This window comes from Rissa tridactyla, chromosome 2 (genome assembly GCF_028500815.1).
Source record: "Rissa tridactyla isolate bRisTri1 chromosome 2, bRisTri1.patW.cur.20221130, whole genome shotgun sequence".
NCBI lineage: Eukaryota > Metazoa > Chordata > Aves > Charadriiformes > Laridae > Rissa > Rissa tridactyla.
The window spans coordinates 120,958,640-121,178,080 of record NC_071467.1 but is presented as its reverse complement, the minus strand read 5'-3'; the positions used below and the strand labels follow the sequence as shown (position 1 = coordinate 121,178,080).

At 38.9% G+C, this 219,441-nt stretch overlaps 3 protein-coding genes across 5 annotated transcripts; 2 read left to right on the top strand and 1 right to left on the bottom strand.

Annotated features, from left to right (window-relative positions):
- Positions 1 to 52,275: 52,275 nt before the first annotated feature.
- On the top strand, positions 52,276 to 104,188 carry ATP2C1 (ATPase secretory pathway Ca2+ transporting 1). 3 transcript variants are annotated; one of them, XM_054189607.1, is made up of 28 exons: positions 52,276 to 52,484; positions 53,014 to 53,169; positions 68,539 to 68,649; positions 69,579 to 69,695; positions 71,328 to 71,417; positions 74,188 to 74,223; positions 75,168 to 75,229; positions 75,570 to 75,678; positions 79,608 to 79,763; positions 80,398 to 80,466; positions 82,279 to 82,354; positions 82,876 to 82,942; positions 84,112 to 84,236; positions 85,514 to 85,611; positions 87,019 to 87,114; positions 87,222 to 87,311; positions 88,738 to 88,842; positions 90,538 to 90,694; positions 92,126 to 92,296; positions 93,297 to 93,394; positions 95,030 to 95,080; positions 95,920 to 96,086; positions 97,879 to 97,947; positions 99,641 to 99,757; positions 100,686 to 100,833; positions 101,454 to 101,549; positions 102,398 to 102,539; positions 103,360 to 104,188. In XM_054189607.1, the coding sequence occupies exons 2-28, from the start codon at positions 53,164 to 53,166 to the stop codon at positions 103,494 to 103,496; spliced, it is 2,766 nt and encodes a 921-aa protein (XP_054045582.1). In that variant the 5' UTR covers positions 52,276 to 52,484; positions 53,014 to 53,163; the 3' UTR covers positions 103,497 to 104,188. The 3 variants fall into 3 exon arrangements, with proteins under 3 accessions (XP_054045582.1, XP_054045584.1, XP_054045583.1); XM_054189609.1 differs by having other exon boundaries at positions 53,014 to 53,247; XM_054189608.1 differs by having other exon boundaries at positions 52,996 to 53,169.
- A 2,983-nt stretch (positions 104,189 to 107,171) lies between these two features.
- Positions 107,172 to 112,635, bottom strand: ASTE1 (asteroid homolog 1). The gene is made up of 4 exons (XM_054189616.1): positions 111,212 to 112,635; positions 109,046 to 109,256; positions 107,950 to 108,145; positions 107,172 to 107,631 (listed from the first exon to the last, which is right to left on the bottom strand). The coding sequence occupies exons 1-4, from the start codon at positions 112,523 to 112,525 to the stop codon at positions 107,352 to 107,354; spliced, it is 2,001 nt and encodes a 666-aa protein (XP_054045591.1). The 5' UTR covers positions 112,526 to 112,635; the 3' UTR covers positions 107,172 to 107,351.
- Positions 112,636 to 112,742: 107 nt separating this feature from the next.
- NEK11 (NIMA related kinase 11) lies at positions 112,743 to 211,618 on the top strand. Its single transcript, XM_054189618.1, has 16 exons — positions 112,743 to 114,180; positions 116,360 to 116,615; positions 135,254 to 135,419; positions 140,288 to 140,406; positions 146,450 to 146,514; positions 147,032 to 147,158; positions 155,042 to 155,191; positions 155,277 to 155,355; positions 155,870 to 155,955; positions 159,915 to 160,034; positions 162,096 to 162,189; positions 163,054 to 163,192; positions 181,162 to 181,289; positions 186,505 to 186,565; positions 192,563 to 192,659; positions 211,414 to 211,618. The coding sequence occupies exons 2-16, from the start codon at positions 116,446 to 116,448 to the stop codon at positions 211,616 to 211,618; spliced, it is 1,806 nt and encodes a 601-aa protein (XP_054045593.1). The 5' UTR covers positions 112,743 to 114,180; positions 116,360 to 116,445.
- Positions 211,619 to 219,441: the final 7,823 nt, after the last annotated feature.

Sequence of the window (219,441 nt, the reverse complement as noted above, 5' to 3'; positions counted from 1 at the left end):
GCAGGCCCCCTTCAGGTACTGGAAGGCTGCTCTAAGGTCTCCCTGGAGCCTTCCCCAGGCTGAACACCCACAACTCAGCCTGTCTTCGTAGGAGACGTGCTCCATCCCTTTGATCATCCTTGTGGCCCTCCTCTGGACCCACTCCAACAGGTCCATGTCCTTCTTCTGCTGAGGACTCCAGAGCTGGACGCAGTACTCCAGGTGGGGTCTCATGAGAGCAGAGTAGAGGGGGAGAATCACCTCCCTTGACATGCTGGCCACACATCTTTTGATTCAGCCCGGGATGCAGTTGGCTTTCTGGGCTGCAAGTGCATATTGCTGGCTCATGTTGAGCTTTTCATCCACCAACACCCCCAAGTCCTTCTCCTCAGGGCTGCTCTCAATCCATTCTCCGCCCAGCCTGTATCTGTGCTGTTCTTGTTTTGTGCTTTGTAATGGGGAGAGGATATGATCGTAGCAGTAACAGTGATGTGTTTTAGTTATTTTTGCCTATTTGTTTAGCAATGTGAAGGAAGAGCTGAGGGGGATACAGCATATCTACTTCTGTACGCCTGGTACTGACGCAACACAAGCTGTGTGGATCAGATGGTGCGGGGAGGAGATGGGATATGTTGGTAGAAGGGGCCTCAGATGCATCAGGCAGAACCTTCTCTCAGCTGAGTAAACAGGGGAATAGCTGCCATGGTTCCTTCTCCTGATGCTTGGCATTAGACGCCTGTGGGGAGAAGGGTTTTTTTAGATGACTTCACAACTAGGTCTGTCCTGGCAGGGTTTCATGTATCTTAAATATGAGAAAAAGGCTTTTCATAGCAAACTCAGTGAAACAAAAAGGGGGCCTTTATTATTGTTTGATCTGAAAGTGCTTGAAGAGCAAGGAGAAGCCCAGGACAGAGTTTGCTCACTCTTCCCTTTGCTTTTTGCCTTTGCCATGTTGTTTCTTTGCTACCTGTAAGACATTACTAAAGAAGTGATGTTTGGGTCCCCTACACCACTGCCTGTATGACCAAAACTTACCCAAATAAATGATTTACCCCAGCCATCCATGAGGTTACTTAATCATGTTGTCTCCAAAGTGGTTTGGGTTGTGCCAGCGAGGGCTTGCTGCCCGCAGGACTCTCCCACCAGCAATCAACACCCGGAGGTTCAGCGTGTCCCAGGGAAGAAGTCTTAACCCAGGCCTAGGGTTATGGTTAGGACGAGGACTAGGGTGAGGAGAGTGAGAAGTAGGAAACCGATAGGCATTAGATCGGTGCCTTGGCACGGTTCCTTCTAGAGTTGTAGCTTGCTGTTGTGCCCTTTCTTTCCCCCTTGGGATGCCATGATCTGGACATAACTGTTCGACTCACAAGACTTTAGCTGGATGGCAGGCAGGGTATGCATCGAGTGCTGCCAAAGGGGATCTGGAAGAGAAGGAAAATGAGACAATTTTCTGCTCTGCTTGTGACTTGGGAGGCTGGCTTCATGCTGTAACACTGATGCTCTTGGCCCACACCATTTAGCTCCTGTCATAGCAGCTAGAAAAGAGAATGTGGAGTCGTGACTCCTGCACTGCCTTTTTGAGTTTGAAACAGACAGTAAGCTAATGTCACCTTGTTCTAATCACTCCTAATCCCCTAAAACTCCATCCCCTCCTTTTAGGGTGTGGAGAGAGCTGTGTGGGGAGAAAACTGAGTGTCTGCTGAAAATCTATGGCTAAGTTGGCCATCGATTGTCTTGTCAGTAAGCGGGTAATCAGAAAATCTCCATTGACTTGTCTGCAAAACAATTGTATAGGGGTTGCTCTCTCTAATAGAAAAAGTTAAAGGATTTAAAGCAGAAATATTTTCTCAGTTGAATCAGATGGAGTGCAAGTTCAGAAGAAAGTATCTGAGACTGTTTAATAAGCATAAATCCCATGAAAGCTACTTTAATTATTGAACTAAATAATGATTAAATAACACACAGCTCTGTCTGTGTGTTCAGTGAGGAACAGAACCTGCAACTTAATTCCTGATCAAATTATTGAACTATGACTGCAGCCACAGCAGCCCCTAGTTAAGGTTTCAAAACTGTCAGGGTTTGGTCAGAAGAAGGCCAGCCCACCCTGGTGACGTGCTTCTCATGCCGTGAACAGGAAACATTGCTGCTAACAATGTAAGAGCCTACAACAACCCCCAAAACAGAGTGTGAGTTCTTATGTTTCCTCCATGACTGAGCACCCATCTCAGTTGTGAAGGGATGCCAGAGACGGTGTGGTCGGGCTTCAGGTTTGGATGGAGAGGAACATCTGTCAGCCCCCGCTGCTTAGCTGTGCTCTCCTCCCTTTGCTCATAGGAGGTAATATTCAGTTTTCAATAGAGGGTTGTCTTGGTTTGACCAACACAGGACTAATTTCTCTTCTAATATTTGTGAATACTGCACTTTTAGAAGACTCTAGTGTCTGAATTAATGAAAATATTTACTTTATAGCCAGCTAGGCTATCTGGGATTCAAGGTCTCAGTGTTTTTGAGCCTTGCCAGGTGCAGGGATGCAGAGAAGAAAGACCTGGGCACTTGACCCAAGCTGGCCAACAGGATTATTTCATACCATGAACGTCACATTCAATATAAAGTAGAAAGTTTGCTGCGTAGTCGCTCTCTCTCCCTTGGTGGTGGTAGTCCGGAGAACTCCTTGCCCCGGTGCCAGACCCCTGAGCCCTTCCCTTCCTCCCGTAGCCATAGCGCTCGCAGGGTCCGGCATTTGCTGTCCACTGCTGGGAGTGCACAGCTTTCTGCTGATAGAATGGGCTAAGTATAATCCTTGTATATTTTATATTGGTATCAGGATCAATACTGGTTCTTTAGTATTATTGTTAATTATTTAGTCTTATCCTATTAATTCTATTTATATTTCAACCTTTGTGTTCCCTTGTTTTCCTGATTCCCCTTACCAGGTGGGGAGGGGTCATCAGGCGATAAAATAATTGTCTAAACAACAGTATATTGTTACGGGTTTCTCAAACAATAACAAGGGTAGGGCTTTTTAATACTGAGGGCTTTTTGTAACTCCTGTAGGCAGACTTTGCTGCCAGCTAAGCTGTTCGTTACTGTCTCCTACCTGAGACCTATTGTCTGTGCACGAGGTTGCGCTGGGCTACAGTCACAGTTCAAGCCAGTTTTCAATCACTTGTCTTATGGTGAGAGCCCTCTGCAGTACTGCCAGGCACACAGCATGAGTGGGCAGAGGTGCTGAGGTAAAGAACGGTGGCATATTTTCAAGCACTGTAACTGGAGTTAATTCTAGTTATGCTAAACTGGCCACAACAAACGAAGAGGATGCATTTGGGGCTTGTGTGTATGCTCTTCTCCTATCATTCCTACCATTCCTAAATTATACACTATTTGGCTGCTCCTCCAAATCGAAAACTAATAGAAAGGAAAAACCTGTAATTTCATTGTTGCATCTTTGGTACACATTTATTCAGATGTATGCATAAGGTAAAAAGAGGGACTTAGCGGTGGCTGTTGACCATGTTGAAGTTAATGGAAACGAAATAAGCTGCCAAATACATTGCCATCGTTTTTCCCTCTTGCCCAAATCTGACTTCCTTCTAAAGCAAACATCCATGGGTACCTATGCAAACTGTTTTGCCTTTCATCATGTCTTGAAAATGACAGTACTCTGCTGCTTCTACAGAGCGGAGCTTAGGTACAGAAAAGCAAAATCATTATGTTACCAGTAATCTCATCTAAATCATGGATGAGGATTGGAAATATCCTAGAAACTCATTGTGCTCAGTGCTGTCTCCTATGGACCTCCTGCCCCAGCACCAAGAGTTTACCCCACATGTAGAAATGAGTGGGAAGAGGTCAACATGCACACTCTTTAAAAATAGCAGGTTGTCTGTAACAGTGGGAAGAATTATGTCTGTGAACCACAAAAAGTGCTAGTGCAAGATCAGGCAATGAAGGAAAAGATACTGAAAACAGTGGGGCTCTTTCTTGGCAAGCTTACCATCTTCATTGTAGTGGAGCATAGAACTGACCAAGAATGCCTAATGCAATGCCTGTTAGCCTACTCTCCTATAAATAAAAGGCTCAAATTAATGACACTCAGCTAGATTGTTTGTGTTTTGGGGTGATTGCGTATGTGTCCCTTCCAATTCTTTAACCTAGTAGCTGATTTCTGCCAAAGCTGAGAGAGATGCAGTTTCTAAAAATCAAATTTCTTAAAATGGGGGAGGAAGACAAAAAAACCCTCTGTAGGTGTCCTGGCTGGGCACCTGCACGGACTTCTCAGGTTTTTGCTGACAGAGAATCCCCAGGGCAGACGGATCTTTTCCATGTCTGAGCTGTGGGAAGAACTTCAAGGAAGCATGAGCTCTTGTTGGACACCAGAGTTGATCGACCAGGAGAGACAACTCTGTAGGAAACCCCATTTCACTAATTCTAGGGCTTATGGAGGTATTCATGTTGTCTGAAACCAAAACTGCTTTGAAAGAAAAAAATAAATCTAACAAATCTCCACTCTAAAGCGTCTTCGAATGCTTCAAAGCTTTTGAAACTCAAATCCGTATGCTTTACTGAAAAAGGCTTGGGAGGTTTACATTCAAATGATTCCTTATGTACAGTGTTTTGGATAATTTTTTGCTTTAAAAAAGTTCATTAATATATCAGTTGACTTTATCTGAATAGCGCTTTTTTCATTACTAATTTGTAAAGGGATTCAAGATCTGTGCATCTCACCCTGGATTAGTATGTGTAAACATTTTAAAACCTTCTGCAGCACCATTCAGCTCTATTAAAGCTTCGGACCGTCTATCCTGCTGATTTAGCATGGCTTCACTGCATGCGATATGGCAGTGATCCCAGGGACCTAAACGGGTGAGAGAAATGGTTTATAGAATACTTTCTTTAAAAGAACCTAAACTAGGAGAACTGCCTGAAGTTTAGTCTCCGGACTGACATACTGACAGATTTGTTCCTTAGTCGTGTGCTAATTATTTTGGAATGAGAATCACTTGTTCCTGGATGCTTCTAGCAAAGCAGCGTGTACAAAATTAATTTCACAAAACTCAGCAAGAAACTATATGGAAGAGGAAAGTGATTTTTTTTTTTAAACAAAGTTGATTTCAGTCACTAACACGTTGTGTTACAGATGCCTCTCCCACACCTTTGGGTTTGCACTCCTACACCACGTACTCGGAAGCATCAAGATGTGTGTGATACTTTCATACGCACTTTTCTGTTAATGTTTCATTCAGGCCAAGTTTAGTATTTCTGATATAAAACTCTACAAGCCACATAATAAGTTAAATTGTACTAGCATACATTTCCACTGTTAGGTTGTACTACTGCAATTTTCTTCTGCATCTGCAGCTACTTTTAACTTTAGGGATTAAAAAAAGAAAGCAGGAAATTGTAAAACCAAGCTTTATTATACTCTAAACATACTTGTAAGCTGTTGATAGTGCTTACCAACCACCTCCTTGCAGCAAGAGTAGAGCAGGAAGAATGTTTTGCTTTTTGTTTTACAGAAATACGGAAATTCACAGGGAGAAATTTCAGCCGGTTTTGAACTTCAAGTGAAAGTTTGGTAACTCTTTAACCTCAAGGACTAACCTATGTAATTTTCCCCCCTTCCTACATTTAATTCCTCTGCATGAGAATGAGAAATGCCTCTTCTATAGTAGCCACAAGTCAGGTAATGGCCATTTTTTCGTGGCCTGTCAGCTCCAACACCAGCCAAACACCACATACTCTTTATTTTACTTTATTTTATTTTAAAGACTATGACTATTTAGTTTTCCTTAGAATTCCTGGGTACAAAACCAAACCGGTGCTCTCAGGCAACGCCTCTCTGAAGACGTATTTAGTGTGTCCTTCGATAAAAACCCCAGCCCCCTGCTAAATGAGCTGATCTTAGTAAGATGTGATGCAGGTTCAGCCACCGCGGGGTGGCAGCACTCCCATTATGTTGTAAAACGCATGTGCTTAACAAACTATCCTTTGGTGGCATCTTCAAGGCGAAAGACAGCGCCGAACTGGGGTTGGACATAAAATTTCCAAGCAAAGAACAGCAAGCAGGTCCTGGTTGCTGTGAAATCTGGATCAAATTAAAAGTGGTTCTTCCCTTGCAGGGGAGATGATGATAAGGGCGTGAGCTCTTTGAGAAGAGGTGCAGTTCGGAGAAAGCCTACCAAGTTGACTCGGTTGTTAAGCAGAGTCAGCTTGCCTGGTGCATGGCTGGCAGAAGAATTGGAATGGCAACATCTGGGGAGGTGATGCAGGGCAGGGAACATCTGGTTGGCCAGCGGTGTTAGTTATGGGAATGTTAGGGAAGAGGGCAGAGAAATAGTTAACGGCCAGTCCCATAAGTGAATATGACAGTTGCCCTGAAGACCCATGTGTGAGAGCAACCACTTTGACACAGGGTTTGTCCACATGAAAAAAGAGCGAGAACAGTATTGCTGCTCTTCATGATCTCCTCACGTGGACATACAGTATGAAAACTGGTTGCATCTTGTTCTCTCAATAACAGCTTCCTGGCAGAGTCAGCAGCAGTAATGTTTGTACTGTGCTATCACACAGTGTCCTTTCTCCTCCACTCTTACCCTTCCTCACCCAAACACTAAATATCAGGGAAATCCACTCCTAGAGTCTTCTGTCTCACTGGAGCCAGTGATTATGTTTAGCCCTAAATTCCAGTCTGAATACAACATCTAGTATTGTCCAAGATTTTGGCCATTCAAATTTGAGAGGAAAACGGTTGATTCAGGCCCATCTTTAGTGAATGATGTATTATCTGATGCCTGGGATAGTTAGACATGTCAGATACATAATTACATACATCAGTGCAATATTAGGTTGTTAGTCATTCTTGCTTTATGGCAAAATACAAGGCAATTTCTGGTTTTGATTAGCATCTCCATTACCTGCTCTCAGTAAACACATTGTTGGCTTTTTTTTTTTAAATAGAAATGTGCACGCATCTTCACCTTCCACACAGTCTAGTTACCCAGCCTGCTTTAATGTGTGCTGCAACTAATAAATGAGCAGCTGCCATGGCTACTGTAGCCATACAAATACAAAGAAAAGCTCTTCAGCTTTTAAGGAGTGGCTGGAGGCAGGTAATTAACCACGGTTTCACTCCTTACACACAAAGCCCGTGGAAAGAAATGCACGGGGCTTCCCTGTGGGTTTTTGCTTTTATGAGCACGTACTTCAAGGATTGCAACATCGCTGCCATTTCTGGGTACAGCAAGAGAGTAAGAAAGAGCGAGGCCGAGTGCTACAATGCTCGACAGAATCCTCTCTAGCAAATCCAGTTATAATTAAGCTGGCGATAATAAAAGGGTCTTAAAAATAATAGCAGATTCATCTCTGGAGAACTTCTTTCTCGTGCTTTCCTTCCCCCATTTTCAGGCTTCTCTCCTTTGCTCTGTTCTCTCTGTTGCTTCAAGAAAAGCATCTCTAATGCATCCAGGAGTGGGAGGGTGTTCGCCAAAAGATTTTGCAACATTTCTGAGCTCTTGGCTTTTTTCATATTGATGCATTGTCATTTATGCACCTTAATATGCCAGTCCTATATTTTTAAAGAATGCCTGATATTATGGAGCTATTAAAAAAATCACTTATTTAACATGCAGGGTAAATGACAGTCTCCTATGTAGCAGATTATTATTTGTCTGTCAGCTCACAGTAAGAGGTCTGATTTCTGCCCACCGATTTCACTGGGAAGTCCTCAGTTGCCTATAATGAGAGTAAAATTGGGTTCAAGAGTGTTAAATTATATCTTCTCCAGCATAGAAGAGCATACCCAGCCTTTCAGCCGTATCACTCTATTTGCAAACACCAGTGAAATTCTTTTCTGGTCTCACTGAGCCATGAAAACATGATAGTCTCTTAGAGCTATAGATTGGATTTCAGGACAGAAATTGCTGCCACCAGCTAGTTTGAATTCTTGTTGAGAGAGGCAAAAAATCAGCCAGGAACTAGCTGCACGTCCTGGTTGAGTTGTAGGACAAGAATTGCAGCCTCTTCGTCTCAATAACAAAAAAAAAAATAAATTACCAGGAAAGCCGCTGGTATTGGTTTGCTGGAGGATATTTTCTCTCTATCTCTCTCTCATGTCCCATTCAGAGCTTACTGTTCCTTACTTCACTTGTCTATGAAATTCAAACCATTAGTGGTTGCTCTGTGAAGGACAACAATAATTTTAAGTTGCTATAAAATTAATCTGAAGCTGAAGTTGCATTTTCATTCATACTTTTGCTGTTCGTCTAGTATATTTTAACGTGTTTGGGGCTTTGGGCCAAGCATTGGTATAAATCAGAATAAATACTTGGCTGGCTTACTTGGGTGTCTTCCTTCAGCAATCTGTTTCTAGCTGATGGTTTGGCCTTCTTTGCAGCTGGGATACCTGTTCCTTTTCCTGCCAGATTTTTTTTTTTGTTGTCTTTTTTTGGTGTTTTCTTTTACATCTTCTGTCTAAAGCAAAAAAAAGTATCTTGGTTCAGCAGTCTAACATCTTCGCGATTCCTCAACACTCTTTCCAGTGAGGAGTTTTCGAGCTTCTTTGACTTCTGCTCCCACAATCCACCTGTTTAAAAAAAAAAACAAACCTGCTTATTACCAACCATATGTAGTTCTCTATAATTTATTTTCTGAGACAACAAATAAGAGTGTGGGGATAACTGCTGGCATTGACTCCCATTGCTGTTTGTGCCCAGCCTGCCTACCTGTTGACACCAGTAAGGCTGCTAATGTAAGGTTTGCAAGCCTCCACAAGGAAGTACCCACAGCTCCTTCTCATAGAGGCCTTTCTTTTAAAAATCCCAGTGGGTTACAGTTCATCTCTGTTCTCTCCCCACACCCCTCCTGATTCCCCAGCTGTGTTTTCTGTGGCCTCACTCCTAAGGCATATTTGAGCCTTGCATAATGCCTAATTGGAGAGGAGGGAAATAGCGATGACAACCAGCTCCCTCAGCCGGCTGGGGAACTGAGTGCTCAACTTAAGAGAGGGAATCAGCTTTTGTCCTTAGTCTCCACCAGCCCCTTCTACACCAGCATTGACTGGTCTCCATCAGCCCCTTCTACACCAGCATCGACTGCAGGAGACAGCTCAGTAACTGGTGAGAAACGGCAGCTGACTTGGAGTGATGGGATGCCTCCAGAGAGGTTCAATTCTAGATGTCCTCTGGGCTTCTACAGTCTTAAAAAGGCCAAGTGGGATGTTTTGTTGTCCTTCTATTGCTTTTAACTGATTTACATCTCTTTTAAACTTGGAGACAGCATTCAGGTAGGAAGTATAGTGAAATAGTCCTCAGCATCTTTGAAAAATAATACTTTGAAGAGCAGCAGACAGCAACCTAGAGAGAAGATATTTCCCATGGGACTTGCATATTTTGGGGTGATTGTTTTTGCAGCCCTGGATCATTTAGCACACTGCAGACCACCAGAAAAAAAATGCAAAATGAGAAAGTAAACAACTGCATTTTCTACTGTAGTAGCACCCACTGGCTGACCAATACAGACACTTTGAAAAACAGCGCATCGCGACTCATCCTGGTCAAAATCTGAGTAGTGAAAGAATAGTGAGAGTGAGCTGGGGGGCAGGCATCGCATCTGCATGGCTCAGTGCTGGAAAACTCGCTCCAGCTACGACACTAGAAAGAGACTTCGAGCTCCTTTTGGGCCATACTTTTGCTGTGAAGCCACTTGATGGCAAAAATACAGTATGGGGGACCACTTGGGGTGGGATGGCAGATAATTAAGAAACGTGCCTTTGTAAGGAAATACCTCTTTGCACCATGGAGGCAGACACAATCCTTGTCCTTGCACTCTTTGGATACAAGGACAGCTTCTGCCTCGTCCAAGAGCAGGGTTGATCATCTCAGAACGTTTGCAGAGGAGCAAAGCACAGGCAGGGCCCACACTCCCCCACGTGCTGCAGCTCAGCTGGCACAGCAGCATTGTGCAAGGAAAACATATTTTCCTCCTTCAGGAAAAAAAACCCCATTGCATTAGAAGCAGCAGGATGAATTCTGCTGTGCTGCCATTTTAAACTAATTGTGTATTGGGGTATACACAAGATAATTTTAAGGCAAGATTTTTCATTCCCAGCTCGCAAAAGATTCCATTTTCCAGCTGCTGGGAAACATCATGAGCTGATCCCGTAATGAACTCTCTCATGTAAGAATTGCCTCATTACCATTAAATGTTGCCAGCTCTTAGATTTGTGTTCTGCTTCATAAATTCCGAAAAGCAGCTCAATGTATTTAGGAGCTATTTCCCTGTTTTAAAAGGAACCAGAGTCTGTTCCAGGACCCAAGCCAGATCCCTTACAGTTTTAATGAAGACAGATTGCCATGAGCTTATTTCAAAAGATGAAGAAAAAGTTTTTGCAGAGCAATTTATTTTTTTTCTTTCTTTTTTCTTTTTTTTCCTTCCTTTTTTTTCTTTTTTTTTCTTTCTTTTTTCCTTTTCTTTTTTTTTCAGGAACAAGAATTGTGCTTTTTGTGTTTTTGAAGAACCATGAATAAGCCCAGCAAAATTACACTATTGTATGTGCCCACTAGTCAAGTATTAACATTATGATCAATTTTTTCCCTTGGCAGAAGGCAATAAAGGGCCAGAATCCATTCTCCCTGATTCCATGTACCAACTCCATAGGGTTCAACTCGCTCCAAACCAAGGTGGAGCTGCTTTGGATGGACTAACGATGAAGTCTGGAGGATTTCTCCCTTCAGTTGTTAATTTGAATATAATCCCGGTCACTGCTGACCACTTTAGGTCAGCTCTGTTTTGCCTGACTTCTGTAAAATGATGAAAATCTCTTCTAAATCGCGATGGGTGGTTACTACAACTTTTCCCTTTTATTGGCAGCCTGAAGTACTGAATAGGAAAAAGAGGCAATTTTCTTTTATTACCTAGGAAGGTATAGGCAGAGCAGCACAACAAATTTGTACTGTTATTCATGTTGCATATGCCCACAAGAAATAGAATGGAATTTGCTATGAGCTGCAAAAGTACTTCACAAAAATAAATTTGCCACGGAGAACATCAGTTCTGAACTGTATACCTTCCAAATACCGGGAAATCTGCCTGGGCAACACAGTATGTTGTATCTTAGCAGACAGTGTTACATGCAAGTTGGATTTAACTTAGAAATCTTTCCCAAAGGAACTGGAGAATGGAAAAAAAGTAAAATGCAGTTGGGCATTTGTCATTTTCCGTTAAAAACTGGCTGATTCCAGCATGTCCAGGCAGATTTAAACAGATGAAAGGGTCAACTAAACAATGATTGGATATGTACATAAATTAAGACATGAGAGCTTCCAGTAATTTATTTTATCTATTAAAATGCTGCTGTGATTTTGACTTTGAGAAAGGAAGTGCCTTAGAAGGATCAGAAGACAGTGTCCCATGACAAACAACCAAAATTGGATGAGTTCAAAGATGCAAGAGGATATGTAGTCAGTCTGTTTAAGGGGGAGCATGCAGCTGTGTCCTAATAAAAAGAAATAATTGAATTTATTTGATCTCCTAGGATTGTTTGCCTCATAATCTATGCAAGAGAACATTTTTTACTGCTGTGACTTCTTTTTTTTTTCATAATGCGTTTCAAAACAAAGCTCAGTGTCAAGAACCCCTTCTTTTCCAGTGTTAGCCCTGACATTTGGGTATTAGTGTGTTCATTATGCAGGATCCTTCCAGATCACTCCCAGAGAACTGCAAGGCAGTCGGAACAGCAGACCAGCCTGGAAGGCCATGGCTGGACCTGGACTACGGGTTTCCCACGTGTATTGGGCAGAGGTGTATAGGGAGGGAAAGCACCAGGTCTGACATGACAGCGCTGGGAGAAGCTTCTAGTCTAGTTATCGCTTGAACCAGCAAACCACCGGACCCTCTACAAGGACTTCTTTTATTATCCGAACCCCAAATGCTATTTTACTGGTCATGTCCTGCCTAGAAGTAGTGTACGTACAGCACGCTGAAATTCCAGCTGTGGGTGTATCAAAAATTTAACCTCTGTACCCTATTCAGCCATCTCTTGGTGTTCCTCTCAGTTGTAAAAAAGTGGGGTTTCTTCCACTTTTTCCTTAGAAAATCTGTTAGCAATTATAATTTCTTATTGCAAGAAGGGCTCAAAAATTTGGCATCTGAACATCATCACCTTATGGCATGAGCACCTGAGCAACAACTTTCCCACACACTTCAGAGCAAAAAGCAGAGTCCATGGAAGGAACAGTTGTAGCGCTTTGAAGTGCTATTTATGCTGTCAATTCTCTCCCTCTAAATGTTTTTAAATCAGGGATTTAAATTAAGCACTCACATGAATCACTCTCAAACTAATCAGTGAATCAATTCCATATCTGGCAGCCAGTCAGTGTTGATACAAGATTTACTGCACGTATACTCCCAAATTTTGTTTTCACAGTATTTTATTGCAAATATGGAAAGGCAAATGCAACTGTCAGTTATGAATGAAATCAAAAAAGGATAAACTGCAGAACAAAACCAGTGTATATACCCTCATCAACCTGCCAGTATGGACAAAACTACCCATGAGTGGACATCTAGTACTTATTTGCTAGATCTTGTAAATAATAAATCACTTCTTTCTGCAGACAACATGAACTGTGTTCATTGTTTGAGATTCTTTACATGATTAACAGCTTGGCAGGGAGTTCAGAAACTCAGCTGAAGAAAATATTCAGGAGATCCTGTATAGATTCCATGCTGATCTTTTGTACATATGCCTTCGTATTTTACTATGAAGTTTCCATAATTTTGCATTAGTCGGGAAAGTCATGTTTTTCTACTTCTTTGGGGCATTTCCATACTGTAAGTATTCTGAAATATGATTTGAGTAACAAGAATAATAGAATCATAGAATGGTTTAAGGTTGGAAGGGACCTTAAAGATCATCTAGTTCCAACACCCCTGCCCTGGGCAGGGACACCTCCCACTAGACCAGGCTGCTCAAAGCCCCATCCAGCCTGGCCTTGAACACCTCCAGGGATGGAGCAGCCACAGCTTCTCTGGGCAACTTTTTCCAGTGTCTCACCACCCTCATCATAAAAAACGGCTTCCTTATATCCAATCTAAATCTTCCCTCTTTCAGTTTAAAACCATTGGCCCTTGTCCTATCACTACAGGAAGGCTGGAATCTTTTTTATTCCAGTAATGCATACAGTTTGCTGTGTACTTTAGAAAGTAAGACATTTCCATCAGTGCTGTTACACTTTTACAGCTTCCAGAGCTGATGTGCCAAGGTGTAAATTCCTTCTCAGGAGCAGTCTGTCTCAACATGGGTCCTAAAAAGCCATGGCAAAACAAGAGAAGAAAGACGAAAGGCAAAATGCAAAGAGCATACAGCCAACTCCTAAGTGACTGGAGAGCTTGAGTACAAAATAATCCTATTCCTTATCTGAAGACAGTAACACACAGAAATCTGTCTTTGTAGTTAAAGCTGGTTACCTTCTAGCCTCAACATGCTTCAAAAAATTATTTGTCTGGTGTAGCCAACAATATCAGGCTATTATCTGATGAAGGCAGTGGTACCTTAAGAGCCTCACTGACTGATGCAGAGCTGGGCTTGCATGTTTACTCCGTGAAATGCCAAAAGACAGGATGACCCTGAATAGGAAGGAAATTCCATATTCTCATTGGAGGAGTTCAGTGGCCAAATAGAGGAAAACAAAAAATCTACTGTGAAAGAAGAAAAGAACTCTGTGGTTTGAGAAGCACAAAATGAAGTCTTGACAATGTACCCCTTTCTCCCAGTCCTTTTCATTATCTGAAATACACCTTCACAAATTAGAGAATGAATTTTTTTCTGCATAAAAAACCTACTAATGGGTTCTATTTTGTTATTTGTTGTCCTAGGCTGACCAAGAGTATGCAAGGCGGAGTGTGCAGCACAGCCCTCTGCTTTCAGAAGTGGGGAATACAGAGGGTTGCTGGGGCAGGGAGAAAACTCATCAGGAAAGGGTTTGTGTTCAGGGCACAGACCTCATGCCTTTTTCTTGGAGCTGTAGTGAGCATGGAGAGGGTGGGCACAATGACACAGGCAGGGGTTTATTGCACTACGTCCTCTTCACCTTTGGCCATAGCAGTAGAAACCCTCTCGCCTCACACTTTCAGTACAAGACCCAGGGTGCTGAGGGCCCTGGGGCAGGCATAGATGTTTCAGCAAAGATGAGGACCATCCTGTTCTTGCACACCCTGAAAATCTTCACAGGAACAGCCTGGTTTGGCTTTAGGTCTTGAAATTACATGTGGGCTGCTGAAAGTAAAGCTACTCATTAACTGTTCATTAATTCCTTTCTTGAAGTAATTTCTTCTTCTTTTTTTTTTTTTTTTTGTTGTGGCATGAAGATAACCTGCAGGGATAAATGGAAATTGAGTTTTTGCCCTGCTCTCTAGAGTGATTTGGATTGGTGCTCTGTCACAGGAAAAACAGCCATCCTACCTGCTAGGCAATTTAATAAGGATTTAGACACTTTTCCCGTATTTATTGTGGACTTCTTTCTTAGTTTCTCATTTTCTTTTTCTTAACATAAATATCCAGTTTATAAATATATAATCATTTAATGTAAACAGAACAGATTTCTTCCAATAGCGATTTGTAATGGTGATCTAAAATTTAAAGGAAGAAAAGCAGTCTGGTACACTAAGGAACATATAATAGCTGCAACATATCTTCATTGCTTTAAACTATACTCTTCAACATATAAGCTTTGTTTTTCCAACTGAAAGACCTGCAGGAACACCACACCTGCACATCTGATTAGCTAAAGCTAAGCAAATCTGGATGTTAATTCAGTAGGATCCCCTGAGCTGGTAGACAGCCAACTTAATTAAACAGCTATCCTGATAAGGAGAGACAAAAATGCTTCTGAAAAAATTTGCCATGCCCTAAAGTACCCACCAAAGTAAAAATACAGCAGTAAGGAGGTTATTCACAGCATTTCGTTTTTCTTTGGCATTTATTTCCTTATTACTACAGGAATCTCTGTGATGGAAGTGAAGTTTGGCATTTCACGCTGATTTAAGAGCTTGCTAATACTTAACTCCCTGTGTCACTGAATGACTATATCCCTGTTAAGCAGTTTCACTGTCATTAAGTGTAATTGTGCTAAATTAGCAACCATGGAGATGTCCTGGTTAAGACTATCCTGGTTAAAAGGTTTGTACTATATCAGTGATTATATACAAATAACATAATTCTGACAGAAAAAAACACTGAGCAACAGCCATGAGAAGGAATTTGTAGTTGCTCTTTAGAGCACCCGGCAGGGAAGTGTCTTCACACCAGCATCTCCTGGGGCAGGGACGACTGCTTTTCTCAGCTAACTCAGCAAAATGGTCATGGTCCCTAGGCATTGCTGTTTGATACAGGTGTTTCTCTGAGAGAGATGCGTGACCGTTGCAGACTGAGGTTTGGCAGAATCCTGATTTTCAGCATGCTGGGCTCTCTTCCTGGCTGGAAATTACCTGCAACGTTGGTGTTTCTCTGGCTTCCTCTGAGCACTGTGCACAAGAACAGTTTGCCGTACAAATTCTTCAAACGATCCTCTCATGAATTATGCTGAAGACGGCTTTTTCCTTTTTGAGCTGTTATGCTTAACATCTAATTAGCCCACAGCGTCAAGGCTAACGTGATAATTCTGTAGGCCAGACATTTCTCATGAGGAGTAAGGAATAATTTAAAATGGTCATTAGGAGCTGCATGGTCTGGAAAATAGAAATTCTTTTCACTTTATCTATAACTTTAGATAATCTCGCTACAGTATTCCTTCCAATTTAGTGCTCATGTCTGGAGTTAGTAGGTAAAATAATAAGCTGACATCTGTACTGTATGATATGCTTGATTACCTGTATGCAGAAAGTGGCCAAAGAACAATTTCAGATAAACAAGTGATTTGATGCTCGAGGGAAATTTCAATATAATTAATCAGCATCTGGGGACATCAACCCGTTTGCTTAAGAAAGCTTTTTTGTTAAATGAGGTTCACAAACTAAGGTTACACAGAATGCAGAGCAACATTTAATTCAGTCTTGAAGCCTTGCACTGAAGGGTGTTTCAGAGGATTATTTGAAAAAATGTTTTTCATATCTAATAATTTTCCTCTTAACCATCCTTAATTACTAGCAATTTGATTATCTTCCATCTCACGTCCAGTAAGCTAGACAGACAGAAAATTATCTCCCTTTTTTATATAAAAGGAAGAGTAAGAGTTGGTCCTTACCTACATACAGAGAATCTTTGAGTAACAAATCTTTGCTTCCACTAGTGCTGAAGCATGTTAAAGTATTATTAATTCGTATTCATGTGCACACAACAAACATATATTTTGAACCTATACTGATATAATCTATCTTCCACAGCCTGCTTCAGTCAAAGCACCAGGACTGTGTTAGACAGAAGGAAGAATCAATTCCAGAAGGAGGAATCTCCACTGATCGTGCCCCTTCACAGCCTCTAGACATTCAAACCCAGACACCTGCAACCAAGAACTTCACAGCTGATTTTTGACAATTAAGCAAAAAGAGTGATGGACTTTCTCAGGTAACCAGGCAAGATGAGCTGTATTCTCTGGAGAGTAAGGGATTTGTTTTTATAGCACAATATTGCCTCCCAGAGATGACCATTTTGCTACTTTTACTGGACTGTTCCAGGGATAATATTACCATATAGCAAATTGCTTTTTCACCAGCAGCACCTACCTCCCACGTACCACACCTTCATTTGTACTTCTTGGCAACTCCTGCGCAGCAGCACGCAGATCCCCGCGTTGGCCTGGCATGCCAGATGGGATGCCTTGGCTTGTGCTTAAGACTAGAAGGCAGGTTTTGTAACATTTCGCTGCACGTTTTCACGTGCTAGTAACAGGAACACGTGATTCCTAATTCCTGAGGTACAGCATCGCTCCTACTCCCATGCCAACCCTTTTCTGAACAGGCTTGGCCAGCTTTGCAACTGCAACAGTGATTTCACTCTGATACCTACAGATAGGGACTAGAATGATACTGTCAAACCGCCTTTCAGATCTTGTGAGGAAAGAAGGATCTGCAAATGTGAAAGGCTAGTATCATAATGTCTTCTAACGCCATAGTATCATATAATGCTAGTTCCTGGGTATTTGATTTAATATCCTAGTACCACAAGATTGCTTTCAGGGCATGACTTTCAGGGCAGTTTTGATTAAGGTCATTAAAATTGTCTCAGGAGCTAATGACTTTCAATATTTCATTCTTTTATGTTCAGGTTTTAATTATCCCTTGTTTAATTCTCTCTGAAAATTAGTGGTTTTTTCCAGCAAAGAATGAAAGAACATGGGTTATACATGGGGTTTATATCCTTATTTTCATTTTCTTAAGAAATTGCTCAATGAAGGGATCACAGGGGCCTTGTTTTGACCAACAGATTACTCAGTCAGCTCAACCGACCACTAGATTGGTCCATGTGTTCCTCATGGAAGTTGTTTAATTTCCATCCCTGAAAGTCTTTGGTTACAGAGCAAACAAATGCTGTGAGGAATAACATATACAAAAGTTCGGACAGGGCAATAGTCAGTGTCAATGTTTCTCAGCCTTTTTTAGTTGAAGTGCAAGCCAAACTTTAAGCAAAGAAAGATATATCTTACTCTGTTTTGTCATAATTGTTTTCTCTTATAACTAAACAACACATGGGCTGAAATGGCTTTAGGTTTTTTGCCGTCATATTCATTTGTTCGCTTATATTTGGCTGTATATTTCCGTAACATTATGGGGTTTAAAATCAATTGGTAAATGCGCCATCTAAGATCTGATGAGCCAGTGATGAAAAAATGTTGAGAAGCATTCAACTAGGTAACTTCTACAGGTCCTTTCTATCCATTTTCTTTACAACTCTTTGATACGTAAGCATTTGCAAGTAGGTGTTCCCTGGCACCCAGCTTGCACCCTTCACTCCGGAACAGTAAAACTGAGGATGCGAGATCTTCCCCTCCATTCCTCTGGTCCTGTTACACACACTGTTGAGCTACCAGGGGCGAAGAGAAATGTTTACTGCTGCTGTCTGCAGCCCATTCATCCAAATTTCATTCTACCCATGACCTTTCTTGTAGTAGCTGTGTGTAATGTTTGTAAATGCAGCAAATTTTGAGGCAAGGGATTTGTCTATAAATTCTCATTTACTTCTGCCTGTTTTATTTCTGATGAAAGGTCCTGATTGACAAAACGAGGTGTAATCTCTTTGAAGACCAGCCTAAATAGATACTGCTTTACAGCTAATATTTCATGAGGCTTTTGTGAACTCCGAGTCAGTATGAATGTCAGCATGGGAAATACATTTAATCTTTCTGCACAGCTGTTTTTATCAACCTTCTCCTCAACCATTAATAAACAGCTGATAAAGCTCTCAGGGGAACTTGCCATGATGCATACTAAAATTGGCTTGTCCAACCTGTCCCTTCTGTTGCCTAGTGGAAGGTTAATGCTTTAAATTGGTCAGAGGGTTTGAGAAGACTTGGAAAAATTCAGGAGTGGTTACACAGGTGCCAAGAGGTCTGACCTTAGCCCACCATCTCATGCGAAATGAGAAGTCAACTCATTTCACTGGAAGCGAGACCACTTTTTTTAATGCTGGTCTGAATTTTGTCATTTGTTAATTTATATCAGTCGCTTAACTTCTCCAGGTGGAAACTCCAACTCACAACCTGGGGGGCTGCAGATGAAGTGAGGGCAAAGCACTTCCCACCCGGCTGCAAGCTCCGAAGGGAGGCTGTAAACAGAGTTACTTGGTAAATGCTATTCTGGAGTAATGCTTTAAAAAGACTGGGCTGAAAAGCTTCTCGCAGTAAAACTGATACAGGCATTTCCATTATTTTCAGTACAAGCAGAATTTCATGCTGAAGAGGGAGGAATGTAATTTCAGAGTGACTTCCCTGACAGTAAAGACCATATGCCCATGACTTACGTAGAAAGTTATTTTTCTAGTGCTTGGGAATTTCTGTTTTTCGTTTCTGTCAAAATTGCTCTTGACAATATTTAGTCATGACACAGTGCTCTATCTATAGGACAGTCTTTGTTTGCTGTGTTTACCTGACAGAAGTAACTCAGTGGGACAATTGTGCCATTGGGTAAATGATATTTAGGGTAAAATGGTTGAATTGTCCTTTGGCTGGAAATGCACGTGAGTGTTGCTGATTGTTGTTCATTGTGGCTATTTTGGAACTCAAAAGGTACTGAGGGAGTGCTTGAGTTCTGAAAATGCATATGCTTTTGAGTGAAAAAAGGATAGTATTATAAGTGAACTTTTGTATCGGTGTTTTGTGACCTTGAAAGTGGTATCACAAGTGACAAGTGTTTTCCTGTGAGTTTATGGCCATGTTCATAAATGGCATCTTATAGTGTCCCAGTGTAAACCCTTAGAAGCTTGACATTACTTTATTGGAGGTACTGTGGATTTACATCAGAGCGAATTCACTGGAAAGTGCCCTCTGATACGTCCAGTCTGAACTTTCATGTTATTTTATAATTCAATATGGTGGTTATACCAAGGAGCTGTAACACCAGCTGCGGACATTAAAGCCTTTCATCTGCGGCCAAGGTGTAACATGTGCAGTGCTCTTATAAAATGCCTGTTTTGCCTTCTAGTGCCCCTTCAGCTTTTGGTAGAGGATCACAGCTGAATCTAGGAATGGAGGTAATGCTTGGTTTTCATACTTTTTGTGGAAAATATGTGCAGTAAACACTCCTCTTAAAGTGTGCTTCATCTGTGCTGCCTGTATCTACATGCTCATCTCTGGACAAAATACATGAGGTAATTTTGCAGTGGATAGCAAGTGGCTGAAAGATGGAAGCAAGCACATCCTGTACTTTAATACTACACTTTTGTAATGATTTGTTTTAAATGTTTAATAACAGAGGCAACTTGCACCTACTTATTAGATCCTTAGAGCACTGCAGGTTTGTTTAATATCCCAGCTAGTCAGTGTAACCATTTTGTGGTTTCCGAGTGGTTATTCACCAGGAAGATGGGGAGGCAACCAGAGGAGTGAGAGTCCAGGTGGTATGTCTGGGAGGCAAACATGTCTGTTCTGTCTGTGTCCTACACCATATGTATGAAATGCTCAAACAGATCAGTTACCAAACCTTTAATAGTTAAAAGTTAGAATCTAGGCCAGTGGGCAGAAAAGGTTTTTGTATATGGCTATTCTATCATGAATATGCAATGAATCAGTGGTGGTAAGATCCATTTTATAGAATACTAATGTTCACTTCATCATGACGAGACTGACTAGGTAATGCGACTTAAAGTACCTCTTACCCTTGGGTGAGATTTGGCCTGTATTTCCAGCTGCCTGAGCTTCATGTCTTGTGAGAAGAGAACTCCTTGCAAATGTGTTGGGTAAATTATGCACAAATACTCTAACCAAGACATGAAAATGGATACAAAGACTGCTTTCCTTTTCACCAAAAGCATTTGGTTTTATCCCCACAACCTTCTTCTATCTCACACAGTACGTTTATTTTGTTTCCATTAACAGGCACTCTGTGCACCCATTTAATCAATGACATAACCCAGTACTGTTGAATCAAATTCTGATATAGTAAAAATAAATGCAGATGTTTCCTATATGCAGGCTTCCCAGGTGGTTAATGGACAGTTTAGGCAAATGTTCTTTTCTTGCATTATTAGTAATTTTTTGTTAAGTGTGTCATAATTCATTTATTTACAAAATATAACATATTGACAGCAGGGAGTGCGCTTTTTCTAAAGTCAGTCTGAAGATTGTTACTTAAAGCAGAATCAAAGACTTACGAAGAAGTTAGGGAGTTAACTCCCATGAGGCGATAAGGGAAATTGCATTGCGACAACAGAGCAGGAGGTTAGCTTCCTGTGCTCTGGAATGGAGAGATACGAGAAGAAAAAGGGAACAGCAGTAAATCACGAGGTAATGGCATCACGTTATTTCATGAGATGCTGTGGAAAAAACAAATGGACGGAATATTATGTCTTATGCATGCACTATAAGCATCTATACAGTGATTGAATGACCCGTGTGCCGATGATGGGCTTTAAATAGAAAAATGGGGGGAAGAGAGAGGTGAGATGCTCAAGTAGTGGCACCACTAACTCCACTAGAAACCCTATCTTGAAATGATCTCCTGAGACCATGAAACATAACTTTTTATTCTCCCATCCAAAAATCATAGCAGCTCAAAAGCATTCAGTAAGTTGATTGTTCTGTGTAGAGGAAGCCCTTGAGGTAACTCTTGCAAAGAAAACCCTGAAATGGAGGCTTCCTTTTTCATCACTGTTTTAAAGCCAGCACAGCACCACTGGCATCAGCTTTCTGCATCACACGGGGAGGTGGGTATCTTCTTTTCCGAGTTGCTGTTGGAGAGCAGCAACACCCTGAAGTTGCTTGGAGCAACTCAAGATAGGCTGGAAGTGCACTGTATGTGACACCTTAAACTGAGCCCTACAGCATATATGCCCAGCTAGCTTTGGCAACAAGCTCTCAAGAGCAGTGTTTGAAAATCATTCCTTCAATTGAATGCATGTAATGCCAAGAAAAAATATTCAGCAAGTTTTCCTACACTTCAAAAGGCAATGTGACAAAGGTATAACAGCACAGTATCCTAAGCCCCAGCACACATGTTCCAATTGCAGAGACATGGGAAAAGTCCCTGCATTTGATACCAGCAGTAGATTATATCATTCTCCTGATGGCCTGATCTGTCCCAGTTCTGCAACGTTACTTGTCAAATTTTCTCCATAATCCATAGTGAGCACTGGGCTGCATCAAAAGAAGCATGGCCAGCAGGTGAGGGAGGTAATTCTGCCCCTCTACTATGCTCTCGTGAGACCCCTCCTGGAGTACTGTGTCCAGCTGTGGCATCCTCAGCACAGGAAGGACATGGACCTGTTGGAGCAAGGCCAGAGGAGGGCCACCAAGATGATGAGAGGGCTGGAGCACCTCTCCTATGAAGACAGGCTGAGAGAGCAGGGGTTGTTCAGCCTGGAGAAGACTCCTGGGAGACCTTATAGCGGCCTTCCAGAAGGGGGCCTACAAGAAAGCTGGAGAGGGACGTTTTGCAAGGGCATGTAGTGATAGGATGAGGGGTAATGGCTTCAAACTGGAAGAGGGTAGATTTAGATTAGATATTAGGAAGAAATTTTTTACTATGAGGGTGGTGAAGCACTGGAACAGGTTGCCCAGAGAAGCTGTGGCTGCCCCATCCCTGGAGGTGTTCAAGGCCAGGCTGGATGGGGCTTTGAGCAGCCTGGTCTAGTGGGAGGTGTCCCTGCCCATGGCAGGGGGCTTGGAACTAGATGATCTTTAAGGTCGCTTCCAGCCTTAAACCATTCGGTGATTCCATGATTTCCCAGTTATATACTGCAGTGAATAACCCAAACATAGTTTTTGTACAGTAATTTTCTTTTTTGACTGTCAGATTGTGTACTGTTTCTCTATCATGAAAACTCAATTGAGTATGGAAACCGCATTTGTGCATATTCGGTGTATCATACTGATCATAACAAGGAGAAAGCCAAGAGAAGGCCTTCTGCATAGAAACACAAGGTTACAGTGGGAACGCTGAGTCTTCTCTCGGTGATAAATGGCACTGACACTGTGATTGCTCTGCTCGTTTAGTCTCTGGAGGTATCTCTGTGCAATAAAATTTTACTAACAAGCCCTTTACTTTCCTTTTTAATCTGCTTTTTTAATCTGACAAAACATTTTGGCTGCCAGGTTTTACAAAAACCAAACACATTGTATCATTTCTTTCCAAGAGTCCCTTTGCTAGTATGTCTAAGCCTGAAATTTTGTATTTGCATGTGACACGGTAGTATCAAATCATTCAAAGCAACTGATACTTCTATAGCTATACCAGATCAAGGTCTGTTCTCAGTTACCCCCAAGAATTCAGCAGCAATTCAGCTACATATATATATATATAGTTATTTGCTTTTTAGAGTGATTCATAAAGGAATTCAACAGACGGAAGAAAGCTAAGACGGGGAGCTCACTGCTATAGGATGCTTTGTGTGCCAGCAGTTTATATGGGCTCTTAGAGGAATTAGACAAATTCATGCACGAAAAATTCATCTGGGCTGTTACACCTAAAGACACTGCTTCGGGTGCAGGAAATCCTTGACCTGCAGATTGCTGGAAGCTGATGAAAGTACCTCAAGGAAGCGATGCTATGTACCTGCTCCGCTCTTAGTTGGTTCTTTGTGTGTCTGCGACAAGCCACTGCAGGCAGCAGCTCTCAATGGACACGTACCTGCTTCATCACCCATGGGCTTGCCTGATGACCTGGGCTCCAGGCTGTGCCTGGCTGCCCCTTTCCAACCTGCCCTGCTTCCTCCATGACAGCAGTGGGATGAGCACCGACTGGTGAGGCTATGCCTTCCCGACCCGCAGATCACCCATGGCTCACACCTACCTGCCTCTTAGCTTTATGTCTCACTCTGCTGTGCCACACCAATGCCTGTAGCCTACTCTGAGGTCTGACATGCAATGACCAGGTCATTGACCCAGTCTGTGATCAATTAACCATTGAGCAGGGAGTAGGTGATGAAAGGTTGGTGTTTTGTGCATCTATGTGCACAACTTTTTAGCAGGGCCTCTTGCAATAGGACAAGGGGTAATGGCTTTAAACTAAAAGAGGGAAGATTTAGACTAGATACAAGGAGGAAATGTTTTACAATAAGGGTGGTGAAATACTGGCAAAGGTTGCCCAGAGAGGTGGTAGGTGCCCCATCCATGGAAACATTCATGGTCAGGTTGGATGGGGCTCTGAGCAACCTGATCTAGTTTAAGATGTCTCTGCTTATTGCAGGGGAGGTTGGACTAGATGACTTTGCAGGTCCCTTTCAACCCAAACTATTCTATGATTCTATGTCTTTTGTGCACCTTTAGCTGTGGGGCACAGGCACACACCCCAGCTGTCACCTCCCTATCACATTGCCTGCTTGCCTCTTTGACATGTGAATGTAGCACATATGGTCCCACACACTGGTAGAAAAAGTGATAGGTCTGATAGTGATACCATGCTTGATCACACAGCACCATGGATCTTATAATTCAGTTATATCTTCACAGAGATTCTCTTACAAGAATTTATAAGGTTGAAGGTTACCATGCCAAATACAAATGTTAGGGGTATGTATGGACAGGGCTGCTCAATGAACTCCAGCAACGATGGTAAAGTGACTAAGACATCTTGCCCAGGGTGTGTAAGAAGTTTGCTAGGGGGTTCTTTTGACTTCAAGCAGGAGAAGATATAAAATATCCTGGGCTGAAACATAGCTTATGGCACACTTGTGGCCATAAGCTAGGATAATGAAGAAGATCACTCCAGCTACCAACAGATTGTCTATCAACATATGCAGTGTTCAGAGTTGAGAGAATTTAATAACACATCATACTCTGCAATTGGAATCTGTTCATCCAATTTACCTCATGAGACAGAAAATCGGTGGCAGGTTTTCTCTTCCTGCCTGCCTTCCTTGAGAATTCACTGTCAAAGGAAGCTAGTGTCAAACAGCCCTGATGAATGATCATTTCTGTGCACAAAACACATAACTGAAGTTTCATCACCCTTTCCTGTCAACAAGTTTCAGTGCTATTGAGGAAGGATCATTTCTATGTTACCTTCTGCTTCTGCTAGGATTGAAGCATGTCCAGGCTCAGGATGAGAAAGTACATTTAGCAAATAATTTAGACAAATTGCTTCCCTGAGTACAGCATTAACTTATATTAACAAAACTTTCAGATGTTTAATATTGCATCTGCTCTGTAATTTGGTTCACTGTAATTTTTGTTTTAATATAAAAATCCATTTATTCATCTCTTCAATATGCCGCAGTCCTGTTTCACCCTCCGTATAACTGTGATGCATTTTTCTCTTCCGCTTAAAAATTTGGAGCTCTTTTTCTGTTTGCTCATATTTCCACCTTACTGGGTCTAACCTTAGAACCTCGCTCTGTTTCTCTTTGGTGGATTAATTGATGTTTCATCCCTTTCCTTTTCCTAAAGAGTAAGTTGTGTTTTTTCTCATAAGTCATCACGTGTTGATTCATTTGTATTTTTGCCAATTCTTTTTGTATTTCCTTTTGTGACTATATCCTCCCCTTGTGTTTTGGGTCAAAAGCATTATAAAGAAATTAACAACTCTTTCCCTGTCTGCCAGGATAACTGCTTATAAAAGTCTGGTTTCTAATTCCTTAGAGTTGATGAGGGATTTATGCCCTGAAGCATACAGTTTGATATCCCAGCCTGTACCCTTTCTAATGAATGTTCCCATTATATGCTTACTTGTACAATCTTCTTCTGAATGACTAACATTTGACCTCTGAGATGACCTGCAGCAAAAAAAATCCACATTTTAATCACTTCCTATTTTATTCAAAAGAAAATCTAAAAAAGAAAAAAAAGACTTTTTTCCTGCATTTCAAATGTGCTGTGGCTTGGTTCTTCCCCTGTGTAGGGTAAAAGCAAATAAGAGCTCAGCCCTTCTTTGCTGTACCTTGTTCTTCTGTGCAGTCTTTTATTTCCCTTTGTGTCTGTCTCCTGCCTGCTCTAAACAGTTTGCATCGTTTCAATCCTTCTTCATAGGAAAGCTTTTGTATGACTATTCATGACCGTCGTCTGCCTTTGCATTTCTGCAGCTGTTTTTTGTGAGACGATGACACATCTGGCTATGGGTGCTCCCAGTCAGACACATCCTTAGTTTCTAGAATAGAAAATAATCCTGCCTCATCTCATTCTCTAGGCATACTTTTTTGATCATCCGTTCATAATGTGAGCAATACCTTCTGCTTGATGTCTTTAAAGTGGCTGTATATCCTCTGCACTAGAGATCCAGGCTATCCAAAACTGACAGCTAATTCAATCCTGAAATAATTTTTAGAGTGTGTACAAAGCAGAAAGAACAGATTGGCATGCAGCTACTAGGAAAAGCGCCCTTTGATATATAAACAGATAAAGTCTAAACCAGACATACTTTCACAGAATCCGTTTTCTGAGTGTCTTTTTACTTTCAAACACCGTTCTTAAGTCAGGCATTTGCCAATTTACTACATGAAACTCAGTTCCTGTTGGCTAAGCTTTTATTCTAAACTATCATGCTGATTCTTCCTTTTAATTGTATGTAGATTTCCAACCATTCTTCTTTTTATCTGATCAATAGAGAAACGGAGTGGCCTGGGAGGAAGACCTTTGAAAAACAGAGTCTCTTATGAAGTAGGGTATGTTTTTTTCAGTAGATGCTAAGCAGCTGAACTATTAATTGCACCTGGGGTTTCAGGTGCTCAGCACTTGATCCTTACTCTCCACCAGCTTTCAAATTATATATATGCTTTCAATTAGATCCTTTATACCCTGTCATTGGCAGGATTCACATTCTCCACTCTAGGATAAGTCATATTTCATGGGCTCACAATATCTCCCCTCCTTGCTTGCTTACTTCACCAGCCTCAAATTTGAGATCTTCACAAAGACAAGCGGAAAAAATCTAGAATTACTTAGCAGTACTCCTTAAACCATAGGCTGGGCTAGGTCTCTTTAAGTGAGAGGAAGGGACCCCAAGATGAGCTCTTATAAAGCCAGTATTGTAATTCCCTTCCTTTCTTCTGTGGTGTGTATCAGTCTTATCAAGGGACATGTTGCTAGGGGAACATTTGGAAGGGCTTCGGAAAAGAAGAATTACAGACCATGCGAAGATGGGGAAAAAGGTTAGTTAGTTTTGGTTCTCAGCTCTTTAATTATCTTGAGAATGGTAGCTACGTTTAGAAAGAAAAAAGTTTTACATAGGTATAAAGCCATAAGGAAATATAGCAGAGTATATTGTGCAACAAGTTTGAGGAGCAAAGTTGAGTTGCTAGAAGGTGCTACTTCCACTTTAGAGAAGCGTCTCCTTAATTTCAAGGACAATGTTGTATGTTGAACCTGGCGGAATGTAGATTGAATTTTCCTGTTATCTTTCCCTAATCTTATGTGAGAAATATCTTGAAAGGCTAGTGCTAAGTGTTTAAGGGTGAATTGCTGGATTCGGACTCAGTTTGAGAAAGACCTTCTTCTTGTTTAGGTGTGAAGAAGAAGCTATCTCAAAAGCAAGCAGTGGTCTAACTCTTACTATAACTCTTCTGATAAGATTTAAAAAAAAAATAATTCTAAAGCCTGTTTTGGGGCTCCTGGCAAGAATGAGTCTCTTATCCCCAAGTACATCTGCAAATCTAGTACTTGCTGTCCGTTATGTAATTTCTGTAAAGCCTGTACTTAAATGAGAGGGTATTCTTGATAATCTGATCTCGTATGTCTTAAATAAGTGGGCCCATTACTGTAAGTATTCTCTTCCTGAGGCAAACCTCCTGTGAAAGTACCTTTGCGTAGGACTCTTCTGAGTAAGAGAGGGAAAACACTCAGATTAGTCCTCTTCAGAGCTGGAAGATTTGTGTGTCTGAGAAAAGGAAGGCTAATGAGAAAAGGCCCCCTTCATTGCAATAACCCTCCCCCCAAAACATTTTTGTGGGTTTTTGGATAGGCTACCTGATTTCCTGTGTTTGAAAGCCAATCTGTGGATAGTTACCATGCAACAACTCTATAGGAAGATTGTGTTAGGCAGACAAGACTGCGGGGATCTAACGTGTTCAATCTTGGGTGAGAGAGAGTTAGAGGTGAGAAGAAGCTCAGCTGGCTGCCGGGTTCACGAGCAGCAGACTTCAGCCTGGCCTCTCTAATCCTACTGCTCCGTCAAGCACCCTAAAACTAACCCACCGTCAATCAGTGCAGTGAGGGAGAGGTTTTCATTCTCCTTTGAGCCATATGTGAATAATTAGTTGATCTTTTCTATTCAGCCAAAGTTAATAGTCTGCAGTATATTAGGTGTTTAGCAGACAAATAAAACGTGGTGGGTTTCTGTTATCTGACTCTACCACGGCTTCTTGTTGCTATGTGTGGGAAGCTCCTTCAGGAAGAATTTGGTAGGAAAAAAAGGCTTTCTCTGCTTCATAATCCTGTAGTATGAATACAGAATTGCCTGGGCTACAATGTAAGAATAATAAACAATGGAACACCAGTGGCGAGGGAGATATCAAATAGGATATCTCTGGATCAGTATTGGGTTTGGTATTAATTAATGAAAGCACTAATTAAGGTTTCTATTAAACAATCTGGAAGATAAAATGAAGCACACATTGATCAAATTTGTAGAGGCCAGGCTGTAGCTACAGAATGATTGATCAAGAGATTTTAGAGTAAAAGGCACATTTTAAATAGGGTGAGATTTTAATTTAGATAAATGTTAAACAATGCACTGGAGGGTGACACTTTATAAAATGGAAAGCTGCTGATGAGAGATTGGTAAAGCAGAGAAGAATTTAGGAGAGCAGGTAACAAATGGGGCACAAATCCCAATACCATGGAGTTTTAAAAAGACAAATAGCTTTCCTGGCTGTAGAGAGACTAAAAGAGAGGTCATTTGTAGGACAGAGGCCATAAGGATATCTATTCTGTGTTTCTAGTGCGGCAATGCAAGTGCTTCAACCTGTTATCCATATGAAATAAGCTCTTTAATTGCGTCCTCAGGGTTGGATGGTAAAGGAATAAAGTTTCTGAAAGCGCTACAGAGCTGATTGGTATGTGTACGCAGCCTCTGAGAGGCACGTGAGCACAGTGTGCTCCGCTGACAGCCCACCTCTCAGCCGTGTGGCACCTCATCAGGCACCCTGCATGCGATTGATTGATGCTAACTTCTGATGCATTCTTGTACTTGGCAGAAAGCAATGGGAGGGAGCTGCTTTCGCCATGAAAAACGTAGCAGGCGGTAAGGGTAGAAGTCTCTGCCTCTGTCTACCATCTTATCAACCTGTTCCTACCAGGTACAAAACTGAATTAACAGTATCTTCTGATTGGCGGAGAATGACGGTGAACATGAATAACATAACCAAGGAAAGAAGTTTTGAGAAATGCGTGCTGCTTTTGCACTTTTCTTTTTTTTTTTTTTTTTTTTTAAGAGCTGTGGTCTTTCGTTTCTAAGAGTGACTTCATCTCGACTGAGGCCCTGGCAAAGCAAAGGTATCATTGCAGGCAGTTGCTTCTGATGACTTGGTGTTCTTGGGAAATTAGATGTCTCTAGGAAGAAAAGGGGGAATCAAACTGTTTCATGCATGTGTGGGAGAGGTAGGAAAATAATCTCAAAATCCTATGGTGTCTAGGAGGAGTTATAGACCAGTTATCTGGTCAAACAGTTCTAAGTAAGCTATTTGCAACAAAACTTGTAGTATATATAGTTATTTGTGTGTCTGTGTGAATGCTTCTACACAAAAGTACTGTCTTATGTTTGAGAAGCATTATGAAAACTCAGGTAAATACTTTCTTGAAGTAAAATTAAATACTATATCCTGACACTGCACCAACAATGGATCTATGCATTTGGGAATCGGTTTACCAGTGACATTTGTTAGCTATTTCTTCTTTCTTTAAGAAGCACTTATTTTTATGCAGAATCAATGATACCATTTGCATATGCTTAGGAATTCTTTTTATAGTAATAGCTTGTAATTTCACAGAATTGTAGAACAGCTGAGGTTGGGAGGGACTCCTGGAAATCATCTAGTACAATACCCTTGCTCAAAGCACAGTCACAAAGAGCAGGCTGCTCAGGACTGATGTATGGTTTTGAAGATCTCCAAGGTTGAAGGCTCCACAACCTTTCTGAGCAGCAGGTTCCAGTGCTTCATCGCTATTACGGTGGTTGAATAAATAAATAATTATGTTTAGACGGAACCTTCTGTATTTCCATTTGTGCCCATCGCCTACTGTCCTTTCACAGGGCTCTGCTGAGAAGTCTGGCTCCTTCTTCATTTTCCCCCCCTCAGGTATTTATGCACATTAAGAAGATCCCCCTGAGCCGCCGTTTCTTCAGGCTGAACAGTCCCAGCTCTCTCAGTCTCTCCTCCCATGATAGATGCTCCGGTCCCTTAATCATCTTTGTGGCTCTTTGCTGGACTTGCTCCAGTATACCCATGTCTGTCTTGTACTGGGGAGCCCATAACTGGACATGGAACTAAAAATCTACTGTTTCATTAAAATCATAGAAAATCTAAATCAGTGATGCATATTGAAGATAGTTTGCATCACTGAAAATAAAAAAGAAACCAGATCAGGTTTTAACTAGAATTGAACTAATATATGCTGCTCACAAGAACAGGAAATTAAGTAAGTTGAAAATCCTATACTAACAGCTATGCTGGAATTACCGTTATTTATCAAGGCAATAAGGTGGGGGGAGACAGGGGAAGAAGCAAATTCTTCCAAAGAAGAACCGAACCACAATACAACACATGCATACAGGATATGCTTAAAGGATGCAAAAGCTGTGGCTTCATTGTGATAGAGAAGTCTTTGCCCAAAGAACTTTGAAATGAAAGGTTTTGGAAGATGAAGGTCTCTGGCTGAGATACCAGGATGATAGGAGAAGATGACAAAACAGCTCACGATGAGCAAGAGTTACACCTTGCTACCTGTCCAGCTACTAGCAGCTTACAGGGACTAGTAGGACGAGGTCTGTATTTGTTGATCAGCTCCTTATAGGTGTTTTCAGGGTGGGCGTGTTACGTATATACATGTGTATGCATCTATATAGCTATACACATATACCTATATAGATGCATGTATCTCTCTCTATTTTGTTCACTCAATGGAAATGAAATTATTTACCTCTTTTACAACAGGATCTTGACACTGTTTTGTGGATTTTGGCTGCTAGTGATATTTTATTATTGTCATTAAAGCTGCTGCTAAATTCACCTTGACTGATACCACATGTGTTAGCTGAACAAATAGGTTAATGCTATTCTTGTTGATACCGGATAGTTGCCATGCCAGAGCTGAGGGCTTTAGTCTCTGTTGCTTGCTGTTTTGTGAACACATGATGGATCATTATTTTAGTATAAATTGGGTTCATTCCTAGGTAAAGCTGAAGTGTTTAAATTTCTCTCTTTTCCTTTTAAATATATCGTGGCATAAGAAGCCAGGGGATTTCTTTAATAAAAGCACAGGGCACAACAAGAAGAAACTGTTCTTTCAGGTGTCAGAATGCCTGTTTGGAAATTTTTGTCACATTGCTTTAAACCAGTGAAAAGATAATTTTTCACTAAAACTCTTAAACAAAAACATTCTGACAGCTGATATGGTATGTTGAAAGCTTGTCTTTGCTTTCCTTGGCTTGTTACTGCCTTCCTTAAAGTGGGGTGGGGGAGAAAATTGGTGATATGTACCACTGACTTACTCTTGTTAGTGCAAGTTTTTCAAGTTAAGAAAGCCAGTTTAATACTTCAGTATTTCGTCTCTGTTTCAATAGGGAATTTAAGGGGCTATTAAAGAAAATGTAGAATCCTGATATTGGCCAAGGCCAAGTTATGTATCAACCAGATGATGTCCTCCTACACTTTGGAGGCTCCAGCCATCTGGATTACTGCAGATATCTCCCTCTGTGCTCAGTAAGGACCCATCTGCACCACACATGTGGCTGCTGAAGCACTGATGTTAGGCCAGCCTGAAACAAGCCCACCGACAAGTGGTCCATTCCTCTGGAAGAGCTTGGCCAGGACTTCAGAACTTTGCAAAGAAGCATCTTCAGCCCAGTATGATTTTTCAGTGAACGGCATAAACCATAACGCTGTGATCTTAGATAAAAGTTAGAGTATAGACAAACCAAGTATGTCCTAGTGTTTGTCCATTTTAAAGGAACCATTAGGGCAAAGTAGAGCTCAATGCTTTCACCTGCTTGAATCTTCTACATCTGTGGCTTGTGTTTTCCATTTTACTATCCTTGTCCTTCTGCTTATGATTGATCCTGGCTTTGTAGAGCATTTGCAATTAAAATTCTCGTGCTATGATGCATCACTGATCTTCATAACATTCCCCTGGCTTCTCAGCAACAAGTGTACTTGGCAATTTCCAGTGCTGACAACTCCAGTTTTCTTCCTCTGCTGCTCAGGTGGTCAGAGCCCCACAAGTGCCAACAAATTCGATAAAGCACAGAAGCAGTGTTTCTGACTCAGCAGGGCTTTGTACTAACGTGAGGGCAGGAGAAGGTATTGTGCCAAGTGCCCAAAATTGGCTGGCATCCCTGGATGGGAAGTGAAGTGAAAGTGGAAGATCACCTTGTAAGCAGGCCTGGTGCCATCCAAACAGATGGGCTGAAGCATAAGCAGCCAAACAGGCATTTAGGAACCCAAAATGGATTTGTTGAAGGCAGGTTTCCAAGCATGAAATGTCAGAATGGTTGCCTGTGTCAAGCCTCCAAACCTGGAGGGAAGGATTTGTGCGAGTAGTGTGGGATGAGCTAACGCTGAAAACAAACATGAAAATCTGTCTTGGATCCTTTCCTGGATCCATTGAAAGATTTTTTTCATAGCTGTGAGACCTAGAAGGGATGAGTGGGAGAAGAGTCCTGCAAAGCAGTAATATTTCGCTACCACATGGATCATTTTCCACAAACTGTGCTGACAAGGTAAAGAAATTATTTCTTTTGCCTCCCACAGATGTTGATGTGCAGGAGGCCCGTAACATTGCTTTGGCTGGTTAGTCTTTGGCAGCTGTATTTAATAGCTTCAGGACAAATTCTGTAGTATTAGCCAAGCTCTAAATAATTTATTATAGACAGAAGTATACATTAATAAAGACTTAAAAGATTTTAAGTTAATCTCCAATGGCTGTGGAGTGGTAGTGAGGACTAATTGCCTTGCTGTAATAAGAACTCAGCTCCTCTCTCGGACTTTTCTGCTTAAAAGATAAACAACAACAAAGGCAGGGAAAAAAAACAACCCAAACTTCCATAACTCAGGAATTTAGGATGATAATTGATGGAAATGGGCTTTGCTGGTTTTTCCATCCACTACAAAAGCCAGGCAAACACTTATTGCTTGTCTGCTGATCAAAGGTGCAAAGTAGAGACAGGCTCATGGAAAGAGAAATGTAATGACTTGAAAGGAAATGAGTTTGCAGGTAAGAGTCAAGGCAAAGGCTCCAGTTGCAAGCTAAGCTTTATCTGAGCTTACATTGTTATGCCCTGTAACTGGTGCCTTGCAGTTCCAGTTTTAGAAAGTGGAGAATGAAAGAAAGCATTAATCTGGCTGAAACCCACAGAACAGGATTGTGTGCGAAACAAAAGTGAAATCGGAGAGTGCAGTCGGTGAAATACAGCTTGAGGAGGAGGGGGGAATATGCTAGAAACAGCAGTTTTCTAACCTCTTTACTGCAGCTGAACAAGCTTTAAGAGGTATTAGGATTTATTCTTTGTAGCGAGAGGGGTAGGAAAAAATCAGGACCTAGCTACTGTTGTTTGATTTTTTTTTATTTTTTTTTTTTTTGCAGCAGCAGAATATTCTTAGCATAAGTAGGGCTGTCAGAACGTGCTGTCAGGGAAATGATTTACATTTGGTAGAACTGCCCCTCGGTTCTTCCAGCTCACACTGCCCTTGTGGCACTTTAACACTGGTCATTTGTTGCAGGCTCTGCATTTGATGTTTTGATTTTCACCAGTTGCTCTGCAGAAAAGGATTGCGCAACAGTCGAGGACTATGGGTCTTTGGGAAGAGGCAGAAAACATGCATTCAGATCTCAAACTCCAGACGGAGAAGCCTCTTTAATTGTGCAGTAACAGAAATTGCTTAAATTATGGATAATCTGCTCCATAAGCCTGTCTTCTCCCATTTCATAAAGCTTCCTATCCGTGCAATTTGGAGACTTGTACCGACAGTGAAAGACAAGAGGATTCAAGAGAAGGTAAAAAACAAATAAAAAGAAAAAAAAACGCTCCTTCAACTGTAACCCCATGGGTGACCTAGCTATATCTTAAAGGAAGAGGATCTGAAGTTTAGCTGCATGGTTTTCTGAATGCCAGTATTTGGGAGTAATGGCTATGTTTAAGTTTTTATAAGAGCTTTGTGACTTTGACAAAATTGGCCCTGAGAACAAATAATTTTTGACTCTGAGGAAATTACTGGACACTTAAAGCAATTGGGGTCCGAGACCATGAAGCTTTAAGTAGTCATTACCTGTCTGTTGAGGATCACAAAAATCCATATTTCACTGCTGTCAGGAGACGTTTTCAGTGCAATTCCAGTTCATCTTGAATCATTCATCTCCATCCTAGCTGGCTGAAGAAATTGTTAATCTTCCTTTTACTTTTGATAGTCTTGAATCCTCTTCCTACACTAAGGGGGGTATATTTGAAGAAATTAATTGCTAAATATGTATATAAAATAAACCAGGCTTCTGCTCTCTTAACTCTTCTGTTAGCCATAAACATTAGGCTCTGCTGTTCTCTGTGCTGTAAGGGCTTTGTCTCTACTGAGAGATGTTAATTAGTCTGAGATCAGGTGTAAGGACTGGTGGGTATTTGAGCTCTTTGTCACGTAAACCTGTGTTAAATGAAAGGTTGGATTCTTGGCAGTAGGGCTTGTAACTTAGTTTCTTAAACGTTTTGGTAGATGATGATTTCTTGACTTAAATGCAATACGAATATCCCTAGGAGAACTGACTTATCTGAAGTTGTTGCTGTTTCACAAGGAAGCAGAAATTATTTAGCTGGGAGGCGGGGGGGGAGGAGAGGAGTGAGTCTGGAACGGGGCCATCTCTGATGAGTTCCTGTTCTTTTTCATCCAATATGTGCTCAATATTAAGCTATAGGGTGAGCATTCAGAAGCAGCCTGTAACAAGAGCTGGAATTCTGCATTCCTTTGAAACAGTTAAACTTCTTTGCTCTTTGTGCACTAAATGCTGTTGAATAGCATACTTCTCTAAATGAGCGGTCAGCAGGCAAAGAAAGGCACATTCCTTTGACATGATATATTTTGGAAAAAAAGTACCAGGGCTATAACTGGTGGGGGGTGGGGCGGGAATCTGCTTTTCTTGTTTCGGTACAGTAAGGTTCATTATTTTCTTTCTTACTGCTAATTTTTTTACAATGGCTAACAGCTCAAGCGCTACATGCTTAAAGAAACATCGTATTCGTTCTCCTTGGGTTTGTCCAATGTTGGCAGGGCTGATACTCGCCAAATACTCACCTTTGCTTCTTTGACTCTACAAACACTTACGGGGTGGGAAGTGCAGTTGAGCTCAGCAGGTTGCCCTGCATGGCGTTGAGAATAAGCTTTTTATTTCTGAGGATCACATTCTTTTATCTGGCAGGGTGAGTCCTCAGGATTGTTTGCTTAATACTGGCTCAATGCCCTTTAATAAATACTATCAGTAGATGACTAACTGTTTTTTCTTTGAGTTTTTTTTTTTTTGCCATTTTTCTCTATATTCACCCATTACTGATCTGGACAGGTAATTAATTAAAACTGAGGAGGGCTGACGGATCCATGCTAACAGTGCTATTCTCATGTTCTGTTCAGACAGTTTTTGTCTGATGCACATGGTGCTGCTCGTACAGTTATGGAGGCAAAAATCACAAGCAGAGAGGGTATGTAGGGCTAGTTGGCTAATAACGTTGAGTTGGTCAAGGCTTGCCCTGACAGCTGAACTTCAGAGGATGTATGGATCAGTTATAACTTGAACATTAATTGGTGAGACTGAATGGTTTAGAGAGCAACCAGTAACTTGATGCCAAATCACATCATTCCGTGTGTGTAAGGATGTGAGTACCTTCAGTGCAACTTACTTCTGGCACTGCTGTTCCAAGCTGCTGGAAGAAATCCATTTAATCAAAACAAGCATTCACATGGTTATTAGCATGTTAGTCCCAAGACACAAAGCTTTATCAATATAAAATGAACTGAATGTGATGCTATTATTCATTCTCTTTACATTGCCTGATATTATGCAGTGAATGTAATGAGGCTTGTTGAAGAACTGCTGTTCACTGTGATGTTCCAGAAAAGATACACATCCTATGAGACTTGTTCCCTGATCCAACATTTTAAATGAAATACGACATTAAAATAAGTCTAATAGTTTCAATCTGACCTCAGCTTTGCATGCTCACTTTAATGAGTTGCATTTTACTCTGGAAACTAGACAACTAAAAATCCTGTTTACTGGTTGCTTAGAAACTTTACAGAAACTGATCATGAGTAAGAGCATTAGATATCAAATATTTCAGTAAAAATTAAAGCTGTGAAATAAATGCCTGTTGTTCAGAAACGATAGATTCTGGAAATCACACCAGAATCTTACGAAGTCCAAGAGATAAACAGATTATAAGAAGGACGTGTACAGATAAGAACATCCAGACTTATACTAAGAAGGATAAACTTGCTTCAGGTATACAGTATGGTTTAGGAAGACTGTTTCCATACTGGCAGTGTATTAAATGTTTCCTCTCTTGGATCACCTTCTGGAATCATTCCTTGCTGAACAAACCAGGCCCAGGAGCATGGACTTCATGGAGTATCGGTATGATTCAATAATGGAATTGTTTATGATCGTTATATAGGAGATTTTCTCTCCCATTTTTAGCTCAATCTTGAATGTTTTAAAGCACAAAAATATGAAAGCTTCTATCTTTACAGAAATGTTATGAAAATGTGTTTTATGGCTATATGGCAGAGTTTCTTTGAGAGTAAGTGGCGTTTTAACAGCATAGTTGAGTTTAGGAGGTAATTCTTGTTAAATGACTCTTTTATCTAGATCTGTATAGTTATTTATTATGGAAATATGTATTTTTTAAGAGGAAATCTTATCTAATTCTATACTTTGATTTTTTCCATAAAAATTATTATGCTTGAGTTCTTAGAAGGTATGAGGTATTTAATACTAATTCAGCCTGAGTAAGGAAATGAATGAAACAATGTCCTAGCATGTGGAACTGCCATTGACAAATGAAGTAAACTTTTTTTTTCTTAAAAAATAAGCTCCAAATAAAAATTATAATGAAGGAACTTAGAAGATATAGAGAGGAAGACACCAGAGAGAAGGTGAAAATACAATGCATGTTTTGATATGATTACTGCTTCTTTTGGGGAACTTGAAGATCCAAAGCCCTGTGAATTTTAGCCTTGTAAGTGACTGTAAGTGATCCTGAAACAGCAGCTTAGTAGCCCTGGAAATGAGTTTTCCTCAGGGACTATGCAATGGGTTTGTGGTTTTAATGCCATGGCTGACTAATCCCAGTCAACCCCATTTCTGAGTATATACATTAGAAAACTTTGTTTGTTCCTGCTGATAAGGCTGTAGTATAGCTATAAACATGCCAGTTATTTTCTTGTCAAACATAAATGACCTATTATCTCAAGGTGTTTGAGGCCTCTCTGCTTAGATAAAATACATAGAAAGCATATATGTAGCTTGTTTAATGGTGTATATGCTGGGAGCATTTTCTCCTTTCCTTGAAATAATTTTTCAATTCATTTGGCAAAGCAAGAAATAAATTTTGCCTTTATTGTTAGTTTGAGTGTACCCGAATTAGTATTTGAGGAAATGACTTTTCAAGAGCATTGTAAGGTTTCCTCTTTTCAAAACATGGCCATAAAACTTGGAATTCCTGTTGAAAATGCCAGTTGGACCCAGATAAAACTTTTCCCTGAAAGAAACCACAGGATGCTTTTTTCATTTACAATCAGCTTCCAAAGGACATAGACTCACAGAATGGTTTGGGTTGGAAGGGACCTTAAAGATCATCTAGTTCCACCCCCCTGCCATGGGCAGGGACACCTCCCACTAGACCAGGCTGCCCAAAGCCCCATCCAGCCTGGCCTTGAACACCTCCAGGGATGGGGCATCCACAGCTTCTCTGGGCAAAAGAATTTCCTCCTAACATCCAATCTCTATCTCCCCTCTTTCAGTGTAAAACTGTTACCCCTCATCCTATCGCTACACTCCCTGATAAAGAGTCCCTCCTCACCTCCCCTCTAGGCCCCCTTCAGGTACTGGAAGGCCGCTATAAGGTCTCTCTGGAGCCTTCTCTTCTCCAGGCTGAACAACCCCAACTCTCTCAGTCTGTCTTCATAGGAGAGGTGCTCCAGCCTTCTGATCATCTTCATGGCCCTCCTCTGGACCAAAGACCAAACATCTGACTAATGTTAAAGAAAATGGAGGAAGCATTGTTTTGTGCTGAGAAACTACCAGCTTTCCTTTTGAATCTTAGCAGTAAATAGACGTTTCTTACAGCTTCTCCAGCCAGTACTTCTTTAGAATTATTTTTTGAGCTACACACCAGCCCCAAGATGAATGCTAAAATAATTTCTCTAGCCAACAGTTCACGCATAAGAGTGATACCATCAATGAGCTTCTATACATGAGCATTAACAGATGGGGTTTGGTCCCTTAGGGAAACCACCAAATGAGCTCTGGGAGTCCAGAACTGAGGCAGCACAGAATGACTTGTATGTTGCATTGAGAGTATGTATGTCTTTAGCAATTAACACAGCTGCTTTGGCAGAACCCTTTTTAGCCTCTTTTCTGAAGGAAGCGAGCTGTGTCTGGCCTTCTCCCCCTGTAACTGCGGAACTCATGGATAGAAGAGCCTCAAAGACGTGAAACACCCACACACTTAATGAAAATAAGACTCATAAGAGGGGAGGTGTACTATTAAAACTGCCTTTAAAAGCAACATTTCATCAAAGAGATCATGCAGGGGAGGATAATAATGAGTACTTCATACACTGGAAAACCTCCAGTCAGTCTTGTTACCTTTCAGGTAAAAAAAAAAAAAAAAAAAAAACCAAAAAAACCAACCAAACAAACAAAAAAACCCCCAAAACCACAAACAACCAACAACAAGCCCTACCCTAGAGAACATATCTGAGAAAATCCTTGACTCACATACCTGGCAGTGGTTGATTCCTTGCTGCATGCTTAGCTGGCCAACAAGTCAATCAACCAGACTGCTGGAGACCAGGCAAGATATTCCACTAACTGTCACGGAAGAGCTATTCCCTGCCATGAAAACATGTTTGTCTTTCTCGAGTTCATAGTTCAATAACTGCTGTCTAAATTAATTTGATTAGACTTGGATAATAGCACCTATGCTGAGTTGCATCAAGCTGTCTTTCCTTCAAGACACTGTCTTGAGTGTGACTGGGCAGGATTTGTAAGTCACTTTAAGGTCTGAGTAGGAAGAGAGCACAGTTCGTCTTGTGAAGATGTTCTCACAACAGATCTTATCAGATGCTTGCTTGTGTAGTGCATTGTTCTTTTGCGTTACCTTTTGTTTTCCTCAAAAATGGCAACTCTGCCCAGCTTAACAGTCAAAGTCTTATCTCAAAGTAGCTGTTTGAGGAAGACTGCTCGCAAACAATGGGTCTTTAATCAAGGAGAAAAAAGCTTGCAGGCTGCATGCAAATAGGAAATAAGGTACACCCTTCAATCAGTATTTAACCTTTGGAATAATTTATCTGTTGTCAGCTCATACTCTGAAATTTTGGTTAGAGGGGCTTATAAAAGATTTTATATAGATGAAATAGAGGTTATAGTCTGCGCACAGTTTACAGACAGAAGTTCTCTGTTACACATACAGTCAGCCTGGATTACAGAAATAATTCCTCACAGCTTTAAAATCTACATTCATTGAATCCAAATGGCACTGTTAAACTTTGTAAATGTAATCGTTATATGCCAGGCGATATTAGTATGACTGAATCTGACATATGTTTGACACGCAGTTCCTGAAGTTATAGGACTACAGGCATTTTAAGGGATGCATTTCATGTCCTCAAGTGACAATCTAAGACTTTTGCAAGAATCAACTCTTCAAAGTAGGAAAGTTTTCAGACATCTAGTCAGCCTGGAGATGAGATAATGAGGATGCAGCTCAAGCGCCTGAATGAGACACGTTACCCAGAAAAAGATCTAGAAGCTTTTGCTGAAATAGTTGGTACTTGATCTCTGCTCTGAGATAAACAGTATGTCCCATCACACACAAGTTAACATCTAGCTGGAAGTGATGCTGTCTCTTAGTGTGTATAGGAAAAATGAGATCCATTATTGCCAATATTTTAACAGTCATGATGCTTGTATTACAGCTGGGGTAGTCCAAGTGCTACTATTGGGTTAAAAAAAGAGGGGTGTCACCAGTAGTCTGGCTTTGTTTTGCTTTTCTAAAGATTTCTGTATCAAAAGATGCATTTGGCGTAGCTACCACAAGTTTCCAGTATAAGCGTTCTATGAAATACGCGAGTATCACAAGTCACATAGTACTTCTCTACTAGGACATCTAAGAAATCTATATAGTTACTAATGAAAATTTCATTATAATGGCTTTAGACATGTCAAGTTAAATTTGTTTAATAATAGTGGTATACTTTTTGGTATGTAAAAACTATGCATATGTTAAATTTGAGACAATACGTTAAAAGTGCTGCTTGCTTTGAATGACTAAGATGCTATGAATTTTGTGGTTAAACAGAGGATTGACTCATTCCTTTAATGAAGCATTTTCCTTAATTTCTGTTCTTTGTTGTTCTGAAGCATAAAAAGCGCTAACTGATTGCTGTGTATTCCTGGGGTGGTACGTCCAGAATCTGAAATACTTTGTGATTCTCTGGGGCTGATGGGTATTATGTTGTTTAATATTTTATGCTTAACACCATCATTTCAAAATGATTCTTGTGTCCTAACAGTTCCTTGCAGTCCACAGACTCATTTGGAAAACTATCTTCTAATAGAGACGGGTAGCTCAGATATCCTCTTTGTCACACTAGCTTCTTCTAAGCTCATTTGGATCAGTATTTGAGAGGCTGCGTCAGAAGTAGTCCACATTTGCTCTGGTTTGGCTTTATGCTAGACTTTCTACTATAGTCGCACAGCAATTCCTGTCAGGATTGTATGATGTTTTCCAGGGATGTGCAGATTTTTTTTTCCCCCCTAAGCAGATTTTCTTCTTGAATTATGATCATCGTTATTGAAGCTTGGATGTTTTGCCCCTTCAGATAAACATCTTTGTTGAACTACCATCTTCTGGCTGAAATGTGAGCTGGGTCTCCACTGCTTTGTCAGACATGACTAGTCAATTTTTCAAGCATAAGCTATGTCTGTCTGTATACACACATTCTGAGATGAGCAGGTTTTGGTATTGTCATAAGAAAACAGCAACTAATAATCACTCGAAGGAAGCACTGAGCTAAACAAGGATCCTAATCTTAAAATGTTGAGCTCCTGCCTTTTTGACAAAAGAGGCTTGTGGTCCCTTAGCATCTTGAAGAACTTATCTAGCCACTTATGGACTATGGCAGCTCTTGCCTAATGGTTTATACTATAAAAATTCTTATTTTAAGAAGTTGAAAACTTACTAATCTAAATGGTCAATGCTCATTTATTTTTGGACTCTAAGTTTATGGGATGGTCTGCTGAAGAAGTCTTAACATCATTGACACTTAAAACAGGATCATATTACATTTCCCGAAATACCATTTTTCATTTAGGCACTTCTGGTGGCAGTGATATAATCTCAGTCACATATGGTCAGGTTCTTCACTTAAGCCAGTATCATGACCGAATGGCTGCTGCTGACAGCTAGTGCTTGGGGAGGGGGGAGAGTGGAGTGGGCTGGCTGCCACTTCTGAAATTTAGTAAAATGAAAAACCTTAACAGAACATGCAGTGCAGCAGAAAGCTTAAAGATTAGAGGGAGACTAAGCTGGAATTTTACAGCATTAGTTGAATAACGGGTAGAGCAATGTATGTAAACGTAAGTATGACAAGGACTGAAGGCCAAGAGAAAAGATTTCAAAACTAAGATATATTCCATTACTGTAGCTTTATTTGTGTACAAATGAACACATTATTTTTAATTAAAAAAAAAATCTCTCTATCCCATCCCACTGTTGCCTCCCTTTTAAAATTGTGAATAAATCTGTCAGATACAAATGGATTAGGTTTAATTTAGAGGACTTTCATGTTAGCTTTTCTAATGCCACAGAAAGACAAGAACCCCCCCCAAATTTACGTAGCATTTAAAGTTCTGAGATAGTCAAACAAAACAGATGCTTGCGGCTCCTGTTTTCTTAATTTAATTTCTTCAGCTGTGCCCTGTCGAACTAGCTTATCACACCATCAGATGTACTGAACATGTGTTACAATGAAGAGGTACTGGGCTCACATGCACTCAGTAACACATGTATATATTCACGTTTCTCCCCAGGAAATTAGACAGAGATATAGCAGCTCTACTTTTTACCATATTTTAAAATGAATTAGAGCAGAAAATGCTCAAGAGGCATTAAAAAAGCCTAGTTGAAAAAGCTTTTGAATGCTAGAAATTTCAGGACTCTCAATCCCAACAATTACAAAAATGACTTAGCCTTTCAAATTCTGATTTCTTTTCAGGGAAATTTCATTTGGCCTTTCTATTCAAGTTTTGAGGTTCGTGGTTTCAAGCTTTTCTATGCAACTAAAAGGATTAGAAACTTTTTTCAGCATAGGCAAACATCTTTGATCTAATTGCACAGTTCCAGGAACCAGCCTGTAATATCAAAGAATATGTTATTAAAGCCCAGGAACTGCAAATGCTATTAACACAGCAGTATTATAGGAATTGAGCGTTTGGTTGCAGCCCTCCTCTGGTGTTTGTGCCACGCCACGCTTATGTCTTTATGGTGTTTGCTTTGCATTCACAGGCAGTTTGTTATAGGCTACTACTGCCTGAACTCGGCCCTTAGGAAAATGGGAGGAACCCAAATCAGTGACAGCAATCTTAATAGAGGCTGCCTTTCATAGTAACGTGTGGTATTTTTGATGAGGGCTAACATAAAAAAATACATATTTGTAACCATCCTATATATCGGACTCAGAAGTGTTGGCATTGCTGTTAGAAACTTTTAAACCTGAACAAATTTCATGTAGTTGCTCCTTCAGTTACAGTGCTCCAAGAGGCCCTGTGTTTGAGCAGGGCTAATTTTACACAGAAGGACAGGATGTCATGCCACAGCTGTTTTAAAAGGTTGAATGGAATTATTGTCCATGACTAGGGTGGTTCAAAATCATGTAAATGTAACAAAAAAAAAGACAGTACTGCTTAAAGACAAGTGCTTGTGAAGTTTGTATACCTGTTGTAAACCTGGAACTCATTAGAAAATATTTGCTAAAAGTTCCTGTTAGGATCAGAAGCCATTGTGAGGGGTTCTGGGTTGCAGAAGGGCTGCAGAAATGTATGAAGTCACTTGTTCTTTTATTCAAACTGGATGTACTACTTTAAGAGGCCTAGGACTTGGGGGGGAAAATGGTTGTTTTCCTTTTGTCACAAACTGCACAAGAAAATGCGATTTTTAAGGGTTTTGGCAAATCTAAAAATGGACCTTATTTTTTTCTCACAGATTTTTTCAGTTTTTCTGTTACAGTTCTGCATTCTTTACACTTTGACCCTAGAAGTAGGATCTTGATTAGACTCTGTAGGATGTAATAGCTTAATTCCTGCAAAGCTTAATTTCTTCAAACCTAGCACTCTCTTCAGATATTCCAGTGAGACTATGGCTTAGGATATAACACTTTATCAACAGGAAGAACTGAAACACTAAGGTTAGCTTATTTTAAATCCTTTGTAATCTGTCCCAGGAAGTGAAAAACAGCATGAGACTCTGCACGTGTTGAAGATGTGAGGCTGTAAACAACCAAAGATCAACTTTTCTGAAACAGAAAACAATTTAGAGTGAAAATTATGGGAAATATAAAAGACAAATTATTAAAAGCACCAGGTTTACTGAAATCTAGGTCTACTGAAGAAAATTCTCTAGGAGTCCTGCTCTGCAACTTCAAGAGTAGCAAAATCAAGGTTTTGGTTCACACTGCATACACATGTAAGTAACTTCTAATTAATCCATGTTGCTCCTATAGCGTCAGAGGCTTCCAATGATAGTTTTATTTTTTTCCCCTGGATGGAAGATTTTCGACAGGTCAATGAGTGATGTATCAGAAATGTTTACAGCTTGATATCTTTTTAGTTCAGCATATTAAATAAGCCATAGCTATATGGCTGGATAGATATATGGTTAGATATAACCTAATGATAGATAAACTAATGCTTGATATAAACATAGACATATGATTAAGTAAATCATGATAGGAATCATAGAAATATACAGTGTAAGACATACTTGATGTGATATGATAAATATGATCTCATAACATTATCTTAAAACATCTTATAATATGGTAATATTATAATCTTCTGACCTTAAATATATGAAATATGTAAGATATATGATAGAAATCGTCTCTGATTAGATATAAACAGATTCCGTGCAGTTTTCAAATACTATACAGAATCTTTAAGGTTATAATTTACCTTAAGATGAACTTCAAATAGGAAACAAGATTTTCACTGATCTATCACTGCCAGTTTCTGTAGTCTGTAAATAGGGTTGTATCCTCAGATCTCCTCAATGGATCTGGATTACGTTGGAGGCCCTTAAAGATGGAATGGGAACTGCCTAATATTTTTACTGAAAGAGGAACTTCTTTTTTTCCTTCTGAATAGGCAGTTGGCATGCTGAATTCATGCAGAATGTCCCCACTAACCAGATGGTGGGGAGGAGGGCATACGGTACAAGTTTCAAGTCTTTTTAAATTAAATCCCCCTCTGGTGCTTCTTGGCTTGTTGCAGGTGCACAGAATGAAGCTGACGTTAGTCACTGATTTATTGGAAGGGAGAGAGAGGGGCACCTCAGGGCCCTTTTAACACTCCCATTGCGACAGGCTGGTGGAATATACCCTCCCGGTTCATATGACATAGCTGTGGGGTTTGTGCCTCCCATATCCACTCCTGCCAATTTCAGTTGGAGGCTGAATCCAGCCCTTGGTGATGTATGGACTTGAGTATGTGATCTATTATTTAATGCAGACTTGAGTATGTGATCTACTATTTAATGCAAGAGTTGGGCTAAAGATGGTGATGTTGCTGGGAATATTCTAGCACCTATTCTTCAAGGCAGACAGGAGTCTTTTTGTGCTGCCCTGGAATGGATGTTTGCTATTTAATTCGCTTGTGCTGCAGTTTGATATTCATCAGCAGTGGTATGGGAACACTTCTGAGCACTTGCTCCCACCGCCTGTTTGTCCCAGCACAAGCTTTTGTAGCTGGGTAGGGAACCAGGTCAGAACAACCTTGTTAAATTTGGGTAATTTTACTAAGTGTACTTCACTAAGTTTCTACGTGTTACATACCTGTAAGTAGAGGTTTTACTTCTCCCCTTGCAGCCTTATTGTTGGGGTTGATTAAGAATGCATTGGAATACAGATTTAACCTTTCAATTCACCACTTGGAGTTACCTTTAGGTTAGGGGTCTTTTAAGCTAGAGCATGTAGTTGCAATAGAAGGATGCCACATTAATTGCTTTTATCAATAACCTCTACCAGTTTGAAAATGTGACCTCAGGCCACTTTTACTAAGACATAAGGGAGGAAAAAATCCTATGAATAGTTGACTTCCATTTACATACACATAGTAGCAGTTATGAAAATAGAAAGGAAAGTGGAATGTGAGCTCTCCTGTAAAACAAAAGTTTATAATGAATTTCTCCCAACCTGAAAAGCTACCACATGCTTTCACTTGATAAAATTTTTGGCTCTGAGTCTGAATAAAATTACACAGTCCAACACATTATGCTTAAATGTTTTATCAAACAAACTATCTTATTCTTGCCAGGAGCTGAAATCTTACAGCTACGTAAACATCTGTTTACTAACTGCCAGCTCCTTAATGAGTATTACCTTCACCCAATTTTACCCCCCCTCAAATAGTCTTGAAAAAGAACTTCCAAGTGGCGAGAGACTTGGCAAGATTACTTCTCTGTAATATATGCAGCATTCCTGAAATTCTTGGCACATTAGCCTTGAATCAATTCAAACTGAAGTACTTCACTACTTCTGGAGTTGTTTTTTTTTAAACTGTTTACAGTTTCATTGTTGAAAGGTCTTTATTCTCCACCACAGACATCTTACTATAATGTAACTGAAATATTTTAAAAGTAAATGGGGTGCTCTTCTTTCCCACTTAACGAATTGCAGCAATCCTTTGGCAAGACATAAACCTTTACTAGGGAGCAGTTTTCCACCATGGCCTGGTACTCAGGCCATGACATGACTGTAGCTGCAGCTGATGGTGCAGAGCAGTGGTGCCTTTGTCTGGTAGAAGACATCCTAACAAGGCATGTTGCCTGCCTCAGCTAAGGCTTCCAACAGTAACTTCACAGCACATTCCAATTATAGAGCACAATCTCGTTGTATGTGTCTCTTGGCTGTCTGTTAGAGGCAACAGGAAACTAGCTCCTTACCTCACAAAATGAGTAGAATTGTCTCTGGAACTGTGAAACCTCACAACATAGGATAGGGGCATTTCTGAGAGCTTCCACTTTAGTAGTAAAGCTTGTACCAGAGTAGTCAACTTTGAAAACAATCACTGAGGATAAACCAGAAACAGCTGAAGACCTCTGTATGCCCTAAATGAAGGGAGGAGAAACCTCTATGGAAAACATGCAATTAATAATTTTAACTATTTCAAAATCATGCAGCTGAAGGAAGAGAATGGCAGGAGAGTATGGAATATGCGGGAGAGATGGAAGGTATCCAGAAGAAAAGTATGGAAGATGAAATACAGGTTTGAGACAACAGTTGAGTGCTATGGTCAGAAAATGAATTCATCTAGTCTGTCCCTGAAGGATAGATTAAACCAGATTTTCTTGAACCCTTTGAGAGTGTATGTTCACAAGAGTTCAAGCTGATTTTAGGTTGGAGCTCCCATACTCATGCCGCTGCCCCACACTGCCTTCCTGTACCAGTTCTGGGAGTTCAGCAGTAATGCCTTTTTGGAGGTAGGCTTTCCTTTTGGCTGGATCGGTCCCCCTGAGTGGACAGTGATGACAGTGCCAGGAAGCGTAGAACTGAGCATCAGCAAAAGGAGAATCACAAAAGCCTGATTTTTATGTCAACTTAAACTGCTGTGATGCTGCACCCCTCCTCTGAATGCAGAATGTTAGTACGGATTCTATTTAGGGATGTGATGGAAGGGTTAAATTTAATGGTGTTTTAAAAAATCAGTGAAAGCTAATTTAAGACTGCCATAAACCAAAGTTCCTTAATTAGCATAATTGCACAGTGTCAAGACAGGGCTGAGCTAAGGTAATTTGAAAATGTAGCTACGTTTCTTACATCTTAACATGCTCAGATTTAGAAAATGAAATGAGTACGTGTTTTGTCTGGGAAAACTGTATCCTTTATCTTCTTTTAAACTTAGTGAACTGATTTTATTTATATATATATATACACACACGTGTGTGTGTGTGTATACACACACATATCTAAAAACATTTAAACTTTATGTAGAATTATAACGGATTTTCCTCTGGAGAATTCTATTCAGAGATGAGGTGATTGCTTCTATCAGCTATCAGTTGAACAACATGAATGGAAAGGATGTTAGGAGGAAATATGCAATACAGGCTTTATGAATGGTACATGCCACTTAAAGTGTGTAAATGAGAAGCTCCAGTATCATCCCTGCCCTGTCTTGACTCCAGTCATACAAGTACTCTATAGAGAACTGTAAAAGCACTGGTGAGTTTTTAACATCAAGATGAAAGACAAAAAACAATGAGATTAGATCAAATGAAAGCCCGTCTTAACAGAAAGTGATATTTTTTTTTTCTTCCCGAAAAGCTAATTTGTGCTTAGTCTATTGAGGATGGTTTGAATTATACCTTAAGCAAATAGTTGAGAAGCCTGCTGTGACAGAAGGATCACGTTAGCCTTTTCTGCCCCGAACTAAAGTGCTGTAGAAAGCTATGTCCATATTAAAATACTACTGATGTTATGATTCAGAAAAATGTTTCTCTTGCTATAGTGCATAAATAAAGTTCTCATGAAATTAACAAAATTTGTAGTAGATTTCATTAGCATTACTCAACACTGACAGAATTTAAACAAATGCATCTTTAACAGGATCCTTTAAGAGGATATGGAAGCTCACTTCAGAGCAACAAGTATTTCAAGTGCTGTTATGGTCTGAAAAGTGATTTCAACAGAATTCTGTATAATAGATCTCCAATCTGTGAACTTTGCAGTTATAGGTATCTTTATTATTTTGATTTTTTGATTTTTTTTTTTTTACTAGTTCTGGTAGTGCTGTAGCACAAGGGAGTAGTTGAGGTGAAGTTGAATTAATTGTAATCCTGAAGACTAAATCAAACTTGAAGTTAAGCTTGCACATAAACTTGCTGCAGGTTAAGGCCTATCTGTTTAATGCCATTAGACTGAATTCTCCTCTCTTTCCAACTGATTGATGGCACTATCTGGAATGTCACATTTATTACCTTTTAATATGGTAGGCTTTTTTTTTCCCTATGTTAAAAGGCTTTACCTTTTAATATGGAAGGCTTTTTCCAAGCCTTCCAGAGGCTCTTAATTCTTCTGAAGATGTAGAAAGGCAATTAAAAGCAATCTTTGGTTGGAGGCTTAGTATGCTGTTTTACAGCTGACTATCACAAAAACCAACCAACCAAAACCCAAACAACCAAATCATTTTATGAAATTGCTATTTTTCAGTCCTGAAGATCTAAGGGAGTGCAGAAAGTACTGAAAGCTGCAGTACCTATTTATGCTCCCCATACCTATTCTACCCTCTTGGCTGTGCCAGAATAACCACTTGTGATTCAGTTTGAGAAGTCTATATTTACTGATCTGCTGGGTTATCCTGGACGTGAATCAGTTCCCACATAACCTTAGGTCTTGGTCAGTTTGAGGTTGTGGTTCTGAGACAATCTAGTGGCTGCCTGCTGCTGAAGGACACTTGCAGGAGGAAAGGTCTGGCTTGGGCATTGACAGGAGGTAAATCAGGAGACATCTGTGGGGAAAAGGATGGGTAGGGAACGGGGTGGGGAGTGGGGTGTGGTGACAGGATGACTGGAACTTTTTTTTTTTTTTCCTTTGGTGATGCAGAACACTTAAGTGGTGTGCTGTGGCACCATAAACCTGACAACATACCAAGGGAAGGATAACGCTTGGGGCTGGGGGCTGCTTCAGTTGGCATTGAATGCTCATGGAACTCTGCTCTCATAAAAGCAAACCCATTATCAGTAGGTTTGCTTGCTTTTAAGAAGTATTTTCAGGTCTGCGAACTAGAAAAATAGTGAACTAACAACCACTAGGATGTTTAGTCTTTTCCCCCTCAACCCCTACCGGTAGTGCATACCCTTTCAAGTACTATTTTTTGAAAAAGGATTCTAACTGTGAAGTTTAGAGATTTCTTTTTTTCTGGCCTTTCATATTTGAATTTGTAATTGTTCTTCCAATTTGTGAGTGTATTTTCAATGGAATTACTCAGTTGTGGCTAGACATGTTTGCTCATTGGATATTCAGATGAGCACTGTATTGCAAGATTTTTTTTTTACAAGATTAAAAAATGTAAAACAAATATTATAGTAATTTGTGAGTATGACTGGCGACAACTGGTTACTGCAAGCGAAGCCTTTTTTAATTTCGGACTATCTCCACAATCATATTCTAATAACGTTGCTTTGGTTTGCCAAATAATGCCTTTGCCACACGCTGTTATGAGGCTTCCTTGAAGATATTAGGGCAGTCCTGACACTCTTCTGTATCAAGCTCACATTAAGGTCAGGATTTTTAAAGAAACAATATTCAGCAGCAGAAGGAGATAAAACACTTTGAGCATTGTTTATTAAACAGCTGCTGTTTGTAGGTGTGGAGTAGGGCAGAAACAGTAATAAACCAATCAAGGATGGATATGGCGGTGTTATAATGCAGAAGAGGCGCTTCCCAGCTGCCTGGCAGCATCACAGACATGTATGATTGGCAGACGTATGCTAATGAGAAAGAGATTAAGCCCCAGAGATGCAGCTTTTTTAGTTCTCGCTCTATAGTAGGGCTTGCTTTTGACTTTCTTCTCCTGTTTTGAGACACAGGAACAAAGAATGTTTCTTAGTAGGCAGGCTTTGCCACTGATATCTAGATCTCCATAGCTCCAATTGCGAACAAGCTCGGTAATGTTCAAGAATTCCTTTCCAATCTTCTCCCCAAAACTTCTCATAGCATAAAGAGAACATAGCATAGTGTAAAGAAGTCCAAATATGCTCTGGATGTAGACAGTATTAGGACCTACAGGCTTTGGCTTTTTTCCTTCATGAACGTATTTGCATAAGTTTTTTGTATTTAAGGGAAACATCTGATATTGAAAGCAAGAGCTACCCGTTTTAACAAAGCAACTGAATGTCTTTCCTAACGAGTTATGGTGCATCAGTTTTGTGTTGCAATTAAGGCACCATAACTAGCATCACAGGCAGCTCAACACGATTCTTTGCTTGCCTTACAAACAAGTTAACAGCAGCAGCATCTTTGAGAGGAGTCATTGCCACAATGACAGTGCTACCTACTTGCAATGGGATACTTCATGGAGTAACCATGGAAATATTCAAGTAACATGGCAACTATACGGGACAGGACTGAAATTATGCATTAGGTATTCTCAAACAAGTAACCTGCTTCTTGTCATCTTATTTTCCTGAATGCAAATATCCAGGGCCTGTACTTTAAATCAGCACTTGACTGATGTCTTTACCTCTCACAATATAGCGACAAATTTATATTATTTTAGCACTCAAACAAATTTATCTTCAAGCAGCTCAAAAGAGGAAGGTATACTCTTTAACTTCACCTTGTTTAGCTGAGGAATTCAAGAGGCATGCTATTATGGGTTGGGAGATTTAATTAAAATGTTTAAAACTTAGTTCTGTTAAATACTACTTATGAACTGACAAAGACTGATTTTGGTTTCTTCTGCTGCTTAAGAAAAACAAAGCCAAGGTGACAGGTTGTTAATCACGCGATGTCAATGCAATTGTGTTTCTCAGACCATGTTGTCATGCACCTTTAGAAACGGGGTGTAAAGCCCACAATTAGCATGTCTCCATTAGATTTTTGACCTTGAAAGTCAAGAGGCGTTTTGTTCTTGCTAGCGCTGTGCATCGTACCTTAAACATGAAATTTATTATCTCAGTGGAAATTATTTTGAAACTTCCCCAGCCTTGGAGCTCAGCATTGGAAATGTAGTTTCAGATAATATTCCTTTGGCATCTAGGTAACCATAATTGAATTGGTAAAGCATATTTTTTTTTCCCCACAGTACTTAACTAGTGGTAAGTTGGTTAAGTAGGAAGGTTAAAGGTTGGTGGTTACATGATTTTAAAGGTAGTCACTTGATGTGTTTAAGATTTTTGTATTGAGACTTCTTTTTTTCCTAGCATTTGAAAGAGTAACTTGGTGATTCCAAACTACTTAGACCACAAGTCCAGTCTGGGTGTACTGTAACCCTAAAACCAGCAGCTACTCCATGTGTGTGACATTCTTCACAGAATGGTAGGGGTTGGAAGGGACTTCTGGAGATCATCTAGTCCAACCCCCTGCCACAGCAGGGTCACCTAGAGCAGGTTGCACAGGAACGCGTCCAGGTGGGTTTTGACTGTCTCCAGAGACAGAGACTCCACCACCTCTCTGGGCAGCCTGTGCCAGGGCTCTGCCACCCTCAGGGTAAAGAAGTTCCTCCTCATGTTTAGATGGAACTTTCTATGCTCAAGTTTGTGCCTGTTACCTCTTGTCCTGTCACTGGGCACCACTGAGAAGAGCCTGTCCCCATCCTCCTGACACCCACCCTTTAAGTATTTGTAAGTGTTGATAAGGTCCCCCCTCAGTCATCTTTTTTCCAGACTGAAGAGACTCAAATCCCTCAGCCTTTCTTCACAAGAGAGGTTTTCCAATCCCCTAATCATCTTTTTCATCCAAGAACCGCTTCGGAGCACCACAGGGCAGAGGGGAACCCTGCAGCCAGCCAGTGTTCCTGGCTTGTTTTCCTACCACCAGCCCGGGGCCCGGAGGGCTGGGTTTGGCTCCCAGTCCTGGCACTGGGACCGGCGGCGCCGAGGCAGCAGGCCCTCAGGCCGAGCGCGGGCAGGTGAGCCGCGGAGGGCTGCGGTGCTCCCCGGGCCGTTCACGGCTCCATCTTCCTCGTGGTAACGTGCTTTATTCCTCCCTGCCCGGGCAGGGAGGTGAGGAGACAGCGATGCGGAGGCGGGCAGCGGGGAAAGAGGCCTCCGCGCCGGGGGCGCCTCCGGAGCTCCCAGCCGCGGCTGAGGAGCGTTTTAAACGCGTTTCTTTTCGCGTCTCCCTGCGCTATGGCGAGGCCCCCCCAAGGCTGTGGCTGACCGCCGGCCAACGGGCGGACTTAACTACCGCCCCCCGAGGGCCGCCCGGTCTCAGAGGGGAGCGGGCACCCCCCTCTTGGGGAGGGGGAGGTGGGGGGGAATCCGCCCGCCCTTTCCGCTGCCGCGCCCCGCCCCGTCCGCTGCCTCCCTGCCGCCCGCGGAAGTGAGCGGAGCGGAGCGGGGATGCGGCCGCGCCGCTGTTGCTGCCGCCCCGAGCCCGGGAGCTGAGAGGCGAGGCGAGGCGGCAGGGACGCAGCCGGCGGTTGAGGGAGCTACCGCTTGCCCCTCTCTTCACCCCCAACCCCCCGCCGTCTCCACGCCGCCCCCCTCACCCTGCCTCCCGCGGCGGCCTGCGCCACAGGGTGAGCGGGCGGGGCCGGGGCGGCTGAGAGGAGCCGCGGGGCGGGGGGTCGCCCAGCTTCGTGGAGCCGCCGCTTTCCTCCTTCTCCCCTTCCGCCTGGCGCGGAGGAGACGGGGTGCGGGCAAGGCGGTGGTGGCGGCGGGGGGTGGGGGAACGGGTTATTTGGGGTGAAGGTTTATTTTTAGGTGCGGGGCGTTCGTTCCGTGCGGAGCCCCTCCCCGGGTGGGACGAGGCCGCTGGTGGCGCTTGTGGCGAGGGCGGCGGGGGCGGGGGGGAAGCGGTGGCGCCGCCGCTGCTCGGGGTTGCCGGAGCTGCTGGGCGACTAATCCTAATCCTTGGTGGCCCCTGACAGCTCTGCGGGCTCCCTGCATGCGTGTGCCTGCCCCGCCTGGCGTGAATGGAAAGGCGGTGGAGACCTATAGGGTTCGGCTGTTGTTTTTGTTGTTGTTGTTTTTTTTATTTTGTTTTATTTTTCTTATTTTATTATTATTATTGTTTTCCCCCTCTTTTAGCGCTGGTTTCTCTTGCAGATGTTGCTCCAGGTGGGGGCAGAGGGAGCAGTGTGATTGCCTGGGATCTTGGGGCATCTCTCTCTTCACCTTTTCAGCTCCGGTGCTGCTGCTGCTAAAGACTTTTTTTTTTTTTGTAACTATCGACTCAAGTACGATTTCGATGGAAAAATGAAGGTAAAGGTCTCATCAGAGTCACTGACTTCATTGGAGCTAAGAGGATTTTTGCATGCAATTTGGTGACAACTCCTACTGGTGCGTGTGTATGTTTTACCGTTCCAGGGGTTCGCAGGGTTGCTGTTGTGTGTTAATCTCGTGGTAGGAATTTTGATCTGCATTTTGTAGTTTAAGAACTGTAGGGCGATCGTTTTCCTTTATTGGTACTGCTGCTTGTTGAACTAATCAGGCAGATTTTATTCTCTCAAAACGTCTATTGAGTGATTTAGTGCTCTCTATGTTTGGAGTAGAAGTTTCTTGTTTTATTTAGGTAGGGGCTTCTGAGCATTAGCTGATTGGTATTTGCTTAGATTACAAGACTTTGTTAAATTTTATCTTTCAGGGTGAAATTGAGAAGCATCAGTTGCGCTTTGTGTTGAAATGTTTTTGTGCGCGTTCTACGTTCTTAAAAATGACTTAGTTTTGCTGGCTTGGACAGTATTTAATTAAAAAGTGGCACTGAAGTTTTGAATTCTACCACTTGAAAGATTTGGTATAAAGTTGTAAACTCTATGTACTGAAAGACGTGGCTCTATTATGCTTTCTCCTTCTTGTCTAGTTTGGAAATTACTTCATCCAGGGACTTAATTCAGTTTTTCCATGTTGGGCTTCAGTTTATGCTCTGGGAACCTTGAAAGCCCCTTTGCATTGGTGATAGTGACTGTGAGCTTCCTTTCTATTTGACTCTGGGTATTGAAAAATCTCTGAAATGTATTATTTTTATTATTCTCTATATATACATGATAAGAACTGTTGTTTCCCTCACCCTCTTGTGTCATCAGTATTCTTTGAAGATGTTAGATGGATTTTTTTAGGTGGCTATCAAATTTGCTATAGGTTGTTATGTGAGATATATGAGTTCCTTTTATTCCCACCCCATTTTGAAAAGAGAGGTGCTTTTTTAATAGTTTTACTTGAATGAAAAATTGGATTGAATTTGGGGTGTAGACCAACTAAATTATTTTCTACAGTTGAATATTGTACTGTTTTGAAATACCGTTTTCTTCCATGACTGGAAAGTTGTAATTGTGAAGTCTAGCTTATGTTGAAAACTATGTAGGTTGTTATAATCTCGCATCTCAGAACTCTTTTTTAACTTTAAAATAATCTTAGAATTTTCTTAATTCTCTTGATCATGTCTTCCAACTGTATATTTGTAATAAAGAGCATGGAACTTGTCAGGTAGTATGAATTTTGGAGTGTGGGAGAGTATCTCTAGAAGATTGATCTTTGTTTTGGGAGGCTAGACAGCTGATAGAAGTAGTGTTGGTGCCTCTGCATTTCAGTCACTGCATTGCAAATAAAAGATTTTTGAATGGGCAGCACTGGGGGCAGGGGAAGCAGAGCCGATATAATGCCATTGAGGAGAAATACGCTTATGGGGGGAAAAAAAGTAGCTGTCTTACATTTTGTGTACCAAAACAAAAATTGCAGGAAGACTTTTAATGACTTCTGCTTCTATGACCAATAGAATACCAATATCATAAATAGTGTATGATAGATGTAGTTTATAACCAAGTTGCATGTGATAGTATGGCCCCTTCTAAGTTTTCTGAATGCGGGTAGCACAAAGATAGCATTTCTTAAGTTTCTTATGAAATAAATGATGTTTAAAAATCAGTAATATTTGTATGACAGATGTAATTTATATAAAAAAAAGCTTTATCTAGGGGAAAAATAAAAAATGATCAGATATGTATGTCAAAGGCAGAAATAAATTCTATGGTTTGTTGAGGGCTTTCAAAATGGAGTGGGCTTCTGGGAGTAGGAGAAAAGCTTAACTTCAGTATGAATAAAAAGACTGAGTTTATTCCCATAACACTTAAGTTACTTCTCTACTCATTCCACTCCCCTCCGCCCCAATCTCATAATTGAGGCTCCAGACAGGCATGTATATTTACAGCTGTCTATTTTAGTGTTCTTGGTATTTCTGAGCTGTTTTTCTATCCATTTGACATTTTGAGACAGTTAGACATTAGCAGCTTTCGTATTGGAACTTTTCAGCTCTCTTGAGAGGATCCTTAATGTATTTTCTCCAGGAGACAGTTGAAGAATCTTTGTAATCTTGTAGAACAAAGATTACAGTTAGAATATCTTTAAGCTCTTTTTTTTTGTTGTTGTTTTGCAAGTTGGTCTTTGAAAGGTCTCTTCAGTTTGAACCTTGAATGGTGGCGGATTTTTTCCCCCCTGCATTTGGATGAATATTCAAGATTGGGAAGTGGTAAGATGGTTTGGAAAACTGATGTTTTCCTGTGTTAATTCAGTTTTCATAAGCAGTATTGTATGTTTACTCTAAGCTAGTTAATGTTTTGTCCCAAGACTTCATGGTTCCTGTCTCTTGTGTTGGGATGATTAAGCTTCCGCAAAAATTCATGTGTCTCATGGTAACGGGGAAGAAAGAATTTCCCATCATAGGAAAACTTCTGCTTAGCTCAATAAAACTATGACTTAGAGGAATTATGTTTGTATTTCTGTTTGGAAAGATACAATTTTGTGACTTCTTTCCATAAGCGGAGTTTTCTTAAACTGTAGGCAGTCAAGAGAACTTGCAGCTGTTTAGACAAAACATAACTCTGAGTGCAAACTAGGCTTTGTAACTTTTGGATCTCTCCACTGGTACCTTTGGGATGTTTTAAGTAATTTTCTGTAACTGTAGTCTGATATTTTTTTCTTTCTTTCTTTTATCACCATCTTTTAGATTGATTGTCAGGTTCTTTGTTCTACTGAAGATTGTCTTGTAGAAGACTGCCTTTTAGTAGAAAAATAAAGAATGCGGTTTAGGTCACATCAACTTTGGGTTTCTCTGCTCTAAAGATTATGAATACAAATTGTTAAATAGGAGTGCTGTTTTGTTATCAAGGCCTTCTGTAGTGTTTTTTTCAGATCATTAAGTGGCTAACAGAAGAGGTCAGAGTAACATTTTTTCCCACATGTAAACTGAAAAGGCGTTCCCAAAATCATGTAGAAGGTTGGTACCAAAACTCAGACCAGACTTACTGTAATTAATAGGAACATCATGTGGTGATTCTGAAATCCTTAATCGTCATTGTTTTGAATCCTGGTTAATTGCAGCTGATCTTCAGAGACGACTGTTAATTTCAGCCTGTAGTCTTTCAGTAGTAACTTCAGGATAATTCTTATGATTGGATGAATAGTGAGATGTAAGTCAAGATTTTTTTTTTTCCTTGAAAAAGGTGTTTTATTTCCTCACATAATCCTGAGGTGATAAATGAATTGGTTTTATTTGTTGTGTGCTTGAAGTGCAGTTGAATTTCCTGATGAGTTTCATGGGTGTTTTTCTTAAATAGTGGAAATGGGCTTAGTTGCTAAAGTAACAGATTGAAGATCAGTGAATAGATTTTGGTTTTTGAGGGCAGTGAATTAGCACCCTGGACTAGCTCGTCATGGATTTGGCAGCTCTAAGTACTGATGAACGGGTGGAGCGTGTGTACATGCAACCGAAAACAGAGGGGGAAGGGATGCCTGCGGCAGCAGTGACTTGAAAACGATTTAAAATGTTCCAGAGTGGCATCATCAGTTGTTTCATGAAAGTAATCTCCAAAATAATCAGAATGAAATTTGCGATAGAAAATGTTAGAAATTCTGAAATGGCCTTGATGTTGTCACAGCAGTTTGCGTTCCTTTTGACATGTAGATGATTTCTTAAACTAGTAGGTGAAACAAGAATTTTAATATTCATTGATTACCATTTCTTACCATCTGCAGCTTGCAGAAAATTAGAACCCAGTACTTCACACTTACGTTGGCAAAAAAGTCACATCTCTTCTGTTTAACTTGGAGGATAAGTTGAGAGAAGAGATTATTTTTTTTTTTCTTTTTTAAAAAAATTGAGTCTTCACTAAAGACCAGTTCTAGTAGATACCTTCCTAGCTTTTAACAGTGCTTTGGTAACTTAACTGCTAAGTTAACACAGCATGTGTCTTGTATTAGAAACATAGATATTCTTTTTAATTCAACAGTCATTGTCCTCTTTTAATCTGTTGTTTGACTGGTTGATGGAGCATTAGATAGTTTTAGTCTTTCCCCTTTTTTTCACATGCAGATAAATCAGAAGTGTTAATCTGTAATAATCTAGAGGTGGTTTAATATGGAATCGGTTTGAGTTCATGTATCACAGAATGTAAGTTCATTATTTTGCAAGCTTTGTAACTCCTTTATGTGGGGAATATATGGCATAATCTCTTAGTGAGTCAGGAAAAGCAGCGGTGTAAGGAAAATGCAGACAATTCTCAGGGTAGCTAATTTAACAAAATAGAAACAAACATTTTCGCGTGCTTTTTTGGTGAAGAGTTTGACAGGTGTGTGGTGGTCTTGGCATGCTCTTCCATAGGACTGTATGAAGCGGTCTCATTACTGCTGAAAGAAGATCCTATTCTCAGCTGTGTTCCTGCCATTTGTGTTGCATTGGCTGTGGTGGTTGTTGAGTTTGTCTGGCTTGCTAGCCTGGCAGAAGGTTAGCCCAGCCCTTCTTTCCCCTTGCCCCGAGTTGGACAGCTTTCTGTTGAATTAGTAACTTGAATGGGCTCATGAAGTGTCCAGTTAATGTCAAAAGCAGTGAGGGACAAAGCAGTGAGACCTCCTCCTTTTAGCATAAGCAGACCATTAGCTTGACTCACTTCTGTGTGTAGTCTTAGCTTCAGTTCAATATAAATTCACCCATAGATCATTGTGGAATTTTGCAAGAGTGGAATAACTTAATAAATAGATTTTAGTTGAGACCTGCTTTTGAATTGGTGAAAGAGTTCAGGTGATACCTAATTGACACTGAGTGATAAAAGTGTCATTTACAGTGTGGCTGGTAGAAGCTAGAAGGAATGGTAAAGTTACAATGCAGAAAAAGAAAATAAAATACTATAATCAAGGTATAAATTTGGGACAAGCATCTGTTTCTAGTTATTTATTTTATAAACAATCTACTCTAAACTTCTACTCTACTCCATGATTCCATAAAGACTTCGAAGGGATGAAATGGCTAATGGATTAGAAGATGCAGCCTACAGAATCTTTTACAAAGGCTTTTAAAATATTTTTAAGTCATAAATTTTCTGCAAGACTTTTTCTGCATACATAATTCACAAAAAAAAGTTTAGTGAGTACAATGTTGCTGATTTCTTGATACTAATAAGAAAACTTATTACCATAAGTAGAGTAATTATGCAGTGAGTTATGTTTGCATTTAAATCAGCACTGATACTAACTTGGTCCTGAGAACTGTTGTAAATGGTAAGTTCAGGATCTTAATTAGAATTTCATTTTGTCACATTGTGAAGTAACTGTATAGCTGTCAAGGATATAATCAACGGTTGAGTCTTGGAGCTTCGTTTGTTATTTTGTACAAATAAGTACTGAGCAAATATTTCTATTGGTGTTTTTGCTTAATACAATTATATGGCAACTAAAGTCTGCACCTCATGGATACATTAGTAGTATATCACAGGGTGTTAAAATTCTTTATTAGCATTTGCTGTTCAAGTGCCGTCCATCATTTTGAGAAGCTCAGCACTTCCAAATGTTATGAGATAGCAGCATACTATTGGAGAGGAGCCATGTGATCTTATTTCTAAGCCTAAATGTTCTCCTAGAATGGCAGCAACTCTCTGGCAAGATAAATGACTGATATTTAGACCCAAAGTCTTTTCGCCTTCAGCTTCTAAAAGGCTTCACGTGAATCAGGATTTAAGCAGAGGTGTATGCTATTTGGAGTCAAGTGAGATAGAGCCATTGGTGCTCTATTCCGATGTTTCTGAGCTGACCCGGTACTATTATGTGTAAACTTTCTTTCACTAAGGCATTAGCATTGATTTGACCATTTTAGTGCCTGCTTAGGATTCTGTATCTTTTTTGTTCTTCTGATTAATAAGTAATGACAAATGTATGAAATCTTCAAGCAGACTTTTCCAGTGTTCAAAGAGTTTTTTTGAACAGGAGGAATCAAAGCTGAATATTTTGGCCAATTGAATACAGATTCGTCTGGCATGTTTGTCAGTGCATTCTTGGTAACTGATGCCACCTCAAGGCTTTCAGGCTTTAAATTCATCATAGTGCATGCTCGAGAGTATACAGAAATGCTCTAAATAGTACATCTTCTGTAGCAATTGAATACAAGTGATTGAATACAAAGTTTGACTGGCATTCTTAAGTTTCAACTGTATACTATATAAGTGGGCTAAAGGAAGATACGGTGGTTTGGACAGACATGGTGTTGGGGTTTTAGGCTGAATTTTTGTTGCTGTTACTCCTACAATCAACAGCACTGCAGTCAGGTTAAGGTATCATTATTTTTGTGAAATGTTTTCTCTGGCTAGAGAGCAGGCAGTTGTCATTCACAAGGCTTGCAAGGTAACCACATGGAATATACTACAATGATAGAAAATTGCTCAGCTTTACTGTTGTGCTGGTAGTCTCAGTTGAACTAGGTGTCCTACTTTCCTTTCTATTTTTTTAAATTAAAGAAGACAGGGTGAAACATCTTGAAAGAGTAAGATGTTTTTCAGGTTGTGGAGACGTGTTTCTCAGAGAAGTTTTTTTTTTTTTTAGAAGATATTTTTATTACTTAAGTATTTTTAGTACTTGAAAACAGTTCTTGAGCTTTATAGGCTACTGTAGAGTCAGTAAGCTAGATGTTAAATGGAGCATCGTAGTCTTTATTACATTGCCTGAAGTTGATGGGATTGGGGATACATGTGTCTCTTAACTATTTTACAACTTTTAAGATTGGGCAAACCTTGAGATTCAAGATAGTTGGTGCCAATATTCAGATTTCTGTTTCTTAGTTGGTCAGAAGTGCAGAAGTGTTGTGTACCAAGGAGTATAGGTCTGCGTTATGGCTGGTGGTTGGCCATAGTGAAAGTGCTAAGCACTACTGAAATAGTACTAAAATACAAGGCAGGTTTTTTTCACGCTCATGGGGCAGCTTAGCAGGTTGTTCTCATAATTTAGGTATTTATATTTCTTTGGTTAATGGGTAGTGTCTGTGCCAGGTTGAATAGTGCCCTTTTTTTGTAAAGTCTTATGAAGTAACACACAATAGCAAGGGGCTGAAGCTATGTGACCTCCAAGGATAGAAATTAACTCTGCAAGGAGAACTCATTAATGCAAATTAGTGTTTCGCTTTCCTTCTGGCTTTTTTAGAGACAGAACTTTTCCGTGTGCACTTCCTTTGATGTGGGGTCTCCTGGTAAAATGTTTAAACTAAAATTCTGTTGAATAGGAACAAATTTCTTTGAATATTAGAATACAGAGCTGCTGCAGCTGTTCCCTCAGAAGTGAAAAGTCATCACACTTTTCCAAAGGAGTCCATTTAAATGAAGACAGTAGACAGTAACTTCAAAGCTTTCAAAAAGTATTTCTTCTCCTGAGCAAACAGTGCCTGGTAGAAAACAAGTGGCTCATTAGTCTCCAGGCTTCAACCTTTTGGGGGTGGTAAGGGACAGCTCTTTGCAGTGGCAGGTGAAATACTCTTTTTGCAAATTGGTCACGGATGTTTGTGTTGAATGAGCGTTGGCACTTTACTTGTTGCTGTAAGAAGTTACCATTATTTCCCATAAAGGTATTTGTCAGAGTGTAATACTCTGACCAGGTTCTTTTAGATAATCCATGTATAGAGAGTGTAATGTTTAATATCAAATGTGTGTATTTAGAGATATTTGATGTTATGTGGGATTTCTGATTTAGCAGAATGATACGTTTGTACTATGTGTTAAGTATATTTTGTAAGTTACACTTAGCAAAATATAGAAATTGCAATACAAAGTTCAATCACAATACCCATGTGATTCCCATTACCAGTCTCTGTAATATGCTCACGATCACAGCGCTCGGCATCTCCAGTCGTCAGAAAGGAATCTTTGGGTTGAAACCAGCTCAAGCCTGTTGCCCTCCTTTGAAATATTGTTGGTTGTTCAGTGCATATGTTGATATATATGGGCTGAACCACATATACATCCCCCCCTGCTGGTCTAACTCAGACGTTCACATTCTTTTGATGAAATTGGGGAGAAACATTTACACTACCAGTTGATGCACTCAATTTGGATAATTGTTTAGCCAAAGCAAAGGCCACCCTCCAGTCCCCATTGCGTTGAGGTGAAGTTAGACTCTTTGCAATAGCTGTGGTTAGTCACGCCCAGCACTGTTTCCTGAGCTTCAAGGGCACATTGCCTTTGCCCATCTCCTCTGAGCCTTCTGTTTTAGAGGTTTACTGGTCAGTCACAGTATTTGAGTATTTTTCATATCTAAATTTACAGGGTTTTGCGACTCATTAGAGAAATTGCAAGTTGAGAATACAGGAAATAATTGGTCTTTGCGATTTAATCACATATGAGGTACAAACAACTATATCAGTGCAGTGTGTATAAATGAAGCCTTCCTGAATATAACTTCCAATTTTCTGCACATCATTAAAAAATTAGTTCAAAAGACAAGAATAAGACATTAAATAATGGAATTTACTTAATTAAGGGAAGTTTGTAGCTTGTCTGCATTGTGAACTTGGCTGCGCTGATTTTTATTTACTTTATTAAATCTGTATCCACCACACTTAGGCACTTCCACCTGCTTCTTTTGTCAATATAACTGGTGAATTTATCTGGAGATATATTCCTGTTAAGATCTGTCAGAATTTCATGGAGGAAGCTGTATCATAGTCACAACCATGTTGGGTATTGCTTGTTCCAGAATGGCTTGAGGGCTCTTTGGGTGCTCTTCTCCACCCTGCCTTCACTTCTGGAATCCTGCTGTGCATCCAGGGTTTGTTTCTGGGTGTGCAGTTGGTCTAGGACTTAACTGTAACTATTGAACATGCCTAATGCTTTTTTTTGTGTTTGGATTTTTACTGTGTCTTATCATCACATGGTTGTTGTTCTGTGGCTGGGACCTGTATTGAGATTCTAGGAGCACCTTGCTTTCTAGACAAATGGTGGAGTCAAAGATGGCAGAAATCTAGTGAAATACATATTTTTTTTTTTAAGGTCATTGCTAGAAAGTGACTCTATGGAATCACAGTTGTGATGCTGACCTATTTAAATGGAGAGTTTGAAGATGGACAATAAGATGATTAAAGATCTGTATCTCTAAAACTTCTAGCCACCATGTCCTAACAAGTAGGAGAAGACTTTGCACTGATCCTTCATATCTAATGGAACTGAGAGAAAAGAGCATTACTTCCATTCTGGGTAGAGTCCTTTCCTTAAAGATACCTTTCACAGCCAAGAGTCTTTGCCTAGCGGGAGCTGTTTCCAAAGTCCATGTGCACACACACGGAGACTCAGGCCTCTGTGCCCATTGACGTCTAGTTGATCTCTAGCCCTGTGTACTTTCAGGGTGCCAGATGGTGCAGCAGAGGTAAGCACTTGGTGTTTTATTATGTTACCCTGTGAACTGATGGCTACAGTAGTTGCTCTGTCTGCTGTTACCCCTCCGCACCTGCCATCCTGGCTTTGAATTGTACAGAACTGGAGAAGAACATACTTACTAGGATCTGAGTTTTCTAAACCTTTTAGTATACATCATGTATAGTTTAATCATACAGAAAGTTCAGGAAATGAGGAGCTTGTAAGTTTCAATCTGTTTTGTATGCAGTGAAACACCTTTATTATGTTGTTGAACACTTATTTTTTTTCAGTGCGAGGAAGGTAGATTAAAAAATGAAACATAATTCTTATGGTGGGTGAGAAAGTACTGAGTTTTTCAGGATCCCAATAAGAAAGGCACAAACACTTGCAAGGCAGATCACTGTTAATCACTCAGAAAAGGTGATAGCAAGGCATAAAATTGTATGTCCTTTCTGATGCTGGGAACCCTGACATGATAGGGCTGTGGATGGATCTTTGGTCAGGGCATGGCACACTAAATCTCATGTTCTTTGAGTTCACTAGTACTCTTACGGGGTTTTGCTCACAGTTCGGGTTCATCAATCACTCGCTGATAGCGGTCAGGTCTGATATGTGGGCTTTGAAGTTGTCCCTTGGACAACACACTCTAATATCCTTATCTCATTAATAAAGCTGCAGTTCTGAGCAGGTGCATGGAATACTTCACGTGGAAAAGACAACATACTGTACATACACTTAAGATTAAATGCACATTGATTAATTGCACATTGATTAGGTGTACATTCATTAATTTTACTATTGATTAGACACAGCATGATTCAGTACCAGTCGTGTGGTATCTGTGGTAGGGGCGTATACCTGGATGTGGATCACTAACTACTCGTACAGTAATAGTCTTACAGGTTGATCACTGCAAACAAGGCAAAAGGTCTTTGTACTACTTGGATTGGCTTGAAAGGGGTTCAGTTTTAGAGGGACTGATGGGGTAGATTCAAACTGACCAAATCATCTGTTCAAATGGACAGGAAGATTCAGAAGAAAGTGATAGGTATGGTTAAGAAGCACCTATTGGAAAACACGCGGAATCAATGCTTCCAGTCATCTTTTTACATTTCCACTTGTGCCACAATGGTTCCCAAGAACTGTCTCTACTAACCTGCTGTTTGCCAGTGAGACTTCTTGTGTGGTAGGGCAAACAGTTCTTTCTGAGAGTAGAGTGCCCAAACCCAGATGCCTTCTTGTCTCTTGGGTTTCTGAAGGAACTTCTCAAAGAAAGAATCAGTATTTCTCTTTAATTACCTCAACTTCAATGTCATTGGTTTTAAAATTTCACACACACCCCCGCCCAAGCCCCAGTTTTACTGTCCTCAGTAGTTTTGTTTTTACACCAGCTTTGTATTTTGCACTTGTAGGTCGGTTGAGTAACTCCATGTAACATTTACAGGACTTTATATTAGCTAATTAGCTAAAATTTTTTGGTCATAAGTTTTTCTAAAAATAGATTTTGTTATGAGAATGTTCTAAATTTTTAGACGGCTCTCAGTGAATGTAGGTCCTGCCGTTTGCATTTTCAGAGGAAGTAGAGCTAAAATTTCCCCTCAGAAAATTATTGTAAAAGTATCTCGATGTCAATGAGCCCTGCTGGTTGAGAATGGACGGTTCCTGCCAAACTGAGAAACAGCATGGTAGAAGTAGGTTGTTGGTACATGGTATCAGTCATGGTAGAAAGAGGGTAGACAGAATTTTGTAGTATATGAGGAAGAAGAAACAGTAACACATTACTGTTAACTGTTTAAATAGATTTTTCTTCAGAGGAAACAGAAGGGAACTCTGAATTTCTGGTAGTGTAAGCTTTCCAGGCTAATTTGTATTAATTTTGATAAACATGCTTTGTTCACATTTCCATGGTCATGTGATTGATGCCTGTTTCTTGGTCTAGAAATGGTGGTGTGTGCGTTGGAAGTGGTCCAAGAAAAGTCCTTCCTGAGGCAGCTATTTATTTTTGTTAGTTAGTTAGTATCCTGCTGCTTTGTTCCTTGGTAGCGTTAGCTGCAAGCGGGCAATGGGAAGCTGTAGTCACAACTCCAAAAGCTTCAGCGGTCATGTACGTGCTGCCCCTCTGATACAGCAGCATAGGCCAGTATAATTTCTTAGCCCAATTATCCATACAAAAACTTGGCCTTCAACGAATTACTGAAGTGTTTTAAGGTATCAGCTGATAGATGCTTGAAAATTAATTGCAGCGTAGAATGGGAAGACATCTTACTATATGTGGGTTGACTCCTTTAATATAGAACACTGGTTTTGGGGATAGCTTCTGTTGTGGAAGTAATACATCGTAAAAGCAAAATTATTTGTTTCAGTATAGTTACTGTGTTCCAGCAGATAGCAAGCATTTTTTCCAACTATTTTTTTGGACCTAAATCTGTTGTGTAACCCGCTTTATATTTTAGAAGGTAGTGATGAAGGTGACAGTGATCAGTTTCTCATCAGTTAAACAATTGAATTTAATTGGTGGCAGAGTCAGATGTTCGAAACTGTTCTTTTCTGAACTACAAGTGTAGTTTAATCTACACAGATTGTAGAGGTCTTTGAGAAATTAGATGGGGATCCTCCAGAATTGTCTTGTGATATGTAATTTTGCTCTAGAGAAAGGAGCTGGCTATAAAAAGCCCTTCTGAACCTTTTTTTTTTTAATCCTATACCAGATTTTCTCAGTAGATATTTTCGCTGTGTACAGTGCAATATTGTTCGTAAAAGTGGATGATAGTATGAATGAAATACGCATTGAAAATAAATGCCTTTTTGAGTCTGTCATGAAAAGGTTGTCAAAATAGGCTTTGCTGTAGTACAGTTCTGTGCTAATGAAGATTTATTTGGAAAAGCCTGAACTCTGAGACTACTTTAACATTTTTGTTTAACTTCCTCAGATGTCCTCAAAATCTTGTTACTAGACTTTCTGAAGTTGTAATTGATAATATTACGGAAATGATCAGTTATGTATCCTTTTTTGGAATCGTTATTTGTGTTTAGCAGCCATGTCAGTTGGTATCAGGAAAAAGACTTTTCTCAGCACTAAAATTTGTAAATGTGCTCGATTCATTTCTGCCTGCTCTTATTGCAGAAGTGTGGTTGCTCAGCATTTTTGTTGAGAATGTGGAGTCATGTTGGTCAAACTCACATGTTTGTGGGTTTGTTTTGAAACAGCACTTAGGCTTAATGGTTTTTCAGACCTGAGCTGGTGTTCGGTAGCTAATACCATGAATATGGTATCTGTTTTCAATAAAAATCAAAACCTAGTACTTAGGATCAGAAACTTGAAAGAAAAGAACATGAGCTAGTAATTCCGTAGGGTGTTTTATCAAAGAGGGAAGATTGTGGGAAAATTCTGGGTGAATGTTTGATTTAGAAAAGTGTGTGGTCCAAGAAAACTGAAACAGAAGTAAGGTTAAAATCCAAAAAAATTAAGTATAATCATTTAATGTTTGCAAAGTCATAATCTTCAGCAGCAATTTTCTGAGAATTGAAGTAATTTAGCTTAATACTGGTTTATGCGTAGGCTTGACAACCGCTGTAACTGTGTGTGTTCTTAATTGCAGAATAGGTGAGTTTGAATGAAACTCTTTCTTCCTAGGGACTGAACCCTGTGAGCATCAAGTGCTTCATGGATGCGCGTAAAAGTGGTGGTACACTTCACCAAAGGCTGACTGTCTGCTTGGAAGACTGAGTGGTCGCGATGATGCATCGCTTGCCGTGATGAAGTTTTAGCAAAATGAATTTGTATATACCAAAGAGTATTTTATAAGGCTTAGGGTCACAATGTCTGTATTCTTCCTAACTGAAACCCCCTCCATTCTGCTGCTATTGTGGTCGGCTTAAGTTGCTTTAATAATAGTTCTGTTCTGTAGAAGGGCGTCTTGTGATGCTGTGTTCTGTGACAAGCCTTCAACTGTGGAGCACATTTGTCCCTCTGATCCAGAATAGTGTAACGTTGTTGGTGTAAGGGCTTGTTAGCATTGGGTTTTGTCAAAAGGCCCCTTGTTAGGAGCAGAATTATATTCATGATTTTGTTTTCCTTCTGGTGTTGGAAGTTCTTTTAAAATACTTTAAATATACATCTGTTGAGACAGAAAAATCTGTTACTGTTTTGAACCATGGCTGAAATATTTTTTGTCTCAATTTCTTGTCTGATTTGAAATGTGTAAAGGTATTTGGAAATGGTAACTTGCTAGATAATTTTTGTAAATGTATATATTCATAGTATGTAATAGTGTGTATTCGCCATCGTTTTTAAAGTTGACTTGCATCACTGTATATACCTAAGGTTTCAATAAGTACCTAACCAATGCTAAAGCATATTTAAGTCACATATTTTGTAATGCTCTAAAAATTTCACCACAGACTGACTTTCCAGTTCTAGTCTTTGCATTAATGCATCATTAAAAGGCCAGTAAAGGACCAAAGAAAGCTCTTTCAGTGGAATGAAATACGGGGACTGGAATGGAGGTGTGGCAGAGCGTAGCTGAGCTTCGATTCTTGGCCCTTGCTGAGCTGCGCTCCAGCAGCCCGGCTACTCAGTCCCGCGGGCTTCAGCTACAGAGACCTGAGTGGGGTCCAAGGGATTCCCCCTCTTTGGAGGCCAGTAAACACATTGTTAAGGTGCAGTTCTTTCATCTGCCATTCCGCCTGCCCAAGAGCTCAAACGCACACCCCATTTCACCCTCTTTCTCATCTTAGTCTCTAGACCTGCTTTCTTGTATTTACAGTGAAGGAGCAAGTCTTGTTGGTTTACTGTTTTGCTGGTGACTACATGACAAGTGTAGGGTTTCCAAGGGTTTCTCTTGAAAGTGAAAGCATGTGAGTTCCAACTGTAGCACTTTCACCTTTGTTCATTGTTCCCTTGGGCCTCTGGGATAATGCATTTGTGGAATCTATTTAAGTAAGCAACTACAAGAACAAATACTGAGTTGAATGTATCTCAGCTGGGATATTTGAGTACATGGCAAGCAGCATGTGCTATAGAAAATGAAGATTGTCATACCTTTTTTAGGGCATCAAAATGTTGGAATCTTTTAGTGTATTGTCATCTTGAAGTACTTTATCTTATAAGTCTTAGCATCCGTAGAGGAGATTAATACAGACAATAATTATATTTAAAGCATAAAACCACCTATTCAAATTCCGTGCAAGTATAATGGGAAAACCGTTCTTGTGGTGTGCATGTTTGCATGCAGTTAATGGAGGGGGGAAGCGTGTGTGGCACAATGGACAAGATATTAATTATGGGTGCAGTAGGGTAGTGAAGGGTAAGAAAGAGTATCACTCCAGCTTCTCATTTAATAAGCAAGAATTTGGTAACTCTGAAGCTTCATTAAATATCAAAGCAGTGCTGAGCTGTGCGATCAATGTTCTTATTGCTCTGTTCTGCAGTTCACAAAATTTTAACTTGCATTACAGGAAAACATTACCTTTTATAGCATTGACTTGAAACTTTTGAACTGTAGTCAAGTTTTATGACTTTTCTTGCATCTGTGCTCTTGTTTGAGGTTTTCTTAATGTTGTTTCTCCTTTCTTTGTGTACAAGAAAATGTAAATAGGCCTCCTTAGACCACCTTCATTAATGAGTAGAAAGTAGGGGCAGGGAGTGAAATTTATTTGGAGTGATTACTTTCTGACCAGGCATTGATGATAATGAGCTAACAGATTATTAATATATTTAACTGTTAGGATCTTTGTCATCACTGAACACATTGTTGTAGAAATTAGTCTTCTCAGTTGCATGTCCCATGATTTCTTTTATTATTGCAGGTGGTACTGCATGAAAATAAGCTGAATTGTAGATTTATTTTTTTTTAAAGTGCAGTTGTTACCAAAACCTACTTTTTAATAGTATTAATACTGTATTGCTCTGGTATATGTTGTTTGAAATTAAATGTTAGTGTTCTCCTTCCCTTCAGACTTTGGTTTTGTTTCTTAGGTTGCACGTCTTCAAAAAATCCCTGATGGTGACAATGAGACAATGATTCCTGTACTGTCTTCAAAAAAAGCAAGTGAATTGCCAGTTGATGAAGTAGCAAGCATTCTCCAAGTAAGTGGTTTTGCATCTCTTAAGAATGCACAGATGTTACCAAACAATAAGTTTGATATTTCTTAAGGACAGATCTTGTCATTGAAAGTCTATGCATTATCACGCAGTTTGGTATTAGCTATTGTCTATTTCTGAAAGCATGCTGATTTTTTTAAATTGTTACTTGAAATGCTCTGATCTTTCATATTTTCAAAAATTGGAGTATTTGGAGGAGTCATGAGATTCAACTTGAAAATGTCTGTATTTTGGTATGCTTTGAAGGTTGCTTTTTGTTAATAAAAATTCTAGAGTCAACCTTCCTGTAAAATTCTGTCCTGTTTTTCATGGCTATTGCTTCCATTTCTCTAAGGAATCCTTAATGTCCTTAATTTATTTTGGCAGTCTCCATTTTAAGTGGAGGAACAGGATAGAGAAAGCTACCCATTGACAGATATATGAACCATTGAATCTGGGTTACTTTTCATGATAGATGGTCTTTTTTCATTTTCTGTATGCTTGACTGCTTGAAGAAAACACCATGATAAATGTTGGTCACCGCCAACTCAAGACTTTGAAGCTATTGCTGTCATTTGGCTGAGGAGCTGAGCTCCTGACTTAATCTTCAAGAGTCTGAACTATGCCTACAGTTTGGCTTGTTAAAGAGTTTTCTGCAGGGAAGATCAGCAATTGTTTAGGCATGTGAAACAGCATCTGCCTCTGTAGTAGCTCTGTGAATTTTTTGTTGAATCTCTTAAGTACTGCCAAATTGAGTTTTAAAATAGTAGTTAGTCAGCTTTTATTGTCATACAAAGATTGGTATCAAGCTTGTCTTTCTGATGTTGGCCAAATTTGTATAATCTAAGGCTATATGTTTTGGTGTTGGCATTTATTTTGAAGTCTAGCTTATCAGTATAATTGCTGACTGTGTTATTCTTTGCATATGTTAATAGGCTAATCTTCAGAATGGCTTAAAAAACTGTGAAGTTTGTCATAGACGGGCATTCCATGGATGGAATGAATTTGATATTAGTGAAGATGAACCACTGTGGAAAAAATATATTTCCCAGGTTAAGATTTTTGTCCTTTCTGCTTCTTGATTTTAATACTTTTCAGCAGTTTTGCTCTGTATTGTTTAGCTTTTGTGTGCATGAACATACTCTGATAAAAGTGGGGAAACTCTAGTAGAATTGGAAATTGCAACTTCTATAATTTATATCTAATTTACATATTGAAAAAGCTTTTATTTAGGTACATGCCAGTATTTTAACTACATGATTTGGTCTTGCCAAAGGGTACCACTCATAACTAGCCTGAGGGCTGGAGAGGCACAATAAAGTTCCTTGTAGGCAAAGACTTGAGCATGAATTGCACTAAGGTCAGACACAAATGCATACGACTGTCGGTAAATGTTTAAATGGAACATGAACTATGAGTAACTTGATAGACAAAGGAAATTCTAAAAAGCAAAACCACTGCCTTTGAACTGAAGTGGAGGTAGGGCCAGCCTTGATTCTGGTGTTAAGCAGAACTGGCAAAAGTCAAGTGGGTTTTTTTTGGTGGTGTGTTTTTGTTTCCCCCCCCCCATCAGTGTGATTTATCATATATATCTATCTATATATCTGTAGAAGTGCATGCAGCTTCTCAAAAGAGTGAGAAAGTTTCACTACTTCCTTCTGACTACCCCTCCCATCCCCCAGCTACACAAGATATTTACAGTAAATTTTCACACAGAAGATTTTTCTAATTAATTTCTAATGTTAAACATTTTGGCCAATGTTTCCTGTACCTTGTCTGAGCAGCAGTGCAGTTAAGTTCTAGAGTAAACCCTGAAGTAATAGATGGTTGATTCTAGAGAAACTGGTTTACTTGGGAGTGACTAAAAAGTTATTCAGTGCTCTGCTGATGATAGCAGTGGGAACATCATCACATACTAGCTGTCCTCTGGCGTTATGCTTTATTTTCCCATGTGTAGTGTCAAATTAGTCAGATGCATCAGAACATTTCTAAAGCATGTAATCCAAGTCTATTTTAGGTAGGATTTATTAAGATACATACTTGCTTTGAATGTGCTTATTGTGAGCTTTTAGAATGTTCTTCACTTTAATTGGAGGAATGTTCTTTTTTGTAACATTTTTCAAAAAAACAACCATGTTAGCAACCAGCTGACATGTAGAAGCAAGATCCGTTATTGCTTTAGCTTTAGAAATCTGAAGAAAGCGTATGATCTAAAAAGAAAACTTGTATTTTGAAACAAGGAATCATGAATTGAAATTTATGAAACACATTGCTGCCTTGATAGTGATCAGTTGCTGGGGACAGTTTAAGTCTGTTACCTCAAAGACGTTTTGAATATATTTCAGGCTCCTATTTGTGTGCTTAAATTATGTTCAAATACAGTATTAAAAAACCATAGATTATTCTTTTTGTCTTAAAAATGTGAATCAAGAAATGTAAGGAACACTTTTTTCCTGTTATTTATTGAATACGGTCTATTCAAGGTCTTTGATATTTAAAAAAATAAAAGGCTCAAGTAAATGCCCAAACTGTACAGAGTCAGATTTTCTTTGCACTGGTAGGTTAGAAATATTTTAATTGTAGAATAATATGTTTCAATAACAGATCAGGTGTGCTTTGAGGGGTAGATAAAATGGTCTTTCTCTTAAGAATATTGCTGAATTACTGTTCTGTTTCCATTTCAGTTTAAAAATCCCCTTATTATGCTTCTCCTGGCATCTGCAGTCATCAGTGTTCTAATGCATCAGTTTGATGATGCTGTCAGTATCACTGTGGTAAGGAACTAATATTTTATCTTCATTGGGAGTGCTTCAGAATGTGCAACCACGTGCACTTTCAACATCACATGAATGCCAATGTGGGATGGGATCACTTGATTCTAATTAATGAATTTGATTTGTGTGTTGTCATTAAATCTGTTTAGTTTGTGACTGGATTTTTTTTTCTTGACTGATAGCAGTAATACGTATCAAAATACATCAACGAATAATTTTCTGGCTGCATCTTGCATCTTTACGCTTTCATTGCTTGAAATGCCTGTCTTTAGGCATTTGTTGAGAGGAACAATTTTTGGTGTCTTTTCTGTAATTTTTATCTTAAATTATGCTTTAATTTCAAATGGAAATTCAAATAAGCCTTCTGTGAATTTACTTGAAAGAATTAATCCTTTAAAACATGAAAAAGAAATGTAACCTGAACTGTCTAGAAACAGCAGATGGAAGGTAGAAGCTGAAATAATTATTTTTTTTTTTTTGTAGAAGTTTGCAGTTAAATAGGGTGCTAAATTAGTGAGCCACATACCGTACTGCTAAATGTTTGTCATTGCAAATGACACAAAAGAAAATTATAATACCTTTGACCATTTCAGGGTGATGGGTGATAGGTGATAACTGAAAATCAGGATTTCTGTATGATCAGAGAAAAGTTCTAGCTGTTTGATGTCTTGGCTGCTCTCTGCACTCTCTATGTTGAGTTTTACTTTTGTAATTAACTCAAGGTAACTGGAGGCTTGCTCCTAAGCCCTCTAAATTCTTTCAAAAGAGTAGTTTTCTTTGGAAGATAAACTATGTGGCTTCTTTAAGAAAAACCATGCATTTGAGTATATTGTTACTTTGGAATGTTCTGTTGTGTTCCTAAGTTGGATTTAGGCAAATTATTGTACTATGAAATATATTTAATTATTGTGGCTGAAAGTTTAATTATTTCATGTTTTGTTTTGTTTTGTTTTGTTTTCCTTGGTTAGTGCCCTTAAGTCTGTTACCTAACCTTTTGAGCAAGGCAATGAGAAAAGAACAGGGCGGTTAGTGTAAGGTAGCAGTAATTTCTGTGTTCTGTGCTACAACCTGAGACGGAATCTGTAACAGCCTCGTGAACATTGGTAGAGGTGTCTTAAAATATGGAGAAAAAGTGTGGTTGAGTTACAGTTCATACATTGTATTTTTTGTATAACTTTCGACTAACCTGCTGTTTAGCCTTTCTTATTATTAATGCCCACTTTTTCACGTAGTGAATGTTTGTTTTGCCTCATTTTCAGGTGACAGTGCAATTTTTCTGTGACTATATATTTGTGTTTAGAGCTTTAGCAACAACTAATTTGCTGCTGTTTCTTTTGGTGGCAATACTGGCTTGAGCAGCTTTTGCTATCTTTTTAGCTCTGCTGATACAAATACATTGTAAAGCTTTTTGATCTGGACTGGGAACTGATGAAGATTTTTTTTTTTTTTTTTTTTAAATAATTACATCCATTTTCCATATGCAGACACAAGCTGAGAGACTGACGTGAGGCTAGAAGTGCAAAGCTGTGTCAGGTAGCATGAACTGTAGAAAGATAATATTGCCTCCAAAAGAAACATGTGTAGCTGTGGTGGAAATACTCCATGGAAAGATGGAATATATATATATAGTTATTTACTGTAATATTCAGTTGGTGAGACTAATGTTAGTATAAAAAATATGGCAGATTTATGGTATTTGTTCTTGATTTAGTTAAGAGTTCTTCAAGGGAGATTTTCTCTTGCAAAATGGTAATACCTTTGTTATTTTTAGTAGGTTCTGCGTGTACTTTAAAGGCTTAATGAATGGATTTTTTGTTATGTTTCTGTAACAAAGCAGTGTAACAACTCAATTTGAGTAACAAATTCAGTTAATGTAACAAAACTCAATTTGAGAGTGTATTGAAGGGGAAGACGATGCTTACTTTACACAAAATTGATGGTTGTTACTTCCTGTAATAGATTTCATCATTCACTCACTTTCACATCACATGCTTACAAGCCCCATGATGTTTACGTTGAAGTGGTGTGACCAGAATTGTGTGTGATGTGGGGGACTTTGAGGACTTAGTACTTATCTTGGATTATTTCTAGTGAGCAAATTCTTTTAGCTTTTTGTGTTTGGGATCTTTGGCATCTTGGGTGTTTGGGGCATACTCAGCGTCTTGTCTCCCTCCTTGGGAGTCCTGGGCAGCATTCCTGAGTCTTATCCTCCTCTTGTTCTTGCTGGGATATTTTCTGGCTCCAGACCTGTTCTTCAGCGTGCTGCCTTATCTCTGGTCTTCAGTTTATTCTTAGTCATTCTGTTATCTGGTGATTTGAATGAAAACACATCTGTGATGCTCTGTAGCAGTTAACACGTCATGCCTAACCTTTGTTCTGTTCACAGAGAACAACATTCACATTTAATTCAGATGATTTTTCTATTTGTGTTATGGATCTCTCTCCACTGCTGTCTCTTGGTCACTGTTTAGAAACACGGAGCAGAGGGAGTTTTTCTTCAAAGTCACTATCTAGTCATTAATCTCATTTTTAGTAAAATCAGGTTATGGAGTTCTTGGACATCACTAGAGCAGATGTAAATAGATAATAGCATCACTTTTATAACAGACCCAAGGGATACCGAGGGATTTTGAGCACGAGAAAGTTTGTTTCCAGATCATATTGTTGTTAATACGTAGTAACAACTATGGCTGAGCAAAACCAAATATGATCAGTTACTTTCATGGCCATTTGGAATTCTTTTATCTCACCTGCTTTTGTTTTCTTGCAGGCAATACTCATTGTTGTTACAGTTGCCTTTGTTCAGGTAAGACAGCTGTTGTCCAAATAAGATTATTGCTTTTATGTAAACTCTTCTATTTACAAGACTGGAGTAGTTGTCTTAATGCATTGTGCTGTGAGTGGTTGAGTAAAGAGCTCTGTGCTTTCATCCAAGTCTTTTGCCTTTTCCAAAGTGCATGATTTGACCTGCTTTAACTACATTGACATTTATGCATCTTTATCAGTTTTATACTCAGCCATAAAAGAGTACTTGTAAAGAAGCACTTAGAATAAACAGTGTAGAAGTACTTAAATACTTAACTTCGTATATTTATTTAAATATAAAATATTTATATTTAATATTTATTTAATATTTAAATATAAAACAGATTTTGAAAATGTAACTCTGGCTTCAATTTTGTACAGAAATTAAAATCAAATTAAATTGTCTTCAGGTAATTTTCTGAGTCATAAAAAAGTTGTTTTCATTCTGTAAATACACAGCTTTACTCAGTGTGTGCCTAAACCAAAATTGCTTTGTTTTGTGTTTTATATATTGAGCTAGAGATGAGTTGTGTTACCCTAGTTCTCCAGTGGCTAAGAGCATAAATGCAGTACTTTTGGTACTAACTTTTTAAACTATAGAACTTAATCAAGTGTCTGATCCCTGAGTTTAGAAGCATTACTGCAAGGATTACAAAGACCTGAAGATATTGAAGGAAAATACAAAGGGACCTCTGCTATTCTTTCAGAAGAAATGCCTGTAGGCACATCTGTAAATTTTTCAGTGTTTGGACCATACTTGCTTTTGAAAGTATCTAATAGAGAACTGTTGAAGGTCATTTCTTATCTTATTGTTTGGAATATTACTTTAATACAACTTTACTAATAAGACAAATTTCAGTAGATATGGACGTATCTTCTTGTTGTTTAATTTTTGCCTGTTATAAAAATGTTACCTGTTTTACTTTTTTTTAAATCTCTCTGCAGGAGTACAGATCAGAAAAATCTCTTGAAGAGCTTAGTAAGCTTGTGCCTCCAGAATGCCATTGGTATGTAATTGTCTGTCCTTTCAGTCCTAAATTAAGTCATAATAACTTTAACCTGAAATGAGCAAATGAAAAAGATTTTACTGAACTTACTGCCTTTGTATCAAACTCTTATGCTGACATAGAACTAGCTTTGCTTTTGCTCATTTTAAAGATTGTTTTATGAGCCTAAAAAACCCTTCAAATGATGTTACTGATGTCTTCTAAGAAACAAGCAGCAAATAAGAAATCGTATTTTGCTGAAACCAGTAACATCGCAGTGCGTAGTCAACAGTGTGAATGTTTTTCTCGGGCAAAATGTCAGAGAAGAGATTCTTAGTGCTCTTCATGTTTTTACCTACAGTGTACGAGAAGGTCGGGTGGAACATACACTTGCAAGAGATTTAGTCCCAGGTGATACTGTCTGCCTGTCAGTTGGAGACAGAGTCCCGGCTGATCTACGACTATTTGAGGTATATACCTAATATTGCTTTAATATTTAATAACTTTTATTTTGTGGGACAGAGGGGAAGAGAAAATAGCCACTGAATACTGAACTACAATAATTGTTATTGTTTGGAATTCACAGCTATTTTGACATAACTGCTTTGACATATGTTGAAATAACTGCTTTCCAAATGTAATTGTGGATTTTGTAGGACATAGGAAAGAATTTTCCAGTTTTATGGAGTAATGCATTCTTGAAAATTTTAGTTGAGTACTTTTTCCTCAATGTTAAACGTGTTGTAAAATGATTGTTTTCAGTCTGAATGATAAGGTATTTTGGCAGCTGGTTGCAGATGTTTTTGAGTCTTTATTTGCATTAATCTTTAGGGTATAGTTTCGGTGTTCTCTGATAATGGAACGTTAAAAAAAATATTGTGAAATTGTGCCACTGTAATCTTTTCTCTGACACTTTTTCATCAGTGTGTTGTTATATTTTCTAGTTTACCAAGTATTTAATTTGTAACATTAGCACCCTCGGCAAGTTTGCCGATGACACCAAGCTGAGTGGTGTGGTTGGCAGGCCAGAGGGATGGGATGTCTTCCAGAGGGACCTGCATGAGCTAGAGGGGTGGACCCGAGCAAACCTTATGAAGTTCAACAAGGCCAAGTGCAAGGTCCTACACTTGGGTTGGGACAATCCTCGTTATCAATACAGGCTGGGAGATGATGTGATAGAGAGCAGCCCTGCGGAAAAGGACTTGGGGGTACTGGTGGATGAAAAGCTGGACATGAGCCAACAATGTGCACTTGCAGCCCAGAAGGGCAATTGCATACTGGGCTGCGTCGAAAGAACTGTGGCCAGCAGATCCAGAGAGGTGATTCTGCCCCTCTGCTCTTGTGAGACCCCACCTGGAGTACTGCATCCAGCTTTGGAGTCCTCAGCACAGGAAGGACATGCACCTGTTGAAGCAAGGCCAGAGGAGGGCCACCAAGATGATGAGAGGGCTGGATCACCTCTCCTACGAAGGCAGGCTGAGAGAGTAGGGGTTGTTCAGCCTAGAGAAGAGAAGGCTCTGTGGAGACCTTAGAGCAGCCTTCCAGTACCTGAAGGGGGCCTACAAGAAAGCTGGGGAGGGGCTGTTTGCAAGGGCATGTAGCGATAGGACGAGGGGCAATGGTTTTAAACTAGAGCAGGGTAAGGTTAGATTAGACATTAGGAAGAAGTTCTTTACAATGAGGGTGGTGAGACACTGGAACAGGTTGTCCAGAAAGTGGTGGAGGCCCCATCCCTGGAGACATTCAAGGCCAGGCTTGATGAGGCTCTGAGCAACCTGATCTAGTTAAAGGTGTCCCTGCTTACTGCAGGGGGGTTGGACTAGATGACCTTTAAAGGTCCCTTCCAACCCAACATGTTCTATGATGAAGTGCTTGAGTTGAAGGAGTAGCATTATAATAGTACTTGCAGATTCTCTAAAAATTAAGTGGAATGCATATGTTATTCATCTTATTTTGATGGCTTTCATTGAGTAATGTCATGTTACTTTTCTGTCAGATTGGGCATCCTCAGGTTTCCCATTACGTGGGCTATCTATCATCTTAAAGTAATTTCTGGATATGATGAGCTGTAGATCCACAATTGATACTGGATTAATCAGTGTTCATTTTATAGACAAAGCCTGAACAAGCTAGTTTCTGAGATAAATCTGTTGCTCTTGAGAAATTTGTCTGGCTCATCTGTTGTTAGCCCCTGTAGTGTAGTTAGTACTCTAGTGGGTTTGTTTTTGCGATTGCAAACACTTTCTTCTTCCCTCAGCAATTGTGTAGTCTCTGCAGTGATAGGAAACTGCTATTGCAGCAGCATCTTCTTTCTTGCTCATAAGGTTATAACATGCTATGACAGTAACGTGCTTGGACCTCTTACAAAGGAAAGCAGAAACAGAATTAGAGTTTCTCAGTTGTCTGTAGCCCTACACCAGCTAAAAATTTCTGCCATCATTATCTCAACTACTCTTGCAGATCATGTGAAAATAAGAGCATGTCATCTTATTTTCATCTTGTCTGTACTGGGCATTGTTATGGGGTGGTGAGTTTTAAAAATAATTAAAAGGAGATCATCTTTTCATATAAAGAGCTAGATCTCTTCGGCGTATTCTGATTGATGCTGTCCTAGAAAATTGTAGAAATGAAAGTAGGCACTGTTTACTTTCTACAGCCTTTCATATATGTGGGAAGTTTCTTTACTGGTCTAATCTTGCAGGGGCAATCTTGTTTTCCAAAAGACCTTTTCTGGCCTAAGTTTTCTGTATGTTAATGAGTGGTCCATCAAGTTTTATGGTACTCTAAAGCCAGAATATTACATCAAGAACTAACATACCCGTAACAGTATAGTCTTTGGAGACAATTCCTTTTGGTAGTGATGATACATATTTCAGAGGTTGTGGCTAAATCTGAATAGTAGCAAAGCAGCATCTTCATACTGTTTCAGCTTGGTGTCTGAGGAATACATAACAAATACAAAATTACTATGGAACTTTCTGGAGTTAATCATTCTTTATGGCTTTGATTGAAATATTCATTGCAATTTTTGACAAGTGTCCCTTTTCCTTTATTGATACAGCATCCATCTTTTAAAAATGGGTACTACACTGGTAACTATGTGAGAGAATAGCAGGAATTAGAGGGATTTGCCCAATCAGAAAGCACTTTAGTAAAGGTCCTATCCTTTTTTAACATTGACCAAAGAATTTTTGATCTAGCCACCTGTGTTCATTTTGTTATTCAGCTAGAACTGGAGTGCATCGGAGTTATCATGCCATTTCAAAAAAAACACCAAAAAAGCAACCACCCCTCCTCAAAAACAAAACAAAACCAACCAACCAACCAAAAACCCAGAAAAAAAACCCCAAAAAACCTGAACAAAAAGCACCCAAAACAAAACACCAAAAAACCTCGAACTCAAATCTTTGAATGATCTGCTATAGTGTAGTGGTACCGAGTGCAATGTAACTGATTCTTACTTACTCTTTGTAAGTGATATCCTTTGAAAGAGTTTTGGCAGTTGAGTTTTATTGTGCGTCCTTTAACACTGTTTTTCTTGAGAAGGTTATCTTGAAATTTAGTGGTATAGTCACCAATAGCGGCTTTATACTTTTTAATAGTACAGAATTATTTTACTTAAATTTTGTGAACAGGATTTTATGATTCAGGCTTTGGGTCTGTTCAAGAGTCATTAAAGTCAGTAGGTTAATACGTAAGGATGTCAGTTGAGGGAAGACGTTTTTCTTCAATTTATATTTTGGTAAGTTATTTTTTGTTTTGGGTTATATTTATAGAGCACAAGCTTTATTTTCTTCATCTGTCAGCTGATTAATACAGAGTAACTAATTTTTAACTTTTCCTTCTCTAACTGCCTCCACATGCTACCACAAAACCTACAAAAGTAAAACCTAAAACAAAAAAAGGCAACTTCTCTTCCTTTGGTCCACTTGAATATTTTCCCTGTAGAGACTTTGTGAATGAAAACCACTGTGTGAAATATGATTTTTGTTACCGAGTTCTTAACGGATCATGATAGGAGGAAGTGAATGGGGGAAGAATTGAGAGGTTAATATATATATGTGCACTTGCCTTTGCAGTTAATTAACTTTGTTTGGCGACAGAATGCAACACAGTTGCAACCTCTTGAATGTTTTATGGAAAACCAATCATGAACACAAAATTGAGTAAACTTAGACTCTTCAAAATGAGAGCTTGTTGCATTGCTGCAGTATTTTGTAGGAGTGCTTGTTGCTTTGTTGATCCTTAAAATATGGTTGATACTGACATGGCTCCTTACCATATTAATAAATTGGATGTATTTTTAATGGTCAAAATTGGGTAACTTCTATTAACACTTCCAATGACTTAAAAAAGATTGTCATGCTTTTTACCTAGTCTGTGTATTTTGTTTTCAAAGGCTGTGGACCTTTCTATTGATGAATCCAGTCTCACGGGTGAGACAGCTCCTTGCTCTAAATCTACAGCTCCTCAGCCAGCAGCAACCAATGGAGACCTTACTTCTAGGAGCAATATTGCTTTCATGGGAACGTTGGTCAGATGTGGAAAAGCAAAGGTAAAATCATTACTAATAGAGAAGAATATATTCAATTTTTCAACTATTTGAAGACAGTTCTGATTTTTAAAGTTCACATGTCAGTTGAGAAATGTAATTTAATAACTACATATATGTTGAGATTTCTGAAAGAATAGAAATGGGATAGAAATAAAAATTTTGACTGGAAATATGGAAGACTACTGTGATACACTGCAGATCTTTTCTTACTGGTGCTTTTTCAGACACTGGTTTAAAAAGAAAACTAATCTAGCGCCAGGAGAGCTCAAATTTATAGGGATCAGATGATGGGAAACCCTTCTGCCTAGGATGTAGCATTTTGCTTCTAGAACTACATTCATGTGTTTGAAAATCTGTAACTGAAAATACAGTTTTGGCTAACCATATTTGAGTTTTGTTACTGGTAGTTACCAAATACTTCAGCAGTGCACGGAATAGCAGTTTGTTTCACAGAGCCAAAATGTTTTTTAGCAAAAATATATTCTATTTGTGCCAAGAATTAATTCTATAAACAAAGCTAATGGCAAGCTAAATGGCATTTGCCCGCTATTTGAGTCAAAGCTGTCAAGAGCAACCACTAACATTAAAATTAAGCTTAAGATTTGAATTGGCTTTCTGTTTGCCTTTTTTTTAGGGGATAGTTATTGGAACAGGAGAAAACTCCGAATTTGGGGAAGTTTTCAAAATGATGCAAGCAGAAGAGGTAAGAGTGAATATTTAGAAGCAAAGCTATATATTTTGTAAGTGTGTATTTCATCCATTAAAACTTTGAATTTATACCTTAGGAACTTAGTTAAACTTAATTATGTTGCTTTTAATATTTGTCTTTTCTCTAGTGAAATGAATCTTAGCTCATGGAGATGAAAGTAGTTCAATGCAACGGAATAGCCATAGCTGACCTAAAAATATTAACCATGAAAATAATATTCTGAACCTGTTCCGTGGAACAAATCTTATTGTAATTTGTTTGTGCAATTTCTGGAAGTGTATTTTTTTCAAGTGGAACTACATTTGTGCAAAAGGGATTTGTATGACAGATTTGTGGGCTGCATGCACAGGGCTGTTTTCCCTTGATTAGCAGTGTACTCTTCGGGGTTATGCATGTGTCTGCTGCTGCTCCATGGTGTCCCTTATCCTTTTATAAGCTGCCTTTGACTCTTGTATATCAAACTCCCACAGTGATTTTTCCTTATTGCAGTACACTTATCCACATGGGAATTCAGACTCCGGAGTGCTTTGTGTATCTAGGGCCTTCTAGCTTCTGTGGCTGCGTGAGCAATGTAGGATCATAAGGAGGCAGTCTGTCTCCAGCTGTCAGGACATGATCAGGCATAGTATCGGCAGCACTTTTTTTTCCAGGTATTTACATTTCTGAAATCTGCCCAAACAGAGCAATTAAAGGCATTACATGCATCAGCCAGGAGTGCATCTCTGACCTTGTATTTTTAGCTGTAGTGCATTACCATACCTTTCAAGGGAGTACTGCTGTCCAGCCACCGAAGTGGAATCCACTTTAATATACATGTGAGGAAAATACAATCATCTGTTCAATAGTATTTAGTTTGTATTGTAACAAGTGTAATTATTAGTGGAAAAAAAAAAACCCAAACAACAATAAGAAAGAGCCCTTTGTGAGCATTCTACACCAACAACATTCTGGAATATCAGAGTATTGTAGGGTTATTTTTGATGTTTATATTACAGTAAACTAATTTTAAAAGTAAATTTTGAAGGTAAGAGTGAATCAAACTTGACACCAGCTTTCTTAGATAGTGTACATGCACTTTTTTCATTACTTGTTGAACAAACATGATTTTACAATAACCCTATCTTTTTTTTGCCATGCTTTCTATACTGTAGTCCACCATATATTACTATTAAAAAAACCAAACTCACTGGCATACAATGTAAAAATCCACTTACCTGTTTTGGGCTTTTTTAATTAAAATTTTTGCTTTGTGTCCTCTCCTCCTTTCTACGCCCCCTTTTTTTTTTTTTGACACTAGATTATCTAAGTATTTCCACAGTTTTCTATTTGCTTAAATTGAATTTTCTGCAGATGATCAACAAATTCCTTTTGAGATATAACTGGCCTTCCAGGGCTCTAATGCCTTTGTCTTGAAAAGACAGTTTTATTATTGTTATCAAGAACTTTTTGTTCTTGGAAGAAGTGCAGTGGCTTTTAGTCAGCATGATTTTTTTTTTTTAATAAAATCTTTGATAATAAAATCTTTTTTTATTAAAATATTTTGTATTAGATTATTTGCTGTAGACATCACAGAGCTCCAAAAGAATATTTCTAATAATTTTTTTCATTTCATTGAAGTGTTCTTGAGTCTTGAAATCTACAGAAGAATGGAACAGAGCAGTCTGTTTTCACAAAGTAAGCATAGGGTATAACTGTATCTTACTCACTGACGGTGTCTTGAAATTTGCACATCCGAAGTAATATGTCATACAGTTCATGCTTTTTCACCCGTGCTTGTTAACTACTGCATGTTTACCATTTGTCAAGGCTCCAAAGACACCTCTGCAGAAGAGCATGGATCTCTTGGGAAAACAGCTTTCCTTGTATTCCTTTGGTATAATAGGTAAGAGAATTTATGTAAAAGAATTACAAATTATTATGTAACTGAAACTGATGTGTAGGCTTGGGAAAACGGAAGGCTTTATCTCTTTAAAATATTTTGGCTCCTCATTTTATTGGTCACTTTGAGTTCATGCCACTAACCATCTGAAGATTACTGCTGTGACATAACTTTCATCGTAAAAGGGTGTTTTCTTGCTTCTTCCTGCAAACATACTTTTCTGACTTACTTTTTGGCTTCTAAATGCTTCATTTTAAATTGCAGTGTGCCTTGTATTCTGATTCAGGGTGTCCATAAAAGAGTACCTTACTGTCGGTATGACTGGGCAACTTGACTGGCAGAAGCTTTCTTCACTTCTGCCATACTAATGGAATCATGCTTTGATAGCGCAAGAATTAATATGTTTTTATAGGTAGCACAATGATAAGCATGATTTTGGCTATTCGAGTCCTTTTTCTTGTCCTCATGAGGCTACACAGTACATGTTGGTTTTATATTTATCCTGACGGCTGTTTTCTTTATAGGAGTTATTATGCTGGTTGGGTGGTTGCAAGGAAAGCATATCCTTGATATGTTCACAATTGGTGTGAGGTAAGATTTTTGTTTTTAAATAGTGTAGATCATGCATTGCAGCACATGTCTGAAAGCTAGTGACGTATATTATAATATGCTTGCACACTGACTCTGCTTTTAAGTTCGCATAAATTATTCAAAATGAAGATAGACTTTGTGCTGTAAAAAAAGCAAATTCATAGTCATTTTTAATGATACAGTGTTCTTGTCAGTCTCTTAAACCGTGCATTCATGTGGTGATTTCTGAGCATGGACTGTGGATTTATTGTGGATCATCTGCAAGCAGACGATAGAGTGGTACAGTTTGAATTTCCATCACTGAGTAAATAAAGTAAATGTAATTTTATAAGTGGCATCAGACAAAACCAAGTTACCACAAGCCTTCTGTCATGTAGTCCATTAGCTCATTTTCTAGCATATTCTGGAAACTTAATCCCAGGGTGCTGTCTGCTGAGAATAACACTGAATTTAGATGATCTAACTCTGTACTCTTAAAAAAGTTGCTAAGTTGCTAATTGCGTGGACAGTGCATAAGGCAGAAGCATGTCTTTAAATGACAGGATCAGACTCTGGAGACTTACCATTTCGGAGGGGAGGGAGGGAGGAAGAAGGGAAAGTACCAGGACCAGCATCTTTGAGCATCATCTAATGAGTTATTGTGATCTTGTTTACACCATTATCAGGTTTTTTATTTGTTGTTTTGATTTTTTTTTTTTAAATGACCTGTTATGCCTCATTCTTGCACTTATCTTGCTGTCACATCATAATCTGCAAGTGACAACTGTGGATCAGTGGTCACCTAAATGGTGACATTTCCCAGTTCTGTTTAATGCTGACTACACTTATTCTTCACAATCTGGGCTGCTTTGCACAGTACTAATTAGTGTTTTGTGTAGGCAAAGCAGATGTACAATTGATTTCTCTCTCCCTCCCCGCAACTTTTCTTCATGCTTCTGCATAAGTAATGAGTAGAAATGTCTAAGTTATTGCATTTTGTTACTGTCTTCAGTGTGTGAATTATAATAAATGGTATACAACTAGAGTCAAATGGCAGCTGCTTCCTTTTAATTTTAACCACAGTGAACAAGACAGCTACAGAAACAATGTTTTGAAGCTTAAATTCATCATTACCATGTATTCATGCATGACATTCTAAGACAAGATTTGTATATTTACTTTCATTACAGTTTGGCTGTAGCTGCAATCCCTGAAGGACTCCCAATTGTAGTAACAGTGACGCTGGCCCTTGGTGTGATGAGAATGGTGAAGAAACGGGCTATTGTAAAAAAACTGCCTATTGTTGAAACTTTAGGTATGACGAGACTAATGTAGAGGTAGTATTTTGATATGAATGTTAGGAAATCAACACAAATATTGATAATTAATGATTAAAATAAAGCAGGTATTCTTACTTTGCTAGCAATGTGGTGGTATCTCTAAAACACTTCTAAATTGAATGCATTACACAGGTAGAATTCAGATACATGTTTTTGCGGGCCCTCCACGTTTGTTGGTTTTGTTTTTTTTCTGGCTGATATAAACGGTCTGTCAGCATATTACACTAGCAATACTCTAAACTGTATGTGCGATTGGATGTATGGAGTACCCTTTATACTTGTTTGCTGTAAGGTGTTCTTGTTAAATAAGACTTGTAAAATATTTTTTAAAGTAAATTTTTAGTGTAAATTTAGGACTGATATTGGCAGTTGGAAACAAATCCAAGTTTGAATATTAGAAAAAGCTTTGTAATCATAATTATTACTAAGCATAATGTAATCCCCTTCGGGATGTGATGCTGCTCATATTAAAACTTAAAATCATTTAAAACCATTAAAGCTGAAAAATGTTCTGGCTGCAGTTCCAGTCATGAAACATGGGAAGCACAGGACATGGAAAAGAAATAGCAATACTAAGTTAAATAATTGTGCTGCATTTGGATTTCTTTTTGCATTTGAATACTGGAAATATTTTTCTAATGCCTGTAGCAGAGTTTCATTAGTTTTGCAAGGATTTTTGTTGCTTTTGCAATTCCTGCTATCGTGTCCAAAAATGTCAAGATACTGCAACACTCTTTCAAAATACTCCTTCCCTGAGTTAAAAAGGTGTATATAAATTTCACATTTCTGTAATCTTTTCAATCTTATTAAAATTTGCTGGTTTATTAGTAAGTCATACTTTTGTGTGCTACTGTTGGATGCTGTACTTTTTGATAAAGAAGATTGACTGCTGTAAAGCAGGCTTTTAGCTTTCCTTCTAACCAGGAGTTGTAATTGCAATTTCACTAATGTAGTTCAAGATACAGCAGAATAAAATGAAGGAGAGGTAGTGAATGGAAGCATTTCAGATAAGTTGTGAATTTGGGATTTTAATTAGTTTTTTTTATTTATTGGACAAACCTGCAAAGAACCTTGTACAGCTATTCATTAATAGTTGAAAATCGGCTGTCTCTGTTAAATCCCATTTTGTTTTTTCACAAAGACAGCTGCAGTATTTCTCAAAATTTGTTTGCCTTGAATACTTCTGTTCTCGTTAGTTACTTGCGTCGTTTTAAACAAACATTGTCTTATAGATGTTAATTGGTTATTTCAGGTTGTTGCAATGTAATTTGTTCAGATAAAACTGGAACTCTGACAAAGAATGAAATGACCGTTACTCATATTTTTACTTCAGATGGGCAGCATGCTGAGGTATGTAGTGAGACTGTTAGACTTTAATTTTCCTTTATCAGCTGATACACACAATGAAGTAAACACACTTGAGTATACTGCAGGTAAAGTATCAGTTGGGAAAGCATACATTTGTTGCACCAATTCCTGTTCATCAACTTCCAGCTAATTCTGTTCTTCAGTTCATTTAGTATTGCAGCCTTTGAGCTGTGCTATCCAAGACTTCTCTGGTTAAAGAAGAATTTTTTTGTATAATATGTTAGGTTCTTAATCTCTTGATGGCTTTAGGTCACAATGTAAGACAGATGCCAAGATACAGTACAAAGACAAGTTGAGAGCTTGTCTTTTTTCTTTTTTTCTTCAGTAAAGAAAGTTTAGGTTATTTTGCTGTTGCAGGTGCATAAAAATAAAATTTGCATGTTGCAAACATTTAAAATAGGGATATTCAGCTTTTGGCTGAAAGACTGTGTAAACGCACATAAAAGAAGCAAAAGCAGCAGGAGTGGAAAAGCAGCAAGGTGTGGAACTAGATGTGGTTTCATGGGAGTGTTTTAAACAAGTTATTAAATTCTCAAGCTCTTCTTGATCAGGGTTTTTTTCACATTACAGTTAACAGAGCGTCTTGTCACTGATTTCTGTAAGCATAAGTACTGGTATTTTTTTCTTATTCTTTCCTGATAATTACCTGTGTTTGCTTATATATCCTGGTATTTATTTTTCTATTTTTAGAATTCTGTAGGAATACTGTAATTGCTTTTTCTTTACTACTAGCACAATTTGTTTACATCTGGGTCAAGTCAGCTCCTTTTTCCCAATTCAAAGAGAACTTGAAATGGCTGTAAAATATATTAGCTGTTAATGCCGTAGACTTTTTTAGGATCCTAGTGGGATGCCTGGTTTTTATGCACTAAAAATACAATTTTAGTGTTTTTTAACACCTCTCTGAGGTCCCAGCTGAGAGACTGTTCAAGTATGATTTTCCGCCCCCCCCCTCCCGTCTTACTGGATGGAAGTAGGACTCTGCTCTGTACTTCCATTCCCCTGCAAGGGGTATGCATTATTAACCAGGATAAAGACAAATAGGAGGAAAAAATTAGAAAGCAAAAGAAAGCATGCCTAATACTGTAATGGAACAACATACATTGCATTTATTTATGCTAAGGAATAAAATTGCTACTTTAAAAAAATGTAAATTAGTCTCTAATGTATTTCATTGAACTCCCTTGCCCTCAGTTTTTTATTCCTTAATCTAGTAACTTCTACATTAGAAGCTGCGTAGGACAATCCATTCACACCGGGTAAAATCAGTCATTATGAATGGCCTTTTTAAAATTTTGTGTAGTTTATAGTAAAAAAGATGAGATTAAAACAGTTTATGAACCTGGTGAACATTACATTGCATTCCGCCTTTGGCTGTTTGTCTTGCAGGTTACTGGAGTAGGTTATAACAGGTTTGGAGAGGTGATGCTCGACGGTGAAGTTATTCATGGTTACAATAACCCATCCATTAGCAAAATTGTTGAGGTAAGACTTGGCACAAAGTGAGTTTTAATTTTATGATGTAGCACAAGAGCTTTGTATGGAATTTACTTTGTGTTCTGTTTTCTTCCCTTTTCTTCGTCCTCTTACAGGCCGGTTGTGTGTGCAATGATGCTTTGATTAGAAACAACACGTTAATGGGGAAGCCAACAGAAGGGGCTTTAATTGCGCTTGCTATGAAGGTGTGTACTTGGTGGTGCTTTTTGGATTCGTGACAGGTGGGAAGTATGTAGAAATAAGTTTTGGAGTTTTTTTTCCCATTTTCTTCTCCTTTGGGGTCCCTAGATTTTTATGGCAACTGCTTATGTCCTGTGTTTCTTACTTGTTGGAAATGGTTGGACATTCTGAAATATGAGAGAAAATTATGTATAACTGAAGTAAAATCTTTATTTTCATATTTTTGTACTTAATACTGTCATTTTACCTGCCACAAACTAATTTGCCTGTTGAATGTTGATTGAGCTGTCTCTTTCACAGTTCTCATCAGAAGCGGTAAGAAGTTGATAACTGGTGTATTGGTGACTGCAACACTTACAGTGCCCTATAAGTGTGGGGCATGGGTAGTTCGAATTGTGGATGCTGTAGTTAAATGTTTTGGGTTTTTTTCTATAAAGCTGTGACACACCTGTTACAGCTACTGAGAAATGTAGCAAGGCCTCTTAGCATTTGATAGTTTTCTGTGTTGGTGAATAAACTGAAAAACATTGGAAGATGAATGCATTACAGTCTCTCCCTGTGTAACTGAAGCCCAAGGTAGATATATCTTCTTGCTGAGACTCATTCCAAGTCCCCAGTCTTTGACTGGGAAGGACCAGAGTGATGTTATTTTGGCATGAGCCCATAGAAGCTGAGAAGGAGTGTTTCACATCTGTTGCTGGAAAAGGAGATAGTGAAGGAGTTGTGAAGCTCTCTAAGTACTGAGAATGGCTTATGGCAGGCTGCTGCTTCCGCACCTTCTTTAATTGTCACTTTCTCTTGGACTTTAAGGGTAGAGAATGGAATGCTGTGAGGTGCATCAGAGGCGGGGAGAGAACAGCATTCAGAATTAAATGCATTTTGTCTGGAGTCTTCATGGTTAACTCCAGATTAAATGTTTTGGTGATTCTGTTCACTTAAAAAAAAAAAAAAGTCACTTCAGGTTGGATCATTCAGACTTAAAGTGCCTTCTTCAGACTTTGCCACAGCCTTGTGTTACAATTTTCTAGGCCATCCTAGCAGAGGAATTACATAGATGTAAGGAGGGCGCGGCAGGGGGGGAAGGCTTTGGGGCTTTAGACATCTATTTTTGTTTTAGCTACGTTGCTAGCCGTTGCAAGACTTGTGTTTGTGGATGGTCATAATCCACGAAGTATTTCAAGATCTGTGGATCAAAGATAGTATAGTGTTCAATGGTCTGACTGATGCTGAAGCCTGAAAGAAGCTTCTAAGGGGTTTCGGTGCTAGTTTTTCAGAAGTTTGTCTAAACTGGAATGGTGCTCAAAAGCAACTTTGGGGATGAAACATGAAAGTAATGATTGTTAACTAAGATGTCTCAACAAGTCAACAAATTGTATAGCTGTTTGGAAAGAAGAGGTCCTGATATTGTGGTGGTACTTCTGTTTTATGCAGATGGGTTTAGATGGACTCCAGGAAGACTACATAAGGAAGGCTGAATATCCCTTCAGCTCAGAACAAAAATGGATGGCTGTTAAATGTGTTCACAGAACACAGCAGGTAAGCTTCAATCACTGTTTCCTTGTGCACTGGCTCTGTAGAACGGTTATCTACCTTGTTTAATATCCTCATTTTTCACTTCAGAAGTTACGGCAGGCTGGTAGTAGTGCACAATCCTGGGAATATGGTTTGATAATAGATACAGTTTTAGTTTCAAACTCTGAAGTGGAGATTAAGAATCACAAGAAATTATTTCCATAAAAGGCATACTGGGAAATTATTTTAGGTATTTTGATATCTGAGACTTTGAATGTATACCTGGATGGGTTTTTTTCTTCCTTCTCCTCCCTCCTCAAACATGTAAAGCAATTTTGACAAACTTCTGCTGTTCCAGTGCTACACAGTTATGTAATGAACTAAGAGCAAGAAGATGTACTGATGTTTGATAGTAAAATTTGTGTTAGGCTAAAATGCAGGTTTTCTAGTTCCGATGCAGACAGCACATTCCCCCATGTTGACAGATTTTTACTCATGTCAACAGTGTCCTGGATTATCAATACAAACCAGTCTTTAACCTATTTTTCCATCTTCTGATGCTTTCACATATGTATTTGCATTCATATTTCATTTAGACTAGTCTGAATGTTTTTGTTACAAATATTGACATAGTCACTGCCAGTCTGGTAACTGGATCCTTCTAGACAATATGTGCACGGACAGACCTTACCTTGGATTTATGGAAAATTTCCTAGTACTTCTAGCCAAAAAAAGGCTTATTGACAGCGTTCGAGTATCACAGTAAAATTTTTGCTTTGGAAACAAAGCATTTTACTCCTTTTATCTATATTGTTAATATTGTTGTATAATTCTTGTCTGTATAAAGAGTAGTGAGCAGGAATTGCTATACAGCTTTCATTCATGTAAGGATTTATTGTGTCTGTGTTGTGGTATCAGCACTTTTAAGACTGTTGAAAAAATGGTAGCAGTTTTAAAGGGAGCATAAATTCTTTGAAGGCTAAGAAAATGCAGTGGGATTAGAAATTTAGAGCTCTATCACTTGAGCTTATCAGAAAGAATGAGGTAACTTGACTACTGTGCATAAATACCTTCACAGGGAGAAAATAGATGTATTAAAAAAGAGCTTTTTAGTTCAGCAGGGAAGAGAAGATGAGAATCAGTGATTGGAAATTGAGCTGAGGCAGCAATTCTTAATGGAAAAGGCAGGAAGGGAAAGGATGAGTTGATTTTAGCATTGGAGTTAAGTGTTCAAGGTAGGTGGTGTGTTCTTGATCCTTTGATATCATCAAGCCTAGATGGTTATCTGGAAAATAGTAGAGTAGTTAGGCATGGTACAAGAATGCAGGTAGTATTTAATGACCTGTGCAGCTGGTCAAATGATGAGCTAAAGGTCTTTTCAGTCTGTTGTTCTGTGTAGGCTTTTCTGTCCTCTGTATGGCCTCTTCAGTGTATAAACTGTGACCCACGGTGTCTGATGTGTGTGGTGTCTACTGTTTACTGAGATGAGATACTGATAGCTTGGCTCTTTTGACATTACCACTCTTGAACATACACTGTATAGAGATAGTCAAAAGAACAGATTTTTAGGTTTAGAAGTCTAATTTTGATTTGCATTACGTTCTGAAGACTCTTTAGAAAAGTACAGCTTTGCCATTCTTATGTGTGTATGTACTTGTGTGTGTATATATTGATATATACATACAGATATGTGCACACAACAATTCTTTTTCCTTTTAGGACAAACCTGAAGTTTGCTTTATGAAAGGTGCTTATGAACAAGTCATTAGGTACTGTACATCATATAACTGTAAGGGGCAGACCCTACCTCTTGTTCAGCAACAGAGAGAGCAATACCAGCAAGAGAAGACATCTATGGGCTCTGCAGGACTTAGGGGTAAGGCTGTTTCAGTGTCCCAAAATAATATATATTTTTTTAAATGGCACTGCTTCTTGTTTAAACAAACAAAAAACCACCCCAAAATCACTAGGAATTTTTTTTTTGTTCAGTAAGTGCCACTGGGTTTAGTTTTTCTTTAAAATGGGGGAGTGGAAAAGAGGTGCTGTTCCCCAAGACCTCTATAATAACATGATTAAATTGCAAATGGTGAGAAAAGGCACTGCTGATTCATGTCATCTCTTGCCATTCTCTGTAATCTCTTGACCATAACTGAATAGTATGTTGCTACCTGGTAGCTCCCATATCTCACTGTAGGTGTTTTGTGCATTTTTATATAAAATGTGAATGTGTTTATTTTTCTATTACTTTGGCTGCTGGCACCTTGAAGTGGGGCTAGCCCATCTGATAGCAGGTCAGACAACGCCATTAGAATTACATTTTATGTTAACAGGCTGTGTAGATTTTTAAGTATAACTGAAAGTATTTCTCACAAGATGATTAATAGGAGGTGATTGTGGGCAAGCCTTATAGATGGCTGACTTACTTTCGCCTCTGTAAAGAGACCTCTAGGCTGTTAAGCGCATCCACAGCTTTTTAATGTGAAGGTATGGGGACTGTATGGCTCAGGAAATTCCTGGGATGCAAATTATTAGAAACTGAGAGGATATGCTAGGAGTGGTATCTTTGTGCTGTTTTGTTCGGACAGTCATTCTTTGTGTCTGCTTCAGACCACCACCAAACAAAAAACTAAGGTAACGTTTTGAAAAAAGTTAATTTGCTTTTCTCTTACAACTCTAACATAATTTAAATGTATTTGAATTAAGATTCTTACTGTAAAAGACAGTCTAGAAAATATTCAGCATGTACTCAATGAAGTCTGCTTCTCGAAATAAGTTAGTAATCTTCCCTTTCATCCTCTTGCATCAAAGACCATGCATGTACAGAGAAACCACAAAGCTAGATGCTGTTCTCTTTCCACACGCTGAAACTATAAACACTTTCATCTGAGAACAAATAAGAAAGTTATCTTTTAAACCTGGAATACGTATGTTTGGTAAAAAGACTACTCTTTAGAAGAAAGGAATATACATAAGTAGGCTATTCTGAATACTCAAGATAACAGGCATTGCTACCAAGGTTTAAAAAAAGAAAATTGCAATTTCCGCGCTTTCCTTTATGCTGGCCTAGTAGTTCAGTTAGGTCTCATTTGCAAACATCTTCTTGCAATAAGTTAATTTCAAGTGGAATACTCAGATGAATGAAGTTACTCAAAAAGTTTTCAGCAATGAGGCCTTTGGTCAATATGCAGATGTATAGTTGTATGCCACTAGTTTTCATTTTTGAAAACAGATACTAGAAGTTGATTTAAATGCTGATGTAAATGTTAATTGCAAATCTTAACTTTTTTTTTTCTTTGTCTCCTAAAAGTTCTAGCCTTAGCTTCTGGTCCTGAGTTAGGACAACTGACTTTTTTGGGGCTTGTGGGAATAATTGATCCTCCACGGACTGGCGTAAAAGAAGCTGTTACTACACTTATCACATCAGGAGTTGCAATAAAAATGATTACTGGAGATTCACAGGAGACTGCAGTGGCCATTGGTATGAATAGTCCACTTCCTTTCTTTTTTCACTTTTTTTTTTTTTTTTTTTTTTGTTTCGGCAATGCCTAGCTAATTGTTATGAAGTATGGGTATTAAGTCTTTAACATTTGTGAGTTCTGTATGTTGGACATGGCACAGTGGAATTAGGAAAAAAAACAACAAGCCTAGCCTGAAGTGATACTTTGGTTTCAGCTTAAACTGTAGTTTTTTCAGTTGCTTAATGTATGAGTTTTGCTGGTTTAGACTATGTTTAGACTGTGTTTTGTTGTAACATATGCTTGATTTCTAATTCTTATTCCTACACTCCCAGCCCCACCCTTCCTCAGCTTTGGATGCCTGTTTTATGGCAAGTTTAGAGAGAAACTAAAATAGCCAGTGACAATTAGTATTTAGGATGGATATGGCACTTCAGTACTATCCAATACAGTTTTGTCCATATAACTAAGTTTGAAGTTTAAGTACTATTAATTAATATTTAAACAAATTACTTAACTTTTTACAATATAATACAGTAATGTACAAGTACTTTAGCCAGAATATGAATTCTTTACATATGGAATGATGAACAAAAAATTGAGTGTGCACATACAAAGTACACGCCCAAACTAGCAGTACCTTCTCAGAAGCTTTTTTACTTTGTCTCTCTCATGTCATTTTTCATTTTCTATCTTGCTATTTTTGAACTTTGAATTCTTTAGAAAGGACTGAGCTCTTGAGTTTGTATGACACCTGACATAATGAATTACAGACCTTTAGACCTAAAAAGTCTGAGGAAATAAATATCTGATTAGAATAGACTTTGTAGCGTGTGTTTGTTACTCAGGAGTTCAGATAATTTACTCCAGTATACTGAATCAATAAGGTGTTAAGATGTTCTGCTCTAGGCGTTTCAAATCCGCAATGCTGCAGAAAATAGTAGGTTTAAAAAAAAATAATTAGGTACTTACCGTTTTAAGAGGGTAAATTATTATAATACCTTTTTTATTATTTATTTCCAGCTAGTCGACTAGGATTGTATTCAAAAAATTCACAATCAATTTCTGGAGAAGAAATAGATGATTTGGATATTCAGCAACTTTCTCAGATAACACCAAAGGTTTGTTTTGATATACTACTTAATGAAATGCAGTACAGGATATATTTTATATTGAGAAATGCTTTTATCTGTGGAAAGCTAAAATGTAACTTCTGAGATACAAGTAACATGGTTCTAATAGAAGTAGGTGATACAGTAAATTACCAGAGGCTTTTAGTACAGAAACACGGAGGCTGTCCCGGATCAAACAAGTATCTTTTGGTTTGACATATGAAAATTTTTCTTTCAACTCATGCAGTTATCTTTTTAGGGAGTTTATTACTTTTGTCTCTTTTAATGATCCAATTTATTTTTTTACCTTTCAATGCCTGTATGTTGGAACTTCATTTTGCCACCTCTCGCTTTTAGTGAGCATCATCACCTTTTTCTGTTGCTAGACCATTTTATTTCTTTGAGTAGCTCAGCTCATATGTATAACCTTACAGTTTGCATGTTCAGACAGTCTATCCTTTTGTAAGAGGAGCTATCTGTATCTTTAATTAGATTTTTTAATCGATCTGAGATCACGGGCTGAGAATTTTGAAAGGGTTTATTTATTAAATTACTGCTTAATACTTTTTAGTTATTAAATAACTAAATGTATTAGCCAGTGTCAAAGTTGTAAATGTAAAGGCATAATCAAATGCAATTGAGGTTCAGGCTTGGCTATGTTGCAAAACTGATGCATCAAAATGCTGGTCTGTTTGCAGAAGACTGCAAAATTAGACTGCAGCGTGCTTGAGTCTGATGTAAGCAAGCCAAAAGCCAGTATTTACAATCAAGAAATGTGCACGTCAGCTGTGTGTCTTTCCTTGCTGACTCACAAAATCAACTTTAGAAAAAAAGAATTGTGTAGCAAATAGTAATTTTTGGTTTATTTGGTAATACTTATTCTTAAGGGTTGTCCTCTTTAAATAACTGAAACAGCTGCAAATTTACTTTTTGCATGTTTGACCTGAGACCCAATTAGTTTTCTAGGTGTTTATCTAAAATCTTATCAGGAATAAATTAAAATCATCCAATAGGATTGATATTGGTGTACAGTCTAAATTGTCTGTTGAGAAATCTAACTTCTTATCCAGCCTTTTAAAAAGGAAAAATAGATGTGAAAGCTGAAAGTATGGAGCTTATTGAAAATTAAATTCTACGTGCTCAAATTTCAATGTACAGAGAAGACCAGAGACAAAAAAATGCTGAAAAATAGTTCCTTCTAAGCTGGAATCTTTATTTGTTAGCTTTAAAACTTCAATTTGTTACTAATACGCTACACACACCAGTAAAATTGATATGTCCCGAGTAGCTTGCCACTAGTGCTGACAAGGGAAAAGGACATTATTTATAGAGTCAGTGTGGCAATCGCCTGCATGAGTTTAGTCAGGAAGGCCAGCAGCAAGCCATTATAACTCAGTTGATCACAGTTTCAGAGGGTTTTTAAATTACCTATTCTATCTTGAAATAAGTAGCACCAACTTTGTTTACCAGAACACACTTTGAGTATTCTCTGGAATTAATGATTTCACTATTAAAAACACAGTTCAGCTGGCAAGAGTACAGTTGACCTTTGATAATATTTTTTTATTTTCTAGTTGTATAGAATCCAGTGCAATTCTTTACATTTCTCAACTTTTCACTACTTCTTTATTGTGCTTTTAACAGGTTGCAGTGTTCTACAGAGCCAGTCCCCGACATAAATTGAAAATTATAAAGGTACGTCTTACTAGAGGCTCAAATGCTGGACTGTTGCTATGGGTACCATTTGTGGTGTCTTTACTTAAATTATAACATGCTACAGTGTGTAGTGATGAAACCAGAAATGCATTTGGTTTGAAAGTGAAGTGTATTTGAAAATATTATCTAGAAATATGTTTAGTGCCCACAAGTGATAGGCAGCTGCCGGTAGGCAACATTATGCTTTCTTCTATGCAGGGAGCTGGGGGTTGATTGAGGTTTTGTGTCACATTGCGGTGCAATTGTCTAGGAGCTTGAAAGAACCATCGTTCTGATACTTCTCAGAACAGGATGAAAAGCCATGAATTTCAAGCTATGTCTGAAGTGATGCTTCCATTCAGAAGCTAACAAAAGAAGGTCGCAAAGAGGGATGTACTCAGTGTAACAATTGGAACAATCAGAAAAGCAACAATAAGACTAAAGAAGTAAAACATTGAGACAGTTGGAATACATTGAGGTTTATAAGAGGGTGATAAAAGTTAAAATGAAAAGTTGGTAGCTTTTGATAAATGTTAAAATGAAAAGTTTCTTCTTTCTTTGTCTAGAGTTTTTTACTTTCTCTTAAAGGTACATTTTATATACCCTAGCTTTAAAATTTAGGCTGGCTGACTATACGAACTGAAGTGTAACCTAAAATCTTGTGTAAAAATGCATTACAATACAACCTGCTGCTTTTTTTTTTTTTTTTTTTAGGATTTTACAGTGCAATGAGAAGAAATTGGGGGGCTAGGGGGTGACAACACCAACCTTGTGTCTAGAATAATTTTACAGGATTGGTTATATCAATCCCTGATTTAAGCTCTTTTCCCTTTCTTTAGTCCCTGCAAAATAATGGTGCAGTAGTAGCTATGACAGGAGATGGAGTGAATGATGCTGTTGCTCTGAAGGCTGCAGATATTGGTGTAGCAATGGGACAAACTGGAACAGATGTTTGTAAAGAGGCAGCAGATATGATCCTCGTGGATGATGATTTTCAGACAATAATGTAGGTGGCATTTACGTACATACCTTGTGCTGTATAGTTTTAATGAAATGTTGCCTGGGTTAAAAGCAAAAGAAGTTCCCTGAATTTGTAAGTGTAGCAGCTGTTAATGAGTTCTCTGCTAAGTGAGGAGAATTATCTTTAGTGTAGTTATCTGTATTATATTCTTAAAAGAAGAGCTAGGAAGATAATAGTACGAGGGACAATTAAGCATTTCTGTCTTTTTATATATGTGAATAATAATATAAGAATGTATTTACATATTTAGACCTTTGCTACTCTGGTCTTGTACATAGATCAAATGTAAGTAACAAAGGAGGTTGTGCATGTATGTGATATAGAAACTAACCTGTATTTCTGCTTTTCCAAGTAGAATTATGGTAGTAGTGTATTAGGAAACACAACTGGTGCAGAATTGTGAGTCTGTTAGCTGTCAGTAGGACTCATCTTCATTTAATTTCTTACTTAAGAAGCATAAATCTTGTGTAAAAATGAGAGAGAGAGCATTCCTCTCAAGATTTAAATTTTTTACACAGTTCTGTGTTTGTTTTCAACTCTTTAAATGTGGTGCTGTTTCAGAAAAGGAAAGGAATATAAGCTATTTAAATGTCACAGGTGAAAACAAGTTACCAGCTTCTAGTAACCAGCTATTTGTTACTTGTTTTGGTTTTTTTTTTTTTGTTCAGTGTACTTCAAAGAGAGTATAGCTAAACTTATATTATTCTGAATTTAATCCATCTGACTTTTGAAGGTAGTGGTTGTTGGCCAAAGCAAGACTGCTGTCTAGTGAGGTAGCCTTCATTTCAAAATTATGAATTAATCTTGGAACACTTCAGTTTGTCTCAAAGTATGACGCTTAACCGTTGGGAAGAAGTGAAATGTAGTACCTATGTAGTAGACTGTCAGAGGATGATCTCAGAGTTAAAAGGTTTCCGTACTAATTCAGCCAACAGCAATGTGCTGTTGTGCAAAAAACAAAAGGGAGAAGGGAATAATTTTAAGATATTTTCAGAAGAGTACATGGGAAGGACATCTGTGGTAAGTACTTAGGCTTGATGAGGCTTTTGCTGGAATGCCTTATCCCGTTTTGCGCACTTCATCAGGGAAGTTCTCAATAGAGAGTGAAAAAAGTCAACAATAAGGGGGGAAAAAAAAAAAGGAAGAATGTGCTCCCATAATTTTACATCCTGCCCCCGACCCCTTCAATCTTTTTGTCTTCAAAGTTACAAAAGGAATGCTGATTAACTGTTATTCCTGACGGTGGAGGAATGGAAGAGAGAAATCAGTCTTATTTGCACCAGAGTAGACTTGATATAGGTATTAGAAAACACTTTGCACTGCTATAATTGCGATAATATGATAGGCAAGTTCTGACACATGCTAGAGGTTGAAAAGATAGTCTATACATATTTATTTATGGTGCTGTAAGAACACGTGGTCTTCTAAAGTCATGCTACATTTCTATGATTTTGTAAAAGTGGATTGTTTTTTATTTTGATTATCTAACTTGAATCAGAAGGTCTCATCAGGGATAATGGTAAATCTTAAAGCACAAGGAGGAGATTTTACCATTGACATTTGATTTTGAAAGTTAAGTAGCTGGAAAAATAACTATTTTGATTAATCTCATAGGCAAGATGAAAAACAATGACTGGCAAAGTTGTAAGAACCTCAGCTCCATTTGTTTATTGACATTTGTATTGCTACTTAAAATAATAGCTTTTTTGGTTTGTTTTAAGCTTTTTTGGCAGTAGTCTCATTTGTCTAGTGATGTAATCTTTGTTTTTAATTGCAGGTCTGCAATTGAAGAGGGTAAAGGAATTTATAATAACATAAAAAATTTTGTTAGATTTCAACTGAGCACGTAAGTTTCAAAAGTTGACAATATCAAAGGTTCTTACTATATTGGGAATGAATCAAAGCATCATGAATCAGATGCTGCATAAATTAATGTGAAAATTGCAAATTTAATGTTGGAAGCTGATACACCATGCCATTTTGTACTTGGTGGTTTGTTTCATTTTTAAAGAACCAGAAAATAGTGCAATAAACAGACATCTAACTTTGTCACAGTTCTTGCTGTGAAGATGTAGAAAAAATAGTCAACAACTGAGAGGATGGAGAAAAACAGGATAGCTACCTTTTGGGTCCTTGTTTAAAGGAGAAGTTAGTAGTTGTTCCCTCCTTAACCAGAACACGTATATCAAATGGAGCAAACCAGGGAAAACGGGAGGTTAGTTTCTCTGTAATCCCTATGCTGGTTTGTGGAATGAGTTTGCTCTAAGAAGCTAACTTCCTTTTCTTACATGTAAGTATCCCTTACATGTTTGTGGTGCTAACTATATTGCGTGTACGTAAGACAAGAAGACAAGAATTCATTAAGCCTTAGTTTCAAAATGTTGTGAGTTTATCTTATTGAATCTGGATTCAGGAGCATGGTTTTCTTCTTTGTCGCATTGTTCATGTACTTTTTTGAAGCTTTCATGGCATTTCAGAGGGGTTGAATAAAGTTGCAGAAATTAAAAAAAAAAAAAAACAAAAAACAAAAAACAAAAAAACCACCCCAACCCAACCAACCACAAATACCTCCCACAAAACACCAAAATCAAAAAAAATCCCCACCAAAACCCAGAAAATGCCAGCCTCTTAAAACTTGCATAAAAATTCTAAGAAGTGTCATATACTTTCAGTCTTGACTAGAAAGGTAGAAGGGAGAAGGCTAGAAATCTGCTTCTGAAAAATGGCAAATCGTAGATATTCTAGGAAAGCGTGCTTGCCTGTTAGCCATGGCAATGGTAGCCTCAGATTTTTGATGAATGAGTTATACTTTTTTTTTTTTTGGTCCCTTTTTGCAGGGAGAGCATAATAGGGTTCAGTAGAGCGCTAAATTCAGAAATATTATAAGCCTTGCTCTCTTCTTGTCGGTTATGAAACCACTTAATCTTTCACTGCAAGCAATTAGTGCATACTTGTTTAGAGAGGTTTCTAATACCAAGCTTGCAACCAGCTAATCTATTTTCAGTCATTTGCCTAGCCTTCTCATCTTGCTAATAATGAGGAGCGGTGTAGTATTTTTAGGAAGCTTGGGTGGCGCTTTGCCTTGACTGATTAGTCAACCTAGTGCCAGGTGCACAGAGTGGTTGTGTTTTGTTTACATCAAAAGCGTAAAAGCAGTTCGTTTTTCAAAACCATGTTTAAAAGTTCCACTTCTGACACAGTAGAGGTATAGGACCTTGTTCTCCAGTAAACAAATCAATTAGGTTGAAGGTGAGTGATAACTCTGAAATGTTATCTTAAAGTTTGGGGGGTTTTTAAGATGCAAATTTGCTGTCTTTTAACTGACAAAACAGTGCTATTTTAAATATGGACCGTGTCAAGATGAATATTCTAAATGAATTCATGGTCTGCCTTTAAAGTTAGGCTTACATCAGTCATAATTCACACTGTCAAAATCTGTATCTACTCTTAAACAGTTAAGTGTTGATTACAAAGCAGTTATCAGTGGATCTTCAGATCTGTTCTGTGCTGACAGTTATAAAACTGGATTCTTTCAACAGGAGTATAGCAGCACTGACTTTAATCTCACTGGCTACATTAATGAACTTTCCTAATCCTCTCAATGCCATGCAGATCTTATGGATCAATATTATTATGGATGGACCTCCAGCTCAGAGGTAAGTAATTACTTTAAATTTCATTAGAGGTCTGTAGTTCTTCTATTTCAGCAAGGAAAATGGTTACTCGTAAAGAAAACTGTGAAGTGTTAAACTTCAGTGGAATGTTTCTGAAACAGCAGACTTTTGCTTTGAATTACAATGTTTGCAGTATAGTTCTATGTTTGTTCCTTTTGGTTTGCTTTAGTATCATATCTATCAATAATTATGGGGATAGCATGGATACCTAAAGATCCATGGTTATGCCTGTGAGACTTGGATGCAGGATTCTAGCTTCCCTCTGGCTTCTTCCTCTGACCCTCTTCACTGCAGATAGATGGTAGAAGCAGAGGTGGAAAGGAACTAGTAGTAAATTTCTTAGCTAGATTGATCACAGTAACAGAAGTACTGAAAGAGGGTAGGTTTAGGTTAGATATTAGGAAAAAATTCTTTACTGTGGGGGTGGTGAGACACTGGAACAGGCTGCCCAGGGAAGTTGTGGGTGCCCCATCCCTGGAGGTGTTCAAGGCCAGGCTGGATGGGGCTTTGAGCAGCATGGTCTAGCGGGAGGTGTCCCTGCCTGTGGCAGGGGGGTTGGAACTGGATGATCTTTAGGCTCCCTTCCAACTCTGTCCATTCCATGATTCTATGAAAAGGGGAACATAACTAATATTGCAGCTTCCTTTACAATTAACATCTGGTAATTTAAATGTTGTCTGATACCGGTATTTATTGACTCTTAAGCTGCAGTGTTAGAATATTGCCTGTTATTAATACATATAACTCAGTTTTCTGAAAGTGAAAATATCATGTGCTTATTTGAATGATTCTTAGGCTGTAGAGAGAAGATTAAAATCTTTCTTTCAACTCGGAAAATCTAGTTCTTAAGTTCGAAGCAGTGAATTATTTTTATGATGATAAACATCTAAGATGTTCTTTTAATTATAAGCCTTGGGGTGGAGCCTGTGGATAAAGATGTTATTCGGAAGCCTCCAAGAAATTTGAAGGACAGCATTCTGACCAAAAACCTGATTGTTAAAATACTGGTTTCGTCAATAATTATCGTGTGTGGAACACTGTTTGTCTTCTGGAGAGAGGTATGACAAAAATCACAAAACTTAAAGCAGTGACAAACTAATTTAAAAGAAATCCTGATTATAACAGCAGTTGGAATTCAGAATTTGCATGAATTTAGTTGCAAGTTTTGTCCATGCTTACTTAATATTCTATTCAGCTAGCAGATTAGAGAGGAAGACTTTTGAAGTAGTTGTTGAAATGAGGAATACAGTTTTATTCCCTAGTCTCTATTTGAACACAGACTTTTCCAGGTCCCAAATCTACTTGGGAAACTTTGGCCTGTAGAAAGTAATTGTACAAATCTTCTAGCCAGACTGTTATGAAACAGACATTTCACTTTCTTTTCCCAGTAGAGAAAAATGTTTGAACTTCTGGTAGTGCATCATAAAATTCTTGGTATTCCATGTGCTTGCATGGATGTTTGTCAAGAGGCTTCATTTAATCACAACTTGGAATTACAAATTGTTATAAGTTACAGATGCATAACTTTTGCTGTATGATTTATTAAATTAGCTTAGGGCAAACAATTTGCTTTTGCTTTCATTTACTAGCTAGTATAACTTAAAATATTACAATAACTTTGTTTAGTTGTGGAGGGCTTAAAGCATGCTAAAGCCATTTTATTTTCTTTTTTTGGCAGTTAAGAGACAATGTAATAACGCCTCGAGATACAACCATGACATTCACCTGTTTTGTATTTTTTGATATGTTCAATGCTTTGAGTTCTAGATCTCAGGTAAGTGATTCGTATTGTCCATTTACACAATAAGCAGAAATTTCTTGGAGGGAAGATCTTGCTGTATCTGTTTCAAATGTTTTCCTGAAGATCTACTTCACATTTGCTATTAAGCTTCAGAGTTTCACGTATTTACTAGGTAGGACTTCTTAAATTACGCATAAGTAGTAGTTTCCTTAATTTGTTTAAGTGATGCAGAGCTGCTAGTAACGCTTCTGTCCTGGCAGAAGCAAGACAACTTTTAATAAAAACTTGAAATGTGACATCGTCCTTTGTATTGCTGTGTACACTTGGTTGGGATTTTTTCCTGAAAATCCTGTCAGTTCAGCATCCTTGCTAGAACCTGAAATTTCTTGAAGGTCTTAACCTTTTTTATTTTGTAACCCTAAACCCATAATCCAAAGAAAATTCCTTCAACTGTTCTTTCTGTCTGTATTTCTGTTTCAATGAAACAAGTCTGAAATTTTGTGCTAGTTGGAGAAAAGTACATTGCTAGTATACATTACTATATTTACTCTAATTTCCAGTCTATTTTCTGATGTGAATTGTCAGGGTCAACAAAAACACTTCCATCTAGTGTAGAGGCCACCTTCTAATGCACTGTACTTGCAGAAAAGTGAGCTCAATATACAAGTCGTTAACTATGAAGACAAGATTTGTGCTCTGTTTACCAGAGAGAAAATGCAATTAGCCTGTTCAAGAACTTGTTCTGGATTATCTAAAAGGTCAACAACAATTTTTTACATTTTTCTAAAAGTCTGGATGAAAAGAATCTGTAGTTAAGAATTATTTTCTTGTCTAGATAATTAAGATCACATGTACAGTGTAATACGTTGTTTATTTAACAGGCAAAATCTGTGTTTGAGATTGGACTTTGCAGTAACAAAATGTTCTGCTATGCCGTCCTTGGATCTATAATGGGGCAGTTGTTGGTCATTTACTTTCCTCCACTTCAGAAGGTTTTCCAAACAGAGAGCCTGAGTATCTTGGGTAAGAACAGTTCCCTTTCCAAAATTGTACATTACGGATTAATTTGTAAATGCATTAGCTGATGGTTCTATAAGAGCTCTATAAGAGCACTTCTGGCTGCTTGCGTTCAACAGGAATGCAAAGCTTGCTAACCTTTTTTTAACATCCTTTTAGATGTTTTCTTTGGGAACCGTGATTGAAACGCATATGGTACACAACTGATGAGTGCATTCTTAAGTTTCTTAGGTGCTAATGAATATAAATTTTGATGCAGGCAAAAATGAAGTGTAGAGTTTACTGAATTTTTTTAAGCACTGATAATCTTGCTATTTAGCCATTTTTTTCCTCTAAATATAAACACCTTGCTTAGAAGTCTTGATCCTTTATTAAATAAAAACCAGCCGCATTGTCATAGGATAAATAGACGTGAGGATTTTAAGAAGCTATAGATACCTAATGCTGTTCACCTCATTAATTATGTTTATTACTTCTGCAGTTAAATGTAATTAAATACATGTTTTTACATAATTCTGATTATATTAATATTTTTTCAGTATGAAGTTAATTTTATATTGCTTAGTGTTCTTTGTTTTCATGGGTGTTAGTAAAAATAGGGTTCTGAAATACTCCAGCAGTTTGAAATATCATGCCTGTACGTATGGTTTGTGCAGAATCTATGTGTGATAATCTTCTGGTCCAGCAAAAATTGGTTTTTGCTTAATTTCTCCTGAACTTAACCAATGATTGGGAGACAATTTGAAAGTTTTTAAGTCTGTTCTTTCACAAGTCTGCCCTTAGCCTTAACTAGCAAATTTTAAAAAGACTAATTATCTCTTTCCAGATTTACTGTTTCTTCTGGGACTCACTTCCTCTGTGTGCATAGTGACTGAGATCATAAAGAAGTTTGAAAGAAGCAAGGAAAAGATTCAGAAACGTGGAAGTTCTTCTTCGTCAACTTCGTCTTTTCTTGATGTATGATGCATATTGCATTCTTTTGTTTGCAAACTTTAGGGATTGCTGTCTAAAGATGTACGAGGAAGAAAAACAATATTGGGAGGAAAAAGAAATCCTGAGGGCTTTTGACAAGTCCTTTGTTTCACTGGCTAAGGATGAACGTTCATGTTTCAAGACTGTTTAGAATTTAACTTCCAGCTGTGGGAGTAACAAATGAAATTATGCAACTTTGGTAACATTTTTCCTCAAACATAAATTTACTTTTGAGATTGAACGGGATTTTGTGTGTGTGGGGTTTAATTTAAAGAAAGATCGAAGCCCAGGTCCCATTTTCTGCACTTAAAAGATATAACTGTGTAAAATCCTTCTCTTAGATATAAATATTTTAGTTTGTTTTTATTTAAAACATTGTACTATTTTAGTTTTATGGTGGTGGGACTTTGCTACTAATAAAAGGATAAAAAAAAGTATTTCAGAGGCATTCCACTGGGTTTAGAGTCTGTCACAAGAGTGCCATATTCTAGCTACTGTATTTATTTACTTTATCCTGCAATGTGTAAGCGGCTCAAGTACCTTGTGCTACAGTTTTTTTGTATCCTGAGGTTTTTTTTTTTGCACAGGATGTGACCGCTGTCGGATCACTGTTTTTCTTTTTCTTTTTCTGTGATTGAAAAGCCTATACTGCAATTTGAAGTAAATGTTTGCTTTTCTTAAAAGTGTGTTGTCTTTTTGTTTTAAAAGAACCTGGCATTTACACAGATTAGCATGCTTGTTTGGATATAATTTTATAGACGAGCTTTGCTTCGTGTTTTGTTCCCTATTTACTTTAGCTTATGACCGTTAGATCACTTGAGTGATCATAAACAGTACTGTAACTGAAATGATTTGTAGTGTATTGAATTAGGAAATGAATGCACGAATCCGCACTCTAATGGCAAAAACCCCACCCTTCTTTGAAGAAGCTTGAGCTTCCTTCCTCTTCCTTCGTCCACTCTGATCATAAAGATAAACTTTTTACTGGTAGTGTTACTTGAAATTTTAACCTACAGAATGACTTTTTGTGGCTAGAAAAGCAGCATGATAGACTCCTGTCTTGATCTGTTAAAAGTATTTTTAATATATGATAATGTCTGAATAATATTCAGTAATTGGAAACGGTGTTCATCCTCAAAATAGACTTGCAGCTGTTGTCATCAGTGTCTTCTCATCAGAGTAGGACTCATCATCCCTTGAGGAAACGCAAGGAACAATCACCTAGGGAATCTTGAAACGAGGATGTCTAAGATCTCTAAGAGGAGTTGGAGACGTAATGGTATCTCTTTTGCTCAAAAGCCTGTTGGATACACATCTTTTCACAGTGTAGCCGGAAAGTGCAGCAGTGGTATTGGCTCTGGGCCCTGCTGTCATGAAGGTCATCCTGTCGGTTAATGAGGAATTGTCATTAACAGTCACTGCGATATTTTGCACTTACCGTGCCATGCTCAAAATCTGGGGAGTTCATGGAAAACGAGGCAGTTTGGAAAGTGCTATACGAGTTTCTCTGCTAAGAGGTTATTTTAATTGTTCTCATTATTCATGAAAAATGCGTGGACTGAATTCCATTGCCACTTTTTGGCTGCGCTCTTGATCGTTACCATCTAACAGCAAGTCTGAGAGATTTTTCTCCAAAACAATTGAATCAATAGTGGGATTTTTCCACAAAAGAGGAGGCATTTAATGTGGGGTGAAAATAGCAACCAAGGAATTTAGTTGCTCATACTAAAGCATGGTATAGAGAACTCTTCTGTTTTAATAATGGTCCTTTATTTTTTTTATTTTTCCCCCGAGGAAGACTGAAAACCTATAAGGACTCAAAAAGGAAAATTGGAACATTTGATTTAAATTCTGAATAGTAACCCTAGATTTGGTAATCATTTTCTTCTGCATACAGGGCTGGTGTTTGCAATGACGTGTATTTCATCTTACCAGCAACAAAGAACGGATGAATTCTGCATTGAGAACACATTTCCAGTAGAGTAATTCTTAATCATCTCAAAATGCCATGTGATCATAGCAGCCTTTTTATCCGAAAGTGGAATACTTGAGTTTATCCTAGTCTGCTGAACTATCTAATTGAAGATACAGCTTCTTGGCAAGTCTCAAGAATTTATGTTCTCCAGCACTTTTCCAATGGGGGATTCAGTGTAAATATCTCTCTTCTCACAGCACTAACAAAATGGAATCAAAGATGTCTGTACTTTTATATTTAAGACTTATTTTAAATGTGACTTTCTAATGATTAAAAACTATGAGGAACGACAAGTTTGATAAAGTGAAACACGTGAGATCATAATGAATCAGAGGATGATTTGAATGATTAAGGATTTAACTTTTAGTTACTAAAATAAAGAACTTTAAATTTAACCCCTTTCAACTTTAAATAAAGTCACCTGTTGGAAATGTGACTTTGCAGACTGCTGCAAATTGAAGCCCATTTAGAAATGGGTTGCACAGTTCTAGTAATTTGCTGTATGGTTGAGCGTAGGTGCCATCTGCTGGTAGTTTAATAGGTAGCAGTTTTGTACTGAAGACATGTTAAATATTACCATCTCAGACTGTACCTCAAAGATAATCTCATTAATTTAATAGATGTTATACATCTTTTCTCATTGAGTATATTATAGCAGTATCAAGACTCAGCTGTATGATATCAGAGACCCTTTCTGTAAGTCACAAGATCTAGTGAGTTACTTCTTCCATGTGGACGGCTGTCAGATAGGGGACATAACCAGGACTGAAAACTGAGGACAAGATGATGCAGGAATCAAGCTTGAATTCTGGTAAGTAATGGGCAAAACCTTAATGATTAGAGCTGGAAATGATGATTTTCCTGAATGCAAGAAAAGGTAGATGGATTCTGGAGAAAAAAACCCAAATGTAGTAACTATATTTCATATGGGGAAGACACTGGGAAAGAGTTTTATATGAAAAGCATTTATGTAAATTGACTAATTTTACCGGAAAGTTAGCTAATACAAAGCACTGAGAAATACTGATGATGTAGGATTTTTTTTTTTTAAATATAAATTGTTATTTGGTATTACCGTGTTGATAGTGAAGGTTTGTCAAGTAATTTAGCGTACATTGGGGCAAGTTAAATGCGTCTGTAATTCTAGTGTAGCCTTTAGACAAAGGAGGCTAACTCGAATAACAATGGTTTGCTGATGGCAGAAGAGAGTATAAAATTACTCTGAATTAGCAAACCTGCTGAAACATGCTACCATGTGATAGCTTTGTGGATGCATGTAAGCATTTAACTCTTACATACCAAAGTGGAGGAGAATAGAAGCTGAAGTTCCTCCCTGAGCATAGTTCAGTGCCTACAATACTGCAAGCACAACAACTTCCTCAGTTGTCAACGAGTAAAGCTAGCTGTCCCCAAAAGTACAAATAGTCTACTGGTAAAGACTGATTCTACAATATTTTTAAACTTGACAATTTCCATTTTAATCTGATCCGTAATCACTGTGTTTCTCAAACACAAAAATCAGATTCTTTTGTAAGTTAGAAGTGTTCAGGGAAACGGAGGGATAGCCAGCTATAAATGTTCAGGAAAATAATTCCTCTGAAATAGCCCAGCTCTGAAATGCTGACCAGCTTTGCTCTCATTTTCAATTAGACTGATACCTTTAAAGAAAAACAAAACAAACCACCACAATATTTATACAGCACCTCTTTTATTTACAAAAGTTTTAGTTACAAAAAAGTAAGTTAAAAAATACCCTGAAGCAAGTGTTAGGAACTTTTGTGAAAACAGCTGAGCAAATTCCAGTAGTTGTGTATTTTAATATAATTTCTTTCATCTGCGTGGCATTAAAAGTTAGTTCAGGAATGACGTTTTCAGTCCTCCACTCCAAGTGATGCAAACCTATTAACATTGCCTAAACGCTGAATTTCTGGTATAGCACACCTCATGGTCTTTTTTTTCTTATTAGATGCTTTCTTCTTTTTACAGGACTCGGATTTCTGAAAGAAGTCTGGAGATACAGTTGATGCCACTGTATTTAACAAAACCTGATATACCCGAGTCATTTTTGGAGATGAACTAAACAGATTTTCCACTGAAGGTGTTGATTTAAGCTCTTGATACAGTCTGTGCACAAGGGTCCCACTGTAAAGCCTGCTCAAAGGAAGGAGAGAATCACACCTCAGCAGGACACGTACAAAAACATGCTGCTTAGTGGGAAAAAAATGGTCTTAACTGATATGGTTAAACTGATATGGAAAAAAACATGGCCTTAACTACATACAGGATCCAACCATGAGCTCCTAAGGGATACTTATTCTACTCAGTATTTTTCTCGATATTAGTATCTTTAAAGAAGGGAGTTCAAATGTAGTAAAACTGGCCAAAGGAGTTCAACAGAGAAAATAAAACAACATGTGAATGCATTTCATCAGGGACTTGTGTGGAAAGCAGGTCTCTGAACATCCTTACCTGGTTAGGTCTGGCTCAGAGAGAGGAGTGAAGAGTAGCTGGTTGAGATACAATCCCATCTGAAGACAGCACTGCCACTGGCAAAAACTGTGCGCAGCATCTAAATCAAAGTCTTTAATTTGCAATTTCTTTTCCTTCCATTTTAGAAATTCGTTATATGCAATAGTGTCATCTTCAGCATGTACAACTGTGGGATCTGGGTTATAAATAAAAAACAACATGCAAATAAAAGTTCTGCTGTGAAAATTACAAAAGTTATCTGCAATGTATAGGGTCTTCAAACCTCCAGTTCTGTTTCATGTCTTCAAATGTCTCAAACTGAACTTTAAGACATAAAATTGCATAAAAATTCAAGTATGAATATCCATGAGAATCTGAAATTGTGAAATAAGGAATTCTATTTGTTAAGTAATTTGTGACACTGTTCTGTGAGGGGCTCAATTCCAAACAAGATTTCCATCTCACACCCACCCACTTGGGAAGCAGGTGGCAACCACGTCAAGTCCAGTTTCTATAAACTAGAGCCTAAAGAAACTGTATAACCCTGGCATGCGTAATCTTTGCCATCAAATGAAGAACTCCTAGAGGAAATGCCACCATAACTCTAATAATATAAACATCACTGAAACACTTTCTCTGATAACTTAGTACTTTCAACTTGCAATGCATAGGCAGATAAAGAGTGCCTGTGCAATTCAGCATTTTTAAGTACAGAAGATTTTAGAAAAACTCATGAGAAAAAAAAGTATCTATCAGAATGTATCAATAGTTGTTCTCATTTCTTTTGATGCACAAACACGTTAAGCTTTTTTTTTTTTTTGGAAGTTTTAGATCTAAGTTAATCTTTTAGTCCTGAAGAAAGCATTTATAAATGCAAATTAACATTTTACAAGACGGCAAAGTACTGTTTTACCTTTACAAAAGCCTAGCACTGCTTCTCCGCTCTCTATCAATGCAAAGAATGTGACACCTCTGGATATAGTGTAAATCAATGCTAATTCATCTGAATTTGGACAACTCACCATAAATGAGGAAAAATGAATTATGGTATAGATTTTCATAGCAGCTCAATACCTCGTCATCTTTGGAGACATACCTGGATCATCTGTTATCCTGTGAAGTTCTCCCGATACCATCGTTAGAAGTAAAGCCTTTAATTGATGCGAGTTAACTTTTGGTTCTGAACAACATATCCAGTAACACGTTACAGCAACAGGGAGTTGTAAGTGACTGGGGATAGATTCTAGGATACTCGGTTTCACTCCTAGAGTCTCCAGCAATAGCATCCGACGGCATGACGTGGGCACCTGAAAACAAATTAAAAAATTGAAGTGGAAAAATAAAGGTAAGAAACTTTATTTGCTGTGAGCAATTTCCAAAAGGCAAATAAGTTTGTGCATAAACTAGCTAGAACTTGATGGTTTTTTAAGTTTCATAGCTGTTCTAAACAGGAAATATTTTTAAATACTACTTAAGCTTTAAAAACTACACAGTTAAATGTTAGGTAGAAGAAAAGTCATTTTTTACAACTGCCTGAAGTTAGATTTTAAGAGGTTTCAGAGTCTTCAAATCAGGTGACTCTACATAACAAGAACAGACATCACCATTACATCTCACAAAGCAAGGGTAACTTAAGAGGCTCCTACATAAAAGTTGACTTGGTTGGAAAATCCTGTAACCATAATGCATTAAAATCATTTTGGTATGGCAAATATATATATACACACACATACATATATACACACTTAATTTTGTGCCTCTTAAGTTATCCTTGCTTTGTGAGAGGTAATGGTGATGTCTGTTCTTGTTATGTTGAAAACACACTTACCTGTAATCACAACAAAATATTATGTGTGAATTTTGCATTTTTCACTTGCAATGTATTAATTCCTAGCGTATGTTCCCTCTTTGTTTATTTAACTTCTAAAAAGTGGTGTTATGAATTTATCCATAACTTCATGCATGCAGCAGAATCACAGCAGGCTGTTCAATGGCAAGTAGAGTGCTTTGTGAACCTTGGTTAGGATGGTTTTGCCCATTCTTAGGCAGACATCCCCACAGGTGAAGATAAACTGAAATCAGTTTTGCCTATAGCACTTTAAATGTAGAATGACCTTTCTTCTTCTAACCTTATGTTGATTGATAATTCCCATATATTTAGTAAGAAGATTTGTTATAATAGTGGTGTCAATTATGTCTCTTAAAATCCCAAAACATGATTTTTCAAACTCTTAAGTATTTGCATATCCCTCATTTAAAAGGCCTGTAACAATAATCTGTATCTAGGCCTTTGGATCCATAGCTACCGTAGCATTTAATGGTCATAGCAGTGATTAGACTTGGTTCTTACACGAAATAGCCACCAGCAAGTGATAAAAACATACAGCACGCACACAGAGATGTGTTAACAGTTGACCTGAATGTCAGAATTGGTAAGAGTATGTGGCTTAAATATGCAGTATTAAAAGACCAGACTGTATTTCCAGATGTTTCAGAAATTACTGCATACAAAACTTCAGTTTTGCAGCTTTGGGAATGGGAGATTACTTTCCATTCACTCCAAGAGTTACAGTCTTAAACATTAGAATTTAAATATACAGAATTGCTAATACTGACTGGAACTAACCTAGTACAACTTTCCTTTCATTACAAGCTGTTTTTCAGGTGCTGTTCTGTCTGGCAAGCAGCAGGGGTCCACGTTAGCAGAACGCATACTTGTGGCAGGTAAAATTGCTGGGCAGCTGCAAGATTCGTACACAAAGTAATAGCGATTTTTAGTAAAAAAAGCATGGGTCAGATTTTGTTCCAGAACATTGCTCTGAATCATCCATAGCTTGATCAAGTATATAGTTTTGTAGCGTTAAATTGCACTTTTCTAAATTTCATTATACTGAGTTACCTTCCTATAATTATAAAAGTATTAGGGTAACAGAATACACAGGACTAAAGGCCTTAGAATAGAAAATGCAGGCAATACTACATACACACACAACCAACTTTTCATATAATTTGTCTTGGTACACTTCGGGGGGGTGGGGGGGGGCAGGAAGGGAAGAAGATAAAGGCAATCTGTGTATAGCTTCTGAAATATCATAGGCCGAGTTCAGAGGTACCTGTAGGTACCTCTGTATTACAAAGTGACTTACTGAGGTGGCTTACTTCAGGCATCGCATTTAGCGACCAGATGGCAAACGTGAGTCCCAAATATCTTTTGTCACTCGTCAAACACTGTTAACTGCGATCTGTTGTGACAACCATTTACCTCAATTAACTTGTCCAAAGTAAAATGATCATCACAAAAATCTGTGGGTAGGCTTGCTGCTTGAACAAATGTTTTTTTAAGTGTCTTTTGGAGTCTGTCAAATTCACATACAACTGGCAGCTCGTTGCTCTGCTTACTTGGAGAAGCAGCTTCAGTATTTTGAGATACTTTGAGAAGTAGTCCATAGATAACTTGTCGAATGGGCAAAGCTGTGCTGTGTGCGCTAGGTCTCTGCATGTTCTCCACCTGAACGTGGAGGAAGGTACTTCTTAGTATCAGGGCATCGCTGATGAATGGGGCCAGCTTACCTTTTGCCAAAGCATCGAGCACCCACCAGGGTAAGTCTGCTTTCCTGGCAGCCTCACATTCATACTTCCCATTCTGAAAAAAGTCCTCAAGATTCACGTCAGACGGAGTATAATCCTCCATTGAAGTGCACAGAAGCTCCCTTATCTCTTCTCTCTGGTGTTTCTTCAGGTACTTAAGCAGGCTGTCGACAGCCTCGGTGGGCTCAGCAAACTGCGACAGCCAGCGCAAAAGCCCCTGAAGGCGGGCGTGCTTGCCCCCCTTCCCCACCGCGCAGCCCCCGGCCAGGCGCACCTTGCTGAAAAACACCTCGAGGGCTGCCAGGTCGATGTAGTCGTTCCCGTTCATGACGGCGAAGAGAGGGAGCAGGCTTTTGTTCAGGTGGCTGAAGTGCCTGCAGAACTTCTCCACGGAGAAGCAGCGGGCGGGAACGTAGGAGCCCTCCTCCCCTTCTCCCGGGCAGACGCTTCGCCACTGGAAGTGGCTGAGGGGGCAGTAACCGGCCGCCAGGTCGAAGACGCAGAAGTCGCTGTCGAGGGAGAGGACGGGGCAGCCCCAGCGGTTGGCCAGGCCGGCGATCTCCCGGTCGGCCTCGGCGAAGCACTGCACGAAGGGGACGCCCAGCCGGCCCAGCGCCTGCACGAAGGCCTCGCGGGTCAGCAGCGGCACCAGGCAGCCGCCCTCCCCGCGGGAGAGGCCGTGGGCCGCCCGCAGCCGCTCGGCGGCTCGTCCCTTCAGCGTGGGCAGCTTCCTGTCGTCGGCGTCGCGCCCGCCGTCCAGCACCACGAAGGGGGCGACGCGGCAGGCCCGCAGGCTGCCGAAAAACTCGCCCACCGCCGCCGCGAAGGGCCCGTAGTCGCCGCCGCGGCGGAAGTCGTCGGTGGAGGCGAAGTACAGCCGGTGGTAGAGGCTGCTCCCGTCGATGACCAGCTTGGTGTTCCTCACCCGCAGCTCGGTGAAGAACGACCCGCGCTCCTCCACGAAGCCCGTCAGACCCTGGATGCCCATGGCGGTGGCCACCCCCCTTCCTCCTCGTCCTCCTTCGGGCGGAAGCAGCGCTAGGAGTGACAGGCAGAGTCCTCCAATCAGAGCTCTTCCTCTTCCCGCCCACTGGCCCTCAGTGCGCGCGCGCGGCCTGTCTCCTAGCGACGGGGGCGCAAACAGGGGCCCGGCGGAGCGGTTCGGCGCGGTTCGGCCCCACAGGCCGGGCGAGGTAGGAGGCTGTGGCCGCTTCCGCTTTCGCCCTGCCTCAGGCCGTCCCGAGGGGAGCCGGGGGATCCTGAGGAATCGCAGCTCTCGCCGTCAGGCGGCCCTCGGCGGCCGTACGGGCGGGTGGCTGGGCGGGCGCTGAAGGGGCAGTAACTGGTGAGGAGGTCGCGTACCTGCCGGCAGGGCCAGAGGGGTCCCGGGGAGCACCGCCTTCCCCGCAGGGGTGAGGAAGGGGGACCGGACGGAGGCATGCCGCCTCTGTGTGAGGGTAGCTGGGAGGCGAAGCGGGAACACTTCATACCTGTGTGTGCGTCCCCGGGCCCCAGCTGCATTTTGAGTGATGCACGATGTATTAGAAAGACGTAACATCTCTGATATTATCCTAGGGGATCTCGGCTTCCTGAATGTGTGTGAGGGAGATATAAATGAGCCTCTTTGATGGTCGAATGCATTTGACCTTGTTTTACCACCACCTGTAAGCTTTGCTACTGACGCTACTAATAACATCTTTCTTAGTTAGCGTTTCTCTGGGAGCAGTAAAAAACTGAGCCAACTGAGATAATGTTACTTTAGGCTTGGCTAGGTTTATAAGGATGTTGCAGAAAATAACAATGGGGCCAGTGGTCAGGAGTTCATTTTTTCTAAATGAAGGAAAAAACCAGGAATACCTCACTTCCCTATTTTCCAAAAGTTTAAAGGAGCAGGCCAGTGAAGTCACTGGGAGGAAAAAAATCAAGGTAGTAACTACTGAGGATATCTGGTGTTTAAATATAAAAATTCTGGAATTTGTACTTCAAGGGGTGGGGTGTAGGTGGAAAATGTTGATGTAGAACAGGGGTTCTTAAGGAATAAAACCAAAACCTGATAGAATTGGAAAATGGCCTTGATTTGCAAAGAAAGGTTTGTCTTGGAGGCAGAAAGTATCAGAGTATGTTAGCCATTGCTAAAGAAATCTGAAGGTTACGTGAAGGAAATTAAAAACAGTATCTTTCTTATATAAGCAAAAGAAGGTCAGGGGAAGTGGAGGTGCTGTGCACTTAGCATGTGTAGGTGAAACTGTGAAACCCTAAACAACTTTGCTTTAGCCTACAACAATAAAGAGTAAGGAGATTTAACTCTAGCCAAGGAAGATGTAAAAATAAAAAAGGTGATCCAGACAGTGTAATTGCATTAATTTGGCATCAGCAGTCTGCCAGGCTCTGGAATGGGGCTTGGGGGAGGGCGGAGGAAGAAAATTAAGAACACAAACTGTTTACCAGAGTGTTACTGGATAGGGTGTACTGGGATTTTTGAGAAAAAGGGAGCTGGAGAGCTGATTTCTTTGAGTTATGTCTAGTTGTTCTGAACTTCAATGAAGCAATTGATGTACTGCTGCTTGGGAAATACCTGCTCAGTGGAAGAAGGTGGACACTGGTCAAAAGTTGAAGAAAGACTGGGCTAAAGGTCTGAGTGAGGTAGGAGAGGCTGCCAGTTATATACTTCTTAAAGAATCAGTGAATCTCATGGTTGAGTCTGTTGACTCTCACAGGGTGTTTCTTTCAAAATGAATTTGCTCAGCAGTTCATCTGTTCTGTGTCATTAAAATGTGCCTGTGACAGCACAACTGTGGTCACTGGTCCCTGCTTTATAACACTATTCAGCAGTAGATATCAAAGCATTTAATATACGATAGTTATTACTATAATTATCTATAGGGGGAAATAGAAGCATAGAGAGCAGCAGTGAGAGGGAGGGTTGGAAGTAAAGCACAAAAATTAGACTCAATGGGCTACTTCATCTCAAGTGTGATATTGTGGTGTAAAGGATTGTGATACTTCCTAGGGCTCAGGTAAGTATCAAAATACGAAGGTGAGCAGTGCTAAGTGACTCTTGACCAGAAAAAAGGAGTAGATAGCTCAGCAGTTTTTCTAAGTTTAGTTATTTCTAAAGGGTATGTATTTCAAAACTATTCTTTTGGGGATTTATGAAGGCATCCATAAAACAGTATCTTCCTAGGAGAATTGTAAATGAAAAATATGATGACTTGCCAGAACTGGCAATGTAATATTTTATGGAGTTCATCTTCCTGCCCTCTTCCCCACCCTCCACCTCAATGTGGTCCATTTATCTTCAGACAGATGTGGAGTTACGGGAGAAGTAATTTTCTAGCTGACATTCTTTGCTTAACATTTGCATTTCAACATTTTTGTCACTGTTGTTATCTGAAGGAGAATACAGAAACAATCTCAGGAGTGCTTTTGTTTGAAACAAATACGTGATGTGTATCATTGTTAACATCACTTGTAGTGATTAAAATTTGGCTGTGTTTCATAATATAATGACGCTGCAGTGTCAGGCTCTTTGGTACAGTGTGACAGCAGCTCAGTAGCTGGGTATTAAAATAGGTTCTTACACACACACACAGAGTAGTTGTAAGATACAAATTTATAATCTTCATTTAGGTTCTGCAAAGACAGTGACTTGGAACCAGCAGTTATACACCTTTTAAAATTAATCAATTTGTCTTTTCTCTTCCAAAACAACAACAGAAAAAGCATTTTGATGTGCTTGCACTGATGTTAAAATGCTGTGGTGAGCAAACCCAGTGTGGGCACAGTGCACTGCAGCAGGCAGTGCTGATAGATAGTGTTAGTTGCACTGATTGTAGGATCTTGCAATGTCTTTATTTTCTCCAAAGGATCTTCAAGCACAAATGATGCATCTAGCATTATATAAAGGCAAGGTAACAAAAGCAATATTTTTTTATTATGTGCAGTGAAACACCTACCCTTTATCATTTGGAATGAGAAAGGTAGAGGAGACAAAGTTATTCTAAATTCATGTTTAGTTATTGAAAACCATAGAAAGACTAGAGGTTTGCCTTTGCGGTCCCTATGTTTGCAGAATTAGGACCTCAATTAGACAAGAATTCCGAAGCAAAGCTAAATTATTAGAAAGGTGGGTCAAGAAAGAATTATTACAGCACAGGAGAAATGAGGAACTTTTGGAAGGAGTGTTTTTTATTGAATGTCTTGTAGGCTTGTGGGTAGCCAGGAAGCTCTAATTTGCAGAAGATATTATTAGTAGTGAATTAGTAGTGAATAACATAGAAGCTGTGAGGTCAGCACTGAACCAGATGGTGAAATGTGAGGGGCAAATGAAAGAGCAGAGAAAACAGCTTTGTAGTTATTGATGGGAGTGAACTCAAACTATGGGTGGAGATTATGCTTGAGTATATACAAAAATAATGAAACTTGTATCCTGAAACACAGACATTTTTGGTGTTAGGTACCATGCTGGGATAAAGACACTTGCTGAAGAAGAGTGCCATATCAGGTAAAACACAGGTGTAGTTGTCCTTGCAAAAACCACTTGAAATTTTAAATAAATTAATGTATAAGCACCTGCATTTCTTTTTCCTTGGGTTCTCAATCTACTGAATTAATTTAAGATTGATTTAGAGGAAGGTTGACTATGTCACATCTACATTGTCTGGAGCTTCTTTATTGAGTTTGCTACCCACATCTTAGTAACTAATGCTTCCATTTAATTTGTGTTTTGCTGCAAGCTGAGCACAATAAGCACTGTGATAGTATTAAATGAAGATTTTAATAAGAATAATGCATTGACAAATCAATTTTTTTCTGTTTCAAGTGTTTCCTGTGAACATCCATGGAAGATTAAAAGGATTTGAAAGCTAAATTCTAGAGAAATTTGTGTAGTTTCTGTTACACAGAGCAATGCTGAAATTTCAAGAAATTGCTAAGCATGTCAGTGTTGCCAGATTTAATTCTGCTTGCTCAGATGCTATGATTGCAAGAAGATACACTATTCAGAGGAAACTTGGCAATGGAAGCTTCGGAAGTGTGTATCTGGTTTCTGACAGAAAAGCAAAACAAGGAGAAGAATTGTAAGTAAACCTTTGGCATACTTTAAATAAAAAATATTGTAACATGTTTCTTGCATTGTAGATGTTTTCTTTGTATTTGTGTCTCATCTTTCAGTTTGGTGTTACGTTGCAGCCTTAACTGTTTAACTTATTGAGGACATAAGATAGGAGCAGAGTTTATGCTGCCTCAGCATTCCAACTGAATCTGTTTTTGTTTAAAATAGTTTATCAGCTATATCCCTCTCATTGTGATTTTATCCTTTTTTATCCTTTTTAATTACTTGTGCAAGACAGAATGGAGGTAGATAGAAAATCTCAGACCCTCATGTCCATAGTGATGTACACTTCTGGAGCTTCGTAATAAATAATAAGAACAGTAAAAATATATGTAACTTACCTATTGCCCAGTGTCATACCTTGGACAAGTTGCTAATGTAAGATATATGCTGTGGAAAAGGCCCTTGTATTTACTCAGAACTGGGGTAAATTTTATCATTGTCCTGACAAGAAGCAGGGCAAAGGTATATGCCAGGTTTCACAAATTTGCTCTTCTTTTAACAAAATTGTTTGTTAAAGGCTTAAAGCTTTATAATTTATAAGCTATCATTTCATAATTATGTCAATATATAATATATGTGTGTATAGTATAACTGTATAGTTTATTTTTGATGTATTTGTATTTTATAAATAAACTTGGTTCTTGAAGTTCTTTCTTCAGAACACTTGGTAAAGTGCTGGGCCTTCCATTCCATGCTTATCGATTTTCATGAATGTGACATTTTTGTTTTAAAAAACATGGAAGAAGAGATTCCTTAGTCTAATCAGGTCCCACTACTGCAATATCTAGCTCTGTAATGCGTCATTCAGTTATATATGCCCATTAAAGCATGGAACCTTTAAAGGGAACATGAAAATGTTAGAATTTCTGAGTGTATTTTAATGGTCTTTCCTGTTCATTTCTGATGATTTCTTATTTCATTACTGTTAGTAAAGTTTTTTTGATAACACTTAATCAGATGCTTTCAGGAATCAATCTGTGTCATTGTAAAGACTCAGATGTTGGAGGGGTCTCAAAAGAAACTGTGCTATATTGATGTCCTATCTTTTTATAATTGAGTTGTCTAAATGAGACCGGAGAAGGAATAGTTATAGAAATTCCAGTAAACACGTTTCCATTTGCTGTATACCTAACTGATAGCACTTTTTTTTTTTTTTAATTGCCAGGAAACCTTGATCTTATTTTTTTTTTTACCTGCCTGAATTTGGACAGGTCTCGTCAGTTTGGTTGATAAACCCTTTAGGATTCTGAAGCCACACAGACAAAAGAACATTTTCAAAGTGTTGACATTTCTGTGTCTGAGTTTAAAGTTGGGTGCCTGGGTAATGCATTACTGGCTGGACTTCCTGTTGTGTAGAACTGTGCTTGTCTATTGGTTTGATACTTACACCAAGTGAAATGTAAATGTGAATATTTTTGGTTTTATCTAATAAAATTTGTGAGTCTTTTTATTTAAAATCTGGAACATCTCATCAATGTGCTTTTCAGCCAGAAATACATTATACCTTTAAATATGGGGGTCTATCGGTCCTTATTGATGAACACATTAATGAGCAATTATGTGATCAAAGAGCTTTTTCTGATTCATTTGTGCCACACTTTTGCTATTTGTGATGTTGCATTCTTGGCGATATTGCTTTAATAAATGTGCAGCCATGACAGAACTCTTTCACTTGTTTTCCTTCTACATCAATTTACAGCTTCTCAGCTCCTTGGATTAGGTTTAGAGGCCACTAAGGTGTTAGCATTTTCCAGCTGCTTTATAAAACTTTTGGATCTCTCTTAGTCTTAGATATGGTTTGCTACGAAAATGTTTTTTAATGAAAACTTTCATTAAAAACAATAGAAAATATTTTTCATTTTCTTTTTCTGTTAAAATAATTTATCACGCAAAGAGGGTGACAGGAACTGAGTTTATAAAACCCTTCAGAATTCAGCTCTCACTTAATTCACTCTTAGAATATTAACAGCATAGGGAAATGTGTGTCTGCACACATTTGCTGCTATAGCACAAGCTGCCAAACCTCAAAAATAAGGAATGTATGCTTTGGTTTTAAGTAGTTATTATCTCTATTTTTTCTTTAGAATTTTTCTTGGAGAACTTTAATTCTGAGTGACTGTGTTTTGAACAAACATTCAGTGCCTGCAGCATCTCATGCCTGTGGTTTGTTAAGGGTGAGGCTGATTGTGTCCTCTGCCATCCTCAGGACAGAGCCTGAGTATGAAATAACATATTTTTGTTTGTTCTATCAGTCTCTTTTTGTGACTAAAACGGTATTTAACAAGCCTCAGTGCTAGTGTAATGCTGTAGTTCATCCTTTCATCGCTAGGGGGTACCTGTGTATCACAGTTAATTCCTTCCGAGGCACAAACGTGGATTGAAGAGCAGATTCCCCCAACTTTCTATCTCTTATTTGCTAATAGATGACAAAAATACTGGACCAGATGAACATGAAAGCTCAAGTACCATAAAGAGACAGAGTGTAGACACTTTCTTCTATTTAAAAAATACTGGTTTCTTAAGGTGGTAAAATATACTAGAAGTCACGTTCTCAACACTACTTTCAAATCAGAAAATATTCTCTTATGGAACTGTACTGGTTACTAATTCTGTTATATTTTCTATTGGGAGGTATATATATATACTTTCAAGTGAAAAATTAGGTGGTTATGTTTCTTACTCCTTAAAAAAAAAAATACAGCTCTGAAAGCACTTTGGCAGAAAAATAAGGAATTGAGATATTTAGGTCCCAAATGATCTCACCAGAATTAGAAATCTATTTTTATTGTTTCAGAGGTGATATAGAACACCCTTAGGCAAATGTTATATATAGTGTCAACTCAGCCACAGATAGTTTCCTGAAAATTGCTACAGTCTAAAGCACTGTGAAAGACCATAGGAATAAATCATAAGAATACAAATTCCCAAGAATAATGACAGCTTGGATATTGGTACAGAAGCTGTTCAGGGATATCTTTTTCAATTTTCCATTAGTGCAATGTCTACGGAATGAGTTAGTGCAGAGACTAACAATGGTTATAATGTAATTTCATGTATGCTCAGCAAAGCTTTTGCATGATTTTAGAAATAGGTTTTGGGTATGTCTTGTACTTTGTTACACCTAAAGGATCATAGCTGTGGTGACTGAAGTGCTATGCACGCAATTGCTTCAGCTGGGAAGGAGAGAGGGTTGATTATTTGGGGCATGCCTCAAGTTAACAGACTCATTTCACATAAAACTCTCCACATAGAGCTGCTTAGGTCAGCAATACCTGCCTCTTGTAGAAGTGCATGCCAGCTTCATGCTGATCTCCAGTTCTGTGTATGGATGGGATCAGGATTACTGACCTTCTGAGCACGTGCTAGATCAGAGACATCCAGTGTGACATAGATGAGTTGTGTACTATAAAATAATAAGGTTATGACATCCTACCAGTATAGTAGGACATGTAGGTCTCTTACTATAAGTGCCTCTCAAATGTTGCATTGTATGACATATTCCTTGCCTGTTGCTTTCACTTTCTAAATTGTATTTTTTGCAAATTATATTTTCTGGTAACTTTTTATGTTCGTAGTCCTGTGGGATATCTATAATTTTGCCGCCGTTTTTTATTAGGCGAGTCTGAAAACCTTTTTCATTTTAATTTTACCTTCCATCCTGTCTCAAGTAGAAAATGATATGTAGCTGGTAAACAGCTGCCAGCTACAGACATAGCTAAACAGCTGAATGTCTAGGCCAGAAAAATCCCTATTCATACCATACATCTTCTGGTGTCTATGAACTCCATTTTCCTTTAGAAAATAATAGTTGCAAGTTGTCCTGTATTCTTATATATACTTTCATAGGTTCTGTTGACATTTAAGTTTGCTGAACAATAGCTTCTCTGCTTGTATTGCTTGTGTTTTATGTTGTTCCAAGGAATATTACCCACAATGGAGAGGGAGAAAACCAAACCGGTGATTAGTGTTCTGGAGTGAGATGGTGCCACTATGGGGTTGTTTCAGACTGGCTGTTAGAGTTCAGGATCACACTTACCTCATTCTGAGATATCTGCTTTCTGCAGACATGTGATGAATAACTTTTTCATATTTTGTAATAATTTCCTAAAAAGAAAAATGCAAGTTCTTGATTTTAGATTTATGGCTAGGGAAGGTGACTTTTTTTCTTCCATGTTTGTGAAGAAATTTGTGCCATCTGCTGTACATCTTCTACAAGAGCTTTTGATCCTGTTGGATGATTGTCACCAAGTATGACAGGATTAAACATCAAAGATAGAAGTTCCTGCAACTTATGTGAAAACAGACAGCGGAGTAGAGAACAAAATGAATGCCTTCATAAAGAGAAGGGCCAGAACCTAGGAGACCCTTCATTACGAAATAAATTTCTTACGTACTAGACAATCCACACAGGAGAGAGCTCATCAATTTCCCCCAGTTTTGGAAGAAACTGTGATCAAAATTTATATCATCTTAGACCCTAAAATCAGTTAAACGCAAGAGGTATGTTTGTACGAAAGCAAGCTGCTTAGTCCCAGATTACACAGAACGGCTTTGTTTGTGTATTATTTGATATTTTCCCTGTTAAATATTTGCAAATCTTCTGGTTTTGAGCCAAATACTGTACATTCACTAGAATTGAGTTTGAATTGCTTAATGTTGACACTGCCTTTCCATTCTAGTGGTCTCTAAAATGAGTTTTGGCAAATCTTCATTTCAAATTACAAACTGATTTAGCTAATAGGTAACTAGAATCCAAATAAGGACTGGATGCTCCTGCAAGTATTTGCTGTATTTGATCATTTTTTCCAGGATTTTAACTGAATTTAGGGATGCTAGATGGGGATGCACAGCAGTAGTGGCCCATTAGTGGAGTGTCACAAATTTTTAGAGGGTTAGGCTCTTTTAAGAAGAAAAAACGGTAGCTTTAATATGGGTAAAAATGACTTGTTAGGTATTTTTGTTCACTTTCTTCTCTTTCTTTTGTATAAGTTGCACCAGTAGTGAAGCTGGAGTTTTTCTTTACAATTTGTATAATTTAGTGTTCCTAGCAAGGAAAAAACAGCACTAGTTAGTCACTCTTCTAGACCCATATATGCCCACTATGGAATACTGTTTATTTAGAATGACTCTTTACACGCATTTACCACTTTTTCCATTCTGGGACCTGACAACGCTTTTCAGAGGTGTAAAGCATTTTTATCCAGTTTGCAAAGGCAATAAACAGGGAGGTTAAACAGTTTGCCTGTGTCCATGTAGTGAGGCTGTGGTGTGCCTGGAAAATAACTGGGCCCCTACTTGAGAATCATTCCTTGATATCTTAATCTTGCTGAATATTAGCAGAACATTTAGTTACACTGTAGGTGCTTGATCCTCACGTAGAGCCTAATATGGTGGTCAGTTCTATAGTTTGAAAAGAAGCTGTTCTGTGCGTGGTGGGAAGGAAACGTAGCTTTTCCTGTAGACTTGCATCCTCTGTCCCTTTATCCTACCACAGGAAGCCCTACTTTTTCACCACACGTGTTATGAGTACATTCCTTTTTCTGGAATGTGTGCCGTTTTCTTTTACTTCCTCTAATCATAGCTCCAGCTTCTCCCTTCCCTCTCTTATCCCTCCAATATTTGTATTTTCCTCCTGTATTCCCTAATTAGTGGCTTGAAAAGAGACAGGTCAACCTGTGGTGGTCACTGAGCACAGGTGAGATGATTGGTATATGTGCACTGGCCATTTGCAACTCAAACAATGTATAACTTTTGAGATCCAGCGGTCACTAATTTAAGGCTCTTACACTTCCTACTTAGATCACTAAATAAGGTCATCTTAAGATCTGTGAAATTGCTGTCCTTCCGACAAATTTGGTTGAAACTTGATGGTAACTCCCTAAGTTGAGTAGTGATTGCTAGAGACAATTTTTCCTTGGTAGACAAGGCTGCTAATCTTAAGACAACTGGAAAAATTTGGAAATGCTGGTGGGACAATTAAACTAGGAATTCTGCAACTCTCCGGTGTACTTGACCTTTAATATCTACCGTCAGTTCTTTGTTAACATATAATATGTAAATGCTTTGAAGCTTATTAGATCTTATTTGATAGGAAATTCAAGTCACACCTATGTGTGAATACAATGCCAATTTCATTGGCAAAGTTACAAGTGAAACTTTTATTTAGCAGCTCAGTCTTATAAAACTACCGTCTCAATTATCTGTTCAAATGCAATTTCTAATGATGAAGAGAAGAAAGGCATTTCAATATTGTGTCCAGAAAACAGTTTATATGAATTTTAGTAAGTGAATTTACTGGTATATTCAGAGAAAATTTACTTAAATTTACAAATCACCTTCAAAATGCAGGACACCTGCAGGTGTTTGGGTTTGTTTGGTTTGGTTTTTTTATGTTTTATTTTTTTCTCCAGATTCTTGGCTGCGTATGATTTTGCAAAAGTCTATCTCAATTTTTGAGGAGTTGGCTTTTGTTTCTGGACATCATGGACCTAGACCTAGCCGAAATAATTAGATAACTTGGTTTGTATAAAAAAAGTAGCAGGACTGTACCAGCGTTTTTACAGCAAACAGTAATACCCCTGCAGTCACTTCTATCCCAGTCCCTGATGAGTAGTTTATCTGTTAATTATAACAGGTAATTATGGTTAAAGACAAAATCTTTTAAAGTAGAGATTTACTTTCAGCAGTCGTCTTGAAGGACAGCGCTATCACTTATAGATAATGAATGTCCTAATCAATTGTGCCAAGTGAAGCTCTGGGTTAAGTTTCACTAATTCATAACCATGCATAGGCAAGCAGCTGCAGTACACAGTAGGCAATAGGGACTTCTAGTTCATAAATATTCACAAGGTACTTATACGTCCCTGTGGTGGAAAGCACACGCTGAGAAGCGCCAGACTCCCTGGACTGTTCCTGTGTGTGGTAATTGTGGGGTGTCAGCTCAGCTTCTGCGACTGACTTGCATTATACCATTAATCCAGACTCATGCTATGATTCCTTGGAAACTGTGCGCTTAGCTGAATAATTTATCACATGACTTTCAATTATTTATGACTTCTTATAACAAATGAAATAAAATCTAAAGGTGGAAGAGTTTTGTAACTTACAAATATCCAAGTGACAATCAACAGCTTGCTGTGTCGTCAAATCCCTGTGTTTGCTGCCTGTTTGCTTCTCTGAAGGTACTCCAAGGGAATGGTCATTTGATACTGAATTGATTAAAACAGTAACAAATGACTCCTTGCCAGTTGTCATGTGTATGTTCATCTAATTATGCCGCTTTCCTTTTTTCGTCTTCCTCTTTTAATAATAAAAACTAGAAATTAGAACTATAATCCATCAGGTCATTTTAGATATGTGAACAGATATTCATGGTCTCCTTGGAAACTGAACTAAGGCACATTTCCTATAGGGCCTTCCTGATTGCTGCCTATTTTTAAATAAGCTTTTCTTAGTGAACCATCTTTTGCTTGGTTCAGTCAAGTGTGCCTCTGCTTCTTCATGTAAGGCTCTGGCTACCGGGTATCAGCTGAGTTGCTTTCGCCACTAAGGCGTACAGTCGATCTTGGCCCCAGGTAAGAGATAATAAGAACATTGACAGAGAGGTCTTGCTGGTTTAGCTAGAGCAGTTTAAGAAGTTATTCTTCACAAGCTTTCCACTTGAGTGGCTGAGCATGACTTTCATATTCTGTGAACAATGCCGTGGGAGTCAGGACCTAGCTAAGCACTGAAGTCCTTGCTGAAACCTCTGTAGCAGTAGATGATGCTCTTGTGCCTTAGTTTAGGAGTGCACCTGCAAATGGAGGTTGACAGAGAGTGATCTGTAAACATATTTCAGTTTTGGTAGGCAGTTGCAGCTCTGTCCACAGTTGTTTTAGAGCATTTCTAGTGTAGGCCAATACCGGTTCAGAGACGAGTTTGATAACACCAGAGCCATTTAAGGCAGTTCTCGTTGGAGACTATGTGGGAGGATGCTTTAGTCCCCACCTCCTGCAGCCCAGCATGGCATTGTAGGGCTTCTCAGCAACCTTTGGCATATGGAGGTAAGGAGCTGCAGACCTACCTTGCAGTGAGAATGTGACAGTGCCAAAGTACAATACGGGTACAGAAGACAGACACTACCGTTGGAGCCTACTACAGCTCTGTGTTCCTCTCTCCAGTAAACCTACCCTTATATGCAGCTACCACAAAGCTATGGAAAAAAACACACCTGCATCTTCGCAGAGGGACGCTCTGCTGAAATTGGTTGAACAACAGAACTGATGGTTTTGTCACACACGAATCCAAGAAATAGACCGTCTCGCACTATTTAGAGCTCAGTGTAGGAAAGTTTGGAAAGTCCCTGGACTGGATAATTCTCTAATGGGGGCTGCAGGGTAGCTTGGCATTGGAGCACGGATGTGAGATTTGTACTGCCCATGCTGGTGATGGATTTGGCAATTTAAAGCTACAGCCTTGCTGCAGGTGTAAGCAGTTCCTTTGTTAAAATTTCTAGTTCCCTCATTTTCAAAAAAATGTAAAACCTGATATTCTGTGTGTTCTTTGAAATCAAAGGGCAAATATTCAGAACATCTCAGGACCTTTCATTCATCTGGTGTAACATAGGTGCCTGTGAAAATCCTCTGCAGCCACGTCTGATACAACTTTTACATCTGCTCAGTCATCTTTTTGAGCTTTGGTGGAATTGGTATTGATTTTTCTTTTTTTTTCTTCTGTTTTCCTTTTCCTTTTTCCTTTTTTCTCCCCCACCCCCCTCTGCTTTTAGTATATCTTTCTTTGACTAAGTAGCCTACTTTTTTATTTTCAGTGGGACTTGTCCATTTGACTGGAGTGTATTCCAACTAGGTCTTTAATTTATGGGAGCGGTAGGCAGAGTTCCTTAAAGAAAATATTACTTGGGTTTACTCTAAATCTCATCTCCATCAGAGCTGAGCTCCGTGCTGCAGCACCCACCACGTTGTGATCTTGTGTACAGGCAGTGAGTGGTGCTGATGGTTAAGTTCATCGTTTTTCAAAGTTTTCAACGTTGAGCAGAGAATTGTGCTTAAGGCATTGGTGGTAAATTACTGGTTCTTTGAGGTGCACAGCAGAAACAGAACTTAGTGATTTTGTAATTAAGCGAGTGCCTTGAGATCACTTCTGTCTCATTCATTTTGTTAAAACTGATGTTCGGTTTTTATGCATTTGTAAGCTAGCTTTCGTAAGAAAATGGAGAGGTACTGCCTTATTACCTGAGGTCAAAATGTGACCACTTTTACCTCAAAGATACAGTTTGGTTTTGCAATATTCGAATATGCCTAACTATGTATCTTGTGGCAGTTTACCCTTGTTGGCAAGGTGTTTTCTCTTAAGTCTGCATCAAAGATGTTGTCGTTTCTTCTATGCAGAATGAGCCTTATGGCTCTTTGTTGCATTCAGTACATTGTAATGAGAAAACTGCTGCAGTGAGTGGAATAAATTCTGGATTTGCTGGACAGTCAGTGTATTTTTCCTTCTTTTTTCCTTTTTTTTTGTGCTTATGTGACACATTACTAAATGTAATTTCGAGTTCGCTGTTACTCTTACATGCATGGTGTGCCCTTCATATGTTCTAAAAGAACTTTTCGATATGGCTGGGTAGTTGCTTCATTTTTGAATTCCTCATGTTTCACTGATTTCTAAGACCACAGTATCATACTCAGGAGAGCTAGAAAGTATTAAAAGATTTTTATCTAACAATAGATGGTACACACAATTAATTTCCTCAGCGTTGCTTGATTCCCTTTGCCTTTGATTGTAGACTATTTAGTAACATGCTTTTGTAAAGCTATAAACTGTCCTTTTATCTCTATCTCCCCTCCCCCGCTTTTTGTACCATAGATAATTCAATGCGTATCAGAAATAAATATTGAAGGAGATGCCTGCTGGAAAGAGACATGTAGGAAGAGTGAGTTTTCTCATTAAAGTTGCAGCAATTAGTATTTAAATTACTTATGGGAATTAGTTCCACTGAAGGGACAATACTATTGACGTAAATATCCTTGCAACATTGAAAGAAACATAATTCTGCTTACAAATATACTTACATTCAGGAAAGAACCAATTAAATTTTACATGAGGAAATGTTTTAGTTGAATTTCTATGGAATGCATTCTTATAGTGATTATTAGTGTGTTTGGTTTCCCTTCACATCTTCCTGTTGTTCAAAATTCTCTGTTTTCTGTAAACTGATTCATATGGATCAGGTGTTAGGAGGGTCTTTCTTCAAAATTTCTAATTGAAACTAACTCAAAATTTAACTCCTATGCAAGGAAAATTCTTTTTGGCAGCTGCTGTAGCCCAAGTTTGCAAGTTGAAGAAGTGTAACGTGGCAATTGTGAGATGTTTAATTCTTCACAGAAAGAGTGGTCAGACACTGGAATAGGCTGCCCAGGGAGGTGGTGGAGTCACCATCTCTGAATGTGTTTAAGAGTCGTTTGGATGTGGTGTTAGGGGATATGGTGAGGGGAGAACTTTGTAGAGTGGGGTTGGTGGTTGGACTCGATGATCCCATGGGTCTTTTCCAACATAAATGATTCTATGATTCTATAATACTTGAAAACAAAACGCTGCATCCGAGTTTTAGTTCTGTAACACTATCTCCTTTTTCTGAAAGTGAACGTTAATTAGCAGAGAAAAGTTAATAGTGAAATGTACCAGGTATGTGTAATGAGATCACAATGGAGAAATGCCTGGTTTAGATGATTTGATGTTTGATAGAATTAAGTCTTCAAAGATACAGAGGATAAACAAATTATTTAGTCCTTGTCACATTTCCTTCTCAAATTCCATTTAGGTTAGTGGCAGCATGACATTTAATTACATTCTTAAACAAGACTAGGATGTAGAAAAGAGGATGAATGAACAGTAGATGGTGATAATGCAACATGTAGAGATAAAGTATTGCTAAAAAAAGTACATTCACAGGTATTTAGGCTGTACCCCATAATAATTTTTAATAATATTCCTGAGCAGACACAAATTTCTTCAGTTCAATCAGAATCTATTAGTATTTGATTTAGAGCTGAAATGTATGAATAGACTATAAATGTAATTACATTTTATTTTTTCATTTCTGTCAAGGAAAAAAATTCTAGGTTTCAAAAACATGGTTTTAGAGGAAAATTCTTCCTTTATTAATCAATGTCCACTACTATTTTGTAATTTTAAATCAATGTAGGTGGCAACCCAAAATGCCCTGAAGAATTATTCAAAATAAAGACAATTGAATATCTAGATAAATAATGTTAATGGATGCTTTTGTGCAGTAGTAATATGGCTTGTTCAGTTCTGTGGAGGATAACACAAGTACTCTGCTTTGCTTTATAATTATGGATTTTTCCAACATTGACACATATGGTTGACCAAAAATAATTTGAAGTGTGCCCCTTTGTATATATGAGATTTTAGTGCAGAAGAAAACGATACAAGCTGTATTACTTGAAGCTAATTTATTTCAACAGTCTTCTTCTCTTTCATGATCTTGTCCCAGAAAATATACTCTCATTTCTTTGGGATACTAATTAGAAACTGTTAATTTTCAAATAACCATAAACTGTTTACATTATAAGCTGAACTGTTCAGTGTTAGTGCATATGTTAGAGCATTTGAAAATTAGGCAGCTCAAAAAATGTTTGTAGGTGTTATAATTGTGACTTGCTGATGGAAATGGAAAATGAATCATCCATTTCACTGGTAAATTTATGAAATCTCATCGCCATTCAAAGATTAAGCACTGTTAAATTCTTTAAAGTGCTTATTTAGAAAATGAAATTATATTTTATCCATCTACGGATATTATAGTGCTCGGATAGCAATTGAATTCTTAGTGGTTAACTCAGGGAATATCATAGAATCATTTAGGTTGGAAAAGACCTTTAAGATCATCGAATCCAACCATTAACCAAACACTGCCAAGTCCACCACTAAACCATGTCCCTCAGCACCACATCTACAGGTCTTGGAAATACCTCCAGGGATGATGACTCAATCACTTCCCTGGGCAACCTGTTCCAATGCTTGACAACTCTTTCGGTGAAGAAATTTTTCCTTCAATAGCCATCCTAAACCCCCCCTGGTGCAACTTGAGGCCATTTCCTCTTTTCCTATTGCTTGTTATTTGGGAGAAGAGACTGACCCCCACCTCCCTACAACCTCCTCTCAGGTAGTTGTAGAGAGTGGTAAGGTCTCCCCTCAGCCTCCTTTTCTCCAGGCTAAACCACCCCAGCTCCCTCAGCCGCTCCTCATAAGCCCTGTTCTCCAGACCCCTCACCAGCTTCACTGCCCTTCTCTGGACACGCTCCAGCACCTCAATATCTTTCTTGTAGTGAGTACTCGAGGTGCAGCCTCACCAGTGCTGAGTACAGAGGAACAGTCACTTCTCTAGTCCTGCTGGCTACACTATTATTGAAACAGGCCAGGATGCTGTTGGCCTTCTTGGCCACCTGGGCACACTGCTGGCTCATATTCAGCCAGCTGTTGACCAACATCCCCAGGTCTTTTTCCACCAGGCAGCTTTCCAGACACTCTTTGCTAACCCTGTAACGTAGCATGGGGCTGTTGTGACCCAAGTGCAGGACCTGGCACTTGGCCTTGTTGAACCTTAAACCACTGGCCTCAACCCATCAATCCAGCTCATCCAGATCCCTCTGTAGAGGGATCTTCCTACTCTCAAGCAGATCAACACTTCCGCGCAATTTGGTGCTGTCTGCAAAAATTAGTTCTTGATGTTTATGAATGTTCGTGAACAGCATGAATAGGCTATTTTAGAGGAGAGTAAAAAACAATAATTGACAATTGTTATGGCTTTACTAATAAATCAATAGTGTTCATGGGAATGACAAAGACAAAAGAAGCCCAGCATTTGAGTTAAGGAATTGTGGGACAATTGAAATTGGTTTATGGCTCAAGTAATAAATTAGTAACAGCCATGGGAATGATAAAAGGAGCCCAACATTTGATTTAAGAAGTTGTGTAGTAATACTCTAGGTTTGAAATGTTTTGGCTAATAGGTAAACATATATATGTAAGTAGGAACAGCAAACCACACTTATCATTTGTTTTTCATTGGAAGCATGGTAATCTTCCTGATTCCCCCCCAGAAATCAAGTGCTCTTAATTTACTGTGAGTGTTTCTTTCTTTAACTAAAACCAAATATTCATTCTTGGTAGGACTGATTTGTGTATGCTGACTTTGCATTTCATGCTCTCACCAGCTCCTTCTTTCCCCATTAGATGAATGAATGTCTTTAAATTGTCAGACCAGGCAGATACTGGAGCTCCAAAAATAATGCATAAAATGTAAAGAATGATTATTTTAATTTTTGATACTAAGCTGTAAACTGCAGGAAAGCCAGTCACTGACACCAGATGGAGAAATCTGGTAAGATTATTAGTAACAGGATAGCTGTATGTATCATGGGTAAGGATTAGATGAAAATTACAATGCAACTAGGAGACCAGCCTAAGTGAGACAAATAGATTCTAAGCAGTAGGGTGCCATATAAAATCAGTAAAGTATCTTAATTTCAAATAAAAACTGTATGTGCAAAAGTGCAAACATGAGAGATCTGAAAGGAAAAGTAAGGAAACTGTAACGCCTGACAGAGGGCAAGCAACTTTACATGAGGAGTACCTCATGTGCACAGCGGAATGTCAAATCAAAGGGAATCTGTAATATCTGGATGTAAACTCTACAGAAAGAACAATTAAAGTTTGGGACAGGCAGGACTATATATCAAAAATTAAATTTCAGAATATATTTTCAGTGTGGCAGCTATCAACAGAAATCTATAATTAGGATTTTAGAACGACGCTGTTGGCTGTAATGTGCAAATCTCATCAACTGTGTGACATTCTAGAAAGCAACTGACTGTGAGAAGCAGTAGTGACGGGTGGCTTCATCTTGTCTGTATGCAGATGGTGTCCTTGTTATTGAATTTCCCAGAGTTTTAATATGGTGGAAGCTGTTGTGCTGACAGGACTTCTGCATGAGGGTTGTCGCCTGTTCATCATTTTGGTCCCCATTTGTGTTATCATACTTCTCTGTTTGCCGTTTGCTAAACAGAATTTAAGGGATCATTAATTAGAGAGGCACTCCTTTTATTTTATTGTTTATGACCAATTTCAGATCCAGTTGCAGGCGAGGTGATACTTTTTTACAGAGTTGCAGGCCATCCTTGTCCAGAGGAGTTACCGGGGTGAAGAGGTAGTCCTACAAAGTTCAGAGTGGATAGAAATACAATACACAGTTATGGGTTATGCCACAACTCTCCGTATGGAATTCAGGATGACTTGGAAATATAATCTTGGGAATGATAAATTCCCAGCTTTGCACACTGATTACCTGCTAGCAGGTCTTGCTAATGTCAGGCTGCAATTAACTGAATGACTGCCTGTGTGAAATGAAGTTTAATGAAAACCTTCAAATTTTGATCATGTATTCCCAGAGGACACCCTCTCTGTGGTAGTTTTACCTATTTATTCTTGAGATTAAAAGAGTTGTATTTCTTTTACTTCATTGTCAGCAAGCAAATACACCTAGTCAATAATTCATGTGGCAGTTTACTCAATAAACGCAGTGCATTTTGAGAAAGATTGTCTTCTTTTAAGAATTGCTTCTGATCCAATAAACCAAATTATATAATAATAAAGTATGTCATCAATGTAAACACATACCAGATGGGTTGTAAAACATTTAATTTTAGATCAGTGCAAATAGACTGAGATAAACACTGCTGTGGCATATTGTCAGTCACTAGTAAAGCTCAAAAAGGATTCCCACTGGGTGTCCGTATCCTGGAGGATTCCACCTTCGTGCTTGTTTTTCGCTTGTTTTAAGTCTTGCTCTATTTATCCCTATTTGCTCCACATTATTGTGCTTTCAGACATGGTGTGCTGGCCTGGCTGCATTTCAAAGCGTGACAATGCGAGCCAGCAAGGTTTTGCTGATGAAAACCAGAAGGTGTTCCCGGGGAAGGTCTCCCGAGGCGCGGGCACGGCGGAGGCAGGGCAGCTGCTTTCTGTATGGTGGGGAGTGGGCTTCCCGCTCATGTTGTTTTCCCACCCTGGGGGGGATGGATGCTGTTACACGTAGCAGACCCAGCTTCCTCCAGGATGGATGTAAACAGTGATAGTTGGCGCTTATTATTTTAAAATGTGATTGCATTCACTACAAGACTCTTTCAGTTGTGGTCTGTTCAAGATTAAGTTCAAAGTTTCTTTGCACCATTAAATTGCAAGGCTAGGGTTTTTTTTTCCACACAGTTAAAATCCTTTGCTCTGTATTTAAGTTTAGGATATCTTCTAGCACTTCTATAACAAAGTTTTCTAGTTGTGTGTTCAGACATTTTATTTTTTCTTTAGGGATGTGGCTTAGTGGTGGGCTTAGCAGTGTAAGGTTTGTGATTGCACTTGTTGTTAAAGGTCTTTTCCAACCTAAATGATTGTATGATTCTATGATTTGCTTATGTGTCTGGGTATATAATTTAAATTATGTAATCATAGAATGGTTAGAGTTGGAAGGGACCATAAAGATCATCTAGTTCCACCCCCCTGCCATGGGCAGGGACACCTCCCACTAGACCAGGCTGCTCAAAGCCCCATCCAGCCTGGCCTTGAACACTTCCAGGGATGGGGCATCCACAGCTTCCCTGGGCAACCTGTTCCAGTGCCTCACCACCCTCACAGTAAAGAATCAGTACATCTCCTTTAGCATTACATCAAAAGGGGTGGTTTTAAGTATTGTATCTGGAAAGCATCCACATTTTAGTGTTTTTACCTGTTTTTTTGTACGTGCCTCCTAAATCTATGTTTTCTGAGTTCGTGCAAATAGCTTTGGACCTTTTAAATCCTACTTGACACTTGAGCCTAAGTGGCAGAAAATATAGGGGCAGGTTTTATGAAAAAACTTGACTTTCAGATGGACATCTCTACTCCAGATGGAGTCTTGACAAAATCTTAACAGGGGTCTATTATTCCCAACATCCATAATAAATGTTCATGTCACATGCTTCAAAAGGTTTGTTTAAAATACTTTATGTTACCTAACTTTATGTTTCTAAGCTGTTGGATCCATGCAGATTTTCATCAGATGATACGCAAGTAAAATGAGTGAAATATGAGCAAAGATAACTTTTTATTATAAGCCAACCTTAAAATGCAGGTTGTATCGTATAAACAGAAACACTTTGTCTCATTCAAAGTGTAGAGCTGGATTCTCTTCGTAGAGGGGAAACACAGCCAGGATTGTTTAGCTAAGAAAAGTTTGTTGTTTTCTTATGATTACTAATGTGGTTTTTTTTGGGTAGGCAGAAACACTATCAGCTTATGGATCTATCAGCCTATTTGACATCAACAGGGATGCCGAATTTGTGTTATCTTTGGAGTCCTGTAAATCACAGAAAATGCCCATTTTTGCCGCCTGTTAGGGCAGAAGTTACTTGTTTAAGTACTGAAATGGGGTAGAGTAAATTTAAGCATTCTTTAGGTGCTTTATATATTGAAAAGTATAGTTAATTTACATAGAAGAAATTCTGATTGGAGACTTTTAGCTTCATTATTTTTCTTCTAAAGTTGTCAGAAAAGAGCCACTTTAGATCTGGAGACTATTCTTCATTTTCTCTGTGAGACTTCTGGGACCCTGACATAACTTCTTTGTCAATACTTAATCAATGTAGAGTTTTTTGAATTTTTATTTATAATTTTTAAGCCCATTTACTTAAGTAGGTATCAAAAGCATGGCAGAAAGTAAAAAGTCTGATTGTCGTCTTAAACTCTAATTAAAATCAAACCTTATCTACATACAGAAACAGTACACACATATACCAGTGGCATGCAGATATGCTTAGTCTCGATTGCATCGCAAAAGTTTTCTTTCTAGATGCAAGTGACTTCCAGTCCTGGGCATGAATTAGCATTGTGTTGCAGAAAACCAACACCTTATTTACAAAAGTACATTTTCCCGATTTGTTCTCCTGGGAATGAACTTTAATAAGAAAAACACTTGTCTTGTCTGACAGCTGATGACAACGTCGAAATCACTGAGTGACTAAGATGACAAGCTATCCCTACACATCAACGCATCAGGCTTTTATTGCTGTCTCGGGTATACAAGAAACTTGTGTTAAGCGGGGTTTAATAAGGACCCATTCTGTTTGTCAGTTCTGTGACTTGATCTATATGAAGGAAGGAATAATGTCCCCGTGTCAATTGAAGATTAGAAGATTGCAGTAGGTATTACCTGTCTTCATAGTATGAAGCATGTCTGTAGAGATGCAGACAAATCAAACGGCATGTTTTTTTCGTCACACTGCCAGATGGGGATTAGATAAGTTTACGTAAAAAGTCATGCATCGTTAGTCAGAAACTGATGGTTGAGATTTAGGAAGAAATTTTCCTCTGAAGAAATACAGCTTTTTTTCCCCTTAGATCAAGTGAATTACTGTGGTTTTATTGCTGTCATCTTTAACTACTAGGACTTTACAACCACGTCGTATTGAATGGGAAATTACTAAAAGCACTGTGAAGATATCCCTTTGGTGTGGAACTTACCTTCCGTGTATTCAAAAGTTATTGGAAATTCATCACTTTGTTGCAGTAAAATACCATGATATTCTCTAATAGTCTCAAATGGCTACTTCAGGCGTAGACCAATGATCCATTCTTCAGCGTCTGGTAAAGTAGATGGAAATGGCATGCTTTTGTGTGATGTATGCCTTTTTTAAACATTTCATTAGGAAGATCCCAGCAAAATATGCTTCCTCACAATGCCCTGCACTGAGGGCTTTTTATTCCAGCACAAGTTAACAGTAAACTCCCCAACTCCAGGTACCGTATAGAGCTGTCTGAACCACGGTTTCTCCTACAGCACATTCGCGTGTTGGAATTGAAGAATATGAAAAATCCCTTTAATTTTTTCAGCTTTAGGGGTTTAGTGCCTCCCAAAACAAACATTAAACTCTGAAATTTATAGTTATTTGAAACAGCAGAATTAGGTTTCAGCCACAAATCCAGATTTGCACCTTCCACTTAGGTGTTCGGGTGTAGGGCAGGCTGATCTTTAGAAAAAAAATAGGCGTCCTGATTTTATCACCAGAAGAAGAGTCACAGAAATACAGCCCTCTGTGTGATTTTTCTGACGCTTCCATGGAGAGACTTCGTCAGAAGCAGCAAAACCAAAGAGTTTCTTGCTACTGCATATTTCATGTATGAATCTTGAGCATATGCTCTGAGTGGGTTTGAAATCACTTAGATTTGATTTTTTATTTATGTTTATTATTATGCATTAATCCATAGCACTGAAAATATGTCTTGAAGAAAACAGTGCAGTAGGGAGTGCAGTAGGGGAAAAATACTTCAAAATAATATTTTTAAAATGTTGCTTAATTGCTATGATGACTAGCATTTTTATTTGCATTTTAATGCATTCTATTCGTTTACCCATATTTGCCTCATTATTTCATGTTGCCAAATACTTGGTTAATGTTATTATTTTGCATTTAAAGAAATCATGATGGGGTTTTGAGCATTATGTGTTTTTCCGTTTTTCTATTTTTAATACAAATATTTCTTGTTTTCCTCCAGAAAGGTTCTAAAGGAAATCTCTGTTGGAGACCTAAAGCCTAATGAAACAGTTGAAGCAAATCTGGAAGCACAACTACTCTCCAAATTAGACCATCCAGCCATTGTCAAATTTTATGCAAGCTTTGTGGAGCGAGATAGTTTCTGCATTATCACTGAATACTGCGAGGTGAGACTTGTAGATTGCTTTGAAGAAACTTGAAAGAATGTGTGTGTTAAGATAAGGTCTTAAAGGAAACATAGCCCAGTTTTCTTTAATGTTTTCATTTGAATTTTACTCTCATTTCTCACTTGTGGTATCACCTGCTACTCATTAGGCATATTTCAAATACGAGATGTTACCTGCTCACCTGAGACGCGTAGCTCAGACAAACCAGAGAAGCTCAAGCCTGATCACATGGATGATGAGTTTGGTAGCAGCATTGACTTTATGAACTGGAGAATAGTGTGAGTCAAAGACCACCAAAGTTCAGAGGATACAAAAAACATTAAAGCAGGATATATTACAATATAGCTACCAGTTTCTTTCACTCTAGCATTTGGTTTAAAAACATATTGATGCAATCTGTTTTAAGGCTTTAAAATAAGAACTTATACATATTTAAGACAGATTTTTAAGAGTTTATATAAAACAAGTGCCTACTTTGTATTAAATATAGATGTGCTGTTTTTAAAAAAATACAATCTGTTATACATACAGTGATCTTTTCATGAAACTGTGAAGCAGACTATTCAGTTGTGCTCTGCTAGACATTTGAAATGCTTTGGAAGCTAATGACCCTGGACTACTGGGTTACATGCCCACCAATCAGACTTGTATTAGCTAATCACATTTCTTCAAGATTTCGGCTTTGGTGGGAGTAATTAAAGAAGTACTATTCCTGCCAGTCGTTTCTTCCTTAGAAGGTTTCTTTGATGACAGTTAAATGCCTATTTACTGCTGGGATTTTTAAAAATTAAATACGAAATGTTCAATTCTGTTATGCAATCTGAATATTTGTTTTAACACCCATGCAGAAGCTCTTTGCGTCATTTCCCTGAATGTCTGACAACTGACGCTTGATAGAAATTTGGTACTGCCAAGTCTCTGTGGAAATCCAGAGCTCAGAATTGAAGGATTATTCTTACTGCCCAGATATTGCTGTGCACTGATTCGTTTTCTCTCTAGCAGTGGTAGAAAGTGGCCCAACACCAGATCAGTTAAGCCTATAGGAATAAAGGAGCCTCTTCCAGCAGCATTACAGAGCTGGACTGGTGGCTTTGGTGCACAGTTTTCTATCTTTTTTTTTTTTTTTTTTTCCTCGTCTGGAATAAAGTTATAGGAGAATAAAAAAGAGCATGATCGCAATCCCCATAGTAATCACAAGCTGCTGCAGCTTGGGATTTTTTTTATTTAGGCAATGTAAACTACCCTGTGTGAAAATGTTTCGGTGTGGAGTTACCCTAGGATCTGGGAGTCATGTACTCAAACACATGAGAACGTATTAGAGCAAGGCAAATGACAGAGGAGGAAATGGATGCGTTGGCTGTGCAGCTGAATCATTTCAGTTTTGTCTGCTAGGTCAGGCCAGAATGACAGTGGGTCCACTAGGATGTGCTTCTGACATTTTCCAGAAGGACACGCTATTTAGTATCACTGCATTTTAGCAATTACGATGTATTTAATTGAATGTTCAGACAAGGAAAGTGTAAAGCAAGGGTTCGCATAGTGCTGTAAAGTTTCTTTTCTATTTTAGTGGGAGTATTTCCAGAAGGTATACTTTTGTATGTACTTATCTATAACCTGCCTTTGTATGTAGTGGGATTTGAATCTTTTGAGCTAAAAAAATGCCTGTATAAATTGCGTATAAATTGCATATAAATTGAGAATGAGAAAAATGTATTGCTACTTCGTCCTTGTTCGGAAGTCTGATACATTCAGTTTCTCACGCATAGAATAATTACCAGATTGGCAGTAATCGGTACTCTTGGGCAGACTCAAAATAAAGAATAAACATTAAGTTGGCATGGAAACAGAACTACTTTCTGAGCCTTATTCTGTTTTCTCCGAAGTACTGTGGCTTATTCATTAGCCGTAGTATTTTGCTTATTCTTGATGGCATAGCATGGAGTGAGCCTCCAATGCAGCTATACCGTGCTATACCAAGAGAACATTGGTCTGCATTGCTCAGCTCGACGTCTTTTAGTATAACTGAATTCACTCAAAATTATAGAAAAGAAGTATATGTTTTCTGTTTCGATCTTGTTGAGCCTCTTTGGCAGTTATCCTGGATCAAAATCTTACAGGCAATATAAATATTGTCAGAGAAGTCAGATTTCAAGCAAAAATTCCTTCACGAACCTTGGATTTAATATTGTAGCATAAATTGGACTTCAATAAAATACCGTTTTTACAAAATAACTACCTTAATAGTTGCATAATTTTAATACATCATAAACCAGAACTAGTTGTATTTTCCCCCAAGCAATTATTTCTGTCTCTTCACTGTGGTCTCAGCTGTGAAGTGAGTACACATATGCTAAGGAAATCTGAGCAAAAGGAATAACTAAAGCAATCAGTGCCTGTTCACATTATCAGCTCTAGATGCTAAGCTGTTCTAAATAAGTTACTGATGTATTTGATACTCTTGACATTTAAATCAAAAATGCATCTTGGAAATTCCCTATATACTTTATTTGTTAAATTCCTTATAAACTTCATTATACTGACCTTCCAAAATGCAAAATTGGGTTAACAAACTTCTTCAGAATTTCATGGCATCAGTATTTCAGCAAATCTTTTATGATGTATTTTTGTTTTCCTTTTTTAGATGCAAAATCAAGGTTAAATTAATTTTAAGACATTGAGACCAGTCTTCTCTGCTTGATACAGTTACTTGAGGGCACACGTAGTACTTTATCTGACAGCTTTTGTCCTCCTTAGATATTTTGACAGTAATGTCCCCCAAATTAAGAGGATATTCACTAGCCTAACTCTGTAGGTCCAACAATTCTTTTCCTTGCATTTTTCATGGCAATGTGTTATTGTGAGAGGGGACATATTGGGACAGGGACAAACGGCGATTGGACCGTGCTGTACTTCATCTACCCTCACCTGGATAGTACATAGTCCCTTGCGGCCAGTAGCCAGCTGACACATGTTTGAGCACCCCCTGAGTCTTGGGCTATCGCTACAGTTGGCTCCGGATGGTCTGGGGCAACCGTCTGGAATAGGTGAATCATTATTTTTGGGGTGCATGAGTAGGCTCAGACACAGCCCATCTGGTTGCCATGCAGCAGGGTACCCAGCAACACTTTTTCTTTCCTTCCTCTGCTCTGCTGCAAGCAACTGGGGGGAAGCAGTCGAACATTTGGAGTTGCAAAGGGGAAGCAGCTGCTGAGAGCTCCAAGTTCCCAGAAGAGCTTCTCTCTGGGCTGCGGCAGGGAGGCAGATGGAGAGCTGATGGAGAGCATATTCGCTTCCCTAGTGGATGAGATGATTCAGACATTTCAATTAATAAATGGCAGGACATTGTCAGGGAACACATTTTTGATACATGACCAAACATATTTTCTTTTTTTTAAACATATTCACTCTTGAATATTGTAACTTAGAACCTCAGAGACCACAGTAATTACTGTAAATCCATGTCAAAGACAGAAATGTATGGACAGGACAGAACCTGCTTATTTTGTAGTGGCAGTATGAATGCTGGAGTGTTGGGAACAGAAAAACAAGAAAGGCTGAAGAGATCATAAAACATTGAGAGTCAATGGTACAGAGAAGGAAGGGTTGATGATGGGAAATGGTAGTACAGGTACGGTTGTACAGGTTAAATTATTTTCTTGTATATGGCACATAAAACTTCTTATTTTATGCAGAATGTATAATGTAAAAGTAATGACTTATGGAGAATAAGCTGTCCTGATGTAAGGTAATTAGTCACTAGAGTACAATGAGACTCACAGTCCCTTTGCTCTGGGATTAGTTACCTCAGCACAGTGCTTGCCACTAACGTGCGTTCTTGTACACAAAATGCATTTATTTTATAAACTGCATAAACAACTGTCTGACAACCGTCTGTATATTTTTTAGCAAAATGAACAGTTTTCATATAAGTCTTCTCAAAAACCTCTTTCATCATACCGTTGTTCAACCAATTTTTCCAAATGTCTGGCTTACCAGTTTTCAAGTCGTCTTTTTCTGTATATATTTTCTGGTTTATTTTCATGGCCTAATGTAGGTCCTATTGCTCCATTTCTAGTGTTACTTCAAGACCGATTGTAGTTTTAATGAAGTATTTACAATAACACATGCTATAGATTCTTGAAGCTTTAATTCTGCTTTGGCAAAAATGAGTTTTGAAGAGGGACAAAGCATCATAATTAAAGAGACTGTATTTTAATTCTTCAGAGAACAGCATTGTTTCTTTGATGCTGATGTGGTTATTTCAGCAGAATAAATGAGAGCGTCTCTTGACTGTGCAATGTTTCACTTAAGTGGAAATGCAATTCTCAAATTTATAAACTTATTTGGACTGATTGGGGCAGATTCATTTTACTTGATTTAGGTGTCTACATATTAGCCTGTTGATGTAGGCCCTCATCATAAACTTTTGCAGAGAAACAGCGTTTCTACAACATGATCCATCCATTCCTAAGGTAGACAGCTAGATGGCAGAGACAATTGCGCTATATACTTTTGCCTGTTCCTTTGTGTTAACTGTAAAGGGAGTTTGAGGTCACCAGCTCAGGCGCACGTCTAAAGCCGGGGGACATGAAATGAGAACAGTTGAAAACTTTGATGATATCGTGTAACACCAGGAGAAAACTGACCCACTTTCCCTACGCCGCCAGACTGCTTGATCTCATTTTGATCCTCAGTTGTGGATGCTTTTGGTGCTGGGAGAGTTCAGAATTCATGTGCAAGCATTAATTTTACAGACTGTGCGGTAGGGAGCCTGAAGGTCTAAGAAAGCAGAGCCCTGCACTTTGGTAAAGGAGAAGACATTTTAAAAACTTACTTTAAATGCACAAATATGTTGTGATGTTTTTCAGGGTGGAGATCTGGACTTTAAAATTCAAGAGTACAAAGAATCTGGGAAGATATTCACTCAAAGACAAATAATAGACTGGTTTATACAGTTGTTACTCGGAGTCAACTATATGCATGAAAGGTACAGTCATTTAACACGCGCGCATTTATCTTGGGAGGGGAGGGGGCAGACTTACTGGCTAGTTGCAGGTGTTCAAACAGAAACGAAACTGTATGGATCGTCGTGTATAGGTATAAAGTCCGATTCACCAAACTGCTGTGGTATAAGTCATATACCTAAAGTGTAATTAATTATCTATTCTGCAAGAGCATTGTGTATTATATCTTTTAGCAGCACAGTGGTAGATGTCTTTAAGCATTAGACACACTTTTTCCAAGAGCCTTCAACAGAAACAGTTCAATATTGTTAGAAGAAAATGGATTAAAAGGTTAAAACCAAGTCAGCTTTTTTAAGGGGAGTCAACAAGGATCTCTTGTAGGTATTTAATGTGAAGAATGCAATATGTATGCTTGATGTACTCCCACTATAATCAGTGAAGTTACATACATACCTTCTTTGAAAAGAGACACTACTTTTAACAGCACATCGAAGAATAACCTAAAAAATTACTGCAGGTCATCCAGTCAGTGATGCGTGGAGATCACGCGTGGTTTGAGCAGGGGTAGATGCTGGTGAATACCCATCTGGTCATCTCCATGGGTGTAGTTCTTGCCTGCAATGTGATTTAGGCAGGCTGATTTGGGCGATTTAAGCAGTTCCCTTGTTGCCAGTGTACTGCACATGTGTGTGAGCCCTGTCTGGTCCCCTTCCCGCGTCACCCAGTGCGGTTCCCTTTGAGGTAGGTGGGACTATTTAGCATGGTACGAGGGAGATCGAGTGCTGTGCTGAGCCAGGAGCAGAAGGCCCAGCATGCTGCCACCTGCATTGAGAGCTGGAGGAACAGCCGAGCAAACGGGAATACCAGGCTCCTTTCCTAGCAGCTTTTCGGAAACACTGAGCCAGCTGAAGTTAACCCAGCTTCCCATCTTCTCTTTTCCTCCCTTTCCTCCCTGTTGCTTCTGCCTGCTGGCAGCTCTGAAATGTCACGTTAATGAACAAGACAGAGAATCCTTTAAAGAACGTTGTAGCCCAAAAGTCCAAGATTTTTCGTCCTGCCAAGCTAAACTATTTGGACTATTATTCTTATTGAACTTTTACAAATAAGAATGTCATTGCTGCAAGGACTGTCTTAGCAGAGGCTAAGGATGTTTGTCTTTAGTTGCCTGCATGTTTTGGGGAGATGAGCTAATACGCCTAAAATACTGGCCTAAATTATTAATACAGCTAGGGGGTGAAAAGATGTTTATGTTTGAAGAGTAGGTTACACCCAGAATCTGGAGAAGAGAATTCAGTTTTTTTCAATATGAAAGTAAACTAGAATCCATAGTCTTCCATCCTGCATGAATACTCAGAAAACAAGATTATTATGCACTGGGTTGAAGGTGCAAACACCAAATTGATGTAGCTGTTTCAAATAATATCTTTCACAGCAGGGCTTGGGCCAAATTTGGTTGCCTGAACTTGAGTCTCAACAGAGCGGTAGCTAGGTATAGTCACCTGTCACCGAGAACAACCATTTCTCAGTTGAGCTGAAGTAAAGTATGTGGGGCACGTTGGACGTAAACTGCATGATGCCTAATGAGTTTTTGCACCTACGGTGTCAGACTCTGGAGGCAAAAGGGCAGAGTGAATTGCTGTCCAGGATGCAAGAACATTTTGGTACCTAAATGCCAATTTATCTGGGGCTTGTACGTGAAGTGCCGCCCCCACAGACTGCGGTAATGGGAGCACAGCAGAGAGAGCTCTCTTGGGATGCTCTGTTCATCTTGGGATGCGTTCACCTCAGGTGGAAAGGACAGATGGAAATGGAAATAAAAATCCTGACTGTTTAAGTAAATTAGCAGCATGGGTTGGGGTGTTTTGTTTTTTTTTTTTTTCTTCTCAAACTCCAATTCAACAACTGATCATTAAAAGTTTTGGTAATCTGGAAAGTCCGCTTTTGGTGAAATCCTTTCTTTAGTATACGTGTTTAGAGGATGCATTGTGCAGACTAAGGCAGAATAACAGTAACATTGCAGTTGGACTAGATGATCACTGTAGAACTATTCTATTCTATTGTATGTTACTCTTTTTATCTTTCATTTTCTGTATTTCCTTATTCCTCTTTTATCTCCTCTTTTCCTCCATGTCCCTTTTGTCTATTCTTCTTTTCTTTCTATTTTTCTCATCTTCTACTTGTTCTCAAATAAATCTTTTAAAAAAAATCCTATAAATAAACGCCCTTTGGTAAATATGTATATTAAATTACTGGTTTTCCTGAAAAGTACAGTTTAATTCTTCAGTGAAAGCAGCAATTTGATTTTGCAAACAGCATTTCATTTTCTGTCTTTGAATCATAGCTATTTAATAGCACCTCTCCAGACACATACAAATGACCTGACAGTTTTATTTTTGTTTGCATTTCCTGTATTGTATGTTATTTGACTGTATGCACATTAGAAAATTTAATATTTATCTTATTAGTTTAGAGCCAAACAATAGCTTAAATGGAAAAGGTTAGGCTTAAAAGAACGGAAAACTACTTACAAAAATTAATTTGAATTACTGAAACATAATAACAGCCCTCAGTTTAGGTATGGAGGAGTCATACATTATTTTTCACTACTGATACGGAAAAAAGCTGTAATATATGTTTGAACTATGTTCTAATGCAAAGAAAACTTTGCCCTAGAATTAGAAGCTTGAGTTTTGTTACCTGTGGGTTGGACTTCCTCATGCCATTCCTTAGAAAATCCAGCTGCAGTGGATGAGAGTTTTTATTCCAGAGCAGCAAAAATTACTATTTCTGGTTTTAGATATAGACTATTCACATGGTTGTCCTTGCACAGCTTTTGTTGAACTTCTGCACTTTTTGAAAACTCTTATGCTGGAAACTTTTTTTAAAACAGGACTTCTTCACTGCCTTAGATTGTATTTCTTTTCCTGTAATAATAAAGATTATACAGATTAGAGATCCCTGTGTTTTACTTATGCTTCGTAAACCCCAAGGAGGGCATGAATAGTTTGTGGTCATTATGCTACCTACTGGCTATTTTGCATAATTGAAAGGATTTTTTAATTTTAAACTTGAAAGCTAAATTGTCTAGAATTAAATAGATTCAATCCTCATCTGTCATTGATATAACCAGAGAGAGAAGTAAAGGAGAGACAACATAGTTCAGTGGTCTTATCTAGGCGGAGAACGTTAGCATGGAACCATCATCTGGTCTCTCTGGCATACTTGTAGCCCATTGCACGTCATCCCACAGCAATCAGGGAATGAGGCTTTTCATTCATTTAACCTCAATTTGAATAAACTGACCATTATGTTATCCATCACTTTGCCAATCTTTATGAATAACGTGCCAACACAGAGATTTTTATCAGGTTACCGTTTATGCAAGCAAATCTGCCGCTTTCAGTCTACAGGATGGCAGGCTTTGCCCAAGTACTTTGTCTGGATTTCACGTTGTCTTCCCTAGTACAGGATTCAGACTTACTCAGAACCTCTTACTTCTCTAAATAATTCTTCAGCTAGAGAAAAGAGAAATTAATTGCTGAATATTTCACAGCAGTAAACTACTTCCACTTTGATCAGCTTCCCTTGCTGGTATGTTGCAGAGGAAGCTTTATTCAAGGAGCCTGCCCCTACTCACTGCTTCGCGCTGTTTTTTTATGACTATGAAACAACAGGCAGGTAATCTATAGAACGTAGATATGGGTGTATTTATTGGCCAAATTTGAAACTGTCCTTATGTGTTAATTTCTACCCAAAATATCAATAACCACTTTGCTGACTGTCAAGTTAGATTAAGTTTTTCTGGAGTCCAGTTAATTCATGTTACTTTTATAGGTCTGTCTCTCGGTCCAGCAAAGTGTCACACTCTTCCTTAAACTAGATTTACAGTGCAGGCTCAGTACTTATTTCTTACTAGAATTAAACCAGTTGCTTCAGTTAAGGTTTCATCTTGTAACTAATCTTCTGACATATCCTGGCAGAATAAGGTGGCTTGCATTGAGAGACATCATCATGGGAATTTCCAAACAATGACCCGAAGTATTTCTTAGTCATATTAATAAAAAATAGCATTTTATAATTCTTGGTAATGCAAATAATTTGCATAACATTTTCATCAATATGTTACAAATTTATATTAGCATTACATTCTAATTCAAACTAATGGGACCCAAACATCTTCTGTTTATCACCTTTTCAAATAATATGCTACTGAAAGCTTTCTGGATAGTTTTTATACATCAAGATAGCTGCTACTCGAATCACAGATATCCAGGAAACTTTCAGGTTCACAGAGTCTGTAGTTGTATTTCTACAAAGTAATAATAATTAAAAAGGGTTAAAACCCACCAACACTCAACAACAATATGCAAGAAAAATCTAACTCGTCAAGTTCTTGCAAAGACTCTGTGTGATGAATGGTAAGGGAAGACTATGAATCTAAATTAACAGAGCAAGATTTATATAAAACTACATGTAAATATAGGCTTATGAAATAATAATGAGTATCACCTTAGCTTAATTTCCTTACTGACGTAATGTATGATGAGTGTGCATGTATTGCTCAAGAAAGTTGCCAAATAGAGAACAAATTATTTATAAACATCAATGGAGGCATACTGAATAAAACTTGCATTTTTCCAATGTGCAGACCTTTCTCTACAAGCATTACTTACGGGAGAAAAACTCAAAAGATTGCCATAAGAAGCTTAAAGAACTCTTTTCTTTATGTCCTATAAAAATAGAAATGTTTCCTTTTCATGCTCAGTCTATGTGCATATTAAAACATCTTCTGGTAGTTATTATTCATATTTTTTCCCATTTGTGAACAGAGTGTATTGAGTTTAATAATTTTTTTCTCTTCTTGCAAAAAAGATTTTCAAATGAGCTGTGGACTGAATTGCTTATTTAAATTGTGCTGTAGAATATGTATTTTCTAGTCTTAATATGGAAACTATTTTGGAAATAATTTCAGTATCTCAATGCATAAGACTGTAATAATTAAGTAAAATTTGAGATAATACTTGAGGATTGCTCAAGAACAATTAGAATCTATTACTATATTTGTTTTTCCTGCCCACATCTCAAGAATCTTATAACATCTGTTCCTTTCTTTATCTGTTCGAAATGGCTGAACAACTGCTGTATTTGTATTAGCAAATGCAGTTTCTGTAGCTAGCATGTACCAAATGCTGTTCTAAACTCCCCCTGAGCTCCTGAGCAGAGCTGATAACTAATACTGTGTGTTATCAAGCTATAAGGAATTTAAAAGTGGATGAGCTTTAGTTTAGTTGAGGTTGTAGGGAACCCTCTTGGAAGAGTTATTAACAAGAATTAATTGAGAACACGTTTTGTATACTGTAGAGATAGTTTCTTTTCCTAAGGAGATGGAGAATTACTGCTACGCATTAAGATTTCAAGAAATTGAGAAGATGCTTTTTGTCCCCACATGGCGTGTAGCTTATGATGATGCTTCAGTCTTTAATAGAAGAATTAGTCTTTAAAAGCTACTTGTTCTTTTCTTTTCCTTTTGATCTCTCTCTTTGTAAAGTTCTTTTATTTCCACACCATTACTGCAAAAATTTGAACTACTAGCCTAGTCTATATACAAATATGTATATTTTCTCTGAAGGAGAGTTCCCTGAGCTTTGAGAATCTCTTATTGCTGTTTTTCTCATCCCTTAATCTATTGTGAGACATCTCATTTTCTGGCAGAAAATAAGACGTAATGCTTTTAAGAAGCGCCAGATAGGAAGACTTGCCTTTCTCCCTTCCTCTGCAGCTCATGTTAAGCCCGTATCTGTATTCTCAAGCTGGGATCCCTAGGTGCATTTTTGTTATCCTGGCTGCTTAAGCTCTCATCCTGCGTGTGGGCATCTGCGAATGCACCTCTGTGTTTATATGAAGTTCCTTAATACCATCGCCTGTGCGTTGTCACTTACAGGGTTAGACTGTAGCAGTGGTGGGCTGGCCTTCCTAACAAGGAATGAAGATAAATACTTGGGATACTCGATACATGACTGTCAATGCTTCAAGTTGGATGAGGTTGAATTTCCTTTTATATTCCAGGCGAATACTTCACAGAGATTTGAAAGCCAAGAATATATTTGTGAAAAGTAATCTTCTTAAAATTGGTGAGATTTCCATACTTTTAAAAGATGTGTTTTAGTATGATAGAACAGTCCAGCAGACATTTTGTCAATAAGGAGATTTAGATCAAGCCATGTCTGATGGAGCATTTTGATTTGTGGTTAAACAAATCAAACTGTATTTGACAGTCAGACACATGAATGGGGGCCCAGAGCAGCAATAAAATCTCCAGCCTTGAGGGTGCTCCAAGCCTGGCTGGAGCTGGACTTGAGCAGCCTCATGTAACTTTGAAGCTGGCCTTGCTTTCAGCCAGGGGTTTGAATTGGGTGACCTTGTGAGGCCTCTTCAAACCTACATCATTCTCTACTGTTATGATTTTCTGGTGTTTTTATTTTGAAGAATTACAGAAAATTGGTTTTTCCATATTTTAAAATTCTGGAAGTTTTTCTGGATGTACAGTCATTGTATCATGTCTAACAATAAACCCAAAGAGTTTGTATGAACAGATACAGATTTATGGGATGTATATGACTAGATTATTGTTTCTGCTGTTACTTTTAGGGGACTTTGGAGTTTCTCGTCTTTTGATGGGTTCATGTGATCTGGCAACTACATTTACTGGGACACCATATTACATGAGTCCAGAAGCACTGAAGCACCAGGGATATAACACAAAATCTGACATTTGGTGAGTAGTCAGCATGCTATTTCAGTTGGACCAGGCATTTATTTTCTAGATCTGGCTCCTTCAGTAGGGTGCTCACACTTCTCCACTAAAATTATTCCAGGGCATTTGTGTCATATTTTGCAATTGGAATGCTTGCTTTATGTGTTAAGAAACATGTAGTTTAGTCTTATTCTGGGTTACCTGGGACTTCAAAGTACAGTAAGATTCAGGTCCGGTCTCTGCCATGACACAGGATGGCTGTAGACAAAGTTCAAGTTTCGCTAGGGAGGGGGAAATCTTTTTCTTTCTCATATTGAGAAAGATGAAGGGAAAGACGCAACTTTCTGTTAAACTTCCAAGTGGATGAGGAAAGAGTGATTCCTGGCTGAGAGGAAAGCAGAAGGACCTTCTTAGGAACTAAACTGAAAAACATTGGCAAACGCAAAAAGAAAGAAGGTACTTGGAAGGGGAGCTAAAAATTAGAATAACTGGAGTGTTAGGACAGAAGCAAAAAGTCATTCTATCTTATGAAAGGCTCAAAGGTAGACAGTAAAGAGTGAGTTCTACACTTGGCACAAATTCTTGAGATCAAGACTTCTGAGGTGATGATTAAAGAATCAAGTTGAGAACCTGAGATCTGTTGAAAGACTTTAGGAGAGCTTTAGATGTGCTTTTAGCTTTGCATTCCTGCAAGCTAAGATGAAGAATGATTTTTGGAATGGGGAAAATATCTGCCTCGTTTATCTTCGTATCCTAAAGCATCTTGTTCAGTTTTAAGATGATAGTTAAAACTATTGTGTTTTTAAAATTCTGTCGTAGTATTTTTTATATAAAATGTACTTTTTTTCTTCTGTTAAGATGTGTTTGTTTCTGTAAGTATGCTAATCTGAAGGTTCCTTTTTTATGAATATTTCAAATCAGGAAATTTCCTTCGTAAAACATTTGATGACTGGAATGTAGGTTGTTTGCTTGGTAATTTATGCTAGCTTCTGCTCAGTTCTGCCTTTTCAAAATATATTTGTGACTGCAAGATATAATTCTAAAAGTTGAAAACAGTCATCTGTACTTTCAACTGGTAGCAAACATTTTTCACAGTTAGCGTGTTTAATCCAGTCAACGGATGTGTCAGGAATCTCATCTCATGGTCTGTATACCTAAACTGAGATGGATTTGATGTCAGATTCTCTCTTGTTCATCTGTGTCAAAACAAATATCAGTTAATACATGTAGTCAATAAAAATATATTGAGAGATTTCAAAAGATGTCAAAACAAGTAAACAGACAAGAAAACCTGCCTTTTGTGCTCTATTACTGTAAAGAATAATTTATTGTATTGCAGTTGAAATGGAATGTAAAATATATGTTTAAGTTCTATTTGTTGCTACAAGTGTCAATCCATATGTCATTGAAGTTGTACAGAGCAAATGAAAGCAGAAATTTGTCTAGTGTATTTATAGATGATGTGTTGATCACCCTTTCAAAATTTAAAAAATAGCAGAAATGTCCCTGCACCCCAACCCGCCCCTACAAGTCGCTAGCCAGAGCTTTCTGATATACCTTATGCATTTTGTAATCTTTCCAAAGCAGCACCCAGAGCACTCATCAGGGGGTGGAACTGCCTTCAGTAGGAGCTTCTTGGCCCCCACTGTTGAGGCACTGAGGAGGGGGTGTGCCCTGACTCACTAGACCCCCAGCCCCCAAAGAACTTCTGAGCCAAGAAACTCTCCTTTGATCAGGACTCATCAACTACCATGACTCCCACATTTGATTGATACATTGGTCACTTCATCTCTTTGTTTAATATTTTAATAATGATTCTGTTTGATTTTTGCTTTACATTTGCCCCATTTAATGGGGGCTGAAACACAAGAGGTCCCTGAGCACCTAGGGGAACCCACTCTGGAGGCTCCAGGTGAGGTGAAATCCTTCTGCTGCTTTGCAGGAAGTTCAGTTGCTCATCAAGAAGTTGCCCAAGTCTTTTATGAGTACCTGAAGTGACATTCTCTCTTCAGACTCATCCTTCTGATCTCTAGCAGGACTCAAAATATTACACACAAAAATTCAGAAGGTGTTCCCATATTAAATTTAAGAAAATGTAAAATATCTTCTACAAAAGGCAGTTATTGCTATCTCACTAAGTTATCGTGGTCCTCTCAGTGTTCAGTCCACTTAATCACTGTTCATTGGAAAGACCTTCATTTACGCTGCATTAATGATGTGCTCTAAAGAGAAATTGTGCTTTTCAGGCTCACTGAAATGTTTTGCAACTGGCTCTTCAAAACTGGCTTGAATATTCACAGTACAGCGGCTGGTGCAAGAAGTATTGTCCTTTGTAACCCAAGGTCGATAGATGTAAAAAGCTTCATGTTTTAAAGTTTTTATGTACAGAAGTTCTGCAATTAGGCTCAGAGAAGCTGCAGCGTTTATGCTTGTCCTCAGTTAAAATTTCAGGGCTGGAGTTCTTTGCTGTTCCATGCTTTATGCCAAATCTTAAATCACCAGAGGCAAATTAAAATTGCCATCCGTGTTTCGCTTACCATCCCTGAGCCTGGACTGGCCAGGCAGTAAGTGAAAGCCTTTGCAGATGACACAGTCTGGGGTTTCCTCCTTTCCGGGCGAGGAGCTTCCTCGGGGAGCTGGTCTCAGTCCAGGAGTTCACCAGCCCCCCTGCCCGTGGGTGCTTCCCCCTAAGGAGCCGTCAGACGGAGAAGGGTCAGTGCAGCGCCGGCAGCCGAGCAGAGACAGCGACTAGTTCAAGAGGCCAGGGCAGGTGGAGGATTGGCAAGTGATGTGTGTGCGCACGTTTGGCAGTTGGGACTCGCTTTTTTCACATGAGCCCAGCGTGACCCAGAGGCACTGCTGTGCCGGGGTCCTGGTGACCCTTCCTGGCCTCAGGCACCACGTGGTGGGACTGGTGCTGGGGATTGGCCAGCGTTCCCCCACCACCGGTGCTATGGCTCTGCATTCATGTGTCAAGCAAACTGAAGACTGTATGTGTCATTTTAAGGCATCTCTTATGGTCAGGAAAGGTGAAGTCATGTGGTGGGACATGGGACATGCAGTCTGCTTCTCTGGGACAGTGAGTATTTTATAATTTGTGGAAAACAGAACACAGGGAGAGCCATGTGAAATAGCCAGTAGCCTGGTGGCTAAGATGGTCCCTGGTGGTGCGAGGGACCAAAGTTAGTGTTTCTGGTCTGAATCAGGCAGAGCAGAGACCTTGGTGTGAACCCCTGATGTCCAGGAGGTGCATCTGGGTTATTTTCAGACCCTTCCAGGCAAAAGTTTCATCAAACCTCTGTGGCTGACAAAGCCACCAGACTTCTTGTTTAACCTAAGTTCATGTTCCAGTGACACACTTTTCCCCTGGAAAATGCCTGACCCTCTCTGTACTTATAGGGGCACAACAAGCAGGACTCATCCCCTGTGTTAAACCACGTGTTAGCTGTATATATTAGATCCTTTGGCCTTAGGCTGATTTAGTTTATTAATTCTTTTGTTTTACAAGGCATGTGTCGTTTTTATTTTGTTATTTGGGAGGTATTTTTTTTTAAATATTGTTTGTAGGAAATAGCGGGTCAGAATCTACCCAGATTACGTCAATGTCATCCCACTAAGACTTGAAGAATCACGGCAGAACAGGTCTCCCAGCACCAGCTGATGCAGAGGGAGGCCTATCAGCAATATTATTAAGAAAGCAATCACAGATCCAGGGGATTACATGAAAGTCTACCAACAAAGTAAAAATTTTAATCAGCTTTTATTTCAGTCCATACAGTGACTACAAACCATTACTCTAGCCCAAACAGACTTGGACTTCCTGATATTAGGCTGAGAAGAACCGGCATCCCCTAACTCCCAGAGCTATTCAAACAAAATGAAAACATTTCTTTCCAGGGAAAAGTAGACTCACAACAGCAGGTACTTAGTTTATTCAGGGCAGTTGTGACTACTCGTTAATGCATTAGGGGAGCACTAACTTTTTATCTGAGGTTTTCTAAACAGCAGGGATACCTTTGTACTTTGCATAATCTTCATGGAACCCAGAAAGCCCAGACTTACAAAATGGGTCAATGATAACTATTGCAAATGGTCCTAAAACTAAAGGGTCCTGTTGTAGCTTTCCTGGAGATCTCTTTTGTTTCAGAAAACCAGGGATTCCCTTGGCACAAGGGTTCCCAACCAGTTTAGGTCCTGCTTTTCTCATGCTGTGGATTGGGCAGCACTCTTTCCCATTCCAGCTGAAGTGATCTGCCTGTTCTGCTCCTGAATAACGTTACCAAGATTTGCCTGCCACTAGCAGTCAGCCTGTATTCCACCTGCAGGTTTTTGCAGGTTTTCTAAATGTGAGAGCTTGGGGTTTCTCAGATGAGCCTCTGAAATCTGTACTGGCTGGGAGTCTGCCAGGGACCAGTGTAGGTCCTTGAGCGTAAATACTGAGTGCCTGTCCATGCAGTGGCTATTGTAACTATATAGTATTTTGTTTCTGAGTGGATGAGATAAAGTGTTTGAAAATAGTTGTCAACAATCATATTTCTCTCTTCTTCTAAAAGCTATAAGCATACAAGGCAAATGCCATCCAGGAACTTTTGAAAGGATTTGTGCATATTATACGTTATAAATAATCGCAGAGGCAGAAATGACAACAGGAATAATTTAGTTGAAAAACAAATGCTTTTTTTTCACTTACAGACTTAGCAAATTCTTTACAAGAGAGGTATTAATAACTTCCTTTTTGTCTTCCAGAGACAAAGCAATGTTACAGTCGCATATAAATCCATTGTAGCCTATGTCTTCCACCAAGTGCTGTCAGATTTTGACAGATGGTTTGTCTGTAGGGCTTGGGTAAATTGGGCTCCCTATACCACGGATCCTGGGACTTTCATTTTGATTGTGCTTGCTTGTCTGTGCTTTTCCCCCAATTTGCCTTTTCCTTTAATCTTAGCAATCCAAAAATGGATTTTTTTTAATTTTTTTTTTTTTTTACTGATGAATTTTATGTAGAATAGTTACCAAAAATAGCAGTGAAAGCAGTGAAGACCTGCAAAGCAGTGGCTGAGAGAGTTACGATGGTACATGTGTGCATGTACGTACTCCTCATAGACTCTGAAGTCGGCAAATTCTTAAGACCTTCTGGTACGATTAGACTGAGAGATAAAAGCCACAAAAGCATACGCATTTAGATTTTTCTGGCTTTTGGAGTTTAATTTAAAAGCTAACTTGGATCTTATAGCCTTTGAAGGATTATAACGTCCAAAAGATCAGAAGATGTTAAAAGGACAGCAATGCTTATGTAAACAAGTAGCACCAAAAACCTTCTCAGGTGGTTTCTCCTGAGAAGGAGAAGTTACGGGTCTGTCAGTCGATATCACAGAGAATACACTGAAGCCTGTCCAGAGGCTCCGTTTTATGATGCAATTGAGCGTAAGTGACTTCAATATAGAATGGTCATACATCGGTTTTGCCGAAATTAAGTGCTGTTTGGGACCTTTATCAAACCTATTGATGAACAGAGGGAGCCATCAAACCAAATGCTCTGGCTGTATGGATTCGTGACCATTTTAGAATTTTATAACACTGGCAGTTATACAAGCTACGATTGTAGAAGTAATTAAATTATATGTTTGGGTCATGTGCAGATTGCTTATGGGAATCAGGAAGCAATTTTCTCTTGCTGAATATGCTCCTTACAAGATGCTTAGGCCAGGACTGTAGAAACACAACTGAGAAATGCAGTTTTGAGGCAAAAGCTTGGTACTAACTCCCTCGCAAGATCGCAGCTCGGCGGCTGTCCTGGGAAGAAATGGCCTTGCTCTGGGACCTAGGGCAGCATTTCTCAGCTTAGGATGTATTTATTTCATATCAAAGAAATGTACCCTGCAGTAAAAACTTTATTCTTTTTCCCTCATTTTTCTTTTCTTTTTCTCCTTTATTTTTCTTTCATGGGACAGATGGGGTTTTCCCTGGGTAGCCTGTTTGCAGCCCCGGCTGCAGTAGAATGCCCTGGGTGTTCTTTTCATCTTCCTCCAAAGCCTCAGGTGTAGTCAGAGTACTAAACTAGATGAAAAAATGGGCTTCCCTGATGTGGCAAATCCTGTGCTCCTAATGGCTCATTAAGCAATTTCTAGCTGCCAGAATCAAGCAGCCTCCAAAATAGATTGATTTTGCAAAAAGCAGTTATAGTACAGTCTGTCAGGTTGGGATTTTCCTTCCTTTTTTCTTCTCTCTGGCTGGTTTCCATTTTTGTTTGATGCTTTCAGATGCCATGTGTGCAGGGTTTTTTAGTTGTTTTTAAGTATTTTCTCATGTAGTAATTATCTTGTTTCAGAGTTTGAACATACATCATAAATACAGATCATAATCAGTACGCTACTGTTTACTGATTTTGGAAGTTTGAAAACTAGTTGACAGTTAAATCTTAAAAAAAGATTAGGCAATTATTTTTGTACCTCAGTAGTTGGTCTTTATGCAGTTGTTAGCAAAAATGTTCTGCTCATTGTTTTCACGTACTGCTCGAAAAGTACCAGTGAGCGAGCCCCCCTATTCTCTCTCCTCTTCCTTATTTGCATTGTATATTTACATTGTATGGCTTTCAGCTTTAAAATTACGTACTCTTGTTCTTTTATTGCCAGACAGACTGAATCAATTTGTCTTCTTTAACCAAAATGAATAATTGAAACTTTGATTCATGATTTACTTTCAAAGATAACGTTTATACATTTTTCATCAAAGCCATTCACCTCTACGTACTTCTACTCATTACCACTATGCTTTATTTTCATACTGCTTCTGTAAATTATAAATACCACAATCAAATACTACGTTCCAAGTAAAGTTGCACTGATATTTAAGCTGGTTGCTTAGGTGGGTCTGGTCCCGCAGCTGGCTCTCACCAGTATTTTCTATGACCTTGATCAAGTCGCACATCAGTGCCTCAGTTCTCCTGACTGCAAACTGGACATAACACCGAGCATCCTTCAAAGCCTGGAAAGCTCCGCTCCCCTATATTTAAAAAAACATTTGTCAGATGGAACCCAGTTAAGTGCAAACTGCTATGAATAGTCATTTTATAGATTATTATGAGAGTGTTTATGTTAAAATGTTCAACTTCGTGATCTTTTATGGTCTCTGTAAGGACTGGTAAATAAGGTAATGGTAAGCCAGAGGCCCTTTTAAAATTTGTTTGTAATCGTTCCTCCCAGTTTTTAATGATTTAAAACTGACACTGATTCTCAGCTAAGTCTCCAAACCTGCACGTTCAGTTTCCTTCTCTTCTTCTCCAAATAAAATTTTGAGGAAATTTAGTTTTAGATGTTGCAAAATGATGTGGTCATCTCAAATTTGATAATTCTTTGAGTCCAAATCAATTTCGGACTCTATTTGGAATATGTGACCAAATGAGTGAAATCACACCAGAGACACTTCTATTATTTGAAACTGGCATTATTTAATTTGAACTTGAATTTTAGCCTCAGTTTGTTGTCAGAAATTAGTTTGCAAAACCAGTTTACACAAACCTATGTCCAAACGCTACTAAACTGCTTTGTCAGTCAGTCCCTAATTAAAGTACTTCATTCCTAACTTAATGAGTAACTCCTTAAAAGCTAGTTCATACAATAGGGTTTTACTTTATTCATATATATATATATATATGTATATAATTTAAGTTTGTGCCTGCACTTATGGAAATAGAATAATGATTTCCCCTGTTTATAAAGTTACTAATTTGTGATTTGAAAAAATGTATTTCAGATTAAAAGGATAGCATGATAATGAAATACCCTGTTCCCAGGAGAAAAAGGCATACAACTGTAATTTTATGTACCTTAATGTCACTACTACTATGAAAGCATGCTACTTTCAAAAATATTGTTTATACTATTCCTGTTATTTTATTCTTCAAGGTCTCTGGGATGCATTTTGTATGAGATGTGCTGTATGAACCATGCATTTAGTGGACACAATTTTTTGTCTGTTGTGTTAAAAATTGTAGAAGGTGAAACACCTGCCCTTCCTGATAGATATCCAAGCCAACTGAACGCTGTGATGTGCAGGTATGTTATTTTCATGTTTAGCAGGTTTTTAAGTTAATTTGGAAAATTGCTTAATTATTACTTTTGGTTTTTTTTAATGTTTCAGCATGTTAAATAAGAATCCTTCATTGAGGCCACCAGCAGCAGAGATTCTAAAAATCCCTTATATTAATGAACAACTAAAGGTATATGAGAAAAAGTGATGGCTGTGCACTTGCTGTTTGAGTATGTATTTTGCAAAAGCAGAGTGGAGGCAGAGAAAGCGTGTTGAGAAAAAATAGACAGCAGTTCATAGGAACTTTAATCCTGGGGACTTTCAGAGCTAATTTACAAATATGACCGAGGTAGCGAGGCAGTGAGAAATGAAGCCCTTGTCACTTAACAGGCTGAATGTATCCCCTTTAAAATGTTATGAGCAATAAGGAGAATGGGCATTTTACATGTACCAAGTGCAGATCATTTGGGTCTGGGTACATATAATCTCTAAACTCTTCTGGTTAGTCATAGTTTTGATGAAAACCAGTGCATCTTGCTCTTTTGGTCCCTGCTTCAGTGTATATATTATTTGGCTTTCTAAGAAGGTGGGGAAGGAAACTGCTCAGTCAGTTTTTACATTAGGACTGTAGTGGGTCATAGCTGAAGAGTCTGGATCACTCCAGCCTCAAGTGTTGATAACACTCCTATTTTATTTCCTTGCAGAATATACAGTACAAGGTCACAAACATGACCGTAAAAGACAAGGCGCTTGACTGGCAGAAAAACACAGCTCCCCTTTTTGACGCTGTGTAAGTATTTTTAAGCGTTTTATGGGCAGCAGTATATGAAATTACAGTTTTGCCAAATAATATCATGTTGTAAACGTTTGTGTTAATCTCATGGTGCTTTATATTTAGAGGGACCCATTCCCCTTCCCCAGAAATACAGAAGAGCAACCACATTAGTGAGATGCATAATTAAACTGGGGGGGGAAGGACTTACCAAATATTTTTATTATATAACTGTGAAAATTGTGCATGCATGTGTAGAATATGCATATGTTAATTTATTACCAATTAGTATGTAAATTATGACCTTTGTCTTTACATTTTGAAGGTTTAGATCATCATTTTAATTATGTCATGGTCACTTATGGTGCTGTTTTTTGTACTTACTAATTATTGAATGTGAAAGCTATGTTTCCTAAATGACGCCAAACTAAAAGCGCATACACTTAAATTAATATTCAGCTAATACGTCTGTAGGATACTATTATATCTGTCTTGTAACTATAGTGAGAAATTAAGGCTAGCAATGTTTCTTGGCTCTTACATCAGTAGTACCTTCACACATGATGTCTCATTTAGGCACTGAATGTATATTAAATTAATTAGACGCATTAAATTACAGTGCTGCAATGATTAAAGCAAATGTCAACATACACAATTTCATTTTGCCTTTGTAAATTAGCTCCGTGGTTTCGATGGCAGCTGGCCCTCCCCTTTGCTTCCTGTCCCAGAGTTTGCTGTACGTGGTTTTCCTCTGTCAGGAGCTGGCGCACTCAAAAGCAGGAGTTTGTGGTCCTCTGTGGACACAGTGGACACCCCTGCTTCGTGTTTCCTTTAAGTAACTGCCAAGACTTTAACAGCTATCCGAAATTTCATTCGAATGATTAGGTAACAGCAATAAAGAAGCCCATGCTCCAGTCCAGAAGTAGCAATGCGTTTGGGACAATAGGCCTTTCCCCTTCATTCTTTGTCACCTCTGCTCTCGGAGAGGACCGGCAGTTTTGCAGCTGTGGGCACTTTGCAGATGCTGCCAATTCTGGTGCTTGCAAGCATCCCTTCAGGAGAGGTGACCAGCTTCAGCTTTTCTAAAGAAAGACTGATTTAGTGTTGGCGGTAGGGTGAAAGGGGAGCAAAGACAGTGGAGTTCTACAGAGCACAAACTTCTGTACATCTTTTTTACCCAGTTTAACTACTGGGTGTGTACACTGGAAGTGTATCTGTAAAGGTCTCCTCTCTAGAGATTGTGGTTTGGGTTTCCACCCTGTCATTTCTATTCTGTTGCTGTCTCTTGGTGACAGATGAGTCTTTATCTTTTTATCAGACCCAAGTTCTCGGTTTTGGTGTAAATAGGTGCCTTTAGTATAAATAGGTTGTTAGGCTTTGCAAGCATAGATGTAGAATGCAACAATGAACAATACCTGTATTGGCTAGTAACAGCTATCTAATAAATAACAGCAAATGGAGCTGGCTGAGACTGCTGTCAAGTTTTTGGCCTTACTATTCTACGTGATGACTTCTGCTAGAAATAATGCTTTGCTAGTATACTGGCAATAGAAGAGTCAGACAGGTAGATATGCAATAGCTGGGAAATATTAGATGTATCTTTTGTCTGTGGCTGCTGTATTTGAGTTGATTCAGTTAACTCTGAGTGGATTCCTGCCTCTTCAAATGAAATGTAGTTACCTGCAGAGATGTTCCTCAGCGATGGACCTTAAATAGTTTTGGGGCACTGAAATCTTGCCCAAATATTATGCCAACTCTATCTGAATTACATTGAGAGCTTAATGCTCATTAAAACATAAAGTATGGGAATCTTCCAGAAACTTTTAATCCATGCCTTTAATTTGTGGGTACAGGGTTTCAAATTATCTATATGCACCAAAAGATGGTGGATTCTTTGAGGAAGTGGTTTTACCTGCAAAATATATACCTAGACTTCAAATATCCCCATGCTTCTCGAACAGACTGATAAACCCATTTTCTATTCTTTGTAACATATACTATGTTCCATCCCTGATCCATTGTCATTAGTTTGAATGTATAGAGTCGTATCACCTTCCAAATGGACATCATATATATTGACAGAGCTAGCACATGGGGAGGAAATTCATGTGTATCCCAGAATCTGTAACAATTCTTGCTCAAAAGCAAGTCTGCAGTCTCTAAGATGAAGAGCAAGTTCTAACTACTAACATGTTCTTACACTTCTGTTAAAAGGAAATAGAAAGTCAGCTGTTTCTGTGCAAAGGTCCTAAAAATTGTGGAGCAATGCATGGCAGCTGTTTTCGTTTGAGCATGGAAATTTACTTTGAGGATTTCAAATTCAGGGCATCAATTTGAGAAAAAAATCCTAGGAGAAGCTTCACTGTAAATTATCTTCAAATGTGCTGCAGTCTGATTCTTTTTGTCTAAATGTTTGGAATATGCAGAAAGTCATAATCTTATTATGACTTTCCCTGTAGTTATGAGAATATTAGCTGTCTGTATTGCTTCCGGTAAGCAAAATGCCAAATAATTTCTGCAATCCTGGATCTAAAGAGGTAGGTAAAATACCTGAAAAAATGGCAGAGAGCAGAAAAGTGGAGGAGAAATAATTTAAACATAGTAAATTTACCACATCTGCTGTAATGAAGCAATACTCTAGCCTGAGTGAGTGTACAAGGAGCTGCTTGTTATGGTGTCCTCCCCAATCATTGCTACTTTATATTTATGATTTTATTATTCTCACCAGGAATTTTTTTTTTCCATGTATAGTTGAGTCTAGTTTCTTCTAGTAAAGGCCTCAAATGGCTTACTTTATTCCAGTCCCATGCAAGTCATAAATTTTAAATATTTAAGTAAGCATAAAGCTGTACAAGTTCAGTTTTGACTTGAATGAAAAATGGCTTTTTTTTCCCCTGGAGGTTCTTTTAATTTAAATTACAGTTTTTTTACAGGGGACAAGAAATATGCCTACATTATTCATACTTGAAGAGTTAGTTCCATTCTTATGAATAATTGAGCTCCTCTTGTCTTTGTCCTTAGTCCTTTATATTTCACACTAATATTCATATCTTTACACTATTTCCCTCTATAGTCAACATTTGAAAAGCATAATGAAAACTTCTCTTCTCATTTATTAAAATCCTGATTTCAAAATGATAGTCCAGAAGGAGTGTTGCAATTAATATGGTTACAAAAGTGGGCTCTTAGATGATCAGAGGTGAATTTATCTCAGAAGAGCAAAAGTAGTGATTTGAAATGAATACTTGGTATCATAAATATAAACAATTGAAAACGTGATGTAAGTATGAAATGTGGCTGCCAAGGCATTGCAAGCTATGGTTTAATTTTTGTAACTACTGTAGGATGTGAGATGAAAATCTCAGATTAATATCCTCTTTCTGATATAGGACCAATATTGCTCTCCTGCATTGATAAATACAGCTGAGATACATATGTCAATAATTCATGCTCAGCTTTCAGAGATGGTGTGTGGAGACCATTTGACCGGTGAACTGTTATTATTGATTAGGACTAGAAATTCAAGAGGACAACATGATAATTATGGCTGTCATTAAAGACACATTAATATTCTCTTTTATTCTAGACAGCTTGTAACAATCAATGTAAAATGTATGGGTGATACCGCTTTTTTCTGTAGTTCTCATTTAAAGACTGCCTTTGTACTTGGAATATGCTCAAAAATGAAGCCTGACAGGGTAAATATTTCACTATTCTTCAACATTTATTCTTTTAAGGAGCTGAGTTTACCTTTTTCAATTCTCACCTGAAATGATTCACGTTCCTCATGAATCTAAGTTTAAATATTTCAATTTAAAAGAGGCATTTGCTTTCCAAACTAAGGTCTATTTAGTCTGTTATAGTACCTATGACTTTCTAATTATTCCATTTGAAATGTCACTACGTTTCAATATCAAATCAAAATACTGATATTTACATTTTTATATGACGATGGGTTTGCATGCATTCAATTTCAGGCAGAGGAAAGTTCATTTGCAAACTCTGCAGGAACTCTCTGAAGTACAGAAAATGACACCACGGGAACGAATGAGGCTGAGGAAGTTAAATGCTGCAGATGAGAAAGCAAACAAGTTGAAGTAAGTTGAGCATAACATTAGCATCGGTCCCTAACAATGCAGTTTTCCCCATCCAACAGTCTAACGAGACAGAACTGCCAAGGTAAAAATAAAAATAGAAAGGGTCTTCAGCTACTCAAAGTCAATGGGGATTTTGGATGAGTTAAATCACAGTAATTATTTATGTAGAAAAAAACGTCAGAACGTTAGCCCAAAACTGTGTTTGTGGTTAAATACGAGAGGTTTTCAGATGTGTTACAATAGGAGTTTTTTTTTTAATGACTTGTCATTTTAAAGATTGCGCAGTCTGAGGAGTTGGACATTTAGTTACAATCCAGCTTCTGTCAATTGTTTTGGCCTAGCAGATTTTCCAACAGAAATTAATAGCTCAGAGGATGGTCTTACCAAATGATCAAACGGGGGTAGTGGACATGTTATAAGGGCTTTATGATTTGTATTTTTTTTATTAAGTGAGTGAGACATAATAAAAGGGGGGATTTGAAGGAGAATAAGTACCATTTCTGAGTGGAATATGGGAAACAGCTGGAGGGCTATGTGTCTATGCATGGGTTCTTTTTTTAAATAAAAAGAAGAATATATTGTTTTGATCACACACTTGAGTTTTTCCCACCTAAAAATAGTCAGCGTTTTATTTGGTATGAATGAAGATCAAAAAAGCACCATGTTCATTTTTGATTCATTTTTAATGTTTTCTTCAAAAGCATTTTGCAAAGTGCAAAGTAAATTAACAAATGTTTACTCAGTTACTTATAGAGGGTAATAGAGGAAATAATTATTTTTGAACATAAGAATCGGCATTTTAACCCTGTCGTGTCAAAGCAAGTTAGCAATTCAGTAAGGCAGTGATGTCCTAGTACAGAAAAATATTGCGAGGTGACATGAAGTCTGAATTTATGGCCTCAGCCATTCTGCAGCTACATATACGTGCAAATCAACAGTAATTGCATTTGAGTGAAAATGCTTAGTAAAATCACATCCTGGCATTACTTGTGCCAACTTGTGATGCCCGTAATCAAAGGCTACAAACAAAAAAACCTAAAGGCCTTCATCTCTTTTTGGAAAATATATCTGATCAGCATGTATGTCTGTCTGATGCTTACCATTGCATTTGATACTGGAGATGGTATCTAAATTTATTCTCATTTAAAAAAAAATTCCTTGAATTGAAACCACTGTATAAATTTAACACCTCTTCTGGCTGGTCTTTTCAATAAAATTTTTGTACTTACAGTAAATTTATAAATAGGAAGTCTGTCTCTCTCACTGCTTAAAATGGATGGAGATTAGGAAATAATACACATTGCAGGATAGTTCTAGTTTGCTTTTAATTTTCTTTACTTTCTTGTACTTTAGTGTTTTCTATTTAAATTTCTAGGCTTTTTCCCCAGCAACAAAATTAAATATATTTATTTTGTAATATAAAAGCAACATATTCATCTTCAAATCTTGTTCTCAGTCACGAATCTTTAAAATGGATCTACATTCAGCTCTGGGTTATTGCCAGCTCACTCTTGTTGAAAGTACTAGAAACCAGTGCAAAACCAGTACCTTCTCAAACTGGAGATCTGCTTTTAGCAGTGCAAATCTAGAGGTGGACAGGAAGGGAATGTAGTAATGGAGACTATAAGAGCTGCTTAACGTAGCAACTGGCTTAAGTAGTCTCGTACAGAAAAACAGAGTTTCCAACTCTCCCCCAGGTGAAATGTTCATAGTGCGCAAGTGTCGCGTGCCTATCTTCAGCTGGAAGGTCCCTGGTCCACCTGGTGGAATGAAGTCCAAAGTATTTAAGATCTTTGGAAGAAACAAAAAAGACCGGGACTAATAATTTACTGTTTCTCAATTATGTTATGCAAGTTGTGAAAGAAAAAAATATAATAGTGTTTGTAAATAAGGCCTGAAATCAGTTTGTGAGTTCACTAAAACTAACCCCACTTAATGCCATGAACATTTGGCATCGTGGGAGCCTGATTATGGAATTTGCTTTTCCACGTCTATTTCTAGAAGAGCCCTTTGTGCAATCCCTCATATTGCATCCTAAATACAAGTATTCTGTATTTACAGACAGCTGGCAGAAGAAAAATACCAAGAAAATATCAAACGAATGCAAGAATTCAGGTCCCGTAATTTTCAGCAGCTGAATGTCAATGTCCTACATGTATGTATGGGCTGTTGTGTCAGAGGCCTCATTTTTGCGCATTCAACATACAGCACTTTTCTGTTTCTACGTGCTTTCATTAGCATTAGAGGCATAGTCCTGTTCTAAGATTGATAATTTGGAAGTGCACCAAAGTCTAGACTCTTAGCTGAACCTGTGGATCTGTGATGAGAGAAAGCGCATGCAGTTATACAGATACGGTTTGACAAACTCTCTATTCATTGCACAATTTTCTTTTATTAAGTCACCCTTAAATCTAAATCTGCTCTCTGAAATATACTTGCTGACAGTCTGCATGACATCAGAGTTCAAAATGCATTCATTTTTAAATGAGTTTAGAATTGTAATCCTTTAAACACTCTAATTTGGCATGGCTGTGGGTTCTTTTCATTTGATTAGTTAAGAATATTAGCATTTCAACTGGCTTTTTAGTAAGAATGATGTCTTGGAATGACTCCCAGTGTAAGCTGTCCTTTTCTTTTAAGTTATCTGCAGCAGAAGGTAGGCCTGGTCAATTCTAGCACTACATGTCATCATAGAGAGAACAATGTCAGTTTGGAAATAGTCAGTGAAAACATCACAGAAATAACGAGCTTTTGGTTAGTGCTTTGTCTTCTACCTTTTCTTTCACATGCAGTCTACTTTCTATTTCCCATTGTGTCTGGATAAAAATACGTTAAATCTGTCTCTGCTTATGGCTGAGTCACTACTGATCATTTACAAAAAAGTTAGGATTTTTTTTTTTTTAGTGTTTGCCTAATACAAATCCCAGCAGTTGCGTAGATCAGGGCAACCGTTGTATTGTGATCCTGCTGAAAGCTCTAACTGTACTTGTTTCTCTTCATGCTGCTTTGTTCGACTAAGGAATCTGACGAGCAGGCTTCAAAACCTCTAATTCATTCTCAGCCAGTCATTACATGCGCCTATGTGTCCATAGGACATGACGAACCAAGTGGAAATGAGGCGTCAAGTCAGCTCTGCACGTCTGAACTTACAGACCATGGTAAGAATTCAAAATTTGGTGTTGAAGTGTAACTTTGTAGAAACAAAGCAAGGTTTGATTTTGTCCCTTGCAGTTAATTTGTGGTGGGGAAACTGCGGTATAAAAAGCAGTCAAACTTGTAAAGCAGTCAAAAAATTTACAAAGAGAGAGGGAAGATAATCTACGTGGGTGTATGTACAGCAGACGTACAGCAAGGTTACATGGCAGGAGGTCTGTGTTCCCAGAGTCCAAGTGACCCGTGAGCAGTGACAGAGGTGAACGCGCTTTCTCCAAATGAGGTGCTTAGTTAGAAGGAAATAGATTTAACTTTACACGTACGAAATCTTTGGTACAGTTTGATGCATTTTTCTTTATCTATAACAATGAGAGAAGCAGATGGAAAGTCTTTAAACTGTGCTTATTTATACAGTCTTCAAATACTTAGCTACTATATAGTACTATAGTACTTTAGTACTATATAACGTGTACTTTCTGTAGATAGATGAAAAGGGTCAGACTGTGGAAATGTGCTTAATGAGAAAAATATTTCTAAGAGCACATTTATATGTTTTGTTTCTACAGTGTTCTGGCCTAGTGTCATACTCGTATTTAAGAATCATTGTGTAAGCACTATTATGGTGGAAGATTTTTAATCAGAATCTTGCAAGTGTGCATTAATGTACTTTTACTTATGAAAGCTACTTCTCTCTAATAGCTCTGCCTTTTGGTGTTGGTTTATGTGTATCTGTGAAGGTATACGCCATTAAAAGGAAGGCATCAAAATCAGTGGGTTTGTGGTGGAGGTGGGGTTTTTTAATAGCAAATGGCTTTTTTTCTTTCAATGTAGCCTCATTTACGTCTACGTGGTTGGCTTGCAATTTCACAGTATAAGGAGGGATGATCTGTGTAGGAGAGAACCCAGCTGCTAGAAATACATCCTGGGGGGAGGGGGGAGAATCTTGCAAACAGAGGACCGAGAGAAAGCAGTCAATGTGCGTGGGAGATGTACTGGGGGAAGCATACAAAGATACCTAAATAGAAACAGAACAACATGCATGAAAGGAAAGAAACTGATGTTTCTGCCTTTGGAGACCATTGAGCTGTGAAACTATAATGACAGAAATTAGATGCATTTATATCTGTGATGCAAAAGTTGGGTCAATCCATTGTACAAAACTGAATGCATGTTTAATTGCTTTTGCCGGAGTCTCTGACATTGAAGTGGTGGGTTTATGGGAAAAAGGAGTTATGGATAGGCAAGAGAAATTACATGTTTTTTTCTTTGCTTTGTGAATACCTTGTTATTCCTGAAGCTGATGTCAAAGCTGTTACTTACTCTATTCAGTATTCATGCTCTTCTTTTCTTAAAACATTTCAGTGCAACCATGCGTGTCCTACATGTCTAATTATTAAGTTATTAATGGCACCTTTGTATTTGAAAATGTAAAAACAACTCCAGCTACTGATTTTCAGAAGAATTTTGTTCTTGATCAGTGGGCTATACAATAGAAAAACAAAAAAGCTAGAAGCAAGGCTATGAAATGGCTTTATAAAGTTGTCTTATATGTTAATAAACCTTGCTAATCCATACTAGGTTAGCAGAAAAAGTTAGACTATGAAAACCAGACTAACAAGATCCCTAGTTAGAACTAATCTTGAGGAAGAGGGGAAGAGGTGGGAGACTGTTCATGAACACCGAGGAGGCTCAGTAGCAGCCTTTAAATTACTTCAGGGTGGACCTAAAAAATCCTCTCGGGAATGGGAAAAGCTGGTGGGCAACAGGTAGGGATAGTACCCCAATCGCAACAGGTTGGGAGGAAAGTTCAAACTATCTTTTGCTTATATCCTACAGTCCTTGAAAAGTTGCAACATGAACAAAAGAGAAGATCGGGGCTTGGAGAATTGAAAGATCAGGCTTTTAAAGGTTTAGGGAGAGGCATAGAGAATGAAACACCTTACACTTGGCTTTCACTGAAAATTATCATCTAAAGCGTTATGAAACACACTTGTATGTCATTGGGGATGGTGTCAAATACAAAGCTCAAGGTTTAGTTTAGTAAGTAGGTTTAAAAACCGTGACATCTTGATCCAATTTTAGCAGTGGTAGCTATACTTACTGGAAGTTGGGAAAAACAAGGCAGTGTAGTTAAATAAACGAAAATGACTATGACAGTTTGGGGTTTTGGACTTTAGAGTGGAGGAGTTTCAGCAATGTCAAAAACATTTAACTGCTGCAGATTTCCCTGGGACGTTTAAGCTTCTCTCCCTGTTTGTTTTATGTAATCAGCGATGGTCTTCTGAACATTTTTTATTCTAATTAGCAGCCCTGTGCACTTGAGAGACATTTAAGAGAGCTGTCTGAAATCACAAATAACTGACCAACTTGTTAGCCTTCAAGCAGGTTTTATTTTTTGGAATATGAAAGAGATCTGAGAGGACCTTGTGCTTCTGATGTTGAGATGAAGTCAGTCCATAGAAAGCCAATGGCATCCTGGCTTGTATTAGAAATAGTGTGACAGCAGAAGTAGGGAGGTGATTGTCCCCCTGTACTCAGCACAATATTCAGTACCTTGAATATTGTGTCCAGTTCTGGGCACCTCAATATGAGAGAGATATTGAGGTGCTGGAGCGAGTGCAGAGGAGGGCAACGAAGCTGGTGAAGGGCCTGGAGAATAAATCTCATGAGGAGCGATTGAAGGAGCTGGGACTGTTTAGTTTGAGGAAGAGGAGGCTGAGGGGAGACCTCATCACTTTCTACAACCACTTTGTTTGTCTACAAAAGGACACTGTAGAGAGGTTGGTGCTGGTCTCTTCTCACAGGTAATTAGTGTTAGAACAAGAGGGAATGGCTTCAAGCTGCAGCAGGGTAGGTTTAGGCTGGACATTAGGAAAAAATTCTTCACAGAAAGAGCAGTCAGACACTGGAATAGGCTGCCCAGGGAGGTGGTGGAGTCACCATCCCTGGATGTGTTTAAGAGTTGTTCAGGTGTGGTGTTAAGGGATATGGTGTAGGGGGAGAACTTTGTAGAGTGGGGCTGATGGTTGGACTTGATGATCCCAAGGGTCTTTTCCAACCTAAATGATTCTATGATTCTGTTACAGAAAAGGTTCATTCAGATTGTTCATAGTAGGTACAAGAAGTTCTTCAGAAACTTAAAGAAATAATCTCATTGTTCTTCCTACAGAGAAATGCTGCAGGCAATGTAAATGCTATATTTTAAAAACAAAATTAAGTTAGTTTTTCAACATCATGTTCCTTACTGTGCCATCCAACAATACTGTGCAGATTTATTCTTCTCTCAAAGAGACTAGGAATGCTGCTGAGTCCTGTGGGACTGATTGAGACAGGGTTTTTTAAACACGACTGTTCAGATGTCACTTGCTAAGCCAGACCAGCTTGCGATGGCTGGTGCACCTTGGCACGCTGGCGCCTTTCACCCTCTGCACTTCTGACATTCTGGGCACATGTTCTGCAGCATCCTCCATGCCTCAGCAGAAAATAAAGGACGTGGGGAGGGGGGGAGATCGAAGAAACATGAGCTGTTGCAGACAGAAATCACTTTGAAATTCTTTTGTGCTTAAATTACTTAAGCTCAAGAAGAAATGGGTCCAATTTTAACCTGGGAGTGGGCAGCCCTGAAAAATTACGTGAATAACAAACTATGCTATTTTTGTTTTAATGAGACAGAGAGGAAGCTGTACATTAAACACACATGTTACAGAGACGTTATCTTGGCTCCTGTTGGTGCTCTGCTAGAGAGAAAGCCCTGTCCTCCAGTCCCACCACTTTCCCGTCATTTGCTTCTATTCCATGGAAAGAGTACAAACATCAATTTGACAACCGAGTCCAGACTGTGGCTACCATAGGCATCTACTTGCACTGCCCCTTTCCTAAAGAATTTGACCTATTTTTAGAAAGTTCCTCCTGCTTCTCTACATAGAAAGCTGTTCCTGGTCTAAAATATTGCAGTGCTCGTGTACCTTCTTATTTCTGGCGTAGATTTACTTCTGGCTGTTTCATGCCGACATCTTTAAGATGCACTGCCTTATTGCCTTGCAGCTTAAGTAGTTCTTTTCCTTCCTTTGCTTATTCTCCTCATATTTTTATAGGCAGCAGTAATATCCTCCTGTGTAATACCTCTATATAATACTGTTTTATTCATACATTTTAACACTGGTCACTTTTAGCACACCTGAACCTTCCTTCCTTATTCCTTCCTTAAGATGCTTCCAAACAATTTTCTCCCAATTTACAATAGATTATTTGGGTTTTAATGCTTAAACTCATGACTCTGTTCTTTGAATTTTCCCTGTCATTCCAGTTCTCAGGGTCACCCAGCATATGTTGTACTCTCCTGGTCCTGCTTTGTATTGGTGATGCGCTCCCATCTTAGCTTCTGGAAAGCAGTGCTGTGCATGCCAACCCCAGCAGAGCAGCCCTCTCCCTGGCCAGCTGTGCACTGCTGCTCTTGGTTGCCCAGCGGCACGTTGCTTCTGCACCCTTCCCACCCTCCTCATGGTCAGCAAGCTTGCGGCGGTGAGAAGCATTTGAAGAGCTGCTCTGCAGACATAGATGAGCTTGCAGGGAAATCAAGTCAAGTGTCTTTTCCTAAAACATCAGCCTAGATGGTTAGGAGAACTCATAATCTCACAAGCATGGGACATCCTCTTGGTGTGCAGTGGCAGCAGGATAAGCAGGCAGGCACACTGGGGTTTTAAGGAATATCTCTGTAAATCTTCATGTTCTGGGACTTCGTCTCTCCAGTTCCGTGATTTAGCTGCATTTTGCGTGCGTGCTACAGCAAAGTATTCTTTTGGTTTGGCTATTACTTTTCTCCACATTGCAGATCTTCAGGGAGTCATGGCAGATGGGTAGGTAACATTCCTTGCAATGGTGAAGGTTTAAAAACATACTTTAAATTTCTATTTCTCTTAAGTTATTATAATAAGTTTCTTAACAGTTTTGCATCTTTACTCATACAATCTGGAGTAAAAAATGTTCCCTTTATTTGTAAAAAGACAGGCAACAGAGTTGCTAAGAAAGAGTCAGCTAGAAAAATTGCTTTAATAATTATTATTAACTATATAAAGTAAATGGCTGAAGTGGTATGTTGAGTGTATCATTAGAATAATATACACTCTTACTGTATTGTTTCAGCTAATTAGACCGCTAACACGTTCCTTGGAAATGTAAACCTTTCTAAACATAAAACAATGGAAAATAGCTTTACTAATTTGTAACTATTTTATGAAATAGTTTTAATCTGCATTAAGTTTTTTAATTTGTTAATTGTAAACAAAACTTAAAATAATTTATATTTTGATAATGACATATGTATGGAAAGGAATTTTATAGTTCTGTTTAATATTCATTGAAAAATGTTTATGTCTCCATCTTATGTGTCCAGGAATTTATCGAACTGTCATCATACAAATAATTTAAAACTAGGGTGGACAGTTAGGAATATATTGTACTATTGGGAACAGTTTTGCTTCCTGTCTTTTCCATCTCCAGTTTCTCCAAGTACAAGGAAGAGACAAAAGAGCTGAAATAAGTTTCATATTGCGATAGTACTCAGAGACACTGAGCCACTGTTGGTGTTAAATATAAATATTTGTGTGTCGAAAATATATATGTGTATCTGTACACTTAATTTATTTTCAGGGCGTAGTGTAAAATTGCAAATGATTAATAACTAAATTCCCTTTGTATTTTGATTTGGATTTTTTCTTTGCTGCTACATTTCTTCAGGTCATTTTATTGATTAATTATTTATGAGCATTAAAAAGCGTATTTTGCAAATCATGGCAATGAAGCAGGAATGGGCAATGCAAAACGTGTCAGGGTAAACCTGTGTCTCTATTTCCTATTTTTGCAGATAATTACCTAGGAAATAAGTTATTCATCCTCTCTAATTATCATCAAAAAGAAAAGCCACCTTGCAATGAATTGCGTAACATCACTTCTGCCCCCGCCTCCTGCTCCCCCCGCCTCTTGACCCATTTCTTTATAGAAATTCTCTCCATTTGGACTCGGGTAGATAAGCCAATGTACGTTTTTCTGGAGAACACTGTATTTTCAGTGCATGTACTTAGCTTTCAATAGTGGTTTTGTGAAAATAATAGCGAGGCAAATTATAATGTAGGGCTGGCAACTAGAGGTCAGTTTATGAATAAGAAAAAAATTTGCTGTAAATAAGAACTGTCCGTACTTAATTGCTCATTTCCATGAATGATAATAAGTGCAGCTGGAATGAAATTACTTATTTTCTAAACCGTTAGCAAAAATTATTGACCAAAAACTAAAAGTATCCATGAGCTACACCTAGCCTTGATATTATGAATGAATATGGTCAGTGCCTTCCTGTGCCACCTAGAACGTGGCTGTTCCAGCTAGGCAGCTTCATCAGATGTTTACTGTTCAATGATGTGGCCTCCCTCTAAAAAACTACTGGAACCATCATGTAAGTAATTAATTACTTTCTAATATATGAATATAGTTAATCTTCATCTACTAATTAACTTTATTGAGTTCGTAGACTAATTTTCTGATTGTAAAATAAGTAAACAGAAGAGCAGATGCCCGTTTTTTCAGAGAACTGGATATTGAGAGAAGTTTAGGATGCTAAGGGTCATCTTTTCCATGGATTTTGTAGTACTGGCAGACCACCGTGGCTTTTCTGTGTGGGCTACTACACACTGGGCTAAGTAGGATGGAAAATTGTAGCTCTGTCACTACATCACATTAATTATTTGAGTGCGAGTCCTTCTGCTTTGGTTACAGTGTCTTCTAATGAAGCTAAATTTTACAGCATAATTCTCAACACTGTGTACAACTTGATTCCCGTTGACTGTATCAATGTTTGCAGAGGTATTTAATAAATAGGAAACACTAGTTATGGGGACTTAATTGTAAAGAATCCAGAGAAATTTTTATCAGAGCACATGTTGTACTTACCCATGTGGGAAATTAGTGTTGAATATCTGAAGTTTCTCTTGTTTACTACATAGAAAATCCTGTAGGTAGAGAAGCTCAGTCTTTGCAGTTGAAAAAAGCATGAAGAGCAAGGGATAATCTGGTTATACAACTGTAATAGCTAAGTGTTCAAGGCTTCTGATTCAATTTCTGCAGTAGAACTTGCCTTCAAATTGGCTACCAAATCATAAACTGTATCTAAAAGTGCTTCCAGATACCTCAGTGCAATTACAGATGTAACAAAAACTACCATTTCCTCACCATCATCTTTGATCCCTCTGATTTGAATCAGTTTTTACAGCTGAAAGAAGTTGGGTGGAAAGCTATCTCCATTACCAAAACCCCATACTTTTTACAGGAGCCATAAGGAGTGTTAAATTCAACAAGCCGAAGTCTAACAGGCGTGAAAACTTAAAGCCATGCACTAGCATTCCGGGCTAAAAGTGCCGCTTTATACTCATATCAATTTCACAGCTGATGAAACACGGTAAACAAGAGTGGGAAAGATTTTGGTTTGGTGTTTTTTTTTTTTTTAAAGTATTCAAGAAATTATATATGCAAATGCGTCCATATTTCTAAGGGCTTGTCCTCATTGCAGCACTTAAGTGCCTGGAATGAAAAAGAAAATGCAGGAAAATGGATGTAAGGGCCACTAATAAAATATTGTATCTTGCATTTTTGGATTGCTAGGACATTACTAGACATCACCCACGTTCACATCCATTTCTGTAAGAGCCCCAGGTCTCCATAAACTGCTACTCTGCTCTTAATAGACATATTTGTGTGTGGGAAGGGGTCAAGTTAAAGGAGAAAAATAGCTTAAGCTAGCTAGTTGTGGTATTTAAATTAAAAAGTTAAAGGCATAGAAATTAAAGGGATATATTATATGATCTCTCTGATCTGCATTATATTCCTTTTTATTTCTGTTTACTGCAAAGATTATAACATGTTAAATTCCTTAACTTAATATGTTGCAATACACTACATCTGGCAACCCCCCGATTTCATTACAATTCCAAAATAGGTAAGTACATTACAGTAATTGCATATGTTATTTCTAGATTTCCATTGCTAATTGTGAGTTATGGATATATTGCTTTGAATTTCAAGTGGGCAAAGTTCAGTTGGGTCTCAAATAGGAAATGTTCACTTATAAAATATTGTGGGTTTTTTTCTACTCTGTTATTTTTACAAGCTTTGTTGAAGGATTTTCAAGGTATTTTTTCAAGTCTTGAAAGGTTATTTCTGAGCACATCTTTAAGCATCTCTGCAGATGCACGTTTTGTTTAGTGCCTATAAAATGGTACTTACACGTATGGATTGGGTAACTGAGTAACACTCCAAAATATGAACATACAGGCAATCACACCGCTCAAAGACTTTTAGGAAAATCATGTCTTGTTTTGTTTTTCAGTCTGGCAAGCCAAAATAGAACACAATAATATTTATAATAAGTGGCACTAAGCACCTTTCTGCAGTGGTATTGTTATAGTATCCTTTGTAACCAAAAAGACTTGTCTCAATTAAGATAGTGTTGCAGTGACTTCTACTGTGGGTTACCCATTGGTCTCCTCTTCCATGTGGTTACCCTGCTTCCAGGATCTGAAGGCGTATTCCCTGACTTACTACTTTCTGAAATGATACCATGGGATGCTTGCTGAGAGAAATTTGCCTGTTTAGTTCTGGCATTTGCTGTTACCGGTCCTTTGCTTGTCCTTGGCACATGGGGTGACAAAGCTCCTGTGACTCTCGCAGGGTTTGAGGACGTAGACATGCTGGGAGCGTGCCCCTCTGACCTGCTTATCCGTCTCATGTTTTCATTGCTTGGTTTCACACTGAGATCCCACCTTGTCCCAGATTCAATTAAAGGAATAGTAAATCTGATTTAGTCTAGCAAAAGCAAGGTTTAACAAAGTTTGCAAGTTTTAGCCACAAAGAGGCAAATGAATCAATGCTTTTTTTTTTTTCTTTTTAATTGACTGAAGCATTACTCTTTTCATTTAAGGAGTTTTTCCCTAGAAATATTGCCTTTGGAGAGCTGTTTTTTTGCTTTGGTTATAGCTCTCCATTTAAACCGTTCTTCTGTGAGGGCAACCATAGAATTAAAGAGATATTCTTGGGAATTTTATTATATTTCTGAATCTTGTGTTTACAGTAATTTAGAAACCTCTATGTAGAGTTTCCTATGCATTTTGCGTTATCTTCAAGTTTTTACTCAAATGCTTTAGCTTATTTGAGGGCCATCAGGAATTGAACTCTACTCATAACCTCCTCAGGAAACCTTTTCCAAAGCTATGTACTGTTCAGTATGCCTAGCTACTTAAATCTTTTCATAGCTTCACAAAAATTCACAGCTTACTTCTTACAAGAAGTCTTGCTCTTACAGCTTCCCCGAGGGAAGCTTGCGGAATGAAGTCTTTAAACAGCAGTTATGTAAAAAAAAAATCCAAACAATTTGAAAGTGTGGGGAGAGAGCAAATTATGTTACTCTGTAGCGTCTACTTTTTTTCTGATTTAATTTTCATACTGATTTACTTTGGCATTGATAAATAGAGCCTACCTCAAAATTCACCTTGGTCAGTGACTACAGTTAAAATGATTCTGGCCAAATATTTTTAAAACCTACATGGGAAGTGCCTTCACTCCTTCCAAAGCATTATGTTGAAAAACGTTTACAAAACACTGGATGAATTTAGGAAGCAATTAGAAGCAAATGCACGAAGACTGTATATGTACGAAAAATACTATATACTTGTCCTGGCTTCAGCTGGGGTAGAGTTAATTTTGTTTCTAGTGGTTGTTGTGTTTCAGATTCAATTTTAAAAAAATGTCAATAATGCAAATCAGTTTAGTTGTTGCTAGCTGAAGTTTATACTATTCAAGGACTTTCTTTCAGCTTCTCATAGAAGCTGAGAAGGAGCATAGACAGAGCAATGGAATGGCCAATGGAATATTCCGTACCATAGACCTTGTGCTTGGTATATAAGTGAGGGTTGGCCAGGGGGCAGGAATCCGCAACCACTGCTCGGGCAACCAGATCACCAGGTGGTGAGAGAGACTCATGTTGTATTATTTTATCTTGTATATTCTTTTATCGTGATTATTGTTTTTTTCCTTTTCCTGTTATTGTTCTATTAAACTGTCTTTATCTCCACTACAAGGTGTTTTTCCTTTCCTTTCCCTCCTTTTCTCCCTCTTCTCCCTATCCTTCTGGGGGGAAAGGGGGAGAACCGAGCGAGTGGCTTCATGGTCCTAGCTGCTGACTGGAGTTAAACCACAATACTAGATTCTATAACAGATATTTTCAGATAATATCAAAGTTTTAAGCCTTCCTTAGAAAGATACCGGTTTTTATTTCAAGTTGTCCTACTTACAGGGCAATGTAACTTTACACGGCACTTTAGACTCAAGGTTAAACCGATGTAAATAAAAACACACCAGGCATTTACTTGCAAACAAAGCATCTGTGAACAGGATGGTGTTGAAAATCATTTGATAAGGAATCCCAGTCCACCCCCCAGTCACAGTTTTCTGGCTCACTTATCAAACTAAACAGCATTTCTGGGGAGCTGGGCCAAATTATACGGTGGCGTAAGAAGCTGGAGCCAATTCCACGTGAGGGAGAATTTGCTCAGAAAGTACCTGCAAATACTGAATTAGTTTGCAGTTTCTACCAGTTTAGCTTTCAGTGCATGTGGCGGTCAGACAACTAGCTGTAGGAAATGAGAAGGTGACAGCAATGAAGATCTTGGTTTACGTTGTCCTGCTATTTTATCTGCTCCACGGAGCAAAGTGTGCCCCTGCGATCTAGTCAATACATTGACTGTAACCAGTTAGTTAATTTCATTTAGGTGTTTAAGGTCTCAATGCTTTTTTCCTAGATTTTTGTGGTTGCAATCATTTACTTGGTTTTGTACTTGTTCAACATATATTACTGCTTATGCCTAAATTAAATGTATTTTACATCTTTGCTACATCCAGATTCTCATGCACACAACTGCTTACACCAGGTTTGGATCTGAACCGTTCACATTTGCTTCTACTCTTTTAGTAACTTCTGGTTGTGAAAATATCCCCAATTTATGTCTTAAAAATGGAATTCTTGAACTGAATCTTGGGGAGAAGGAAGTGACTGTCTTAAGGGTCAGCTTTTCGTGTTAACATGTGGACTCTCCTACCCAACACTCTTGTGAGACTGAAAGGGAAAGTATCAGGCAGTCTTTGCCAGATTCATCAGGAAAACCGAGGTTTTATTTGAAAGTATGCTTTGACTGATCAAAAAAGTTTTAAATAACTCAAGGACTAAGGTAGTTTTAAATTGATGTCATAAGGTAGCTTCGTGGTCATTTTTCCTTTAATTTACAGCTCTTACTCTGCTCCTGTTGGAAACTGTGCAAATAATAGGGCAACCTTTACAATAACAGGGCCTCTTTGTGCATAAAGGAAATGGCTTCCATGACTCACTAAGTGCTCCCTGTTATTGACTTCATCGCTATATTATTCTTTCTCTTCATTCACCCATGGGTGATCCTAAAAGGAATCCTAAAAGGATTTCCGAGTATTTGGAAGATTTTTAGATTTGCTGAACTTTAAATTGTGCTTGAAAGGCAGCATGGCACCTTTGTTATCGCTGCCTACCAGCGCTCCCATTTCTGTGTACATGACAATTAGAAAATCAGCAGAAAAAAACCCCAAGAACTAACCACTCAGAAAATTAGGGAAAAAAATGTGATGAAAGTGTTCCTTCCTGCTGTTCATTGTTGTTAGCAACTCCTCCCATTCTCTCATGCTTTACCTCTTTACATACTGATAAAATACAAGGAGGTGAAAGGTTTGGGGAAAAGAACGGTGTCCTTCAAATAAAACATTTTTCTTGGAATTTTAATTTTGGTTTAAAAGTAATTTTTCCTTGGAAAAACATTTTGAACTAACTGCTTCATTTCTAATATCAAGTGATGGAAGATCCCCATAATGTTACTCTGATTTACATCCTCTTTATCTCTATTTTTCCTAGATGTTTCACAATAGGTAAATCATCATTCAGTGAAGCCCACAAGTGAATTGAAGCTTTTTTTTCTTTCTAAAATGCTAAAAGGAGAACTATAAAATGTTAATGCTTAACTTTGGTTGTATTTCTGGTTCTCATTTCGAACAACCCGTTTTATTTTATGCCTATGTTGTACATGGCCATGTCAGAAGGTAATTCTATTAATGACTTCATAGTCCTTTTGTGCTTAGCCAAAAGGATTGTACAAGACTTTCAAGGGCACAAAAGTCCCATTACATCCCTTGGTTCATTTCTTAAACAAGGCATTTTCCAAGAGTCTTTTTCAGCCTAGTTTAGAAGGGCTGGACAAAAGCTTCCACTGGCTTTCTGAACAATGAAGCTTCAGAGCTTAGTAATGCATATCTCGTCTATCTCTGACCAAAGGAGGCGATTCTCTTTGATGGAAACTTTTTAAGTTGAAATTTTTTGTCGTGCATTGGGAAAAATAAACCCAAACCAATCTGAATGAGCTTAAATTATAATAATGGAGCTATCTTATTTTTCTTAATCGTGTGAGTATTGCCCCGAACTGCAGAAGGGGCACAGAGCCTGTGCTCTCCTTTGCAGTAGAATTTCTCATTCAGGATTATGTAGCTCAGAGAAACGTATCTCTGTGTTTCAAACCTCTTTCCTAGTGACAGTGCTTCAGCTCTTTCTGTTTTCACCCTTGAAGGGAGAAATCCTGTTCTGTTTTCTTCCTCTGTGACAACTGATGCGCTGTTCTGAAGAGTGCTGGCCAGCCCTGGGCACCATCTCCTTTTGGCCATGATTTATGAGAATGTGTATACGTTGCAAGTTTCTGCTTAGCTTGTGAGTGTGTATGTTAAATACATACACACACAAAAATACATCTGGGGTAATTCTAAACAGTTTGTTTGTGGAGCACCAGGTAACCACAGAATCATAAAATAATTTAGGTCGGAATGGACCTCTGGCGGTCTAGTCTAATCCCTTGCTCAAAGCAGGTCTGATCAGATAAGATTGCACAGGGCTGTATCTGCTCAAGTCTTGAACGCCTTCAACGATTGAGATTCTACAGCTTCTTTAAGCCCTGTTCCAGTATTTCATAACTCTCATTGTAAAATTTTTTTCCTAATGTCTTGATGTTCCAGCTGGTGTTTGTTTCCTCATGTCCTATCCCTGTCATCTCTGAGGAGAGTCTCGCTCCACCTTACTTTTATCCTCTGTGCAGATAGTCACAGACAGAAATAAAGTTTCCCCTTTACCTTCCCTTCTTAGGGTGGAACAGACCCCACTCTCCCAGCCCCTCCTTGCACGCAGGGGCTCCGGCCCCCTGCCCAGCTTGGGGGCCGCTGTGATCCTTGATTCCGTAGGTAACTCCTGCTCAGATGGGATAAAACCGAAATTTGCTGATGAAAGACAGAAAAAGGACCACGGACACCTTTGTGTTATTGATGAAGTGCTGCCAGCGGGCCGTCCTGCAGCCCAGCGCAATGCAGAAGCAAAACCGTGAAGGAACGCTTGTCTCTGCTCTTGCCTCGGTCCCCAGCACGGCTCGTGTACAAAGCCTTGCAAGGGGAGAAGCGCAAGTGTCTGTGTCCTGGCCCCTCCTCTTAATTTTTTTCCAGCTCCCTGTGGCAGTGTGTGGTAGCACTGTTTTTTAGCGTCTTGGTTCATGTCACCGTAATGTTAAGAGTGCATTATATCTCATGACAGTATACGTTTGTCGGAGCAGTCGAGTGATTTGCTCCTCACTTTGCTGTCTGTGGTACTGCGCAAACCGAGGAGTGTAGCTACGTGGAATCATAGCAGGTTTTTCCTTAAAATGGGAAAGGGACAGCTGAGAAAATCTGCCGTCTTCCAGAGATATGATGAAGCCTTGGGATTAAAAAAGTATCATAGTCCTTAAGAGCCAAGTGTGACTTTGTAACTGTGAATGTAAGTGGTGAAAATGAACATATGTTATACAATTCTGTTTTCTTTTTCCTTTTTCTCCCTTTTTTAAATAAAAGGGGCCTTACTTATTGTCTTCTGCATGCACCGGAATGTGACAAAGCTGCGTCAATGCACCAATTATGACTTCAAGGCAAGAGAAAATTAAAGATATTTATCAAAGTATTTTCATCTCTTTGGAGAAAACTGTTGTTGCCAAGTTACCATGCTACCTGAAACAAGCTCTTGGTGGATTTAAGCAAAATATGACAAGTATCACATTCCTTTGTTTTCTGTATAGTTTGTCTTCTTGGGAAATAACCATGCTTTTATGATTTTTTTTAGATAATGGATTTTTACCCTTCCTTCCACTATTAGTGTCATGGTAATGTATAGAAAGAAACCTAATGAGGAATGTTATTATTCAGAGCTCATTTTCCCTTGAATATCTAATAGCAAATATCAAGCGTCTCAATGTTATACTAAGCCGCCTAGCAATACACAAGTAATAGCTGAGTTTGTTCTGAACAAAGTGCTTTGTAAGCAAATAAAAGATACCGTGACTGGCTTTAGTGCAATATGCACAGCTAGGTAAAACGTAATGTATTTTCAGAGAGCAGCTGACAGACTGGGGGGCATGGGGGGGCAGAAGCAGCAGTAGAGGCCTTCCTTTCTGCTCCATAAGGAGCATATAAGTATGCTGTATGAGAGGGAGAATGGGCATCTGAGGGACAGCTATGCTACAGTGGCGTTGCAGCCATCAGGCTGCGTGTTCTACCAGCTGGCACAGTGTTAGAAACCTTCATATCGGATGTGACCATCACCTTTCTTTTCCGAGGTACAGCTCGTCGTGTTGATTTATGGTATCAGCTATGCTAAAGCCAATTTATGTGTTCTTGAAATTAGGCTGATCCTGAATCTCAACTAAGTTGTTCTGTACTCAGATTAATTCTGCATCTGTAGCTTATGGATGCCTGGGAGTTGACTCTACTTAGTAGGACTCAAGGAACTGTTATATGGAACCAGACAGCCTAATAAGAATATGTTGAAAGTGCCTTCTTTAAAGGTGCTTGTCATAAAACTAAGAAGTTTTAAAGACTTGTAGTATCTAAATCCCAAATTCCCACCCACTGGATCACGGAATCACAGAATGGTAGGGGTTGGAAGGGACCTCTGGAGATCATCTAGCCCAACCCCCTGCCAGAGCAGGGTCACCTACAGCAGGTTACGCAGGAACGCCTCCAGGTGGGTTTTGAATGTCTCCAGAAACGGAGACTCCACCACCTCTCTGGGCAGCCTGTTCCAGTGCTCTGCCACCCTCAAGGTAAAGAAGTTCCTCCTCATGTTTAGATGGAGCTTCCCATGCTCAAGTTTGTGCCTGTTACCTCTTGTCCTGTCACTGGGCACCACTGAAAAGAGCCTGGCCCCGTCCTCCTGACATCCACCCTTTAAGTATTCTTTCAGAAGTGTCACTTGGAAGAGCTTCTGAATCAAGGCCAGTAAACATCTGTACCCTGGAACATCTCTAGGGTCTGAACTAGCATTTAAAATTGTATTACTGAGCTTGGATTAACTGGCCATCTATGAACAACTCTCAGAACAATTTCTCAAATGGCAAAGTGAGCAATTCTGACAAGGTTGTTAAAGCTGGTGTGGTAGTAAGGTACGGCCAGTGCCAGCTCCTCTGCATAGTTTGGGGGCATCAGCAGCTCTGGCTGGTCACAGGTTACTTGCAAGGTATAGAGCTTTACTGTAGCCAGAGCAGCCATTTGGAAATTACATTCATGTGTCAGAAGACTGATTTTGATACCTTGTTTGGTTGGGAAGGAGAGGATTGCAATTTTAGTACAACAGTAAACAAATGAAGAGTGTGGGAGGAGAAAACAACTCGGAAAACACTAGTGTCATCCAATGTTTGCATTATAACATAATAAATAGGCTGATTCATATGTATTTGAATGCGTATGTAGACATAGATAGATTGCAGGTGAACCTAATAAAATTTTACTAATCACAGGAATGACAGCCTCTCTGCAAGAAGGAAAAATTAACATTCACTCTGTCTGGAAAAGGAGATGTATCTTGATTTAGTAGTGTTCTTCCCATGCTAAAAAGGAATGATATTTAAGATTTTTTTTTTAAGATGAAGTGTTAGCTTTTCAGACAAATGGCACTTTGTAGAAATCAAACAATTAAACACAGTAAAATGCTTCCTTTTGTGAGAAAAAGGTTTTGGGTTGGGGGGGTTCTTCTCCTGGAAGCCCACGTATTTATCCTCTGTTTTTCTTTTTTCTTTTTTTTCTTTTTATTTTTTTCAAATTAAGTAAAGTGAAAAATAGAAACAGGAAGGATTAGAAATTGTGGCAGTGGAGCATGGTGCTGTTAAGAAGCTTCCATAAATATCTTAAAATAGAGAAACCTGAGTGAAAATGTGTCAGCATTTTGGAGGTAAATCAAGTTTATAGAAAAAGGAAGTATTTTTTAACATACTTTGGAGACAGTAGATAGTAGAGATCATATCTCACCAGGAGAGCTTCAACCACTTGTGCTGGAGATAAATACGTTTTCACTTTTTTCCTCAGTTCTCTTTCTTAGGCTTTAAAGACTAGAATTATTCCTCCTGCCCAAACTCCAATGTCTTTTAATGGATTTTAATTGTATTCCCTTATTTAAATCTTTTTGGTTTTTTGATCCACGTGAAACAAGTAAAATAACTATTAAACATTTGTAATTTCATATTGTTTTAATTTAATTTAAGATATTAATTTTTTTAACTAAATGTATAAAGATATTTATTTAAGATAAGTCAGTTTATATTTCTTTAAACTGGTAGACTTAACTGGGGAGAACGGTGGAAATCAGCATTAGCTAAAGTTAGGACTATGGTGATTTATGACAGCTGAATACTAAGCGTTTTTTATCTGCAGCTAACATTTCTTGCAATAATACCAGGCAAACTTGGATATCAAACATTTTCTTTTTCAAAACTAGTAGCATAAAAATATTGTTTCTGGGCTTGGATGTAACTTATCTTGGCAAATCAGTAAGAGACTGCTTAAAATTGAAGCACGGGGGTTAGCTCTCCTGGAAGATGTCTCTGGAATGTGTGAATGCACAGGGCTACTGATGGGATGGCTGGCGAGCTGGGCTTCCTTGTCTTCTGCTTCTCACCCATGTCTCTCATGGGCAGCTCTTTGCCTTCCTTCTTTGTTTATAAAAGTGGGGATTATGCTTTTTGTTGAAATAGTGATGACAGTCCAGCTTCTGCTTAAAATTCAACATATGCTTAGGTGCTTCTGCTGAAAAAGGACAGCTTGCTGAAGCAGGTGCCATCAGGCCTTGAGCTGTTTCACTACCTCCTTACTTACGTAGTCTGGGATGCTGAAAGATTTCACCTGGAGCAGACTGGCTGGGATGTCTTTCATGCTGTGATGAATGTGTTGAGTTTTAATAACAATTATTGTACTTCATAGGCTCGCTTGTGATTGATAGTAACAAATTGAGAAAGCGTGACACCCAAGTATGCGTAGCTTGACTTTACACCAGTTTCTTTTATTTTGTTATGCTTTTGCTTCAGGAAAGTTTGGAAAAAGATGTAGATTTTATTTCTTTTATCTTTTAAACATGTGCCTGGTATATATTATTTTCCATTTTAGCTTAGCAGTTGTATTCACCCTAGGTTGTGTGTGTTAGAGAAAACCAAATTGGGACATAATTTCAGCTCACAAAAGCTGGATTCAATTCAGTGCTGACCCTGCTTTGACTAGATGATCCCATGAAGTCCCTTCCAGCCTGAATTATTCTATGGTTCAGTGATTTCAGGCCAAAATCAATATAGATCCTTTAAGGTCTTTAATTAACATATGATGAGGATCTGACCTTTTGCCGGAGACAGCTTTAACATTGCTTATCATGTCATCAAAGATGAACATTTTAACCTGAAAATGTATCCCTTGATTTCTATTACAGAATGCATTGCCAGTGACATAACATGGACGTTATAAAATCCATTTTATCTTTTTAACATCGTGCATATTGTCTGTCTGTATACTTTAAACTCATAATTGCCTTTAGAGATCCCTGAAGACCCAGAAATTGCAGAAGAATATTATAATGATGAGTTTGAATCCTGTTCAGAAGGCAGTGAAGAGGAGGAGGAGGATGTGGAAGCATCACAGTTGGCCTTTAAGACAAATCACCAGGTATATGTGACCTTTGGGAAAACAGCATACACTTGATGCTCATGGGAAAATTAAGCTCCTTCCAAGATTTTGTCCTGCTGATGTTACTGAAATTTGGTTTTGTTAGGAATGTGTGTGTATGTCAGTATCATGAATTAATTATATGGGTATGCATATGTAATTCTTCTGAGACATTAATGAGAAAGATTCTTGCATTCCTTCAAGATTAAGGATAATACTCCTATGAATGCCATAAGGCGGATTGTTGTCAATAAACTCCCTTGTGACTCTAAATCATTCAGAGTGGGGTTCCCTCACATGTTAGCTATGGGTAGATTAAGTTAAAGCTGAAGGTATACTTCAAGCATAAGATCTAAGTTCCAACTCTTATTCCCATGGACAGATAGGCACCTCTAGTTGCCACTTCTTCCTGCCTATATTAGACATATTTTCTAGGATAGTGTGATGAACTGAGAGCCTAAAAAACTGCAAGACTTGAGCAGCAAATCTGTAGACTTTCCCAAGGATCTCAGAAAGCGTCAGTGAAAAATTATTGAAAGTCTTCAAGTAGCTTTATCAGGTGAGGCTGCCACAAGAAAGTCTTAGGGATTGTAGTGTGAAGAAGGTTGAAGATTATTGGAAAAGGCACCTAATTTAGATCTGATCAGAACGAGCTGAGATGAATCTTGTCTCAAGTGATCGAGTCTCAGTGAAATCAATGAACTTAAATGCCCAAGTCAGTTCTGAAAATGGATCCTTCTAAGGTATTCAGGAACAATTCATTTCTCCCTTGAGCGACCATTGCATACAATGCCTCTGAATGGTACTGTCTGATTCTGTTTAGGATCATATATGTTATTCTGAGTTCATGTTCAAATTTTGCAGAACAGAGTGTGATGTCTTTTGCATTCTAGGGAGCCAACCACATATGCTAATACTCGTCACCAAATTATAAATAACTTATAATGATTTTTGAAAATTTTGAACTAATAGTTTCTTTCAGATGTAGTTTTAAGGGCAAAAATAAAATGTTTGTGTGAGAAATCAGAACTCTACTTCTACCATGGTAGCAAGGAGTCCTCAAATTTTCTCAAAAGTTAAACTTGAAATTTACTCAGAAACAGCTTAATTCAATCTAGAAACGTCCTCCTAGCTTTCAAATTAAATACAGGGGATGTTTTAAAATTCAGGATCTGTTTATACAGTAATGGTCTAAAGAAATTATTAGTGAATTGTAAGTCAGTGGAATATCTAAGACAATGCCTTTTTTCAGGTTGCTGGGTCTGTGTTTACCCACAACACATAGACATGCAAACGGTCTGTTTCCCAGAAAGTCAACCACAAGATACTCTTGAAAATAAATTATTGCTCACTTTCATCAGACTCTGAGATTATCTTTTTTCTTTTTAGAACGCCGTTTAAAATTTTCATTCAACTTTCATTGATGGTGTCATTAAGTGTCAATCAATAGTGTTTTTGAACAGGCAGACTGCTGCTTAGAATTAACGAAGGGCAGAAGATAAAAATAGATTTCTCAATAATGCAGAATAAATTAGGTGTTGGCAGTCAGATCTGAGCAGCGACATTCCCTCATTTTGCAGTGACTCAGAATTCGGCGATGACAAGAGCAATCATTGTGGGCTGGAAGAGTTGTCCCACTGGCACCTCTTGTCTGAATCCAGCCTGGATGGACCTGAGGCTTCGCTCTACCAGCAGTCTGTGTGCACACAGGGCACTACCCCTCTGTGAACTGCCCTGCCCAAACTGACTGGGAAGCACCCCCGGTGGCCATTTGCCTTTTAGTACATCCTCTATCAAAGAAACTAATTGTCTTTGTTTTTTCTCATGTTGATCCCAGGCACCTTAGATAACGCAGAAGTGTGTTTCTGGGTGTCGACACAATCACCTTTTCTTTTTCTTGGGAGGTGAGCATAATTTTCAGTTTTCCCTTTGTCAAGTGAAAAATTCTGCAGTAAGTCCAAGGTCAAAGCAGACTGAACTTAGCTCTGCAGTCTGGACACCTAAACGTGAACTAACTGAATGGAAAGTCTGTACAGTAAGGGGAAGTAAGCAAGCATTTTTAAGGAATAATATTATCTTGGTATAAACATCTAACGTAGGTTAGATGGAATATGCTGAGAGGTCTCTTTTTCTCTCTGGTGATTATAAAGGGAGCTACAGTTATTAGCATGCATGAGACATCTTCATCCTGGATGTCAACAGTTACGTGAGATGAATCCCACTCAACGGTAGGTGGGATCATGCTCAGTATTAATAATAAGATTCAAATACTACCAGAATAGATTTGATCTTGCTAGTATATAGCAGGGGTTTGCTTCTGCAGTCATATACTTAATACCAAAACTCCTACTCCTATTTCTATGATGGGATTCATAGTCTTAAACCCTTTCTCCAAAAATACCTTCATAAATTAAGCTTTTGGATGTGTGTGCTAATAAAAAGTCTTTGCACTGCCGCACAGGATAAGGACTTGTAAGATATTTACCTTCCTAATCCATGCAAATCTCTCAATTTTCCAATGCCAAGATTGCTTTACTAGTTACTTCCGTGCAGCGCTCTCTGGTGACCCCATTACTTCAAACAATGATTAAAAAAAATATCTGATGTTCATGCGGTAGGGGTCATGCATCAGGGGTCAGAGAGGTCATCTAATTGAACAACACATTGGGGTACATGATGTAGAAAGACATCCGAGTTATTTATTGAAGCTATATTAGGTTCCCACAGATGTCGAGACAGACTGAGAAGTGGTGCCCTTACGTGGGATGCGACACCTCTTCAGTTATGAAGGTAGAGTTAGACACTGGAACGATATAATTTCAAAGATTTAGGATTGGAACCGAGACAGCTATTTTTTCCTGTGTTGATATCTTTCGATCCAACCTGTGTGTTTTCAGCAACATTGTCCAGTTGCAGATGTGGAGTTACAACCAATTTCAGACCCTAAGCACATCTAGACCTCTTGTCTTGGCTGTAGCATTGGAGTTTAGTGTCCTTTGTCCGTTTCTTTTGGAGCAGAAATGCAGGTTGCCAGATTTCAAGCAGCAATTTGCCAATTACTTTTCTAGACCACTTCAAGCCAATGGCTCTTGCCCACATATTTTTTTCTAGGAACACTAGTTTCTAATTAGGGGGAAAACATGAAAGAGAATGAGAAACTGTTTGTAAAAATTTTTTTAAAATATGAAGCTTAGGAGAGGTTTCATCTTGAAAAGTTAGTGCGTGATGAAGCTCATTAGCTATAATTTAACTGAGATGCTAATGGATGCTTTTTACTGCAGCTTATCACCACCTTCTTTGTGCTTTCTTTTAGTGACAATAATAGCAAATTCACCCTCTTTGTTCTGACAAAGTCTACTAATGTGGTACATTAACTTCCTATTTTCAATTTCCAGGTTGCTTCTGAGATTGTCAAGCCAGATAATCATCTGACATAAATTATCATAGCTCTAGTGGCTGTGGGTGGTCTATATGCTGCCACCCGACAAATGCTCCACTGGATTCCTAACATGTGCCTTTGCTTCTAGAAAGGGTTTCGTTTGTTCTGAATTTCAGCATTCATCCACGCTGGCTCTTATGTGCAAGAGTGCCTCTACCTGTCAAAGTCCATTCTGAAGGGCTTTAAAAAAAAAGAGAAACATTAAAGAAATATATTAAATAGATAAATATATTAAATAAAACAGGTAAAATCCTCTTGGACTGCTAAACCCAAGTGGACAAAAGGCATAGGTAGTACAGGAGGAATTATATTTGTAAAATTAAGTCTGTCTTAATTCAATGTTCAATATATATTTTATATATAAATGTAATACATTCATCAGCGTTTCCTGGGCACTTTATTGTGAACGGGCAAAAGCCCTGGTTAAGCAGGTTCAGATTAACTTGTTCATCTGAGGTAACTCAGGGACTTTGGATGGGCGGTGGAACTGGAAACCCTCGTGCTGATTTTATCCAGCCAGGACCCCACAGGCTGCTCCAAAAGGGTAAAGAGGCTCCTTCAGACCTATGAGCCTTTGGATTATCTCTTGAAATGGCCAACCTAGAAGCTGATTACCATCTTGCAAACCTCAGCTAAAAAGCAGAGCCTGTTTCAAATATAAGCCCATGAAACAACTTTGGGTGATAAGAAGTTAGATCACGCTCCTCCATAACAGCTTTCACTCGCACCAAAAGGTCACTAACTAACTAACAGTCATTGCCAACAATTATTGTCATGGTATTAAGGTATACTGACAGTTCCTCAGTTTGAGAAACTTAGAATGAGCTTTTTTGAGTAAGATGACAGAGAAGTAAAAAGCAGATTGTCCATTGTAGAAGCTGAGGTCAATATGTTTTCTTTTTATTTCAGAGTTTTAAATTTTAAAACCATAGGCTCCTCAATATTTTTTTAATATGCAGATTTTTGGCAGATTTTTCAGTAAGGTCAAGATTTTGACTTTCAGTTTTAAACAGCAAGAAATGCCATGTTGTCAAATGTGGTACGGCAGTAACTTCTAGAAACTCAGAGTCCAAGTTTCTCTTGGACTTTAATAAAACTGCAATCTACTTTCTGGAGCACAATCACTGCTTAATGAACAGATCTTTAAATTTAATCTGTGTACACAAATAGCATTTCACAGGAAAGATACATGGTAAAACTGTTAATCATCTGTCTGGTAACAGAATATTTGAAATAGAAAAGTGCTAAAATCTCTTCTTAATTAGAATTTTTTCAATTGGTCATTGTTACTAGGCGTGTAAGTAGATACAATGACATGAAACATAAGTATTAATTTGCAGTGAGCAGCTATCATAAGCATAAGAAATTTTGGCGTAGTTAAGAAGAAGTACACACTTGCCCTTTTCAATATAATATTGTTTTAGATATTCCAGGACTCACCGATGATAAAATGCTGGTGTATTTTCAGAGATTGCACACCACCCTCCACAGTAAACATATCTTCTTTAAACTCCATGCACAGCTCTACACACTTATGTTCTGCAAGGAATCTGATGTAAATATTTTTTTTTATATAACATCATTCCCAAACTGATGGTTTAGGAGAAGAAAATACAGAAAAAGTCCTGAGCAACGTAGACTCTTTGTAGTCTAGTGTTGACATTTGTTGGCGTAAGTGATATCCTTTATGTTTGTGGAATCATAAGTCTGGTACATAGTGCTTATATTTAAGTTTGTGCTCACGCTAATGCTATTCTTTATCTCATTTATCCACAGGACAGTGATATCGAGGCAATGGTCAAGTATTTGGAGAGTGTCCTGAATACTAGCTCATTGGGTAAGATGATATCTCTTCTTTAAATGTAATAGCAGCAGTTATTAGCAGTCTGTATTCATTACAGTCCAATTATTTCCATTTTGCAATAAAATAACTCAAAAAATGTGATCTTCTTGAAAATTGCTTCCTTAACCTACTGTAGAGAAGAATAAATATACCACAGGAAAAGGCATACACAGTTAAGTGCTTTTGTTGAAAATAATAGAGCTATAAAGCGTGATGGACAGAAGTGTGGAATGTTATAACAAAAGCTTTTAAAAACTTGGCTTCTGCCATCTTTACTCCAGAGGAAAATATTTAAGGGTATGTAGGTTCTTTTATAGTTTCTAGCACTGGAAACAATAAGAGAAAATGAGTTAAAATATTTCAAAATTTCGTTTAAATGATGATCTGGGTTTGCATAGTATTAATTTTATTTTATTTTACAGTATCTCATTACAAGCACAGAAAAATCACTGAGAATTTAAGTTTGCCATTTAATCCTAAAGTCTCCCACAAGTTCTCTCTATAAATGTATAGTTTGAAAGCCTGGTTTCTTGTGTTCTGCTTAAAAGCTAAAAAGAGAACTTAAATGAAAGAAGGGTATTTACTGAGGCTGGTGTACTCACTGCCCTTGAAGACCACTGGGTTGAACTGTGGCAGCAGTAGCCTGCGTGTGGGTTGCATGAAAGCCCAGCTGGGTTCCCAAATGCCCCCGATAAACGTTACTAAGTATTATCTTATATCTCTGACACAATAACATAGGGGAAGCCTGGGAAAACTGAATCATGTCTGGTCATCTTCTGGGTCCCATGTGGGGGAGATCCTTGTGATGGAAGGAAGGAACATTCACGTCCAGCTTGTCTTCACAGTAACGGAGATCCCGTGGTCTTCAAATTCTGCACTCATTTATGCATTTGCAGCATTGTTGTCTGCAGTGGGTTTGCAGAAGTGGAAATAGGGACAATATTTAGCTCTATGCTTCAATATTTTGTTATTTTAATGAAAGAGAGGAATTGCCTTGAGGGCTTCTGGGAATAACCTGGAGTATTAGCCAAACAGTGGTATTTTTAAAAAATCATAGTATTAAAGAGACTCTTGTCTTTTTTCTTTCAGTATTAAGAACAAGAAGATGCCTTTAAAACTTATAATATTAAAGAATTAAATTGCGCTTTAATCATTAAAAAATCTCTGACCAGTCTGTGTGGAAACTTAAAGCCTTTCTTCAAGCTGAGTTGGTAATTAGGTTTGCATGGTCTGTTCCAAACAAATATATGTGATGATAATAAGAGAGAAATTTGCTAGGTTCCCTTTTATCTTTGTACGTTCAGTGTCACTGAGGCAGTTTAAATATTTACTATTTTTAGTTCTTCCAATGTCAAACTACAAAGCTGCAGTTGGACCTCGTTATATGTGTTTGCTAACATTCATTTATACCTTGCTTTTTCTTCACTGGGCTGCAAAGTCATGTTCAGTCAAAATTTTCTGTATACCATGCATTTTACGTAGGGTAGATACTTGTTCTCTGTTCACCCTAAAGCTAGTTATGTCCACTTCCAGGTCTGTGTTTCTTTAACTGATGACTAGCACGTTGGTTATAGCCATGGGATTGCCAGTACCAGCTTGTGCCCCACCTCTTGTCATCCCATGCCCATAGTCCTTTACACCTCATTCTTTGTCCCTGCTTTTGAAAGCATCTGCTGTTGTACCAGGCCTGTATTTCTCTACATTAATTATATTAAGTTAGTTATAAATATATCATTCTACACAGATTACTACTATCTATCTAAAAATGCAGGTTGTACAATACAAAAATAAGTGGAAACAAAACAAAATAGCCACAAACACCTGGTCATTAGGAGAACTGCTGTTACAGCTTAAGCTTAAGTTCATGGTGGGTCAAGACAAGTTCAGACAAAGCCTGGAGCCTTGCAAACTCTGGTCCAAGCGTTTGACCCGGTAGTAGCAGTGGCAATACCATATTACTGGGCTACAAAGCTACATCATCATTATAGTGTCTACTTCTGAAAACAGCGTGGATTTCATGGCAATACCAGGGCAAATGCAGAAATCTGGTCTGGCCAGAATTCCTTGTAGTGTATTTCATTGTTAAGGGTATTGTGAAAAAAAATTATGTGCCATTTCAAGCAGATGTTAGAGAACATCTGAGTAGAATAAAACTAGAACTTTTTTAATGTCAGCAAGGCCTGCGATAAAGAGGATGCAGTAAATAGACATTGTTTTTCCATAGATGGAGTTGCTTTAGTACAAACCTCAGTGTTGAAGGGTAAAAGGGTTTTTGAAGTAACAGTTTTTTCCTCAAGAGTTCCCACTGAGTCACTGTGAATATCAGTGCTTCAGTGTGGCACAAGGTTCATTTTGGGTTGGCTATACAGTTCCATGTGGAGTATATTTGAAATAATATAGTCCATGCTGATAAAGTTTGAAAAATTGGAAAGATCCCAGAAAAGAACTGCAAAAGGAAAGGAAGTTTGAAAACCTGGTTTTAAAATTTACTAAATCTACTTAGCTTAAAGGAGAAGGTTAGAGGCTGTTGGGTAACTTTGTATTGTTTATAAACTCAGGAAAATACATCTGATTCTAAGGAGCTTTTTAATCTTGTAGAAAATGTCCTTGAAGGATCTCATATGTAGCAGTGAAAGCTGAAGAAAGAAATCCAAAATCCAAACAGAAGTCTATGATGTAGTGGAGATAACAGCTTCACAACACAGAGTGGCTTACCGAGAGATGCAGTAGATGTCTATCACCAATTATTTGGTTGTTAGCAGAAATGTTGGTAGGAATGCCTTTGGGCCATAATGTATGAAAAGTCTCACCATATAATCATAATCACCCATTTTAAATCTAAGTACCTGTGAATAAATGTCAGACAGAAGATTTGTTTCCCTACAGATCCTTTCATCTTCCCTTTGACAGAACAAGAAAGATGCAGTGAGAAACTCAAACTGGTGCTCCATGACCTGAGGATAAAGATCTTTTGCCCTTTTGCCCTATGTTGTTCTCTGCAGTACTGGGCTAGACACTGGGAGAGTATTTGTCTTTGAAATGGATCTAGAAAGCCACAATACCTGTTTTTGAAAAGTCAGTGCTCTTGTTGATTAATTGGATTTTGTTTAATGAATCAAGAATGACATATTGCATAAAAAATGCAAATAGTTATCCGGCCACTTTTTGAAGAAGCACAATTACTTGTTCTGCGTTGATGCATGGGTAGGCAAACTGCTCAAAGCTGGGTGCAAATTATATTATTAATCAAGTAACTGCTTCTAAGAAAATATCTCTGACATAGAAGTTGGTGTGGCTTATGAATGACCCCAGGAAAAATTTTTGAGGCTTGTTGTAGCAACAACATGAAAAGGTCTTAGCAGTTTTCACTGAGAACTCTTTTTTTTGGTAACTAACCACACCTTTGCAGCATCCTGCAATCTGTAGTCATTGCAGCTACCCCACAGTACCCAGAAAATCTTATTAAATGGAGAAGAAGATAGATACTAGTTTGTGTGTAGAGAATAAGTTTTGCTTGGCCAGCTGCCAACGTGGAGAGTAGACAAAGTACGAATTATTTAGCCTGGAATTCCAGAAAAAAACAAGAAGGATGTCTTTAATAATGAAATGTCGGAGGAGAAGGAGATATTGCAGCAATAAATAGATTGAACCCACTACACAGAAAGAGAATGCTGAGCTCTTACTACAGTGATATATCCTGTAATAATAGTAATACCAGAATTTAGCTGAGGCTTGTGGTTAAATGTACTCTTTTTTAAGAGATTATATTTTTCTTCAGCTATTGGAGCTGAAGGCATCAATTTTTTATTGCTTCCAAAGACCCAAAGCCCCGCATTTGGACCTTAATTCTATGCCAGCTCCAAGAGGAGCATGCCACCCAGTAAGTCATGAGCATTGCTTTGCACAGCGTTTGGGGTTTCCTCAGGGCCACCCTGAGGACAGCTGAGTTTTCCAATGCTGCTCAAGTAACTGAATGCTTACAGACCCCGTGTAAAAATGTATGGATATGCATGTGTACTGTTACAGTAAATGATCAGGAAATGTTTTTTGCATCAATGGGTGAAGTTATTGGTTGCTAGTAAGAATTGAGCTTGTCATTTTTCATCTTTTAAACTACGTTAACTATACCTCAGTTGTAATACTTAGGCACCAGACCACTGTTAGCCGTTAGGCGTAAAGAGGAGTAAGGAAAATGATTTAAAAAGTCAGATCGTTTGTCCATAGCCAGGAATCTATTTCTTCTGTGGTCTCTCTCCATGCCTGCTTCCTATCTTCTGAATCCAGCAAAGCTCTGAATCCAGCAGGTGCTTACTGTGGGTGATTCAGTAGGATCACTCACGGTGGAAACTTTTAATCTCAGTATTCAACCTTATGTGATCAGGGTCTAGAATCGTGTAAAACACAGGAGCTTAACTCCGCTTAACTCCTGGGAAAGCCATGATTATGCATTCCAGGGAAGCATTCAGTACTCTCTGTGAGTGTCTATACTGCTCGTAGCAGGAAGGTGGCTGCAAGCTCCCTATGGATGCATGTGATCAAGGTTAATGCAATCCAAACTAAAGCCGAACTGACTCCAAGATAAAACCCCTGCTAGGAGGGGAGGGCGTGTTCATTTAGACACAACATTGTGTTGATGTGTTTGTGTGGCTTTCAGCTTCTTCATATCCTACGCAGAGCCCTCCTGTGCCTGTTCAGGTATTGGGCCCACACATTTACACAGGATGTAGTTGCACCATGATACATATTCTCCTCTTTTGGGAAGTGAAATCCTAATGCCAAATATTTTGCAAGAAGAAACTAAAATAGCTGCTTTGTTTAGTTTAGCAAATTGAAAGCTGAAGTAGGATGTCTTTTTCCAATTATAAAGAAATGAAAGGAGTATGCAAAAGGGAAGAACTAAGAAAGCCAAACAAAAGGACGGGCACAGGAGAAAAATGAGCATGGACTGGCCAATAAAGAACTTTTGTTGGGAAATTGGAGGAGAGACTTTAGCCACCAGCTCACAGTGAGGCTCTGAAATCATGTTCCAATGGGAGCAGTAGGGGCAATAAATAAAACACAGAATGGTTTCAGTTGGAAGGGACCTTAAAGATCACCTAGTTCCAACCCCCTGCCATGGGCAGGGACACCTCCCGCTAGACCAGGCTGCTCAAAGTCCCATCCAGCCTGGCCTTGGACACTTCCATGCACGGGGCATCCATTTTTCTGGGCAACCTAAATTCCTTAGGTTAAGCAGAGACTTACATGATGGAATGGCAACCTGAAGTTGCAGGATATTTGTGCTGACAGCCCTGACAGGGCCTCTGGGATGCAGCACTTCTGTGTCCCTGTGGGTGAGCACCACAGCGGTCTGTGAGCATTAGGGCCTCACATATTGCAACAGCTCTGAAGGCCTCTAAACAGAAAGAGTGTGGGTGTGTGTATATGCTTATGTATATTTCTCATACATATATATATATATTTATTTACATATACAGGTATTTTTTTTATATATATATATGTAGGCATACATAAAAAGAGTGCCTTCATCTGAAGGGGAGAGTGATGTCATAAGTTAAATACTTTCTGTTTACAATAATTATGAAGCTAAAGGAGAGACTTGCCTGTTAGGAAGAAGGTTCTTGCTCTTATAAATAAGTGAAAGGACAATGAAGGAAAATACATATTGTCTAAGCAAATTTAATTTTGTTTAATATTTATCTGTCCCAGCACTTTCTCCAGTGACTGTTCTTTCTGTTGTAATGTAATTCCCTGTACGCTACACAGAAGGAAAATTGTTGTTAAAAATTTGGTGCCTTTAAGATATAAATCTACTTGTCCCTCAGAGGGGAGTTGCCCTTAATGTGCATGTAATAATCTAATTCATCTTTAATTAATGTGGCACTACCTTGTGAGAAACAAGGTCTTCCTCCTTCTGACTGCCCTTGACTCTGCAATAGAGCTCAGGGGATGAAGGTGAATAAGGTTATGTGTCTGTGCATTGATTTGTAGGCTCGGGGACTGTCACCGGAGTGTCTCCAGGGGCGCCCCAAGGATTCAGAGCTCTCAACAGCACTATGGCTGAGACCAAACTGAAACGCATGAGGGAGTAAGTAGAATATTTATATGTTACCCATATTCAGACAAATAGGATGGATTTGAAAAACAGCAGAACACAGCAAAGGAAACCATGTGTTGTTTCCCCACTCCAAAAAAATCCCTTCAGCAAAAAGAAGTGGATGGTAAGGTATCTTTACAGACTGGATGCGTACTTGCCTCCAGAGGATGAAGGTTGCCTGTCACTCCTGATTGTTTTCTCATAATCTGCACAACCACTGTCATCCTTCCAGGATCTAGTGTGCTTTTGCTGCTGTCTGCGTTGTTCTTAACTTTGCTTTCTTTTTTACTTCATCTGCAGATCCCCTTTTTTAGTTCACCTGCAGATACCCATGTTCCCACCATGTTTGCTCCCTCACCCACACTTCATTCTTGCCTGGAACAAAAGATTAATGGATTTATTTCCCAAAAAAGTGATGATTTGATGACTTCCCATGATTTGATTGTTTCCCATGATGATATGATGATTTAAACCAAACACGATTGCTGCTGTTGGCTGGGATTTTCAAATAAGACAGAGGAATTTACATGCGCAGCTCCCTTTGAAACTCATTGTTTAATTGCTTTCAGCATCATTGAAACCCCAGCTTTATTAATCAAGATTTCAGTGTCTTAATAAAACAAAGATCTGTGCTTCCTTTCTAGAATATACTGGTTAATGTATCTTGAGCTTTTATCTTGATTCAGTAATTTCTCGCCTTCTAAGATTTATTGTACGCTAATGTAGGTGCTGATCTGATAATCATGATGCTATGTATTATTTCTGAACTCAAATTTTCTTTGCAGTGTTGCAACATTCAACAGATCTCGGATTGTAAACTCTTTAAAAAAGGGCAGTTTTCTTTTGTGTGGGTGGTCAGTGCCAACAATATGGTGGATGTTATCAGAATACAAATAAGTCCAAATAGTTAATGCTAGTAGTTATTTAATGAATCCTCTAAAGAAAATGAATGCAACCAGAACAGCGTTGATGCCAATCACTGTTTAAAACAAATTACAGTGCCAAATGCACCATGTATTCAAGGGAAATAACAATCAGATTTACTCCAGATAGAAGTTGTTCAGTTTTATGGCATTTTGAGATGCAGCAGCTCCTAGGGTTTCACTTCATGGCTTAGCCTTTATTGTGCAACCAGTCAGCAGGTTTCACAGCCTGCCACTCTGAGTGCTTTCCATTCCTTTTTCATAGAAAGTACTTATAAAAATAAAAAAGCATCATGTTGTGCCAACTAGTTGCAAGGTGAACTTGTTTAGTCAAAATGCTCACTAATTTTACAGCTTCATCTTGCGTTCTCATGGTTACAGGATAAACCTTAAATTTTGAACTTCATGATCATTGCCTTTAGGGCTGAGGTACAATTAAATCACTTGCTTCTTTCAAGTTCTGTTTTTCTAGTGCTTTTTCATGGTTTTCACAGTTTGTTGGTTCTGATAGGATAGGCACATGGTGGTGGTTAAATGCTGAAAATTTTGGAAGTAATGAAATGATGAAAAAGTTGGAATATGATCCTTTGGAAATGTGACATTGCAGAATAGTTTATAAACAAGCCATATGCTAATGAAAAGCCTGATTAACTGCAGTAATTCACATTTAATGCATTAGACTTCTTGGTTTTGGAAACTTTCCTAGTCATTTTGTTCCTGAATGAGAACAGTCAGCTGGGTATTGAGGCCAAAAGACCCAACCAAGTGGCATCTTGAGAACTTTCATCAGACCATACCCATGAATGATTTTCAAGTTACATTCCTTAATAGAACAAGTTAAGAGGGGGTATGTGTTGGGTTTGTTTAGGTTTGGTTTTTTTGTAAATAAAGGTACAGATCTCCTTTTGTGCGCAATGAAGTCTATCAAAATATTTACTCAGATTATTGCCCTTTCTCCTAAACGTACTACGACCTTGTCACTTCCTGAATATGTAATGGTGAGTGAGTATGTTAATTGCTTGGAAGTTAGGGTGTTAAGAAACAAGTGGGTGAGCATGGTACCCAGCATCCACAAGGAGATGCTTGCAAAGTCTTACATGTGGCCAGCCTGCACACAAAGGATAGTGGGGGAATTTTCAGTGGCAAGAAGGAAGTACATCTGGCTGCAGAATGATGCATGAAGCCTCAGCTGCTCTGCTCATCCCTCATCAAACTTCACATGATGTGTTGTACTTCATCCACACAGCAGAGCTGCTTAGGCAAGGCTAACATAATTTAGACTTGTGCGACTCAGTTTTACTCAGGAAGCCACAGACTTATGGTGGGGTCTTACAGTTGACAGCTTCTAATGAAAGAGAGAAGGTGGTTATTTTGTCTTAAAGAAAGTGAGTAGCTGGGGTTCTTATGATGAAACAGAAAAGAAGAGCAGTGGAGACAATGTGGAAGTGCAGTGAAATCTGTCTAGGTGTCAAGTCACTATAGAAACAGAAGTACGAAGGTTTGAGATCAGTGCCAGTTTCAGATGCTAACAGCAATAGATTGTGATGAGCACTCTTATGTCATGAATTGCTCAGAAAGCAAGCATTGTGCCTATACATTGCAAGTAACATTAATGAAAGAAACTCGTTAGTTCTGAAAAAATGGTAGATTCATGTAAAACAACACAGAGTCTGACAGCAAAAGGGCCTTTTAGCCATTTTTAATTGACATGTGAATGATATGGGCTGACAAACAACTGCAGCAGGACAGTCACTTGACAAGATGTGATGTGCTCATTCCTTGAGTCATTGCAGTATGCCGCACTGAATGCATTCTTTGACATTAAAGAGACTTGCCCTTTATTGGAGTGCCAATTTAGGTAGCCTCTACTGTATTCTTGTGCAGGGCTTTATACCTATATTCATGTGAGAGGGAAGTTATGCTAAAAGTCCTTACAGGGAGTCACCACGAATATGGTAGGTCGAAGTCCTTTGCCTTCTTCTATTTTAAGTAAAAAAAAAAAAGGCTCAGGGCTTAACCTATAGATAACCTGATAGTGTTTATGATTCAGTCACCAGCTTCCTTCTCTACAGTCCCTGAATATTTTCCCTGTCATCTTCTTTCCAATTCCCCTTGCGCTCTGTTACAGCATTTTGATTGCTGTCCTCTCAGTAAAAGTCATGATAAAATCACCTGCTCCTGTGACAAAAAGTTCTAGTTTGTTATACTTGGTATCAGTATTCACTATAAAGTTTATAGCAGCAGAGATTTAACTTTACGTTTCAAGTAGAATTCATTCTCTCTGCAAAACCTTCTACTTCAGTGCTAAGCATTTTGATATTGGGGTCTTCTGCAGTGTTGTTAAGAAACCTCTATTTCTTGAACTAGCCCCCTCAAAGGTTAGCTGAGCTTTTTCTCATTATGCTCCTTCCAGGCCTTGCATGTTAACGGTGGGAAGTCAAGCAAATATATAAATCAGAGTTGTGTGACTCGTATTCTTCATATTGGGCTTTTAAGCTGAGGAATCATGTTAGATGCAGGAAACAGGAGGAGCTGTTTCTTGGTATTTTCTGTCTCAGCCACCATCTCATTCTCGTGGTGGTTCCCATCCATGGTACTGGGTAACTTGGTGCACGCCTCAGTCTGAGAAGCTCTACTGACACGTGCTATCCAGAGCCAAATTATCTTCACCAGAGAGATCCATGAGGAAAAATTAATTTCCATTCTCTGATGCTCCCCTATAGAGACTTTCCAACTATGCATCTCAGAAAAGAACCCTGCTGTTCTTCAGAAACAACTCCTCGAACCAAAGCTTTTTTTTTTTCACCATCAGATCAAATTCTTACACCACCTATTCCTTTTACTGTTTCCCCTGAGGTCCCTACAGCTCGTCACAGTCTTCTTTACAAAATGTCAGAAGCTTTGGCAGTACGCATTGCCTGAAAGATTGGCTTTGTCCCTAAGGAAAGGCTTTCGAAGAGTCATTGTAGCAAACACTAGCTTCTTTTCTGCCAGCTTTTGAAAAACTCGGTGGACAACCCCAAAGCTTTCTTCAGGCTTGAACTAACAGCACTACATTAAAAGAGACAGGCCCAACTTTAGATCTCTAGCTGAAAAAGTTTTTCTACTTCTTTATAGCTTACTCTATTTTATTGTGAGGCCCTTGTTTCCAAGATTTTGACCACCTCAGCCACAATTTGAGCACAATGAAGGGCCTGGCAGAAGCACAGAAACCGGTGCGAAGTCTTATGATGCACGCTTGACATCTCAAGTCTGTGCAGGTTTTTATGATCTAAAACGGAGAAGCAAAGATGAGAAATAAGACAAGTGTGTGCAGAAATTTGCGGAAAAGAACAAACCTTATTAGGGGTTTTGGTGCAGTTGACTATATTCACAATTGCATCTCCCTCTATTATGTAGTATTCGTTTCCCAGCTGTCCAGTGACTGGAGGCTTTCCCTTGAAGCCTCTTCAGCACAGCAGTCAAAATTCATGTCTTGGCTTTGTAAAATCAGGATTTGTGTTGTACAGAGTAAGGCTGGTTTTTGAATGATGGAATAGCTATAGAACAGAATGCATATCTTGTTCTCTCTTTCCTGAAAATATGAAAAGAAATAAAAATGTAGGAAATGAAGAAAAAAAAGTTAGTACAGCGTGTTTTGTGCTCCTTTGTGGAGGTATCCATGAATATATACAATGCATCATTTTAATAGCCATGAACTTTAATATGCAGCTTAGAATTCAATAAAATGTATGTCAGTAAAAGGAAAAGGCTTTTATGCCCCAAATTTTAAGTAAATTAAAATCCTTTTGCACAGCAGTAAGCACTTCTTAGTCAGTCCCTGAAGTCTTACGCACAGCAGCATACCATGATCAGGAAAAAGACTTCATCATCACCTGCTGAGTGTAAGTAAAGCCATCTTTCAGAAGTCATGGAGAAAAGGCATTTGGTGATATTTTTATTCTGTTCCTGTGAATGCTCATGACACTATTGATTTGCACTCATGAGCAGTATGCATATATACTTCTTGTGCTTGTGACATTGGCATCAAATATATCGTTTACCTTAAAAATTCAGAAAGAAAGGTCATACTGAAGTCATTGAATAAGCACTGGATATTCTTTAAGATAAGTAGCCCTAAAAATGCCTAAAGTATACAAGACTTTTTGTAAACTTATTTCTGCACATTTTTGAACTACTGCAGTAAAGAAACTGATTACTTGATTTTGTGTTTTATTAGATGCTAGGTGGACCTTCCTAAGGGTCAGCTCTGAGACTTCTGAAACTGGTTTTGTTATTGACATCAAGGACAGCTTTAGGTGAAGACAAAAGCAACAAATATAGAAAAGCTAATCGGGTTTTTAGACTTCCATAGAAAGAATTCTCAGTGACCTTCTAACTGCCATTGACTGTCGTGTTGAAGGTGTCATGAAGTAAACGTGCATGAGGAATAAGATATTTTCTCACAGACGAAAGACATATTTGGTAAGGAAGTTTATTGACACTGTCTGAGCTATGGCTGTTTTTTGCAGATGAATAGAGGACATTATTCTTGAGAGTATTGATCCTGGAATGTTTTTGAGCAGGAAATTTCCTCTTAACACATACCACAGCTGTTCTGCTGAACACTCCATTTTCTGGTAATAATTTCTGTCTGGTGATCCCAAGACATCTTGCCGCGGCTAAGCCAAAATATTACTTACATATCCATCCTGCTTGTCACTTCCTTTCTCACACCTCATTTTTAAAGGCCAATCTTCATCTCTTAATTGTTTAAGGCCGAATGAGCTCACCACAGAAATAAGTTAACATCTTAACCCGTGAGTTTCTTCTTCATTTACTGATAATCTATTTCAAGATAATTGCATACTTACCTTCCAGACACAGATTTGAAGGTCTGAAATATTTTGATTTTGCTGTTTGCTTTATAAGCAAATGAAGTGAAAATACGGTAGAACTAACCAGGAACGCTAGGAGAGTTGAACCTGCCTTTATGTGACCAAGTTGGGAACTTGGTTCTTGGCTCCTTTCAGGGAAAGTGAGTGAACGCTCCTGGTTTGTGGGCTGTTGCTGTCCCAAGGCAACAACTGAGAGAGAAAGTGGGAATGGATGAATCCTGGGCTCTTCCTGCCTAAGAAGAAATGAAGGTGAGCAAGGCAGTGGCTATTGCCCAGGAGTACAGGAGTCCTCTGCAGCAGACATAGTAGTCCTCCCTCAAGGCTGAAGTTGGAGATGATGGTCTAAATCCCCAGGCAATTTCCTGTGGGTCTTCATTCATCTTCTTCCCATTGTCCGTGCTGTTGCCTTTTCCATAGCAAAAGCTGGCTGCCTCTCTTGTTGTCTTGGCCCTCTGTCTCTGCCTTCCTCAGCTAAGTGGTTTGGACTGTTATCATCCAGGAAGGAAAAACTAGGTAAAATCTCAGAGCACCCAAAGAGACAAGTTCTACTCACTTCCAAAGGGACCGAGGCACCCTGGAGATGGTTATCATGTGAATATCTTCCTGATGATCATTTGAAAGCCACTGCTCAATTCCTGGTGGGGTTCCTAATCTTCAGGACTCCTCTAGGGTACTATCCTCATTTTTGTTCAGACTGCATGCAGATAGCATTTTATCCTTGTATCAGGAACAGCGTGATCCCTGGTATTCAGATACATCAAATTACATCTTCAAGATTAGAGTGGTAGATGGGGAGAGGTGTGAAAATGTGTGAATCTTGGAAAATCTGTTGTATTAGTTCAGAACTCAACTAGCTTCCATTCAAGAAATAAACCAAAATACTTAGTAAGATCCAATTTTCTCTAGAAATTGTTCATTACTAGTGGCTTCTTTTGTGCCTAATACATGCAGAGTCACATAGAAAGCGCTGGCAACTGAATTAACAAACCTCAGGTTTTACGCTTGCATGTTGAGTCTGCTTCCCTGCCGTAACAGGACGGAAGTTCTGTATGTTTAAGTTGGAAATGATGGCATCTTTAAAATGGTCAAGAGCATTCATTCCATGTCTCCAGAGTGTTACAGCTGTTAGCCTTCAATTTTAGTGGTTGTTCAGCTTTAGGGCCTCTGGTATTCTTCACGGCAAGCTCCGATACGCCTGAGCTCAGCGAAAGTTGGAAGTGATCCATCATTTAATTGTTAGATGGGGGTGTGCTGATTATATAGATCTTAATGTGCTGCCCTGCCAGCTACAAGCAATGCAGGAATTCAACAGCTGCTACTGAAAGGTATTTGGCGAGAACAGTATGTTTTATCATTTTTTTTTTTGCTTGCTTTTGAAGGTAGCATGTATGTATTGCTCTAGCCTGACAATTATGGAAAATGGAATTACATATTAAAATCCCAGGTCACTAATCCAGATGTTCTTGGGTTTTCAACCAGTCTGCAATATAGAACATGTATTTGCTTCTCTGAAGTAGTCTCCAGCATGAAGCCCCCAGCTCTGTAGCCTAAGTTGAATCAATACTAGTTTATTTGCTGTATCTCAGTGTAAAACGGACCACAAATATTTATGTTTAGTTGCTTCATTTGTTGTCCTAGAAAGGGTGCCAAAGATTAAGGCCCCAGGTCAGTGAAGTACTTCATCACGTTCATAATGTTAAACAGAAGTCATCTATCATCTTCAGAAAGACAACAGATGCTTAAGGTTATGCAAATATTCAACTGCCTGGCTTAATCAGACATTGAATGGAGTAGTCATACAGGAGGATATTCACACAGCCCAATTATAGCAACCTTTCCTAGGTGCCTATGAACTTCTCTGGGCCCCCTCTGTGGAAAGACACAGGATAGTTTAGAACGTATGTTTTAGGCTCCTATTCTGATTTTACCTGTAGGAGTTTTGTTTCTCTCATGCTGGTGCCAAAGGTGGCAGCCAACTAAGGTAAGTGTATAAAATTAGGCTGGGTGACCATTCACTTTGCTTTTGCCTGTACTTGTGTTTCTTGCAAGTCGTAGATTGTTCTTTGAGAAGCTTATACTGCTCCTCTCCATTCTGCATCTGGGGATGGGAAGACCATGTCACCTGTCAATGCCATCATTTCAGCAGTTCTTAGCAGCGTTACTTAGCACTTTGGAATGAATGAAGTGAACAAACTGAGCAGCTAGAGTGAGTGTATCTGTTAGCTAACATACAACAGGATGTAATTAAACTTTGATGTATTTTCTTGGGATGTTCATTGTGGTGCTCATTTTGGATGTTACTTAAACCTCAGGTCCAACCCTTAAAGTGTAAGATTTTGTGAATTTAGATATATAAAGGAAACTCAGACTTTTTCAGCTTCTCTACTGAGCTACATGTCATAGATTCACGAGCCAGTCTCTTATCCTGAATTTTTAAGAATTTTTTTGAAGTGGACAGTAGTGTTATAATTGCTTTAGCACTAGAGAGAGTTTTTATCCAGTAACAAAACACATAAAATTATAAGTATAGACTCACTCATTTTAAAATGTCAAGTAGCCCCAAACACTCAAAACACTAGGAGAATTAGACTAACACATCTTTCTGTTTTGCACAAAAAGCATGATTTCCCTAGTTTCGCTTGCTGTGCATACATTATACACAGATTGAGCTGCTCAGTTTTCTAGCACCTTGATTTTGACAATAGTTTGCAAATATGAGAATGCTTTCATGTGGCATTAATCATACAGTCTGTTTTCAGTCCAGGACCACTTGAAGAATCTTGACAGTGTTTACTAGATGCAGCATCGCAACCTTGGGAAGTTTACAGAGACACTTGGGAGAAAAATAGGTAGGGAATACACAAAGGGCATTGACCAAAACCTTGCCAGGGCTATCGATGTTTACTCTTTCCTCTACTTTTGTCTTCATCTGCTTGCTACTCTAATACCATACTTGTCTGTAAGGAAAATCTGTCCTTTTCCTTCATTCCTTCACCGTGTTTTTTTCCCAGTTAGCACATAGTGATTTCGTTCCTTTCTATACATAAGTCACTAAGGTATACATCTCATGTTCCCCGTCTGGAAGGAGGTGAGCAATGCAGAGCTGCTATCATAAACAATACCCACGGGATAAAATACCAGAGGCTTGGGCAGCATGCAGACTGTCTTGCATGAAGGAGAGGTTAGCAGACCCAAGACACCGCATTTGCCATCACTCCAAAGGGAGCACCCACCACTTCTGAGGGTGCAGCCGTGTTGAGGGTGGCTTTGTTGCAGGTCTGTCTCCCTCTGCGGTGAACCTCATTGCTGAGCAGCTTGTTTTCATGAGTTGTCGGGCTTCAGGGTTTGGAGATACCAAACTGACTGCGCTACGTTTACCGTAGGACGTGTCCTATGTTTACATTAACCAGACATGGCCAAAGGTTGGGACAAAACCAGAGGATAATAGTACTTGTAAGGCCTAACCTTGCTCTTAGTTTTAGGGTAACACCTCAGACATGTATCTCCATTAACTTTTCTGCAGAAAAATAATTTTGATCCTGAAGAGAAGAACTGAGCATTGCAAAAATTCGCTTTAGCTTAATGGTAATTTTTCTGGCTCAGTCATGTTTCACAGCAAGCTTGGGTTTTATCTCTGTGCGTCTACTAGCTGAAACAAATTATTTAGATATTATATTCTGATTGTTATGTTTCTGTTAGGCTTAATAGAAATCTTCACTAGTCTTTTATATACCATATTTTCAGACAGCTAGATGTAGTATTATTTGATTTTCCAAGAGATTTTTGAGAGAGGAATGACCAGAGTCCTATTTTGAAAAATCTTTAGGTATTAAATGTTTATTCTTTGGGAAAAAAATCAAAAGGACTAGACCTCTTATCTGCCTCTTTAAATGTCTAAATACCTCTGTAAAGCTAGGTGAAGAGCCAGAAGAAACTGAGTGCATAACCATTTCTAGGTCTTTCTGAAAATCATAGATCTACTGTCCATAGTTGATAATTGCTATTCTTTCTTCCTCTGCAGTATGGTGTAGTCATTGTGTGGCTCTGCCAGAATGTGAATTGGTCTTAACTATGAACTTTTTCCAGGGCTACAGGTGTGGAAACGGACCTGAAAGAAGTTGTGGACTTAATCCACCTACTTTCAGGCCCCTTCCAGTAGATATAGATGTGAACTAAGCCCAAACGTTTGATGTACAAAAACTTTACTCAGTTATTTGTGCCTATGTCAATATCTATTTTTATGTGTACATATATAGATGCATATATACTTGTCATAACTGGGCATCTCAGAATCCACAGCAGCTGTTTTTATTTTTAACTTTTAAAATGTCTTTTTGATTGGGTTACTTAAAAGTATTACTACTTTTATGATAACCTGGTATGGTTACTTAGCGTAGTTCAGCACTTGAATCATAGAATCATAGAATCATTTAGGTTGGAAAAGACCCATGGTATCATCAAGTCCAACCATCAACCCCACTCTACAAAGTTCTCCCTTACACCATATCCCTTAACACCACATCTAAACGAGTCTTAAACACATTCAGGGATGGTGCGTCCACCACCTCCCTGGGCAGCCTATTCCAGTGTCTGACCACTCTTTCTGTGAATAATTTTTTCCTGATGTCCAGCCTAAACCTACCCTGCTGCAGCCTGAACCCGTTCCCTCTTGTTCTATCGCTAATTACCTGTGAGAAGAGACCACCACCAACCTCTCTACAGTGTCCTTTCACGTAGTTGTAGAGAGTGATGAGGTCTCCCCTCAGCCTCCTCTTCCTCAAACTGAACAGTCCCAGCTCCTTCAACCGCTCCTCATACGATTTATTCTCCAGGCCCTTCACCAGCTTCGTTGCCCTCCTCTGCACTCGCTCCAGCACCTCGACATCTCTCTCATATTGAGGTGCCCAGAACTGCTGCTTCATCTCCCCCTGTTGCTGTACAATATCCAAGCCCAGCTGAAGGTTTGTTAGTAAATTACTGTGGGGCTTGTGATGTTTTTATCAATAATTGTCCAGCTCCATACCAGATGATTACATTAATCTCTCCATTGACATGCTTGACATGTTGACAGTCTTTTGATGGGACTGGCTTATTGGTAACTTAGAAATGCATTTTTTTACATCCAATATTAACGTTTGATGCAATGTGGATAAAGACAGTGCTCAGGTTGACCGAAATTATGTATGTAGTAATATGTAATATTATGATTGTTTCATTGAAATGCATAAGTCTGTATCTTTTCCCTTCTCTGATGGGCAAATTGTTAGTTTTATAACTGTCATTTTGGTGCAAGACCCTAGATCAGGAGAGGATCCCCCCCCCCCAATTCAAGCTGTGTAAGAGAAAATCAATATTAACTCTGAATTACCACACAGCTGAACAAAAGAGATTGCAATTATATTCCTACTTTTAAACTCTTATGAAGCTGTATATAATTATTGACTTCAGAGATAACTACTGTATCCTTGCATGCCCACATTCAAGAAGCAGCAGTGTGTTGTGCTGCTCTTCAGACATATTTATCTAAAACAAAAGCATTGATAAACAAAGTAGATGGCATCAGGTATGTATCGAATGTGCCTTGAATTTTTGCTTGATCTTCACCAATGATGCTGAATAAGTTGAACTGATGACTTTTCAAAGACTCTTTGTATGCCATGACACTGTTAAAACCAGGACGTTATTTAAAATTATTTCTCCAAGGCTAGGAAATCTCAGAATGTGTATAAAGAGCCTGCAGCCCAGGGAAGTGTGTTTCAGATAATTCTTCATGGGGACTATACTGTCATTTTCACCCGTCTTACCTCCTGAAGAATAGCTCTATATAAGCAAACTTGTTTCTTTTTTTTCATTTTTAGTATCAGCAGTAAATTTGTTAATATAGGAAGACTTTAAAATTGCCATATTCAGGTTTGATTTAAATGACCTTGTTTTGTTGTGACTTTCTTTTTTCTGTGGGAAAAACAAAAAAAAATTTCTCTTATGACAAACTGTATTCTAAATTAGTAGTAGCTAGAATTCAACTACCAGCTCTAAATTCTAATTCACGCTTCTTTCAAGAGCAGATGTCAGCTTCAATTACTATTTTACAAATTCATTTATCTCAGAAAATGAGATGCGGGGAGAATATTATTGTTGATATTTCTTCAGCTGTGTGTCTACAGCTTTTAATAATAAGATCCTGCTTAGCTCATGGGAAAATATGTTCTAAACATGCTTTAGATTTTGCCAGTCTTTGAAGTAGGACATCAGAGAGTTTTGTTTGCAATCAAATTAAGGTGCTTTAATTCAGAAATTATGAAGTAATTAAGGATGAATTATGAAAATTATCATTGTGTCTTCAAGTGAAGAAATTTTCATTCAGCAGTAATATGATGAAAGTCAAAGTCCACTGAGGCTTGAAGGTGAGGGTAGGGGCTAATATTAACAATTCAGATTTTCTTTTACTAGCTTTTATATCATACTTCTTTCAATTTCCTTTTTTTTTTTTTAATAAACCGTTTTCTTAGACGTTGCGATACTTTTCACATTCCCAAGACTGAACAGCTGTCAGAACTAGAAAGGTATTGCCCTACCTTTAGCAATAAGTTCCTAAAAAAAATAATCATGGAACTTATAATGCACTTCTAGCAGATCTCAAAGGGTCTTTATAGAGCAACAGACAAGCTTTGCTGCAAATGCAGTTTTGAACCCAGAGCACTTTCTTTCAAGTCTCAGAGAAGTTTTAATCATTCACAGTCAGTAATGCCAACATACCAAATGACAGGAAGATAACTTGAGAGGAAAGGGACCTTTTGTGTTTTAACTGAGATAAACCTGTTTGTTTACTGAACCATGAGGTGCTGTAGCAGATATTCTAAGATTTTCTGGTACAGCTAGAAAACAAGATTTTGTATGAGATCAAAGACATGTAATTTCCTGATTCTTTTGCAGAGTCATTTCAGGAGATAAACGTAACAATCTTTTTCACCAAGATTCATGTTACTGCTGGTTTGTGCTCTGTTTTAAAGAGAAATATAAGGTTAATAAACAAAAGCTTAGAAATAACACATTTGGGGACAAATCAAAGTTGGTTGTATTGATGGGAATCTTAAGTAATACTGCTGGACTCCGTAGGGATACCCTTGAGTTACAGAGTACAGAATTTAGTGAAATCTGCTGAAATTATTCTTTCAAAGATCCCCGCGCTTGCTTTCATGCCCCATGAGCCCTAATCACGACCGATTTGCCTCCTGATCTACAATAGGCTTGTTGGTGTAGGATGCAGGTGGCCTGGCTGCATCTGCAAGGATAAATAAATGTCCACTGGAATGGCTATTCCATGTACAGAAAGCTTCTTTTTTTAAGGTTTACATTAGGTTGCCATGAATAACATTAGTATTTTGAAATAACTGTATTTTCTGTGGTTGGCGTAGGAGCCGCGTGTTTGTCGTCTGCTGCGGCAGCAGTGAGATGCCTGATCCAGAGGGACTTTCATGGTGTCGTTCTGGTGTGCTCGGTAGTGACTTGTGCCCGAGCGTGGTGACTCGGCAGCTGCAGACCCTCTCCTTGCTCCCGAGCGCGGACCACGCTGCAGCTCCCTGGAGACACTAGTGAAAACTCTGTGTTTGCCAGCAGAAAGTGCTGCTTCCCTTTGGGGGTGGAAGAAGGAGGGCAGAATGGTTTTAAATGATAGTCGCTATCATGCTGAATGACATTCGAAAGTGAGAAGCTGAAAACCTCCTTAGCTGCTGATTTGTGTCATAGTTATCCTTCAAGGCAGGCAATGACAAGCTGTTGAGAAATATTAACCCAGCTGCTAACGCCCACAGAGGAGCGCAAACTTAAGCATTAATCTTGTTTTGTGGCTTTTGTCAGGGCTGCATAAAGGTAGGTGTATTGTAATTGATCTCCGGACCAGAAAGGAAATGCTAATATGTAGCTAGTAGCAGAATAGTCAAAATAAAGACCCACGGGATAATAGAAAATTCTTTGTTCACCCAGGGAAAGATTTACAACTTCCTCAGCCAGTTGAGAACACAACATTATTATATTGTCAAATTTTAGTAATTTTGCACTGATGCGTAGGAAATCAACTGCAAATCACCAGATAGCCCAATAAATTCATTTGGGCCCAGATCCACTAAATGACTTGGAACATTTTTAGACACCCTGAGTATAAAATTGCGATTCTCAAGGCTCCTGTTTAGCTCCCCTCTCACGCTGGCAGTGAGTCAAAGCAGTAAGTGCCTATGATTTTGCTGATATTCATACCACTTCTCACATGCTCAGAAGCACCTTACCCTTGACAGAACCAAGTCTCTCTCATGCCCAGACCCCTCATTATCCACAAATCAGATATCTCTGTGGCTTGTTCCAGTTAATTTTCTCTAGGCGTGGATTGTGTGTTGCAGAAAAGCTGTCAGCAAGAGGCGTTTTATTTCAAACCACAGCTTCCATGGATGCTAGTGTGGGGCCTGGCAATATCTGCTGTCCAGCCAGTAGGTTGGTGGTCAGAGCATGCCTCCAGGCTGTGGAGGTCCCCATCCCTGTGCCTTCTCTGCCTGGCACATTGGGACTGCTCTCTGCAGCCAGAAGGAGTGAGGGAAGTTGGCCTCACTGTTGAATCTCTTGTAGTTCGCAAGGAGGGCACTCACTTCCATGTGGCAACCTGGATTTCAGTCCCAAGGACTGAAGGACTCCAATGACGGCACATACTATTTTATCCAGGGACTGTTTCATAAAAATAATATTTGCACATACCTCCAGTGTTGTCCTTGGTCCTCAGTCTATCCAGAGTTAGCCTCCATCATGTCTCATTCTCTTCTGGCCCAATACATCAGCTTTCATACAAATCAGAAGGAAGGTGAAGGAGAGTCCTTCATCCCCCTGTCTGATGGGTGATTATGGTACTGCTCTGGGAGGTGTGGGTTTGAATCGCCTCCTAGCCCCAGGTTTCCAGATCTTTGGGTGAATGCTCTAAAAGGGGACAAATGTGTACCTATGTGGCCATGCTGAATTGCTGTTTGTCCTGGGTGGACAGAGGTGATTCCCAACTTTCCTATAAAGCCAGACAAGTGTCAGATTTAGGATATACCTTCCTTCAGTTGTCATGGGCTGCTGTGTTGGGTAAATGACCTTTTTTGGGTGACCGCATTGTACAGAGAGAACAGAGTTCAACCACAGAGCTGTAAATATCATTCCATGAACAAGATGCTGAAAAGTTAGGAAACAGAGTGCTCAAATGCCAGCAATTAATCCCTCTGTATATCTAAGCCTTTGTAACACAGTGAAACAAAATAAAGAACAATCTGAGAGATTGCATTTCAGCATGTTAGTGTGTATCACCCTGGGTCAGACCCTTGGCTGGTAGAGGTTGATGTAACTCCTTTGATTTCAGCAAAGTGAAAAACAATTTAGGGCAGTGTGGGACGGGGTTCTGGCCCACGGAGCTTGTCAGAGTAATGAAATCCCGGGTGTCAGGTACCCCCTTTGCATGTGTAGTCTTGGCTGAGAAAGGGATGATGGCTCCTTTCTGGGGGGAAAATAGTGAGTTTGTAGGTGAGTGAGCTATGAGATAGCACAAAAAGAGTAAATGCCAGTAAATCAGAGAACAGCCAAATGGGAGCTTTGTACTTCTTCTCACAGCACATTTGGTGGTAAGGCTTTTAACCATTTCAAAACTGTAAATGCAGGTTTGCATGTGAAATTGAAATAACTATAAACACAAGGGAGGTGCAAAATCCGTAATTGTGCCTCTGTAGGACTTCACAGGGATGGAACAGTATCCCCTAGCACAGGATCGGGGCCGTAATGGGCAAACCTTGCTTTCCAGGAAGGCACCATCACTCTCCCTCCGTCAGGATGATAGATTCACTCAGTACCGTCTGTTTGACATTGACTGTCTTAGATCCCACCTTTCTGCCTCTGTCACAGAAAATGCATGATGTGGTAGCAGACTCACATTAATGCAACGCTCGAGTCCAAACAGACCCTGATGTCTTCTTTTGTAAAAGCAGGTTATAATTTTTGTTACCTACCCCTTAATTTTCAACCTAGGATCACTTTTCCCCTAATGCTATTGTATCAGCTATTATACAGATTAGCTGATTTGCATGCTCTGCCAAGCTAAACTGAAAAGATTCAAGTCTGCAGGTCACATTTATTAGCAGTAGCAATACTCCCAAGATATGTGTTTGCTTAATTTTCATCTTTAAATAGACAGGACTGCCAAAAGATTAAACGTACTTGTCTAAGAGGGAGAGAGGAGTCAGTAAAGGCATTGATGAAGTAGCGGTGATAGCTTCTCGTGTCTTCATTTTTAACCATTGGAGAGAAATACGGTGATATTTCTGATTTGTGAAGAAATGTACATTATTTGCCAAACAAATCCCTGTTTAGCTTTCATTGCTAATGTAATCCCTAGGCTTTCAGTGTCTGAGAATGAATCACTTCCAAGAGTTTTAGTTTTCCCTAAACGGCACCATTGTTAGAAAAAAAAGGGGCAGTTTCTAGTTACGGGAAGCAGGACTGGATCAGGTCTCTGGAGCTTGGCCCTGTGGCTTCTCATCCTGGGTCTTGGCTTTCTCTGCCCCAAGTTCCTGATCCGCCTCTGTGTCAGGAGGCAGCAGGAGGGGTAATATGTAGCCGAAGGGGGGGATCACAGCTGAGCACGACCAAGCTGCAGAAAAGCAGACAGCAGGCGGGATGTGAGGAGAAGTGTTTCCTCCTTGTGAGATCAGAGCAGTCACCTAGGATATCCTTCAGGCAAAAATACCATGTTAGATGTATTGTCCATTTTCAGCAGCAGTAGTTCCTACTGTATATAATAACCGTTTTTTTCAGAAGTCCGTTATATGCTAATAAAGTGGTTCTGCATTACTGAGGAAATGGTATGCTTTCACACCAAATGCAGTTTAAGAAACAATAAACTAAAATTCTTTGAAACAATTTTCTGAGAATGGAGGAATTTACATAATGTGGAAATTTTACTGGCTGCAATCTCACTATAACGATGTTATTCCTCAGCAATAACAGGATGACCACAGATGAAAAGCAGCTACCCCTTTAGGTGAATCATGTTATCAGGTTAGAACTGTTGGCCTTGCCCTGGTGTTAGACACATAGCAAAATCAGTACAATATCAGCAAAAAAAGTACAACTGGAGCACGTGGTGGTGTTGGGGGGCAGTGTGCAGGTTTAACCATTTAAGCTGCTTCTGGGAAGTCTTGTGTGTGCTTGTGCTGAACCCAGCGCAGAGTATTAGAGTGCTAAGCCTTAATGCTGGCACCAGGAGACAGCTCTGACCCCTTTCTCTGCTCCCGTACAGCTCAGAAAGGGTGATCCTTGGCATGGCCAGAAGCTGAGCATGTCCCAGCTCCCTGCTGCCCTGTAACCCAGGCGCTGGCTGGAGCCTGACTGTGGGCAGAATGAGCCCAGGGCCACCAGCAGCTCCTTCATAAGTAGTAGGCAGCTCAATTCTGGGGTGATACATGAGGCAGTTCCCATCTTGGGACAACTCTGTGGGTCATCCTCTCAGTTTACTGCGATCGAAATTTGTAGAAAGCAGTGTGTGACAGAGACTCAGTGGAAGGCAAACCTGAGCACAGACACTGAGGCTGACATTTTGGAACACTGTACGGCTCACTTCCTAGTACCTCCTTTTTGACTAAAAGAATTACCACCAAGCAAAGTGTTAAGGCATCAAATATTTTAACATGCTAGAGACACAATATGTGTGATGCTTGAGAAATGTGTGAGAGCATTAGAATCTCAGATACCACTAGTTCATTTTAGTATGTAAGAATAATTTGTCAGAGAAACCTTATTCAGATATGCTGAAGAGGTTTATTGAAGACGTCTTCATGCCATGATGGATTTTCTGGAGAAAAAAACCCACCACACACCCCCCAGCAAAAAAAACCCCAACCAACCAAAACCCCAAATACTCTTGAAATCCTAGAAAAATCATAGTGGGAGGAAAGGTTGCTTACCACAACTTTACCTAACCAAAATAAGACATTTTTTAATACAAATTGCAGATGTTTCCACAAAGTGATCCCAATTGTTCCAGCTCAGTTTCTGACTAAGGGAAGGGCATGATTACTCCTGAAATGTGCAAGTCTGAAGTTAAAGACAATCAAATATCAACTTCTCTAACACATAAAAGAAAGAAAACAGCACAGTTCCTGTGGCAGATGTGTGCAGAGCAGGCAGATAGTTTCTGATATGCTGAAGGAAGATTACTCCAATATTTTCATCAAAAATATTATGAATCCATCACTGAGTGGAAAATTTTATGTCACCTGTGGCTGGTGACATAGGAAGGTAAAGATGTTTGCCTTTAAAAAGAAGTTCTATTCATTGTCTTGCAGTTTGCAAATGGATCGTCTTTGTAAATCAAGATCCTGTGAGTGTATTCTTTGCTGCTGAATTACAGATCTGTCTTCTGATAAAAGGAGAGTGCTGTAGGAAAAGAAAAAAATGTCAGTTAGCTCATGCTGAGCTTGCACAACGGTTTCCTTGTTATTTGATAGAAGCTAAAATAAAGCAATGAATCCTGAAATGTGTTTGTTCACATAAAATTCCACTGGTGTATTTTTGACTGGGGTTGGCTCCTTTTGGTTATAATGATATCCAGAGGCAATAATACATGTGGGTATACTGGGCTTGCTGTAGATAAAATGCTGTGTTAGATTTGGCATGAAAAGGAATCTTGGTTTGTAACAACAACGGCCATGTTTCCTGTGACTTTGCTACGGCCAGGTTTTCACTCCTGGGCTCTTTGTATAATGAACAATCAGAGAGAAATTCCCAAGGAAACTTTATTGTCCTTGTCAGACAAATAAGGTGCCTCATTATATGGTACCTACAACATTTAGAAAAAAATCAGTAGTAGTTATTGCTTTTATTAATATATAATGTGAATTTACTTTTACTTGACCTTTATGTAATATTTATCCCCAGATCTGCTATAGGGAAGCTGGGAGCGGAGGTATTTGAGGCCGTGTACAGCTATCTCAAGCAAGCGAGACAGCAGAATGCCAGTGAGGAGGAGATCAGGAGACGTCTGGAGAAACTAGTTGCTAGAGCAAGCGATTGCTTTGAAGTGGATCAGCTTTTGTACTTTGAGGAGCAGCTACAGGCTTCAGAAGAAAGTCTTCAGTTGTAAAATTTGTGTCAGTAAGAGGACTGTAAATGGCAAGGAGGAGTGAATGTGCTGAGCTGCCTTCTTCAGGCCAGCGAGCAAGTACAGGAGGTATTTGGAGGAAACTACTGAAGGTAACGTAGTAGCTAAGCATGTGGGTAAACTCCGTTTAAGATTCCAGACCATGGTGAGAAGTGGGTAAATATGGTACAAATTACAGGGAGAGGAAGAACAACAAATGTTTGTGACAGTGAAGGGGAGGATTCACCGTTACCAGCATCCCTTTTTCACCACTTAGGACATAAAGAAAGGCGGTGTCCTGGGCCTTGGCCAGGCATCAGTGAGAGCATCACTGGCAAAGCTGCCTCTGATGGAAATGGTGCCGGATTAGACTCCAGCTGCTGTTGATTCCTATGATAACTGGTCCTCATGACATTTAAGCCCTTATTTTTTGTACTTTGGCAGGTTTACCCTTGAACATACATATCTATGTTCGGCTTCTCAGCCACTAATTGTCTTGTTATTCTTCAGTGTTCAAAAGGACTGCATTTAATCTGCATGACTTTCAAAGGACCTGTGAAAATACGTGCTGGTGTGTATATTTATATACATACATGCATGCACCCAGAGATAGGTATGTATATCCATAGAGGAAGAAAGATGTCTGGCCATACACCGTACACATGTGCATGTATAGAGACAGAGACGTGAGGCCTGAGCTATAGCTGACTACGTTAGCTAGGAATCCGTGCTGCAACTTCTGAGAGTTTGGGATCAAATTCATTGTACACAGATGGAACAATAAACTGGTGGTTTTTTGGCTTGCGCGTGGTTACCGTTAATGTTTTTTCTCAGTGTTCATGCTCCCTTTTTCATATGCCTCACACTTCTGCTGATTTCAACTGTATATCATGCTCTGATTATATACCTGATGTTTTCCTTCTACCTCCTTCTTCTTTATTCTGCATTTTGAGCTCCTTCATCCGTGTAAAACACTAAAGGATAACAAAGTAGTACAATCTATAGTAGAATCTCAAATTGATTGTGGATGAAATTAATTTTAGGCATTGAGCCATTATCATAATCCTTATGTTTGCTGCTTTTGTGTCACAACTCTTAAAGGACTAAAGAACTAAATTAAATAAATTAAAATAAATTCGTAATATGAATATCAAAAAACATTGCTATTTGACCTGAGATGAGTTATTTACTGGTATTGATAGTAAATTAAGCAGTACCTGATCTGTCTTTGTGATATGCTTTAAGAGACCTAAAGGGAAAGGTAAGTAGAGTCATCTTAATCTAACTCAGCAGCAACACAAACTGAGGAAGCAAAGGACATGCCCAGCTACAGAAGATGTGGCATTATACTTCCAACTCAAAGTAACAGGAGAATCTGGCATGTCTGATTTCAGCTTTTATTCGGAACACGGAGTGCTACAAACCGGAGACTAAAATCCACACATATGATCACTGAGGTAGGGAAACATATTTTTTTCTTCTATGTGGTGGTTCACGTGGAGAGGCAGTTTGAAGCACAAATTCTCAGTCAGGTTTCAGTCTCTTTTCTGTTATTTCTTCTTGTACTTACACTCCCCATCCTTCTCGATGTTGTGTCTGTGTACTTCTTCCATATTTTTTGCACACGACTTCATATAAGACCATTTGAAAACAGAAGTGCCAAAGTCCAAGATAAAGGAGGGGTTACTGGATGTTGCAGGGACTAAAAAGTTGTCAAAGCAAATAATAAGTAACCAGCACATGATGAGAATTATGTCAGAGGGAGATAATCTTGGCTACTACACTTACCTCCAGCTGTGATTTAGAGTAATTTATCACAAAAACTTCATAAACAGCCTCTGTAAGCAATCAGTTCTTTTTTATTAATGAGGAACACTTCATTAGACATTTTTTGCGTGCTGCTTTCCTGCAGCATGCAAGGAAAATAGAGCTGCATAGGAATGGGTCAAGTTCTCTAAGGCATTCCAGCTCTAGGGAGATCATTAAAGGGCAGCCTTTAAAGCCTGGAAAACATGGTCTAGCCATGCAGATTACACTTAGGAAAATGGTTGCTCTCTGAGGAGCAGTACTTCTGCTTGTTACACAAGAAAAAAGAAATCACAGCGCCTTTTACAGTCACTTCAGTTGCTTTCTTCTCTCTGCAGGATATGAACTTCAAGTCATATGAGGATCTGGAGGTTACTACTTTTACTGGTTATATACCTTAAACTACGCTTTGATTTTGTTTTTCTGTCGATCAAACCACAATTAGGCAATGTGGTATACATATTAAACTCAGCAGGAAACTTTTTGTCTTTGAACTGTAGTAAAAGCACAGAGGTAAATCCCATGGATCTGACAGAAATTCTTACATCACTGTTTCTGTTGAGGCTCACTTCAGAAAAGCGTTAGATCGGATTGTATGCCTTTGCATCTACTCTCTTTTTCCAATAAACCCCTACATTTTTCAGATCTCATCCCTTCCAAAATTCTCAGCAAATTGTTGGGTTTGAAATTGCATCATCCAGACCAGGACCAGCTCTTATTTTACAGACAATGAGATCTATCCCCACCAGAACCTGATAAAACCTGATGAATTTGTCTTCTGTCATGCTGCATTCCGTGCCCCAGGGGAGAATATGCATCAGGAATTCAACTCCATTCTGCAGCTCATTAAAACCTGTTTCATAGGTTCCAAAAAGCTGGGTTTTGTTTTGTTTTTACAGGTGTTTAAAGGCCTCCCAGTATCCTCCTACACTTCTGCAGCTGCACAGTAAGTATCCTTCAGTGGGGATTTTGTGTGCTGTCCCCAGGCTTGCAGAGATGGGCATGTGGGTATATAAAAAAAAGTTACACGGTCTTTTTCCAGACAATTGCCGTATTTTTCTGTTTTCCAATATCCAGCAACTAAATATTCTCATCATGTTAATATTATCTTGATGACATATAGCCTACACTGTTCTTGTTTTGTGTGATATTGTTATCATAAACCTTTTGTTGCCTTAGACATGTGTGCACCAACACTCACAAATCCCCTATCAGATTTTCTCTTGAGGTCGCCACCAGCTAAAAATTATAAGAGCCTCCACTGATCCCGAACTGTTTCAAACTAAATAGATTAATGAAGATTTTATAAAACCGTATATAGACGCATGAATCAAAAATTGTGACAGAGAACAGCTTACGTACCCTGGGGTAGAGAGGCTGGTGCCAGATAGACTGTCTCTGCTGAGCTTAGTGAAGCTGCCTTTGGTGCAGTGGTATGAGTATTAAAGGTAACAGTGGTTACTTAGATGCCATACTGATAATCTCTATATAGCATTATCAGATTAATTATCTTTCTGCAATCAAGTTTAGTATAAAAAGAAAGTAGTAAATTTTGAACTAACAAAAAAAGTACGGTACTGAATCCTTAGAGATCAGTAGGTCCTTAGAAATGCAAAAAGTCTGAAGAAAGCAGGAGACGACGAAAGGGTCATTGTATCATGAAGTCCACTAAGCAATGGTTGAACCCAGTCAGGCTGTTAACAGGCCTTACTCTTCCACAAACATGTCAATCTGTAGAGAGAAGCGCAGAGTCCTTTTCTAGCCTAATAGAGCATTGATAGAAGGAGAGGAACAGATCAAATTAATTACATTATCTATTAGACAAATGGAATGAATTGCCATAAAAGAAAAAAAAAATCTTTTTACAAGATTAGATCTCGTATAACATAATTTTTTTTCTCAGATCTATTCTGCTCGCTGGGGAAAAAGGGCTTAAGATGAAGAAAAGACTGAGTCACTGTCCTTTATATATGAAATGCATTCTATATGTGAAAAAATATATGAAATACAAGCAAGTTCATTTCCAGCAAAATCCCATTGCTGGTGGTCATTAGTAGGAATCTAAAAGGAAGGAGGAGGACTGTTAGTATCATGGATCTTCAGCAATAAAAAAGCAACAGAGCTGATGGAAGTAAATGTGAGGAAATAAATGTAAAGATATTAGATTGCTGTGGGTAGGGCTTCATAAAAGGTCCCATTTGACTTACGTGTTTGTACCAAAAACCTTCACAAGCATCTAACAGCCTTGCTGCTTTTTTATTGACTCTCCTAAAAGTGCTAGAAGCTGTATTACTTGATGCAGAGATATTGCACGCAAAGGAAGTGAGGTGAGTAATTATTTAACACTTTGGGGCCTCGAACTTGGTAAAAAGGTGCTTGAATTATAAAGGGAAAAAGAGTATTTGAATGTTTTGATAAGAAGCAGAGCTGTCAATGTCTCGTCCACAGCTGGATTAGGAGGCAGACCAATTTGATTTGTCACAGCAAACAAGATGTAAGTCCTTATTTACAGATAATTTGCCATGTTAGCTCTCCAGACAGGTTTCAGTCTTGAGTTGTTCACACAAAGTTAGTCACAGCCACCTGATTTTCAGTATTCCTGCACTGTGTAGTTGGTCACTACCCCATCAGGTCAGAAAGCAGAAACCAGGTCATGGGAATAAACTTCCCAGCAGAAGGACCAGTTGAGGAAAACATACCTTTAGTCAGCTGGTTTAAATGTATTGATCCGTTCCACCAGATGATACCTGGCCAGGGATTCCCAATGTTTTGCAACGTACCAGAAATACACACACTGTGACTATCATCCCACAGATAAAATGGGCTCAGTTTTGTTGTCATCTTCATTAATCCATGGCTAGCTGTTACCAAAGTACGAAGGCAGTGGTGTGCAAACAATAAGAAATAATACTTCTAAAGAAAAATGGCAAATGGAAGGGGAGAAGATTACTCCTTTCTATAACTTGACTGTCAATATACTTTCGCATTTAGAATCTGCAGTCTGTCTTAGGGAGTCGGAGAATGTTTTACCTCTGTATGTGTATCTATATAGAGAAATGAATTGTGAGTCTGTCATGAATTGTCTGGCTATCTAATTATCTATCATCTATCCCTATGTCTACACGCGCACACACACACACATATATATACACATACGGGTATGTATATATCCTTATGCACAGCACGTCACCAAACCTTCAGGAATACTTTTTCTCTCTTGATAAACTAAATGGCTGCCAACTGCTCAGAAAAATTCTTACAAGCAGGTAAATCTCCAGCTGAATGCACCTGGAGGGGAAGAACCCCAAAGTTGTGATCAGCTACTGCATCTGACGCTGAGAAAAACAGCCCCAAGGCAATCCCAACCTCGGAGACCTCCCAGCTGAGGTACCAAGCAGGAAGACAAATGGAGGATGGCTCAGAGAAGTAGCCTGAGCACGTGTAGCAAACTGCAACAAGCAGCCTACAAATTGGAGTGCTCCTCTTGCTCCTCACCCGACACCGGGCCAGGCAGTCGGTGGCAACATGTAGGTCTCGGGGGAAGGCGAGGCATGAAGAACGATGCAATGTTTAGTGAGAGGTGAAATGAGTTTTAATACAGAAACCCATTATTTCATGAAATGTGGCTGTGCAAGCAAGGGTGCAGGTGACGGGCTACCGATGAAGTGATTCTATGCCAGACCTTTATGCCCAACAGGCTGGGAATCTGTGAATTGCTCGGCTCCCTCAGGGACTGCCTTACTGTACCATGGCATGCAGATATTCCCTTGGGCTGTATTATTTCCCCTCAGCATCTCTAATAGGAATCCTATTTTATTTTTTTTTCATAGCAAAGACTCCTTTTTCTGGCGCAGGCCACTATATTGATCTGTATCTACGAAGGCTCAGCAGTGTGAGGGTAGTCTTAAATAATGCATTGGGGTTTGCTCCCTCTGCTCTCAGTGAGCTCCAGTGAACTGCTCCTTAAAGCTGCTGCGGAGCCTTCCTAGCTTGAACCATCTCAGTTGTCTTGTCTTGTCCTCTCTCCTCCCTGCCTCCTCAAGGACAGAAAGCAAAGCAAACTCAAGATGCTCAGAGTTTGGAGAACAGATGCTGTTATTTATTGTCCAGAGGCAATCCTTATAATCAAGAGAGGCTGCTTCTCTTGTTTTGTAAGACAGCTTTTGAGTGTGAACATTATTTTATTGATGCCTTTATGCATCTGACAATCAGTGGCATACTCTTGCCATCCTATCTCTGCCAGTGAGGTTTTTTTTTTTCCCACCTCAAAATGAAGCTTGCTTGTTTTGAATGTTCTTTTGGCAGGAGCTTGGCTCCTGATGCTGACAACGAATGCTCCTGACTCCCAAGAGTCCTGATTTTGCCAATCACTCATGCTGAGAAGCGTGTCCTTCTACAAGCTGTCGTGGCAACTGGGGGCTGTGTTTCTGGGAGGGGGTGTTAGTCAAGCCATCATATGCCAGGGCGTTAAAGTCATCCTTGTATCACCTGAGGAGGACAGGAGTCACTGCCAGGGTGCATTGGTCCTAGCCAGGAGGGCAGGACAGGGACAGGCAGGGTAGACCCAGCCCTGGGCATCTCCTCGGTGCTGCTGGAGGAGCCCCAGGGGTTTGCTGCATCCGAGGTGGTAGGTGCCCAGGAGGCAACGGAAGCACTTGTGCCTGGGCCAGGAGGCTCATGAACCCGTCTGGATTCACATTCACACCGCGCCGGCTGTTTCGAGCTAATAATGCGGTGGGGAGATTCACGGAGAGCGAGAAAACGAACTCTCATGAAGACAATGAGTCTCCAGACTACATAATGACTACTTAATGAGTGTCTAAGCACTGCACCATTATTGAATTTTAATTGCCTTCTTTCTGGCTTTGTGCTGTAAAATGAAAAAGGAGCAAATACTACATGTAATGAGAGTGGATGATTAAAAAGTAATACCTAAGAGACACCCATGCGTTTGTGGAAAAGACCACAAGAATAATGTAAGGAGAGAAAGCACCGCAGCTGTGTGTCTGCCACCTCTTTGGATAAAAAGTACATTTTTAAAGTTGTTAAAAATTGAAGTTGTTTCAGCATGATCTGGCAGAAAAATAGATTATTGTTTATCCGTGAGGTAATTAAAGTTAGACTGAATGAAGCAGTGGTTAATTACTAATGTATGGAAAATCCAATCTACCTCACCGGGTCACCAGTGCAGATGGGTGTTTCAGAGGTTGCTCTTTAGCATTGTGCCCTCAGTGATGTCTGCTTGGATTATTTTCCACCGTATTGAATGAACATGCATTACTTTGAGCAGTACACAGCAGGAAGGCCCAAATGAAAGGAGACAAAATCCACCGTAAATCCATCACGTATTTAAACATGTGCTTAGATTTGAGTACCAGCCCCAGTGCTGCACAATTGCCAGGGGAGCAGATAACACTAGTGTGTAGCTTTGGGAGAAACAGGACAGGGAAATTTTGCTCATAAAGGAGTTAGGTCTTTAGAGCTTGAAGCCCCAGCTTCAAAACAACAGGAATTCAGAGGCCTGAGAAGACCTCCAGCTGCTGGAGATCTTGACAGTGCCACAGCCTGGTGATCCAATCAGTCGAACTAAATTAATATAGATTTATATAATCAAAAGATAAATGAAATTGAATTAAAATTTACACAGATCAAAGAGAGTCCTATAAACAGAGATTGACCTCCCCTTTTTAATTTGTTTTGGATGTTCATAATTGACTAAATATAAAACACAGCCAAGTCCCGGAGAGCAGGCCACTCTTCTCAGGTGGGTTAGCTCCCTTTGGCCATCTCACCTGGCTGGGCTGCAGGGCCGTTCATCACAGGCTGATTTTTTTTCCCCTTTACTCTAACAAGCTGCAGTGTTTGATGGCGTGACAGTGGGGACTCCCCGGCGAGCAGCGTTGGTGGGAGTAGGAGCATCTGTAATCACTTCCTTCTTAATGCCAGAAAATTACTTAAAGCAGCACTTGCCCATAAATAAGAAGTCCCCATAAAGAAGGATGGCAGTAAATGTGGGTTTG

Excerpts from the sequence above, each read along its gene's own strand:
- ATP2C1 (XM_054189607.1), top strand. Across the intron at positions 79,764-80,397 it reads TCAGATGTGGAAAAGCAAAG|GGGATAGTTATTGGAACAGG; the intron begins GTAAAATCATTA and ends CCTTTTTTTTAG. Across the intron at positions 100,834-101,453 it reads TGTTTGTCTTCTGGAGAGAG|TTAAGAGACAATGTAATAAC; the intron begins GTATGACAAAAA and ends TTTTTTTGGCAG.
- ASTE1 (XM_054189616.1), bottom strand. The coding sequence starts at position 112,525 with ATGGGCATCCAGGGTCTGACGGGCTTCGTGGAGGAGCGCGGGTCGTTC. Across the intron at positions 109,257-111,211 it reads CTTTGGACAAGTTAATTGAG|GTGCCCACGTCATGCCGTCG; the intron begins GTAAATGGTTGT and ends ATTTGTTTTCAG. Across the intron at positions 107,632-107,949 it reads TCTGAGCCAGACCTAACCAG|GCTTTACAGTGGGACCCTTG; the intron begins GTAAGGATGTTC and ends TCCTTTGAGCAG.
- NEK11 (XM_054189618.1), top strand. The coding sequence starts at position 116,446 with ATGCTGAAATTTCAAGAAATTGCTAAGCATGTCAGTGTTGCCAGATTT. Across the intron at positions 155,356-155,869 it reads ATATTAATGAACAACTAAAG|AATATACAGTACAAGGTCAC; the intron begins GTATATGAGAAA and ends ATTTCCTTGCAG. Across the intron at positions 162,190-163,053 it reads TGAATGTCAATGTCCTACAT|GAATCTGACGAGCAGGCTTC; the intron begins GTATGTATGGGC and ends TGTTCGACTAAG.